This window comes from Rhipicephalus microplus, chromosome 5 (genome assembly GCF_043290135.1).
Source record: "Rhipicephalus microplus isolate Deutch F79 chromosome 5, USDA_Rmic, whole genome shotgun sequence".
Classification (NCBI taxonomy): Eukaryota; Metazoa; Arthropoda; class Arachnida; order Ixodida; family Ixodidae; genus Rhipicephalus; species Rhipicephalus microplus.
The window spans coordinates 52,254,398-52,501,754 of NC_134704.1; the positions used below are offsets into that span (position 1 = coordinate 52,254,398).

Consider the following 247,357-nt stretch of genomic DNA (forward strand, 5'->3'; position numbering starts at 1 on the left):
GTATACCCCTGATAGGTTGGCATCACCGCAATACACGTCGAAAACCACCCGAAGAAGTTGACGGCTTTATCACCCATGATAAGGCTTAACTTTTGTCTGACGTCACATCCGGCACTGAAGGATCATCTGAGCTGTTTTTATAGGGCTCTCACACTTTCCACCTTTCACAGCATCGGTGTTCAGATTAGCAGGTAAGGTATTAGCCTGCAGCGCGAGAGGTGCTTGGTTCGAACCTGATGAGCAAGTTAAGTCATTATTCATTTATTTTTTGCAGCAATTCTCCCTACATCACAGAAAGATGGACGGACCGACAGTTATCTCGCGAACGCCGGCGTAGAAATGCTCAAGTGCTTTGAAAAGTGCTCCTCGATTCCGAATATATATATATATATATATATATATATATATATATATATATATATATATATATATATATATATATATATATATATATATATATATATATATATATCCTGCTCACGGCTGGTTATTCTTTCACCCACTTTTCTTTCTTCTTATTTACATTCCATTGGTTTTAATAATTTCCCCTATACATTCCTTGGCATTACTGTCTGTTAGATCTCATTAATATTGTGTCAAAACACGGAAAATTGAGCCCTTAGGTATACACTTCTTTCTCTTATATATATATATATATATATAGTATCGAAACTACCCTTTAATATGTGCTGGTTGCTCGTCGCGCTATAATAATCTGCGCAGAAAAAACGCTAGTCTAGCGTTAATGTACTGAGCCTAATGAATGTATGTGCCAAGTCTCACAAGGTATGTTGTCTATCTAGGAAAAAAAAGAACATACGCGACTTCAATTACACCAAAATTCTCATTGTCTAACTTTATTCATTAATTTTGTAAGGAACACAGTTTCTTTAATGAAGTGAGTTTTTACTACATTGCCGTGACGGACAATACGTGCGTTCTTACGAGCTCAAGATCCCCCTCATGCTTTGGCAACACCACAACAATCGGCGAAAAGCAGCCGAAAAATTTGAGGCCGTTATCACCCACGATAAGGCTCAACATATGTCTGACGTCACACCCTGCACTGAAGGATCATCTGTGCTGGTTTCTGAGCTATATACTTTCCTGGGGCGTTGGCTTCACAGCAAGAAACGTTGAAAACCACTCAAAAAGGTTGAAGCCTTTATCACGCATGATAAGGCTCAACTTTTTTCTGACATCACACCCTGCAGTTAAGGACCATCTGTGCTGTTTTCCGAGCAAAATATTCCCCTGACGCGTTGGCTTCACCGCAACAAGTGTCAGAAACTAGCTGAAAAAGTTGACGCTCTTATCATTTATGATAATGCTCAATTTTTTCTGACGTCACACCCTGCACTTAAAGATGATCTGTGCTGTTTTCCGAGCTAAAGATTCCCCTGACGCGTTGGCTTCACAACAACAATCGTCGAAAACTGGCCAAAAAAGTTGACGCCCTTATCATCCATGATAAGGCTCAACTTTTGTCTAACGTCAAATTCTGCACTGAAGGATCATCTGTGCTATTTTCATAGGGTTCTGATACAATCCACCCTCTTCCAGCGGTGTTGTTTAGCCTAGTAGGTAGCGTATTAGCCTGTAGAGAGAGAGGTGCTTGGTTCGAATCCCAACTCCAAGAAGTTTAGTTCATTATTTTTCAATTTTTTACAGGAATTTGCCCTACGTGACAGAAAAATGGATGGACAGACAGTTTTCTCGTCGCAAAGGCTGGCGTAGAAATGCTCAAGTCATTTAAAAAGTGATCCTCGATTCCGCATATATATATATATATATATATATATATATATATATATATATATATATATATATATATATATATATATATATATATATATATATATATATATATATATATATATATATATATATAAATCGGAACTACCCTTTATGGTGAGCTGGTTGCTCATGCTATAAAGCTAATCTGCACAAAAAATCACTAGTCTAACGTGAATGTGCTCAGCGTAATGAATGTATGTGTCAAGTCTCACAAGGTGTATTGTCTATCTAGGAAAAAGCAACATGCGCGACTTTATTCACACCTAAATTCCTTAATGGCTAAATTAATTTGCTAATGCTATAAGGAAGACAGCTCCTTTAATCAAGTAAGTTCCTATTTCATTGCAGTGACGGACCATACGCGCGTTCTTACGAGCTCAAGATCCCCCTGATGCTTTGGCTTCACCACAATGATCGGCAAAAAAGCGGCCAAAAAAGCTGAGGCCTTTATCACCCATGATAAGGCTCAACATTTGTCTGAAGTCACACCATGCACGGGAGGATCATCTGTGCCCTATTCTGAGCAATATATACCCCTGATAGGCTGACTTCACCACAGTACACGTCGAAAACCGCTAGAAAAAGTTCAACGCTTTATCACCCTTGATAAGGCTCAACTTTTTTCTGACGTTACACCCTGCAGCTAAGGATGATCTCTTCTGTTTTTCAAGCTAAAGATTGCCCTGACGCGTTGGCTTCACTACAACAAATGTCAAGAACTAGCCGAAAAAGTTTAGCCTTATCATGAGTGATAAAGGCCTCAACTTTTCCGGCTAGTTTTTGACGTTAGTTGTGGTGAAGTCAACGCATCAGAGGAATCTTTAGGTCTGAAAACAGCACAGATGATCCTTCCGTGTATGGTGTGACGTCACACAAAAGTTGAGCCTTATCAGGGGTGATAAGGGCGTTAACTTTTTCGGCTAGTTTTTGACGTTTGTTGAGGTGAAGCCAACGCATAAGGGCAATCTTAAGCTCGAAAAACTGCACAGATCATCCTTAACTGCAGGGTGTGACGTCAGACAAAAGTTGCACCTTATCATGTGTGATAAGGGCGTCAACTTTTTCGGCTACTTTTTGACGTTTCTTGTAGTGAAGCCAACGCATCAGGGGAATATTCAGCTCTGTAAGCTGCACGACGATCTTTCAGTGCAGGGTGTGACGCCAGACAAAAGTTGAGCCTTATCATGGGTGATAAAGCCTTCAAGTCTTTTGAGCGGTTTTTTGACCTGTATTGCGGTGAAGCCAACCTATCAGGGGTATATTTAGCTTAGAATAGGGCACAGGGTGACCATCGCTGCTGAAGTAACTGTATATGGTACCTTTAGGTAGCAGAGTAGCGCATTTGTTTTCCAACGCCGCTAGCAACCATGCATTGCGGGGAAGCTTGTGCACAGGCCGCACCTACGAAAGCGGTCGCCGTCCACTTGAAATCTATCAAGTTGCCGTCGTGCGCTCTGTAATTCGTTTATTACGGACAGGTGCATTTGTTTACTTCAGATTCGTGTCCTTAAGCTTCGACAGCAAGGTATTAGCGTGGATTCGGCACCATTTTCGAAAAACATACTGAAATAATCAATGTTGTAGGCTTAGCGGGGCGCTCCTAGAATCTCGGAGGACCAACGTGTTGGGCTTTCGAGTTGTAGCTTATCTTCCACAGCTGGCGCTCCTTGACCGTGCGGCAGCGTCAATTCGTGTTTATCGGCACTACGCTACGCGTTTGCGCGTTGCGTTACCCGACAGGAAAAAAAAATGCTTTTTAAGCAAGTCACCTGCAATAGCAGAGCGCAGCCTTATCACGTAACTATGGTTGCTAACCAGCCGAGATGGCGGACCTATGCGCTAATCTGATCCCGTAGGGATCGTATACAGTTACTCTAGCAGCGTCGGTCACTCTTTGTCCTCTTCCGAACTAAATATTCCCCTGACAGGTTGGCTTCACCGCAATACAGGTCGAAAACCACTCGAAAAAGTTCAAGGCTTTATCACCCGTGATAAGGCTCAACTTTTGTGTGACGACACACATTGCAGCGACGGTCACTCTGTGCCTTCTTGTCAGCTAGGTATTCGTCTGACGCCTTGGCTTCCCCGTGATAGGGGTCGAAAACACCTCAGAGGGTTGAGGAACTTTTCACTAGGCCTGTAGCCAGAAATATTTTTCAGGGTGGGTGGGGAGGAATGCACTAATTAAGGCCTTGAAAAACGCCTATTTTCATTTATTCCTCGGTAAAATGCCCCCCCCCCCCCCCTCCATCTGAATCTTTTTGGGGGTGTGGGGTGGGAGTCTTTAGGCCCCTTTTCCTTTGCTGGGCCTGCTTATCACCTGCGATGAGGCTCAACGAAGGAATAAAGAATTATTTGATTGCAGCACTGGGAACCGAACCTAGTACGTGACAGGTTAGGGCTTCCCGAAAGGTCGTTCTGAGAATTGCGCTGAGAACCAACGCTTACTTGAACCGTATACATGTGAACCAAATGAATGCGATGTATCCACGAAGAAAAAAAAAACTTAGTGTAGCATCGAGATTTGAACCTAGCCCGTCACGGCCCCAAGCCGATCGCCTTAACCATTAACCGTTAACGAACGCTCCGTTAACGCGAATAAATCTGAACCATATGAATACGTCGTACTTTTGATGAAAACTTTCTGGTTTGAAGCCGCCACCCATTAGACAAAGCACACCTGTTGCTGTGCGCACTCCCTTAAGATGACATAGTTGGTGCATCACAAGTTCGAAAAAGATTTCACAGGCATGATTGCCAGTTGTTTAAACAATGCTACCAATTACACAGAATGCAGCCATATGCGAATGCTTCACTGACACAACCCACCTTCAACTTTATCGATCACATATCCACAATTCCACAATTTAAGTTTATCAAGTAACTTCTTATAATAAAAGGCATGGACTTAGGGTTGAAGTACTCACTAGGGCAAGATATCGCAATCACGTTCAACTCTTAAAGGCGAAGCGTAACGGTCCCCCAATTTTTATTGTATGATGTTATCCGAGAAGTACGTCCTCCAGTTTATGTCAAGAGAAAATGCGCAAACATCGCATAGTTTTAACTGTTGCACCTGTTGGAGACCTTGCGGGTATTGGACTTGCTGCATCCCATCAGTAGCGAGAAGAAGAACGATGGAGGCTTGAAGTGAGGATTCAAACAGCAGCAATTTATTTAACGCTACGATGCACACGGCAGCGTCGGCCCATGGAGACACCTGACAGAGGAGCGGTGACCATTATTACCGGCAGCAGCAATCAGCCAGCGCTGGAGACGACGTCCTTCCTCCCTAGGCAGTCATTGCACCTGTCCCGATAGAATGAAGAATCCGTTTAGAGAAGGGAAACTGTGCCTTTGACAAGGGCACAAAAGACAAGTAGCGTGGAAGTACCGAAGGCACACAAGAGACGCCGCTAAGCAAACCGGAAGTGAAAAACGGAAATTGTGGTCTTTTTTTTTTGTAGAAAAAAGAAAATCGCCGACCTTTTTATTCTGTAGCGGGCGCACACGCTGATATGCGGTTGCCTCGCCTGTTTTTTTTTATTATTATTCTATGGCTACCTTTTCAAACAGAAGTGGACGAAAGAGAACGAGACTTGCGCAGGGTTACGGGTGTCTCGTTATCTTTCGCCCACTTGTTTTAAGCGCGTCGATACGCCCAGCAGCTCGCCAAAGCACCCTTCGGAACGCACTAGGTGTGCGTACGGTGGTACCACCTCCGATGGTTACATTGGCAACTGGCACCAGTAAAAACAATTTACGAGTTAAGGAGAACAATATTCTTTACTGACAGCAAACCAGCAATGATGTTTCAATGCAAAAAATAATAATAAATCTATAGTGTCAGAACCATTATCGAGAGTTCATAAACACCACGCCTTCCTCTTCAGAGGCGAAACGAACAAAGAGCGTGTCTCGCTTGCTGGCTCCATCACAGTCGTAAATATCGGCGTAAGCTGCTTCAGTGAAAGGTTCAGATTTGAGCCCATGATTTCGCCGAGCACGGTTAACCCTCCCCCCCCCCCCCCCCATTTTTAATGCAGTACTACATAGTCCAGTAAAGTTTAGGACACAGAAGGTGGGGTTTTTGCGCTAGGAAATCACTTTGGAGTGAAAGTCGAGAGAAGCACAAGCATTCGAACACGTGGAGTGCCTTCGAAAATCTACAGCCGCCTTTTTTTTTTTTTAAACCTGAACGCGCTAGCTTCGACCGCCGAGTCTCAACGCGGGTCTTCGGACGTCCTGGCACCCGGTTGTCGCAAGTGCCTAGCAGAAGACAGTTGCGCAGGTCTGTTCATCCCATGCATGCACGTATTATTGTTCCTTTCATCGCTGTTCTCCATTAAACGCCGCTTATCGACAGCGGCGGTGCACGCTCGCGCGTTCAGGTTAGAAAAAAATGGGTGGCTGTACGTCGTACAAGAACACACTACACTAACAGTGGCAACAAGTCCTCAGAGTGAAATCACCGACAAAAAATTGGAAATATGCGCGCATTGACAAAAGGAATCTACCTGTCACCGCCGTAGAACTTGCAGAAATCGATGACTTCGCCAGTATGACAGCTCCTGGGGCATAAGCCTACAGCGACTACCTACAATATGTGAGCGAATAAAACAAAATGCTAGGGAAAAAAAAAACGGAACGCCGACGACCACGCCAACCATAGGACAACCATTACCCAACCATATGGGTAACTGCCCATATGCGCGTTACCTTCCCGCCGCCGAACCAACGTTTACAGAACAGGTTTTATATAAACGTTGCGCCGAATATCGGCGGCACAAGTGTTCCCCTTCGTCACCGATAAGAGAATTGCCTTTTTTTTTTCTCGCCCCCATCGGCAATGGCCGATGGGGGGGGGGGGGGCGAAAAAAATAGAAAAAAAAAAACTTGAGACTTTCCGAGGCTATAGCTGTACCCTCGGCCGCGCGCTGGTAGGCCACGCGCAGCGCCACCGCGCAACATATGCCACCGTGCAACATATGGTGCTATCTCTGGATAGCCGGTAATAATCAATCCAGCACAAAATTGCCAAGCAAAGGATCTATGATAATACTCGGGGTAGTTCTCTACTGTTTGAGGACGGGAGTATTGCGAACCAAGACATGTCGGGCTAAATACAAAGGGGTAGACACCGTATGCAGTGCGCGTGGAGAGGAAGAAGAAACTGCCGAACACTTGATAATGTTCTGTAAAGGGCTTCACCTTATAGTTTTGGATGATGGCGCAGAGTTTCTCAATGCACTAAGGTTTAGAACCAGGGAGGGCAAAATAGACTTTAAGCGGGTAGAATTAACTAGGAGGAGGTTAGCTGATTGGTGGCTAAAGTCAAGGCACGAGGGAAAATTAAATCATTCACTGCAAAGTATGAATCCTCAACCTCACTATTTAAACTAAAAAAAATAAATTTAGTTTTTGGTTCATTAAGTATTACGGCTTGGTGGGGATAGCCACCGCCCGACCTAAAGGCTACAGCCATATCCATCCATACATCCATCCACGGTGTGAAAGCGAGCATTTGTATTGTGAAACTGTCCAATGGCTTAGTTTCAATCAAAAAGGAAAAAAAAACAAGCTCGAGCCTGCCAGGATTCGAACCTGGAATCTTCTGATCCGTAGTCAGACGCGTTATCCGTTGCGCCACAGGCCCACGGCGTCCTTGGTCTCATAATGCAAATGTGACCGATGGCTTTGCGCCGATAATAAAAACTCGTTGGACAAGAGTAGTATATGACGAACTCGGGCATAGACACACAATGCCCACACTGCTCAGAATTGTGCTGTTCACTCGAACACATGTTGTGTCAATGTCCCACGTTACCTCGAGGACCTCTCACCAGTGAGTCCGACGGGGAGGAGGCACTCAGGAGCCTGCAGTCTCAGAAACCAACAAAAGGCAGTCAAGAAGGGCCAAGAACTGGCGGAACGCCATCACGTTTACGCCCCGACTCGGGCGTCGCCTGCAGTAGCGGCTGCTAGAGTGTCCCTCGTGGACACCCTGGTGGCTTAAACTCCTCAGGACCATTTAAAGTTATTGATTGATTGATTGATTGATTGATTGATTGATTGATTGATTGATTGATTGATTGATTGATTGATTGATTGATTGATTGATGCATAAGAGGTTTCAGAAAATTTCCGGGAGTGAACGTCGCGAATTACGAAAAATACATTCTAAAATGTTTGTCGTCACGCGCGGAGACATACGCGAAATTGGAAAACGAAATTTCCACCTTATTTTTTTTTCGCTGTTAATGACCTTATGACAGTGAAACTTCTCGTGTCAGAGTACTCAGCGCGCAGTTTATCAATCTGTCCAAGTCATTTTTTTTTATTGGTGTCCCTTAAATAAGTACTTAAAATTATTATGCAAATAAATATTCATTTACTGCTGTTAGCCATGGTCAATTTTACAGAACACCTAACACTTCGTAAGCAGAAAATGCAACCGCAATTTGTTTTTTGATGTGTTTAATTCGAGCACACAAAATTAATACTCTCGACGGCCCGGTCCTGGAATACGGCACGCTGAACTACGGCTCATGCACCTTCACCAAAGTTATCGGCTACAGTTATGGACAGCGCAGTAAATTTAGGTCGAGACACAATGACTATGCCGAAGGTTCAGTTTATCTAAGTTCATCCGATGAGCAGATGAGCATTGTCTCTTCCTTTTTAGGAGCGAAGCTCCTTATAGCGTTACCCGTTCATCACTCGTAGCTGTTGTAGTGTGTAACAAGTATAACATTTTGACCTCCAAGGTGGTGCCGGTGAGAGATTTCTTCTGTTCGTTGTTAAAAAACAAAAAAATAGTACTCAATGTACATGCCAATGGCTGCTAATGGGGAATGAGAGACAGGAGCATTTGGCTTTTAGTTAACGCGCACGCTGCAATCCCCATCTGCAGCCATTGGCATGTACATTGAGCACTATCTGACAAGAAAGGGTTGCTAGGTTATACTCGCTGGGTGTAACCTCCATAGTTTTAGGAAGGTTCAGCGAGCGTTGAGCCACAGTGCATTGAATACAATGACCTAGTATATACCATGAACTCGAGGCGGTTAAAGGTGGGAAGTAGATACGAAGAGCAAGCCGTAAGAAAGTAAAAGCGGAATTCTCCTGTCTCTCATTTCCCATTAGCAGCCATTGGCTTGTACATTGAGCACTATATGACAGGAAAAGGTTGCTACGTTACACTCGCTGGGCGTAACCTCCTTGGTTTTAGAAAGGTTTAGCGAGCGTTGGGCCGCAGTGCCATGAATACAGTGAATTAGTATATACCGTGAACTCGAGGTGGTTAAAGGTGGGAAGTAGACCCAAAGCGCAAGCCGTAAGAAAGTGTGCATGTGCCACTTCTCGTTTAGTCCTTGGAATGTTCGCTGGATGGCGATGCTTCTATACGGGGAATATATGATGAAACGATGCGAGATGGTGGTACTTGGAGTGTTGAATAGATGGACGAACGGACACACAGACAGATGCATGGATGGATGCAGGGACGGACGCATGAACAGACGCACACACGGACGGGCGGATGGACGCATGGTCGGGTCACACAGACGGACGCTTGGACGGATGGAAGCAAGAACGAATGGACGGACGAATGCTTCGCCCCACTCTCCATCATTCACTCCGTGGATATGCTGCCAATTTTTTGTTGACCACTGGTCCAAGGCACAGGCAAAATGAAGTTGCGCTTACATATGTGGACATTGCGCTTGAAGGAGATAATGTCCTTGCCGAGATGATGCCAAGGTGGTCCAGGCTGCAGACGCTGTTATGTGAAAACACAAATCATGCTCATCAAGATTTGGATCTGAAGGGTGATCGCTGTAAATATATATCGGTCCGCAGCGACAAATCATTCGAATAACCAGGCCTCTCGTGACAACCATCGCATTCAATTGTACAAAGATGCACCATACGCCTACGAGTTATCATCATCATCTCATCATCATCATCATCATCATCATCATCAGCAGCAGCAGCAGCAGCAGCAGCAGCCTGACTACGCGACCTTTATCTTTTATCTATATATTTACCTCTCCTTATTATCACCTCAATATGCATGGTGCATACAAAACAGGGTACAAACAAGGTGAATATTGAACCATGTGTTGTACGTGCCCTACCACTTTTTTTATGCAGCGAATTCAGTTGGCCTACATATTGCCCCCATAGCAAAGCAATCCAATGGTGGGACTCAACTTCAAAAATGTTTTTCTCCGCTAACACAAAAATGACTTGGATTAAACTTTCTGTGAACTAAGCCGCTGTGACTTTCAATCGTACGCGCTTTTTTTCCTGTTTTTTTTTTCTCGGATCACCTTAGGGCGCTACAAACGTACGTCTCAAATTATACAAAAAGAGCGTTTTCGCCGAATCCAGGATTTTATATTATAGTGATATAGTCTATTCACCACGCATCGGTAAAACAAAACTATTCGTAAATAGGACATTGTATGGAGCGTTTGTCAGACGTAATTTATGCATTCTATTGATACTCGTAAATTGTAGAAAAATTCTCGAAAATGCTATAATTTGCTCAGTTTTGTGAATGCTCTAAAGAGTGAAAAATTTGAAGCTATCATGAGGAACTGTCATAATAAAGCACGTTGCTCCAAAAACGCAAAAGAAACAAATATTGAAAAAACGTGCGAAACGGTCAATTTATAGGGATTTTTTTTTCATACCTGGTTTTCTACATTTCGTGAACTTCGAATAGCGGTCAAGGACGCAAAATTTTTTTGCCACTCAGAATACCCTGGGAAAATGGTTAAAAATTAATGGCTATAAATGTGTAACTTTCTCAAGCTATTTGGCAGAAATTCGTTTTTCGGCGAGCGCCTTGGTTAACACACTTAGCGTGGAATGGCCCCATATTAATTACGGTGTACCCTGATTCGTAGTGCATAATGTCAGTCCCCCAAAATTTTTAATTTAGTCGTAACGCTCGGTATGTAGTGCGCTAGGCGGCCAGACAGCAGTAGACTATCAGAATAATGAAAGGAAGAGTAAAATACATAAGGTTTATTAATAATAAATGAGGGTGTTACGGCCTGCTTGATCCCAATACAGGCCCCCGTCCAGCCTGATTACGTCACCTAAGTTCGTATACTACCATTTGACTCCATCAGAAGAGCAAAAACCTACAACAAGCCTACAGCACCAAGAGTGGTGGCGCCATCTAGCATATGCAAGCGCAGACAGTGATGACAAGCTGCCATTTTTTAAGGGTTGCCTTGAAGATTCCTGTAGCCTTCATACTTTGCACTATGCCTGTAAGACGCAACAGAATCACCAAGTCACTTTCAATATAGTGGTTTATTTATAGCGTATGTGTCTGAAGGTTTTTTACTGTTTGTAGGTTGAACAGAATCACGATTAAATGCAGCGGCAATCACAGAGCTGCGAGTGCCAATGAAAGTTTTTTAACTTCAGCAATAGATGGCGTCACCAATCAATGAGCCAGCTGTAGAGTGTAAAAATTTCACATTGTTTCGAGGTTCGCCGAATTGAAGATTTAGTTCAGTTGTTCATTCACAGGTCATCACCATCTCGTCATCAAAAGGTTAACATCGTCGATTTGTACATGCAAGGATATGCCCGGTATGTATTATTCAGTACCAGAAGCCCGTGTTCACTCTCTAATGAACGCACATTATGTAGTTTACTTAACGTTGATTTCTTGTCCTTATTTCCCTTATTGTACCACTTGATAATGCGTTAGTTTAAACTTGCATATTTTCCAGTTTCGCCTTAGGATTTTGTCTTGCTGTAATGTAATCGCCTATAGCTATACAATAGGAGACACGCCTAACAGTGTTTACTTTTGAACTTCCCGGGTGCTCTATAATGTATCTATGCTCGATTGTTTTGCGTGCGTGTGATGAACGCAAAGCTATGAACTAGAAGTTTTGCTAAAGATGGACATGTCACACAAGTTGCATACGTCGAATCTAAACTGCATTTAGCATGTGTTCTGGCCATGGAACATGTGTGTAGCCTCCTTGTTAAACAAATGTAATCATAACAAGTATCGCTTTATCATCAGGGTTTACGTCACTGTTGACTGTAGCACTAGGCTTCAGGCTTCACGAAAAGTAGCAGTCGTTTTCCGAGCTCCAGAATTATGGACTCTTCCTCACAAAGTGTTTTTCAAAGCGGGACTTCAAATGTGCGACTGGTGCGTGCCCCTGAAGGAATTGCCGGAAAAAAAAAATCGACAGATCTCACGTACCTGGGAATCGACGTTATGCGAAGCATGCGGAGGGAAGGTGACCGTGTTGCAATTTTTTGACTGAGCAACCCGTCATGAAATAACTCTAAATGTATGTACAAATGTTGCACGCACAGACATATGTTGAAAAGTTGCGCGTGTTTATGTAACCAGATATTTGCACTTGCGCGGCGATGCCACCTGGAACATGCGTACTAGCAACATTCGCAGCTGATATGAAGCGCTGATGCTTGAGCGGATGCTGGCCCTGGACACTGCTACATAAATCAACTTCAGCGCATGGCAACTAACCACAATGGACGTTAACGCGACGTGACGGCTGTATCAAAGGGGTACATATGTAATATGTTTATAAAATTGGGTAGGCAGTACTGCAACCACTATTGATGGTGACGAAGATTAGCGTCTATTCGAAAAGTAGGTCCGAGGCCTGGCATAGCTCAGCGGTAAAATGCTACATTACCACGTAGAATGCTTGGGTTCTATTCCAGCCGGGGCCCTTACATTTATTCTTGGCATTCGTCTGGTCGACGCTACCGATGTCGGTTATTTCTTAACGCTTGCGCATTAAAATTGCCCATGAGTGATCTCGTCGTGCCTGGGTAGATACTGTCAATCACCTGTGGCACATACCCGCATACCAGTGGCACATACCCACCCGTGGGTATGTGCCACTGTCTGGCGGGAAGTGTTTGACGACATAAGCGACGGGATTGTGATATTATTCATGTCCTGACCAGCGCGTCACTTTCGTTAAAACATCTTACCCTCCCATGCTAACTATGGTTCACGCCAAGGAGGTGACCACGAGAGCACCCAAACGTAGGCGGCCAGAAGGATATATACACTCAAAGTCGCCGAAGTTAGCGAAGAAATGTTTCGCACTTGAAAATTACATAATCTGCACCGAGTTGCTTATGGTGCGCAAAAAAAAAAAATCTCCGTCGAGCCGGATTCGAACCAGCGACCTATGGATGTCCATAGTGATACACCTCTACAGTCCACCGCTCTACCAACTGAGCTATCGACGGAACGAGAGTGGGCAGCAAAGAATGCACTTATAAACAAATTTTCTGTTTTCGTGCCCATTTTATAACATTTTAAGATTGGAAAGTTACTGTTAGGGCTAGGCTACCATCCTTTAGCTAGTCTTACTCGCTCACATTAAGGACAGAACAAACTTTAGTAATTCGAACAGCCATGCGCTAAGCCTCGCCCGCTTGCTAGAAAGTCATCTACCCGCAAGTGCACTACAAAGCGAACACATACGCAGGTTAAAACCCCGGTACAAATCAATTCTGCGTGAAAAGCTTTGTAAGGAACAGCGCAATCACAAACTTCGTCGAAGCATAGCAGTCTCAAGCCGAGAATCGCGCCTTGCCAGCTACTACCGGCACCCCACTTTGCCGCCCAAATAATCACTATTCCGCTCATTATCTTTGTCATCGCTATCCTTAACCAACACAAGCCACACAGTAAGAACACTTAATATATTGGCGCTACTACGTTTAACAAGCTACCGAATGAACACAGCAAGGATATGATCGCGCACGCTCGTTAGCGACCCTCCAAACACGCTTCACACGATCTTGCAGAATAAACATACATAACATTTTCGATAGTTCCAAAGTGCATACACTGGATGTACGAGATCTACGCAGTCAGTGGCAATGCTCACAATCGTCTCACATTAGCTCACACACGGTGACACACCCATTAAACAAACTACCAGAGGCTTGTCAAGCTGGGGAAGCTGATTGGCGATGTTCTAGTTTCTCTGCATCCCAACAGTAGTCACTACAAAAATTTGTGCAGGGCCTCTGAGACACTAGTAAAGCAATGCTAAAGCTCAAAGGCTACGCAATAGAAATTTTAGTTTTTTCTTCAGCCGCTAGGTGACACTACCATACAGAGCGTACGCATATTTGACTTCATACGTGGGCATGTTACCGAGGACTTTTCTTCCTAGGTTGAGGGTAGGCCGTTCAAAGTTAAGCATTCCGCACCTTGAAGAGGTAAAGGCTGATTGTGCGAGGCGTGTATTTATTAAACGTCAACAAACAACCAAACACCAAAAAGCAGAACATTTTTTGCAAAGGTTACTCTAGAGTTATGAATTGGATGGTACAACAGCTGACTCGGTGGCGCAACGGTAGCGCGTCTGACTCCAGATCAGAAGGTTGCGTGTTCGAATCACGTCCGGGTCAAATTTTTTTGTTACAAATTATTATTATTTTTTAAGCAATTATTTGGACAAAAGTTCTATTGCAAGGTCAGAGTTTACATAACATTGTAAACTTTAATGTGAGTTATGGGTCTGGTTATACCAATTTTTACGTGGTTTGTTAGAGCTTTTACATGCGTACACCGAATAAGAATCGGATTCGACGAATTGAACACACTACGTCAATACAAGAACACAACCGAGTTATTAACTAGGGATTCGATTGATTGGCACCACGAGTCGATTGTTTGACAGAAACGCGTAAATGTACTCTAAAGTGATGCAACTAATGAGTTTAGATCGATACTATGTACTCGCAGAACTGAAATATCGTGCACTTAATCACCATAAGTCAAGATCAATGTCTCATTTTTTAATTTCGCACCTAAATCTCCCCATGTGTTGGGACGAATTTTAAACGGCATTTTTTTTTTATTTTGACACTGGCTCTACGAAATTTTTTGAAACTTGATGTGGTAAGGCTACGGTCCCCTCAGAGGACAATGTACTACTTCATTTTTTAGCCATTGGGAGCTGCGTATGACCTAGTGGACGCCGCAAAAGAAATCTACCGTATGTCATGCCGTTTGGTGTGAGAAATTCATGGCGGCGTCGCATTCCACATTTTCTTTTCAAGCATTTTCTTTCGAGCTCGCTTACCCTATAGCGTCTCCTCACTGCAATGGTAGTGTTTTCGATATTGTGAAATTGTAATTTACTGTTACTCCAAAAATCGATTTTCTCTCTCGATGTCCCCTTTAGAGTACGCTCAGACGAACAGAACTTTATTTTCGGAAAAGACTTCGTTGCCGCTAAAACAGGGCAACGCCTCCTGGTCGGGCCCCTATATTCCAAGGCACCGCTGGCTCTCGCTATCTTTTCAGCCCTCCTGCATGACTAGCCTCAGCTGATCCTCAAGGGCTGTCCGGCCAGCATGGCCACCCACCTCTCTCTTCTGTTATCCCCTTCCTGTTCCTTGGTGTGTGCTGGTATACATTACCGCGTGACGTGGCATAGAGCGTCGGTGTGCTTCCACACCGTGGGCATACGTCTCTGTATGCCGAGGGGTAATTGATTTGATTGATATGTGGGGTTTAACGTCCCAAAACCACCATATGATTATGAGAGACGCCGTAGTGGAGGGCTCCGGAAATTTCGACCACCTGGGGTTCTTTAACGTGCACCCAAATCTGAGCACACGGGCCTACAACATTTCCGCCTCCATCGGAAATGCAGCCGCCGCAGCCGGGATTTGAACCCGCGACCTGCGGGTCAGCAGCCGAGTACCTTAGCCACTAGACCACCGTGGCGGGTCATATGCTGAGGGGTAGTCAACGCATGCAATCTGTGGATGTTTGTGTATGTGTTAGTTTGAAGTCGACGTAACGCCGCAGAATCCATGGCTGAAAAGTTGTTGTGTGGTGCTGGGTAATGTCTCCGCAAATCGCTGTAATATTGCCGGGATCGCTCTGTAACTGGGATCGATTAATATCGGGTCCTCCACGGTGTTGCCATCGGCAGCTCTGTAATTAGTGAAACCTCGAACTGCCTCATCTGCGCTTGGGCCCCGGGACAGGAGGCTGCTCGTGTCCAGGGGCCCAACTGATTGTCTGGGTATAGCTTATGTCCAGCTCTATGCTAAGTATCCGGTGCGCCTTGGAGCCGAATTTTCCTTTCTGATAATATCGTGTCCAGGGGCCCAACTGATTGTCTGGGTATAGCCTATGTCCAGCTCTATGCTAAGTATCCAGTGTGTCTTGGAGCCGAATTTTCCTTTCTGATAATATCTAAATGCGGCCTGAGAGTCTGCCATAATAGTAAGCGGAGCGTTGCGCTCCAACCCTTCTCTTATAGCTAATGCAATAGCAATCTCTTCTGCTTCTATGATGGTTGCTTGAGAAACCGAATCACAGACCGTGATCTTACGTCTTCTGTTTACGACAACCGCTACCATATTTTTTTTGCGTTGGCCCATTGTGGCGAAGCATCCGGAAATCTCGCAGTATTCAATAACCTTCATGTTTTGCGGATGTATGCCGCTTGAGCTTTCGTCCGCCCTGTGTTAATATCGGATCCATGTTTTTTTTTTTTGGTATTGGTGATACCCCATACAAATCTCTGATCTGGCTGGGTAGTTCCATAGTCTCTTGGTGTGTGCGTATACACCCTTCAAGGCCGACTCTAAGAAGAAGAGCTCTGCCTGTTGGGGTGTGCGCCAATGGAGTCCTCTGCGCTATGAGTTGGGCCTCAGCTATAGCTCATCAAATGTGTTGTGGAGGCCAAGGGATAGAAACTTCTCGTTGGAAGTGTTGCTATATGCCATCCTTATAATTTGATCAGCCTTGTCAATTCATCCCTATTCAGGACACGGTAATTAAGGGAACGAGTACATCACTCGGCTGATTACCAGGCTTTTCACGAGTTCAAGGGTGTCTTGCTCCTCCATCCCTTTCAGATTATGAGCCACACGGGCTATCATCCTACTAATCTGCTGCGTTGTTCTTAAAACCCGTAAAAAAGTGTGAAGAGTGCGCACAATCTTTCCGTAAGTTGCCTAACAAAAAAAAAAAAAGCACAGTCATGCGAATATTCAAAACTTATGTAGCTATATGCGCGTGTGGCGCAAAGTTTGAATCATATATTGTCACACACCCTATTTTCCATGTTTTATGTTCCTGGCACGTTGCAAGAGTAGACAGCGACTTGCGCAATCCGTGCCGAAATGTCTGAGAGCATTACAGGCTAGATACTTTTCAGATGATCTGTTCGGCTTGACTGCGCAAACGGAAACAGCTGAATTTATTCTAGAACAAACTCGGCCATCCGCGATAACGCTCGAATGTTTGATGTTCGACGCCGTGAGTATAAATTCAGACGCTCGTTCAGTTTATCTGCGGCCGATGCTCTGCTCGCCGATATCAGTGTACAACGTGCATTGCTTGCTGTATTGATTTATTGATATGTGGAGTTGAACGTCCCAAAACAACCATATGATTATGAGAGACGCCGTAGTGGAGGGCTTCGGAAATTTCGACCACCTGGGGTTCTTTAACATGCATCCAAATCTGAGCACACGGGCCCTCAGCATTTCTGCCTCCATCGGAAATGCAGCCGCTGCAGCCGGGATTCGAGCCCGCGACCTGCGGGTTGGCAGCCGAGTACTTTAGACACTAGACCACCGCGGCGGGGCTTGCTTGATGTATAGTTCACTTCATCCACTGTCATTCAGTTTTCGCCGGCCTTTTTCAGCAAATCGGCACGGACTTACTTGGGGCGTTCCCGAAATGGATCGTTGTAGCTTCTGACTGCCTCGCCTTGTACGCTGAGACAAGGGCCCTGCCAACAGGCAGTACGGCCGAGGTAGCTAAGTTCTTCGTCGAGAACATCGTCACGCGTCATGGTGCCCCAGAGGTTCTCATTAGTCATTACCGACAAAAGTACGACCTTTACTGCGGACATAACTCAGGCGATTCTGAGGCACACCACCTAGACAAGTCACCACCTGACCAACGGCCTCACCCAGCGTCCACATAAGACTATCGTTGTTATGCTGGCCGTGTACAGCCTCCAGCATTTTTTAATAATCCGCACGCAGTATCAACGCATTACAACGGCTCTAATCTGCGAAACCGGCAACAGTGCGCGCAGACGCACAAAGCAGCGCTAGCGCAAGCGTCATCTGCCGCGCTGTTCCTTTCAGGACGTTGCGCGCCCTACCACAATGACTGTATTAGTTTCCTTAGATTAAAAACAAAACAAAACAAAAGTGGTGTAAAAAACAATGCGCACAACAAGAGCGTCGGTTTCTTTAAAAAACAGCAAAAAAACAATGAGAAAACATACTTTGACAAAGAACTGGCGGAATGCGTGCTTTCAATATGATGTTACAAAAACAAATACTCGAAGGCGTCGGTAGCAACAGGCGCACAACGTCTACAGGCGCGCATCTTCGCGCAATTGCAGCTTGTGTACAAAAAGAGATTAAGGAGCACGCATTTTGTGCTATCCAAAATGAACGAGTTAAATACGCACGAACACAGCATGCAAATGAACGTGCATGCATTGAAACCGGTGCATTGGTGATCGCGATTAAGCCCGATCTGAATCAAATTTCTAAACAGGGCATTGGCGTCTTTCTGCAGCTGGCGTATCAATTGCGTCAGGCTCGATCGCTTTCAAAAGTGCCCGCGTGACAGCGATTTGAATTTTAACTATAGAAAGGTTGAAATGGCATAACTTACGGTGCACAAACACGAGCGATCCGTGGGATGCCACGTCTTGCACTTGATCTTTACCAGCCACAAGAGTCGCCTTTTCGGATCTTTCGGAAATCTGAACATCCTATAGGAATTCCGCGAGTGGTTTGTGCCCTGTGGTACGCTACACCTAGAAAAAAAGTCGCGAACGTGTCTCACTCAACCGGCCACGACGAGGCGTGGGGAACCGAATGGCGGCCGCCGATTGGGAGGCGGCACTCACCCCTTCAAAGAGTGTTTACACTCTGTAAGGGGGCGCGCGCATCGAGGAACTCTAATGTTCATGGGAATAATGGCTGTGTTCCAATTCTTAAACAGCACGTAGACAGTCTACGCGGACTGCTTAGAAGACAGCACCGAGCCCATGCTGTCTGAAAATTGGAATACGTCTGGACGGCTGGATGAATGGATGGATGGATATGGCTTTACCCTTTTGATCAGGCGGTGGCTAGCGCCACCAAGCCGTAATACTTAATGAACCCAAAACTATATCTATCCTTCCCCTCCCTAAAAAGTGAGTTTGAGGATTCGTACTCCGCAGCGAAGAGCCCAACCCTCACTCGTGCCTTGACTTTAGCCACCAATCAGATAACCTCCTCCTAGTTAATTCTACCCGCTTAAAGTTTATTTTGCCCTCCCGGTCCCTAAACCCCATGCAGTGCTTTCAAAAACGCTGCGCCATCATTCTGAACAATAGGGTGAAGCCCTTTACAGAACATTATCAAGTGTTCGGCAGTTTCTTCTTCCTCTCCACACGCACTGCATACTGTGTCTACCCCTTCGTATTTGTCCCGATATGTCTTTGTTCGCAGTACTCCCGTCCTGGCCTCAAACAGTAGATAACTACCCCGAGTATTATCATAGATCCTTTCCTTGGCGATTTCCTGCTTAAAAGTTCGATAGATCTCTACTGCGGACTTTTTAATTATGCCCATTTTCCACATGTCGGTCTCCGTTTCCTTCACTTTCTTCTTAACCGATAGTTCTTCTGGGTTTGGCCACCTGCTGTTTTCTAAGTATTTACCAGTCAACTTCCTGGTTCGCTTCCTCCATTTTGCATCGACATTCTTCATGTAGAAGTAGCTGAAAACCTTCCTAGCCCAACGCTCCTCCTTCATTTTTCTCAATCGCTTCTCAAATTTTATCTTGCTGCTAGCTTCCCTGCCCTCAAATGATGTCCATCCCATATCACCTTGTACTCCCTGATTTGGTGTATTCCCGTGAGCTCCTAAAGCAAGCCTACATATTCCACGTTGCTTAATTTCTAATCTTGCTTGAACTTCTGATCTCATGCACAAGACCGCATTGCCGAACGTCAGCTCAGGAACCATGACCCCTTTCCATATTCCTCTCACAACATCATACCTATTGTAATTCCACAGTGCCCTATTTTTCATCACTGCTGCATTCCTGTTACCTTTAGTCGTCACGTATATTTCGTGTTCCCTCAGGTACTCGGTCCCATTGCTTATCCATACGCCCAGATATTTGTATTTATCTGTTATCTCAAGCGTGACCTCCTGTATCCTAAGCTCACTACCTTCGTTGTCATTGAAAATCATGATTGCTGATTTTTCCTTACTGAATCTAAAATCTAACCTATCTCTCTCATTACCGCAGATGTCCATCAATCTCTGCAAACCTTCCTTGTTGTTGGCCATTAGCACTATATCATCTGCGTACATTAATGCTGGTAGTGTCTGATCAATAAGTTTTCCTTGTTTGACTAAAGAGAGGTTGAAGCCCAGCCTCCTTTCTTCTAATTTTGCCTCTTATCCTTGTAGGTACATCATGAATAATAAGGGTGACAGGGGGCACCCCTGCCTAAGCCCCCGTTTTACATCTGCAGGCTTGGATACCTGTTTTTCCCACATTATAACTACCTCGTTACCTTTGTAGATACCCTTTAAAAGATTAGTGACTACATTTTCCACGCCTAGTGTGTCCAGTATTCCCCACAATACCTCTTGAACCACGCTATCGTACGCTCCCTTGATATTCAAGAATGCTAGCCACACGGGCCGGTGTTCCTTTTCTGCTATTTAGATGCACTGCCTCAGTGAGAACAGATTGTCTTCCAACCTCCTGTGTTTCCGAAACCCATTCTGCAGTTCCCCCAGCACCCCCTCATCCTCTATCCACGCCTGCAGTCTTTCCTTTATAATCTGCATCGCCAGCCTGTAGACCACTGATGTCGCTGTTATAGGACGGTAGTTGTTTATGTCAGCGTTGTCCCCCTTTCCTTTATAGATCATGCTCATCCTGCTAAGTTTCCATCCATCGAGAACTTCACCATCGATTATTATTGTGCTAACTGCCTCTCTCAAAGCCTGCTTAGACTTCGGACCTAATGTCTTTATCAATATGATTGGAATGCCATCTGGGCCTGTTGATTTACCACAAGGAACCCTTTTCTCGGCCCTTTCCCACTCTCGTTGTGAAAATGGAGCCATTGCACCACTTGATTCGTCCTTGTCTATTGTGGTGCATAAAGTACTTCTTTGTTGAAATTTTTCTGTCACCCTTGTTCTTATATATTCAATAGCTTCGTCCCCTTCTAGCCTGACACCTTGGGCTGTAGTTATAAAACTCTGCTCTAGACTCGTCTCATTTCTTAGGGAGTTTAGATGGTTTCAAAATTTCGCAGCTGCCTTTCTATCTTTTTTATGTACTTCTGCCAGCCACTGAGCTCCCTTTCTTCTAATCTTTTCCTTGATCAGAAGGGATGCAGCCCTTCTACAGCTTAGAAAGGTTTCCCATTTTCTTTCAACATCATCTGTCGGTTCACCCCGCTGCTTAGCATGTCTGTGTTCCCTAGAGGCTTCCTGACGTTTTGCTATGGCTCTCTTAACTTCCTCATCCCACCAACTTTAGGGTTTGTGTCTTCTTTTCCGGGGTGACTTGTTACGCGTCTTAGCAAGCTCTAGCTCAAAGAGTCTAATTAGATTCGTGTATGTCCACACTGTCTTATTATCCTCCGTATTACTTTCTCAATTTGTTGAGTGGCTATTTCAATTTGCCTTTCTGAATAAAAATTTTCCTGTAGTTGCTCATCTTGTCTCCTTCCCACTTTCACTGCTCTTCCAAAACTTAGCTTGATACGTTTGTGATCACTACCCAGACTTCTGGAGCCACCTTCATCTATGTGCATTCCCCTGAGCTTATCATACATCCTATGTGACATCAGTGCATAATCTATCGTGTACTGCAGCCTTCCTACCTCCCATGTTATTTGCCCTTCACACTTCTCGGTACTGTTGCAAATCATCAAATCAAGCCTTTCACACATATCCATGATCATTTTGCCTGTCGGATCGGTATACCCGTCTATATCTTCTATGTGCGCATTCATGTCTCCTAGTATAATTGTCTCGCACTCTCTTCCTAACTCCTGAATGTCCTTTGATATACACTCTACCATTGCCTGGTTTTCCTCTCTAGCCTTTGGTCCCGTCCACAAGTACACGAAACCAAGGAGTGTCATTTGACCTGCCACTTTCCCTTTTAGCCATAAATGTTCCTTACACTCCTGCTTGACCCTTTGCCAGTCTGTACTTTTATGAATGAATGCCCAAATATCACCCCCCTTTCTGCTGCCTTCTGTTCTATTACAATATTCCCACGCGTAGTCCGGATTCTTCGGAGGTTGTTCCATGTCTTTGAGATGTGTTTCTAAAAAACCGTATACCATCGGCCTCTCTTCCCTTAGCTGTTCTTCTATCTCTTCCCACTTCAGCCTGTTCCTACCACCCTGCATGTTAATATACCGTATGTCTGAATGTGCTCGGCGCTCGTGGCTACGTCTATTTATGCCCCAGACTCTACCTCTCTTAGACATTGGTGCCACTTTGGAATCGGAATCGGCTTTTACACGGCGATGCGCCACCTCGCGTCGAGAAGAAAAAGCTAAATTAAACAAACGTAACAGTTCTATTTTCTGGCTTATTTCGCTTTGAAACTGAAAACAAATAAACGTTACTCACATTGAGCGTCTGGAGAAGCGTCTGCATGTGTGCAGACGACCATTTCGGCGAGATCATATCTATCTGAATATTCTAGGAACCCTACTATCTCAGCGATTTGATAAGCCGCCATCTTGTTTAGACAGCAAAGTAGCTTGCGGTCTTCTCGAAGCAGTCTACATGGTCGGCTAAGTGGGAATTGGAATGGCACTTAAGATGGCTGCCGTCCACTTAGCTGTCTATTCAGCCGTCTAAGGTGAGTATTGGAACACGCCCAATACAACTAGGTGGCGTTAGTGCCCTTTCACAGCATGCCCACGGAGTGAATGATGATAGGGGGCGCTTACGTCAGTTTGTCTGTCTGTGCGTCCGTCTTTCTGTCCGTCCATGCTTCCGTCCGTCCGTGCTTCTGTCCGTCCATGTTTCTGTCGATTCGTCCGTCCGCGCTTCCATTTGTCTGTCCGTCCGTCCGTGCATCCGTCTGTCTATCTGTCCGTTTGTGGTTTCCTTCATTCGTGCGTCCATCCGGCCGGCCGGACGGACGCTTTGCCCCACTCATGATTATTCACTCCGTGAATACACTGTAATATTCTTTATCATTTATTTGAACCGTTCTCTATTTTTCGTCACGCATAATATGATTTTTCGCTCACAACCAACGACGCCGACACCAATGCGATGCCGAAATATCTGAGAAACGAGCTTTTTAACGCTGTCGCGTTAAAAATGAAGAGCACTGCTATCTGTGGGTGCCATGGATCTATAGCATTTAAAGCTTCGCAAAATTTCATCGATCCAATCTCGTGAAAATACGATAGACTTGTTACGTCACGCGAGGAGATCTCGGCGCGAAACTTAAAAATGAAACTTCAACCTTGATTTTTTCCGCTAATAATGAACTTGTGACGGTGAAACTTATGACAGTAGAGTTCCCAGAGTGCAATTTATGAATATAAACCAAGTCGTTTTTCTCTTTGGTGTCCATTTAAAGCAACTTTTCATAACGTAATTTCATATAAAAACGTTAACTGTGCCCGGGTTGAGCGGCATCACGCCGCATGATGTAGTCAGATTTTGAGCGGCATCCTCCAGAATTACGCCGACGAGGCGCTACTGTGCTGTGCAGATTATGGTTGGGCGTCGCATTTACCAATGCGTACGCGTTCCGCATTGGAATGGCTGACACTGCTGCACAACCATTGCGACAGTGACGAAACAACTGGGCACATTCTGTGTGAATGCCCACAATACTGCTCGCAGAGACAGTCACTCTGCAATGCACTAGATGAACTGGACAACCAGCCTCTTTCGGAAGAAAGAATCCTGCGCTACCGACAAGACTTTATGTCGCCGAAGAAGGCTGTGAAGGCGCTCCTGCGCTTCTTGCGTTCAACCGGCCTGTCCGAACGACTGTGATCAGAACTCCCTGAGTGTGTGCGCATGCGATTTTTTTTTCCTACTTTATTTTAGATCTCTCTATCTCTATCTTCTTTCCGACCCTTTTTCCCACCCCCGTACAAGGTAGTAGACCAGTTCTAGGTTAACCTCCCTGTCTCTTCCTTTCATTTATTTCTCTCTCTTGAGCGGCATATGAAATCTACAGATGGACCACTAGCCGGGCCCCTAGAGCGCTAAGCACCTAAAAGCAAACGCGGGAGGTAAACACTGAAAAACAGTAAAGAAGGCTCGGCATTCGGCCGCCGTCTCTAAACAGGGGTCGCACTTGTCTCCATTTAGGAAGCAATTGCTGCTAGGCACGAAGATTGAAGCTAAAACCTCCAGCAGACCAACCGAAGCGGGTGCCCTACCACCGAGCTACGGCTCGCGCTGAAAGCTTCTCTCCGAGTCTCGCTGTGAGACTTGTACTTCCTTTGACCACCGGAAGAATACTCGCACATGCCACCGCTTGGTGAGTGTGTGAATGCGTGTTGAGAAGCGAAACAGTCCACCTAATCTGGACAACTCTTACGAAGCTGCCTTAATTTTCAAAGTTATGGATTTGTTTACTCATTTTTCCAATCAATCGTTTATTTAACGAGTACCAATCGTCTTTTTCTATATATTTCTCGGTGTGTTCCACTGTATTTCAGCCATTCAATGAATTTCGCTCTGCAGCGAATCTCTTTGACGTCATGGTGATGTTGGTTACTTGATTATCGCGTCAATAAGTTAGTAGTCGGTCTGCTTATTTTGGCAGTACTGTTGGAGCCTATTGACTGGCCATTTCAATATGTTTGTACTTACTAGTTTCAGATTTTTTTTCTGCTTCTCACAGTGCAAGCACGCCCGTGCTTACGTGTATAATATCCATTCTGGCTCATATCCTTTGCCCCACAAGATCCCTCTTGCAGGAAGTTGACTCATGAGACTTTCGTATATGATTTGTGTGACACATAACATTTATTTTTCTTATGATTCCACATTCGACACGTGTGGCGAGTACGACAAGAAACAGAGCACGTCGCCAATACTGGCGTGAAGGAGGGGGGGGGAGAGGGGGCAAATGTCGCGATGCGATGAAAATCAAGAAAGAAAAAGGTTGATCAATGAAAATAAAAAAAAAACAATAATTGAGAAGTTGGAACAAGAATTCGAATTTCCCCAGTGAAGTAAGTACAGGCTAGTGTATGTAAGAGAAACTTCTGACAACACACTTATTCCTTTTTTTTTGTCTCGAAGATAAACGAAGTCCCTGCACAATGTACAGAATAAAGCAACGAACTTTTTTAACGGGAAACGGGTTACAAGTTCAGCCATGCAGGCCGCCGACGACAGTTAACAGCGAGAGACAGCGAAACGACATTCGGAGCCAATGTGGCGGCAAAGTTGACCTCAACATTTGGTGGGGACATTGCAACGTCGCGGGTGTGGAACGGTGGAGCGGATATGTCGCCACCTGTCCAGCAATGAACTCTGTCTCAACGTTCGGTCTGAGAAACTCTACTATCGAGGCAACGACCTTTCGTTCCCGGACTCTCCAGTAGGCTCTATATGCCTCCACAAATTTACGAAATTCGTTTTTTTTTCTTTTTTGGGTGGTGTCGCACAACGGACAAAAAATTAAGACACCGATTTGCAACGTTTGCTCTGTCAAGTATTCACTACGTAACATTCAGCTTACTATGCTTCTCGGGTAATGCCAATGCACTGGCTCTAATTCTGCTTCCATCCGGGAACGTTAGACTTTGTCATCAGCTTCACCGCTCCACACACGCTTAAGTGAACATCAAGAACACTCAATCTACTTGGTAGGACACTTATTGTGAGTCGTCTATACGCAACAGTACAATCGAAGGGCGTATCTCCAGTGGCGTTAAGTGTGACATGGGACAGGGCTAAGCACCTCGTGTTGGCAGCCGAACATAGCCGAGGCTTGCGGATTGGCTTGGCTTTTCGTTGAACGACAAAGCTGGATAAAGCGTTTCGATAAAGTTGTCATTCTCGCGTAGTTTTTTGTTTTGTTTTACAATTTGATTTATCGCCATGGTGTCACTTTCCACTTTGGTTTTCCTGTTCAAGGAAACGTCGCGGGACAATGGAAAAACACACATGTCGGCAAATATGCTCCCCTGTTGAACAAGCACGTAGATGTTGTGTGCCCTTTGCAGTATAGTCGTCTCTTTTTTTTTTTTTTGTTCCTTTGATTTGAGACGAACAGATGACGACGTGTGAAGAAATGTAAAGAGAAATACACACGAACTTTCAATTGCAAATTTACAAAAAAAAGCCCCTTAGGCAAGGAATGTACATACGAGATCTGTAAGCGTTACCTTAGCAACTGTATCATTCTTTTTTTTTTCCTATTCCCCAGTTACCGTAGTGTAATCGCAAATTGCAAATTGCTTGCGTCGAACACATCTGTAGACAATGTTGGCAAGAACAAGGCATATAACGAGTCAGTAACACGACAAAAAATAAGCCAATCAGATCCTCTGATAAAGACAGGCGAACAACACGTCATTTATTATGGCATAACCGCAATCCGGGCCTGAAAGCGTATGGCGCTCATCTAGAAGTATTTTCATTGCTATTCTGTATTTTCTTAGTGCTTTTAATTGTGAGTTTCCCATGTGATGCGAATTCAAGGACGTTTTTACCGGAAAATGCGCCGGTGGGATGTATCTCCCATTGGCACGAACTTTGCGCAATTGTGCAACTTTCTCTACCACTTTTTTTTTTCTATAGTTTCGAATTGAGGAAACGCGGATAAATGTTCCGCCCGCTTTTGCCTCTAGCTGGCGCACCGAGGATAGCTCGGTTTGCCGTGTGGCACATGAGGAATCATTTCTCCGAACAGTGTTGTCGAATGTGGACGCCATGAAAGCCCGGTGGGGACCAATTCAAGTGACAACGTAGTGGTTCAATTTTATCGGCGTATATATTGTGTGAAATCAATACACATCAATGCGCCAAGCACGGAAAGGCAGAGAGGGGAGCATGATACCAATCTAGAAATGCCCATAAGAAATTGAAAGCCTTCAGCATAGATCTTGCTGAAATTGCAGCGTATATAGAACTCGAATGAATGTTGTGGTAACCAATGTTCTGACCAAAGACGACGTTGTGTAAAAGATAGATAGTCGATACGGGGAGGTTTTAGTTTTCCGCTTTTGACGAGCTATGCGCATAAACTCGCTGTTCTGTTGCGGGAGTACGTGTTGTTTGCCTGTCGAGAAGTTTTTATTGTCTTTCGACTTCGCAATTCTGGCGTGTTCCACGAAGAAAGTAAAAAGATAGAGAGATTGAAAGACAGAAAATTTTGAGCAACAGCGGTGGCGTGAACGGAGCTCATGTCGAACACGGCAACGCGTAGCGTAAGAGGAGAAAAAAAATTATATTATATATATATATCTGACGACTTCAAAAAAAAAGGGGGGGGGAGGAGGAGAGGCCGGGGGAAACGGGTGGGGTAGGGACGATATGAACAGCTTAATATACTTGATCCACCAGTTCTCTTTGTAGGGGACGATAAATAACCCATAATATCTCCGAAGGTATACGACAATTACTACAACTATATAATATCGGCCAGAGTTGACCCACGAGAGACAACGGACTAAAAATCACACGTAGTACGGCGGAGCGAAACGCTGGGATCTGTGTCTGTTGTTGCAGATGAAGTGGAATGAATGGTGGAGTGCGATTGTTTTGTGTTGTGTTTGACGTCCTGTTTCTTTTTCCTGTCGTCGTCGGGGGCACCCTAAGTATTTGCGTCTCTTGTGTCTGTCCGCAGGATTATTTTGTTTAACGAGAGAGATTTACACATGCCCGATAAACATACAGACTCGCGCGCGCACGCTTACGACGCGTGCATTTTGTCGAACCACAAGTTATGTACAAGGCTTCGTTCTTCCGCGACAATAAATACCTCAGGTTGGGAGGGCACGTTCCCTTTTCCCCGATTTACTCCCCACCCAAGCTGTGTGAAGTGCAATGCTGCGCAGTCTAAATCACAGAGAAGAGAGAGAGAAAAAAAGAGCTAATAAATGCCCGAGGCGTAAACGTAATTGAAAACAAGTTTTAAAAGAAGGCCCACGCATTAGATACAAATACCGCTACTCGTGTTAATTTTCTTTCAGTTTCCGTTATTACCAAACAAAAAAGGTCTTTAATACCCTGCCAGCTATAGGTTCAGAAGAAATAGCAATTGTGGCTTCTAGCCATAGAGATAATGTGAACAGGTTCATTGGAGAGAAAGTTTCGCTCTTTAGGAAGTGTCCGTCTTTGCAAGGGGATCGAACCTCATGCTACTTCCTTTCCAGGGCAGCTGCTTTGCCACGGCAAATATGACACGGCCGCGCGGCCATGTTTTATTCGACATCACGAAGCGACTGGACGAACTTTATTTTTGAACGAGGCGTGTAACATGCGCGAGGTGTGTAGAAAGACTCGTGCAAGAAAATGATGTCATCAACCACGCCGCTGCAGGAAGCTATAGAGGATACCCAAGTACATGGCTGGAACAGAAAGGCTTCTTCGTGTTCTTACAGCATAGATCATGGCAAAAGACAAATTTCCTTTGCTAGGTAATTTCTTCGCTTTTTACGAGGAAATGTCTGAGGTTGGTAGTAGAGGATTGTTAATAAAGAAGATCGCAACTGAATATGGCCTCTGACAACGGTCGAAAGAAACAGATTCACGTAACCGCGTATGTCCTCCGCGTGTGATCGACAAGTCACTACGCAGGCGGTAAAAGCAATGGAACTTGGCACGGCATTCCTGATCCTGAATTGTTCACGTGCCCTCAGAAGCAAACCGCGAAATGAAATGCGTCTCTCTGATAACTTCATCAGCGCGTGACCAATCAGGCTTGTCATAGTCCAACTAAATATTGTTATTTTTCGTAGTGCTGATGTTTCACTCCAATGTGAAATGAAAGCTTAGACGTATTGTCCTTTTTGGAAACTTGATTTGATCGATTAAATCTGCTTGCGGTCTCATTGAAACAATTGGGTTTTGGGAGGCGTCGTAGTGGAAGGCTTGTAAAAGCTTTGAATATATCGGAAGTGGTTTTTCGATGTGTACGAGTATTTAATTACATGAACTTCTTTTTTCTTGCGCGTTCACCACCACAGAAACGCGGTAGCAAAACGCGGTAATCGAACCGGCAACCTCGACCGCAGCAGCGCAACACCCATTAATCAACGCTCGTCATATTTCCAAATAGTCCGTGCCTTTAGTGTAAATATCACAAACTGCAAGACCTCTAATGCTTTAGCGTTAACTTCCTTGCCTTTATTTCGTCATTAGTGACATATCGAGACTGTCATAATTTATCGGCTAATCTTCGAAAATTTGAGGCCACGCTCTCTTTATTTAAAAGAAGCGTGAATGTACGGTCAAACTAGGCGGAATAACCAGCGCGGCCACCACGCTCGCCACCTTTCGCGCCTGCCAGAAATCACCACAGTCGCAACGCGGCCTCCGCGATTGGCTCCGGCAGCGCCCCGTTGGAGCGAATCCGGACCCTATCGCGGAGACCACGGTTAGAAGCAACGTGTTGATCGAGCTTCTCTCGTTGACGAGATCATGTGACAGAGACACGTGACATCACACACCCGAACACTTGACGTGACATGCTCGGGTGTTACCATGGCAACGTTGAGGTATTTCTGAATTGTGAAAGGGTTCACCACGCGAGGTTCTCGCCACTAGGGGTGCGACCATGACTTTAACAATGAGTGACAGACGGTTTTGCGGACAGACAAAGGACTGCAGTGTACCTCGTGTATATACCGCAGATTTCAACAGTATCGCATCTTTCGGTGGGAACACTTTAATAATACAAATAATGGGGCGGAAACGAAGTGGGAGTGCGCAAGCGCCAACTGACCGGCAGTGGACGATTTTACGGACTGCGTGTGCGTGGGGAAACATTGTCATAAAACAGGCAGATAGGAGAGAGGGGGCAGATAAAAATAAAAGAGACGACAGGTGTGGAGAATCCCTAGAACAAATGTATGTTGCGACCACCACCCACAAGCTCTTATCCAATTGTCTGTTCTTCGCTGATCTGCTGCTACTTCTATTATTAGCTCTTCTAGAACCGCCTCGAGAGGGCGCTTTTTGATTGGAACCGGGTAGTCGCACTGTGCGATGACGTTTTCGCACTACACGTGTCGCGATAAGCAGCGCCACCGTTGCAAGCCCGTGTGTGTGGCGATCAGTGGATGATGTCGATGTTGCACGAAGCTTTTGTGTGAGCACTGGGTACGTCAAGAACGGGGACAAGCGTGGAGGAAGCTCAAGCGATTTCATTACAATTTAGAACTAGGAGAGAGCATCATGTGACAATTTTAAAGCATATTGATAAAACTGCAGCGAAGGGTGGGTCAATGACATCCCTTTTGCGTGCCTGGGTAAGGGGTAGGTTTTAGTCACCTCACCCACGTTGTAGAGAGCGCTGATAGTGGGCCACTAAAGGCTACCCAGAACCCAGCAATGCCTTGAACCACAGTTTCGTACTAATACCAGAGGGAAATCTGACGTCACTGTCTACGTGTGGATTCAGTGCTGCATTTTTGGCCACCTGGAGGATCTTGGGCTATATAAAGCATTGCATAAAGTTTGCATTTTTGGCCTATAAATAATTTTGGATTCTCATGTGGACATTCTCGGCGGTTGTATGGCAATGATAAGTCTCCTCTGTGGTTTCCTGTAGCATGACAGCCATGCGCATATGTCGGTGATTCTGATGATGGTATGTGGCAATATGCTAATCCGTCGATATTTATCTAGCTGGTGCTGATGAACAGAAAAAGACTGGATGTTTACTGATTCTGCGATAATGTACTCCAATGTATAAACAGGCAGGACATACTTCCCAACTAAGAGATGCGGCGTGCTGAGGTAGGAGAATAAATTTAGTCACACACACACGCACAAAAAAAAACGGCCATGATTCCAATGAGTTCTGATCTATAACGTCAGACTTCCCTCTAATAATATACGAAAATGGTCCTGCAATCGCGCGAGACGTTCCGATTTTCATGTTTCAACTGGCCAATAAGGCTGAAAGCTGCGCGAATTACTACTGCATGTGGTTCACCTCGCGCACTTGTCGCCCGAGGACGGTAGGCAAAGAGTAGGGAATGGCGTGACATGAGCGTGCAGAGGAACTTGGCTTGGCCCAATGTATAGATGCCCTGACGTCATGCTCCCTCCTAGGTCGCTTCGCTTCCTTCACGAAATACAAGACGCACCGCCGCTCCTGGAATGTGTATGGAAAGATGGGCCGACCGGCCCGCAGGCCCCCGCGTCTCCAGCCGCGCGAAACAATAAATACAGTCTCGGTAAGAGACCGGTGAGAGGGCGAGAGAGGGATACCGCGCGCGCCCGACGTCGCGTTGCGCGATTGTGTGAGAACGGCCACCCGGGCCCATGACTTGAGTTTTGCTTTGTACATAGTTCGCGCACAAAACGATCTGCGCGATGAGGCGCACACATCACGCGCGCAAACAGTCACTCTTTGTCTCTGTCGGGCGTCGGGTGGCACTTCTTGGAGAGGTCGTCGTCGGGTGACGCCGGACCACTGCTGATCACCGACGTCTTTGCGCCATCGGAGCGGTGGAATGATGACGGGTAGTCGCTCTCCTTGCTCGAAGGTCGCGGTGGTGGGTGGTGTAACGCAGGGGGGTACTCGTCACCGGGGCTGGCTGGGCCAAGCCCGTGGTGGGAGAGGCCTGCGGGGTGCCTCTCCATCGCCAGTGGAGGGGACAACTCCATGGGGCCGTAGTCGTAGTCATTCGGACCCTTGTCGAGCTCCATGTCCAAGACCATGTTGGGTTGACATGACGTGGTCTTCCAGTGAGTCCTCAGGCCCGACGCGCTGATGTACTTCTTCTTGCACGTCTGGCAGGTGTACGGCCTCTCGTTGGTGTGCAACCTCTTGTGCAACTTGAGGTGCACGAACTGGGTGAACTTGGCTGGGCAGAGGTCGCAGGCGTACGGTTTCTGGCCCGAGTGGAGCCGCAGGTGCGTCTTGAGGTTGCTGGTGCTGCTGAAGCGCTTCTTGCAGACGTCGCACTGGTGCGGTTTCTCGCCCGTGTGCACAAGGTGGTGTTTCTGCAGGTGGGCCAATTGCGTGAACGTCTTGCCGCACACGGAGCACGTGAACGGACGCTCTCCGGAGTGTGTGCGCAGGTGCACCTTGAGGTTGGACAGCTGGCCGAACGTCTTGTAGCAGATGTTGCACTCGTAGTGCATCTTGCCGTCCTTCTTCTTGAGCGGGTACGGCAACGACCGGTAACCCCGAGGGTTGGAGCCCGGCGAGTAGGGCCTGTTGCTGCCGGGTGAGCTGCCGCCGGACGGTGGGAGTTTTCCCGTTTCCGCGGACATTGGCAGCATCGCGTGGTGAGGGCCGTGGTGCCCGCCGAACTCGGGCAACTTCGGGTAGGGAGGCATGGCCGCCGACGGCGAAGCGAGTGACGAGTGCACAGTCTCGGGAACGGAGTACGCGTACATGTTGAAGTGCGCCGGCGAGAACATGGGAGCGATGCCGTTCATGTAGAGGTAGTTCGCCGGCGCCGAACCCGGCACGCCGTAGCCAGGGCTCATGGCAGACGACACGGCGGGCTGCTGGTGCGCTTTGTCCGTGGAGTCGGGACTGTGCATCTCGGGGCTGCCTCCATTACTGTTGCTATTGCCCGGGTGGTAGCGTATGCTCTTCTTGTGCGGGAACATGAGGGCTGGCGGTGGGCCCGGCGGGTGGCCTCCCTCGCCCGAGGTGTCGGGAGCGGCCGGCGGTGACACTTCGCTGGACACGATAACCCGCACGGGCTCCTTGAGCGACTCGCGGCGCAACGCGGGCGCTTCTGGGCCCACGGCGGCGGCTCGCTCCTGGTACCGCTGCAGAAGCAAGTTCTCGAGAATGCCAGGAGCCGGAGGACCCTTGGGACTCTGCGGCGAAATCCTCTGGCCCATGCCCTCGTAAGTAGAGAAGGCCGAGCTGGCACTACGCTCCAGCACGTCCTCAGTGAACCGGGGCGCGCTGGCGTACTTGGGACTGGCTGGCTCATGAAGCGCGCCCAGCCGCTTCTCGTCGTCATGCCGTCGCTCCGGCGAGCTCGAGCTGTTGGGCCTCGGGTTCTCGTCGCTGGTGGTGACCACCGCGGCCGCTGGCGGGCTGCTGGGCCCGCCGCTGCGGTAGTGGTACGCCTTGGGCATCTTGATCTTGACCTTCCGGAACTCGTTCTGCGGCGACTTGTCGGGCTGCTGCTGCTCGGCAGCGACGACGGCGACCGACTCGCACTTGTCGTCTCGCTTCTCCGCCTTGTCGCTGCCGCCGGCGGGCGGCTGCTTGCGCTTGGCTTTGACGCTGAAGTCGAGCACATAGTTGTCGCTGTCGCTGTCACTGCTGTCCTCAGGAGGCGTGAGGCCGTCCTCGGGACCGCCATTGCTGTGATAGCCCTCGTCGCTGCGAGTGCTGCCCTCGGGCGGCGTCAGCTGGTGCGGCCGGGAGAAGTAGGCGTCATCCTTGACCGCTGGCTGCAGTTGCTCCCCTGCGAAACCAAGAAGGGAGATCGTGCTTATTCGTGGCATCGCGTGTCGAGTCGATTCTTCAAACGGATGAATTTAGGTAGTTGCTCTTAATTCATAAACCGGCTGTCTTTGTCAGACTTTCTACATGAGTGCTAAACTTATGCATTGCGGCGGTTGATTAATTGCCAGTGTCACAGAAATAAGTACCCTTCCACGTGCGCAGCTGCTTAAATGTGCGTACGAATCACATAATAATTCGTATTTCAACCACATTGCTAGAGATAAACCCCTGTGATATAAATAGAAGGATTACACCCAGTCAGTCGTTACACATGAGCGTATTAATAAACGCCTAACGCTCCTCCAGGAAAGGAGCAGTTCATGGCGCAGTTCAAAGAGCCAGGCACGGTTAGAATGTGGTTCGTCCTTTTGGCAAAGCGCTTTCATAATATCATTTTTTACACAGCCAGCTGAAACGTTAGTAACATTAGGAAAAATGCCCCTGCAGGCTTTCGCACTGCATAGATGATGCCAATGATGATGCCATGTATCCTCGCCCAACCACGTATTCAGCTTGGTTGAGTAAGTTCCTTACACGATAAACAGTAAAGCCTGCAAACGCTGCACTGAAGGAGACGGCTCAAATATGATGCACTTAGTGAATTATTTACACAGTGCGTCCTTGAGGGTAGGCCCGCAGCCGAACCTCCTCCTTGAGGGGGATGGGCTCATCGTGACTTCAATAAGGTTCTCTGACTGACTGACTGACTTGGTTTCGTAACCCCGCGAGAAATTATTTCGTTGCTATTTCTGAACGATACTCGTTAAAACTGATCCACATAAACGCGTTCCCACGGGTGGACTACAGGAACAACACCACAAGGCAAGGGCAGTGGATACTCACGTATCCTCTGGAGCATAAGCTCTCCGGTGACGGGGTAGCTGAGTCGTTCCGCAAACTCCCGGCAGTACCAGACCAGGAGTTCCTGGTTAGGGTAGATGGGCTTGATGGTGTAGAAGTAGATGTCCTGCTTGACTTGACAGGCGACCAGATTCTGGTTCTCGCTCGAGTAGGCCGGGTTCACGTAACGCATCCAGTTGGCCTTGCTGACGTCGAAGCCGTCCACGTAGTGGAACGAGTCGGGCCCGTCGTACACTCGCCAGAAGTACTTGCGGTTCGCGTTGGCCGGAACCTCATCCTTGCGGTACACATCGCCCATCAAGGGGCCGAACCGTGTGCCCCGCGGGATGTAGTCCGTGCTCCAGACGCCCAGAACCTGCGCGCACAAAATAAGCGCTCATTACAAGCGTGCAGCTATTTTTCAAAGCACTCCACATTTCGCTGCGAGACGCCTTGCACGCGAGTTGAACATGCGCGCTTGCAGCTGTAAGAACTGCGGGCTGGGCATATGCCACACATTAGAAGAATAACACGCACACTGTAACGTGAGCTCAATATTGCCCATTCTTCTCCTTTCTCCGCGATTGTAAAGTATACTAGGCGAGATGCTTATATAGGTTTCCGTGCATTATCTCCTATTTCCCAATAAACACTACTTTATTTTGCAGCCTGTATTCACCACGAGGCGGGAAATGCTACAAGTAATATTCCGCACTGAGACGCGCACTTGTCGCCTACTGAACGATTGCTGATGCTCAACATGTACCATTCCTGTACTCCTTAAACTTGAAAGCACCAAACAGTTACTCTGCTTCCTAAAAATATTCAACATATATACTATGCTTGCTTGTCCTTCATTTCTAACCTCTTCCGAGCCAAACGTCACTTAGCTTTCGTAACAGATGAGGCGCTTGATTTGCGTGAGACTGGTGCCGCGGTTGTTCGTGGTCTTCTGGATTATCCTTGTCCGTTGTACGCGATCACAACAATCCTGCTGTTCACCGTGAAGTGTTAATCATAAAACGAGATGTACTTCTGTGGCGTGGGGTAATGGGTAAAGCTCACTAGACTTTAAATGTTTGAACCAACTGGCACAACATGTTGAGAAGGAGGAGTGTCGAAGCATGGGTAGCGGACGAAGAGCGACAACGAGTCAGCTCAGAATATCGTAATGTCGTACTTATGAAGTTTACTGGGTGGCCGCCACTGGGCTTCAAGATAACATGCTTGATTAGAGCCACTTTCGCGCATGCAAGCAACGCTGCAGAGTTTGCGGCGACAAAAAAAAAAAAAATCAGCCAGCTGATAGAGTCCGCAAGAATAACAATAGGGGCCACGCATATTCTGACGAGGCTTCAACCGTTACTGTTTCTTTTTGAGGCCGATGTGGGCGTTGATTGTAATCACTTTTTCTTTTCCACGTAAAACACGGGCACGTCTAAGCAGACATAGAGCACGAAGCGGCACATACTTCGTGTGCTTCTGTATAAGAGCACGAGAAGCATCGCTAAAGAAAAAAAAAACAATGGCGTGTTTTTCTGAAAGAACGCCGACGATATAACTGTTCTGTTGCTCGGCGCTGGTGGAAGTGAACTACAACGGAAAGCATACTATGGGCTTTAGTGAGCGCTATTGTAGGCCAGAGTGAAAACAGACTTTTTTTTCCTTAGTTTCACTTGCAGCCCTTTTCCACACAAAGAGAGAGGCTAGTGGTAACTAGGGGTGATTTATGACCGACGATGAAAGCGTCTAACCAAATTTAACTACCGCAGTTTTCCGCGTACTATACCATCAGTAGCCAGCGGTATTTATACACTCTTATAACACACGAAAAGTTTTCATTCTGTCTCTCTTCTATGACTGAGCTGCCTTTCAAGATCTTCTGCGGACATTACAACAGAACGGAAGAAGACAGGAATAACGCAGTCTAACGAAGACTGTTCGTCCCGTCGTCTTTCATACTCGCTTACAACATAAAAACAGTTCCCGGCTCCACCGAATGAACCATGGCCGTTCGTCCTTTCACCTCCGAAAGACAGTCGTACTAACTTTCTTCCGTTCGAAACCCAAGTATCCTTTCTCGGTCTACATAAAACAAATTGCAGCATATCGGCGGAGTGAATGATAATGAGTGGGCGCAACTTTGGAGGAACATCGGTAAACTGTGAAGCCTCCGTGAATCTTGCCCCAGTCGATCGTCATGTAAAGACGTCACAAACACACTGTGCGCGTTTCACCACCGCTGCAGGATCTTCTTGCCGGCGCTTCGGCGCAGCTTCGACTTCGTCGCTCATACCGAAGCACACGTACTGTCGGCAGAAGAGGAAGCGCGCCAAGAACGAACGCATTTTATAGCAGCGCCTCTAGCGGTCTCCTATCACACTAGAGCACGCATCGGAGTGGATGGATGGATGGATGGATGCTATGAGCGTCCCCTTTATAACGGGGTGGTGACAAGTATGCCACCAGGCTCGACAAAAAAAAAAAAAATCTTTTTTCCTTTTTTTTTATGTTGGCCTAATGCCTCTACTTCGATAAATTCTATCTTAATGGAAAAAAGGTAAATTTTCAGCTTAAGTTCTCTGCCATTTACGGCACACTGTCCATATTTTATTTTTCCAATATTTATTTTTGTCCTTTCTCTCTAATTTTCTGCCACCAATACTCTAACCGTCTCTTACTTATTTCAATCGCGGGTGTGTTCAGCTTTCCATTGTTGTCCCTAAAACCCAAGGCTTCCTGTAGGTTCGTGCCCAAACGTACACCTGGGTGGATATCTCCACATTCAATCAGAACATGTTCCGCCGTTTCCTTATCTTTCCCGCAGCATGTGCATTGTTCTTCTTCTTTACTGAATCTTGCTTTATAACTACGCGTTCTAAGGCAACCCGATCTCGCTTCAAACAGTAAAGCGCTTCCCCTTGAATTATCGTAAAATGCCTCCCTCCTTATTTCATTTTTGCCCTTTCGGTAGTTACTCAAAGCCGGTTTTTTCTCCATAGCTGCCATCCAGTAAATCCTCTCCGCCTCCCTGACTTTTCCCTTAACGCTCTTTGTTGACATATGGCTCACAATACCAGCCGTATATTTACTAGTGAGTCTTCTAGTTCTTTTTCTCCACTGTGTGTCCACGCTCTTCCTATACAAATAACGGAACACCTTCTCTGCCCATCTACTCTCCTTCATATTTCTTAGCCTTTGTTCGAACCTTATTTTGCTCTGCGCTTCCCTCGCCTCAAAACCTGCCCACCCCATATCGCCCTTTACAGCCTCGTTTGTCGTCTTCCCGTGAGCACCCAACGCGAGGCGTCCCACAGTCCTTTGATTTACATCCATTCCCGATTGCACCTCTGCCCTCATGCACACCACTGAGTTCCCAAAAGTAAGCCCTGGAACCATTACACCCTTCCACAGACCTCGAAGCACCTCATACCTATTGTATCCCCACAACGCTCTGTGCTTCATTATTGCCGCATTCCTCTTTCCTTTTGCTGCCGAGGCTTTTTCCTGTACCTCCATGTATCTATCACTCTCATTTACCCATACTCCAAGGTACTTGTATTCACTTACCCTCGGTATTTCTTGGCCTTGTATGGACACCGTCTGATCACAGGGATCATTGAATACCATCAAACCACACTTCGTTACACTGAATCCTAGTCCAAGAGCTTCACCTTCCCTTCCGCATATATTCGCCAGCTGCTGTATATCATCTCGACTGTCCGCAAATAAGACGATATCGTCCGCATAAAATAAACCTGGAAGCTTCTGCTCAATCATCATGCCGCCCTGTTTGTGTGACAGATTAAAACCAATGTTGCTACCTTCTAGCGCTTTTTCCATACTCACCATGTACAGCATGAATAACAGTGGGGACAAAGGACATCCCTGTCTCAGACCCCTGCTAACCTCAACGTTCTCTTTGCTACGCATTCCTTCCCACTCTATGCAAACTGTATTTTCTCGGTATGTCTCCCTCAAAAGCTGTATACAGTCGTCGCCCATGCCCATTCCTTTCAATATATCCCACAAAATTTCCTGATTAACGTTGTCGTATGCCCCAGTGATGTCTAGAAAAGCCACGTACAAGGGCCTATTCTCTATTTTAGATATTTCTATACACTGAGTGAGCACAAACAGGTTATCGTCTAACCGCCTGTCGACTCGAAATCCGTTCTGAAGTTCTCCCAAAATATCGTTATGTTCGGCCCATGTTTCTATTTTCATTTTTACTGCTTGCATCGCCAACCTGTATAGTACCGATGTAATGGTTAGTGGTCTATACGAGCGAATCTTGTCCTTTTCTCCCTTGCCTTTATAGATTAAGTTCATTCTACTTTGTCGCCAACTGTCCGGTATTTGTCCGTCCTTTAAGCTTTTTTCTACTGCTTTTAACAATGCTTCTTTAGTGTTATGTCCTAGTTCGTTAATGAGGCTAACGGGAATCCCATCTAAACCCGCGGCAGTGCGCTTTGGAATTTTTCCTTCGGCCTTTTTCCAGTTGAAATTATCTAGTACTAGCTCTTCCTCTGTTGCTTTCTCCGCCACACTTTTACTCACTGGGGAGATCCCCTGGACGCTCTTTTGAAACGAATCGGCTGTTACCTTTTGGATGTAACCTAGTGGAACGAGCACCGCAGCACCATCTAGCGAGCAAGTCGAACACTAGCGGTGCGAGTGTTACAGCGCCATCGCCATAGCGGTGGCTACTACAACTACTACGACGCCGGACAAGCCTACGCCTTAACAAGCTACGCTCTTAAAGATTATCAATAAGAAGAGTCAAAAGTTCGTCGTTACTACCTAAAATATTGCCTTTAGCTAAGCAGCGATGTCATAATCCCCGGGTAAATTTACCTGGACCTAAAACGAGCGACAAGAACGTGCATCAGTGAGAGGATAAGGCGACTATCGGACATGTTTAAGAAGCGCTTGACGTCACAAAAACGATTAAGCGCTATTGGATGGATCACTCGTTCAAGTTTTCTTCGTGAGTGGCATCGATGGCAGAGGGCGAAGCTGACATTTTCACTCCGGTTGTAGCCGAGTGCAGCCAGTTCTCTCGTCCCCAGCGTAGTTTTGTAAGTTTCAACAACAATGTCTTACCAACTACTCCGCAAACACAGGCCCCTCGAGTTCGGGCCTCACCCACAGGCTTGCACGTGCGCGCTTCTCCGTAGAAACCTTCTGAGTCTATCACTCGCCCGACTTCATTCGATGTGACTTGACCGACATTTGGCGCCCGTTTAGCGCGATGTGTCCAATTTGCACCGTTAAGACGACAAGCTCTAACTCTATGCTGGCGTAGGATGTCGTAACCGGATGGAAAAGCCGCGAGACAGCGGCTGTGGCGATGGCCGAAATCGGATGGGGGTTCACGGTCGCAGTCGCGCTTTGTTGATGTAACGCTGCGTCGTTCGCGTCGGTGCCCTTGAACGGCGATAAGGAGTGTCACTGACTTTTTAGCGCTTGCCCCCAGCGCGCGGCGGTTATCGCAGAACTGTGTCACTCCAAACACTATCTGCGGAGCGGCCCGCGCCGCCGCCCCGACACACGGCGTGCCTCACACTCGCGACTCGCCCGCTGGCATGTGCTTGCTTAGTTTCTTTTCGTTAGTTCGTTTGTTTGTTTGTTACATTTACCGCGTGCCGCTTCTTTCTCGCGCACCGTATTAAACCGCGCAGTTGATTGATTGATTGATTGATATCTGGAGTTTAACGTCCCAAAACCACCATATGAATATGAGAGACGCCGTAGTGGAGGGCTCCGGGAATTTCGACCACCTGGGGTTCTTTAACGTGCACCCAAATCTGAGCACACGGGCCTACAACATTTCCGCCTCCATCGGAAATGCAGCCACCGCTGAACCAGTGACCTGCGGAAACCGCGCAGTTGACCACAACCTAAGGAGGTGCCTTCCATCGAGCCTCTATTTATATTCTATTTTCGTAAACTGGGCATCATTTACGCCAATATTAAGGCAGATTAGGTGTAGGAGAAATTTATTCATCTTTCTCTCTACCCATCCTTATCTACGGCCCATAAAGGCATTAGGCGTCAGCAATGGGGTGCAAAACGGGTACTTGCTCATCTCCTGAAAATATGGTGACAAAAATAGAGTGCCAGATGGACCTTTTGCAATGCTGGAAGCTGCAATCAAGCCTACTATCAAAGCTCACACGATTTTTCATTGATAAAGTGCTCTCAGAAATTTTATCTCGGCACCCACGTTAAATTATTGATCGGGCTTTGCTGTGGGACTCAATAAACATCCGGTAACCAAAAGGTGTGCGTTTCTTCTGCTTAGGCGTCTTTCCTTTAATGACTACCTACAAGTGAATTCAGTATTTACTAGCCCCGCAAGTTTCACGCAGTTGCACGAGTGGTAATATGCACTACAAGTATAGTCAAATCGAGATTCGGTTGCGGTTGTTGTTCAATGTGTGGTACACTTTTGTCATCTGACATCAGCCACAAGGAGCTAATTGCTTGCTCTTGTTAAATTCTGCAAGAAATGACACAGTCAAGCTAGACGATGCACTGTACAAGCGTATTTACAAGTGCGTGAGCAAGCACTATAGGCCCACGATGGGTTGAAACCGTTCTTGTTGTATTCTCCACATCTAGCAGCGCCCTAGTTGGTAGCGTTACAGGTCTGTACGAATGTGCACACCTATAGTACGTGTGTCCATATGCACATACATTGTGTCTCAAAGCCGTGTATGCGGGAAAAATGAGTTATCTACTCACGTCACTGAGCGTCTGCGATGGCTTGAGCAGCAGGTTGCGAGGCAAGGAGGCCTCCGCCCTGTTGGACAGGCCTTCTTCGCATACCTGGTCCCGCACCTGGTACACGGCCAGCTGCTCGAAGTCCGACTCGCGCAGGCTGCTGAGGTCCAGCGATCCATCTTCCATCATACGAAACACCTGCGAACGAGAGAAAAGAACATGGACCGTTGAGAACCTTTTAACGGAAAGGATGTACAGGAGGGGGGGGGGGGGTGAAAATCCACGCTTCCATTGGAATAAATGAGATAATGGCCTGGGAACGTGTGTCCCCCTGTACGTTCTATTTACGCGTGGTCGAAGAGGGGCAAAGTTCGTAAGTGTACGCAAGCTTCGCTAAGTGTCCATTTCTATCTTTTCCTTTCTTTAGTGTGTGTATGTGTGTTGAACAAGCTTGTTCTGAAACATGTACCAAGATCCATTGCCAGGTCTCGGTCAAATCTCCTGCCACCGAGCCAGAAGAAGCAATGGCTCAAAGCAACAAGCGTAGTCCAGCTTCAAGTAAGATCCGGGTGCTTACGACAGTGAAGAGAACTTACTAATCAGAGAGGGATGTCTTCGGCACTAATAAATTGCATTATAAAAAATGTAATAATGATGTAAAAGTTCAAAGAAGAAAAACATACGCGTCCATTAGCCGCGTTCAAGTTCTACTTAAACGGCTAAATCAAATCAAGCGCTAACCAAACAACAGAATCGATATATTGTCTTCGAAGGCAAAGTGCAAATCGAAGCTTTGAAGAAACGAAATCGAGGAGTCCAAGTCAAATAGTTAGCGATCCATGCGGCGGTAAATTCAACTAAAGTACCATAAAACTGACCTTCGCCGAGAAACTCCAGCGGTCTACAATCCCATCACAGCAGTCTGCCTGGACCATAACCGCGGCTGGTTTTCCGCGAATCGTTTCTTTTACGGTTGCGGCTTGTGCTGTCGGGGCTGATCACTATCCTTTTCTGCGCCTACGTGCTGCTAGGGCGGTCATCTTAACAAAGCCTCTTTATCGGCTACGCACCTCACGCACAGTAGCACACACACGCACAGCCAGTACTAAACGCCCCAAGTAAGAGCGCCGTCACACCCGCACTCTTAAAAATAGGATTAAAAAGATTGAGGCCGGTAGGGCTACGTCCTCTAGCCCTTTGATAAGCAAAGGCAGTTGAGGCGCACCATGTAGTAACGAACGATAACAAGCAATAAAGTAAAAAAAAAAGAAGCAAAGAGGATTGGACGACTATGTGACACACCTACACACAACACTCTTCTACAAACGCATCTCTCTCCGCAACACGGTGGCGATCGGTGTCAGTTCAAAGACATAGAGTTTTTTTGGTGTAAATGTCGCTCTCCCAGAAGATAACCTAGGGCCGCTATCACCGAGTTCAAGGCCACGCTGACGTCGCAACGTTGGCCGACGACACCGCTTCGTCATCATCACCATCATCGCATCGCCCCTCGCCGGCCCTCCTTCTTCCCCGCGCTCCTTTTCCTCACCAATCTGGAAAAAGTCTCGCCATATCGATGGAAACCGGTGACCTACCTTCCTGGAGGGGCAGAGCACAACTGCCGAAGCTCCGCAATATAAGCGTCGGGAAAATTCGAACGATTCACATGAGCGTGACATTACATTGATGACTGCGGAACCTAGACGTTCCTCTATCTTTATTTTCTGCAAGGAACCACGAAAAAAAAACGGGTAAGTTAATAAATAAATAAAACAGTTGTGCGTCATCGTCCGAAGGCCACTGTCTTCATTATGATCCAAGTACCTCTGTTGAGCACCAATTAAGACAGAGATAGGTTAAAATGGAAAGAAAGCACGATTCATACGGTGTGGTCACGTATCCTCCTTGTATGTCGATGGCACAAATGATTCAATTAGTTACAATGTTAGTAACCATATGACGGTACAAAGTTTATTTCACGAAAACAATCAGGACGTGAAAGCTCGTACTAAATCATGTAATCTATTCAAAAAAGCTGACAAGAAAAAACGAGTCAAACCGTGCGACTTAGTCATATCGCGAGTCGGTAAAACTTAGCTGGAATTCAGTCAGTACTAGTTGTATGGATACCACGATCACCCTCGATGCATAAAGTACCACTGAAGTGCACTTCAGTGCTACTTTAATAGGCGACGCAGTATGCACGTTAAAAGGGTGATCTCGCCGCACCTGCTTTCGAGCGGGAACCCTTCGGAGTTGGCAAAGTTCGTACCATACCATATATACAAGAGAACGTTACACTAAAATGCTAGATTCATCCGCACCGAGTGAATGTTGGTGGCCATAAACTGTTGGAAATTACTGACTCTGTTTACTTAATGTGAACGTTTTCCCCCCTGCTGTGCCTATTTTAAAAACATGCTAAAACATCAACTGCGACAAAAGCGCGTGGGTACTGAGCGCACTTGATGGATCAGTGCTGCAGCCCTATAGCTATATTTACAACATGCGCGGACTTCGAACGATGGACTCAAGACAAACACCTCTGAATGCTCTTATCATCATACTGGAAGTCGTTATTCTAAATATTCGTGGATGAGTATAAAACAAGGGTAGACATAAAGCGGCGGTCTCGGCTCACTCACTGGAGGTGCAGGCTCGTCACCGACAGGCACAACGGGAACAGTCATTTCAAGGTATCCGCAGGTATTCTGCCAGGGAAGCTAAGGATACGGCGTAAGGATCATCCTGTGTCCTGGCATGCGCTTCTTCTTCGGTTTGTAAATGACAACTTAAGTCTTCTTTTTTTCTTTTTTTCCTCTCCGTCGTCCAACAAACTACTCTCTCTTTCGCGGCTCTCGAAGTAGTCCTGAGCGCTACGGCAAACCGTTACATTTTTTTTGTGGCTCTTTTTTTTTTTTTTTACACGCGATTACTGTCTGTCTGTCTACGTGCTCCGCTACGCTACGTGCGTCCCATCGAGAACGGGGCAGGCGAGGAGAAAACGTGTCGCAAGAGGATATCGCAGTGCGGATGAGAGAGAGAGAGAGAGAGAGAGAGAGAGAGAGAGAGAGAGAGAGAGAGAGAGAGAGAGAGAGAGAGTACGCCGCGGTACAAGCGTCGGCTTCTCGCACAACTTTCACTGTCAACGCCGCACCATTATTGGTCGCTTGACGCCCGCCTTATCTCGGCCGCTCTGTCTCAGGACCTCTTATTTATTTCGTTTCGTTTTTTTTTTCCTTCATTTTTTTCCCCTGTTCGCTATCCACACTGTTCGTACATGAATTTTCTCTTACCGTGTAGTTGAAGAGAGGGAAGCGTAAAGGCTCGGATGAGCGCATTCCCGAGGTGTTAGCCGGTGCGGCTTATCGCGGGCAACGGTGAAAGAAGAGGGAGAAATAATGCTTTGTAACGTGATCGCGCAGTTTTGATACCGTTCCTACACATGTTTTACATCTATTTCTACACTTACGCATGACTGATGGATACACCCACTTCGGTGTATCTCGCTGTAGTATTTCACCCATCTGGTTGAAATACACAGCACGATACACTGTCGATCGGAACGCGAAAGCAGTCGCTTACCTTTCTCTGTTTACAATTCCTTAAGTTTCGATTGCGTTCAATCGGTTGTGTACATTAATAACGTTTTCCCTCTCTCAGGTTGATGAAGAAAAGTGACAGGTATCGTAGCAGAGCGTTCTGACTCTCGTCCTGTCATCGCCTTCATTTCGCCCTGTGTATATCCTTCAACTCATCGCTTGACAATGAACCATACACAGATGGTTTACGGGATGCCTTGGCGGATGCGAACGTTGCGGGATTCATGGCTCGTCGAGGGAGTAAGGCTTGCGAGGCCTTCATCCGGAAAAGCAGAGGCCGAAGGGTAGTAAACAACAACAACGCCCAGCTACAAGTCTTACAGTACCGTGACACCCCGCAAGCTTCATAAAAAGCGTCCGGGGTTTCCAGCCTGACGCTGTAAAAGTGCGGGCCCGAGAAACACCTCGAAGTGGGGGAAGAGCATCATAGAAAAGCGACGTTTCTGATCCACGGTTCTCCGCGTGATCGCGCTAAGCTCCCACTTGATTTCTGTTTCACTTTGCCGTCCCAGATAGCACGCTTTGCGCACCCCCGTGTCGAACAATCCGCCCCCCCCCCCCCCTCGCTGCGTGCCGCTTGCGGGTGCAGTCTAGAGTGGTCCGGGGTGGAGATGCTTACTTGACTACGGCTTATTGGAATTTAAGTGAGTACACACACACAAACCGCCTTCGAAGCGGAGCTCCCTGTCTCCGTGTTGCTTTGTGTTCGTGCCTCGATCCCACCGCCTCTTTCTTTGTTGCACAGTTTTTGATTCCTTCTTTCTCTCTACATACAGAGAGAGAGAGAGAGAGAGAGAGAGAGAGAGAGAGAGACGAGAAGGTGTCGCGTGCTAGCACTCATGTACTTTGCTTTCACGGTCTGTCACTTCAATCTCGGTGCACCGAGCCAAGCTCCAATCCGTCCCACAGATGACGTCACCCGCCGTCCCCGGTTGACAATGGCCGTCGCTGGAGGAACGACGGCCATCTGTTTGCGCTGCGGGAAACTGGGACCCGGCGTCGTGTCGTCGTCCCGCTGGCTCTGCAGTCCTGACACCCCCTCCCCTGCTCGGCTGCTGCATTGTGGTGTGTGTTTCCAACTTCCGAGACGCGCCTTCCTAATCGACTGATTGAGTGAAGGCACCGTAGAGAATGGCTGCATTATGTGTACCTGAGGAAGGACGTTCGGCAAGCCACTTCTCTTCTGCAAGCGCACCTCTGCGTTGTCGCTGTGCGACGAGACGGGACGGAAGGTGTACCCGTGCGAGCTGTATGTATGGGAGGCTCTTCCGGTCTGTCTTCTCCATGGGCTTTGTGTTTGAACCGGTAATTAAGGTACGGACGCGTGCGACGCTCCCATTAAGCCCGGCGTCTTTGTAAACGTCTGTGGGCGTTCAATTGGCGATAACCTGATATATAGATCTACGGCTTGCGTTAACACCTAAAACCGTGCTTCGGATCTGTGCACGGTACGAGTAGAATGCTGGAATACGAGTTCAATGATGTGCAAATGTCTGACGCGCCACGCATACTCTGGAACCGTGGACCATCGCTAACAGCACCCTGTACTGCTCACTTCGCACACCACTTCACCTGAAGACGACGACTGACTGACTGAAGCTGCCAGACTGAGATAAGGTCATCTAACGCTGAAGTTAGCTTTGAAGAAATCCGTCAAAAAACTTCTGGACCTCGAGTCCTTGAAAACCTAACCATTTTATTGTATAGCTTGTTTCCCTATCTCCCCTTTTCTCGTCGAGGGCCACTGCAGTCGCCCAGAAGAACATAACCTCAACGTTGGGCTTAACGACACCACTTAGACCGTACCTGTGATCAGTAGGACCTTCAAGCAAGATACCGTAATAGACATTGATGGAACATGGTAGAATTGACTACGAACCACATCTGATGGGGCGGCAGTTGCTTAATACTGGGTGTCCCGTAATTCTGTCGTAGTATTGTCTCTTTCTTTTTCTCTATCTCTCCCAGAAACACCCTCGTACTTGACATTCGACTACTGCGTCACACTGTCAGCCTTCACTTAAATAGTATGTTTACTTAACAGTATTTTGACTCGGGCGAGTTTGTTCGTTGTGAGATAATTTAAGAAGTAAGAGTGCAAGGACAAATAACTACAGTGGGCTATGCAGGCATGCCTATTATGGTTCTTTCGTCTTGTGTCCTTGTGCTGTTACTTCCTAAAATATTGGACTTCGCCGAAAAACTACCCGTGGAAAACAACAACAACAAAAAAATCACAATCATGATACGCCTGTCGAATGGCTTTAGAGCTTTAGAGCGCTCTCTCGAGATAGAGAGGCTGCGTCTTTTCCTTTCCTTGGCCTTTATCACTCTCTCTCTATCGTTTAGGAGAGCGCTCTAAAGCGCTCCGAAACGACCAGTCAGAGATGACAATAGAAAGACGTGCAGGCGTGCCGTCAGTGTTTATAAGCACGCTCTGCAGTCAGTGCGAAGCGAGCTTTCTCCCGTTCTTGGAAAAAAAAAGTCACACGCTGCTTGATTGCAGGAGCGGTACTTGGCATTGACGACGGACATGTAACAAAGACAACGAAGCGAAACTACACTTCACCGAGCAAAGCAGCGAGTTTCGAGCATGGGAGATGTGTGCGAGAGAGAGGCATTGCCGCTATTTTGCTATCGTCTAATGACCACCGTGTCTATCATATCACGCGAGGTGAATCCTGGGAAGGAAGAGAGAGAGAGAGAGAGGATACGAGCAAGAACGATTCGCAACTGCAGCATCGGTGGCGGCGACAGCGCTGCTGAGAGGGATGTCGACGTCGCGCTTGCGTCTGGAATTGTTCGCTTTAATGTCCTTTTATCGTTGATGGTGAGAACGCAACCGGCGACCGAGCCGCCGACCGCGGTTCCTTGTCGTACGTCGAGGTTCAAGGCTGCGGGAAGAAGAGGCGGGGGGGGGGGGGGGGAGTGCTGACCGCTCGGCACCTCCTCAACCTCCTCCGCGATCGTGTTTCCGTAGCGGGAGTTGACGCGTCGCTTGCGCAACGTGCCACCCGCCGCGCGCTAAACGTTTAGGGTTTAGAAGAAACCCCTGTCGAACGGCCGTGACACCGCCGGTGACGGCGTGAACTTTAACGCGAAGTTGGACCGCTTGCCGTGCGATTCTCATTGATGCGAAAACAGAGAAGGGAGAGCAAGGTTAAGAGCGAAGATTGAAGGAAGAAAGGAAAGGTTTTGAGACTGAGCTGAAACACTGTGATGGATAGTGAGGGTGAGCGCGAATGAAAAGGGAAGTTAGCCATTCAGAGCAAAACCAGTCAACGGTCATGCATGCAGGTTGCGACATTTTCCTCGAAAATTACGAGAGTATGTCGAGTGAAATTGGCGATTAAGCCCCCTTTACACCCTCCGAGTAAACGTTCGCCTAGTTTCTCTTTAGTTTCGAAATCCGAAGACATCAAGATAAACAAGCAGGCTCATCATCTCTCACACCAGAATTACACTATTCAGTGGCGAAGGTACAGCACGGTTTCCTTTTCCTTCACCCGAATTGATGCAGTGCTGCACGCAACTATGTATACGATTGCCTCCACATTTTTAATACCCTCTTCTCATCCCTACGGCCGCTGAGCCGTGCTCCCAACTATGGCCGTAGAAGTGGCGCATTTACATTTCCTCAACCTCTCCTCCTCGCGACGTAACCGATTTGCTGAGCTCGTAACACCCTCGCTAAAGTGGTTGGTTTACGCCTGGTATACCCTTGAAATCCGCTTTTACATCTGTATTTCGTTTAAGGGAAAACTGCGGTTCACGGAGCACTCGTTCCCGACTTGTGCTCTGATATTTGTTTCGAACAGCCTATACAAAGCTGGATCGTGTTGGTACTTCAGATGAACCGGTAATTCTTTTGAATTTCACGCTTGCCATGTTGATAAATGTGCAGGTATGACTATGACAAGGTATCCGTTTCATTGTAGCTGACAATTCGGCAGAGGCGAAGGAAATTGAAGCAGCACAGTTATTTCGAAAGGTGCGGTTTGCCCGCTACCAGCTAGTTTTCTTTCATACATGCAATGAGCAATGAAAATTTAGCCAGACCGACACCTCATGTCTTTAATTATTTTGCTTTTCTATTTGTGAATGCCCCGCTACACTTTGCAAAGTATGCATCATCGTTTAGGCTGGTGGTTTCGTGACAATTTAATATGAAATGCGTCTATGAGTTCACCCGGATTCTGTTTGCCGTGTGTCAAAAATAATAATAAATCCGAATATGCGCATTGTCAGTCGCTTTTTTAGTTCAATCAGATATATGAATCGCTGCGCATTGATAGATTCCCATAGATCAAGTAGAAAACGCAAGGACAAAAATATATGCATATATTCATATATGACAATATATGCGTATATGCAAAACAACGCGACAACGCTCAGCGGTCATTGCTTGGAGCTATCAGATGAAACGCCCGAGCTCAGTGCGTGCGCTCTGAGCACTGATCAGCGGCGCGAGCCACTCAGTTGCGCAGATCAGCGCATTCTTCGATCCGCTCGTCGTTTTGTTAACTCGGCACAATACTTCTTTTCAGTCTTCTTTGTTTTTTCCGTTCCACATCAGATTACCGCGAACGTATACTCTAACGTGCCCGAGACACTTGACGAGCTCTACACAACTGACTACATTATTACAGTTCGCAGAACACGTACTGTTGCGACACAAGCAATCCGCTTCTTGCTGTGAACTGAACATGCATCTTCGCAACGCAACAATAGATACCTCTAGAAACAATTACTGAAGGGAACGAAGTAAGCTTCCGTGGTTAGCTCAATGAAAAGCTATTCATCACTTGCAAGCAAAATAAATAGTGATCAAGTCCGGTTAGATATGTCTCAGTGGAGAAAGGGAAGACGAAAATAACACGAGCAGGAGAGAAGGACAATTCGCAGCTTGCATACGTACGCCCCGCCGTGGTGGTCTAGTGGCTACGGTACTCGGCTGCTGACCCGCATGTCGCGGGTTCGAATCCCGGCTGCGGCGGCTGCATTTCCGATGGAGGCGGAAATGTTGTAGGCCCGTGTGTTCAGATTTGGGTGCACGTTAAAGAACCCCAGGTGGTCGAAATTTCCGGAGCCCTCCACTACGGCGTCTCTCAAAATCATATGGTGGTTTTGGGACGTTAAACTCCACATATCATCAGCTTGCATACGTACGAAACACCCATAAGCATTGATCTGTCGCCACGCTAGTAGATAAATTCAAATAAAGCGCAAAAAAAAAAGACGCGTTGTCCCTAATGCATCAGCCCAAAACGGTTGTAAGTCGAGAGGCAGTCTCTTTTTCTTCTGATTCGATTTTACCGACCCCAACCCACGAAAGCACCCAACTAACATGGTTCTGTTCTGTTCCATCTTTCTTTCTGCAGAGAGGTTGAGGTCCATATTACTTCGGAAACTCCATAATAACAAGTTTTCGAGCAAAAAATAATAATAATGAATGGTACCCAGAATGAAGAATCAGCAAAAAAATATATAATAGCACACAGAGACCAGTTGGAATAACATGGCAATGTACAGTTTGCTTGCAGCAGTTCACAATCTCATGAAACGTTCACACGCACACCTTCCTATTTCTATTGGCAGTATATGTGTTAACACATCATTGCTTATATCGCAACCCCTAGCTGCAGAGCACATCACAACCGTTTTTTTTTTCTGGCTTGCAACCACTCGTAACTCGCATTCGAATGTACTGTATCGAAATGCACCAAGAAGAGCATTGATTACGTCACATATTGGTGTTGAAAATCATTACACCGTGGTCGAAAAATCTAGTTATACGCTAGCGGACTCGTGAGTCAGTTTTCTCCGCCTCATAGAGACTCAGAGGGAGCCGTAAGTCTGGATGGGTAATGTTTTGATGAGTTTGAGCCCGAGTGAGTGCGGTTGAAAAACATTTTCGAGAGTGCGAGTCCGGCTCAGGACAATTTTCGGTGAGTCTGGGTGCGCTCTAAACGCGAAATGTATTTCACGAGTGAGTGAGCTTTACAAAATTTGCTGACCTATGCTTGTGCGACAAAGTTCAGTAGAGAATTCAATATCGCAGCAGCCAAGGGTGACGTTGGTCTGTTATATCGTTCAGCGCCGCGCCATAAAGGCGTTGCCCCCCTCCACGTGTTTCACTCTCCGTTGCGGGGGCATTGGTCTCCCCCAAGGCCCCCGTCGCAGTCTTATCGCCACCCGGGGCATCATCCAACAGCCGATGACCAACAATGCGGTCAAGCCTTTTGTGTCACCCCGTGGCAGTTCGGTAATTGTTGCTAGGTGCCAATGCGCTCTTTGTGCAAACATTGTTCTTTTTTTTTCTACCGTTTCACCCTTTCTACATCGTTCGGTCTCTCCACCTCTCTCTCTGGACTCTCTCTCTTTCTTTCCCAAGCCCCTCTCTGCTCTAAAAATGTCAGCGGCCAGCAGCGCTTATCTACCTAATCTATCAGCCGTAGAAGTGTGAACATAAAACACGTCTTACATTATCACAGTTGAGCACAATAGCGGTACTCGCCTCTTCGCAAACAAGACAGTCGACGTAGAGAAACGCACCTATTCGTGCGCCGAACAGCTGTCGAACTCATACTGAGACGTTCCGTAAGCGAGTCCAATAAATCCATATATTTTCGTATGGATTCCATATATTCCCGTATAATTTCCATATATTTTCCACACATTTCCGTAAGATTCTTACGGAAACATACGAAATTATTGGGCATCGCATACGCGTTTCAGTATGGATGCAAAAAAAAAAAAAACGTGCCTGTGGTGAAAGGCACACTAATCATTCTTTAACGGCATCTCCTCAGACATTTCATTTTTTCTAAAAAAAGTTATTAAATTATTCAGTAGTGTAACATGTTAACTCAAGCAGGCATAACCGGTTGTGCATTACAGCGACTAAATAAAGCCCCATTGAACGAGTCCGTATTGCAGTGTGCACGCACAAGTAACAGCGCACGCGAACTACAGCTTCAGCGAAAACCTAATATGCCTTATTTGCGGTCATTACACACAAATGTAAATACCGATTCAGATCTTTTTATTCTTAAACACGCTCTCACCCTGTCACTTCTCCCCTTGTACTGTCCCGCCATATGTGTTATGGACCACCACAACACCAAACCCAAAGCTTATACCGTGTCAGGTGACGGCGAAATCACCTATTAGAGTTGTCGTTACAGTGCGCCCAGCAGTGGCTTTCATTTCCTTCGTTGTTCCCTGCTGTACTGAATTAAACAATAACTCACTGCTATCGCTGCGATTATACGGCATCCATAACCTGCAAGAGAGAGAGAGAGAGAGAGAAAGATGAAAGGGAAAGGGCAGGCAGGAAGGCTATCCCGGTAGAAGAAGCCGTTCGCTACCCGCCAACTGCTGCATGTGCTAGCTGAGCCCAAGAAACTGCACTTACGTCACGAAACTTACATCCAAAGCTTGCTCATGCCTCTCAAGTCAATGAAGAGTGGTGATAATATGAAGCGTTGAGAAAAGCTAGCTTTTCTTCCGCACATGCATTGCTTGCGAGGTGCTGGTGCGTTACAAGCATGCTGAGAGGGAGAGAAAGAGAGAAAGCGAACAAGTTATGAAAATAGACGTGTACTAAATCAAGTTAAGTAGTCTGCGTTTTGTCCACGCCTTCTTGCGTCTAATATCGTTTCGGGTGCACTGTTCCAACGATTTAGCCGTAAAGCGTCGGAACGATACCGCTGGCGTTATTACACCCCTTACGGGCATCGCTTTCCGACAATGGGACACGTGCAGCGCACTGCGATGACACTTTGCCACCGCGTATATAATCCGAACCACGCACGTAGCGAAAGTCTACGCTGATACGCACTGTAGCAGGGTCGACAAGGACCACGGCGTTTGCTTTCGCCCTCTTTCTCTCTCTCTCTCTCTCTGGCTACAATCGCTGCTGGAGGCGTGTGAACGCACGATAATAGAGGGCTGTGGGACACAAGGGCAACACCGCGTGCAAGCGTGCGACGAAAGCGGCAGATTGCGTGTGCGACCTGTAATATACACAGTGCATCGCAGTTAACGGTACAAGGCGCGTAACCTGCTGTGCTGTGCCTCAGAGATGCAGACTTGTATCCGCGCAACGTGTCCCGCGGAAAAACCGATAAACCAGATAACGACGAACAATTAACCAGTTGAAAACGCTCGTCGCCAAAATCTGTGACGTCATGGCGAGCTGTTGCAGCGTCCGTAGCGGTTCGTACCAGTATACAATCGTGGGAAATCTGGCGCTGAAGTGTCTGTGGGAGCTGCACCGCGTTGGCGCTTCATGCAGCCAGGAAAGGATTAGTAGCGCGTGGATTAGAATTTTCGGCTCTGTGTGGCCCTGTGTAACAGCCTGTAGCCGCTTTGTCGCAATATGAAATTCGGGAATTGCTCGGCAGCCCCAATTCATGTCGGTTCACGAGGTTCACAACGAGCGTCGTCTCTCTTGTCCGAAACAGAGCCAACACACAGCAATCAACAAAGCCGCACGTTTGCTCAAAGCCTAAAGTGCGAAGACTAGGCGAATCCATATAGCACCGATCACCTTAATGGTGGCTGAACGATGACACAGTACTACAGTTGTCTCTCGTAGATATTGCATGAAACCCTGTGCCAGAACCTTCTCCACCAGTGTATCTATCGCTTGCAGGCATTATCTGGCACTATTAAACCTGTTAGTGACGAAAACTGGCCCTATAACGAGACATCTTGCGCAGACATGTTCCGCAACGCGGTAACAGGCAAACTACCTGTTACCGTGTTGGTTCAATACTCATCCGCACGTTCGTGTGTGTGTCGAGCGTGAGTGTGTCACTTCACGCCTCAAATAGGCCACCCGGAGTAGCAAGTTCGCTGTCCTAATCGTCATCGAGAACATCATCATCACCATCAAGAACAACAGCAACATAGTTGTGCCCGTCAAGGCCTCTTTCAACAATATCCAAATACTGTTATGGAGCGAGCCGTTTCGATCTTGATGCTGCACCAACACCTCCTTGGCTGGACAAAGAAATGATCGCCCGCCACCCAGTCAGACTGTCTTTCGTTCCCGCCTGGCACGGTGAAAGTGAGTTTCCCGCGCAATGCAATAACACACTGTAGCCTTTTCTTTCTTCTTCTTTTTTAGAATCTATAAGGAAACTGCAGCAGAACACCGACGAGCTTCGTCGTTGTTTCTACCCTATGTTTGTATGTTAGTGGTGCCCAAAGACGCACCTCGCTAAGCGTTTCACGAAGCAGGCGTTTAGGGGCGTCTTTACCGCACTCCTACAGCGCAAACACACGCGAAGAGCCTGTTTTTTTTTTTTGTTTGCGACAGCTATGCAGCGACGCTTTGCGAACAAAGCGAGAAAAATAAGTCGCTAATGCAAGCGGGTTTCAGGGTCTAGAGCAGTGTCGCCAGAGTTATCTGTTCCGAGAAAAGAACGATATATCTAAACAAACAAGAAGGGAAAAAACAGATAACTCAACACGCAAACCGTAGAAAGGCTTGATAGCCCCTCCGACAAATGCCACAAGCGGTTTGGGCAGCCCAAACAGTTAGACTCGGTGGCGCAACGGTAGCGCGTCTGACTCCAGATCAGAAGGTTGCGTGTTCGAATCACGTCCGGGTCATTAACCTTTTTTATTGTCGTACTTGCTTTTTTTTTCACATTTTCATCGACACATTCCCAAAATAATCAACTCATTTTTTTTTCTTATTGACTGCACTTTTACGGCAATATTGTATTGGCTCTTCTGCGCGTTCTCTCGAAGACAATTCCCTTTTCTGTTTCTGGCTGGGTCCTACCACCGTATTCGTCCAATAACTAGTTGCACTGGATACTCTCTTATTTGTGTCCTGGTTAAATGCTGGCTATATCCAGGAAACCAGACGACAAATGTCTGATTTCCTGTTTATATACAGCGGTTTAAGTGGGACCTGGTTAAGAGCACCGTTGGCATCAAAACTAGCGGAATGATGAATAATGACGCGTATCTTTGGCATTTTCTCTGTCGAAAGTGCAACAATATCTTCATTCAGTTTTTGTTCAATGACTGATTAGCCCACCAAATTTCTTTTTTTGAACAACTTTAACTTAGATAGACAAATGTGTCACAAAAGGAATAAAAAAGAAGGTTAAAAAAATTGCCCGCAGCTTCCCTCGGGGGAACACTGAGGAGGATGCGGAGCATATAATTGGTTAACGGGGTGTTAAAGTGCGACTTACCTGGGTCGATGGCTAAATTGGTTAACGTGGTTGTGAAATGGGGTGTTAAATTGCGACTTACTTGGGTCGATGGCTAAATTGGTTAACGTGGTTGTAGGAGGGGGTGTTAAATGAGTGAACACGTACACACGTATGCGAAAGGGCGGCGCTGGTCGAAGGGACGTCGATCATTGTGTTTGTGGATTCGTTGGAATTCATTTCACCGCGACCTTGGACGTCGACGCGCCGTACAAACCAACCGACGAGCGGCAACTGAGCGAGCGAGCGCCGACCTTGAGTATATATACAGCACGACGGCGCATGCACTGTCAGCTGTTGAATGTTCTCGAAGCGCGACGCCACATGCGCGTCCACTGGAGAATCAGGAGAATTGTAGATGTCGAACGCGGTGTGTAGAGGAGGAAGGGTGCACAGATGGTGGAGGAGTGAAGCACGCGCGGTGTGTAGAGGAGGAAGGGATGCACAGATGGTGGAAGAGTGGGCGACGGCGCGACGGCGCATGTGCGCGCGTCAGCTGTCGAATGTTCGAGAAGCGGTGCGGACGGCGCGGACGGCGCACTACAAGGCGCGAGTATAAGATGCTTCCGCATCTAAAAAGGAACAAATATATGCAACCAGTGCAAGCTTCAGCGTTGAGATTTGAACCCAACGCTAACGTTTCTATTAGAAGACGCGTCTCTGTCAAACAGACAGCGAGGAATTTAAAAAAAAAAAGAAAGAAGCCAGTGCATTGGCAAGGTTCTCGATTTCATGTGCTCTTAACGAGCATTTTGACTGGGGTGCAAGTGACAGCCCGCTACTGGTCCGGGATAAGGCTCCACACTAACACTTTCAAGGTGCAATACAACAGTCTTTTTTTCTTTTCTTTTTTTTTGTCGCGTCATGAGTTCGAACAAGCGACCTATTTCGTACAGATAGCACCGGAGAGAAATCGTCAACGTATTTTCCCCGCACGAACAATTCCCCGAAGCAACACGAACAGTGAAAATCGTCACAAGAAAAACATTAAATAATAGAAACTGTGTAATAGTTGCAGCCGCTCCCATATCCGTGCGAGAGAACCGCGATTAGCGTCAATTACTCTTTAGTATGTATAACATCCATCACCGTTCCTAGCTGCGATCCCTTACTATACTTTGTTATAGTTAGTATCCAAGGTTTCCCTGTCGTGTATAATTACTGCGTAATGTATGCGGGAGCGATCGTTTATGCGTTCCTATCATCGTTAACTCGGCGAGAACACGGCGTAGCACGGGAGTATACCGGCGGTGTCATTCCATCGTTCATAATCGTGCGTCGCGCCCACTCGATGCGAGCGCCAGGTCGTTGCCCGAGGGTGAGCGAGTATTCAGGACGTCTCCCCCCCCTCCCTTTTTTTTAATGTCTGCCAAGGTTTGAAACGAGGCCAGAGGTATCTACCGCTTGAGTATCAACGTCGGTATTGATTGATATGATTGATATATGGGGTTTAACGTTCCAAAACCACCATATGATTATGAGAGACGCCGTATATGTGGAGGGCTCCGGAAATTTCGACCACCTGGCGTTCTTTAACGTGCACCCAAATCTGAGCACACGGGCCTACGACATTTCCGCCTCCATCGGAAATGCAGCCGCCGCAGCCGGGATTCGAGCCCGCAACCTGTGGGTCAGCAGCCGAGTACCTTAGCCACTAGACCACCGCGGCGGGGCAGCATCGTCGGTAACTGCGCACGGCTTGGAAAGTGCTTCTATCCAAGTTTTGCCAGTGTACTCGAAAAAAGCGGTTACACCGATATTCGACTGCATCGATGCGGGCGCTGAAGTCTAGTCGTCGCGATCATCGCGGTAACCGGAAGACGAATCGTGTCACGTGATAATCGTATCACCCGGAGCAAGTTCCGGGAGTTGTGAGAATAGGCGCTATAAACGTCGCAACGGCTGTAGTAGTGCGGTGGACTTCAAAAGTGGTCGCATTCGTACAAGCAACTACATGCGAAATCCTCGACGATTCAGCTTCACTGAGCGCAGCCCGCCCGCATCTGCATTAAAGACAATGTCGCGACTTGTGGATTTGTTGAAGTTAACGGTCATGTTATTCTATTGGACACAAAACGAAAACAGCAATAAAGAACACAGGCAGAAGTGTATTCGAAGCCCGCAAGCACGAAGACTATAGCTAAATGTGTGTACTACCAATCATTCCTCTGGCGGCTAAACGATCGCAGCGCCAGAGTGCCATTTAGTTAATTTTAGGAAACTCGTTGATTTTAACGTATTTGAAGAGGAACAGCGTACGACAGGAATATGAAATCTTTCGAGAGAGAGAGAGAGAGAGAGCAAACAAGGGGGGGGGGGGGAGGATAACTATATGCCAGTGGCTGGATGAATGGCTCACGAGGTAAGCAGCCCGCATGCGAGAAAGGCCAGCGATCCCATGAATGATAGGCGCAAATAAACGGCCCCCGGAGATTGGCACACCCAGGTGCATAGTGGTAAGCGCGCGTGTGAAGTGATTGCGGCACACTGGCCGGTGAAGGATGTGACCTCCACTGATACGACGCCGGGCAACCGCCGCGCGAAATACTGATGACGAGGTTCACGTGCGTGTGGAAGCGATGAGACAGTTCGCCTATAGAATTGACACGAGAATATACTTTTTAATGATGTGTTATGGTTTAATGCCGGTAAAAAAGAAACGCAGGCTATGGTGAGTCAGTCACACGATTTTAATGGTATTACAATGCGGTTATAAGGCACGGTGCGGTGTGACATGCAAATTCAAAACAAAAAAAGCAGGGCGAATTGCCAAAGTCATACGGATGTCATGAAAAAGTCGCGCGGTCCTAGCGCATTTGCCGAAAATGACTCGAAGACGTTATCATTTTCTCTTCCTTCTGAAGTTCCGAGTCGATTCTATAACGCACGCCCTCTTCGTCTAAGGATTTCTGCACCAAATGTGGTTAAGCGGAGCCTCCATGATCGGAGACACTGGAACCTTTAAATGGTTCACGCGGCCATGCAGTGTCTCCGGGATTGCCCTAACAACGTTCAAGCAGAGGCGACGTGTGATTACGTCATCGTGCAAAGCCAAGCAATGTGACGTGTTGATGACGTCACTCATTCCGGAGACATGCGACGTCATTAGGTGACGTCATCAAATTGCGATGATTTTTCGCATCAATCGTGTCGGCTCTTTCGCGTCCCTATGTCACTTTTCACGGTTGCTGTGGCATGTAAGGCTTTCGAACTAATATTAGAATAATTAAACGGTGACAGTAATGGGACCGCCGCGAGTTACGGCATTAACTGTCGACGAAATGTGGCCCAATATCTGCATTTACACCAGTATGACCCCTAACTATAACAAACTAAAACCAATCGGCCAACAAACTAACTGAGGCATTAAACAAGATAGCCACCATTACGAGCCACCGATTTCTCCACGTACAGTTTCCAATGTACTACAACCACATAAATAAAAATAACCAACTTAATTAGGCGCACAAGGCACAAGCAAGATTTTTTTCACGCTTAACAAGCTTTTGGACCGTGTATTTTCAGGTACAAGTTGAATGCCAGCCAATAATTTTTTTCTAGTTCATCTATTTTAGATGCTTGAAAGTGCACGTGAGTGACGTACCTAATGTCACTGACAGCACGTGAATAGCGTCGTAAAGGAGCATCGCTTTCGAGTCATTATTTTTTTTTCGCCGCGAATAACAATCACGCCGAACGATCGAAGCGGTTCAACGATCTCACCCGACAGTGGGATCACTAACACCTAAATGTCACGCGTCGCGTTCTGGTGTACTTGATCTCCCTCGCTATTGTTTTTATCGCTGACTGCGCTGAATTGCGCGGTCCATGACCGACGCTGGCTCGAACTGTCGGTTGATCAGCGTTGACACCATTCGGTGAAATCATGTTGAATCAAGGAAGCGAGGAACTGAAACTTGCGCGCGTGTCGGTTACTTGAGACTAGTGGGGAGATTGGACAGGACAGAAATAAGAGTGATCGTGTCACTGTGTGCTGGAAATCACAGTACGCATAGTATGATGACCCAGAAGGTGGTGTTTCTGATAAGTAAACTGGATTGATCAATACACTGTGACTGTTCATCGAAATTTCTTTGTGTATTAGCTGGCGACTGTCATAGTCGCGGTGACCATGTTTTATCCTGACGTTTCCTTATTAATCCATGACGTTTTAGTCTTCATTTCACTGTTAATGCAAGCGACTTCACATGCGCTCTGTAAAGTTGCTTACTACCACAAACAGTTCGCTTCGGCTGCACACCATGATTCTATTAATTTATTATACTAACTTGGTCGATAAGCTTCTTAGGAAAGAGCGGGAACCATTTTTAATGGATGGAATTTTCTGAGATGTCAACCTGTTTTATAGCATGGCTTGCTACTCCAAGTGACCCTTGATGACCACGATATGTACAATCATATGAAGTCCCCCAATACGTTAACGAAGCAATCACAAGCAGCCGATATATAGACTACACGGTACGAAGAATATCGTATCAAATAATATTTGCGACTTCTTCAAGTCTCTTTTTTTTCTCCTTTTTTTTTCTTTTCAGGAAACAAGCCTCGTGTTTAGCTACCTGACTTCGGCCGAGTCCCAGAATCCGAACGCTTTTGCCGGGATCGTTCACTAATTCTCGGTTGAATTTTTGTTCCCTTCAGTGGGGAGCGGTACGATCAACGTGTTGTTTTACAAATGACAAGGTAGCAATTTCAATTCAAGGTAGCAAGGGCGCTCGCTGAATGCGGTACCTACGTCCCGCAAAACTGCACGCCGAGTAACACCTTCTCGAGTACACCTCAATCAAGCGACACGACCGCCACCTGCAACCACTGCAGAGCGAGCGCGTTGAAGCCCAACAAGTTACTATGTATATGCATGTCAATGTGGAAGAAAAATGAAAAAAAAAAAGCTCGAAGGCTTTTTGTGTCACCCCGTCTTTCTTTCTTTTCTTTCTCCGTTAAGACAGTGTTGCGGCACCGTCAGCTAGCTCAGAAAAATACTGACACGCGGTTGTGACGATAAAGGCCACACGCGTTTTGTGGAGCGGAAGCTGGCGCAAGCGCGGTGGCTGGGGAACGAAGTGTCGTGCAGTTTTATTATGCACATAGCCTCGGTGTCACTACGCTTGATCGATGACGCCGTTGATCTTCAATGGTCGAGGAGACAGAAGAAGAAAAAAAAGCGACGGAAAGGACTTTCGGTTAGCCGGTGAGAGCTGTATGAGCGAAAGCCAATGTAAGTATCCAGTCCTGCAGAGAACGCAGTGCAGAGCCAGTATGAACGGAAAGCTGTAAAGCAAGAAAAAGAGAAGGAAGAGAGAGACAGAGTGAGTGAGAAAGAGAAATGCTGTCCTCTGTGAAAGCTGCAGAGGGTGAGGGCGAAAAAAAAATCCGGAAGGGATAAGAGTATAGTCAACTAGACTTCATACAGTTTGGCACCCTACGCGTGGGGAAGGAATGTGGGGGAGTATGGGAAAGGGAGGAACGCAAGTGCAAATTAATCATGAACATTGTAGGGTGTATCTGCAGTCGGCAACAAGTCAGTCGCCTTCGGGCATTGAGCAGGGACTCGTATGGCCTTCCGAGCGGACGAACTATGAGGTAGGCTCCCAAAACCTTGCCGTAAAACGACGATAATCAAGTCTGTACTAGACGGAGAGAGAAGGCAGGTATCCTAACCGTTCTTGCATAGCCCACACGCTATCCTGCACAAGGGGAACGGGTGGGGAAAATTTAAAGATGAGTAAAGAAGTAGAGGAAGACTTGGATATGCAGGTCTCTCTTCCCATCCGTGCTCAACTTGAAATATCGCATTGAAATGGCTCTGACCGACCCGAGTGACTGCGCTTTGCAATCGGCTCGAAATTATGTTCTGGGTCCTCGGGAAAGGCTGCGTCAATCGTTTACGCAGTGTTTATGAAAATTCAGACAAACACACGTGCAAGTGTTTCACAGGCATGCACACAACTTGCAAGGTGTCGTAAAGACCCATCGTAGCAGTTCGTCTATTTCCTGCTTCTGATCATCCTCCTCTCAGCCCCGCCTGAAATAAATTATGCAGAGAAAGAGAATAAGGTTGAGTGAAAGACAGGGAGGTTAACCATAAGGAAATATTTAGCTTGCTAGAGTCATGTAAATATCTGTGCCACACTACGGACAAAAGGAATCCACTTTCCTAGTGAGAACCCGCCGCCTTAATCTCGTTACGCCAGACGAGGCATGTTGCCTTCACTGCAGCGCACGCCGTTGCTGAGGCGAAGTAGACGTGTAAGTTGTAACTATACAGAACACGCGAGTATAACGTTATATATACACGCCTGTCCAATCACTGCCGCGTCTATACAGACAGACAAACGTACGCCTGTACATAGAGGCGCCTATAAGCAGAGTAGATCGATGGGTGCACGATACATACAAAGAGACGCTCACACGAAGAGATGCAAGACCGGGCATCGTGCCAGGAACAGTGGGGCGCGCTATCACCTTCGGTAATTGATGGCCCCCCGTGATTCATAAATGTACGAAAGGGGCAGGAGGGGGGGGGGGGGAGACTTTTCTCTTTCTTCTGTTTTGCTTGCGCCTCCCGCCTCGTTCGCTTTCTCTGCGTTTTTCTTTTCAATCTTCAGCGCGGGCTTTCTTTCACCGTCCTTACAGGCGCGACTGCATGCGTGAAGCCGCCCTTTAAATTCTTGCTCTTTTTTTGTGTTGCTTGCTCGCGCCATTTCATTATCATTGAAAAACTCGGACTACGTCCCCCTCCTCATCCCCGCAAGGTCGCAGACTGGCGCCACAGCGTCAACCTCGGCACCAGTCGGCAGCGGTGGCGGCGTCCGTTTTTTGGCAACGGTCACCGTATGCAGATTGCCTAGAGAAACTTTTCCCTTCCAAGCAGCCAGCCACCCTAGATAGGCTCCGAGCCTAACGGGCCGATGCATCGCTTCAAAGAAGGGCGCTGAGTACATCCTTGGATGTTTTGGAGGACGCACTGGTCGGCCGGGCAATCGAAGAAAAAAAAAAGATCCTCGCCTACGAAACCTGCCGATCGAGTAGTGACGAGATTCGCTCGATACGATGTGACACTTTGCGAGAGAGGATATGGGATTGTGGCCCATGCATGGTCGCTTCGTATTTATCGTACGTTCTGATTGTCGAATTGGAAACGATTCCATCATGAAGAGGAAGGGCTGGAGGAAATGGTGTCAGGGTCGAACCCATGGAGCGTGTTTCGTGAAATGTGGGCGAACGAACGAAACGTGACAGAAACGGCGCACTACAAGGAGTACGTCGCGTCAAAAACTTTGATCTCTCCTTTAGGAGAAACCGTGAGACGGTCGACGACGATGAGATAAGACACCACGAGAAGACATGGGAACGTGCTATTGCGAACCTATATTTACTAATATAGTCGCGCTTTGTCGCAACAGAGGCCTAGCCTTTCTTTTGTTTTGTTTTTCGGAGGAAATAAGTTGGTATGATTTCACCAACTCGACCCTCTAGTGGCGCCACTGCCTTGCTGTATATTATCAACACGCTACGCAACACAGTTTAATAATGAAATAAAATAGTTTGAGCAGAGGAACGTTTAGAAAAAAATTAGGAACGCGTAAAGGCCCGGAACGAAGTTAAACCACGAGAAACCAGTTGCCATTTTCTTCGTCATCTAAATAACCTTACTAGCGACAGGTTACAAGATATTTTAAGAAAACCTTTTGCTGTAGATTAGAATCTGCCGTTCGCAACCAGTACCATATCGTGATTAGACCGAGGACTTCTCAATATAAGACGTTGCCGTAAAAATGATAAGAAAACGCAAGCAAAACAGGGATTCATTGTGACCACCGTAACCGGAAATTCGGAGTGGCCACTAAAGTGTCAGCTAACAGGTTCAGTTATCATAACGGCTAAGTTCGCCTTAAAATATCTTTTCGCTCATTTAACGATCCACGAAAAAGTAAGATACAAAGAGACCAGTAACGCGTAAATCCATACGCACATCAATGCCACCCCATCCTCTTTTCAGCGCAATGAATAAAACTTTTCGGGTGTGTTATTACTGTACCCTCTCGACGACTGCGTGAAATGAACGGACCCGTTTGCCCCAGTTATCTCCCAAGGCTTTCTGGTTTTGCATGATATCTGGTTTTGGCACGAGATCAGGTCCACCTCTCCAAGTAGGGCAGACACATTTCACTTCAACGTACCGTTCCCGAATAACGTCCATACACCTGGCGTAGTAATCGAAAAAGAAAAGTGAAACCGTCTAGCAACCGGAGGCATTTGACAGACGTACCAGTCCACCGTTGTGAATGTTTTCACTATCCTTCTCACTGAAATCTTTCTGCCTGTGTATCGAGCACAGTGGAACCTCGGCGTGGCTAACACGAACATTACGAACTATTCGGTGCGATTAACGCAACCGTTACAAATTATTCGTTATAACTAATAATTATAATTGCTCGGACTTTATGTCCCAGAACCACGATATGATTACGAGAGACACCGCAGTAGAGGGCTGCAGAAATTTCGATCATGCGGAGGTATTTAACGTGCTCCTAAACATACCTACACCAAACTCCTAAATGTCTGTGCCTAACAGTTTTAAAGCGCCACCAAAGTCGGCCCATCTATGATGGGACGTGGATGTCACGTGACGGAGACATCGCGTGACTCCACGTTACGCGTCGTCATAGTGACGTCAGAAATTTCGCCGATTAGTGGCGTCATCACCTGATGACGACTTTTCGCATCGCTTCTCGATGACACCGCCGACGTCCATTTCTTGCGTATAATGAGGAATCTGAGTAATTCCACCTAAGTATGCACTGAATACACTTTCACGACAGTTTCATGCGCATTTGTTTTCCCATCCACGAGGTGTAGCTAACGTAAGCACTTCTCTGCTCACCCCGAGTGAGACTAAAGAAAATGCTGGGAAGCAATCCTGCTAGAGGAGTCAGTATAGGGGGAGGTAACAGTATAAGGCGCAACGGGTGTTAGGTGTACGGATTACGGGGTTACGCAACAGCTCTCGCATCGCTCGAGCTACCGGTGTTGAACAGCCCGAAACTCCGTCACTGCAGGCGCTGCCTCCTTTCACCCATTCGGGTCCGGTCTCGACTTTCCCCTCGACAAGCCTTGGGAGGTGCGAAAATTTCCGGATCAAGGTGAGTGGGACCCCCGCTCCAACTGCTTCCCTTTATAGCTCTCCAGCACCGCGACGCGCCTATTTCTTGTTGCTGACTTTATCACGCGGGGCACCCCCCGGACGCGGCTGCCAAGAGAGAACGAATTAGCTAAGATAACACTTGTAGTGAAAGGGTACGGTTAAATCGGGAGACTAGTTTCGAAACGGCCTTTTGTGTTTCGTCCCCTCTTGGCATACGAGGGTGTGTTTTTTGAGATACGAGGAGCACCGGGAATAATGTATGCAAACTAAAACTCGCGCGTACTTAAAGACGTTCACGGGTAGGAAAAGAAAACAAAAAGATAGGCAGCTGCCATGGTTGTGCGCCACATTGACTTCTTTAGTGAATGATGCGACGCAGAGACTGTCTGTTCGCCGTTGCTGCGACAATTTCGTCACAGTTCACAAATGGTAACGCCAAAGTCAATCGGCGCTTTAACGCACGTTTTACAGCTCGTTAAACCTACCGTTACCTCGCTTTTTTCACGTAGGTGACTACTCCACGCTGAACGTTGAAAGTGTAATACAGTTTTGTAATCAACGTTTGTATTATCAATGCTTGCGTGAACGTCGTGATGAATTGCACAAACGCTATAAGCTTCCCGCGTTCCCATAGAAGAGTACTTCATATTGTTAATAGTCCTCTCAGTGAACTGAGACTTGATAAGGTGCCAATGGAGTACTCTTAAGACGCTTTGTACGGTTTATTTATTCGACGCCCAATTCGTCATCATACAGGCAAGCACTGCGTTGTACGTATTTGGCTGCTGCAAACCGTTTGGAAAGCTGCACGCAGAATATCCTTCTCCAGTACTGTTCGCGAAAGCTGACTTCTCTGTAACAAGGCGCTTTGCGGGGAGAAGCCCGCTTCTGTGATTGCATTCCTTGGTTGGACTTGCTGTCCATTTAGTGGGTTTGCGTAAATGAGAATTTTTCTATGGCGACGTGGTTGATCTGAATGAATGAATGAATGAATGAATGAATGACGCCTGTGAAAATCTGAATCTGCATGGCAACTCGAGGATCCAATAAAAAATGCGAAGGATCTCCAAATACTGTCAAGTTAAACTCAAGCCACGGTGAATCTGCGTCAAGAAATACGAAACAGCTGCAAGACAAGCTTGAAACTTGTCTAGTGCGCCACTTGTAGAAAGGTAACAAATGTTGAAAGTTAAACAAGTGTAGAAAGGCAACAAGTGTGGCCCACGACCTCCCTCAACGGCGGTTATGTATCCACGTCACTCGCTTGCTCGAGAATGTTAAGGGGGAAAATGCGGAGGAAGAGAGGGGGTAGCTACAGTGAGTGATCCTTTTGTCGCGCGGCGCCGGACAAGGTCGGCGGTGACAGGCCGGCTCCGCGCCAATGGTCAGCAGATGGATGGCCCGCTCGAATCGATGGGTCAGCGAGCGAGCTATAGCTACCTTTTACAGATGGCCGCGCACATTGCGGGGGAGGGGGGGAATTGCGGCGCCCTTGAACAGACTGTACACTGACGGTCGATCGAGTAGTCCTTTGCTTAGCACCCTTCCGGGAATTCCTCATCGGAACCGATACGCATGCTTCGTTCCCAACATAGAGATCGTGCTGCCGTTCAACCAATTGCATCAGCGCGTGAGTGTCAATGCTAATTGAGCGACTGCCGAAACTAATCTGCGTCATTGTGCAAGTCAATCGACGGCTGGCTCACGCTTGTGCTATCACTCCTATCGTTATCTTTCTAGGTGAGCGTTCTGTCGTTGTGTAAGACGACTTGCCTTGGCAAGGACAGTTCGAGCCTGCATGTTAACCCGAACATGCGTCTTATTTGGAGGCTCACGTGCTCGCGTTTCCATAGTTTGTCGAAGCACATGCAGCGCCTCCGTCCACGGCATCGTGGGAATGTCCTCAGCGGCGATGACGTATATCAACGACCTTTTTATACGCGTACTTTCTTTTCGCTCGGTGCAACTGCCGCTCTTCGTAACGTGTGCGCGCGTCTCTAGAAAAGCTAGAAGGGAGAAAGAAGGTTAAACCTCGCCGAAGCTCGGTCGCAGCCGTGAAGCCGTTATGCTGCCCCCCAACGCGGAAGCGGCGGCCGTCGCGCCGTGGCAAGGTCGGCGACGGCGGCTTGCAACCCGCACGCTCGCCGAAGAAGACCGGCAGTGAGAGGCAGAGAGAGCCCTTGCTGGGGCCGACCTGACCGCTTCCTGCGAGCACCGTCTGCCGCGAGAGTGTTTTCTTCTTTATTTTTTTTTGTTCACGGCGGTGAACGAGACACCTCGTGTCATTAGTCCGCTGGTAGTAATTGGTCGTTCATTAATATAAACAAGAAAAGAAAGGGCTGAAAACTGCGGCTGAAGGCTCGGCGTTAATCATCCCTGCCGAAGCGGGAGAGGGTAGTAGTGCTAAGGGCAGTGAGAGAGGAAGGACGAGAGCGTAGAGCGAAAAGGAGAAGTTCGTGAAAGAAAGCAGCGCGAAGAAGAAGAAGAAAAAGAAAAACGTTGGACGAAGGAACGGGTATATATATATTTTTTTATCCATCGCGCTGCTAGAGAGTTCCTGGATTGCAGTTCATGGGTAGCAGAATGTGTGAAGCACGTTCGTAGAGCTACTTTACCGAGAAAACCTATCGTGCCCTCCTTCCCTGCCTTACATCACTGCGGTTGGGTTGACTGTATTAACCACATACACGCAGCTGTTCTAACGAAAAAAAAAAATCCTGCACCAAGACAGCTCGATCAACACTGCGTCCCGGTTTCACGATAGCCTGAGAGCAACAGGATATACGCTAGCGTGGAATGACAAAGCAAACGTTACACACACAAAAAAAATATTTTCTTTATTCAGGAAGGCTGATTAAAGGACTGCATATTTACCACGGTGTGGCCCAAGTTGAATCAACATTGCATTACCCAGGCGGTTGGTGAGACCAAACTGCTGAAATGAGTGACAGTGTCGCTTAAACCGCAACGGGTTAGGAAAGCTTATTCAGTTTTTTTTTTTTTTTTTGAGGGGGGAAGGGGAGGGAGATAATTCTGCGTCATTTTTTTTTCTCAAGTAGGGAGGAGTGGTGAAACTAATTGGCCACGCACTTATGATTGTCGCTTCACACAATTTCGCAATGACCAACAAGGTTGGATAACAAGCGTGACAATTTTGATATGAAAGGGGGGGGGGGAGGGGGAGGTATCCCCACTTTATTACGCCAGTGAGAGATTATAGTTCTATAAGTAGACGTTGAACTCTGTGACATAAAACGGTACAACTAGCGCCACTGGACAAGCCCTACAGTCAGTGTTTCCGCAATCCGTTACATTCGTTTAACGGAAAGAAAGCTCGCAAACTGTTTAGCTGGATCTCCAGAGAGTTAAAAAGTGTACGCAACACTACACGCGCCACACAACAGCTCCTTCTCCGCCGCACGGCGTCTCCTTGGCGGCTGGCCGGAAGAAGCGGGGGAGCTGCTCTCCTTGGCTGGCGGCGAAGAAAGTGGCCGATGCCACGTTCCTCGCAAGGTTATCGGGCCGATTTAAGCCGTCCCGTCCTTGGCTTTCTGTTCTGCCTTTATTTTAACACGCCACCTCGTTGTTCACGCGATCCGTACAACCCCGGAAGGGAAAGGAAACTGGTTAAGCAATGGGCCTCCACTTCAATGTCAAAGGCGCAAACACTGCCGTTGCTCTAATGGGCCGCCCCCCCCTTCCCCGGGGACTCCGTCACCGGCGTGCAATGTCAACGAAAAAAAAAAGAAAAAAAAAACTCACGTCTCCCTCATGCATTATTCACCCAAGATGACGCGAACACGAAAACAATCTTCTCGTCTTCTTCATCCGAGAGGATTGTATTCATACTCACGCGCCCCTCTCCGAACTGCCTCTGCACCCAACGTGAGTTTGCATTGCCTCCAAGATCGGACGCGTCGCGCGCTTTCTGCCGTTCGCATGATCTCGCATCGCCTCAGTGATCGCATCACATTTGACCAAGCGATGTTGTTTTGTAATGACGTCATTATGTGATGTCACGTCACGTGCGAGACATTGGCGTCATGATGACGCCACCACTTTTTTTTTTGCGTAGCTCGTGTTGAGGCCGACGCCGCGGGACGCTGGCGGCCACTTTTCACGTTCGATGAGGAATGCAAGACTTTTGCCCTCATATTTTCGCAAATGGAAACGAAGATAGGTCGGCGTGGCAGGCGTGTCTAACTTACTACTCCTCACTGGAGTAAGCTGAAATCGGCGAGGGACGGGTGAACGCGATCATGGTGTAGTACAGCGAGAGAGTAGCATGAAAGCATGCCTTGAATAGAATTGTTGTTAGGATAGTGTATACGGTGGCGCAGCTTCGGTAGCTCCTAGCGTAGATATATTGCCTTGTCAGTGATGGTGCTTATAAGAATAGCTGGGCTTCAACGTCTCAAAACCACAATATGCCTATGAGAGAAGCCGACGTGGAGGGCGCCGGAAGTTTCGGCTTCCTGGGGTTCTTTAACCGGCACCTAAACCTAAGCACACGGACGTCAAACATTTTGGCCTCCATCTAAAATGCGGGAGTGATGGTTATCGTCACGCGCTTACGTTTTATTCAAGTTTTGAATCGCTAACAGTCCAGCTGGGCCCCGCCATGGTGGTCTAGTGGCTAAGGTACACGGCTGCTGACCCGCAGGTCGCGCGATCGAATCCCGGATGTGGCGGCTGCATTTTCGATGGAGGCGCAAATGTTGTAGGCCCGTGTGCTCAGATTTGGGTGCACGTTAAAGAACCCCAGAAGGTCGAAATCTCCGGAGCCCTCCCACAACAGCGTCTCTCATAATCATATGGTCGTTTTGTTGGACGTTAAACCCAACATATCAGTCAATCAACAGTCCAGCTGGCGCCTGTTCTGGTTAATCTCGGCTGCTCAGGTTCAGGAGCACACACGCACGAAGTGACGCTGGGATGCAACCTATCAGCAAAAGAGAAAGAAACTTAAACTTTGAGTATCGCTTAAAAAGAAATTCACTGAGGTAAAAACATAGCTCTTTGGGATCGCCTTCAAGAGAGATTGGCCGAACGGAGCCACTTGGAAAAAAGCCAAAAATTGAGATGTGCGATTATCGCACTGTCCTTAGACGCTATTACTCAAGGAAACAACGCGTATCTCTATTTAAATCTATATTTTAACATCCATCTTGCCGTTGTTGTTCTTTTTCTGTCGTTACACATCCCCATGCCACAACATAACACACGTTACACGTCGACTTGAAGACAACGACACGCTTGGTCACCGAAGACAATCATGCATCTTAAGTTTCACGCGAGGGCGTCATACATATAGGAACCGCAATACTTGCAAAATATGATAGCATATATATATATATATATATATATATATATATATATATATATATATATATATATATATATATATATATATATATATATATATATATATATATAGAGAGAGAGAGAGAGAGAGAGAGAGAGAGAGAGAGGGGAGAGAGAGAGGTAATCGAGAAAACTCTGATAGTTTCCAACGCCTTCTCTTCTTTTACGTTCGTTCTTACTCATTGCATAACGCCTCCATGCGCAACGCTCTTTCATTATTTTCTTGTTTGTTTCGTTAAACACCGTTCACCTCCTCTCATCAGGTGTTCCCCGCCGTCACAATCGATACCATCGACACCGCGGTGGCATAAAATGTACGGCGAAGGGCACGGCAGCCTCGGTCTTGTCGCAATCGCGTGATCGGATCTCGCGATAACGGGGCGACGCAGCCGAGAGCGCGGATCGCACGTGTCATTATCGCACAGATCGCGCAAGAAAGGGACCTTGATTCCATTTCTGACCTCTTTTCCTCTCTCCCCGTTTCTATGCTTCCGTTATTTCTGTTCGATAGAGGCTCTTATAACTCCTATAGGTCAGTGTACTCGTGGCTGCCAAGTCTGTGACCCCGACGGTGTTGCCAAGAGATGCAGATATCCACTACAAGCTGACGGCCGCGGCTCCAGCTGCATCGAAATGAGCAAGATTGCACGCGTTCTGCAACAGCCTGGTTCTCGCTCTTAAACATACACTGCCCCTCCTGACTGCGCTCAACTCCGCAATGCTTCTACCGCAGTGTGGCAGCTTGGGCTACTTGGTATGGCATGACGATAGTTATAGCGCGAAAACAAAACGACGACACAGAGACAAGTGCCTTTCGTGTCCTTCTTGTCTCTGTGTTGTCGTTTTGTTTTCGCACTATAACTATCGTCATGCTTCAACCGCACTTCGCTGCTGGGCACGTTCAGTGAGGTCATGGGTGTGAGTTGTCTTGGCAGGACTTCTACGAATCGAGAGTGCTGTCGCTTCCTGGTCGAACACACACGACTGCCGCACCTCGTACCAGTGGCCACGAAGCCGTGTCATGTCGAAAGTGTAGCGTTTAGATGAGGACCGAGATCTGCGACCGGGAACAAGTTTGAGCTGAAACCGGTTATACTCATGACACTGAGAGCATTGTAAAAGAGAGAGAGAAAGAGAGAGAGAGAGAAATGAGAATGCAAAACATTAACCCCCTTGCGCGTCTCCATTTTATCGGTGGTTTCTTATCACGACATCGAAACCTGTCGTGCCTGCCACTGCATAATTAGTAACGACTTCGCAATGTCGGACGTATAATATCGAAGGTGCCAGTGCTGTCAACCGCGTACTCAAAAAATGGCATTGCGGAGGACGTTTGCGTACTTTTTTCCAGGGGTGGTGCCAGGATTTTTTTCCACAGGGGAGGGTGCGGATGGAAGAGAAAGAAATTTCTTGAAAGAAAAGAGAAAGAAAAGAGAAAGAAAAGAAAGAAAACTGTTGATCAGAAAGAAACGAAGCCAATATAGCAAGGAAAAAAGGAACCGTTACAGAGAGAGGGGGGGGGGGCGAGGATAAGTAAACAAGGGCACGACAGCGTATGATGCGGAGAATTTCGCGATCTCAGGCGAAAACGTCGAGAAAGCACCCTTCTTTCGTCGCCTTCCTTCTTTTTTTTTTCTTTTCGTTTTTCGTGTCTAATTCACCTCACGGTTTTCTTAACGGCGATACTTCGACCGAGTGCTTTGAGCCGTGTTCGATAGGCGGCGCGGATGAACAAAGAGAAAAAAAACCAACGAAAGAAAGAGATTGAAATCGTGAATCCGGTGCCGACCATGTACAAACACATGACCCGAAAATTGAAGCGCCCTCGACGACCGCTCTTATAAAAGTCGGCGTGTACCATGCTCTCTCATCTCTCTATACACGTTAACCTCTTGCCTTCGTCTACATCTCACAAAAGCAGCGCCACTGTAAAGAAAAAAAAGAAAGAAAGAGAGACCGTCGTTTTAAGGCGGCAGCGTCAGATCTCCTCATCTTAGAAGCCCCTCCCATTCTTCTCGATCTCTCTATATATGCTTAGTTCTGCAAAGGACACGTGCTAGCAGACGACGCTCTCCCTCCCCACCAAACGGCAGCCCGCGTATGTCTGCCTCTGTTCGCGCACAAGGTTCAAAAGGCAAACAGCCTTAGACAGCCAGCGAAGCGACGATGTGGAGTATAAGAGTATACGTGCGACCATTGACACGTGTTGACTCTCCCGAGTCATTCGAAGAAGACGCCGACATAGTTTTTCTTTCGTGATCCCTGCCTTTTTAGCCCTTCGACGGTGTATCCGATCCTTATACACCATCTCCCGCCACCTTCGCAACCTCGCGCCCTACCTCTTCCCTCTTGTTCCCCCTCTCAGAGATTGCCCTCTATACGTCACGTACAGCGAGTGTCGTCCGATCCATCCATCCGTCCATCGCTCGAATCTTGGGACGGAGCCGCCGTTAGTTCGGCTTCTCCGCTGAGCACCGTGTTTACCTTGGGTCGTGCGAGCGGCCCTTGTAGAACGTGGGTTCACGTACGCATCGGCGAGCCTTTTCAGCGATCGGGCCGAGAAGCGAATGTGTACTCGGAGCGCGCGCACGGATTTCTGCAACCGCGGCGAGGGTGGCGTTCTAGCCGATGCTATAGCCCCAGCCGGAGCCGCCGGCGCAATGGAAACCTGCATTGCGGTGAAACGAAACGAAACGAAAAAAAAAAAAAGAGGGGGGTGGTGGACCGAGGAGCCTCTCCAATGCGCTGGAGTTATACACTCGAGCGTACACTATGAAAAAGATTCGTGCTACGTTATTCGTGTGACTTGTTCTTTTCTCTTCGTTTTTTTTTTGTTCTTTGTAAACACGGTCTCTCCCTTTTCAACGCGTTTGTGTGATCGAAGTGATCGCGAAATTGAGTTGTCTCGCCGCTTTTACTTCGCGTTCTCGTCGCTATCACTATGCAGACCTTGTCGCCGCATCTTCTAGCTGCCTCGCTGCTCTGTTTTGACGACGTCTGCTTTCTTTTCCTCGTAGGAAAAAAAAAATCGAATGCTTGGACGGTATCACTCAAAAGCTACTTCTCTTTCTTTCGCTCTTTCTTGGCAAAGCCTAGCTTACCTCACTAGGCATGCCGGGTACCAGTGATTCAAAACTAATTCGAATCCACTGGCTGAGCGGGGATCGAGGGACAGTTTAGAATGCGCGAAAAGTTTTTCGCGCCTCAATTTTTCTTTATGCGTGTAGTTCCTGTCTGCAAGATGAGATAAAACTCGCCACTTTTTTTTTTGTCGGTGAGCTAGCGTGCGTGCGGATTGAATCGAAATTGAAATTCTTGTTTTTTTTTTTAAGCTCTACCTTCTCTACTCATTCGACGAGTTCAAGTATGCGTGTTCAATAGAATTCCTAAAAGAGCGCTAGAAGCCAAAATAGCTATCGAAAGAAGAAAACCAAAAAAAGAAAAGGGAAAAAAGGAAGTCGTTGAGATTTCGACAGTCGCTAACTTTAACGCTTTATAGAATGTTCGCTTTCCTAGGAATCCATTCGATTCGGAGTTATACGGATGCGAAACTGTCCATACCAGGAAATTTGAGTTTCTGGTGTCAATATGGATGCACGAAAAAAATTAACATAGTAGAAAACGGTTAAGTACTTGGTCAAGAGATTAAAAAGGTATACACTGGGGCTATAAATCTATCCGTTTTTTTTTCCAGCGGCTCTCTCATAACAAAATGATTGTTATGAAAGACCCGCAGAACTAGACGAAAAGACGCTGACGTGGTTGCATTTTTATGTGTATAAGTTGACGCTATCTCATTGCTTAGCCTCAGATACGAAGAAAGTATGGTTTAGGCTTTAGAATTATTTTTTATGTATTTAAGAAGGGGAGGGGGGGGGGGCAAAGCATGTGATGAGAATATCGTAGTTCGCATACATAAACACCAAGCCGACATACTCACGTTTCGACCGTCAATGATATCGCCCAATCGAGTGTACGTTATAAGTTAACATATCTACTTGATTCAAGCTTAAAGATATCATCCGGCAAATTAAAAAAATGGGTTTACAGCCACACGAATTTGCTCCGAGGGCAGAAAGGTGCTCTCAGAATTAAAGTGTAACAACCTATCAGTGACGTCATAATTAATGCATACTCTAATACAGCTTTGGTAGGTTGTAAGCAGCGTAAAGAGCCGCCTCGGGCAGCATAAGTTACACAGGTCAAAGTAAACTTGGGCATGGATTTTCATGACCAATCTGCGCAGTCCACGGTAGTGCGATTTTGTTGAACCGACCCGACGTGAAGAGAGGCATCGATTTCAGAAACATTCGACGCGTGTCGGTACCGAATTGTAGCTACCAATAACGATTTCCTTCCTGTCGAGTGGTTTCGAAGGTTTACTGATGAATCCACTCACCGAATTTCTCGAGTGAACTGCGATGCATGGCTACCTGTTCTGCGTTTGTTCAAAGCGATTAATTTCAATAAGACGCAAAAGCAAGCCAATCGACCACCGTAGGTCACTTCACTCCTATACCATAACACATGCAGCAGCAGAAAATCAAGGAGAGACTGAGTTTGTCGCATTTTACTTCTTTAGCGAGGCCTTGCTGCGTATGGGAGACTTAAATGGTGCATGCTGAAAGTCCATGCCTTCTTGTCTTATTCTCTCTCTCACACTTTTTTTGCCCTTGTTTCACACACTTATCCCCAAATGGAGAACCATTAAACGGTCAATGTATGTGCACTTTATTTCACCCATTTCAGAATACACCACTCTCAACCCCCCCCCCCAAAAAAAAAAAAAGAAAAGCTGTGAAAAGTGTAGCCTTCTTTGGTGTTTTAAGAGCATAAAAAAAATCACTGGCGCGCTCACCAACTCAACGAATTCTCGCCTGTTGTTATACCTTTAAGTAGAAAACACAGACAGTAAGAGTCATTTTATCGTCCATACTGAAATTGCCGCCTTCTTTCACCTCTTCCGCCTCTGTAAAAAGCAACAGCAAGAAGCAGAAGCCTGTAGCCCTCGTAATAGTCTGTGACCAACCACAGTGTGGTGCGTCAAGAAATCTGTTCCGAGGAGCGCGCCAAGAAATGGGCAGTCGTAAACACAACAGCTAGCGAACAAGCGCGCCTCAGTGAATCAGTGAACCCAATGCGTCGTTATAGACGAGACCTTGCCGAAACTTAAAACGAAAAGAAAGAAAGAAAGCGTGCAGCGCCACACTCACCGAAGAACTGAACCGTCGCCGCACTCCGGTCCTCAAACACTCGGCTAAGTTGAGGGCGATATCCAACGTCTCCGGCAAGTGGCCCATTAGAAACAGAACGCCGAGTCGACAGGGGAATCAGTGGAGCGCGCACCGCAAATGTACCTAGAGAATATATATTTGTCTCTATATACGAGCCTCACTGACAACACGTCCTGGCCAGTGTGGCCCGTCCGCGACCCGTCGGTGGGGACATCATCACGACTTCCGCTCCGTTTGATCTCAGAGGAACTTCACTTCTCCGAGGTCAAATGCTGCGCTCGCATCATCCGTCATTTTCTCGGGGAGGCCAAAATAAGCTCGCGGGTCGACAGAGTCCATCTCGCTCAGTTCGTCCGAGTGCGCGCTCAGATGATCTCGTCGACGCTTCCAGAGTGTCGGGCGATTTCAATGATGTCGATCTCCGCGCTTGTTGCGGAGAGAGCGAGGAACAACTGTCACAGACGAGAAGGACGTCGATGACTTGGAAGACAGTGTTCGCTGCGTCTAGAACACCACTTAGTTCCTTTCAAACAAGTCTGCGCATCCCGCAGAAGCGGCTGGAATCAAGAGATTCCATATAATACGAGAGGCGTCAGGTTGACACCACGAAATATCACGTGGCAGGAATAAAACTCAAGGTTTTGCACTGAGCCTAATAACTTCGCAATCATCGAAGTCCAGGTCCGGGCTCATTCGATTATTCGGGGCGTATCCGAAGTGCTTGCTGTGGTGGTGCAACCATCGAATGCTTCGGAGACCTTGGAGAAGAGGAGGGTCGTAAGCCTTCACGATCACACAGCGACGCTGGGACTGGTGATTTTGACAATCGGTGATAGCTTTCTTTCTCATGCAGCACCGGTATCTTGCCTGAACGCCAATCTTCGCAAGCCTTTCGTACAATTCTCCAGAGACGTTGAAGTTCTTACGAAGAGGGAGGGTCCCGTGCATTCGCAGACGCACAGCGTTGATGAGACTCGATCACTACGTCAATCTGACACCACCACTCTTCCCATGCATCGCTGGTTCCTATGCAGCCTTAATAATTGTGCGTACGCCAATCCTCGCAAACGTTGTGACGGCACACTCACTAGCGTTCACGCATCATCCGAATTCGCGGTAGGCAAAAGGCAGGTCATCGACCACAGGGCGGGATCCCGACGCGCTCCTCCGAAGCGCGCGCACCTCCAAGATCAAGGTGCGCACGAAGTCTAGCCTCAGGCGACACTGAACCCCGACCCACCGCTTTTCTTCGCTCCCCCGAGGCGCCGTAACCCCACGCCCCTTCATCGCAGAGGTAGGGGGTCGGAAGAACCCTCCGGCAGGCGACCTGGTTTCGGTCCAACCAATGGCCGGACACTTGCGGGAACGGCTGGTGGTTCCTTTCTCTCCCCTCCACACCCTCGTCACGTCTGCACCCTCTCTCCCTCATCGTTCCCGTCCTCCCCAGAGGTCCGTACGTAAAGAACCTCGGCGGTGAAAACAGCCTTGCAGTGTGTTCTGTACGCCCAAAGTGCCACCTGCGTCGTTGCAGGGCCGGCTGGTTTCGCCGACCGCAAGGAAAGAGCCGTCCGGTCGCACGGCAGACACTTCCGCATAGGGAAGGAGGTAGCACCCAGGAGCACGTCAACTTGTTTGTTGTGACCAGCTCGCAAGATGGGTCCAGACGAACAGCAATGCGGAACAAGCTGGACGGGCGTACCGATTGTCCCCACCGAACTGCCGACTTGAAAGAACCGACAGAGGAAACGGGATCTTTCGCGCTAGCTTTAACACAGCAGCGGTCCTTCTTTTCTCATCTTGCTCAGCCTCTTTATTCCTCTCATTTCTCTTTCTATCCCTTTTATTTGCTCCCCATTTCACTTCCTCCTTGAGAGAGAAAGAAAGCATGATAGCTATTTCCTCCTTATGCCCGAATTTTCGTTTTACGTAGCGCGGTTTTCTGTGATGTGTAATTTTATTTTCTCTAGCACGCGGTGCAAAGGTTTCTTTAATCATCCGGAACTAGGCGCGTCTTGCGGAACACCACCGTCAGCCCGGAGGAAACGGTTAGAGGCGTGGGACAATCCGTTCACTCCCGCATATCGTTCCCTTCCTGTGCCGGATGGTTTCTATACAGCTCGCAAGATTCTGTAGATGAGGGGGTTCGTCTCCCGTGTGCGAAGCTGTCCCGGAAGCGGTACTTCCGCGTCCACTGACCTCCTTGGCTCGGGCTACCGACACCCTGACCGCTTGTAGGATCTCAGTTCCGGGATTTTTTAATATACCTTCCCCTCACCCTTACTCGCCGAAAGAAAGAAATCAGCTGCTCGACCTTCTTCCAAAAGTAAAGGCCCGTGTTTTGCACCGCTTATGCTTTGGTAGTGTAGGATTACACCATATAAAATTTCCGTTCTGCGGTAGCTACTGTGAAAGAGATGCATAGTGTTGTTTTGCTGTAAGCCTGCGAATCGCCAATACATTCTGATTTATGTCGGGTGGCGTCGCTCATGCTGTAAACGTAAACAAGCCGGCGATGAAGATTTGTCACATGCGGTCTAGATAAATACGTACAAGTAACAACGTTTCCGTTTTCGACAGTGAAATCGATATGCATTAGCTTCCGCTTAGCCGAACCGAAACGACTGTGGAACGAAGTTCCAATACCGACATGAAATTCGCTCGAAAGTGTTTAGTTCTTGCCAGGTGTTTCTTTTCGGTTTCAGTTCCACTTTGACCTCATGAGAAAGCGCACAGACTGCGCCGTGGGGATCTAAACAAGAAAAGCGAAAGCAAACGACTCCTCAACGGTACGTCCAGCTTCCTACTTTCTCAGGAAGCACGTAGCGGAAAGGGTCTGAACCTTTACACTTGACAGACAGAAAAGAAATTAGGGGGGGTTGGGGGGGGTAGAAAAGGTTAGAAACGAACCATCTAAGCCTTCCGCGCGGAAATGTTGCAGCAGGAAGTGCCGCTGTTGCTGAACGAGGCGAAGTCACATGACCGATGGCGAACGCAGGGGTCGAACCGTGGGAAAAAGGACAAACCTTTCGCTGACCCGCACCCACCCTTTCCTCTACTTCCACGTCCCCCTGGTAAAAAAAAAAAAAAACTGGGGGAGGGAGTTAGGGAAAGCCCATGGCAGTAGTGGAGAAAGGGTCCATCAACCCCCTTTCCCCTATCCTATCGTGTGGACCTGAAAGGGGGGGGGGGGGTGCGAATTCCTTGCCTCCTCAACCGACGCGGCTCACCCGAGAACCCCTCCGAATCACTCCCCAAGTCCCCCCTCTCGACCCCAACTCTAGCGAAGTGTTTGCACCCCCACTTACACCGATCGCTCCGTCGTCGACCGCTTTCTCCTGTATCTCCAAGGGGAGCAGCGATAGTAAAAGTACACACTCAGCCTGCACTGGGGCGGTTAAGGTCCTTTCTATTTCATCTTTTTTTTTTTTTTTGCTCTTCCACTCGCGAAGCTGCTGCTCTTCCGACTTGATTGCTTTTCTTTTTCTTTTTCGAGAGAGAGGACCGGTATAGTAAAATTTTGTTTGCGCGACCATACCTTCTTTAGGTGTCTGGCACTAGCGCATACTTTGCCTGTCGTCCAGAAACGCCCCTTCGCGCCCGGAGCCGTCTCTTCGCCAAGGACGTCTGGCGAAGACGTCGTCGTCTGCTACGGTTCGGTTCCAGACGGCACCACGCTGCGCGGACAGTAATAATGTGTCCGGGACTGACCGATTGACCGGCACATACATCACCCGCGGCTTATGTGCCGGGCTATTACCACCCGTGGCTTTCGATATATTCATTACGGCACGGACTCCCTTTTCACATGTACGGGCCTTCTTCTAAGGCTCCGCGGACCTTGCATAAGAAAGGCAAGACACGAAGAGCAGCGAAAAAAAAAAAAAAAAGAGGCGTTTACGCGAACACGTTTCTTTCATATGCTATGTTGAAGACTACCCCGCCTGGAGTTAGGTAATGTGCGGCGGCATATGAAAAAAAACAATTATTAGAAGTGGCTAAAGACTAATAGTGAAGACTGGTGGGAAGTGCTGCGCCTACGGAGTGCTTCAGTAGAGCACGGTCATATTTCACACTTTGCGCGGCCATTTGTAACCGACTCGGCGGCCCGCCCTCGACACTGTGTCATTCTGCGCGGTGCGCTAGGGCTTTCCGTGTGCGCAACTTGAATACCAACGAAAGTTCTTATGCGCTTTGGCGCCAAGCATTCGAGGGAAGGCGTTGAGCGGCCATGATGGAGGTATGGTTTCTCGCCGCCGTATAGTTTTGGCGGTGTGACTTCTATGTTTTTTTTTTTTTCCTAGAGCGATGTCTCTGCTGAGCACATAGGGACAAGGCAGGGTGCGTTGTTGCTACACATTGTTCTAAAACCGCGGAAACTTGATACGCATCGTGTGATGAGCGTCGGAAAGACAGTTGAGAAGTGCGTATGCTTACGTGCCCGATTGCATGTGTGCAGGAAGCAATTAGCTTGTTTTATTTATTTATTCATTTTTATGTAAAGCTATCTGAACGCAGGCACAGCCTTTAAGCTCAAGAAAGGTGGGCGCACTACGACGCTTATGAAATTTCGAAGATCAGTCAGACCAATGCCTGCTCTATGTTGATTTGACCATGCTTTGTTGTTGCATGGTCAAGTAACGATGTCATGCGATGTTGTCACCAGACGACGTAATGCCGTAAGGACGTTACAAATTTCGGCGATCTGTGATGTCATCGTGACGTAACATAACGTTGTTACAACAACTCGTTACCTCTATAAATGCATCCCGCTGGAAAGCCGTCACAGAGGTCTCACGCTTAATTAATTGTTTTTGTGCCTGCTGTATTTTGCTGATTGCCACCGCTCAACAAGATATTTGGGCATTCTCCTTAAAGTAAGTGGAATAGTAGTGAACGAGGTGCAGCCACGCCTTCTTGACAATCTAAACCCAGCTTACTGTGACGTCAGGAGTTTCGGCAATTTCCAGACGAGCATAATCAAACAGTTACATCAATGAGAGACTCGAACAACGAATATGCAAACCCGAATCACGCTTCTCCTACAACTTCAAGAATGGTTACACTTCACTTATTGATTACGTCATTAATAATGCACTGCCGGTACTTATTAGGTACTCCGCCATGTTTAGCACTGAACTGTGTTTGGCGAAATTTACGTGTCATTTTACCACGTCAGCCGATCTGTGCACGCCATATATCCACACCTGTACGATCGTTCTCAAACAAACGCATGCAGACGAAGCTACCGTATACCCTTCTCACGCACGCGATTGTGGCGGAATACATTTGTACGTTGTTCGCGCGCAATAACAACACTAAAAAGTAAAAAAAAAACCTACAAAAACAAAGATCGTACGTGTACATAGCGCGAACGAGACTTTACGAGAAGACGTGTCTACTTTTCTCGTGTTTCAAGGCCAAGGGCACGAGCAAGTGAGCTCGCGCCATACTATATACTCAACAACCTCCGCCGTTGCTTTAAATGCAAAATATTTGGTCTCCAAAACGAGCGGGAGATGCACGTAACTTTCGCGCCGCGCGTAGGCGCGCAGTTTCGCATGCACAGGCAGTGCATGCGCGCGTTCGACACGTATTCACCGATCGGTGTACACGCTTACGCACGCCACCTTGCACGACTCCGTTCTACTTGCGATGCGCGTCGTCGGTTCAAAAACGCGTGGGCGAGCTTCAGGGTTAAACTTTCTATTCTCGGCCTTGAAGAAAAAATGGGCGGGCAGCTGTTGAGAGCCGATCGAGTCAAGCCCGATGTATAGTACTGTTACGTTACATAGATTGCCAGAGCGAATTTAAGGAGTCACACCCATTTCCCACCGCAATGTTATTGCGCGAGCGAAGTTTGGTGATCGGTTTGGCGTCTTCTAATCGAGTCGATTGTTCGTACTGCGGTTGCTAAGGGCGACATTTTTCAAGGTCAAATCCGTGTGCTTATTAGAGAATAGCGAAACAGTGCATCGCGTACGTTCAAATTTCGACTTATCGCTCCTCGGTCATGCGAGAGAACCGCCTGTGAGGTGAAGCAAACGCCAAACTCACATTTCGTGAGCCTACCGAACGCGAACAAGAGGCGTCTGCAGAAACGGGGCGTTCCGTTTGCGCGAAACAGGTTTATCTCGTCGCGGACCTGCCGCGCAGATGAGAACGTTAGGTAGAGTTGCAGTGCCTCTTGGAGCCATAGTTAACGGGGAGATGCCGTAACAGTGCGCGCGATATCGTTCTCTTGCCGTATCAGGGTACACGCATTGAGTAACGCGCATCGAGAGTTTAGTACACCCCGCCGTGGTGGTCTAGTGGCTAAAGTACTCGGCTGCTGACCCGCAGGTCGCGGGTTCGAATCCCGGCTGGAGGCGGAAATGTTGTAGGCCCGTGTGCTCAGATTTGGGTGCACGTTAAAGAACCCCAGGTGGTCGAAATTCCAGGAGCCCTCCACTACGGCGTCTCTCATAATCATATGGTGGTTTTGGGACGTTAAACCCCACAAATCAATCAATCATCAACGTACACGTTTCCAGATTCACCAGCAGTGTACAGGGGACGGCTGTCGGGATTCGAACTTGCGACGTCTCGCCATGAAGCAGAAGGTCGTGGATAATTAACTATTTCGGCTGCATAATCCCGCGGGTATACTGATCTGGTCGCTGACTATTTCAGATCGCAAAGTGTTTCCCTTCAGACAAACGTATACACCACGCCTTCTTTGCATTGCTCGTCCCGCGCCTACTGAAAATTGGGAGTTTTAGCGTTCCGCTATTGTTCGTGTATTAAAGCACCGTCTTCCTGCGAATGATGGGAGTGTATATACTGGCGTCCGTATTATCAATAAGCCTATAGCACGTAGCACCTCCGAAGTTAAAGGTGACAATTCTTGGCAACTCGGGTACACAACGAGTTAAACAAGTCGCACACTCCTCACACACGGTCTCTAATAGTGTAGCAAACCACCATTCGCGCCTTTTAAAGCTGAAAAAAAGAAACAAAAAAAAAAACAAACAGCGAAAGGAAAATTTTCCACAACGTTCCCGGTGACCTCAGCACGACGCTGTGCAGCCCATAGGAGCGTCGGCTGTTTAGCATTCCACTTAAGATCGCCACGCTACAATTCCCGTTCTTTTAGGTCTCAAAAAAAAAAAAACGGCCGAGAGAAAGCGAGGCGCATTTACGTGACTAGATTTCGAATATCGCATGATGTCGCGGCGTCGGACCACCTCCCCTCCTTATGTATATAAAAGCCAACTCTATATGTGCCACATGCTGCCCCTTTGCAAGCTGCTCTCTTGTGCGCCCCATCCAATGTTCCTCTTGCAGGCAGGTATTACGTAACGGACCACAATTGCACGCCACCCCACTTAAGCGCTGGTGCGATTCCGAGAGGCTTGAAGAAGTAAAAAGAAAAGACGAGAGAAAGTAGTTTTTTTGAAGTCGCTCTTTTATTTCCTTCTCTGACCTTTGTTTTCAAGGACACAGCGATGATGCCGAATACTTGCCTGCCCCTGCTGCGGCTGCTGTCCGTGCTTAATGAATTGCCTCTTCAAATTCTCGGGGTTTTATAGTTCGCAACTTCGTTGCGTGAAAGGAAACGTGGATTTTCTGCATCACAATTCAGCCGACGGAGCAGCCGCCGCATTTGACGTACCTGTCTCCCTTGTCTTTGTGTTTGTAATTTTCATTGTGCTGACGTACGAAACGGACGCCTGTGCTTGCCTTGGGCGCGTGACTGCGTTACGATCTGATACATGTATGCTTCGTGCAAGCGCTAAGACAGACCTGTTGGCAAATTCAGCGACCTTGGAAACTTGAAAAGAAACAGATAGAGAGAACACGACAGGTAGTTTAAATTTTCTCACATCCGACTACCTAGCGAATCACTTAACCCCACAGGGAAAAAATCATAAAACAAACTGGTCGTAAATAGCTTAAAGCCACACTTTCACTGCCAGCGCAAGCTGGCTGTGCAAACACTTGGGAAAGACCAACAGTTCAGTTCTCGCGTATATTTCTACATAATACGGCACCACTGTTTGAAGGAAAGTATAAAGAAAAGCTAATTAACATTCCTAATATGCGACTGCGAGATATATATATATATAGGCCGACTACGTTTCGTCGGCTTGTTTCCACGCTTGAAACCCGAACACGTGTCGTTTAGCGTGAAAACGTGCGTGGAGAAGATCAAGTAAGCCAGAAGGCATATTGCCTCAAAGCCGTAGGTAAAAAGCTTGTTTGTGGTTTGTGTGATACATGACGCAGGCAACGTTAAACTGAACGACTAAAGCAGAGTTTTTGCGTGCCAAATTCACGGTGTAAACATGAGGCACACCCACATAAGAGACTCCGGAATAATTTTTAACCACGTGGGTACTTTAACGTGAACTTACACTATGACCTATACCCAAGTAAAGGAATGTTCCTGCATATCGCGACTATCGAATTACGGCCTCCGTGGCCGAAAATCGAAAGCAACGCCCCTGGTCTTATCAGCGCAACGCCTAAAACATTAATAAACATTCGCGGACACGCAGCGCACTCTATAGAATGATTCCATTTCATTTCACTCCATACTGAAGCTTGTTGCCTATATGGCAGAGTTCCTTTATAGTTCGAATCATTATCACCGTACAAGATCCCCCAAATCAAACGTGGAGGAATTGTCGAGGAAGGGCCGACAAAAGTTTCAAAATTTTCGGACATGGTCAAACTACATGGACGCCAAATCGGCAAGAATTGATCGTCAAAGAAGAAAGCAAATATCAGCTCAAAATGGTCGCCGATGATCAATTACGTATCATCGACACCTTCGGTAGTTCAGCATAATGTAATCACGTTCCATAATGTTCGGATTGGAACTTATGTTTTTTTATATATACAACGGCTGCTAGAAGCAATTGCTCGAAATAACAGCGTCATGTCGTAGTCTGGACGCCAAAAGTAATCTCGGCTATAATGCAAGCTTTCGGATAAACATTACCTCTATATGATCCTAGCTGTAGATGTTGAAAGGGGGAGGAAAAATTAAGTGGAAGGACTGGGAGGTTAGCCAGTTCTTAGACCAGCTGAAGACTAAAGTATACATGCATTAGCCTTAAATTTCCGCCTTTCTGTGCAATGCGTGTCTGAGCTTTAATCGGAGTATCTTCGATTTTCGCGTGAATATATGTGATCAAATATTCAACGTGGCATTGGACGTTGATGAGAACATTAGAGCGTGTACCACAAATGCAAAGTCAGAACTCACTGCTTTCTATCGCAACCGTGCAATCCCGCCGACTTCCACGATGACGGGTAGATCCAGCGTTATCCCATTGGCAAAAAGGAACCACAAAACACATCCTTAGTGCTTCGTGATGTCAGGACCGTATGCGGAGTGCAAACGAATTGATGCGTCTTGCCAAAAGCACGCGTTACTGTCGTCGAATCTCCAATCCGAAGTACATTGATCTATTCAGAATACGACAGTAGGCTTACTACGCCATGTCTGCCCCTATACACCATTTCATTGATTGATTGATTGATTGATTGATTGATTGATAAGTTTTTTCTTTAATGGTGCAAGGTCCACCTCTCAGCAGGCTATAAACGCCCCAGACAGCATAAGACTCGCGTCTGGGACAAAAACCTCAACGAACTATTTGCCAAACACTGACCAGCGAGTCTCACATGAAAGAGAGAGAGAAGGGGGTAATGGAAGAGGAACAAATGCATAAAAGTAAGGAATAAAAAGCGACGACGAGAGGGGAGAGCGAAGCGGGTGCATTCAAGTGACGTTATACTGAAGAGGACAAAGGTTGCACATGCTGTAACTTTGGTGGTTTTGCATTCTCTCTCGCGCTTTCTTTCATTCTCCGCAGGCAAATCGCAGGGGCTGTGCACAAACTGCACGCGACGCGGCCCGTTTTTCACCTGCTCTGTCCTCTGCAGTTTGTGCGTGGTCGAATCCCCAACGTTTACTTCTACTCGTAGCAATTTTTTTTTTTTTAGTACGAGTTGCATCTGACACCTGCCTCACCCGGTCTGGTTCCGGGCCCGGTATCCGCTCCCCACTGATGACTTTCTCGCATTCGCTCTCTTTCCCTGGCTTTTCGGCTTCCAAATTCAACTGCGTCTAATTTGATTACGGCCTTACGCAGGCAATACATGCGGGGGTCCCGATAAAGGTTGTGGGTCTGGTTCCAACCCGCGGCAAGTTGTTTTCCATCCACGTTAATTGATAAGCTTTGAACTACTGCACATCAATCATGAGTGCTAATAATAACTCATAATTTCTTCGGCCTTATTATCCGTCGGGTGTATACACCCGACGGATAATTATTTATCCACTATAGTGGATAAATAAATAAATAAATAAATAAATAAATAAATAAATAAATAAATAAATAAATAAATAAATAAATAAATAAGGGGCTCCATCGATTCGCTACCATCGCGCCATTCAAAATCGTGTGTAACATGTCGCCTATACTGGCCCAAGAGTTCCTGGCTGACGCCTATAGGCGTTGCATCCGCGCCACCGAGGTCGCCGGATTATTATTACCATTTCATCCTCCTTCTTCTTGTGTGTTCGGTCAAGTTTCGTGATATTTGATGATCCTACGACTCTCAGGTGCCCTCCGATGCAGATATATGCTGCATCTTTTAGTTGATTGATTGATATGTAGGGGTTAACGTCCCAAAACCATCATGATGATTACGAGAGACGCCGTAGTGGATCGTGGGCTCCGGAAACTCCGAACACCTGGGGTTCTTTAACTTGCGCCCAAATCTGAGATATACTGCAGCTTTGAATGAATCCTCCACTTGAACACTAGCTCTGACGCTGGCTACATGCATATCGTATATAGTAGAGTTAGCAGGCGGATTTGCCGCGAAACTTCTAGATTCAGACTTCAGTTAGCCCATTTTTACGTCATTATTTGCACGAACTTCGTTATGTGCATATTCTCTCTTTCCGGCATTTCGGACGCACGCCGCCACGTTTCCAACCTAGTGTCTTATACAGCTAACGGATGTGTTCTGGCTCGGAGGTGTGTTTCTCGCACAACGCGCAACGGATGGCCGTAACCGTTTCTGAGCCAACTATATACGAGACGCGTGCGCGGCTAAGCGTACACCTCAGCAGCAGGCCCCTCTCGCTTTCGGCAGCTGGACGAGTGAAACCCGCTGCCACGGAGTGTTCAACGGCGCGACAAGAACAACCTGCCTTCCAACCGAAGCTCGGGCGTCTTGTCACCTGGCGTTCGCGAGCGAAAGTGAGTGCAGTCACGGCTCGCGGGCGACACATCCCACACGCCCGAAGCACAGGCTCCGCACAGACCACTGATGCGCTATACCAAGACAGCCGCCTCAAAAATTATACACAGCAATATGCCTTTCAAATTTGAGTATCTAGCGGAGCTGGCTACAGCTGGCAAGCAAGATACACACCTAGTGAGCGCGAATTGAGCTCTTGTCCTTGTTCACCTATTAACGGTGGCGTATACACACTGTGGAGTTCTTGCAGCCACTGCCGTCTCTTTCTTCTTCTTCTTTTCCTGCTTAATATCATTGTACCTGTTCTTTTTCCTTTTATCCTTATTTATTTTTATATTTGCCATTTTTTCGCCTACCTCTCTTCCTTCTCCTCACTTTCCTTCTATACACTCCATTGTTATAGTATACCATGCATGGATATATGCTGTGACAGGAGCTTCTTGGCACATACCCGCTTTCTGTGGCGCATACCCGCCGAGCTGGCCGAGTTTTCTGTCTAGGATACGACACTGGCCCCTCTTGAAACTCTAGAAGCTGCGCTGTTCGGGCTTCGCGTTCAAGTGCAACAACGTTCCGCGCTGCCGAATAGGAACGAGTGAAGAGGCAAGGCAGGCACGTCCAACCGCGTAGATTCGCGTGTTGGACGTGGGTTGGACTGGCCGTACTCGAGAATACACATAAAGCCCGGCAATGTCTCTACCGGTAATACCCTTCCTCCGCCGAACGCCTGTGTAGGCTTGTCTTGCGTGTTCGTTTCCCAGAAGCATGCAGCCATCTGCTCTTCGCTGCGGGACCCGTTTTCTCGAGGCAGCTGGATTCGGCGTCGGAGCTTTCGCTTTCTGCTCCGTGTCGCGAGTATATGGGGCTCGTTATCGCGTCCTGCATGACAAATGTGCTCTGTCACGTGACAGACGCTCGCCGACACGAAGAAAGAAAAAGATAGCCATGTAGGCAATAAGGAAGAAGAGCGATGGCGTTGGGAAAACTTGGCCTTGGATAAATAAAAAAAAAATTCTGCCTGTACCTCGTATCTAGTTTTCCCGTATTGCCGCAACGCTTCCACGTTCACTTTTCTAGACAGCGATGAATTATGAGGAATCGACTTAGTCTTGAAATCGATCGGGGGACAAAGTGAAACAGAGAGATGAAGGAAGCGGAATAAAGCTCAACTGAAGCGGAGTCTGCTCCGATTGTGTACAAATAGCTTTAGCCAAACAAAACAGATTATGGGAGAAGTGAATTAAGCGCGGTTTGTATAGCCCGACCGCCTGATATACTGCAGCTGCTATACAAAATAATTCGAAACTGTCGAAAGCTACGGTGATGTCCAGGGAGATTTTTTTTTTTTCACCATGATTGGTTTATAAGATATGGCGTGAATGCTGCGTTTTCGAGTGAGGAAAAACAAATGTAAGCGAGACACCTGGCAATGAATATGTCAATGTACTGAGAAGTTTGGAACTTTCTGATTGAATATTAAAAAAATAAAATAAACCTTGGAACAATAGCAGCTGGGGAACACGTTCACGGAGCCCGAAAGTTGAAAAAAAAAAAACCACGAGGCCTGCACGGAACACGCCGCACACTCACAGCGAAAGCTGAGTGACGTTTCTACAGCTAAAAAAAATTCTTTTGGTAACTGCTACTCGGACACTTGTAGGGTACCTGCTACGCCATCAATCATCATTATTTTTGTGTAGTAGGAAAGCATTCATTGTGCCATTCTTCGTCACTCTTTGGAAAAGCGTGGTGCCCGCTACACAAGTGCAATGAATTTTGTGCTTTTTTTTTTATTCTGTGGCTGAGGACGATCAAGAATTGTGGTGCAGGCTTTTGTAATAAGTTGTAGCATTCGACAGCCCACTCGTCACCAAATTTTCATTGTATGAAGCCTCGTTGTTCATTTGCTGTTCTGAAACGCTTTATTACTCATATTAACGAGATTCCTTTCTTGACAAGAAACTTTGCCTAATGTCAGTTTGCAACGAAGTTTCGAGCAGCGGCGTCAGGCTCGGTGGTAGAATACAGGGCTTCCTCGCGGGGTACTCCGGAGGACCCCGGTGTTCGAATTTCATTGTGTCATAGGTGTTCTTTAGTAACTAAGGGTTTTTCCCCTTACTTCGTGCGATAGTGACACTGGCGGCGGCGGCGAACTACAGCGCACGCTATACCTTCATTGTGATACTGATACTGATTTTGCTGTAAAAGTACCAGCTAGCAAGTGTACTGGTGACACAAGGAGTTCTTTAAGTTATCGTTATAGCTTCAATTACAAAATTTACAAGATCGAGGGTAAGGAAGAAATAGAAACACCACAACTTTTTTATCGTTGGAGAGAAAAAGAAAAAAAGAATCGAGGGTATGGGAAGTGCTGATAAGTTTGTCAATAAAGTGAAAAAAAAAGGGGGGGGGCGGGGCTTTCCGGCCTCCTATACTGTGGTACAGTCGGGAAGGAAATGGAGAAGTAAGTGGTCGAGAAAACAATAACTACACACTTCATAAATAGCAATGCATAATTATTAGTATCATTTATTAGTTCCGTACTTAAGGCACCATATACCTGCCTTTTCGAGCACTCGCTCTTTTTCATCTCTATCCCACCTCTTTCTCTCGTCTTTATACCCTCATTCCCATTACCCCAGCGTAGGGTAGCAAACCGGGCATGTGCATGGTTAACCTCCCTGCCTTCTCTCTTGTTGTTCTTGTCCTCCGCTCTTTGAACCCAAGTTCGGACTACGCAGGTAGTGCCTAGCAGACCATTGAGAGCTTTCTGTCAACGAGTTTACGATCTCGTAAGCGGCTGGCCGTAGAACATTTCGACTTCGAAAACACATCGTTTTACTTGTACTTTTTACGTGATTCTCAAGGTTTCCTATACAGACCCTTATCGTACACGTGGCTTTCGAAATGCCGTCCTCCAAGTAGCTGAACGAGATCATTCTCGTTAGCACGCCGCTATTACGGACACTCGGCTCCCCGGGTAATGTAACGCGCCAATCGGATGCGCACCCCTTTAAACAGCTACGCAGCCTGAGCTGCCGTTCCGTGCAACGCTTATGCAAGCCGACTCTCGCGGGGCACATTGCCCAAGGCTGCGTCTGCGCGTCTATTACTATAGTCGGCGCGCGTTATTGTTTCTGATCAGCTTCCGTCCGTGAGGGTCATCGGCCCGGAAAGCTCGTTATCCTTCACAGTGCTAGCGGTCGAGCACTTGAAGCATGTAAAAAAAGAAAAAAAAAAGAAATAGGGCGGAGAGAGAAACGTGTAAGCTTCAAGACACTCAGGGTGTACTATACGCGTGCCCCCTATAGTTTTGCCAAGGATTTTTGCCTATACGCAGCCAACAGGTAACGCGAGATCGCCAGTGGGGCGCCACTGCATATTATTATATGCAGTGGAGCCCGTTTATAACAGACACCAGTGTGCCTATATTAAAAGAGGGGTTGATAAGGAAATGCATACATGTATGCCTTGCCTTTATAAGAAACCTCGCAGTATGAAAGACAACTGCTCCACAGTTCATGTCTCTTATAAAGGGGTCCAACTATATATATATATATATATATATATATATATATATATATATATATATATATATATATATATATATATATATATATATATATATATATATATATATATATAAGAACAAGCAAATATACGTACGAGAGAGCAATAAACCTAATGTTTCAGCCGTGCACGATCTTCTCTGAGGAAGGCCGTGCCGTGGCTGAAACATCGGACATACAAGTATTACTCTTTGGTACGTGTAGCTGGTTTGGTTGTCTGTTTTTTTTTTACACGCACTGCACTTTTCTGCTGAATTCATATATAGAGAGAGAAACTTCGGGGAAGGTAACGTTGCTTCGTGGCTAGTGTTCGATCACCGACTGCTACATCCTCTTTCCAGGATGATAGTTTTCCGGCCGGCTGGCTGCGCAGTCTAGCGGTGACCACACGCCAAACGTAGCACATTGTAAGCGCGAGTTGTTCGACTGGGAACTCTCTTAGAGCTACGTATGGGCACGCACGAACTGGTTGCGTGCAGTATGCGGCTCACATACCAGGAAGTGATCGTGTCTTCGAGCTATTGGGAGAAAAATAAAAGACAAACAAACAAACAAGCTTTCTTTTCGTTTCGTGTGAGTGCGTAGGTCTTAGCAACAGAAACGTGGATCGCAACGGAGAACAGTGCGTGTTTGCGCGTGTATTTATTTTTCTCTTTCGTTCGTGGTTATTTCTCCGTGCGAGAAACGCACCAAGGCAAAAAGAAATGCGCTTTTTCGGGATGCCACGTTCTCCTGCCTATACATGTTGCAACACACACGGAAAAAGTTTTGCTTATTCGTACAGCCCTTGTCGACGCGTTCGTGATGTTCACAGTCGGAATCAAAATTTAGAGCTCGGTATCAGCACGCGGGAATAGTGCATGGCTGACATAGCACGTCTGACACCAAGAATATCTGAGTTAACTCGTAAAGGGAACATAACTGAGCGACCGCTTGCGATGCGATGCCAAGCCATGCCAAGCCATGCGATGCCATGCCATGCCATGCTGCGTGCGTGCGTGTGCGTGCGTGCGTGTGTGTGTGTGTGTGTGTGTGTGTGTGTGTGTGTGTGTGTGTGTGTGTGTTTAAAACCTGTATGTCTTTCTCTTACTTCCTTATTCCCCTCTCCATGTGTAGGGTAGCAAGCTGGACTTAGTCAAGCTAACCTTCCTGCCTTTACTATAGTCTTTCTCTCTCTGAACTTAACAGCAATGTGAGAGACTATTCAGTCAAACTGCACAGTACATGTTGCAAGTGCTGTTTAGAACAAGCGGAAAATCAAGATCCAAGGGTGATTCAAGGGAATGTTCAGTAGTTCCTCCAGTGTCGTGGCCTCTGAACTTTTGAACCCGACTGCGCATGTATGCATGATGCATCTATGTATGCATGTGTACATGCATGTATGTACACATGCATATATGGGACCTTTAAACCACGTTTTACAAGCAAAGAAAATATGCATTGCGACGAACAAATTACCATGACCGATGTTTACAATTGACTGTCGAAGTGAATGCAAAATGTTATCATTGGAGCAAGCGAAGAGTCTTGATAATGCCACTTAATAACGTCACTTTATATTGTCACTCGCTGATGTCACTCCCTTGGTAGTGTCACTTGACAGTGCCGCTTGGTAGTGCCGCCTGCAGCAGCCACCTCGTAGTGTCACTTGTTAATGCGTACTCCAATAATTGCACCAAGCGCTTTATCATACCGGAAAACTCGCATTGCGTCAGCTCCCCGTGAAGCCAAGGTTCCTGAAAATTTGCGTGTTGATACGCGTAATTAATTAATCTCGCCATCATAAATGAAAAAAAAGTTAGTCCTTGCTAGACGAACTATCCACGACTCGCAGCTCTTTAAGCTTCATTTTTCGTTTCCATTCCGTTGCTTGGAGAGCTTGTAATTATGCGCAATTATTTTTTTTTCACGCCTAATTTAATTTCCTCGTTTGCCGCTGAAGCTCTACAAGGTACGTCACTTTCATATTCTTCCCGCATATATCCTCCTTGGTCTGGCACGAGCGAGCTGCCAACCGATTAGGTCTTTTACACCCAGCGGAGCAGCATGCCAGAAACAAGGTACTATTCGGCAGCATCGAAGTCGTTTCGTAGATTACGTAATCACCCGTCGACCCACCGACATCACAAATACGTCACCGGCGCGGGCGCCTCGCTATGTACACCATACGCACTGTACCCAACTCCGGCACGTAACAGCCCTCCCAAAACCGAAATATACGCGCGCGCTGCTGCTGCTATTTCGAGCGCCTGACATCTCCAATCGCAAAGTCACGCCGCCGCCCGTTTTGACACAGACGCACGTACGGTTCAGTAAAACACAAATAACGAATTAACCACACATCGAAGTAGCTGCGAAGCAGGAAAGCGACACTTGTAAGGCGGAAACGCAGCAGCAGAGGAGCGGTGCCTTCTTCGAATTGTTACAGGTCATAGTACGCTTACACACGGCTATTCTCAAGGAGATGGAAAGCTCCTTTTTTTTTCTTTTAAACGACGTCGGATCGTTGTGGCCACGTGCGCATCGCATGTAGCGGCGGCGACGTTAATTGCGCGTGTACCGTATACTTCGCCGAGCAAGATGCGCAGTCGTCTTTGCCAGAAATGTATACGGTCGAAATCGTTCAAGTTTTTGCTTCTTTTTTGTAAGAAGCAGTGTTCGCTCTGTTTAATAACTGTCTGAATCCTACTAAAGGTTCGAAGTTAGAAACTAAAAAAAAAGAAAAAACAAGGCCACAAAAAAAGGCTATAAGATCCATTTGCCTGACAATCTTATAACACCGGACCTAATGAACATGACCAACCTACGAAAAAAAAGAACACTTTTGGGAAGAAATACACAGTGAATCAGACTTATGTTTTTTAATACAAGAGCTTTCGTCAGCTTTCCTCAGTGATTATTGTTATTTTCTGATAATTTCCGTACTGCTTTCGTAGATGTATGACACAGGCAGTATGTGAGCTTCGATTAGCCGAGCTGCGCACGTATCTACAAACAAACAAACAAACAAACAAACAAACAAACAATCAAACAAACAAACAAGCGAACGAACAAACAAAGATTGGCTGAGATCGTTAAAGCAGATCCGAGCCAATGAAAGAAAAATTATATAACAAGCACTCAAGATTCGGTCGTAAGTTTATCGATGATCGTGCACACTCATGCACTGCACATAATCAATTCTATATACATGTGCAGAACATGCCACTGCCCGATTCAGTGCCTTTATAGTCCAGGAGGTGTCATTATATACACGCGCATAAGAAGCCCGCAGTCGACCACTCAGGTTTATTCAAAACCCACCACACTACGGCGTTGCGTTACTTGCTATTCAAATTCATAATCATTCAAAAGGGCATCCTTCATGACCACGTTGCTGAACAATTTAATACACGAGCCCTCACGTTTTCCTAACAAGTCGCTTATAAAACACATCTTGTCGCTTTCGCGAGCACCCCAGGTGTCGATCCGATAAAGCCATGGCCATATACTGTAGCTGTCGGGGGACATTTCTTTTCTAATCAAAATTCTCGACCTCTCAAAGTGCTAAAAGTCTAAGGTCTCGTACGATGGCGACCTCTAAGTGAGAAAATACGCGCGCAGCCGTCAAAGACGCGCGTTCAATGTTTGTAACGGTGAAACTTCCGTGCAAGGTCGTTTACACCTAATGAGCCAAGCGCGCGATCGTATACATATAGTGCCGCTTTAAGAGGTGACTCTTCGGCGGCTCAGCGTTCATCCTTTCCCTTTCAAACTTTCGGTTTTTCTTTTTTTACCACCTTTAATTAGCATCACCTACGCGTTAGTTTCACCCTTCGGGCCAAGAAGTACGCTGCATCCTCTCTTGCTCTCACCCTTCTAGACTTGACTGTCTTCATACGGGTCTTAATGACCGCAACGACTACGCTGTGATAAGACGAAGAAGGTCCGTAGGAGTTATATATCATTCCTGACAGTGCTCAGCGTATACGCGGTCTTCCCGTTGCTTTCGCTCTTCCATTTCCCTAATGGCATGTGTGGTACACACGCAATTCCGTGTGTGTCTAACAACAATCACGATCCAATGATAACGGAACAATGAAACGGATGTCTGCTGGGAAGCTTCAGAGAACATGCATGGATGATGCTGCTTTCGCAATACCACATGAGAACAAATGAGCATTAGGAGTGCAGGTTTAGTGCAATTCATATGGCTGTCGCTCCGGCTCGTATCCTATACACGATGCGACAAGGTTAGCGGCAATTAGCGCTAAGACCTTGCTGAAACATGAGCGTTGTATAGCAATACGTGTGCAGATGAAGCTATGCGGGAAAGCGGTGCTTCGTTTCGGGAATGTGCCATATACACATCGTGACGAGCAGATAGGCCTGCTTTCTTCTTTTCTTGTCTCGGTGTGAACAATTGCACGTCGTTCACGACAGGCTCTTCGTAAACGCGCCTCTTATCTTCGGCGAATGTTTGCACGGCGTTTCGAAGCTTATAAGAGGTCGCAACGAGGCACTCCCATTGTATATGCGTTTGTAAACACACTCCCGCTTATCTCGTGGTTGTCTGCGCTGCATGCGGAGTCGGGCAGCTTTGTGTAAAGCTCTCACAGAGAGCTTACGATGAAGAGCCGTCTAGTATGGCGTTGTGACTGTGTTTGTAGTTGCCACATGTTGTTACAGGTTGAATGAGCTACTTCCGAGTCCCTATATACACAAGAAAGCTGTCGCGTAAGAATTGTTCGCTAGAAAAAGTTATCTGCTAATTCGTACTATCGATATTTTGTGACTTACACACAATTAAGACGGATGCTTATAGGCTAGTTAGTGATTTGGAATCAGCATAGTTGCACAGCGGAAGAAAACGAGAAGTTACGGCGTAACTACTCGTTTAAAGGAAGAGACATGGACAGGAAAGAGCGCTGACTCACAATCTATAGCGTCACAGGCAGATGCTAGATTTTTTTTTTTTTTTTTTTTGAGCGCTACCAAAGGCATGCTAACTTATAGCTTCCGAGCAGCTGGATTTGATTAGCCTCGATAATCTCACGCGTTAGCTGCTGACGATGTTTTGCGACAACGGTGCTCTCTTCAAATTCCGGTTTGTAGCCACAATCTCTACAGTGAATACCCAGAAGGTGGCCTTGAACAGCTGTGTTTACAATATATTCATTCAAGCACCTACCCGTTTGTCCACCATACTTCTTCCACATGCTTCTTATATTACTAGCGGAAGCCATCACAGAAATCATTGTTAACATTCAGCATCGTGTAGTATATATGTTCGTGCAACGTCGTTGCGGAACCCCTCATTTTTAAATGCCGGCTTCAAACACACACGCATGCAAAACAAGCACGAGGAGCCGGTTTGTTTATAAATGCGTGGCGCCGCGCCGAGCAAGTAAAGATCTGACACGAAGCCTTATGTTATTATTCACTGATACTTTCCTGGCATGCATACTTAAGCCGAAAAAAAAGAAAAATACATGAAGGAACGAAAAAAATGTTCGCGCGTTCCGGTCAGCCCCGGGAGGGAGGTTTGCATACGCGGACGTGACATACTGGCGCAAGGACGAGCACACACGAGGACACCACTAAATCGGTGCAGTACCGAGAAAAGTTTGAGATCCTGGGCCAGGAATGCGACGAAAGGGGCATAGCTAGGTGATTCACAGTGGCTTGGCGACGCGCTCGCGGTAAAGAAGCACTGCTAAGAACACAAGACACAGCTTGACAGGACAAGCGCGAGGATTTTATTTGCGTTTGCGTCATTCGTTGTGTTACCCTACCATAAGCGCATCGCCACGGTCCTGGGAAAAACAGCCAAATCAAAACCGACGTCGTTCCTGTTTAAACGTCGTTTGTTACGGGTTATAAAGCGGGCGCTGACCAATCATGATTGCCGAATACACACGATGGCCATGTATGAAGCGCTTAACACGTTAGGGTGCCGTGCAAACGCCTTCCGATTGGCTGACGCAAAAGCTCCGGCACAGCACTGCACAGAGTTATTTCGACAAAGTTTGCTCCGTGCGCAACGGAGCGTGGCGCATACTGAAGACGCGTTCGTAACACGAAGACGAATGAGACAAAAAAAAATAAGCGTCCGGCGACCCCAGTTCGCCTCGTGTAGTGCGACGCCCGAAGTCTTCATTTGTTATGCAGCGGTTTCGGGATGAGCGATGATATGCAAGCGCTCAGCGATCCGTGGCAAGGCGCGAACGCACCGCTAACCTGCACGTGATATGTGTTAAGCAGCACGCGCAGCAGTGGTTACCTGCATGTACACACGGCCGCACAACTCTGGTGCCCCACATTTCGTGCGCGAATGCGTCCACGTGACTTCACTAAATCAGAAAGAGAGAGAGGGGGTAAACGAGAGAGAAGGGAGACGAGTTTACGGAACGGATCCAACATGTTGTTTGTTTAGTTTGCATGCAGCTTAGCTGTGAGACAACTTGTTTCGAGATTGTCAACGGCTTACAGTTGCAAATTATTGCGATGTGCATTTATAGCACCAACAATTTGGGGGACTACAAGTATTTCAACTGATTCTGCGGACCGCCTTGAAGTCCCATTTGCGGCCTGTTTTAAAACTCGCTAGCAACATACTATGGACACTTCTATCGAACAGTGCAACGCCTCATAGAAAAAGTATTTTAAACGCTGTTCTAAACTGCTGGCGAATGTAAAGTTCTGACAGTGCTACTCGATTACACTTTTGATCGTCCTGTGGGTTATGGGGATTCGGGCTCAGCAGACTCGCGTCGGGACGTCCAGGTATTGCCTGGTTTCCTATATTGCAGTGATCTTTCTCACTCTCAACGTGACTTGCACCCGGTGTCTCTGCGACACTGAAGTTTTCAAACATGTTGACCATTCACTCATTTCATTCTCACACGCATTCTTTTCGTCTATACGCAACCGGGCAAAACAGCACTACCTTGATTCAGTAATCAGAGTTTAAGCGACCCGCGCCATTGCATCCTTGGGGTCTCCCACTAATACGTACGCATACCTCGGACGACCATTCTAGCATTCGAGAGGCGTCTCGTTTAACAACGTGAAAAGGTAGAAAGAAAGACGACAGAGGCTTTGTAAAGCACGTTATTTACACTTGCCGTTTGTCGTCTTTGTTGACACTGTTTATTCAGCGCTGAAACGCGAGCTACAACGAACTAAGTAGTCCAGCAAGCGACCATTCGAGACACGAGTGTTCACGGCATAGTCGCGTAATATCCTAATTGTCGGGGTTTCAAGTCCCAAAACTGCGATACACTTATCAGCGAACGCCGTACTGGAGGGCCCCCGAAATTTCGACGATGCGGTGTTCTCTAGCTTGCGCCTCAACCTATAGGTACAACGCCCTCTATCATTCCAGTTCCAACGAAAATGCAACAGCCGCGGCTGGGATTCGATCCCGCGACCTTGGGGTCGGCAGTCGAGCGCCATAGCCACTGCAGGCCACCGTGGAGGGTGGCACAGTCTAGCATAAGTGGTCGAAGCTTGTGTTCCGCGTTCCGTCTATAAGCTATTGCGCACCTGCGTGTGCATTAATGCGCCGATGCCGAGGTTGCATAGCCAATGAGCCTCGTCTTGAACTAGCCATGCTTCGCGCAAGTTTCAACACTGCCCTTGACTTCAAGTATACATCGATGACTCGAATGTTGTATTAAAAGCAACGGCTATGTTTTTCTTTTGAAGAGTAGCCGTGCAACACTACGAATACACGGCAAATTACTTTCCAGCTTATCCCCTTTCTCTCACACTCACGTCCTCTATTTCTATAAAGGCGGTGCAAGACAGTCGCGGTTCCAGGAACGCGAAAAGAAAAACGGCATCTCTGGTCACAAAATGCAAATCCGACGGGGAATTCACCAACAGGAAATGGAAGGAGAGTCATTCTCGGCCCCTGTTCCCGGGAGAGAAGGGCATGGTCCGCGCCATGTGCAAGGTCTTGTGGCGCGGTGCGCGCGTGCATATGAAGCAATTAGTTGACGCCAGGTTCCCTGCTTGGAGGTCTTCGTAAGTGGATGCGCGAATGAGAGAGAAAGAAAGCGCGTTAGACCTTGTCGCTCAGTGCGCGCGTATTAGCAAACGAAACATATTCATCACGCCTGCCGGAACAGCTGCGCCAAATTAGATCCACGCGTCTTGTACAGGGAAACATACACTGGGGCGCTGACGTTGCTCGAGTGCGATGCTCGTGTAAGCAACTGGTTCAACCCCTTGCACTGTGACATGCATGTCGATCACAAACCAATCACTTAACTTTTTATTTATTGTTTACCCACCACCAATTTGACATACGCGGTGAGCATAGCGGCTGAGGCGTTGGGCCGCTGAGCTCTGGGGCACGTTTAGCACGAAGCTTATCAGTTCGGGCACGCATCCAAACATGGACACTCCCCCCCCCCCCCCCCCCCTACTCGATCGCCAATTCCACAGCAGATCCGCGAGCGAAAGGGATGTAGTCGCGCGACTTTGAAATCCCGGATGCTAAGAAGCAGCAAGCACTACTCGAACAAAAAGACACGGTGGAACACGTCAGCCTCAGACGACAATGTCGCGCTTTTAATTCTGTTTCGTTCGTACGTCGTTATCTGCGGCTCACCACTCAGCGCTCTTCTTTGCGCGCACACACACGCTCACGCACGCACACACGCGCACACACACGCACGCACACACGCACGCACACACGCGCACACGCACGCACACCCTCTCACTCAGGCGCCAGGCCTTACGAGGCGTGGATATAGCGAGACATCTTGCAAGATGTGTGTGTGTGTGTGTGTGTGTGTGTGTGTGTGTGTGTGTGTGTGTGTGTGTGTGTGTGTGTGTGTGTGTGTGTGTGAAAGAGAGAGAGAGAGAGAGAGAGAGAGAGGGTAGCTAATTGGAGAACCTTATCTTAGAGCCACGACTTCAAGAGAAGAAAGCGGCAATAAAATTTTCAATTCGCAGCCTTCGTGTCTCTTTCCTTCTTTTGAAGAACATGGCGTCACCATGCCAATACTAAGCAAGTGGGCGTGCTACACTCACGAGGCCAACGGAGGAGGACGGGTGGGAGAGAGGGAGGCATGTCTCTCCGATACATACGTAAAACTCCTGTCTCGGCTAAGCCCGGCTGTGTGGCCGCCGACATGCGGACCAGCTCATCGAAGCGCATGCGAGTCACACACGCACACACGTAGGCACTTCGCGCTCATTGCGAACCATTAGCGACGTGCAACACTGCAAGACACGGTGCGCGCTGCTCCGCATAGCATGTGCGATGTGGATCCTGCAAGCAGACGCGATTCCAGGAAGCTTGTCGCGTTTAAGGCGAAACGCTAAACCGGCAGGCGCGGTTATACTAGTTTTCAATGCAAAGCGAAGTAACGCCCAATTAGTTCGTTTTTCCAGGTTCTATATATAAACTTCGGGATCTAGAGCTGGAGGATAGCGAAGGAAGAATAAGAACAGACCAAGATCCTATATCGTAAGGAAAGAGAAACAAGACGGTACGGGAACAATGTACCGTGCCAGTTTCGGCCTGCAATGACGTGGACGTCTGTAGGGTGAACAAGGTGACTAGGGCAGAAGTTAATCTAATGAAGAATCCAAGTTAGATAGATAGATAGATAGATAGATAGATAGATAGATAGATAGATAGATAGATAGATAGATAGATAGATAGATAGATAGATAGATAGATAGATAGATAGATAGACAGACAGACAGACAGACAGACAGACAGACAGACAGACAGACAGACAGACAGACAGACAGACAGACAGACAGACAGACAGACAGACAGACAGATAGATAGATAGATAGATAGATAGATAGATAGATAGATAGATAGATAGATAGATAGATAGATAGATAGATAGATAGATAGATCATTTAGTGCACTGAATCCCTGCACCCATTCTAGGTCTGGAATATTGTATGCACTGCTTGCGTCCATCAATAGGTTACATAACGGTCTTCGTCCCGATCTGTTCGCCGCTTTTGATGCCGGAACTTCGCCCACCCGTACACCAGATTATCGCAGCAGGGACCCACGGAGGAAAAGATAGAGTAGCGGCAGTGCGAGGCGTCACTGGCGCCGAGCTGCACGAGGCGCGTCAGCCCATGCGGCTCGGCCAGCCTGGGCGCCTCGCTCGCCCGTTTATCGCGCGGCGCCGAGACTTCGACGTCAAGGCCGATGAGAGCGAATTTGTCGGACAAGAAACCGAAACAGAAAGCGAACAATGCAAGGGCGGCCCCGTCGCTATAATGTCTGTAAATGAGGAGAGGAGGAAAAAGAGGCGAGAAGAGGAGTAGAGATACGGACGCTTCTTCCAGTTTGCTCGGCGGTCTGGAAAACGAGAGGGGAGGAGAGCAGAACCAGACGTAGCCGAAACGTCGCCTGCAAGCAAGCGAGCGCCCTCGCACACGCTGGGCACATAGCATGTGAGCGAGCGAGTTGCTTTTCAAGGTCGCGCGTTCGAATCTTTATGCGATTGTGTATTTGTATGAGCTGCCGTTCCTATAAGAAAATCTACTACATACATCGTAAGGCGGCAGCTGCCGACTGGGGAACGTGCCCAGGGTACGGTTTTGAAGTCGCGTCGGTTGCCCAATTGACGCGAGACTTTTTCGACCAACGCCTGGTCTCAGGCGGGTCTCCTTGTCACTGCTCTCTCTCTCTCTTTCTTTCTCACTCTCTTTAATGACTGTACCTGGGGGGCCGTATTTCTTTGTTAAAATGTTTTACAACTTATCCGCACCGACGACACGCAACCAGTTCGAAGGCGCCTTCCTACTCTTTCCCGCAGACTCACTTTCCGATTCTCAATGCAACGCCTCCGCTAAGGTGACTTCAGCTTGAGTGTCTTTCCATTCTAGCCTGCCTTTTCTCTTGTTTCGGATGTTTCTTTCGTACTTTCTTTTCTCGCTATCACCCGTTGAAGCAGGGCGCCGAAGATTTATGCTGCGCCAAACGTTAACTTCCTACGCCCTCCAACTACGGCAGATACGTGTAACAAAAAGAAAGAATGAAGAGATACAGAAAAACGTCAGACCTATAGTCGAGAGAGCAAAAAGAACCGACCGTCTCCGCTACAATAGTTCCTTTCTCTTTGGAAATCCGCGATATGACCTGCCACACGCGGCACAGCTTGGCGAATCCTTTACGACTTCCGCGAATCCATATTCATAAATTCATGTCTGCGCATGTCGGGCACGCGTGACTACGCAAGAAAAGTAAAATGACAGAGTGAGAAGAAGAAGAAGAAGAATAACTGAAGCGGCTGAAGGTGCAAAACGTGCGGAGGCTGTAAAGATCGGACGCCACCAGCGCTGTTTTGTGCAGAACGGCTCGTGCTGTAACCCCTGTTCGAGAAAGCATGCAAATTTCGCACGCTCTGGCAGGGCGCCATACCTCGATTCATCCGCTCTGTAACTCGGTGCAAAATGCAGACGCGCGTATGCGTCTTTAACCGCGTTGAAGTGCGCAACTACTGAATAGAAATAAATTTTAAAGTATCTCTTTTAAACCCCACGCGAGTCGTACATGCACGCCGATTACGGTTGACCGCGGAAAAAAAGGGACCGTTGTGCAATCGAAAGTACATACTGGTGGCGCCCTTCGGAGAAGTATGAAAACGCGGAACTGATTTTTCTCGCGTCTAGATTTGCCTTAGTAGCCTTCGAGTGTCTGAGATTTTAGTGGGAAATAGAAAAAGAAATGATTTTTTTTTTCACGTATTAGTGAATTACTCTTTCTCGATGCCTGACAAAACGCTATGCCTGACTCGTAAAGACGCTTGGTAAACACGAGAACAAGGGAGGGGGGGGGGGGAGTAATGCGGATGGTGGCGCGATTTTGAGGTTGTCACGCCAGTCGCCATGATGCCACAGATTTCGAGGGCGTCTACCAGAGTTTACGCAGTCCCTAATGAGTAAAACTGAAGTGCAGTGCCCACAGAAGGAGCCCTAGACTTGAAATAGCAAATTTTGGAAAATTTAGATGTACCAAATGTGACCAAAATATGCAAAATATACTTTGAAATCCTTGACGTCATTGCTGTTGACTTCGGTGGAAAATTAGAAAAGTGAAACTGTGAAACTTTCGACATAAGTTTTCTAAAGCATTAACGAGCGTATAGTTGTGAAATTATCGATACGCCAGCTTGGTGAGCATAATAGTATCAGCCTGGACTCATTTATTGTCGAACTTTTGTGACCCTTCTAAAGAACACACAAATTAAGCTACGAGTAAAGGTTAGACTGCATAGAAAAAAAAACATCTTGTTACACTGCGCACAGAGTTCTTTTAGACATAGTTGTGATTCAGCTATAGAACGTTCGTTGTACATGGTGCAAATATACTTCGCACCTCAAGTACATTCAAATCGAATTTGAAGTCACGCTCCACGCCTTATCAGTGTCATGCAAATCACAGTTTGATGACAACATTGACGAAGTTCGGCTTAAGTACCTATCGAGGCTGGCCATCACGTCACTGCACAAAAAACACATTTCCTATCGGGCCTACACATGACTTATATGGATGGTTATAATCTCTAACGACACATCTCTACTCATCTCACGCCCGTATCCAGGAACATTTTTTTAAAGGGAGGGGGGCAAGTTCAAGGCCTTGAACAACGCCTATTTTTATAATTTGTCATTGGTAAAACACCCATCTCCATTTGGATTTCGGGGCAGAAGGGCCGGGACCCTTCCCCACCTCTGACTACGGGCCTGATTCATCTGTAATATAATGTATTCGTACCGACGTGCCGCTCAGATAGCGACTCTCTTCCTAACACCTAATCACCTAACACCTAACAGATGTAATTCTTCTTAACACTTGCAAGCGATGGCTCCTTTGTGCCGAGCAATCATTCATTATTACCAAGAGATCTCGGCGTCTCAGCCTGCACCTAACTTCCAAGCAGCACTCTAATAACTCAAAGCACACAGAAAGGTTGGTAAGGAGGGAGTTAACATTCTCTCTGTACTGGCGACAAGGAAGTCTAAAGTCTGCGCAACTTGGGTCAAGTCCGCCATATGACCGTGAAAATAAATATATCTCAACCTTCCGCCGGCGGCGCGCGCATCTCTCTTGACCCGGAATGGCCCAGATACCGCCCTGAACCCTCCACCAGTCACATGCCTTCCCAACCGGGACACACTCACCGGTGCAACAATAAAGGGAGTTCAAAAAATACAGACGGGGAAAGGGGAATAGCGGTGGCACAAGGAGACAGTGAAAACAGAAACAGAAGAAGTAGTTGTATAGCCACGTAACGATGTCGCCCCGTCGTTAGCACCATCGTCTATTGCACGCAGTGCGGTTAGATAGAACTGGTTATACCCGCGGCGGGCCGGTCAAAAAGTCGTCAGCTTAACGTGAGCCCGTCGATTCCGTGGCGCCACCGCAAGCCCACACCAATTTTACGCCCCTCCTGCACCCCTCCCCATCCCCCCCCCCCTCCGCTATCTCTTCTTTTGTGGCCTAGTTTAAATGTATGCGCACGCATCGGACGCTGCGTTGCGTTTCTCGTCCGTCTCTCATCATTGTAACGATGATGATAATGATCAGCATCGCCTTCTTTTCTTCGTGGTTTTAGGCTGACCACAAAAAAAAACGAAAAAAAAAAGTATACAGACGTCGAAACGATTGCCTGGCCTGAAGAAGAAGAAAAAAAAAAGCGTGATGGTGTCGGGACACGCGATTCACGTGTTCTTGACGCTCGCGCTTCTTTCCGCGTAAAATCCGTTATGTATACCTGCACTCTATGTATATTCACGCGCTGAATTTGAAGGGAATAGATGTCTATATGCTATGGCCCACATATGCGAGGGTGTGTATATAAGTATATAAATGTAGTCATTGCACGAAACTCACATTTCGCGCTCTGCTTGTTTAATTTTGTTGTTGGTGCTGTTGTCTGTTCTATTTTTTTTCCTTCTGTATGTGTCGATCGTCATGCCGATTCGTTAGGTATACATCAACACGTAACACCCGCAGTAACGGAAACTTTGTCCAAACTTTCTTTCTATGCTTCGGTAGTTTTTTTTTTTTTCTTACAGCGCTCCTTGAACAGTTGCGATCACAGGTCGAATATGATTTTGTAACACGGGAACAGCCACACAAGCACGCAAAGGTTCGAGCTTTTGAGCACCTCGGAAACAACAACATCCCGGCTATAACGAATAACTACTTTTGTCCTTTATACACAGCGAGTTTTAAAGCACGTAGTATTTACAACGAAGTCGAGCATGCAACGAGGAACTTCCAAGGCCCCGACCACTTTATCATATAGACGCTCGCGTTGTGGCATCGGTGAATATAGAATACGTCGTCGAGAAGCAGCGGTGCTTTTGGTTGCCGGGGACGTGGAAGCACGCGGCCTTTCATAGTGACGCGTGAAATAGTTTTTTTTTTCTTCATCATTTTACGATCTCGAAGTATGTGCGGAAAACGTTGCAAATGTTGAGTATACTCACTGGCTGCAGTCAGTAAAAGACCTCTTCTTCACGGGCTCGGCGTTCTGTAGAAAAAGAAGACAAAAGAAGACACAAATAAGGGATCAGAAACGTTACCACTTTGCGCAATAGTTGCGAGTGTGTTTATGCGTTTTCATTTCGCTGCCAGTACTTCTTGATAGTAATAATTCTTTGCGCCTAACGCCCCGAAACTGCGATGCGATTATGAGAGACACCGCAGTGGAGGGCTCCGAAATTTTCGACAACCTTGGGTGCTTTAGCGTGCCCTTAAATGTGAGCACACACGCCTCAAGTATCTCTGCCTGCATCGAAAATGCGACCACCACGGCCGGAAGTCATGAATTCCGAAATACTGTTTGTATATGGTATAGAGCTCCCGATTCTGATAGCGTCGCATCTGGACGGGACAGCCGAACCAGAGTCCCGGATCATGGTCTGATGCAGTACTGATAATAAAAGCTTTCCGCACACGTCCCTATACCCGTCGCGAATAATCGGAATGATAAAGAAAGAAAAATTGACAGCAACATATTTGTAGCAGAAAGTTAAACGAAGCAATACGTTCCAACTTCATGAGAGAACGATATGCTACCTGTCACGCAGAGAGTGTTCACAATACTCTATAAAATGCTAGACGATTTAATTCACCATTCTAGTTTTATGAGTGAAATTACAAATTACTAGGAGAGTAGCGTGACACACCATAGTCAAAAGGACATCTTGTATTAATTTTTCTTGCCTACTAAGTTTATTATTTTTACCTTCCTAATGTTTACATATTGTTCTACACAAGCATCGATAGACGCTGCTGCCGACGTTAGAACTAGGAGTCGAACCAGTGACCTCCGACCACGAAAAAATAGAATTGTATGTATAGCCACTGAGAAACGCCACACATCTCTTGTTCGATACGGTATAACAATAATTGTCGGGTTTCATTAGCCAAAAAGCAACTTATTTGATGAGCTTTTAACAAAGGCGGGCTTCATATTGTAAGTACACCGTCGTGGAAACATCGGCATCCAGTAATATCTACCACCTGCGGTGCTTTAACATGCACCAACAGAAACAATTACACGGGTCTCTATCATTTCGTTTATATCTAAATGCGGCTGCGACGCCGGGATCGAACTCGCGACCTTGAGATCAGCACACGAGTTTCGTAACGCATTGTACAACTGCGGCGGTTCAATATATTGCTTCAGACATATAGTTCGGATTAACAATTTCTTATCTTATTTGCATCTGCACGCCTTAACGCTCTCAATGCGAGTGGGATGCGAGAAATCCTTCGTTATAAGTGCTACTTCGTTGTAGTGGCGTTCAGGTGTATACCAATACGGCACACATTGTGACAGCGCAAACAGCAGCCCGCGCGCAATGCCGACAGTAATGTGCGGAGTCGCATTTTCATTGCGGTCTGCCTCCTGTCCGTGTGCAGCTCAGCGAAGAATGAGGCCTTATTGATGCGTGCCCGCCCCAGTTCTCATAGCCCTTCTTCATTATCTTCTCTCCTTCTTCCTCCTTCACGTCGCCACCGTTTGACGAATGCCCACCTCCTCCGTCAAGGCCCGCTCATATAGCGCCGGGATCAACGGTGTATGAAACGACGGAGGAGGGTGCACGCCCACTATTTCAGCCGAGGGCTCAATGCTCTCTCAGATGCTCCGAGCTGGTGCCGTATTCACTCGTGGAAAACCCACACTCGTTTGCGATCAGACGCAGTGTTGAAGCAGTGTATGTTGTCACGCCAGACTGACCCAATGCAACCTTTGCAGATGCGGAGCAGTGTGCCGCCAGAGATTGCGTAAACGAAATTCGGAGCCTCTGATGACAATTTGGGAATACTGTATGGATTATTTGATTGATTGATTGATTAATTTGCCCTGAGGGCTTCGCGAGTGTTGGTAAGGCTTGTTCTGAAGAAAGAGTTCAGCGAGGTGCAAAAAAAAAAAAGGAAACACGACGAAGCACTGCAACAGCAAAAAATCTTTCCGCAAGACTTCATGTAACGCTGTATTCGACAGCAACTAATCAAGTGCTCGGAATTAGGTGCCATTGAGGTGCGCTTCTGAACACATTGAGGACATGGTGCACCTTCATATTGTGTCACCACTGTACCCTGATACTGCGCTCAGTGAGACTTTGGATTCATGCAGTGAAATCTTAGCGCAGAACAATTTCCGAGTATGACGCCCGACATTCGCGGTGAAGTTATTGCAGAGTTCATGCTGGAAGACACTGCTCGTTTCTAAACAACTACATGACCGGCGTAAAACCACTCTGAATCTGTTATACACAACGCAGGGTGAAATTAATTACCATTTATCTTCCTAAGACAGTTACGGGAATACCGTTTGATCTTTCTATTCCTTCTCCCTACGACTGCACGTTAAAAAGGGGAAGGAATCGGGTATCAGAAATTCGGATTGTCTTACAATAGTAAACACGGTATATGACCGCACCTGTATAACTTGCAAACAGAGCAACGGTAACGTATAGGAGTACTTTCTCCGGCGTAGCCTCCTTTATTTTTTTCCGCGGTGATTCCACGCCTGTTTTCTTTTCCCGTTGCACGTACGCCCAGCTGGCCGGTGTCGTTCCGGCATTTGTTCCGCTGGCCTTGTCTTTCTCTTGTTTCCTTTTCGCAATAAAAACACTGCTTCGGCGGACCCCCAAAACAACCGCTGTCACACAGGACAGCACCGAACCGTGCCCGAGCTCAACAGCGACAAGCGAGCGACCTTCGCAGGAATGCCGTTCTATAAGCGGTATAGAGAGAGGGAGAGAGAGCGGGGGGGGGGGGTTATTGGCGCGCAAATTGACCGCTATACGCCGTTATGCAATTATGGCGGGGCAACGGACGTCAAAACAGCCCCCCTCCCATCTTCTCCCACTTCACTTTCGTGCCTATATAGCCACAAGTGATTGCACGGCTCTGTCAATATCCGAAGGTGCGCGTTGTTTGCGGCTCGCAGTTTGTCGGGGCGCGAGACCGGAGGTGCCACTCATGTCGACACCGACAATAGGACTTTTGCGTGCGTTTCGAGTCGATTGCGCAACACCGAACGCGACAAGTTCGCGAACGAGACGAGAGGCCGATCGAGATGGTATGCTTACAGGTGCATGGCTTGCACTGGCGTCACTGAAACCGCCGTGTCGGAGCACCAGCATGACACACTTGACGTTTGCGATGTCACATACGTGTTATCAAAACATGATATGCAAGTTCTTTCGTTATTCACGCACAGAGGCGTTCCTGCAACGTCTTTATCACATTGAAGCAGGTTAACCATCTTGGAGAGACATTATAGGTTCAGAACATGTGTCCATGACGTCACGCAAAGGCGGGCATAAAATGAGAGATAAGATTTGGACTGTGAACGTACTGCTGGTTATAGGTAAAAACATCAGACAGGGTAATGTGCCATCCTGCAGTGCTCATCCGGCAGCAGCGTGCCTTATACTAAACACTGCACATTAGAGACGCTTGCCTCGCCCTACGCCTATGGCACGCTACATTCTATGATAAGGAAGGTCTGGCTTAAAAACAACGTGTCCGCACCATGAGATTCAAAGCATGGCGGAAACCAATTTCCCAGGACAAGACGTGGTTATTGATCCCAGAGGCGCACAAGACGCTTCTCTCACAGTCATAATGACCTTGCGGTGCACTCTGCACTTTGATTTCATTATTTCATACCCTTTTCCCTTTCCCAAGTACGGGGTAGCAAACCGAATACTTCCTCTCATTAGCTATCTCTTATTTGTCCCCTTCTCTTTTCCGACATCTCCGACAAGCGGTGAAGATTAGACAGGATTCATAATCCGTCTCATCCATCTTCATGCAGTGCTCTGAACGTTGCTTCTCGGGATTGTCAATAAATAACGACAATCCGTGACTTGTCCTAAGTCAGGAGTATGCAGAATCCGCGCTGTAAGTCCTTTCGAGAACATTCGCTGTGGCGTAGGCGATCAAGTGCATTTGACAATGAACGAGCATTCCATATGGGTTACCTATGTCAGTTGTTTGATTAACGAAATGCGCAGCCTTCACTGTACTGCACGCTATTTGTGTGGTTAAGAACGTATACGTAAGGGGAAGGGAGTTTCGTTCGATCACACCTAGCGCTGGCTCCGCGAATCCCGGCCTTGACACTGGTTTCGTTATTTGACAGCGCTAAAACGTCTCGATGCACTCGCCACGGTTACATAAAATGCACACCACCTCCGAAAAGCATTTTAGTAGTTGACAATGGATCCAACGATATAACTCCATGTAATAATAATTGTTATTATCAGGGTTTCATTTATAGAAACCACGATATGTTGATGAGAGAAGCCATAGGGGCTAGCTTCGGAAATTTAGACCACCTCGTGTTCTTTAACGTGCACCTCAATCTAAGTACACGGGCTTCTATAGCACTTAGCCTCCCTCCGTCTTAATGCGGCCACCGCAGCCTCCCGCGATCTTCAGGTAAGCAGTCAAGCCTCATAATGGCTCCACCATCATGTCGAGTTAAAGCTCCAGACAGATATAAGTCCATGCGATAGTTTACAAAAAAAAAATCGCTATATACCATAAAGCGCCTCTTCCGTCTAAGACGGCTAAGGTGTACGACATTTTAAACTGTGCCCCTGGACACACCTATTTACAAAAGTTTGAACAGCGTATCTAAGCTAGGGAATACGATCTATCGAGATAAATGCGGTGTGCAATAGTTGATTAGGCGCAAGCATTTCGTAATCAATAACCGAAGCAATTCGCTTGGCATGCACGCATGAATGTGTTTTTCTTTCCCGATAGACCAAACTGGACGGCCTTGCGATGCGTGGCATAGACTGACATGTGCCAACAGAAATCGAAAGCCCTTAGTCATTAGCGGCTATGCCCTCCCATAGGAATGAAAATGATTATAATGTAACCCCGTCCGGTCAGGAGCGACACTGCCGTGTGGAAGTGCAACAATGGATGGCATATATACCGCACGAAGCGAGTCCTGTTAGCGTCCTGTCCAACGGAACTTACGGTGTGAATACATGCGGGTTTATTACGAAGGGGTGCCTTAAAAAGGTGAGCCTTGCCTGCACACAGAGCCACAGGCAGAGTCTCTGTGCTACGGTACGAGTAACGTCCGTACTAAAGCTTTGTCGTAATATTCTGAAGTTTACGAGTTAACGTTTGTGTAAGAATAATAAATGCATAGCACTAAACTTCCCTGACACTTTCATTGAAGCGAATTCGAAAAAAGTTAACCAAGACCGGCATTATACGCGAAGATCGAGGTGGCTTCCTAAAACGTCACAACTCTGTTGCTTCTTCGTTACATTTGCGACTTCTTGGATTTCTAAGGCCAAAGCCCTAAATCCTCATCAAGCGCACGAAGAGAGTGTGTTTCAATCCGAGTGAAGGAAAAAGTCATCGTGCGACGACGTCACACCAATGATGTCACTGTGAAGTTCACGATCAACAAACTTTATGACGTCATAATGACATCATATGACGTGGTTTCACGTGATAACGTCATCGCACGACACCGTCACTTCGTCATAGGTGGGCTAATCACGGAGGCGTGTGAGGTGCAGACAGCTTGCAAGGCCTCCATTCTCGGACGCAATGCAAAGCCACGCTAGGTGCAGGAAGCTTACTGTGGTGCAGGATAATGAATACTGTCGCTGATCAATACAATCGAATGAGAAGGAAAAATAGTTTTCACCTTCGGGTGATCTTAGGCGATTGCAAAAGGGACCCTGCGAGTTTTTCGTCTCGTCAAACGACGGATAATGTCAGTGAGGCTGCCAATGCAGCGGCTGCATTGCCTGAGTAAGAGACCATGTCGTCAGTAAGTAAACTTCGGTGTCGGCCATGCTTCTGGAGTTTACAAAACACCCTATAGACTAAGTGACGCAACAAGCGTCCGTCCATTGCGCGAGTTCCATGGTATAATACTGGAAGGGTGCCAGGGGAAGACGTCTCACTAGATTCAAACGTAAGGTTTTCTTATACTATGTAACAAACTACGGGTTATCTCCGAGTTAATCGGCAATGGCGGGTTACGAAACCACGGCGCGCCATGTCGACTTGCGGCGCGTATAGAGCACGCTTTGCCAGGCTGTGACGTGTACACCGTAAGACGAGTTGCGCGGGTCAATGTCGCTCGGGCAAACACAATAACACGGTCAACCTCTTCGGTCGTGTATTGTAATGCACCCTCTAAATCTGACCTCTTCTTTTTTTTATTTGTTTTTGTCTTATGAGACTGCGTCCCGCGAAGCGAAGCCTTAGTAATTGCCAGTCACTGTAATCACTCGCTGTGACGGATGCTCAATCCGCGCGTTAATTGAATTCCATCCATGAATTCCATTCTTACATGTCACTATATTACAGTCCTTCGTTACATATATTCATCCCATTAAGTTCCATTAATTTAATACACAACTTCATCCCATTCGTTTCGATCCATTCATTTCAATCATTCTTCCCATTCGACTCCATTCGTTCACTGCATTCCCTCATATCCTTCGATTCCATCCATCTATTTTATTTATTCATCGCATTTATTGGTTTCATTCCTGCAACCTATTCAATTCCACTCATTCTATTGAATTTATCTATCTATCTATCTATCTATCTATCTATCTATCTATCTATCTATCTATCTATCTATCTATCTATCTATCTATCTATCTATCTATCTATCTATCTATCTATCTATCTATCTATCTATCTATCTGTTTTCGTTTTCAACCTAGAATGTCTCCTGTAACTTATCTTTGATAATCACCGCAATTTGTTTCTTCTTTTCTCCTATTCAGAAATGGGAAAGTTATAATATTTCGTTCTGCGTGAATTTTCGATGCCATATCATCCCTACGACACAACGCCGCTTCTTTCGTTTACCTCTGATGAATTACTCGCCTCCCTTGGTGAAGACAGCGGCGAACTTGTTGCGACCGCTTACTATCGATCAAATGATAAAGCATACGTCCTAAAAGGCTAGTAATTATGGCGTGTCGCTTTCCTGTGCGGAGATTATTACGGCGATAATGCGAAGAAAGCAAAGTGAGATGTAGACAGATACTGTGGAGTTGTATAACGCCTTGTAATCGCGATCGTATCTAGACTCAAGGCCTATTATATATGCACAGAATGGCCTCGGTAAGGGTCGGCCGCAGAGGAAAGGACGCCGCTTGTTGCAAGATCACGTGCGATACTGCACAGCGCAGCTGCTCTTAAGATATATAAGCCAAGGTCATTGCCCGCCCGTATCGCTTTCTGATATCCTCTGCTGTCTTTCCCAGTATTTCTAGACAGGCTGACGTGATAACTGACTGACTGGCTTACTGATTCATTGATTGATGGTTTAATTGATTGAGAGTGAGTGAGAGAGAGTCGGAGATTGATTTAATGATTGATTGGTTAATTGACTGAGTGATTGATTTATTGGTTGGTTGACAGAGTGATTGATTTATAGAGAGTTGAGAGTGAGTGAGTCAGTGAGAGAGAGAGGGAGGGAGTTCGACATGCCGAAGCAAACCACCGGCTTTAAATGGAGATCATGTTATCAAGTTAAGGCTTTTAAAATAAGTATGTCCATCTACTGTCTGTCTATTTACTAGAGCCTCATAAGCTACCTCTAAAATCACTGGTCAGCAATGAGCAGTTTGTGAACACTGTTTCATATAGTATAACGTTTTGTAAGTTACATGGGTGCATTGTGAAGTTGCGGGTGCAGAGTGGTTCCGGTCACCACGCATCACTCGGCTATCGCACTCTCATTTAGCTCTCTCTCTCTCTCTCTCTCTCTCTCTCTCTCTCTAAAAACGATAAAAAAGAACCGAGAACCTCTTTTAACCCTTTCTATTTTGCCTCTATGAGAAAGCCTTTGTTTTTCGGGCAGAGCATTCAAGCGATAAATCTTCAAATGTATGGATATAATTTCCACTTCGCATTCAATCTTCTTTCCGCACTGATTCATCGAAATATTGTCATTAAGCGGTGAGTCGTATTGTAGGCAAACGGTATACACCAGAGCCGAAGAAGTTTATGACGACCACTCGACTACAAGTGGTCATGATCAATGATTGCGCAGGTCGCAATGCCTTGATACCGCACCATATGCAACTATAGGCCGTACGCACCTATATACGAGGACCAGCAGTGACATGCCGTGCAAGCCACACTCGCTCAAGTTCTCTCCCGTACGTGCGCGTACTCCTATAGCGTGAGATTAGCGTGTCCCCTCTAAATACATTCTCCATTTGCATTCTCCACTCCACTCTAAATACATTCTCCACTCCATTTTGTCAAACCGGTGCCTAAAAAAAAGATAAGTTGCAACTCGTGTCCAGTTGTTCGAGAAATGCCCGCCAGCCCAGCGGGTCTTCGAGTACCATCCCATAGTATAATGCCATCGCCCAGCGAGTGAACGCGAGAACGAGAGAGAGAGAGAGAGAGAGAGAGAGAGAAAGAGAGAGAGAGTCTTTCCCGTTCGTCTCGGAGTCTTGGGAAGGTCGCACGTAATGTACATTCCTTGGCCGAGGTGCAAGTCTGCCCTTGCGGTTTCTTTCACTTCGGCTAATGCTGTCCTTCGTTCTTTGCTTTCGTTTTTTTTTTCGTTCGTTTATTCTTAAGCGCTCGATCGTTCCAACAGGCTGCTGCAATGCCCCGACGGCTTCGGGGCGTCGCGTTGCTCCCCGTTGTCGCATTTATATGTCGCAACGTATCGTGCCTATTCAGCCGTGACGGAACGGAGAAGTGTCGCCCAAGCTTCCCGAGGATGGCTAGTTTTAAGTGTCCTGTTCTCTGCTACGGATGGGGTTACATGACGGTTACGATGAGAACAAACGCGCCCCAACGTTATTTAGTAAAGCCTGCTACGCTTTGTACTCTTTTTGTTAATTGAACTTCACATGTGCGCACATGCTAAAAGACGCTGTAAGCATTATTTCGTCCTTTAAGTATAGCTGGTTCGAGTTTAGCCCCGTATATTCTGTGTCTTCCTCGTTTATTTCGCTACGGCAGCCTTTTGTATAATGATATTATGTCCTGACGTCATCGACTCACTATTTCGCATAGCAAAGTGCCCTTTTACAGGGAAGAACATTGATCGATAGATTGATTTTTTTTTTCCTTTTCAACGCCAACTGTCGACTATGACGGACCGCACGGATGTTTTGTCGTTCAAACATGTCAGAACAGAAAACTCCGCGATTCAACATAATAAAACGGGAAGCGAACCCGCGACCTTGCGCCCAGCAAAACTATGACCGAAATCATTGTGCGCTTCGATGAACGTATACATTCGGCAGGACGGCAAGCAAAAACAAAACAATCAAAATAGAAGCACCGATTACGAAGGTTATGGGCGCCTCATTCGTAATCGGCGTTTCAATCAGTTCGCAGAGGCGCTAAATCAGTTCGCAGTTGCATGGTATTCCGAAGCTTCCGAATGCGAAGCTTCCGTAACACGTCCTCAAGCAACTCTAGAAAACGAACGAAGGAGCAAACTTTTTTGTACACTTCTTTCACTAACTGCCCCCAGCAAAACACTCAGGTAATCACGTCATTAAATATACTTTCTCACCCTTTTATCCGTTTTATCTGACCTTAAGACGCAGGTGCGTCAAGCGAACTTTCCGCATTTCTATTCGTCTCTCTCTATCTCCCGCTCTCTATAGCTCACTCACTTTTTTTAAGCACATGAGTCGATATTGAGAAGCGGCAAACACCTTTGTTTACGCTCACCATCGGCTTGCATTTATGAGAAACTTATTTGCTAGTTTGTCAGCAACTCTCATACATTGCCACACACTACGTGCAGCGGAGAAACAATGAAAGAACAGTGGGACAGCATATACGTGAAAACACGTATGTGTATCCTCCTCGCCTGCGTATTCTTCACCCTTTTCGGCTGGCCACGGCTTGCCGGCTCAGAACAGCAGGTGGCAATATTGCAGAGGAGGTTTGGACAGAGCCAAGCTTCCTGGGTCTTCTCCGAAGTGCAGCAGTGACACAACTCTCTCGTTTGCATGTGAACATTCCGTTTTCACCAATGAAGGCTCATTTTTCGATAAGGATCACCGATAGTGCCGGTTGGCGAAGAAACTATAATGCATGCACGTTCCCTGCTTTGCTGCGGCCTTCGAAAATCAAGGGCTCGACCTCGATTCCTCGCCGCCTCCTTTCCCCGACGATTTTAAAGGACGAGACCTTTCACATTTCAGACAAGGTCCTGGTATACACACGGCCTTCAACTTCGTAGCTGCTGAAAGCCATAAAAAGGACCCTTCTGCTACTTCTGAAGGTTATCGTACGGATCTTCTGACACAACGTTGATAATTTCCATTACATCGGCCATACCCATGAACCTGAGCTATTTACTTCATTACCTTTCTTTTTGTTACCTTTCTTTTTGTTGATATGATATGCAAGGAGACGTTGGCGCGCAAGTAAGACGCCAGCTACTCCTTAGCCCTTGAGCGAATATTGAACATACATCTCAAGGAAGAAAGAACAAGGAGCAGTACATGGACAATAAAACACGAGCACACATATGTAAACACACGCACATATCAGACAACAACGTTCCAACGTACAAGGAAATGCCTGAAAGCCAATCAATAATGTATCTGATAATGTCTCTAGCCATCATTGAATCCAACTGGCAAAAAGTAGCAGTCAACACGTTTGGTCCCTACAGAGATGAATTCGCTCGCGTGTACATAATAGTCGACATGTCATGCACTTCCGCACAAACATATGACGGGTCTCATATAATACTGCTTTTGACAAGCAGGACACGTGTTATACGAATGAAAAGCTCGCCACAGTGCTCTAGTGGCTGAGGCACTCGGTTGCCGACCCGCAAGTCGCGGGATCGAATCCCGGCCGCGACGGTCGCATTTTCGGTGGAGACGAAAAACGCTCGAAGCACGTGTACTTAAGATTTAGGTGCACGGCAAAGAGCCCGAGGTGGTCGAAATCTCCGGAGCCCTCCACTTCGGCGTCTCTCGTAATCGTGTGGCAGTTTTGAGACGTTAAATCCCATCAATTATCAATCGGGAAAACTGTGAGCCCAGTACTATTAAGCGTGACTGAACGGGCGAGTGTGGCGTGTTGGTACAGTCAGCCTCAAACGTTCAGGGACTGCGAGAGACCGCGACAAAAGCTAAATATTGCCGCTACTTCAACAGACAGCTTTAAATGTTTTAGATGTCCAGCACGTGACGTGCTAACGACATGTACTGCGAAGTTCCACTGAATACAGTCCCGAATGGCGGGCAAATTCGAAGCTTCCTCGGACTTAGTGGTCTCTGAACTTTTGATGTCAACTGTATTTCGTTTCAAAATACTGCAGCGCTAAAAACATACGAAGATGACACGCTATGGCATGAGCGAGCACTAGTAAACACCCCTGCCTGTATCGCTAATCGTGTCTTTCCTTTGATCTGAGAAAGTTCTGTAAGTGACCCGCTTTTTGTGTTATGGCATCATTGCGACACGTCGTTTTACATTAGCAAAATGAGGCTATGCAAGGAGACGAAACTGCCCATCCGTTTCGGAAAGCACCTTCAGTTACGTAATATAAGAGATGCATATCAAACGAATCATTAGAAACGATAACGCACACCACCAAGTGGTTCCGCAAGCCTCCTTCCTGAAGCATTATCTGTCAATAATCTCAAGTGCGCGCTCTTGACTATCTCTGAGTAAGCGGCGCTTCGGGCTCCTTGGCCTCCGAAGGCGTCATTGGAGTCGACGAAGGTGAGCCGCCTCAGCGTCTGCCAGGGCATGCACGCCGAGCTAGGTCAATCCAGCCGTATACCCTCGCTCTATTCCTTCAAGCACTGCACGTTGTGGCAACGGCGATACCCGACGAGGCCACCCGCGTATCGACATCTCCCATCTCCCTTTCTGTCCCAGCTTTGCGCTGATTTCTCGCTTCGATTTTTATCGATAAAACTCCTTATACGTAACTCATGCCTTTCCTTCCGTCGAGCTCGTACTTATACCTATTTCAAGCAAGATATGTCGTTATCACACCACTCATTTTTTCTTTACATAATCGTCGGTGGAGCCCGATCCAATCAGTACACTCTCCGATGCGAGTGAAAGAACCAAGGGCTCAAGCTCGGGAGACTTCTCGGTCGCCGGCGTTCACAAAGAAGTTGTCACGACATATATAAGTGTTTCTAAGAGTAATGCCTCCACGATCACAACGTTTCGCATATGATTTGCAGAAGCAACTGGCCAAGGGCAAAAGCACGCCTACGTGTAGGAACACTGAAATGCAATCGTAATAATGATGGCGCCAACTTGTTCGCGCGCATTACTGCCCACGCACAATATGCGCGTACGAAGCATCATACTTATGCTGCACTATGCGACACGACGAGATCGCAACATGGACGACTTTGGTCGTTAAAAGTGCAACTTCATTACGCCAAGAGAGAGAGATAAAGAGGAAAGAAAAAGCAACAAATCGGAGCGAAATTTCGCCTCTCCATTACTCGAGACTGGAGGGGGGGGGGACGTAGCCGTAGTTCACATATGTGTGGGCGAACGCTTATGAGAGTAGAAGAATGGCAATTTGGGCTAGTTGGTTTGAATTCATGGTAACAAGGGCTGCAGCGCGAGCACGAATGTGCTAGAAGAAACAGACGAAAGTCGAGGCACGGAAAGCAAAGAGGACAACACGAGCGCTGTGAGAGTACCGCAGAAAGATGCTAAATGAAGCAACAAATGAATGAACAGAAAAACAAAAACAAATGGTTAAAGGGAATGAAAAAAAAAACAAAGACTAAGTGACGGTTTAACTTCCTCGTCGCCTGAAACCGTTACACAATTATTGTAGTAACCATCTATCTTCCATGTTTCTTTTACCCTCTATCATTGCTCTTTTCGTCCTCGCCATCATAAAAGACACCCACGCTGGTTGTAGAAAAAAAGAACCACCTAACAGAAATGATCCTCGCCTCTGAAGAACGTTAAGGAAACGAACGAAACGGGAAGCGAGAGCAAAAAGAAAAGAAAAAAATTTCGGCCTACGCGGTCGTTTCGGATAGTCATCGCGTTGACGCCTTCACAGGGACGCCGAGTGAATGCAAATTTGTTGCGCGTTCGAAGCGGAACACGCCTTGCTTGTTTTGTTTTTCGGGACAGGCCAGAAGCCTCCTGCCGGGGGCCACTTTTTCAGCACTGAGAGTCATCGTCGGATGACTCAAGGGACGAGCTGATTAAAGCCGACCAGTTGGCATCGCTAGCCTTCTCGCCTGCAACCTCTTCTCTTGCTTTCCTGAAGATCCCAGGCCGACCATCAGCTTCTTTTACTGGGTTGTTGCTCTCCGACGCTTCTGCTGTTACAGCTTGTGCAGTGGTCCTCGGAAAGCGTAATTGCTGCCTACGGATACTATACACGTACGTAGCGCTCATTGCAGACATTTCGAGTGGCCATTGCTAACTCTTCCGGGCTCATTTAGCCATTCATCCTATAAGCAGTGAACCCATTCGCCGCCATTCCTTTTCCCTCTCTCTCCCTATTTCTTTTTTTCTTTAGCGTCAACCACTTAGTCGCCGAATAGCGCCTTTAGTTAAAACTGAGACCGGCATGAGTTAAATAGCATGGTCATTCGCATCCCGGAATCGAAGGGAGACGTCATGTAGGCTTTTAGTTGCTGCTGCTCGCCGGGCGAATGCAAATGCAGATCGCGTACGTTCATCTGTTACCCTCGTTTATGTCTATCGAAGCACACGCGCAGTTGCGTAGCAATGAGACGATTACAAGAAAAAAGAAAAGAAAACAGTGATAAAAGGAAAAAAAAAAGAAACAGTGCTCAAAAGGCTTCCGACAAGTTCCCATGTTAATTTTGTAATCAGGCACTCTCGGCTCTCACGACGACTCTGTTCTCAAAGGTTTGTATTGGTTTTATTTTTCGTCTTAACTGGAGTTATTGCATTGCTGCGGTGCATTATTTTCGAAAGTTCTATTTTGCTGGTCCTCTTTCAGCCGCATTCCGTCACGGAACACGATGCATATTCCCGATGGAATACGATTACTTCACGATTAGTTAAAGTAGGGCAATCGCTAATAAATATCGGCTGCATTTGCCATGTATCGGCTAAGTTGTGGTCAATATTGGCTATAGTGCTAGTCGCTGTCGGCTGATGCTTGCTGTCTGTCATTGTAGAAACGACACTTTTTTATCTTTTTTTATCTTTTTTAAACTAAAGAAGTCATCGTTATTTCAGACAAGAAGTAACGAAAAATCTGGAGGCGAATATAATCTTTGACATATTTGTCTGGTAATGACACGCGCAGTTGAAGCGGATTTCAGGGACAAAGCAGAGAAATAGGTGCACGGTTGAGATTTGCCAGGCGCTTCAACGCCCTCAGCTACTCACAACAAGAGCGTGCGCTATCTCCTTCAGTTCCTTAAAATAATTTTCAATAATTATCCTGGACTTGCTAGAGAAAGAAGATTGTCACAAGTCACTCCTGTCGCTCAAAACTATAAAGACGAAAGGTTAAAGAAATATGAGACGAGAAATCGTCAGCGAAGTACTGTGTCGCTCGGGGCAACATTTCGACGGGTGGATGGAGGGGGGGGGGGGCACGTCTTGATTAGCTCATTTTACGAACACGTCGCCACCATCGACATAACGCCTTGTGCGACGATTTCTCGGGAAAGTAAGCATGCACAGTGAGCGAACGTAATAGAGAGAGTAATCTCACAAACTGATAAAAACAGCAAGAAAGTGTGGCTTTAGTCAAACGAGGCTAATAGGACCGGTGCGCGCCGAAGGACATCGATCGAGCCGGGGCGAGATCCAATCGCGAAGCCGCAGAGTTAGAAGAGGAGAGGGTCTGTGGAGGCGGAGATCCGTTCTGCCCAGCTCCTTTGGGATCGGGGCGTCGTTGCATAACCCGGCCGCCATGGCGAGGTCGTGACATTGAACGCCGCAAACCGGGAATGCGTCAGGGTTAACGCAGACGCCTTATCAGACGTTGAAAGTATAGAGCAACATACGGTATACCGTCTTGGTATCTCTGTATCAGGACGTGTGCGTCAATCTCGATCAACCACGTGTTCTTTTTTTTTGTTTTTTTTTTTGCCTTTATATCGCGACTCGCAGGCGGTTAGCCGTAACGCCAGTCGCTTTCAGTGAGTGGGGAAGTGAAGCGAGAGAGCGAAAAAGTGAGTGAGTGAGGTGACGTTGAGTTTGTCTGAGATGAGTTGATTGAGTTTGTGCTTGAGCTGAACTGAGTTGATCGAGTTTGTGTTTGAGCTGAGTCCATTGAGTGAGTGAGTGAGATGAGTCGATTGTGTGAGTGAGTGAGTGAGTGAGAGCGCGTGTGCAGTATGGTTTATTGCTTATAAAACAAGCAACAAAGTTCATTTAGCCGTCAATCTCATGTATGAGGACGCCGGATCAGTGCTTAGAAGGGCATATATCAGGCATATGCGAAAAGCATGCGTGACGTGACGCGTTGTATGGATGTATATGGTGAAAAAAATCATTAAGGACCTTTTAAGTGCCACAATAAAGCTGTGGTCGGTCCTGAAATAACATTTTGTTTTGCTTCAACATTGCACAAAGCTTATAAATTTAGAAAAAGATTAAACGCTAGAGTTTTACGAGCTATAATCTAGATATGATTATAAGGAGTGAGGAAATTCGGAGTGATTCTGACTATTTGGTGCTGTTTACCGTGTACCTAAATTTAAGTATATTCATGCTGTACTGCTTATTTGTTAGTGTTCCTTTTATATGTGGGGTTTAACGTGATTATGAGAGACGCCGTAGTCGAGGGCTCCGGAAATTTCTACCACCTGGGGTTCTTTAACGTGCACCCAAATCTGAGCACACGGGCCTACAACATTTCCGCCTCCATCGGAAATGCAGCCGCCACAGCCGGGATTCGATCCCGCGGCCTGCGGGTCAGCAGCTGAGTACCTTAGCCACTAGACCACAGCGGCGGGGCTTTTGTTGGTGTTCCTCTGTACGCACCCATCGAAGTGTGGCCACCGCGGCAGAGGTTTTATGACGGCGGGTCCTGCGGTAAACATCAGTCCACGTATACTCACTGTCTGCCTGGGTGGTACACTGGCTACGGTTCTCCGCTGCTGATTCAGATGTCGCGGGTTCGATTACGGGGCTGTGGCGGCCACGTTTGGACCGACGCGAAATGCTGGCAGCCTTTGTACTGGACGATGTTAGCGTGTATACGTTAAGGAACCCAATATGTACTAAATTTCAAAGCCGTCCACTATATATGACGGGCCTCGTATAAAGTCATATTCTGGTTTTGGCTCGTAAAATCCACGTGTTAGATACGTGCATACGTACGGGCTATTGGACTGTCAACACAGGCCTTGGACGTCCTCGCCTTGCTTCCGCGGTTTCAAGACAAAAAACGATCGGTGAAGAAAATAACCAAAGCGATCCAAGAAGCAAATATGAAAAAAAGGGCCTTCGCAGTGCAAGGACTGACGCAACACAGCGATGTCCTTTGCGTCGAATGCACTGCCCTGCACCACACGTGCTTGAGGTGTCGCCGATACAATCGGCCTCTGTGCTTTTTTTTCCGTTTTCCTCGTTGACACCGCAAAGGCCGTAATCTGTTGGCACCGTCCACCCGCCTTTCCTAAATTGGTGGTAACCAATGCTTCTTACGCCAGCGTAAACTAACGATAAACCCATGTCACCCGCACGCGTACGAAGATGACATGGATCGATAGCCGTTTCCTCTAATGTTTTTCCTCTTTCTATATACTTTTTAATATAGTGAGAAATTCCTTGAGCCGCCTAGGTGTGCGCGCAGGTTCGGCTTCTTGATTGACACTCAATAGTGCAAGGCGTTTGTTTCTTTTCTTATTCGACAGCCTGCCCTTCGGTATGTACCACACGCGGTATCATAGGTACACATAAATTTTCTCCGCGCGCAATTACAAGTGCCAGGTGTGAGACGCTTTATTGTTGCACGCGGAAACGCAGCAGACATGCTTGCATGCCCCGTATATAATACGGCAGGTCTTCTCGTACAGTGTAGTGCACGCAGCTGATGATGAGTGCTAAGATTGTCTTCTTTTGTAAAAAAAAGGGGGGGAGGGTGGGCGTTTCTATGCGAAATGAAGAAGGGGTTCATAGTTTTCATTACACCATGGCCTCGGAGATTGGCTGGAGTCATGGAGCGTCGTCGGACATAATCGCGGAGGGGCCGATGACATTGTGAACTGGGTTTTTAAAAAGTATTATACCACAACGATACGGCGGGCGATTCACAATAATCTATACTCACGCAGTAATATTGAAATAGCGAGTCCTGCACGATGCCTTCCAGAGCATGCTGTAGAATATTTGAAGCGTTCTGTATTAGGACGTAGTTGTGCACCTCATAATGAAAGTATGGCCGTGCGGGATAGTAGTGTAACAACTATAACTGCAGCACGGCATCAGTATACGTGCATGTATAGCAAATTCCACTTCGGAAAGCGACATGAAAAATCACTTGTCAAGACGTCTTATAGACGTCTTTCTGTTAAGTATATTGTCACGTATTAACGGGGCAGTAACCTGTAACTGGGGGGTCAGCAGAGCGCCAGGCTGGTCCGATCACTGGCAAAGCGAACTTAACGTCTTCTTTCGCGTGCTGGTCTACATCATTTGAAGAAGACGTCTACTCTAGTACACGTTCTCGATTTACGTTTTTTTTTTTTCATTGCAAGCTGTAATCTTTCTATTTCTCGTGCTTTTTTCTTTTTTAAATCTTCAGTTTGTCCCAATACGCCGCTAACGGGAAACAAAGAACACATGACAGTAGCAAGCAGCTTTGTGTAAATATTTCGCCGAACGTCTCTAAACCAGTTAATTTTTTCGAAGCCTGTTATTGTAGTTTAGTCATAATAACTAACACAGGCTTGATGGGTCAATGAGACTAAAATATGCCCACCCTGCATAGCAGTGCTCTATGCATTTTAATCTTTGCTTCTCCAACCGAGTCACCTTTGAGACTAAGTAAGTAAGTAAGTAAGTAAGAAAGAAAGAAAGAAAGAAAGAAAGAAAGAAAGAAAGAAAGAAAGAAAGAAAGAAAGAAAGAAAGAAAGAAAGAAAGAAAGAAAGAAAGAAAGAAAGAAAGAAAGAAAGAAAGAAAGAAAGAAAGAAAGAAAGAAAGAAAGAAAGAAAGAAAGAAAGAAAGAAAGAAAGAAAGAAAGAAAGAAAGAAAGAAAGAAAGAAAGAAAGACTTTTGAGGCTCGGAGGCTCGCAGGATATAGGCCGAATCGAGTCAAGTGGATTTCGTCGCAAGCTCAGTTTGTAAATATATGACGGCAGAGTCACCATCCCTCGCGTACGAGGGGCCACTGTCATACAACACCGACGTGGGTGCTCTCTTTCACTTCGAAATGAAAATAGCCTTTTTGCTGCTTTACTCACCTCTTTGTTACACTTATTGCTATTTCTCACCCGACGATAGCGCGCTTCTATACCGAGATATTTAGTCAGCCCCTCTAAAGCTCCGCGGGGAGTCGCCAGCAGAAGGGTGAAAGTCGCGAGCGAATTAGAAAGCAGCTAGCACCCTTGCCCACCACCATCCTCCCCTACTCCGTCGCGGGTTTCCAGTTTCAAACCCTTTGTTGAGCGGCGACGAAATGAACAACGCCGTGTAGTACATGCTACATACAAAAGCCTATATGCGCCTACAGAACGCATTTATGCCGCAGTTTCCGCACTGCTTTCCGCACCTGTATAATACCCTTTGTACTGCGCGTCCAATTGCGACACTCAGAAAACTACGCATAGGTGAGAAAGGTTACTGCAACTTCAGTTTTCAATATTGCCTATTATACTCCGGTATGATCCCCTAACATCTCGAGATTACAGCGACACAAGAAAGGTCAACAACGCCACATGTGTCGCGTCACCCGACACACTTACTCGGTTGATACTGTAAAATAAAACGTCATTTTATGCAGACCCTGTGATCAATGAAGGCGTTTACAAGTTCGACGTTTTTGTCCCTCTTTGTGAGCATTAAATATTGTTACATGGAGGTGAACACAGGTTTTCTGAGCTTTTCGGCATCGTCGACTGAACCAGTCGCATTCTTATACGGTGCCGTGAACAGCAGCTACGGGTTTACTGATCGCCCAGTTGTGACCTCCTTTAATTGAACCGTGCATTCTTTGCTTCCAGTTAATTAGAATTATTCTTATCGCAGGATAAATACAAGAAAAATGAAGAATTCGAACCATCACTTACATGAGACGTCTCGCAGCAATCCGCATGTAACAGAAATTAACCAATCAATCACAAATCTTCAGGCACGTGTACTGTACGACGTCAGTGCATGCGTTAAAAAACACAGGTGCTTGAAATTTGCGGAACTGTCCACTTACAGCGCGGTTAATAATAATATGATGGTTTTGGCAGGTAATTAAACCACATCATTTGTTAATGATCATCCAACGGAATATTTTTGTTTACTATCAGCTGTTCTTTAACGTGCACTTACATCTCACAATATACGGGTCTTTACCAATTCGCCTCCACCGAAGTGCGACCGCCACGGCCGTGATCGAATCCGTGATCGAACCGGGTCAGCAGCCGGACACCCTAGCCACTGATCCAACGAGGCGGACAATGTTTTTCTAGCCAGTCGTAGCTATATATGAACGATAACATAAAGTCCGCGGGCTTATATCCATGAAGTATCGGCATGCACCTGTCCCTACGTATGTTTTCAAAACAGAACTCATTCCGACAGCCTTGTTTTCCGTTAGCGAATATCCACCCCGTCTAGGGAATCGGAAGGTGCGCTCGGACCCACGTTTTCGTCGCGACCGTACTTTTGCCGCCTCTCCTATCAGCACCTTACGCATAGAGCTCGTGTAAAAGCGAACAGCATTGTTCCCGTCACTGCGTCGCTCTCTACGTGTTCCCACACTCCACTTTCGAAGTAAACTATGCGCGCGTCGAAAGACCTCGACTTCATCCAAGCCGCTATTGCCGTTTCACACTACATACCGTACAAAGTCGACATGCAGATTAGTCGTGCCGCGCGGAGTTTTTGTATCGGATCCGCGTCTCTAAATCCCCCCAGGGATAACGTCGAAAGGGTTGTGTCCTCTTCTCCCCTTCCTAAACATCTCTTTTGAAGCTATATAAGTTCCCGATTTTTTTTTTTTACCTTTTCAAATTGTGGATAACGAGAACGAACCCCGCCGTACGTTTTTTAAATTAAAAGAAAGAGAGAAACCGAAGTGCATTGTTTGCTCCGTTTGGAGTCACTCGCTGAAATTGAATAGCTCGAATGAAATTGATACAGGAAAAGTGCACCCGCTCTAAGAGGGGCAAAGGGTCACAGGGAGGGGTGCAACTGCGGTCGACTACGCGAAGTTTGTAAAAGAAGCGCTGCCGGGCGCTTCAAATGAAATTGCAGCCCCTGTACACCGCGGGCTTGATTGAATCTTGCTTTTCGCTCAAAAGAAGGAGTCGGTTTTGGTGTGTTATGTTTGTGTGTTTTATGTTCGCAACAAGCGGGAGGAAAATGGAAAATCAATGTAATTTTATTCACCTTTCTTTTCTCGGCCTCTCTCAGTCTCGCACGGCCTTGTTTGTTTGTTTGTTTGTTCTTAACGAAAATTACTTTCTTGTTAATGAGTCGTGGCATCGCTTAAACTCCAGTTTTTTTTCCCCTTTCACGAATACTAGATAGAATACGCTGATCGTAGAACAACTCGACGTGAAACCTCTCTCGTTTGTCGCGAGGTGCACGAAAGAACAAGCATGAAAACGCGAAAATATAGCTCACTGCATCATGTGATCATCAAGAGTTTTCAGCCAACGTAATACAATTTTTTTTATTTCAAGTTGGATATTACGGTTGTCCGTTTATAGACCTCAGGCGCGTTTTCTTAATTCTGACGTACTTTTGTTGCATAAGCCACAAATAGAAAAGAAGCAGCAACTACAATGGCGTTGATTAGTTAAACGTCAACATAGCTATACACATACATTCTTCACTGCCGCAGTCTTTACACATCACCCTAAGCCAACCTGTCTCTCGCAGAACATTTCCTGTGGCGAAGGTTCTTCGACCTTGGCCCCATCCGTTATTAGTGGGAAAAATTTTCATGCCATAAACATAAACTTCAGTATTTGAGAAACAGCAGCCGCGGTGACCAAATATGCCTGCTGTGAGTCCTTTTGTAGGCACATGGTGTTTTCACATCGTCTATCTAGCAACAATTCCAGCACACCAGTGGAGAGTAGCAAAAGAATAGTAAGGTGAGCCAAATGGCATAGATTTATTCGGGATATAAATCTATGATGCAAATACATCACTTGTTCTCGCCTGCCTGTGTGTTGGCGTTTTCGTATTTTGCTCTATTCACGGAGTAGCCAATCGAGCGGTATACAGTCCAGTCGACATCCCTTTCCTTCTCCTCTTTAAACCTGAACCACACACGCGCGTTGAAGCGAACCATCGCGAGATGCCAAGCGTCAGCATCAGTTGGGTAGGCAAGACCAAACCGCACGTACGCGTAGGAAGGCGCCAGCACGCGATTCTAAGCGTCAGCGTCGGTCGAAAAGGCAGGATCGGAACGCTGAGCGACGCCGCGTCTACATACCACGCGATGACGCGTTATAACGCGTACTTGTGGTTAGGGGGCATGTACGCGTCTTAGCAACGGAAATCTGCCAACAAGCTCGCCGTCATGAGCGCCTGCAAGAAGGTACCAAAAAGACACTTGCCACCCACCCCCCTACTCGCCTTCTGAAGCCACACTAGCCGCGCCCCCTTTACCCAAGTCATAAGCACCCTTCCCCTCCACCACCGCGATGCAACGTGAATTTGCAACGCCCAAGACAATATTATGCCGGCGCGCATTGTTTACGGCCTCTGCAAAATGTAGTTTGTTTCGACAACACATTTTCGCGTTGCATTACGCTTGCACTATACTCCGCCACTCAACCCTTTTCTTGACCTTTTCCCCATGAGGTTTCCCAGAATAATTTATACGGGACTTGGCGCTTTGATCGTTCAGTCACCGTGAGTATGATGGGTAGTACACAGATTGGCCTAGTCTTCGTGCTTACGGGCTTCTGAACGTGCTTGAGGGATTGGAACGTACTTGTGGATTTGTTTAGTGTTGTGTTTTGGTTTAGTTTCGAATAAAAGACCAGACCATTGTGACCGCTTTGATCGTTCAGTCACCGTGAGAATGATGGGTAGTACACAGATTGGCCTAGTCTTCGTGCTTACGGGCTTTTGAACGTGCTTGAGGGCTTGGAACGTGCTTGTGGATTTGTTTATTGTTGTGTTTTGGTTTAGTTTCGAATAAAAGACCAGACCGTTGTGACCTTCGTGACCTAATTCGAATAAGTGAGCCTGATGAAACAAGACAGTGAAGTGGAACCACTGGACATTTGCTGATTGTCGTTTGGCGGCAAAGCCACTCCAAGCACGAAAGCAAAGGAAACCGCAAGTACCAATTTCAGACAAATCCATGTACATCAATCTCATGCTCGCTGACGCGCCTTGCATTGAAGCTCCCATAGACACTAGCGCCAGTATTCCTCTTAGTGTACCTATAGGAAACTGCGTACGCTTTCCCACCCCTCGCCATCACTCGAGCACATCACGTGACCATCGCGAGAGGTGCCGGTCACGGTCGACCGTGTGTGGTATACCTCGTCAGAACGACGTTGCTGCCGCCTCCATTGCCGTGCGTCGTCTCTGGTCCGGGACTCTGCGGGGCCACTGACAGGCGTGGTTCTGCGAGGATCAAAAGAAGGGAAAAGAGAGAACCGGGTTAGACATCCGTCATGGAACTCATCGACACACGAGAAACGTGAAATATACCACGCGGGCGGTGCAACGACCGTTCCTCTTGGTGAAGGAGAGACCACATACGACGCAGACTGTACTATATACAGTTCTAAGCACGTTACAGTTCCGATGCTTGTAAAAGAGAACGCCCGCTTTGAATTCATTAGCATGAATTTCGGTCGTCGTTATAACTGTGAAGAGAAGAACGTTACAAATGCGACAGGCTGTGCGATAAGAGTGCTGGGTAACAAGTTTTAGAGTCGACGCCACTAAGTGAAACTGAAACACCGTGTCAGCGCATAACACTCATTACTTCCTCCGTTTGATAAAACTGAGTCCGGTTTTCGTGTGTAGTATAAAAACAACTTCGCGGTTATCTTTATGTCCCGAAGATAGTTGCACGTTAGGCATGTACAGCAGGGATCAGTCTTAAAGACAACTAAATAAACTCTTTGTACTTCGCGCTGATTACATACGATAGTATATTAAACGTTTTCGTTGCTTGCCGCACAGTCGCGGCTCTGGTTCGCCGGAACTGGCTTCGTTTCAATGCAGTGGAATTGCAGGGAACTGAGAGTTGGACATCCACCGTAAATCAGTCGGGCACCACGTCAACATCGTCAGGTCTCACGGAAAGCAAACTGGTCGCTCGTATACCAACAGCTCTAAGACGAAAATACTTCTATGTATGACGTGTGCGTGTATGTAAGTTCGTGTTAAATGAGAAGCTTTCTCCTGTGCGTAAAGGAATTAAGTAGCTGTGCTGTTTCTGTTGACGCGAGGTGGGCGTGAGGTTGATACTGTCCTCTATTCCTCAACGTTACTCAACTTACATTTTCTTGCATGCACGTGTGAACAATATATATGATATGTGCAGTGTTCAAATGAATATAGCGTGCTATTTCTGTCGAAAATTTTTTTCAACGTTTTTTTTTTCACCCTACGCGCCTCGATTTTCGTCTTAGATGCGTCCCAACTCGGCAAAAAAAAAATTGCTTCTAAAATACTAACACCACGTATAATGAAGGTCATCAACAAAGAGCAGTGCTGATACAGAAGACGATTCAGCATAGACAACGCACTCGGGCGTTCCTGCTTATTAATTCATTTACATTTATTTGAGCCAGCGAGGTGTAGTTACCAGCGTTGTTCGTTTCGGTGCAAAAAAGCTGGCCATATTGCGCAACGCGACCGTCACCGTACCCTTGCCCGGCGTCCTTCCTTACTTAACAACGCCACAAGTGAGAAAAGAGGAGATCAAGCAGTGAGAGCGGACAAATCGAATCGCATAAACCAGTTCTCCCCTCTTAGCAATCGTTTAATTTTTTCATTTTGTTACTCCAGCATTGCATGTGCTCCCTTACCCTTTCACTACCGCTTAGGTTGCGCAGAACGTTGGGTTGCTCTGCTGTACTCCCCGCACTCAGCGCGCACCTGTTGACCTTAGCGGGAACGAACGTGGCCTCCGGCTAATCTCGATAAGGAGGCGCATTTATATCTTTGTTTTCGTATACGCTTCTTTCACTTTATTGTTTATTGGTCGCGGATATTGGCAGCGCCCGTGCTCATTTCGTACTCGCCTCGCGTCCTGGCCATGTCTACTGTTCTTATGGTGGATAAGAAGGTAGACTGTGCAACCGGTGTTGTACTTTTACTTCGTCGGACAAAGGGTACTCAGAAGCACAGAAGAAGTAGAAGAAAGAACCTGCTTTGGCGGGAAGAAAGCATCCCATAGATGTGCCCACAGAGAGGCGTTGTTAGGGGGACATTTACTCAGACCTTTCCCGTCTTTAACAGCGTTACGCGAAGTTATACTGAATTGAAAGTACCAACATTCTTTATTGTGAGCTAAGGAAAACAAATCCTCGGCCTGCACCATAAACATAAAGCAGGCGAGTACCAACAGCAATACCTTGTGACGTCTCGTCAACAACTAACCGTTTTGAGGACTGACACGCTCAGGACGACATTGCGCCTTCAACAAAGTTTCGCCCACCTATCGAAACGTCGGCCAGCCTATCTGAAGCACTCAGCTTTTCATACAGCTACTATAAAGCGAATGAGGTGTGATACGGTCAGCTTCTACCTTTACTTTGGAAGGCATGATCGTTGCGTACGCCTTTTGGTGGAAAGTATGACGGCAAAGAAACTACAGCAAGACACTTTGGATCGTGCCCTTTCAGTGAGTCCCATGGTCCAACAGACGGAATTCTGTTCGCCGGGCACGAGGCCCTGTCGAATCTCACGCGGACCGACAATGCAAAGTCAACACAACTCAATCGAAAGACGGGGAGTGGCAGGAGTGAAGTGGTCATACTGGTTTTTACGTTAACGTTGCGACCGAAACAGTAAGACCACTTGGGTTTGCCACTCTCTTGTTCCTTTGCAGCTGATCAAGAAGTTGCCGTAGTCCCGATCACAAAGAAATTGCGAGACTATAAATGACTTCTCCACACACATACACAAAAGAAAGAAAGAAAGAAAGAAAGAAAGAAAGAAAGAAAGAAAGAAAGAAAGAAAGAAAGAAAGAAAGAAAGAAAGAAAGAAAGAAAGAAAGAAAGAAAGAAAGAAAGAAAGAAAGAAAGAAAGAAAGAAAGAAAGAAAGAAAGAAAAAGAAACACGATGAAAACTATTTCGTGTTCACATATTCCAAATTTTTTTCTCATGCGTTAGAACTTGAACGTTACCTATTTCGCGGTTTAACTTTCTCTGTCTCTTCAAAGCTGTACGCCCTGAGGCTCACAATCAACGTGCGTTTGGTTAACGAAGAGGCATGTCTGTTCGAGCACGCGCAATTCGACTCTTCACTTGCCCTCAGGGTTGCCCGACCTGAGCTACCTACCTACAAATAGTTCAGTGCAGTGTTGTGAGTAATGCGGTGCACTTCTTCTCCTTTGTACTCCAATACAGCGAATTTTACCCCGAGGAACAGCTCGCTGATAAGCACTTGAAGATAGTCAAATATGCCCTCCTCCTACTCCTGGCCACCTAAATAATGAGGAACTGTTACTTTTTCACCTTATTCAGTTTTATGATTGTTACCACGTTGCATTCATATAAACGCGCTATATCGGACATCAACATGTCCATGTTGCACATGTATGTTCCTATAAATTGCCGCTGCATTTTTTGTAGCGCAAGCTACACTGACCGAGGTTAAGCAGTTTCGTGTGGCTTATTGAGAGCCATGCTGCGCATGCCCGAGGAGCTGTGACGTCACGCCGCGCACAGCTGGCATGGAGGCGAGGAGAAGATTTTATACAAGCGCTTCGGTATTTCCGTCTCAGTTGGAACACGACCAACGCTTTAGTGAATCGAACAATCTACCCTTTGCTCAGTAGACACCGCAGCTACCAAGACGCAGCGGCTGGTTCACCATACGTTGCACAAGTTTGATTCCGGGGTGGTTCGATTTCTTTTCATTAACCCCACTGTATACCTGTCTAAGTTTGACTGCAGTATGCAACAACTGGTGCTCATCGATATTTGCCTGGCAAAAACCACGGCTACCGCTGCGAGCGCATCGACTGTATGCACGCAACTAAACCGAGACGAGAGTGCGCATAGGAGTCGGAGGACGTCGCTGTCGACTTCAACGAGTCGCGATGGCGGCATGCACTTCCCATTCATGCGGCGAGCGTGTCGTGTCGAGTGGACGATACGGGAACGTGATCAAACCTCAAATTCGAGACCGTCGCGATACCTTACAAGCGTATTCCTTCCGCCCCGGGCCACTCGTCGAATCTCTTCTCTTTCTAAGGCCACGCGCGCGACTTTTGTGGGGCGCTTGTTCGCGGGCCTTTCTGTTACGGGACGTTAGAGCACGTGGCTTTCATCCGGGTGAAAGAGACAATCCAGCTCCGACAAGTCCTTTCCTTAAGTATCACTCGCTATACCGCGGTCCAACCCCCCGGCGACCGCAAAGAGGCAGCGTGGAGAAGGACGCCATTCCAAAGGAGTCATGGAAAAAGTATAATCAGCGGCGAAAAAGATATTTCGTTGAAGACCCCCTCGTGGTAATCATCTGCTTCGGCGGAACGTTAGAGTGCGCGACGGCACGTTCCTTTTCTTTCGCGAGACGGCGAAACGTCCCCAACTTTGTGTGCTAATAATTTTACCACACTCCCCATTTTTTTGGCCGGGTCTTCTGACTTACACCATGCATATAGCGCTTCGATGCTGCCTTGTTAAAATGAAGCGAAAGTTGAATAATGTTTTAATCGTGACGGCGTATTCAGCTGCGGAATGTCACGTTTCATTTTCTTATTTAAACACTTCCCCATTGACTCGAAATTGTGTAAGTGCTGTGCGCTTGTATTATAGCTACTTAACACGTGCTTAGAGCAAATGTGCTGGCTCATGGTTCGTTATATGCACTTCCCATTATCGGGGTACAAAACAGCCTACGAGAGACGGCACTTTATATTACTCTATATCGAGTATATACCGAGTGTATACTGAGTATTTACCTTGTCTATGCTGAGTCTACACTATTTTAGACTCATTTAGTTTGGTTAATAAGAACATTATGGGTGAAAATATGTTTTTCTCTCTCTTTCATTTGTCTGCCGACAGTATTCATGGGAATGCAAGAGTAAAGGAGGGGAATTCGAACCTGCAACGGAGTGTCTATCAGTGGTCACACGAGCTATATAGCACAGAAGTTAAAGTCTCTATAGCAGCCGCTAAAACATTAGAATAGGCAAACTCTATGTTTAGGCTTTATGGTCAGGTTAAGCAATTTTCTAAAAGATAAATAAAACATCTCCCGTGGTACCATTAATAGCAGAATTTAAGGGCAGCAACGCTGGTGACGTAACGAACACCGAATCACCGACTAATCAGAACCACCGACTGAAGCGTCGGCACATGCTTTGCCACCTTAAACTCAACGATCTTGTCGTCACAAAATCTCGAAATATCGAATTCGAAATGATAAATCCTATAGCGACGCTAAGAAGGGAGAAACCTGTACTTGTACTTCCCGTTTCGCCTGATCTGCCAGCGTGTGGCCAATGCGGACATAAGAAAAAAAAAAACAAAGTACGTTGCATGTGGTCAGTTTCCAAGAAGAGTGAAGGCTACCAAAATCAAGAGGGAAAAAAAAAGCACTCCCACTCCTCCTGCTTGATTGATTTCAGATACATACATTGCTCAATAACTATCTCTTGAATATTGAAAATTTCCCAGACTGCCATTAATCATGCATGTGTTCACATACCAAATGTGAGTTTACATATATCCCCTTGGAGTGTGAAATAGTATAAGAACAAGTTAGGTTATTGTTAACTCTCATACAAACACTGTTCAAATTCTTATGTTGTTTGAGAAAAAAAAACTTAGGTTGTAAGAGTTAATCGAACAGGCCATGCAGCAGTTATACGCTGCTATATATATATCATTGTCGAGGAGAATATCTCCCACCCCACCCCCTGGCTTACATCGCGCCATTCTTACGCCGCATTCCAGAGATTCTTGGTTTTGCAACCATCTCTTATCGTTCACCGTGTGCGAGTCTCGATAATTCTACATCATATCGCAAGTGCAGTGGCAGTGAGAGTGTCCGAGAATTTTCGCTCCGACGCCCTGTGACAATCTCGCGAGAGGTTATCACGTAGGCGTCGTATCAACGCCACAAAATAGCTCAGAGTAAATGTAGAACGAAGACATGGAGCACATATCTAGATATTAAAAAAATATCTTGACCCAGGCCCGGTAATTTGGGCTATTTAAAACGATGTCTGCACACAATTTTTATGAAATTACCTGTGAAAAAAAGCACAATTCTAATCTTTCAAATCACTATGTGAGAGTGACCCTACGGCTCAAAGAGATGTAGATTTCTTGCGCGATAAAACATTGTTTGGTGGTGTGATTAAACTTCTTGCATTCCTCTTTTCCTGTCATGTTTCCGTCAAAGCCCGAATGACACTAATGAGCAAACAACACAGACTTAATGTGTCATGTCTCTGTCTCTATTTTGATCAATGCATCTTCTTTGGTCATGCCTTTTCAGAGAGAATAGCACAGAAACTGTATGAAAGAAGGAAATAAAGCACATCACGCCCATTGATTCAGCAGCTCAAACTGTCATCTATGTCGCCTCACTGTTGTCTATGCATGTGTTGTAAATATTCTGTCTGCACGCAATCCGTCTGTGAGTATGCTAATTATTTGTTGCCTGTACGTCATCTGCATACGTTTTTCGCATTTTGTCCGTACGTCATGTTCGTCGTCTCTTACGTCATCTGTATATCGTCTGTATGTTGTCTACGTGTCATCCCCACGTCGTCCGTTTCTTGCTTCCAATTAAACAGCCTCCGTGTGTTCTACCGCGTTAATTACGAACAGCCAGCTATCTGTGACCTCAGAGCTTAACGGCTCCTCAATCCTACTCCATAGCTTCGCGCTTCCGTACAACCCGGATGAGATCAGCCGCGGTCCTTGCCATAAGAAGGAGCCGGTGGCAAGATGTTAGTACGTACTCAATGCACATCACGCAGCGACCGTGACCCTCTGCAGTGGTAGTAAAATAAACAGTGCCGAAGAGTTGGAAGCAAGACGGCTTCGTAGCCGCTCACGATCGGCTAATGCACAACCCGCTGTGAAGAACGAGTTTCCATCACCCCCCCCCCCCCCTCCCCTCCAACGTAAGCGCCCCTCGAACGGCCGCGACGGCGCATCGCCATGTATGCGCAGCAGGCACTTGACTTGCGGCGCCGGAGCTAACATTCACTTGATGGCGATATAGCAGGTCTCCAGCTAGCAATCCTCACCTAAGCCTAAATCTCTAATTTGCCCTGTACTCTTGTAGTGACAGCAACTATCACCGAGTGCGCAACCGATAGGGTGGGAGTATCGGTTAAGAGTATAACGGTTTAGAACGCCAACGCCGCCATGAAACCCCGACATCTAACTATTACGGCTGACATCGACACCAGAATCGAGCACCGGGCGATAAATAGTGGGTTTAGTGTTTACCTAGTCAGCGCCCCCCTCTATAGTGAGGGGAAGCGCTCACCAAGCTGTACCGTAATTTTCGTGCGTATAATTCTGGCTTTGGCTACCGCGTCATACCGTTATAGCGTCGCAAATCTACGTAATATATATTTAGCAGCGCTAGAGCACGCTACATATTAAGAAAATAAAAATGGATCTAAGTTGCCTTGATATTTCACCTCTAAGGCTTTCGGGGATGACACTTATTCAAGGCAAAACGGAGCGAACAACGAGCCTTGAGTAACGTGCACGAAGCAATACAAAGAAGACACGTACATTACACCAGACAGCTCCACACCTCATTGAATATCCCTTACCAGATAGCGTAAACAGAATCAAGAGTCATCAATCAACGGCAGAGAAAATGTGCCAACTCAATCAAACACGCCGCAAAAAAAAAAAAAAACAAAAGTCGCCTTATGTAACACGTAGAACGGTATACATGGCGTTAATGTACGACGCCGCACGAGTTGCACGACGTTAATGATTGTTCGAACGTGGTTCCCCTCGCGAGTGGAAGGGCACGTCAGGTCAGTTGTGAAAGTAACCAGAACCGTAATTCAGCGGGGAAAGAAAAGTGGTAAGCCGAATGAATGCGAGGAGGAGATATGGAGGAGCCGTGCTGCCGAGCACGTCAGCCCGAGTCACGCCGGCGAAGGTGGGCTTCACCGTCGGGCTGCGAGGAGGATACGTGACCCAGTGCGCGGCCGCGGTGGGCGAGCCTGTCTCTCTATCGTAGCGACGTGCTCTCCTCCTCACCCTCTCCTGCCCGGAAGAGACCGACAGCGCGCGGAAGACCCGACCGCTTCCTTCTTCCGTCAAGTTCACGGTCACTCACGGCCGTTCACCCCTGGAACGCACGTTTTAACGCCGCCGCCGCCGCTGCTGCCTCTGGGTAGAAACGCTCCCCCTCCCGACCACTCGGGAGCAGAGTAACCCTCACTGCGTTGATGCCTTCCTTCATGGCGCTACCGCGCTCGCTTCTCGTCGATTTTGGCTGATTTCATGACTCTTATTTCTGAACCCCCCCCCCCTCCCTTTTTATGAGTTTCTCCCCAACCTACCTCCCCGTGTAGCATTTTTTATTTCTTTTTCGCTCCCACTTTCTGAAGGGTTTGCACAGACAGCGGTACAGACCATACTCGGCGCCGTGCACAAGACCTTCGATCCCCCCTCATCACTACTCCACAGAACTCTCCCTCCTTCCACCTACGGGGTTCGGTGGCGCAAACTGCCTCTTCGTCCGCGTTGGTGGTGGGTCTGACCACCGCCGCGCATATTCGGTGTCCGCGCGACTGCTTTGCTTAATGCATCGTTTGGTACAAGGGCGCGGCCATCTCCGTAAGCGGTGCCCAACTGCGATTGTCCCCGGCACTCGGTAGGAACCACGGCTTCGCGGTTTTTCCACGCTTCTCTGGCTCTTGGTCTCGTTCGCACGCAAAGAGAGGACGCGATTACACGTTCCTAAATTTTTATTTATTTATTTTTAAACATATTCAGAGCAGTTGCTTCCTTTTTCGCTTTCTTTTTTCATTGAATTTTGCCTTTAATAAAGAGACACTATAGTAATGAATCAATCTGAATCTCGCTGATATAGACCTATCCCGTGTTTGTAAAGAGAAGTAGGCGCCGTCGACATACTGAGGCGCTCGTAGCGACGTCGTGGAGTGTAGGCTCCACCCAGCCCAAAGCTCGCCAGCGCCCTCTATGTACACATGACAACTGGCCGAGCATGGCGCGTCGGGCTCCCTGACGCGACGTGCTTTCTTTTCGTTCCACATCGATCGCCGGACAATTCGGGGGCGTTCATTTGTGCAAGTGTCATTTATTTCACTTTCGTTTTTTTAGTTCCCATCATCGGCCGCACCGCTGACTAGCCAATATCGGTGAAAAATTGATGATATAAGATAATACTCACGTTATACTACTACTACTAATACTACCATTTATTATTATTATTATTATTATTATTATTATTATTATTATTATTATTATTATTATTATTATTATTATTATAAAGAAAAAAATGAAGAGTTACTGCTGGGTCTTACGTGCCAAAGTTAACGATTAATTACGAGGCGTGTCGTAGCGAGGAACATCAAGCGTTCATTTCGAAGGCCAGGAGTTTTATTACTGTTCTCCTAGATCTCAGTACGCCGGTGTTATTCTTGCATTCCGCCCTCATTGAACTGCGGCCGCCATGGCGCGGAAATCAAACACCTTTATCGGCGAATTACCTTGGCAGTTCGACACAGGAGGCGCCATGGATACCAAGGACGGTTCACTTCCGCATAACGGGGAAAAGACAAGCACCGCTTCCGGCGACTGATTTGGTTTCCTGTGTTTGCACGTGACCCGACGATTCCAGGCGTTGAACGATGCGTTACGTAACTCCGTAGCCTTAGTACCCCCAACTACCCTCCATGGCAAAGTTCGATGCCTTTGCGACCCGAACACAAATATGGAGACGGGCTCGCATAGGCAAAGTGTACGTATGTTCGACTCCTATGTCAAGCATCGAGTGTAACTAACTCTGCCGTTTATCTCAGGTTTCCCGTGCGTTTCTCCGTTTGTTTTCTGTTCTGGGTGGGTATAAACCGCTTCCGTACATACGTACCCAACGATTCCCTAAAGATTTATTTAAACAATCTAAAACAATGACAAGCTCTCTGCAAAAACTTCTCGAATTTCGAAAAAAAATGCAGTAATTAACAGCTACAAAAGGTGCGTGTATTCTTTTATGAGAAAAATATGGGTATTACTTTCTAATGTAAACGATGTCTTTAGGAAGTCAAAACTTTTTGTTAGGAAGAAATGTCATAAGAACCATGCTTTTTTATTTGTTTGTCATCTCTTCGACAAAATTGGCAAGATTACTCCTGAAAAGTAATTAAACCACATCAATGATGTATAAAAATTAAATAATTAGTTAAAGTAAATCACAAGTTACATTTGTCATTATTAGTGCAGCAACATCTCCAAGCATCGTATGATTAGAAAGTTTTTTTTTTCCTTTTTCACGTTAGAAACGCAGACGCACTCGCCATACTAGCATACACTCATCAGCAGTATAGCAGCCACGTAATACAACTTAGCCCCGCTGCGGTGGTCTAGTGGCTAAGGTACTCGGCTGCTGACCCGCTGGTCGTGGGTTCGAATCCCGGCTGCAGCGGCTGCATTTCCGATGGAGGCGGAAATGTAGGCCCGTGTGCTCAGATTTGGGTGCACGTTAAAGAACCCCAGGTGGTCTAAATTTCCGGAGCCCTCCACTGCGGCGTCTCTCATAATCATGTCGTGGTTTTGGGACGTTAAACCCCACAAATCAACGTAATACAACTTAGTAGCACTTACTCAATGCCAAGAGAAGCTAATTGATGGCGAGCATGGTTGCGTCACTTGAGTGCAAACGAGAGCGACACGCATTCATACGAGAAACATTGCAGAAAGGAACGCGTCTTTGATGGCGACCCCTTCCGTGCCTTTTTTTTTTTTTCTTATCGAGGTGCGGCCGCTACGTGACGTCATCCTCTGTATTGCCCACGCTTTTCGGGGAATCGAGCTATCACATCGTGTTTGCTCCAAAGCGACAGCTTACCCGGTGCGTTGTTTTTCGCTTCTTTGAAAGTCTTTTTTTGCACAGTTAAAATCGTCTTTGCCAATAACACTGTACTACCTATGTAGCATTGTTGTAAGGAGCTGCTTTTACCGAACTGACGCTGTTTCGAAATCTCTGAGTAAGAAAGCAAAAAAAAAATATTTGCGACGAATTTTACTAAGAAGGCATCATAAAGCGCGACGCATTCCTTGAAGTAATGCAGAGGCATAGTATAATAACGTGTGCACATTATGTTGTTACATTGTTAAAAGAGCGAATCGCAAACGTTATTTAACACTGACTTGTATCAACGGTCAAAATGGCCAGTGTTGGCGTATGTACGAGTGAATGCGTTAGCCTTGCACAGGAATTGCTTGCTATGTTTTAATTATTCAGCAAAGAAAGAAAGAAAGAAAGAAAGAAAGAAAGAAAGAAAGAAAAAAGACTCAAGAGGTCTAAAGAAGCTCGCAATGCAATGCATACACCTTTCCTAGAATTAACTGCCCCAACCTTCATTCTAACGAACGTTTACGTAATCAACATGCAATGCTGGTGTTCCCTGTTCTACTATACAGTGGGGCGCTCAGTACACAGCAAATATATAGCAAATGCATGACCGCAGTTCTCCCAGTAAATCCTCCAAGTGCCAGTTCGGGTTATCTTATCGGCGGCGAGGTGAAATTCGCCGCCGGTAGCAAACACTCAAATCTCGCTTAACCTGATAAACCCGGTTATAACTCGGTTGGGCTTCCAGCATCGGTCCGATGGATGCACGCGCCGTACAAGCGTGCTCGGCTTGCACTTCAACGCCACAGGGCGTCGCCTCTGCAGTGACTCCGTGTTCCGCTCACCGCGGGAAGCCAGTTTGACAAATTAGCCACGTGACCCCAGGAGTCGCCGACTGTCGTCCTTCCTAAGCCGCGAGCGAAGTTGGGAAAATGTGTGAATGTTTGTACATCTCGTATAACTGCGGGCACCGAACGGGTAGACGGGGAGCTCACGTGGAAGTAATGTAGTTGCATTGAGCGAAATGCGCACACGAATAACAGGGCGGGACAGGTGGTGCGAAGACTTTCAACTATTTATCTTCGCAATAGCACGTCAAAGGTATACACAAAGAGATTGAAGATAACAAGGGCAATGTTACAACGAGCCCCGCCGCGGTGGTCTGGTGGCTAAGGTACTCGGCTGCTGACCCGAAGGTCGCGGGATCGAATCCCGGCTGCGGCGGCTGCATTTTCGATGGAGGTGAAAATGCTGTAGGCCCGTGTGCTCAGATTTGGGTGCACGTTAAAGAATACTAGGTGGTCGAAATTTCCTGAGCCCTCCACTATACTCTCATATTCTTATGGTGGTTTTGGGACGTTAAACCCTACATTGATTGATTCATTGATATGTGGGGTTTAACGTCCCAAAACCACTATATGATTATGAGAGACGCCGTAGTGGAGGGCTCCGGAAATTTAGACCACCTGGGGTTCTTTAACGTGCACCCAAATCTGAGCACACGGGCCTACAACATTTCCGCCTCCATCGGAAATGCAGCCGCCGCAGCCGGGATTCGAACCCGCGCCCTGCGGGTCAGCAGCCGAGTACCTTAGCCACTAGACCACCGCGGCGGGGCATGTTAAACCCTACATATCGATCAATCAATGTTACAACGAGATGTTCGAGGAAGCAAGTGGTATCTGGACGATCATGTTCTGAAGGAGTTCTCTTAACTAATCTATCAGTTGTAATTAATGTTAAAAGCTGCCTCACTGAGGGCGATATATGCAGAGCTCACGCGATTGTGGGACTTCAAACGTGCAATATGCCATCATGATTTTGAGTTCTTTTTTTTATTTTAATACCTGCAATGCACGAAATTGAGCATTTGGTTAAACACGGCATCGCATTCACCTCGGCGCTTATATCTGAGAAAATAAACAGCTGAAAGTTTGTGCACCACCCTGCCCTGTCTTCTCGTTACTCACCTATTTCGCTCAGCGCAACTAAATTAAAATACCCTATCCACTACAGCCCAAATTGAAGCTTTCCTCATGCGGAAGCCCGGATATATACATGTGGGTGGCATAGAGCGTGCGAGCCTCAAGACAAAGCTGCGGTGTTGAAAACAGAGATAAGTAATAAGCAGATCTGCTGTTTCACGCACCAGATAAACGTTATGATTTACAAGGGTGTGTCGGAATTTTTTTTCAGGGTGGGTGGGGAGGAGTGAGGTAAATTATACTTTATATAAACATTCATTCGTGCGCGCCATATACACATAAAATTTCAACGGTGTGAAGAAAACCCCGCCCCTCCCCCCCTTTCCTCGTGATATTCCAAGAGAAATGCATACTTCTGCCTCAAGAATTCGCATACTCGAATGTTATAGATCTAAAAATACTTAGATAACCGTCGCGCATATGTTTTCCCCAATTCATGGAGTGGAATTTCTCAGGCCGCTGCGCTTTCTTTTTTTTTTCTTTCGAATGTTTACGTAGAGAGTACTTCGTCACGGCTGTATACCCAGCGAAAGAAGCAATCGACTCAACCACAGCACACGCCCGTATAGTATACAGCGCCGAACTTCGACGCAAGCTCATATCACGCGGAAAAGGCGCGCATCTGCAAAGTCGTCCACAACAACACGCGCCTGCATTTTGCGGCGAAACGTGTTCGAAATTATGCGCCCAGCACCTTCTATCTTCCTTTCTATCTTTCCCTTCAGAATATTTCATCGGACGACGCATTTCGCTTCACACATGAGGGCGTCGTTTGAAGAGCCGCTGACATGTGCATGCTATAAGTTAATATCGCAATTTCTCCGAACCACCGTCGCCACCAACAAGTTTAAGCTTCGCCGCTGCTGCTGCAAGCCCTTTGCTTCTTCCACTCTCTGTTCCTGCTATATATATATATATATATATATATATATATATATATATATATATATATATATATATATATATATATATATATATATATATATATATATATATATAAGATGGGGGCGAAGAGAGAGATAAAGATATAAAGGGGATGAAAAGACGCTTCCAAGCTCACCATTAAGCACATCTTTCGCGTTCATCTATCTATCTATCTATATATCTATCTATCTATCTATCTATTTATCCATCTATCTATCCATCCATCTATCCATCTATCTATCTATCTATCTATCTATCTATCTATCTATCTATCTATCTATCTATCTATCTATCCATCTATCTATCCATCTATTTATCCATCTATTTATCCATCTATCTATCCATCTATCTATCTATCTATTTATCCATCTATCTATCCATCTATCTATCCTTCTATCTATCTATCTATCTATCTATCTATCTATCTATCTATCTATCTATCTATCTATCTATCTATCTATCTATCTATCTATCTATCTATCTATCTATCTATCTATTCCATTTTCGCCTGACACCAAGCGACAGTTTCCACCACTCTTGCCAGAGAACCGATCTCGAGTGTCAACAAACAAGTTTCAGGGAGAGGAGAGGGGAAGAAGAGGTTGCAGGCAAAACGCGACAGGGCGAACGCGACGAGGCGGCAACATAAGCAGCAGTAAAAGCGTCGCCGAAGCAATCTTCCCCGCACCTCTCCTGCACGGTGGACGGTTCCTGCTTACGCATATATTTGGCTGCGCACGAGCGCGGATTGTGATGCGAGATTTCACGCTGAGAACTCACGGTGGAAAAATAAAAGAAAGAAGAAAAGAGAAGCGTGCATGCGCGTGCGCTAGGTATGAGAGCATTGCAAGAAGCTGCCTCTGAAAATAAGGTATAGGCGCTATACGATACGAGACTGCCACGCCTCCCCAAAACATTTGTTTGTGCGCCGAGCGCTTTTACGGTAAAACGAGTGCCTTTGCACAACTATACGCCTCTCCGATGACGCCCGCCTTTCGTCGAGCGCTGCCCAGAGTAAGAAGTCCCGCCGTGGATCTTGTTTGGTGACGCGATATGTTTGCTGGCTTTCGATAAAACTGTCACCCACGTTTTTTTTTTTTCGATGCCATCCGGTACTGACTATAGCCAAGATTCTCACGAATCGTGAAGTGCCTGCATGGTGAGCAGTATCGACGTATGCCGTGTCATTCCAATAATACCATGCAGCATACCGAGGTCAAAGCGTTTCCGTTTGAAGGAGAGTACACCTTATGTCTTTCCTTATAGACTGTCGATAAAATCATTACGCAAGAATGCATCGGTGTTTTTTTTTTCGTCACTGCACAGTTTTCTTTCACTTATGTCCCGACACGAAATAAGGATACTGGTCAATATTGGTCGCGTAAGCTGGCAGTTTCACAGGAGGTTGTGCTCTTTCTTTGTCAATACTAAGTTTCAACCTACAGAAAGTCACCGCGTGTATCAAAAACCTTACATGCGAGCCGGTACAGACCTACCTGCGCACTGACCGTTGCAACAAAATATTTTATGTGCTTCACTTGACTGGCCTCATAAATGTTTTAGGTGTTGTCGGCTACGGGCTATTTCGATGGATACCATACCCCGGGTCTATTCGCTGGACCGAAGAGTGATTGGCCAGCGAATACCCTTCCAAGTGGTAAAGCCCTGCGGCCATCTGTCTATATAAACAAGCCTATAGAGACAGTGTGCTTATACACCACGCTGCGGCAACAATCAGGGATATTGCTTTAACTCTTCGTAAGCTGAGAATTTCCGCGAGATATACAATAGGCGAAAATACAGTAAGGGTGAAAGATGACAGGCTACTTGCAGCAAGCTGATTAGGGGGTGTAACTAATGCTAATCATGATAATTTTAGCAAACGTAAAGTAAGTTACATTCTAATCTACGTTAGTGCTGTTGCGACCCTCCCCCACGTAATACGCTTGTAATGAGGGCCTTTGAGGGTGTAATAATAATATTATTAACGTCCATACATGATGGACTTTCTTGTAAAATTCATCAATTCCCTTTAGACAAGATTTTGAAGGTGACAGACAAAGATACGTTGATTACACGTTAGCGAGTTTTGCAGAGGTTCCAAGTGGTAGAATGTAACGTACGATCGTTATCGAAGAACCTCCATAATAGACTCCATTGCATGCTGCATGTTAAAAACTTGCATATGCGTATACTTCGAACGCTATTCGCAAGGCTGCACGCATTTTGTGAGAAATATACCAGCACACCTCAACGACGCAAGGGTTACTTTGCCGAGGCGTAAAGGTGGCTATCGACTCGGAAGCGTTATTAAATCGTCTTTCCCGGTACTCTGTTTCTCACATTTCCTTGCAATCCGGCTGCATATTATTTATTTTTCTTTTATATACGAGGTATTTGCTATACACAACATTTCGCGGTTTCATATGCGCGGCATTGATTTGCACGCGGTTGCAGTTTTGGAGGTGTATCGAAATATGGAGCGCCCTATACCGAAGGCACTACACTGAGCTTTCGTTACGTATGCTGTTGCTCGCAGCTACCCCCCCCCCCCCCTTACATTTCTTGTTATAACGCGTTCTGTCACCACCATTCTTGATGCGGGAGGTTCACGAGCGACCCCACGGGGGAGGGGGAAATCATGCTTGGCGTCTACGTCAACAAATGCTGCGTGCCTGCATGCAATGTTGAGAGAGAGAGAAAGAGGCTTCATGACGAAGATATCAAGTAATATTACGCGTGCGCGTGCGCAAAGTTGGTGTAAAGGAGGAGAAGAGGTGTTGGGAGAGTGGTTGCCATAGCGGTGCACCGCGCGTCACACTCCCTATATATAGCCTTTTTTTTTTTTTTTTCATCGCCGCGTCGTATACAATATTAGAGGGGGCAGTGCGCCGGCTCGGTGAGGTGGCTTCTTGACAGCTGCGGCGTCGTCTGCAGCGCCCATCGAAGCCTGAAGACCGCCACCGCGTTCACTATATATTGCCGACCACAACAGTTCATACGTCGCTTGTCGCGTGCCCCTACAGTGTGAAGCGCCGTTGTATTATACCTTTATTTCTTTATTCTGTCTGTCAGTTTTGTTTTTTTCTTGCCTGCTTTCTCACAAACTCGCCGTGTTCCTTTCATTTTGCTTCCCCGTAGCGTTCCCTCGCAACCACGTCTGTTCGAGCAATGCTTTGTGTTATTTGTGTTGCGCGTATACGGTGTTGTGTCTCGCGGTTTCGGTTATTAATGCAGCACAACCAACGGCTGCGCTGTGGTCTTTTATACGTTAGTTTTGCTCGGTACTTCGAAGCCTTTGTCGCTTGAGAAAACGCGGTCCGCTTCGCTTCATTTTTTTTTTCTCTTTCTCTCTCATCCGAAGAAAGGCGCGAATTGAAACTGTCCCCGTCGTCAGCTGTCGACGTCGCCTATTGCTTTTATGAGAACGCGGGCGCGCGGATACTGTAAGCGTAAACACGTGAGAGTGGGGTGCCGCGGCATCGTCAGTTTTCGCTTGCCTGAGTTAATGTGTATGTGCGTTCACTTCATCCTACTAGTGGTCCACAGCGCAGACTAGGAGAGAGAACGGGAGACCGAGGAGAGAGGGGCGGAGAGACGATTGTCATTGCTTTTCGCGGGCTATCTTTTATCCTCTGATACACCTTAACAGAGCACCGTTATAGCCACCTGACGGGCGACACACTTCTTCGACCTGTGCACCGGATGGTCGCTCTCCGCTCGAGGCGCCGCCTGAACGAGTCCAGTCGAAAGTACCATATACGTGGGCACCACCAAAGAAAGTTCCCCTCTCTTTTCTCTGCGTTCTAGGAAAGCAACTTTTCACGCCTCGTGGAAGCAGCTGTCGCAGTAGGCCGCCAGGCTATCTTGATTGCCACTATACTCTTCAACTTTTCGCTGCTTGCCGTTAATCGCGTTTTTTTTTCTTAGTTTATTGTGCGAGACGCTGGCTCTCCGTAAAGGGAAAGGAGAGTTATCCTATCCGAGTGCGAAAAGGACGGACGTGGTCCATCCGATTATTCTGCAATCCTGTCTCTAGCGCTTTTTATTTCGAAATCGTTGAGCTGCGTTGGATGCGTGGCACTGTACGAGGAATGGGAATTCGCGAACACTGTTGCATGTGCGCCATCCGACAGCATCACCTCGGCAGACTCACAGCCTTTAAATCTTCCACTTCATGCTTATTTCGCATGCGACGCCTCTAACGACAGAGAGAGATAGATAGATAGTGAACACACTAAGTGCATGGTGTACTTCGAAGTGGTATGGATCGACCCATGTGCCGATAAATACTGACATGCTTAAAGGAAAACGCACATTGTCTTTCCAAAGCATCGGGAGCAAGGACAAAAAGTAGGAGATCCTTAAGCCTCACCCTCATGAGTCGAACGCGATAGCGATATTATGTCTCTAGTTCGCACTTCAATCACTTAGTGCACGAAATCTTTTCGAACTTGCTGTGCAACTACTACGTGGCATTCAGAGAATAGGCGCAGTAGCGTGTGTGCCTCTTGTAGTTGGTGACCGGCTTTAAACTATGAGGTGATACTGATAATCCCATGTTCTGACGTCCGATGGCAATGTACGCATGTGCCACGCATTATTCCTGCAATATTTCATCTTTTATTGTGAAGTGTGTATACAAGACGCATTCGTTTGTAAAGCATGAAAGTTACTTTCACTGAATTTCCATGCAAGCAGAGAAAGTTATTCTCACTATAGTTACTATAGCAGACGCGTGGCTGTGTGGTAGAACATCCGCTTGTCACGCAAACGACTCGGACTCGATCCTCCGCTCGCACCCAGAATTCTGTATAATTCATTTTACTTGCATCTTTCTCGATTTTTCGGTCACGCACAAGGTGACGATTTTCGCTTACAGCCACCGACGCCTGAATTTCAGCGAAACGAGCTAAATATTTAACACCATCGCGTCGATACACAAAAGAATAGGGATAAAACGCGTGCTGGCGACAACAGGGTGAACCAGAAGCTTAGCGTACACACGCTAGAGGTTCAAATATAACGACCAAATCTATCTATCTATCTATCTATCTATCTATCTATCTATCTATCTATCTATCTATCTATCTATCTATCTATCTATCTATCTATCTATCTATCTATCTATCTATCTATCTATCTATCTATCTATCTATCTATCTATCTATCAGTGGTCACACCCACCGCTTCGCGTTCTCTCCACTCAACAGCTCACTCAAGGTCGCTGTTGATGCGGAAGAAGAGGCTCGGTCATCACCGCCTTTGAGAATCAGTGCGCGCCCACCACTCGCCAGGGTACGCTCGCTGACACGTCTCGCTCACGCCCCGTCGTCCCCCCAATCCGTCAACGGGCTGAAAACCTGCGCGTCTCGTTTGCGCCCGTGACGCAACCTTTCGGAGTATAACGGAGAGCTGCCTTTGCGTGCAGTCACGGGCGGGAGCTGCAAGCGATCCTTCCGTCCAGCGGATGTGATGAGAGATGAGAGCGCGCAGCAAGGTTGGCTAAGAAAGAAAGAAAGAAAGAAAGAAAGAAAGAAAGAAAGAAAAAAAGAAAGAAAGAAAGAAAGAAAGAAAGAAAGAAAGAAAGAAAGAAAGAACAGGTCGCTCCGCTGCACCACCATGTATGCTCTGTGTGAAAGCGCCCGCTCTGTGGCTTCACAAACGAACGACCGACGCCTTCCCGCCGTGGATGGATGATGTAAATGACGTGCCGACGCACTATTCATCACTCCAGGAGGCACGCGCTGCGTTGCGCTCGGCGTGTCGCTTTTCGGGGCGATAGGAGGGAACAAGGCGTCGTTATAAGGAATCGCTGCCGTGAGCTAGGCACTCCGCTACGTATGCAAGCTCTAGCGCAACGAGAGAGACGATATGGAGATGCCTGCCTCCTTCTAATGAGCTTAATGAATAATTAGACCTCGCCGAAGCCCCTCGTTTTGCGTGGCGCCGCCGCCAACGACGCTGCACGCTCGGGAGCGCCACAATATGTCTATAACGAAGGTATAGGAAGCGTGAAGAAGGCTCGGTGGCTCACTTGTAGCGTCTAACAGACGTTTCCTGAAAGACGCAGTCGTGAAGTTACGAAAAACTGGTGGTAGTGATGAGAAGATGAGAAAAGGCACCTAATTTCTGCAACCCGGTCGGGAGCACGTCGCAGTGTCTAAAAAAAAAACTGCAGCAATATAAAATGTACAGCTGAAGTCAACACTTCAAGGGGCGAGGGAGTAGGGGGGGGGGGGGGCTCCCAATGATTGTCCCTCCCCACCCTTGCCCCTTGTACGCGCCGCCCCCGAGTTCAACCAGGGGACTTGACAGAGGACTTGACAGGGGACTTGACATTCTTCTATCTCTAACGGCAAGAAATTAATGAGCAGTAATTCATGTTCATTCATGTTCAGGCTCATGTTCAAGAATTCATTAAGAAATACATGAACGTGAGCCGCCACATACGCGTCAGCTCATGTTCTGCCAATGTTCTTTCCCTCATCTTTCCTCTCTCTCTCTTTCATCTTTACATTCCCATTTTCCAATCCCCAGAGGTAGGGTAGCGAACCGGGAATCTGCCTGGCTAACCTTCCTGCCTTCTCATTTCTTCTACCTTCTTTCTTTTCTTCCTTCCATCGTAGCGAAGGAAAATGTTCAGCCTCTTTCGCATTGGGTTATTGCCTGACCTTCGACGGGAGCTAAAGTGTCTGGCCCGTCGCCACATTTTCTTTAAACGCACTGCGCTTACATGTATACGCTATGTTATAGATTAGTTAAAAATTCGAGCTAGTTGTGCCGTGCAACTACGTCTCTGTTCGCAGCATCTAGCTCTTCATGGTACACGAACATAGAATTCAGCGATTTAGGAGTCGAGGAAATTGAGCAGCGACTGTATACATCTAGAAAAGAAAGGAAAGACGGCAACCTTACACGAAGCAGCATATTCCGACACATGGGTCTTTCTCCTCGTGCTTGTGATCGGTCGTTACGCAATAATGTGAACAGGAAGTTAATCTTAATTGAAGAAGGTGTATCCAAAATGGCTTGAATTAAGATTATATTCAAGGTTGAATCAATCATTAGTGACGTTATGAGAAGCGACAGCCGCGGATGGCGCTGCCAACATCTAAAGGAGAAAATGAAGTTATGATTGATTAGCCCGGAAACAAAATGATCAGGCGTGGCCATTTCACACATTCCGTTCCTCGGTATATACATATATTAATATGCGCACGCCAGAGCGACGTATATCCGCTAACCTGTACGCTGGCAATTGCACGGAACGAAACGGTTGATGTATACAATTTTTTTCTTCTCTCGAACACCTGTTTAGCATGCTAAGCGGGTCTATACAGCCAACCTGCGCACCACAACTCGTTCAATATCTCGAGGTGATCTCAGGACATCAATTAAACTGTCCACTCCTCGGACACCGGAGAAACGGGGGAAGAGCTCCCGTTCTTCCACTCGCGCTTTTATCTATCTACAGTGTATTTATTCATCTATATAAAATGATGTGTTCGATGAGAAAAAGGTCTCAGAAAAAGCGCGTGTTATCTTTTTTTTTTTCTTTTTTTACCTCCCGTAAGCGACCGCTGCAGATAAGGTGCTTTAACTATTTTGCGGTCTTGTCCGCCTCGCTGGAGTAGTGGTTATGGAGCTCGAAGGTAGTGGGTTCGAAACCAGCCGTGGCAATAACTTCTTCAATTGAAGGCCAAGCGCTAGAGGTATGTGTATACTCTGCTAAGTCGGCGCACGTTAAAGAACGCCAGATGGTTCAAATTTCCGGACGCCTCCACTTCGGCGTGTTTCAATCGTATCGTTGTGGTTTCAGCCCGTAAAACCTCGGGTGTTATTACATTTCGCGGCCTTGTAAAGGAACTCTACAAACGATCTCGTTTACTACTTCAACAGGAGTTCTACTGGGGTATTCGAAACGCTCTAGGAGCCGTTTTAACGTTATTACGATAAGTGTTCGCCACAAGCTATATACGTTTGACGCAGATGGTCCACAATGACAAGTTCCAATAAAGAATGGGAAACTCCGTGGTTTTCCAAAGATGGAACGAAGCTTTGATATCTTTCTGTTCACATGTTCCATTTGGCCATTGGCCATTCACATCGGCTGATGCGTCAGACATCACAATCGGCTGTCGTGTCGCCTGTTCCCATAAGGATGTTCTATAGCGTAAGTTTTCGTGGCTGCGGGCCAGAACACCCCCTCCCCCATTTTTTTATCACCTCTTACTTCCTTGTAAGTGTAGCGCTAGGATAAACGTCAACCAGAAATTATTCTTGTTTTCGGCTATCCACGCGGACTGGCGCAATTAATGACAAAACCTTCCATGAAGGTTATCTTGCATAAAAAAAAAAGTGTGGGTGCCTTAATAAAGTTTCGCCGGTTTAGACCTCGCGGCCAATAGACCAGTCAGTTCTGGTACTTGACACGGCATTGAACCCGTGGCTACCGCACAAAAGGTCATGTTCTCTTTCAGGTAAAGCGATTTTCCCTCATTTATAATCGTTAAAAATTCACTTCCGAGTCCATAGTTTCGTTCGCGAACCACCCGTCGATGTTCGCCTTTTTTATTTTTTTATTTTTCTTTCTCGTAAAAGGACCGCGCTCCCCGCGAAGCGTTGACTCTGTAAGGCATAATTAACTCAGCATTACACCAGTTCTTGCATAATCCCTGGGCAATCGATCTTTTGACCAACGAAATAAACGCCACTTCGGCGTCCGTTGATGGAGTGTCCTTCGTTAATGAAAGGGTGGGTCGTCACACTTCTCGTCGTGCACACGCTCGTAAGTTCGTGACGAATGAACCCGTTCTGTCAGGAGAAAAAAAAAAAAATTAAATGCCTAAGCTTGTTGACTTCTGTTTAAAGCGACGTAGTCCTTCATTTACCCGTGACGTACCATTCGCCCTATGTAGTTTCGCTAGTGTGTGGTGGTCTAGTGTCTAAGGTACTCAGCTGCTGACCCGCAGGGCACGGGTTCGAATCCCGGCTGCGGCGGCTGCATTTCCGATGGAGGCGGAAATGTTGTAGGCCCGTGTGCTCAGATTTGGGTGCACGTTAAAGAACCCCAGGTGGTCTAAATTTCCGGAGCCGTCCACTACGGCGTCTCTCATAATCATATAGTGGTTTTGGGACGTTAAACCCCACATATCAATCAATCAATCAGTTTCGTTAATGTCACGTGGTAGGGTAGCGAACCGGACCTCCATGTCCTTTGACCTCGATAACATTTGTTGTTGTTGTTTTTTTGCTATACAGTGCGACGCAAGAGTGACCGACGCGACATTATTACTCACTCCGGGGCGTGCAACATTATTGATATCCGAAGCCAATAGCCAAGTTAAACGCTGTGTGCAAGCAGGATAAAAGAAAGGGGGAAATAAGGAGAGGAAAAAACCACATTGTGCCAATAAAAGTACTGTGCGAGGCTGAAATACATATCTATCGAGGTAATTTCATCTCATTTCTCAAATTGGACCTTCAAATGGAGAGCATTATGGGCCTAGTTATCCCGAGGAAAGTGACGAAGTTTTTGGTCTATTCGGCAGTAACTTGCAAAAAAGAATCCCCCCCCCCCCCCCAAAAAAAAAAAGAAAATATATTTCAAGCTAGAGATGACACGCCTGACGTTCGCGCCGCTACGAACGTGAGGGCATTCACGGCAAACAGCGCCCTGTTATTACGTCGGGGTGCATTATGTGGGGCATTCCAAAGACGAATGTAAACGAAAAAGAGAAGGGGGACTCAATGAAAGCAAAGGGTGGGAGAAAAGGCAAGTGGACACAATGAAACAAAACAAGAGAGACTAGATGCAAAGGCGACCCCGAGACCCCTTCAGGAGAAGCCAAAACAAAAGTATCCCCCCCCCCCCCCCAACCCCGCCCGATCTACCAACAAGCAATCACCACACACCTCCTTCCCCCCTTGGCGTTGGGCTTTGCCGCGATGCTCGGCTGACCCGGACGGGCCGACGGCGAGTACGAGAGCAACTGGGCGGAATAAAATGGCGAAGGAAAGGAGGTCGCTCCGGCGCTTGTGGAGAGGAGGCTTTTCCATCCGAGGTCGAGGTCGGGGAGAATCCCCTAAACGTCGTCCGTCTGTCCGTCGAACGGCGAAGAGCTCACGTTGTTGCGTCGGTGGTGTGCGCGGCTCTCTGGGGCCGGCTTGCAGGAGATTCAGTGACCACGTGTTTCGAGGCGTCGAATATTTCGCCCTCGCGCTACCGTTTGCCAGCACCCTCGTTAGCTCAGACGGTAGATTGGTCCCTGTTTCGATCTCAGGACCTGGGCTAACTTTTCCGCAATGAAGGAAGCTTTCCTTTCTTAGAGATCCGTACGGATATCTTGGTGGCATCGTGCTACGAACGGGTCGTTGTGAATTTTCCTTTCTGAACACTTTCGTCCCCTTGGGGAATTGCGCAGAACCGATCTGCAATGTTCTACACAGTGGTGTACATTTAACGCCTGCTTCTTCCCTCTGCCAAATTGCCGAACGTGAGGTTTCGGGCCCAATCATGAAGGTTCACACGCATCCCCTCTCTTCATGATCTTTCATCACTATTTTCTCGCTTCCTCTCGTCCTTCCCTAGCAAGGTATATCTGCATAATCACGATCCTCAACCTATATTATGTGCACTGCGCACTGTACTTCTCCAAATGATCTTCAGTTTACCCAGCATGCATTATCGATTCCAATTTATGCAGGTGAACTTCCTAATTTCGTTGCGTTAGGCCCAGGCCCGTTTATTTCTCTTAATGTCGGTTGGAATTTGATCACAGCAGTCCAGATCCAACATAACTAACTAACTAACATGGCATTATGTTGCGTTATCCGCAACAAGCTGGTTGGGGCAGAAACCCGGCAAGCACTAGTCACACGAACGTCAACGTCTCCTTCCACGCTGGCACAGAGCTGCAGCCGCTATGCTCCGGTACATATACCATAGATCCGAACTGGGTTAGATCAAATCTTCGCTGTCTCTCGACTACGTAGCGATCTAATTGTCCCGTACACTTGTTTGTTCGTTCCACGCTTACATCAAATATCCTATGTAACATGATTCGGGTTTTTTTCTCAAAACACCGACCATCACAATTTTTTTTCGGGATGACCACTCACAAAAGCGTGGATTCCCCGAATTGGAATGGGCGAAAGGACGATTTGTCATACACCTGCGGCACAGATCAAGCTATCGAACATTTCCCACCCTTTCGTTTCACTCACGACACTCTGCACCACCGTTTATGCATCAGCATTAGGCTTCACGTACTCGAGTCCCGTTGTAGGAGCGAAGATTCTTGAAGGATGGTTGTACACTCTTGATCAGGTCCTGGTTAAAAGATGACTGTATCCAGAGAAGTCAACAAAAATGAACGGTTTCCAGGCTATATCTAGCACTTTAAGAGGGACCTGCTTATCACTGCATGTTTCGATGGCGAAAGATAACTAAGGCGTCCGTAATTGAAGTCGGCAGGTCTCTGCGACCATTTGGAAACTTTTTTTTTTCTGGGCATATTTGTGCTTGTGCACAACAAGCGCTTCCTCTATTCGCAACTTCCGCCAATGAACGGTTGCAAACTGGCCGTGCGCCTCTGGCTGTGCTTACTAACCTATCCCTTGTACCTAACGAGTCATGCGAGGAAGGCAATGGCAAACTCGAGTACAAAAGGAAGCCAAGTATGTTACACCAAGTTAGGTTCTCTCCGAACAGTATTCTTACAAAATAAATAGCAGGAAAACGTTCAGCTCCAGTTGGGTCGTAATCAGTTTTCACTGACATCCTTCAATGTAGCCATACGTCGCAGGTCTGGATCTCTTCTTCATGTCTCGTTACAGACTCTCTTCATAGAAAGTTAGATGATTCCAGCTTACGAATACACCCTATTCCATTATGTCCCGCTTTTCAATGCTGCTAGGACGCACTGGGAACTACGTTCTTGATAAAGTCCCGGTTAAATGCTGGCTATATTCAGGAAAGAGACGAAAAAGGTCCGCTTTCCTGGCTATATAACTAGAGTTTTAAGCGTAACCCCCTTAAGGGTGATATTAGAAGAAAAAAAGTTAACTTAGGCGAATTACAATCGATCACAAATGCAATTGCTTATACGAAACAGCTGCATGTGAACGCGTGCGATGTATGCGGGTTTCTGCACTTCCCACGTATTGTATTTACGCGTATGCTGAAGACTATACTTACAATAATACATGTGGTTTTACGTGTCATAACCACGATATGATGATGCGGCGCATCGTATAGGGGAGAGCTGTGGGAATTTCGAACATTGGTGTTCACTCAAGTGCCCTGGCCCCGCAATGTACGCTCGTCTGTCGCATTTCGCCTCCAAATCGAAACCACGACCTTCGCTTCGGGTCAGCAGCCGTAACTGCTGTAAAGAGCGTGTTTAAAACTTACTAGAAGAAAAAAAAAGGTTTCCTACTTGTTTTAACTCGCGCGTTGCGAGATTACACTGGCCTGAAGCTGTAAGCCATAAAAGGTGATGAAAAGGCGATGTTTTTCGTTCTCTTTTTTATTGAGAGTGACATAAATCAGATACCGACTTTCAAGAACGAGAAAAAGTTGTTAGTTCGTCTTGCAGGACAATTTAAGAGCCATGCGGTGAGTGACAGAACAGCTTTCAGTCCAGGACACTGTCCTTTGAGATAAATTTACGCGGTCGTTGTTGGGAACCAATACGTTTCGACGTTCAAACATCATTATGGGGTTCGTTGGAGAGACTGCTTTTCGAAAGAGTAACAACACGGTTCACAACGTGACACGAGCCACGCAGACGGAATTCGTCTCACTCCACATACAACATCGAAAACGCACAACATCGCACTTTTCTACAAGCCGATAACTCACACCTGGGCCGAACCTTTGAAAAAAAAAAACAGAAAAATCATAAACGACCAAATATGGAGAGTCCGTGTGACGTCTATTCAACAGCGTTTCATACAAAAACAAAATTGAAAACTGGGCCTGTGCAGAATGACACTTCGCGTGCGTCGGCACGAGCGCTCGTTGGCAGACGACAAAAAGAGAGGCAGACGACAAACAATGTCTACCCGTCTGCGGTACGTCTTTGCGGGTCACGAGACTTTTTTTCATTATTGTCGTGTCTCTCGTCGATGACAAAGCACAAGCGGTGCAGGAAGTGACGTGCGCTCGCGACCGAATCGCCCTCCGTTGTGAGCTTCTATTTATTTCCGGATTAGCGTATACACGCCAACCACGCACCGCGGGAGTCTACAGGCGCGCTTCGGGATACCTTTATGACCCCCTCTACGACAGGAGCCATGTAATATGCGGAAGGTGCCAAGGAAATACTCGCTACCGTCGCCGCTGTAGCCCCCTCGGCAATCTTTTGAGTTATGCGCGCCATGCAGCGGTAGCCGCTTAGAGACGTGCGTGCCTCGTCTCGGGTCGTAAATAAGGTGATTCGCTCGCGTGCCTACAGGGTGTGTTCGCAGTGTGGGTTTGGCGGATGTGTTTAGTTATAACGTATACGTGCGTGATTTGTGACGCTTCCGCACGTGGTGTCGTAGGGTGTGAGATGAAAGAAGGGCAGAAATATAACGACCATGTCTATAAACTATAGGTTTCTCTTTCCATTTCTTTTTTTTTCTTTGTTACGCAAGCTGCTTGTCCCTTTTCCCGTAGCTTTCGGTTGGACGTATTGTAATTTTCGCACCATTTGAGTGAGCTCTCTGGCAGCCGCTATTTCCGAGGCCGTGTCGACTTTCAAGTTCACGGTCACGTGCATCACAGAGTCGTGTCATGTGTGTTTATGGTGGTCAATGGATTTCCTGTCGGCGCTATTATTACCCCCCCCCCCCCACACACACACCCTGTTTTGGTGAGGTACACAGCAAAACGGAGATTATTTTATGGGATTGCCTTGTTTAGCATCTTAAGACTAAATAATCAGAATAAAATAGATGCTTTTGGTGAAATGTTTCAGTCTCATATCAAGCACAAAGTACACAGAATATTATTATTCGCATTTTTTTTTCTCGTTCCATCAGCTCACCTTGAAATAGAGTCAACGAGCAGTCTAAAAAGTGACGCGCATGCCCTGTTGCAGCATAACAACTCAACCTCAATGCACGTCTGAACTAACCAAATATAAACACGATACCGTAGTAGTAATGAGCGATAACCTGTAGTTTATCTGCATGCTTGTGAGACAAGTATCACAACGTACGGACATAAGTACACTGCCGCAGGGCATCTATCGTCATTCGATACACTAAAGGGACCAACATGAATCCACAGGGTGGAAACTGAACATACTACAAGCAAATGGTACTGCTACGTGTGGGTTACGGAAAGCAGCTGTACGGCACACAAGTAACGCTGTATCTAAGTATCTGGCCAGTCAATAAAGCTGTGCCAATAACTTAATGCATCAATTATTAAGCGTCCAGCGCAGGCCATGTCTGCATGTTCCTTGTACTTTCGTGTTTGTGCGCATTTGCTTCTGTAAAAAACATCTGTTGCACCTACAGTGCGGCACTTGAAATCTATTTCTTTGAGTGCGTAATGATCTGCCGTGACATCTTGGAAAACTTTCACGTTACGCGTGGGCATTTCTTCCGTGCGAATATCGGTCTTGTAACTTTATCTGTTCAGTTGATAATTGTTTGTATTGAAAAACTGCGACTTTCCGTGTGCCCATGTGAATTTTCCCGTGTGCCTATATTCGCATAGTTTTGTGTGTGTTCTTTACTTTGCGATGACTATTGCCCAAGAGAAGAGGAGTAGTCGACGCCACACACTGGCACCAACTTCTCCTGATATGCGTTTCGTTTAAAGAAGAAAAACAACAATAGAACGCGACGACTCAATACTGCGTGTATCTGTGCATGGACTCTCTCCCCGCGTGTGCGCGATTTAACACGTCATGCCCAGACAAGACCAATGGCGTGGCAGGCACTCGTTTACATCCTTATATTGGTATAGTCACCCCCTATCTGCGCATTAAACATTCCTATGCGCGTGCAGATTCAACGCGCAATACTCAGATAGGCCCAATGGAGCGGTAGCTTCCCGTCATATACACGTAATCACCTCCGGAGGCCCGCCCGAAGCGACAGTTCGGCCGGCGCGGCCAGCAGGTCCCGTGGGTGGAAGAGAGAAATAAAGGAGGCGCGCGTTTTCGAAAGACGCGGAAGTAGTAGCCCTTCGTTCAACCACCGTTGCTTCTTCGGCGCCGCCGCAGGCAACGCGGAGGAGAAGCACGGCACAGGAGGGCAGGTCGGTCCAGCTGTCTCGCGCCGTTTGCTTCCAGCAGCCCTGCCAGTACCCTGCCAGGATCCCAAGTGCGCCCGCTGTGCTTGAGAAGCGCAAGTCAAACGCGGCCTACACAAACACGCGCGCCATGGTCGGCGGGATAAGAAGCCCCTCTTCCTTTAACTCCGCTGATGGACGACGACCGCGAAACGCTTCGACGATGCGTGGCAGCATGGACGGCCCGAACTGATCGCGGAAAATAGATCTCGCGCACCGACCGTTTTGAGACGTTTTATACGCGCTTAGGTAAACGTCTTGTTCTGTCCTGACTGTGTTCGCGAGCTTTGGAGCTACAAAAGTATGGCGTGTGAGAAACGCGACGTGGCTGCATTTCAAATGGCGAATGATTGAAGAGTGAGAGACAACCAGGACGATATAAGGAAGGCACACGGGGAAAGAAGTCACTAAGTTTCAATTAGTCACCACGCAACTTCACCAACCTGCGGCACTCGTCAACACATTTCGCATATCGAATTCGTAGCGGAGTGTGTCCTCTATTTACGTTTTATATGCGTCTTCTAAACGTTTCGTTCCAAACATTTGCCCGCCGCAAGCTTCAGAAGCACGATGCACAAGAAAGGCTGTCATAAACATCATGCAGCAATATTTTTCGACGCGGGAGAGAGAAAAGGACGAAATAAATATCTTGAATAATGGCTGGTCGTTACTTCCATATTTTTTTCTCTATCTTGAAGCTGCCAAACAAAGTAACGTAGCTGTATTAAGTATCAACCTGTTTAGCATACTTCAGAAAATTACTAGTAAGAAAATGGGGAAGGGAAAAACAGGACACATTTGGAAACACAGTCTATACCTGTTCTGCGCCGCGCATGACTCGCAGTTTTCTATAAGCTTTCGATACAACCCCCCTGTGAGTATTTCTAAGCACGCGTCGCACTTCACGCTAGAACGCTGATGTATTTGTGGGGGTTTAACGGCTCAATACACGTTAGATTGCTCCACTCTACAACTGTTGATACCGAGTTGCTATTCATAATGAGCAAGAAATGGAGGAGGAAAACATGCCGGCTTCCTTTTATGCGTCATTGTTATACACCAAAAGAAATTTAGTGATAACAAAATTATAAACATGCTCCGCTGATAAAGCACGCACTAATAAATATTTTGTAGTGACTGGGCAGCTCCTCCTTCATCGCGCGCTAATTACTTCGACCGCGTGATCAACCAGTCTGCGACTGCCTTGGCATTGCCATAAAAACCGTCCCTGTAAAACTTGCGACTCCATTGTTTTTCTTATTCAAGCGCTTCACTAAAGGCCACAGGGAACGTTCATTAATTCAACGTCCAGGAGAAAGCACAGGAAAGTTAACGAGACCAAGGTAGTTAGTCGCTCGTTATGGAAATGGTGTTGTTGGGAGCTCTCATTTCGCAATTATGCCGCAGACGGTCGCGAAGCGATCGAGCATATATAGCTTCGCAAAGACTGAGCTTGACTCCACTACCTTCCACTTGCTCTCTCTATCTCTTTCTCTCTCCCCACATCTCTTTCTTTCTATTGCTCGGTTCTGCTAGAGCACCGCAAGCAGTCCCGCACGTGGATAGACCTGCAGGAAACCACTGATGTTGCTTGCTGGGCCTCTTATTATTGTGCGGCCGCGGTGAAGCGAAGGGGGGAAAGGGTTACGTTTCCTTGCCGGAACGTGGAGCTCCTGCCTGGCCAACTCGCATGGTGACGTTGAACGATGAAAAGAAAACGAAAACGACTCATTAGCATAGCGCGCTTTTGCACGATCGACCTCTGGCTTTGAAAACGTTCGTTCAACTCTCTGGGAACACGCAGCGCCAGCATCGCGCGCCCTCGTGCGTCACTTTTTCTTCCTTTCTTTTTTAGCCTTGCATTCCTCTCTGTTCGCTGACTATACTTTCACTAAAAGAAACTGCGCTGTAAAAAACGTGAGGCGACGTCTTTGCCGAGAGGGGCTTCCAGAAACAGGGAAACCCATCATGGTTTAAGAAACGCCGAAGTATGCAGTATCCGGTTTTGGATGACTTCGCATTTGTTTCCGCGTCGACAAGCTCGCGTGCACGCCTCATCTTCCAGGAGCGGATCGTCTCTCTATCAGTTTCTGCGATCATCTGTAAGCGTATAGTTTAGCTAATACCGCTATCCGTCAAGTAGCGCCGCTTTCCGGCATTCCCTTTTACAGAGTGTAGGTAGACGAGTACTGCGCAAATATCTATACTGGCATTTTGTATTTTTTTCTTTAGTTGTAGGATATTCTTTACGATTCGTCAAGTTTATCGCTGGCATTCGCTGTTGGGACAATATACGCACGTAGTATAGGAACTCGAGGAACACGAATGAGACAGATTATTACAAAATGTGGTCTCATGGGAATAAGCCTAACCCACGTCTAGAACAATAGAAATATTGCGGAGTGGGTATACAATGAACACAGCGAGAGCCGAAGTGCTCGTGAACTGGCTTTAACGATGACTGTTAGAACAATTCAACATCCTGCATGCATGTGGATAGCCTGCATTACTGATGAAAGAGATCGCAGGATCCATTCCACAGATTCAGCAAAGTACGTGAACTGCCCGAAACTCGCCTCATTGAAACGCGCAGTGGTGATGGGGAGGTTACGTTGAACTCACCTCTTTTCACGAGAGCATACCGTGTCAAAGATCCAGATGCCGTTATCCTCCTGAGATCCCGAAGAAAGGCGAGCTCCGTAGGTTACCGCTGTATCAGAATTGGTGGGTCGTCGTGGTATAACCCAAGTTCACGTATCCGCTCGTGTCCATCAATCGGCGGGATACCCACTGTCTCTCCACGAAGAGCTTCTCCTATGGTCTCCGCATTTAGCGGTAGTACGAAACTGGCAGACCAATTTTCTTTCACCTTTACAACTGCTAACTCATTCAGCCCCTTGGCGGCATATACCACGTGGCCAGCATCGCACGAGATGTAAAAGGGACGTGACCAAAGTTCCGCGCCGCAGTATCAACACAGTGTAGACGCAAGTGTCTGGTTCGCACACACACACCCGCGCACACCAGCGCCGAGCCCACACGTGATCTGGACTCTTGCACGGTCTGCACTCCGTGTTTACAACCCGTGTCGTTGACTCGCTGAACTTTCGTCCGCACTCGCCGTCCCACTCTCCCCTCCTCTTCTAGTTAGGTAAGAAACCCACTGCGCCTTCCCATTGGAAGACCTCCTTTTCGAATCTCGAAATTCTCTCCTCTATATTCATCACACGCCCTTAGCTCAGTACTCTCTCCCTCTATTCCTTCGTATCCTCGTGTCCAGCATCTTACAAGTGCAAAGTGCCCGTTATACGCGATTCCTCTTTCCCAGCGATGCACTCTCTCTCGAACGCTTTCTCTATACCGTTGCTCCACGTTAGCGAGGCATTCTTGAGAGAGAAGGTTGGCGGTGACGTTTAACCTTCAGCAACTCCCTCCAAATCCAAGAGACGTCGGCAACACTGTTGCCCTTACAACGGATCATCCCCCGTCAAGTATAAAACGACTCAAACGCGCACGCAAGCGCAAAAAGAAACTGAAGCCATCGAAACAAATGCCACCTCCTCGAACCTTTTTCCGACTGTTCTCGGAGGTGCCCCCTCCCCCTTTTCTTTCTTTTCTCCTCCTTTCCACACCTGACCTCTGCAGCTCCACCCATTGCATTGTGTCTCATGAAGTACTGCACCGCACCTACCGTTACGCAGTGCGCTCCCTTCGCCTTCAACACCCACTCCCTCTCTATCTCACGCTCAGTTCTAAGTCTATTCCCCTCCCATGCGAACCATGTCCTTCCGCTGAGCACTGTATAACGTTGTTTATTACCTGTTACGGTATACGCCGGCGTTGCCTCCTCCCAAAAACCTCGGATGGGGGAGGCAGCTCCGAGGTGAAGGTCTCGGGTTCGGCGCCGGGTTCATTGATCGCTCCGCGCGCCGTATACCGTGACCCCATTCCCGTAAATTTGGGGATTTGCTCAATTCGGCGCTTTTCCGCGATCACGTAACATAACCGAGCCACCGCTCCTCTCAAAAAAATATCTCTTGATTTTCTTTAACTTGTCTTTCACTTCTTTCCATCCCGTGCGTACTATCGCCAACCGCCTGTCACCGAGCGGATGATGACAGCTAGCTGCCGCAGCGTAACATGCACCTTCCGTCTTCTCACTGTGGTTGAAAAGCTTGTTCGACGAAAGCAGCCACCGATAAAACTTGCAGCAAAGAGAAATAAATAAAAGAGGGAAAGAAAATCTACAGGACACCATCAATCGGGGAGACTTTTTATACGAGCTTCTCTTTTTTTTTTTAGTTCCTTCTACTTGTACGAGCAGATCAGAGCGACCACCTTTGAGCTCTCTAAACGATGTAAGAACTACGCCACAAACGGCTACGCTATAAAAAGTGAAAACAGCCAAGTTCAAGGGTACGCGCAGGCTGCGTAAAGTGGCGGCGGGACCTTTCTTAGAAGCAGTGTACACAGTCAGTGAGCGCAACGGACAATGAATACACAACGAACGATCAAAAAGCAAAAAAAAATACAGTCATCATGCGGTGTAAGGGAGCAAAAGCGAAGCGCTCGTCTTTTGTCAACTACCCTTGAAAGTGCCGCCCAGCGAAGATAAAGTAAGAAATATGTATCCGCAATAAAAAAAAATGCGCCGTAACGTAGGAAAAAGAAGAGAACGCGAAATGCTATACTTTTCAAGTTCAAGCATTTTTTTCCCCTTCAGAATGAAACCCCTCGAATTCACGTTTTTTAACGTACTTTATCCTTTAACTATTTTTATCCGCGGCTTACGGTTGGAGAAAACGCTACGGGCTCCCAGTGCCAGAACTTAAAAATAATTTAGAAATAAAAATACAATGGAGCACCCAGAAAACCAACACGCAGAATCGCAAATGTAAAGGAAAAAAAAAAGATAGAGAAGGCATTTGGGGATCGGTCGCCTCGTTGTCGGGGTCGAGGTTCACCCCAACCTTCACCTCTCCCCTAGACAAAACTCTTAGGGGACGCTGGACAAAAGAGGGGTATTGAGGGGGAAGGGGAGTTTAAACTTAGGTGCCGTTGTGACGAAGCTCCCTTCCCCGCTCTCCCTTCTCTCCCTCGCACCCATAGTGTCTATAAAGAGGCGACAGTGTCGGTGACGGCAGCGGTCTCTTCAACCAGAGTGAGGAACGTATATATCTAGACTTACAATATTCGAACGCTCCCCTTGCGTTTGGGTGTGTGGCCCGACTAGTATTCAGCGTTACCTGCCACGCCAGACGAGCAAACAGTGGCTCGCTAATAGGTTCACGCTTGGAGAGGTGAGTGAGCTGGCACACACAAACGAAGATTCGATTGCGAGGAACGGGAAGGCATGCATGGCTATAGAGGCAGGTCCGCTCTCGACGATGACATGCAGTACACCCGCTATTCGCTTCTCTCTCTTTCTCTCTCTCACTGAAGAAGGACCCCACAGAGTCCCAATTCACCTTTGAACGAGTTCTTCAACCTTTCGACCGCGACGCATAGCAGCGCGCTCAATGGGACTGCTGTAACCTGCGCGGCGGAGGGAGAGTTTTCCGTCGCCGCTCGAACTTGTGCCTTCTGCAGTGTTGGTGGGCGGCTACAGGACGAAGGGATTTGATCCCAGAGCGTTGCGATTACAGCGACGACGAAAGGTGTACCAAGAAAGAAAAAGCCACGACGAACTGAATATTGAAGTCCAATAAGGATCACCGCGGCACTGGTTTGGTGAAGCTCGCTTTCCTGCGTAGGTCACGAGAAATCTGCAATTATATAACCATGCCGATGCAGCGTTTTGGGATGAAACACGGCAGTATGAAAAAAAAAAGAAAATTGGATGCAAAATCAATGCAGTAACATAAAGGGCAGGGGTTTGCTACTTCAAGTCAGAGCAGTCTATGTGAAGACAAAACCGCACAGAAAAAAAATCAACAGGATAAAGCAGGCGTCTACTGGAACTAAAGGTCGGGAAACAGTGCTCAACACATTGTAATGGAATGCCAAGATATTAACCATACAAGACCTCTCAAAGGCCGTGGCATCTTCCTGAGGCTCCGGTTTCAAGGCGAATGGAAGTGTTCACTTGTCAGTGGTTGACGTACACACGAGACGTTTACGGTACTGCCGAAAAAAATAAAATAAAAAAACAGGGGAGAGATTGATTCATAAAATCGGAGTCATACAGACGTGTCGAGAGCAGTACAATGTAGAAAGAGGGTTTAATTAAAACAACCAGAAATATGTGGGAGAGTGAGAGAGTCCAATAAAAAAAACAAAACACCCACCGAACCAGTGCATCTGCTGATAACTTGAAGCGCCGCTATGCGTAACTGCATGCTTTGCGAGGATGAATTCCCAACCATATCAAAAAACGCGCAGCCAACTTAATGATGATTGATTGATTGATATGTGGGGTTTAACGTCCCAAAACCACTATATGATTATGAGAGACGCCGTAGTGGAGGGCTCCGGAAATTTAGACCACCTGGGGTTCTTTAACGTGCACCCAAATCTGAGCACACGGGCCTACAACATTTCCGCCTCCATCGGAAATGCAGCCGCCGATCCAACTTAATGATTAGAGAATGTGGTAGACTAGATGGAGATATAGATTTATTTGTACAAAGGCAAAGCGGTCGTCTTGAGCCTGTGGTAGAATGAGGCAATGTCGATGAGGTCACCATTATGACACTGTGATTGTCGTAATGTCTCCGGCAGATCACTTAGACACCTTCACTGGCAAAACGTTGCCTCCAGCAACATTTTTTTTTTTTAGTCTCACGGACTGTTCATCTTTTAACACCTCCACCCTTTCGTGTCTCGTTTCAACGAGAATTTGCGTATAATATTGCACGCACGCAGAACGCGAATTGTGTGCTTCTCACGGTCGAACCACGCTTGACAGAACTACACATGACGTGTAACAATGGAACAAACATCGAAAGGAACAACGCAGACATTATTCATCCCCAAATTTCTTCCCAGCAGCCCTTCCTTAAGCACGCATTCCTTCCCTCCTCATATATTCCTCACGTCGACCTTCAAGTACTCTCCCACCTGTCGGGCATTCTTCTACACAGCCATGAGTTCCTTTTTCTGCCCCCCCCCCCCCCACCTTCCATCTCTCGTACACTCCCCTTTGATTTTCCCGTTCCGTTCCCTACGCGCCTCCGGTTGCGAATGCTGCAATCTCATCGGCTTTCACTTCCGCGTCGTTTACGCAGAGATTCCCCCAAAAGAAACCACCGGGGTTGGAGCCCCATTCTCCCGCCCCTTCCCTATCAAAAAAGGGCACAGCTCTCCCACGATCGCGGTATACGGCGAAGGTCAAGGTTCGTGAGGGGACGAACGCCTATCTACCTCGGCTTCGGAGCAACAGAAACGGGGGAACGGAGAAAAAAAAAAGACCCCGCATTCGTCGGTTGTGTACAGCTCAAAGGGTGTGCACCCAGGGTCGACGAACTTGAACTTGGGGTGAAAGGGCAAGGAGAAAACGGACACCTCTGGCTCTCTTTCGTGTGTATTGTGTACCGCAGTAGCGCTCTCTCCTCTCTCTCTCTCTCTCTCTCTTTTTCTTTTGTCAGGGTGTGTATATGTATCCTTCCGGAAATTACATCCCGGCTGTGTGTTCACAATCGCACTAGTGCAACAAAATGTCGTTCCGCGTTTCACCTCTCCCCTTTTCCTGCACGTATGTTTTTTTTTGTTGTTGTTGTCTTCCTCGCTTTAAACGCTATACTGCCGGAAATAGTCTTACGGAAATGACAATGTCAGGAACGGAGACTGTTTTTCCCAGAGAATGATGCTTCTGAGAATGCGCTATAAGAACTGATACCCAGCACCCAGCGGTATATTATTAGCCCTCTCGATAGCGCGCGAAGATAAGTTTTCTTACCGTTCTTGATCTTAACCTCCTCATTTATCGCTGATGGTTGTTCACATTAGTGCGGGAAAACACTAACCCTAAATAAATATCAGTAACGGAGGGCTGTCAATGGCGTTTTAATAACTCTTCTCCCTAACACCTTTACTGCATTAAACAGCGACGAGTTGCAACAATAACGTAGTTATCTTGTCCGCACTTTTGTTTGGTTGATCGAAAAATTGAGTGCCTGATTGTGTTTAATGTCACCGATTGTAAGGGTCAATAAATGGATTAAAAGGACACCAGGGTGACTTAGGGTTAATTGTGTCATATATAGATTCATAAAGACAAACTGTAATTTAAGGGTGCTGGCTGTATTTTTCACTAATATATGGTGACTGACAAAGCTGAAAAACGAACCCGTACCCCTGTGCACAGTGCTTGTGACGTAAGTAGCAGAGCCTCCTCTCTCTCTATTAGCGGCTATCGTGTATAAGCAAGAGCTTATCAGTCTAGCAAGCTTGCGCCCCACCAAGACGTCGTTAGAGCTGAGACCCTTGTTCTGAAACCTATCTGTCTACCAGCTGTCTTTCTGTGAGACCTATAAATTGAGCATTTCGCCAGCGGACGTTAAATACACGGCCGGCTATTACGAAACCGATTTGATATATCTGTTGAGTCAGCGGAAGAGTGATTGCTATCGATGTGGATCTCTTCCTGTATGCATTCACTCTACGGACGCAAGGGTGAGCCAAAGCTTTAGCCGCGGCAGAGCCGTTTTCTCGAGAACCGCAGATGGCTGGCTCCTTTCACCACCTCGCCTGAGCTATCGCACACACATTGCATAAACGAGAAGATTAAATCTCTGACCGTAAAAAGATGCGTCTCCTTCGGAAAGCTATCGCAGAGAGCATGAAGGACAGAACATTATACTTCGTTATTGCAAAATGTACGAGCAGAAAAGGTCAGTTAGAACGTGAAAGAATCGCGCAACCATTGTCGGGAAATCGGAAAAAAAGAAAGAAAGAAGGAAGGAAAGAAAGAAAGAGAAATAAATAAACAAAGATATAAATAAGTACATGCAAGTGTGTTCAGGCCACTACCTTCGCAGGTCGTAGATTTCGGAAGAAACGGGAGGAGTGGAGGGGCACTTTCGCGGTTTGCCCTTCAATTTCCGGGTTCCCAGAAACATCACGCGCGGGAGATAATTTGTGACGTGCTGAGGTGGGGAGGGCGCGGCCGATTGTTAACGTGACGGGAAGGTGGAAAGCCGAGCAGGCAATATTTAGAACAAATCGGTGTCAAATAATAATAAACAGAAAAAGAGGGAAAGATGGAAAAACGTGAAAGGAGAGAAGAAAAAAGAACTCTAACAGGAACAGGGCTACGGTGAACAGGGAGACGGGAAGCAAGTGGAAACACCTTCTCCCCGACCAGACACGGCGGATGCCATTCCCATCGGTTCAACCCCTCCTCCCCTTCAGCCTCTCCCAATATCCTTCTCCCCCATTCCCGCGACCATGACCCTCGTTGGTTTACGGTTACGCTTGCCCGTGTGCGCTTGACTTTCAGGATTATCTTCGCCAGTTACGAGGGCATCTCTTTATGTTTGCAGTATACGTGAACGTTAAGCGTAGTTTTCTCGCGGTCTTCTTCGCAGCCCTGACTTCAGAAGCAGTTGGCCCGAAGTTCCGGAAGTGATTACTGGGAAAGATGCCGCTTCCGGTTGGCTGCACCGCACCCCCTGTAAGTGGAGGCCGTGTTCTCGAAGTGGTTGAAACAGTTTTGGTTTTGACTGTTTAGACCACACGCACCGGCTGTTTCGCGAATCTCGTCTTGTCGTAGAACGAAGGCGATTTGGAGTCCACAATTTATGGTTTCCCGTCGGGTCTTTATTTAGAAAAGCGGCGTCGGTCATGACGTCTTCGTTGCTTCGATGCCTGTAAGTGTCTACAGTTCTTAAGTAGTGCGAAGTCATTACACTTATACCAAAGATAAACTGGCCGATTCAAGTTCAAGTTCAAGCTATACCTAGCCCGCCCGACGATTTGTAGGAGGCGCTGTGCACTTCTATTTTTGTTTTGAAATACGGCGTGTTGTTCTGGTCCGATATCTATAGTTTATTTGTTTCCTTACTTGTTTCTACGGGCAGATGGTTTAGGTAGCATTACCTTCGTGTTTAGTTTAGGAACGCTGCCGTAGTTTACTTGCGCACGAAAGACATGAGAAGGAAGGGCGGGTCATGACTTCGTGAGGTAAACTGAATGATATTGCGTAAAACCACAGAGGTGACGTTTCTCGTGTTCCTCCCCGATGCCATTACGGAGAATGATGAACGTTATGTTTACCCTCGTATATCTCCTTTCTCTCTCTCTCTCTCTTCAGATGAATCTGCACAGTGAGTGTGGCGACTCGTGTAACCCTTAGTGCAGGGGGCAAGAGTGGTCCTTTGAGCCAGCGCTGTATTCACGTATCACGCAACCTTTTAACGCTGCGCGATGTCATCGATTTTTCCGACAAACTTCGGCTGTATATAGCTCCTGTCTGCCTCGACTGCTACGAGTGGCGCTCTGTAAATTTTGCGAAGGTCAGGCGACTTTCAACTGTCTGTATACGACTGAAATGCATCCGCGACAGTCCACTTCCGGATACGGAATTCACAGCGCGTTACACACGGCAGGAGTGCGAATGAGTGTTGAAGTTACTATGGAAACAACCTTACATAAACCGTTCTGTAGATCAAACAACACAGCGTGACAATGAGAGTTAATAGACTTCTCGTTTCACATCCAGCCCCTTCTCTCGAAAACCTTCACATGCGTACACACAGAAACAGCTTGTCCTAACCATGGAATGGGTTAGCGTTCTTAACCAGCTGCTCTGCTCTCCCAAAATGGTTGCGCACTCATCTCTTATGTCCTCTTCACGGCCACCCGAAGCTTCCTGGTACGCCTACGCTCGCAACCATATATGTCTCGAGTAGCCTCAGCGACAGCTGTCTGATCGAGTTAAAAAAAAAAATACTAGTAAAACGGGACTCATTGCCTTCTCAGAACCGCCAACCATGCCGCTCTGATCTGGTGATCCTTGCGACGTCACCATCGTCAGGGTCGCTCGAGCTTTAGCACGTCGTGCGGGAGGTCGCGCCGCGTAATATGCATACGTGTAAGGTCGCGCTTCGAACAACGGAGCGGCGGCCTTCGAAGCGACCGTCAAGGAACGCGGCTTCGCTGAAAGAGAAAGCGTGAGCTGCCGTGATCGTTCTCTTTGGCTTTTTTTTTTTTCCCGCGTATACCACGACCTCCCCCTTCCAACTCGGAATCCGCTCCGCGTTCAGCCAGGACGACCGCTTATGACTTCTCGTCGCGCGTGCGCAGCAGGATGCGTACCGTCCTTCCGGAAGACAGTCGACCCACGCCGCTCTCACTCCGCAACTTGTCAAGTCACGGCGAAGCCCCCCCTTTTCCTGGCGCTACACGTCTTGTAGCTGTTGTTGTTGTTGTTGTTGTTGTTGTTGTTGTTGTTGTTGTTGTTGTTGTTGTTGTTGTTGTTGTTGTTGTTGTTGTGGCTATGCGTTGATTTGGATTCGTCTGCAACCCGCGTTCGCATACTGGCTTGTATAGAGGAGGACCTCACTCTTCGGTGAATATGGTTAAGTTCGACGTTGAAAGAGACGACGAAGCACGACGCGACGGTCAGTCTTGACCGTCGTGATAGAGAGGACGCGACGTCTGCGCGAGACAGTAATAATAAGAATAATAAAAACGCTATTAAGTGACGGACACCTGCGACCCGACGCACGTGAACACGCGTCACCAAGTCACCTTCATGGCCAGCCAACCACGTTCCTTCGAGAGAGAGAGAGAGAAAGAGAGAGAGAGAGAGCGTTTGCGCTGAAGGCTGAGGTCGCAAACGCGCCAAGTAATCGATTTTATATCTATTAATTTCATCAGTTCTCTTGGGGTGAGTGTATGGGAGGTCTGCAACGGCGTTGAGGTCTGACAATTAAAGGGTGTACGCGCGTGCTTTTATAACTACAACTACAAATCAGAATACATTCGCATACGCTACGAAAAAAAAAAAAGTTCTCAGCCCAAAACAGTAACTTCTGGCGTTTAACGTGTCAGAACCACGGCACAGTTCTGAGGCATGTCGTAGTTTATGAATACGGAAATTGCGTCTAACTGGTGTTCTTTAACGTGACCCCGACGCGGCGCATCATCGTTTCACCTCGGTTAAAGTGCGAACGCCATGGCTGGAAACAAAACCAGAACTTTCGGTTTGCGGTCACAACACGGACGTTGAAGTCGAAAGTTTTCATTAGTGGGGGGGAGGGGGGGGTTTCTACAAACCAATCAGGACCACACTGTGCCTGTTAAACCATTGTTAAACCGACGTGTTCGCTATTGCCACAAATTCACCATTTCGTGTAGTCACGTGCGAGCTGTGCGGAAACTGCACATACAACTCTCATTTACTTAAAGCTGTTCGTCTCCCCTGCACGTCATCGAGCTGATGTAATCATGCGAACTAATTATCAGTGCCACACAAACGTGCATATCTCCTCTTCATTCTTATGTTGCAACCAAAAGTAAATAGAGCTTTTTTTTTCTTATTTATAAATCGTTAACTAATCGCCACATGCACCGCCGTAAAGCACGTATCTGCTATCTCGCAAGTGTGTTTTTCATGTACAACGTAATGTGCAAAGCTCAAATTACAAAAACAAAAACAAAAAACACAGCCTGATATACTTACAGAAATTTCGAAATGTTCGAGAGGCGGAGAGAAGGAGAGTACACTACAGACTACGAACGTTGTCGTGTACGACTCAGCGAGCTCAGGCCTATGTTAATTGTAATTATCCCGTTCGTTAAGTTCACCCCTTTCGCGCATGCGCAGTTTCGCCTACACAAACACACTCTCTCTCTCCCTCTTTGACTGAGCCCAAAAGCAAATGAATAAATAAGAGGAACCGGAAGAGTTAACAGCGTTCCAGTGAGGAGGCCGCGCCGTATAATTGGCGGACGCTGCGCTAATCACTGGTGGCGGCACCTACGAGCTGAAACGAGAAATACTTGTCGGGCAGGCTTTTCTGCCGGGCTTATATTATAGCCCATCGAATGTTACGCTCATAGACACAAAACGAAAAGAAGACAAAAAAGTAGATGAACTTCTATAAATAGCTCGCCGGAGAAAAAAAAAAAAACGCGAGCACTGTTGGAAAACGGAAATCGTCGCAGTATATGCGCAGTGGCTTCACTACAGATCGCTCGAAGACCTCGTTCATATGTGTGCGCAGAGTTCGAATGCGAATGGTTCCCTATAGAATTATCTCCGCAAACGATTCAGATAGGGTCTCAGAGGAAACAACCTGTCGAGTTAGAGTGTCGACTTTGCGATGGCAGTTGCAGTTTCCGATGGCGATGACACACGCACACACAAACATACATACATACATACATACATACATACATACATACATACATACATACATACATACATACATACATACATACATACATACATACATACATACATACATACATACATACATTACGTTAAGTCCCCACATGTAAGCGAACACCGAAGGACAATGCTCTTCCCGTTTCTCCTCCGGTCTGTTAGTTTTCTCGCACGGCTGCGTTTTGTTTGTTTTGTCTTCGCACTCCTATCAGTACTTCCCTGCCTCTTTCTCCGAAATAGGTTAGCAAACCAGCAGTTTCTCTTCCGGCAAATCTGTCAGCATTTCCATCATGTGCCGATTTCTCTCTAACACACCAAACTGTCATGGACAAACGCTTGTGAACAAGACCGGGATTCCACGGCGTTGCTTTCGAACCAGCAGTCACGAGCATCACTACCACTATGTCACCATAGCTGATCCACTGATTAAACCTTTCTTCGGTCTGTCTTTTATCTCCCTCCGTCTTGATGGCCACGGCAATGCTCCGACGGTAGCGCAGAAAGTTCGATCGAGTCGAACGAAGTTCGAGTTAAACGAAGCTCCCGTTCGACTTCGATCGCGTTGCGATATACGCTCCCTCCTACGCTATTTTCCATGACCTCCAGGGCCCCACAGCGGCCGTGGTTGGTGACTCGGAAGAACACACACAACCTTTCGGAGTGCGGAAAACAGGAGCGGTGCGCTATGCGGCCCGCGAAGAGGCGCATTGGTCGGTCTCTTCACTACATAATACAGCGCGCGCGCCGCGAACGGCGGGGGGTGCATAGCGGAGCGCGGAAGAGGGGGTGGGCGAGGCGAGGCCGTGTAACGGGGCGCCGGCAAAAAGGTTTTCCCGGCCGTCGACCTTGCACGCAACCTGTTGCGGCGGCGGCGCCGTCATAGTCGTGAAGCTTCCGCCAAGTGACGTCGCCGTGCGCTTTCATTCTGTCACGATACGCGTGTTTTTGCTTACTTCTTTCGAAGCCACACGTCGCCGCGGGGGTGAGCGCGGAAGAGGTATCCGAGGAGTACACGTCGCAATAAGTGCCGGTCTATCACGCGTCGTGCACTCGCGTCATCCTTTCGCGGAGGTAGAAGATGCGAGCGGGGATGCCTAACAAGCTGCGAATCTTTCGGCGTTGTAACGGTCGCCTTCAAGTATACGGAGTAGGTGGTCTGCTACTGAACATATTAGCATGAACAAAGTAACGATCGCAAAAGAGAGAGAGAGAGAGAGAGAGAGAGAGACGTAAACGGGTGTCCTTCGTCTTTTCCTTGTAAGATTGTTGGTTTGCGCAGTTGAGATGTGTAAGTTCAGGCGCCACCGAGTTAGCCCGAAATTCTACGTTAAACATACTGGCACTGATCGCTTGTGGTCGTGGGTTCGATTACAGGCAGCAACGTTGAATCCACATTTTTACGAGATATCCTATGATTACGTTTTCACAACTGAGTTCGATTCTTACGTGATCACTCCCTGCGCTCACTGTCGACATTTAGTCAATTTTTTTTCTTTTTTTTCCCTCATCAGCTGAAGTATTCTCTAGCTCTAAACACCTACGTGACATGCCAGTATATTAACTTTAGGCACGCTACTTGAAAGCGAGTTTCCAGCAAACGCTTCGAAGTTTTGGATGAGCAAAATACACATACTCCATGTTTGATTCATTGTAAATCGCATGTAAAACGACGAACAAAAATAAGGCACATTATGGTCAAAACACGTACGACGTCATAGACGTGCGAGTGTCAGTGGATAGTTTGCTACGTGAAACATTGTGCGCAACCGTTATTTCTTAGCCACTTTCTAACATAGCTATATTAATCCGATTTGCCGCTATGTAAGGAAGTAGCAAGGGTAAAGCGCCAGTGTGCTTTAAAGTATTTTGCATCAATACCATAACGTATTACTATGATTAGGACAGCTAAGTGATTTTACTGACTTACAATTAACACAAACAAAGCTTTTTTTTCTACCGGAGACGAGTAAGGCACCTTATCTGAGCTCCTGCGCAATAGGAATCGCTTGACTGCCCCTTCCTCTACATGCATTCGAGATGCAAACGCGGTTATATGGCATACCTTAACGTATTCCTGGCTGCACACAGGCGTAAGAAGATATTCAACATTTGACTGATCAGTGCAAACGAGGATGCAGGCAGAGCTTGGTGTATAGACGCATTCAACGCACTCTCTGCATCTTCACCTCCCCCCCCCCCACACACACACACACGCGCGCAAAACTGCACAATAACACATACACATTAGGCACGGATGCCACCGGGCAACCGGCATGTGCTTGCACAATATCCACTCAAGGAAAACCAAAACTACAGCTCCTCGCGACGAAAGTGGAGGTTATATGTATGAACGCGATGCGTCGTGAAGACGGGATGTTCCGCAGCGCCGCACCGCGGCGGGCCGGCGCAGCGTGTGAAGTCGTGCACGGCGCGATAGCATCGCGTGCGTAACGATGCCATAAAACGCCATACGCTTTCTAATCAATCACCTTGATTACACGCGCCCACATATGGCTGGCGGCAGCCTATCCTTGCCTCAGAGAGCCTTTCCCCTTCTCCGATATAAACCTGTTCTGCACGTACTTCTCTCGCCTCAAGGAGCAGAGACTGTAGGTATTGCTGCGTATATATATATATATATATATATATATATATATATATATATATATATATATATATATATATATCAGCGTGTGTACTGTCGGATAGTATGATATTGATTTTTTACGCAGTGTCTCTCTCCGTCTCTCCTTCGCTCTCTTTTAAGATGTATACACGTGAGCAGGCATCACAAGGAGCACCAGGCGCTAAGACGCTGGCATTGAACACGTAATCTTTTGTTCTTTCTTTTTCTTTCTTTATCTACGCGAGTCCTGGATCACGAAGAGATTAGCAACATTGACAACGAGCTGCACGGAATAGAGAGAAAGAATGAACGAAAGGAGAGCGAGGGCTGAAGGGGTGTTCATCGAGACGGGAGCCGACGTTGTGATTGCTTAGGATGAAACGGATATTTGTCAGGATTAACTGAAGGGTGGGGGGGGGGGGGGCACTTGATCATTGGTGCCAGAGGTCATCCCTACCGGAATACGCGCTCGTTTCGCTTTGTTGTTGTCGCTGCAGTTTGGGGGGCTATAATACTATCACCGCTGCGGCCCGTTATAGATACTTATGGCGGCAAGATTTTAATCTGTCTATCTTTCGGGTTGACCAGACATTTGTAGAAAGTCATGCATATTTTTTTTTTTTTTTTGCGCTGTGGTTCCACTGGCTTTTTGTGTACAGGGAAGCAAACCGGCTGCCAATAAGCTGGTCAACCTCCCATGCCGTTATTTTCCTCCTATTCTCCTTCCTTGAAAGCGTTATGTGGCGAGAGCGCGGAGTGACAGCGTTCTTTTCATTTTGACGAAAGAGCGAGATTGTGGAGATCCTAAAGCACGTCAAAAAAACATGGCCCACTACGCTTTTCACAGCATACGTGTAAAATTTTACGTACGTAGATAATCACTTTCACGTAGAATTACGAAAATCAATGCAAATTGTGCGCAGCAACGCGAGACCACAATCGCAGACTTATTAAGTTGAAATATACAATCAGTGCAGATAACGTTATAAGCATCACATTACCTTTTAAACTAGTAAAGAAATGGGGCTTTGATTTTAAACTTATCATGATTATTCTGTATCCCATAAACATGGTGCGAAACGTTCAAGTGCGGCATGATTGCAAGCAAATATCGCAAGAGTCAGCATATTTCCGTTTTAATGTACAAGGCTTAAGGTTGTCTTGCAAGCAACAAAGCTAAATGAAAAACCTGTCACTATGTAAGTTTTCAAGGTCACGTATTGGCAAGGTCACGTGATGACTCTGATACGCAGTTCTAAGCCTGCGTTCACCACCTATCAAAATAAAAGAATATAAATGGCGGTGGCTAGGCAGAAAAAACAAAGCGGGATATCTGCACTTCCACTGGCGTAGAACGGGGGTTCGAACCCCCTCCCCACCTTGCAATTTTTTATGGTGCATGTGTATACATACGCGCATAATAAGTAATGCATGCACGAACGTGTATACCTGAATAATAAATAATTGAACCCCCCCCCCCCCCCCCCACACACACACACCGCCCACACCTCATAAAAAGAAACACTCTGGGTATACGCTACAGTAGTGCGTGCATCTTTTAGATAGGATTAAGTTGCTCAAGATTATAGCTTCAGTAACCGCGAAACAAACTCAATAACAGCAAGGGCTCGCTCTATAGCATTATGAATGACCAACGCAGAAGCTGGAGACTAGAATCCACAGATTCCAAGTCATAATCCCCAAAGCCATGCCAACTCGATGTTGGTGGACTATTTCGGCTCGACTCCGACCATTTCGAGCACTCCAACGCAAGTGCAATGCTAAGTTAACGGACGTTCTTGTGTCTATTCCGTAGGAGCACGTTGTGGAAAGAATGATAGAACACAGAACATTTCGTACCAGGCATTACAGAACAAAACAGCTATACCGAGTATACGCGATTGGTCAGCAGGTTGGAATGGGGAAATTCTGAAGCGCGATTAAGCCACTCTTAATCTCACTTCAACGACAAAAGCTTCATGTAAATTGTGCTCAGCATTTTAGCACTAAAGAGATACACGTAGAAACGTTTTAACAAAAAGCATATGTTTTCACCAAGCCTTCTCCTGTCACGCGCTTTGAGATACCCCTTGACTACATATATACCAAGTGGTGTAATGCGAAGCACGCGATTCAATTGTACAACCTCGTAGTTCTTGACTACACATTCATCATGGACTCGTCCTCCTTGTTGTACTGCATTACATTCTTTAGGCGTGCGAGAGCAAATGGCTATTGTCATTGGCTTCACGTGTAAGAAGTTACTTGTACAGTAATACTTCCCACTATGGCATATAATGTTTCACTACGAGGCAGCCTCTGGCGGAATCGACGAACAGTTGGCCCCTACAGAACTTTTATATCAAGCACTTTCAGAAGGAAATGGAATTGTTTTTACATGACTGCCAGGAGATGTCAGCATAGTTGCTAACGATTTCACGGATGATACGTCCCTGTAAGCCCGAGGGAAACCATGAACTAGGTAACCTTGTCAAGAACACATGCTGCAAGAGGTCTTGGCTCGCCTGCTCGCCCACCACGACGCCTATAGTTCACGAGAACTAACCGAGTGCCCCATATTGCAGTCGCCAAAGACTTGACAATTATTGGTTGAAGCCACAAACTGCACGCAAAGATCTCGCATTGTGACGCAACATTGCTGTGTGGCCTCCGCATAGGGGTGGCTTTTCCGAAGGCCTACACTATGCTATCAATCTCGGACGTCAAGACACCACCACCTATGATTCCTGCAACTCCGAGGTGTCTACAGAACATGAGTTACGTTTTCGTAATCCTTTTAACATCGAAGCTCACACTTTTTAGACTTTAAGAAAACCTATTATAGACCGTGATTTTCAAATTACCACACCATTAAGAGCAAGTCAACACTTTGTGTGGCCTGATTTCAAAATTACGCGAGGATTGCCGCAGTTTTTGAAAGCGGCTGGTCTCAGTGTGCGATATTGTATACGTAAAGGACCGGTCCACGTGATCGCACAAATAGTAACTAACTCTCCGAAGCTTCATTTTCATCGCTCGATCGCCTTGCCCCTGAGCGGGGTAGCAAACCAGACGCGCATCTTATCGACTGCCCTGTGGCTTCTCTCGGCCGTTCGCGAAAGAACAGTTGTGCTTTCATTTAGCCACCATACGAGTTCCGACCAAAGCATTCACAAGTAAATTGTTCATGAACACCATCGAGGCGGTCAGCTTCCCTCACAGAACCACTCTGGCATTCTTTCTGTAAATAATAGGCAATTGGTTCGATTCCCAGCTGCACGTCGGTCAATGCTCCGTTCGAAAAAACTAGTGCACACAGGAGCCCGTCAAGAAAACCAGCTTATGGCATTCTTAGACCCTACATTGTTTTGCTGCTTAGTGACACAAAAGCATTTCTTCTGAGAGTAATAAAAAATCAGGAGACACTCCAACGCGCAGGCTTTTAAGTATGTGCGCAAGAACAAGTAGTGATCAAAACTGATCGGAAGCGATAGGGTTACACAGTTGCACATGCACAATTAGGAAACCTTCTTAATTATTATTAGGTATACATGTATAACCGATTAGAAAAGTAGCCATAAGTATCATTCAGGGGAGGAAGTCTGATCCCATTTTAAGTACGTTCGTGCAATGATGTTTGTATGTGTACTCGTATCATGAAGAAGATGCGTATAACAAACACGCACAATGTATACAGAAAAATGAAAAAAAATTTAGTACGGGTATGGCTTGAAACTCCAAGCCCCTCCCATTGGCTAAGCAACAACAGCCGAACCTAGAAATTAATGAAGTGTACCTAATGACTAGAATCTATCCCCATGCACAACACGGGTGCCTGAGAAGTCGGCCGCGCCGCCCACTCACCTCGGCTTTCCTGTATGTCCCGGGTCACACACTGCTCGCTGAACACGGCGTGCGTCGTTCCTGTTTCCGCTCCGTTACGGCAGCGGTCGTTCAACTGTTCCGACAGTATATCCAAAATATGCGAACCACCACAATTCACCGGGATGATCAAGGTCAAAAATACACTTTCACTGTTTTCCCACAACGCCCTTATAGCGCGCGCACTTTCAACAACGAATCGTCTCCGGAGCATCCATTTCCATTTGATGAACTTTGTTTTTTTCTTCTTCCGTGCGGTTATCTTCAGAGAGGGGGACCGAAAGGTACGCCCTTCTTTTTCACCTTCTTGAAGGTTGTGGCCGTGTCTAGCCGACGGCGGTTCATGCTGACGCCGAGGGCTTAGGGACCACGGGCATCGTCACTGCACGGGTCCACAACTCGGGCTCGGAGCCCTTCACTCGGTACCCAACGACGGACGGGTGGTACCAGAGGCTGTACCAGTACGGGAAGTGTGAATTACGCACGAAAGGCGTGATGTTTATAAATAAGTGAGATCTCGCGCAAGCCCAGTCCTCCTTGGCGCTTTTCAAAAGCCTCCACGAACGAAGATCACTGTTTCACCATACAGTACGGCAAAACCACTCCTGGGCCGGGGAGTGCACTCCTTCTGGAACCTGTACAGTTCCTTCTCAACAACCAATCAGCAACCACTCCTTTTCGTGCTCTTGTTCAAGCCAATAGAACTACTCACTAAGGCGAACTTAATGCTCCAAGACGGTTTCGTTTTTTTCTTGAAGCCTTCAAACGCACCTTGACTGGAGCTTCGGGCGTTCAGTGACGCGTACGAATTGAACTCCGACAAGGGAGCACTCGGTATTGTCGCAGTTCACATCCTTAAAAAAATCGACGGCGAAGCGTCAAGCCGGCGTCGTACGGAGAAAGCTAGCTTTTGTTTTCTGATGAAGGTGAAAACTGCCCGCACCACAACAAACACGGGAGAGCGAGCGAACGAAGAAACTTCGTCAAGCGCGCCAGCCACGGTAGATGACGACCGACGGGTCACGTTCCGTGAGGACACCGGCGAACACGGGCACCCGTCGGGATCCTCCGACCTCAACGCGTTGACCGCAGTCACGCGGCGTCGTCCAACACCACAGCACACCCGAGAACGCACAGCCACGATCTTGTTCCGAGAAAGCTCTAGCAGCGCGAAGGGGAGTCCTCGCCAGAAGAGGGATGCCGGGTGCGGAAGAGTTACGTCGGGACGCAACGCAACAACGTGCTCCGAAAAGAAGCGTTTCGCCGGGCACACACGCGGGGACGGGTTGCAGCGACCCCCCTCGTTCGGAAAAGTTGCGTTTGTTACGCCTCCAGCGGGCGCTGAGGCCGACTAAGCGGACAGGTTGCGGCGGCGAAAAAAGCGCGGCAGGTTGCAGGAGAGGGTAGTCCGGAGGTCCCGCTCTACCGCCGTTGCTTCTTCCCCCCTCTTCCGCCACTCTCTCTCTCCCTCGTGAGTGGCGGAAGTGACCGCCGCCGAACTTGACCCCATTCCAGCGAGGGGTAGCAAGCGAGCGCACCCCCCTCACCGCCCCCTCTCTTCCTCTCTCGTTTCTAACGGAACTGGCTTTGCTCCGGCGGTACTAACCTCCTCTCCCAAGCAGGCCTGGCCTTCACGCTTCCCTCGCAGACTCTCCCCTCCCTCTCAGACAGCTCACACTCCCTTGACTGGCTTCGCGGTCAACGTCTGTTTCGCCCGCGGCCAAGTGCACGCACGCTGCGCGATTCTATGTAGCTAGAGCCTCCTCTCTTCTTTAACTGTCCTTTCAAAGTACTCGGGATGCAGCTTCCGATTTTTGCTTTCTGCGTTCGTTTCACGCATCGTTTCGTTACCCCTTTTTTTTGTTTCGCCCACATTGTCTTGTTGCAGTTCACCACTCTGCGGTGCAGTGAAGGCTGTCGCCGCTAGCGTAGCTCCCGACCCTGTACAGCGGCCACTGCATCATCCCCTCTCGGGTCATCGCGTTTCATCCGCCGCGCTCCATCATTTTCACTTCCTCCTGCGCGGGCACACCGCTACGCGTCGCCTGTGGTCGTACGAAAGAGCGCCTCCACGCATTAATGTGGAAGACCGCGATCCGTGCGGTGTTACTTTCCTTCATGAAAGGCCTACTCTTCGCTCACTTAGCTATCTTCTCGGCCCGCTGTTCTGGTATTCGGACACAGGAGAATCAAGCGTCTCAGTAATCAGTTCAGAACTGTGCTAGACATCACGTTTATCGTGTTGCACATGACAGCATTGTTGCACTTCGCGCTAATAACTGGTGGAGCTCAACGTCCCGAAACCGCGATATGATCATGAGGGACGTCGTAGTGGAGGACACCGGAAATTTAGACCACTCGAGGTTGTTTAACGTGCACCTAAATCTGAGTACACGGGCCTCAAGAATTTTCGCTACTATCGAAAATGCGGACGCAGCGGCCGGAGTTCGATGCCGCGACCTGCGGGTCAGCCAGTCGAGCAGCGAAACCACTAGACCAGCGTGGCAAGTCCGTCAACCACAGAGACTGAATTTAAGGATTACACGCAAACTTGTTACGTTTCAGGTCGAAACGCCACCGTATTTGGCGCTATTCATTCGCACCACAGATCTCTTTCTGGCAACCAGGCGTGCCATGAGCACGTCACCGACGCCGTATTGCGTCACAGGCTGCAGATCCTCAAAAATAAGTAGATCAACATGCTTTTGTTCTCTCGAAACAGACTGCATCATACAAAGTTGGCTCACCGGGTTGTGGGGTCTGAGGCACTGAAGTCATCGTTGTGTTAACCTCGCACATGTACATAGTATGTACTAATAACATAAACTCTCCCGACAACTTACAGTCTAAAGTTTCTAATTAGATAAAGCCCCAAAACTGTAAACTCTGCAGTACCTAAGTTCACCCAGCCAGACATATCTGCTGAAGATGTTCATTTTAAAAAATATACATACAATGGTGCACTGGCAAAGACGTCTTCACTGCTATACACATGTAATGTGCGTGGTGCTTACCTTCAAGATCGTTAGTGAGAGAGGTACGTTCAAAGCACAGATGCGCTCAAGAGTTACGTAGAATAATGCGACGTGGTCGAACAGTGTCTACGGTAACCCAAAGGTCGTAGGTGCGATCCCGTTCACGGCGGTCGCATTTCTATGGCTCGTACTGTGTGATGTCGGTGCACGGTGAACAACACGACTACGGCGTCTCTTATAATCATATAGATCTTTTTGAGAGGTATAATTCTATCTTTCATTATTATTATTATTATTATTATTATTATTATTATTATTATTATTATTATTATTATTATTATTATTAAAGAGACCTAAATAGCACTGCAGTCTGCCTAACTCTGAAGAGTCACTACGGATTGCAGTTACTGCCCAGCGAAACTCTTACGTTATCGTGAGATATAGAACACGTTTCGACATTATGAATAAAAACTTTTTGCGACACATAAAGAAGCATGACGCAGCCACGCGTACCCAATTATGGCAACCATTCTCAAGCAGTCGATATGAATGACACTTGGGACAATCACGAAAACACCGTAATAACAATAATGGTTTAAGTCTTACGCCCTAGGACGACGATATGATTACGTGGGATGGTGCAGTGGAGAGTCCCAAAACCACTCACCACCTGAGGTCCTTTAGCGTGCACCTAAACTAAGTATACGCAGGCTTCCAGCATTTCGCCATCATCAAAAGGCGGCCGGAATTCAATCCCGTTACCTTCTAAGAATCAAGGATAACACTGCCACCGTCAACCGTCTTGCTCCGTGCGCTTCATTCCCTACAATCTCTATCACAGAAGCTACACTTTCAGCTGCTAAGTGACGCAACCCGGGGAACACTGTTAACCCTTGCAGAAACTGAATTCAGTGGGTTCATCGACCCCTATGTAACGAAGAGTGTTCAACAACGGTGCCACGACGCTGTTCTGTTCACACACGCCTTCTAAAATTTACGTAAATTGAGCGAACACGGGTTTTCGATACGTGCGCCATGAGGGCAAAACATAGAAAGCTTGCTCCAATTCCTACCTATACGTGCACTTTCCAAGCGGCGGGCAGCGCAGTGCGAATTCGGAAGTTCATATTGAACCCCTGCTGGAACTTTCAGCTGGGTTCGTCGCTGCTGCATCGTTCAATATGTCTGAGTGCTCGTGAATGGGCGTCCCGACGTTGTAGAAAACTATTTTACGTGACTACCACCACGCTATAAAATGTGCCACCGTTTCCGGGATCTATCTTTAAAACACTAAGCCACATCCGATAATCGATATCGGGGACTTTAAACACGGACACCAGATAACGGTAGAGCTACTAGAAGTTTTTTTTTTCTTCTTCGGTGATTCGTGATAACATCAGCGAACCGCGTCACGATGATATTTTTGTACATGAAGGCTTACCAAACCTTCTTGCTTGAGGCACTTTCAAAACATTCTCGTGACTTCACATCTTGCGTCCTTTACCGTCTTTAAACACACGAAAGCATGAAAGCAACATGTTGCTTGGGCATACACGAAACTTTTGAGCGCGTAAAGCTAAATCTTTGGTTAAGAATGACAAGTTTCCAGATTAACGATAGTTCGAAGCCTTACACACTTATTTGTCGTATAATAAGTGTGTAAGTGTACATCACTCACGTGACGGCTGAAAACTACAGCATGGTAAAATTTTCATACCAATTACTTCTTTTTGTGAATTTTACTGTGTAAATTTCTTACGTAAGATTCCCGTGGTTTTACTGTATGCAAACTTCCTGCACGAAACCGTGCGTTGACAGCAACTGCCCAGAGTTAAGGTATAGCTGTTACACCCGGTTACTTACGGAAAGCGTTCAGCGGAATATTCCGCTTGTTGTTCAGCGACAGGGCCATCAGGTGCCACGTCACAAACACACAAAACGTTTCCGTGCGCGTTCCACCTAATTTCCATAAAGTGTTTCGCTACTGAACAACGATTAGTTTCTCTAAAGCGTGCTATCATAAATAGCTGTGATTCTCGCGACACGAAAGCCTAAGCAGCTCGCGCTTGCAGCGACAGTGGCAAGCTCACTTTAAAAAGCAATATCGCCTACCTTTATTTTTTTTTACTCCTTTTTCTTCTTTTTTTTTCAAGAGAGAGGTCGCTACGATCCACCGAGGACTCGTATAAAGAAAGCCTCCGTGATCACTCACGCTTAAGGCCGCTCGGGTAACGCATGCACTGTAGCACTCATGTTTACTGCCGTACAAGATGCGACAAGCGTCAATTAAGGTGCCGCTGGCGTATCTTATATAGGGTACACTAGCGTCGCACAAATTGACGCTTGTCCAAAACGTGTTTTAGGAAGCTATGGTGTATTATATAGCTCTGATGTTGTTGTTGCGGCCAGTGTATTTCCAAGCTGCGCTTCAAGATCATGCGTTTATATTTCCATGTATACAGTACATATATTTCACGCGAAGGTTCTTGCAAGATATATAAAATTGGAGAAGTTCGAATGATAGTCTCGTATACGTCGAGGTCAACGCTCTCGAAGAACTCATCAACGCCTCACGTATAACAACCCCCCCCCCCTCCTCCACCCCTCCACCCCTCCAGAACGCACGGACAAGTCATCGTGAGTAATTCATCGCTTAGATCGTTATCTACAATTGAAAGAAGCGATAATTCATCGACAGGCATAAAATCACGCGAGGAACGTTCCCTTCATTACCGTGCACCTTTGCGAAAGGTCGTGATGCAAAACCTGCCCCTTTTTGTGTGTATCTGTGTATGTGCTTTTACCGAGTTCAATGAATATTTTGTCGAAACGCAATTTGATGGCTGGCGTATACAGTTTGCTTGCAAAAGTTATCGCTTCCTGTAATTTTCCTATGAAACAGCATATATATATATATATATATATATATATATATATATATATATATATATATATATATATATATATATATATATATATATATATATATATATATATATATATATATATATATATATATTAAACCATGTAAGGCCAACCAAGCAATATGTCTCTTCGTTCTTCGTTTAAAATGTACTTCTTTAAACCAGATTGCCTTTCCTAGATACTTTTCCGAACAATCATATGTGGCACGATGATGTCGTTGTTCTTAACGGCGCAACGCCGAATGCCAACCAATGAGCGCTACAGATTGTGATTATTCTTTGATTATCATCCATATCTTTCGTTTGCCTTTGTCTCTCTCTCTTTCTCCCTATGCTATCCCCAATTATGAATGCATCGCGTTAGGTGTATGTCCTATCCTACATTTCCAAACAGTTTTTTTTCTCATTTAAACTAAATTTTGACACCTCACCTGATTCGCAGTATTATCGGGCTTCCCAAAGTAAAAAATCAGATATCTGTAAACGAGCATCTGATCCGATTTAACCATCATCCGCAATGTGCCGTTAGCAAAATCGGCTCAATCACGTCCTCGTAGCAAACATTACACCCTTCTAACTTGTTAAAGAATGATGATGCAATCCCACCTTTCGTTTTTTTTTTTTTTCGTCACGTACTACATGACCTTGTCGACCGAACCGAACGACCCCTTCAGTTCACTTCCACGTTCCCGACCCGTTCCAACTCCCGGTCCCGGACTCGAGAGTGTTCCGTACACATCTTGGGTCGGTGTCAAGTACTCTTAAAGGTGAGCGAGCTGCTTATGGAAGAAGACCTCAAGCGATGTGAGAAACAGAGGCCAATAAGAGAAAGAAGTGAGCGAAATGAAATGAAAAAAAAAAACAAAAAAAGAGAGAAGAAACAACGGAACGAAAGACCTCCAAGTCTTCGTGTCTCGGACGGCCATTGACCTGGTCGTCGCATACGCAGCTTTCTGCAGTCCCTCCCTTCCCACTTCCCTTTACCTTATCCGTCGTTTGATGACGACAGCGACAGTCTAGTGTGACGTTTCGGCAAGCTGTAGCTTAACGTCGCAGCACAGGCAAATCGTCACCGCCACGACGTTCTACGCGTCCTTTCCGCCACCTCCTTACCCTCTTTACTCTTCTTTCTCTCGCGTACTCTTTGCCTAACTTGCATATCCCGGTCTATTTTTTTTTCTGCCTGCTTTATTGTTTTTTGGTGGCCGCGCGAGGATTTCGCCGAGCTTTGTTTTGCGTCACCGCCCGCGCACTCTTCTCTAACACGCAATAATGACGTACCATCCTCCTCGCTACTTTGACTTCTTAAACGATGCCTATTTCTTCCCGAGCGCGGACCCTTTTTTTCTTTCCGCCGTTCCGCTCGCTTAGTGCCCAGGCCATGAAAATGGGAGAGAGAGATAGACGTATAGGTGAGACAGAAACCAAGGAGGGATGAACGAAGTAACGATGAAGAAGCGGTAGTAGAGAAACAGAGGAAGAATGGGTGAGGGCGGCTGACTGTGGAGGAGGAGGAGTGGTGCTTTTGTTAAAATCGTTTCCTGAAAACCCTTCCTTCTTTGAGTAACGCGCGCCGTATTCTTTGTTTTTTTTTTGTCTTTTTACGCCCTCTTCGGCATCTTCTTTGCGACCTCTTCCTCCGCCTCCGTTCGCTCATCTGGCGCTAAGTGAAGCCGCCCGACGCTATGCGGAAGAACGTCAAGAGGTGGCCGCCGCTCCATCGTCTCCGTCACCTTTTTTTCCGTACATTACCCACAGGAGGCCTTCTCGTCTTCATCTTCTTCTTCTTTTTCTACATTGACGCGGCATCCGGAAAAGGGTACGCTTAGACTAAGGCCTGTTCTAGCCTTAGGTTTTATTTATTTATTTATTTATTTGCAAAATACTGCTAGCCTAAAAAAGGCTGTAAGCAGGAGTGGGAATACAAAGATGATATATATACATACTGCGCAAAAGAAAGCGATAACGGCATGCTTCACACTAGGTACTCTTCTACAGCAATAATATCATCAGTTATATCGATCATCACAGCAGTAGGTAACTACACTGTAACCATTATATTCTAAATGCCAGTAATACATACATGGAATAAAAGAATATATGTATTTCCTTACATATAAGGTGACGATACATAAAAGTAGAAACACACAAGTGAACATATACAAAGAAGATTAGTAAACTCGTACATTTACACAGTCGTCAAATGAGCCTGAAGTGTTGAAATGAAATCTGCTGTGGTCATGCGTTCCACGACATCGGCTGGGAGCTCGTTCCATTCCCTTACTGTTCGTGGGAAAAATGTGTTGTGAAATACATCTGTTCGGCAGTTATAGTCTCGTAGTTTTTTTGAGTGATGAGAACGTGTGATTCGCTTACTTACAGGTTGAATGAAATGATCCCTTTCTATTCCTATTTTATTATGATAAATTTTGTATAGGTACCCTAGTCTTTCCGTGTGGCGTCGTAATTCCAGGGGTTCCAATTCAGCCCTTTCCACTAACGTACTTGCCGATGTCCGCCAGCTGTACATATTAAAAATAAAGCGTACCGATTTTCTTTGAACACTTTCCAAGTGGACAATGTTCCTTTTCGTGTGAGGGTCCCATACTATCGATGCGTATTCGATTATTGGTCGGATAAACGTTTTATAGGCTAATAGCTTCATATCTTGAGGAGCTTGGCGCAAAGTTCGTCTTAAGTATCCTAGTTTAGTTACTGCTTTTTTCTTTATGTAAGAAATGTGCTCATTCCACCGAAGATCCGATGTGAGTATGACACCTAGGTATTTAAAAGATTTTACTTTGGATAATACGCTTCCATTTAAGCTGTAGCTAAGCTGTAGCGGTGAATTCTTTCTAGTTATCCTCATGAGAACGGTCTTTTGGGGGTTAATTTTCATTTGCCAGGTTTCACACCATTTCTCAACGTGCTGAAGAGCTTCTTTTAGTTGGACGTGGTCATGAAGGTTGTCAATTCTGTGATAAATTACGCAGTCATCTGCGAATAGTTTAATTTTGACCGGTATCTGGTCAACTATGTCATTTATAAATATTAGGAAGAATAACGGCCCCAACACCGACCCTTGTGGAACGCCCGACCCGACAGCTGCAGGAGTTGAGCAAACATTATCAATTGAAACACATTGCTGTCTGTGGCGCAAGTAGGCCTCTATCCACGATACTAATGCAGTATTCTTTAGAATTGCCCTAACCTTTATTATTAGTTTTGAATGCGAAACACAATCAAAAGCTTTTTGGAAATCCAAAAAAATCACGTCTATTTGAGATTGAGCATCAATAGCAGCAGCAAAATCATGCACGGTTTCAAGGAGTGCCGTCACTGTAGATTTACCTTTGCGAAAACCATGTTGCCTATTATCAATAAGGTTGTTCTTTTCCAGAAACGACGATATGTGCGCGAAAATTATGTGCTCTAGCGTCTTTGAGCAGGAGCACAGTAGGGAGATTGGCCTGTAACAAGTTACTTGGCGCGAGTCCCCACCTTTCGGTATCGGAATAATTTTACTGTACTTCCATTCTGTTGGTAGTTGAGCTTCTGAGAGCGATTTTTTAAATATTAAACATAAGTACTTGGAGCACCATTCAGCGTACCTGACTAAAAAGGTGTTGGGTATGCCGTCAATTCCAGGAGTTTTCTTTGTGTCCAATTTTAACAACAGTGACAGCACACCTTCTTCGGACACAAAAATATCACTTATAGACGGAGCATCTTTTGCAGGAATGAAAGATGGGTCACTAGCATCATCCTGTACAAATACGGAGCAGAAAAAGCGGTTAAAAGTCGATGCTAATTGTAGTTTATCCGACACGTTGCCACCGTTCACAGTAAGGTTTAACTGCGATTTTTGCTTTGAGGAAAAATGTCTCCAGAATTTAGCCGGAGCCGTGTAGAGAAAGTTTTTTAATGTCACGTTGAAGTAGTAATTTTTAGCTTCAGCGATACTGTCCCTAAGAGCCAAGCGTATGGCACACAGTTTCGATACATTCGCAGGAGAGGGGCGTTGCCGGCACGTTTTTCTTATCCTTTTCGCTTTGCGCTCAAGGCGAACAACTTCCTTAGTAAGCCATGGTTTTGAAAATTTTTTTATGCTTTTACTTTTCATAGGGACAAAATCTTTGATACACTTAAGAACGAGATTTTTGAAAAATAGCCATAACTCATCGATACTGCAATCACTTGATTGATAGAAAGAAAGAAAATTTGAGAACGATTCATCCATTGCATCCAAAATGCCCACGTCATTTGCACGTGCGAAAACCGGGACAACACGCACTTCGTTTTTCTTTTTAGGCACAAGGCCAAGATTCAGTGTCAATGTAATCAACTTATGATCCGATATTTCATCGAGAACGGCAACTACGGGTTCTTTACTAAGCAGGTTTCTGCTAACGAGAAAAAGGTCTAGGATAGAATTCGCTGAGTTGCTGATGCGAGTTGGCTCTTTGACTAACTGAGAAAGGTTATGAAAGAAAACTAGATCAGTTAACTGTTCTGCAACAGTGCTAAGAGGCTCCGGAATTTCGTTACTCCAATCAATGGATGGCAGATTGAAGTCACCAGCTATCAAAAAATTATTGATGTGGACGACGTTGTCACATAAGAATTGGTTTAGTTTCTCGAAGAATGTACTGTTGTCATTTGGGGGGCGGTAAAATCCACCTACTACTAAGCTGCATTCATTCAGGCATATTTTAGCGATGACACATTCAACACCAGCTATAGGGGAAAGTCTGTTTATATGTAACGTATCTTGGTAAAGAATGGCAACTCCTCCCCCTCGGGAGCTTCTATCATTACGAAGGATAGCGTAGCCTGGCGGGACGATTTCAGAATCGGATATGTCATTGTGCAACCAAGTTTCCGTAATTACGACTACCTGAGGTTTATACGAGAGAATAACACTTTCCAGCACGTCAACTTTATTCACAATACTGCGAGCATTAAACTGGAGGCAAAGGAATGGTTTATTAACGACCGCTGGTCACTGTTCGTTTCTAGTATTCTTGCGCTGAACAAGAACTCTCATTTTTTGGCTGTCATCCCATTCAAAAAGATTGTTTTCAATTTTAATTTTATCGTGAATCAGCTTAACTTTTTTACCAGACTTTCTGATGTCAGTTGTGCTCTCCCACAGGTTTCTTCTTTTCTGTCTAGTGCACGCGGAAAAATCCTCTGCTATAGAAGTTCGCTGTCCTTTTAACTTATAGCCGTTTTTCAAAACATTAATCTTTTCGCGGTAGTCAAATAACTTTAGGATTACAGGCCGAGGTTTGCGACTATGACTACGGCCTATCCTATGAATCCTTTCGATAGACGTTATTTTTGTGCCTAGTACCTCTTCGAAAATACCTTTCACAACACTTTGCTCAAGGTCTGCTTGTGTTTCATTCTGTTTTTCTGGAACGCCGAACACCAAAAGGTTGTTTCTTCTCCCGCGGTCCTCAAGGTCGACTAACTTTTTTTCCATGTCCTTCACTTTCTTGTCCAGAAGGTGGGTGACTGAGGAGACCTCTTTAATAAGAGAGGCTGTCGAGTCGACAACCTTAAATTTCTGTTCAATTTCATCGAGCCTTTTCTGTATCACCTTTTGCCCCGCTAGAATCTCAGTGAGCAATTCTTCGGTGGTAGGACCTGGGTTTGATTCTATATCACCGCAAAGAATCAACAAAGCACATGCGAAATCCTGCACAAACATAGCTATAGCACTGAAACACTCTGGGCATGTCAGCTGGATAAAACAGCGGTTACTGGATTTACAGGAAGACGCAGTGTTACAGACCTGCATGTAGAACAGGAACGGATTAGTTGCCATGTTGACCGTTGGCCAGCTGACACACCCACTGAAGGAAGCCGTGCGACGAGGTACATTTAAAGCCGGGTCCGGTGACGTAGACCGCGCTGCACGTGACTTGATCCCATCTTCAGTGTAGTTTAGCGAAAACCATACGCTGTCACAGCATGCCGCCGTGGTTTCATCGGTAATGTTCGTTGTTGCTTGAGATGCGCTGGCTTTGGTCACTCCAGCAAAAAGTAGAATCTGCATGTAGAACAGGAACGGATTAGTTGCCATGTTGACCGTTGGCCAGCTGACACACCCACTGAAGGAAGCCGTGCGACGAGGTACATTTAAAGCCGGGTCCGGTGACGTAGACCGCGCTGCACGTGACTTGATCCCATCTTCAGTGTAGTTTAGCGAAAACCATACGCTGTCACAGCATGCCGCCGTGGTTTCATCGGTAATGTTCGTTGTTGCTTGAGATGCGCTGGCTTTGGTCACTCCAGCAAAAAGTAGAATCTGCATGTAGAACAGGAACGGATTAGTTGCCATGTTGACCGTTGGCCAGCTGACACACCCACTTTTTACTTCCATCATAGGCTAGCTTCGTTGATCCACGAAAATTAAAAAAAAAAGAACGCTCTAAATAACGGGGTATTCAATTTGGTTCTTCTTAAAGCTGAAATCTTCGACGTCTAATCAAGCCCGAAAATTGGCCGGCACCGTCATCCGGTGGCGTCCCACGTTAGTGACGTCAACAAGAGTGATTAAAAATGGCAGCATATCCACGGAGTGAATGATGGAGAGTGGGGCGAAGCATCCGTCCGTCCATTCGTTCTTGCTTCCGTTCGTTCATGCGTCCGTCTGTGTGACCGTCCAGGCGTCCATCCGCCCATCCGTGCGTGCATCTGTTCGTGCGTCCGCACGTCCATCTGTGCGTCCGTCCCTGTGTTCGTCCATGCATCCGCCCCTGCGTACGTCCATGCGTCCACCCGTCTGTGCAGCCATCCGTGCGTCCATCTGTGCATCTGTCTGTGTGTGCGTTCGTACATCTATTCAACACTCCAAGTACCACCATGTCGCATCTTTTCATCATATATTTCCCATATAGAAGCACTGCCATCTGGCGGACATTCCAAGGACTAAAGGAGAGGTGGCACACGCACACTTTCTTACGGCTTGCGCTTCCTGTCTACTTCCCACCTTTAACCACCTCGAGTTCATGGTATATACTAGTTCACTGTATTCATGACACTGCGGCCCAACACTCGCTAAACCTTTCTAAAACCAAGGAGGTTACGTCCAGCGAGTATAACGTCGCAACCCTTTCTTGTCAGACGGCGCTCAATGTACATGCCAATGGTTGCTAATGGGGAATGAGAGATAGGAAAATTTGGCTTTTAGTTAACGCGCACGCTGCGAATTTTTTTATTGTTCAACAACACACAGGAGAAATCTCTTACCGGCACCACCTTTCAGGTCCGAACGTAAGACTGGTTACACACTACTACGACAACGACTACTACGAGGGACGAACGGGTGCCGCTTTAAGGAGCTCGCGCCTAAAAATAATCACGTGATGACGTCTCTACATGAAGCCGCTATGACATCACGTAAAACAAATTTTGTGACGTCGTTGCCTGGTTAAATGTGGCCGATCTCGGAGGCAGTGGAAACTACGTTAGGCGCAGATAGTTTTCTGAGGGGGGGGGGGGATTGAAATATCGTTTGAGAAGAAAAATAAGATGGCTTTAACCTTGTAGTCGTGTTATGGGAATGCATAAAAAGTCCTGTGAGTCTCTTTGTTTTGTTTTTTTCTCATTCTTGCAATTAGAAGTCACAGTTTAACATCGCACGCCATGAGTTGCGTTTTGAACTGTCTCGCCATCTCCCGTGCTGATACGAGAGGCAGCGTTCGACGAAATCGCTGTAGTGAGAAGGTGTCGATCGCATGAGCAGGTGGTACAGCATGGCTTCCGCGACTGGCAGTGGCAGGCCGTTATTGAACTGTAAGAGGTAATCGCGGAGGCCACATTTTCCGCAACTTCTAGAACATATGTGAGTATTGGTGAGACCAAAAATTAGCATTTGTGCTGTTTTAAAAGTTGCTGCTGCAAATGGCTGCGTTCACGGAACATCCAATTCTGTAACAGGTGCATACGTAGACGGTCTTGATGACATTCTTATCTTTTAGCTTAGAGAGGAAATATTAAAGTAAATAATTTAAGTATATCACATACGCGCATTAGATGAGTGCGTTTTTTTGGTTCTTTTGATGGCTCCTAATTTACGCTCTAAGTTTTAGAACTTAGATTGTCCGGCCATAGCTGTAGGCATCTGATTGATTGATTTGTGGGGTTGAACGTCCCAAAACCAACATATGATTATGAGAGACGCCGTAGTGGAGGGCTCCGGAAATTTTGACCACCTGGGGTTCTTTAACGTGCACCCAAATCTGAGCACACGGGCCTACGACATTTCCGCCTCCATCGGAAATGCAGCCGCCGCAGCCGGGATTTGAACCCGCGACCTGCGGGTCAGCAGCCGAGTACCTTAGCCACTAGACCACCGCGGCGGGGCCTGTAAGCATCTGTGCGTCAAGAAATAACGAAAACACGAATACACCATGTTAACGTTCTCAACCTATTTCATTCCTCGTAGCGGTATTGATTTTACTTCACTTTGCAGTCGCACGCACACAGGCTCGTTCACCCTGAGGATGAAGTAACGAGATAACTAGTCCCAGTAAGCAGAACTGAGAATTGGGCGAGCAACGGCCGCCGCGGTAACGCCGTAACACCCACGAGAGAGCGCCGGCGAGAGCAACGGGACCTTTTCTCGCCGGTCTGCGCCGTAGCGCCATCTCTCGACGTACGCGGACACTAAAACGCGCCGTACGCTTTCGAAGGTTAAGGTCGCTACGGGCGCATAAGTGGAACTGGTTCTCTCCTTCCCCGTTCGCGCAGCCCTGCCGCCGGCATTGCTCGCATACTTCCGCACTGCGCCACTTGGGTCGCACGAAGCCTTGTAGGCTTAAAGCCCCTATGTAGACTGTGCAGAGCCTGTACGGAGACGAATGACGACAGCGCCATCGAACTGCGCTTGCGGAGCTGCGCTCTTTATAGTTCACTTAAGGGCAGCTGCGTCAGATAGGGTATAGCTACAGTGACCTCGTACGCCACGCACTAAACTCCAAGGCATGTGAAATAAACACGTCAGAAGGGAGGGAAGTGTGGACGTGTTGATAGCTTATCTTACTTTAAAACCACAGCACTCTAAACAAGCTAGAGACAAGGTAAGGACAGGACTACCACCGGTTATAGACTAATGGTGATATTGTGACTGTAAGGAGTGTGACCTTGCTCGTGTGTGCTGCCCCTCATCTCTGTCTTTCTCTCTACCTCTAGATATAAAACTCCCCTATTTGTTCCCCCAGTGTAGTGTAGCTTACCAGCTTTCTTAGACTGATTGGCATCCCTGCCTTTGCCTGTCTCTCCTCGTATTGCCACCTCGTATTGCCACCTCGTATTGGTTTAGTTCGCAGTGGTATCAAGACTGCAAACTATCTAAGATGTCCTTACGAATGTGCCTGCCACTCCGTGCCCTACGGCGCCCTGCAAAGCTTCGTTTGCGCTCGAGGGGCAGACGCAGTCAGCGCAAGGCAGTGAAGGTGAATGCATCAATGCTTGGGAGTTGCCGCATAGTGTTATGCGAATAGCAAAGCACTCACTCGCAGCAGAAGCAATGTAGCGAGTTATAATGAAAAAAATTATAAAATGTAGAGAAAGAATGAAAGCGAGAGACAGGTGCATGAGACAGCCTTCCAGTTCTCTGGGAGATGCCGAGGTTTTGTATGCACAGCATACGTGATTAGATGCTTCGTCGGGATAGATAAGGTTTTGTTAGTGCCCCCGTTTCCCTTTATGTATGTCACGTTTATTCTATTAAACTTTCAGTCGCTAGACAGCGCTTACGTCGTGTACTTTCTTGTATATCGTGTCCTATTTGCGCTGATCTTCGTGAGTATTCAGAGCTAAGTGCAAGCATCGTGACCACCCAAAAAATCGAGGTGTTCACCTTGTACTTCATCAAAGACGTCAGCTCCGTGTCACATAACTTAGCAGGTCCAATCACCAGTTGCATTTTGTTTGGATAGACCCAATTATTGCTGGAATGAGCCATGAGTAAATACACTTAGTATTCACTACAGCAACGAAGGATTCGTTGTGTATACCTTCAATTTGTGCAGGCAGTATAAATCCTTTTTTTATCTGTCTATTTTGTCTGTCCCCCCGTATTTCGGGGCCAAATGCCACCATTGACACCGTATATCACGATATAATTCTCAATAATTTCTCATGCGTCACTTCTGCGCAACTTATGCCAAAGTTTTCACAGACTAAGTTTCGATAATACTGAACCACTTGCGGGTCACTGCTGGCACTCGGGCATCTGTAGTTGTAATTCTCGTTTTACAGAGCACAATCAGACTCCTATCCCGTCGGCTGTATCAAAGTTTTCGTCCTTCTTTTCTACAAGTACGTTTCTTCGCACGACATTGCTACTTTGCAGTGTAGGCACACCTAGGCGACACTTCCCATAACTAGGTGCTCTGTCATAATCCTCTAATTATGCTTTATGTCTTAAAAATTCTTGCCTAATTGCATGCTGGAAAATATTGTATAACACTGCATGTATAACTCCGCCTCCTCCAGGATCAGCTCACCACAAATTGTGGGGGACTAGTGACGTCACGATCTACAGTGACGTCACGCAATGTTGATTTTTCGCAGCACTCGTGTTGACTTCGACGATATACCTTTGGTGTTGCCACGACGCATTCATTGATAAACAAAGTTTTTTTCACACTGTGAATGTCATCTGCGGCGTGCGAACGGGTACAAGTCGTTTTTAGCAAAACGTGGTGATCCCACATCGCTATCTTCACCGATTGCGTGCTTACGAAAAGAACGGCGCACAATTCGGACTTGATATGTTCGCAGGGTATCTGCTGTGTACAATAATCACCAACAATCTTTCTTGACAATGAAGTGAACGCTACACAGCCTAATCGCGTGTATCTATACCGCTAATTACTGTAGTCTCACAAATGCTTTCATATTTTCTCCAAGTATACCTCCAATTTGTACATCTAGCCATTTTACAGACAGCGGAACGCACGCTGCAGTGGTATATCAGTGATTTTCTTCTTACGTAAATCTTGTCACTTTGCGTATTTTAACGCGTGAAGAAGTCGCGCCTTTTGTCAGTGCTTCAATGGCTGAGCATTTCTGCCTGTAGCACAGATTACGCGCTGGCGTCCTTTCTCACAGCGGTACGAGACGCGCGTCAGACCACACTATGACGCAGAAGCCACCGTGAGAGCGCAACTAAGCACGACACACAAGAAGAAACGGACGAGGACAGGCGCGCTGCTCGTCTGTCCAGGCGCTGACCTATCAGGTGTCTCTCCTCGTCTATTTCTTCGTTTGTGTTGTGTTTAGTTGCACTATCACGATGGTTTCTATGACAAGGCACGGATTCGCCCAACAGCCGACTCATTTGAAGACCGTACTACTTCGCGTAGGGGCATATATGTGCAGATGCTTCGTCCCAGTAGCTTTCCCTTCGTTGCTTTAAGAAAAGGTGTCCGGGAGCATAGTAACACCGGTTAAGGCGAGTACTATGTGGCACTGGGTAACAAGGCCAATTCACACATAAATCCGATCTTGTATGGTTTACTACACGAACGCAGATAAAAAAATACGATGACCTTTACTATAAGCAGGCATCACCTTTGGGATGCAAGTTTTATCCCGCACTTAATAACATCTACTTAACTGCGTTCCGCTGCAACGCTTCTAGCTTTCTCTGCGTAATTTTGGTGTCACTTTAGCAGAACGATGTTTAACTGCTTTACGTACTACGTTACTGATTTAGCATTATTGATGCCTTTTTTATTCTTAATTTTCATTCAAATATAAACCAGACCACTCGCTTTTGTTACAACCAGGGCTTCTTTTTGTATATTTATATGCAAAAACAAACAAACGAAACAAACAGGTGCCTCATGCGTTCGGCCCAGACGATCCGAAGGCGAGAGCCATCTTTGCTACATTTTTCCGTCCATGCAATGATTCTCTGAAAGCTTCCTGCAATCAACGTAGTTTTGCACGACCTCTAAGATCAAAGGCATTGAGAGCTTTCTGCCCCTCACCGGGTCTTGCATTTGCCTCCGTGATCGGCCCACCTTTGCGACGTCATAACGTGACCCCGCGGTGAAGTCACGATGACGTCAAGGAAATTAGTTATCGGTGACATCGTGGTGACATGACGTCACAGATATCGTCACAATATAATCTCGCACCACGGATTCCGGCGGCTGGTTTAACTCGTCTTACGCAGATATTTGCGCGCGCGTCATCTCAAGGTGTTCCGTCACAAACGTTACCCCGTGGCGGTACACTTCTTCAACGCTGGGCCGTGTTTTGATTGATTGATATGTGGGGTTTAACGTCCCAAAACCACTTCATGATTATGAGAGACGCCGTAGTGGAGGGCTCCGGAAATTTCGACCACCTGGGGTTCTTTAACGTGCACCCAAATCTGAGCACACGGGCCTACAACATTTCCGCCTCCATCGGAAATGCAGCCGCCGCAGCCGGGATTCGAACCCGCGCCATGCGGGCCAGCAGCCGAGTACCTTAGCCACTAGACCACCGCGGCGGGGCGCTGGGCCGTGTTTGCCTATCGCACACTGAATACGCAACCTCATTTGACGCGACCGTCTGGCCCGACGAGTCGACGCGTCCCGTTTAGGCGCGTCCAGTGCCGGGTCTTTGTGGCGAGTTCGGCCGAAGTGTCGGGGACGCGCCCACGAGAACCGTGCCCTGTTGCTGGCGGCGGCGCCCCTGAAAAGACGCATACGCGCTGCCATTGTGAGGTGGCTGCTCGGCTGCCCCAGACGGTCGCTCCGATGCTCCAATGCACGTGCCGACCCGTCCGTATACACAAATGCGCTGTTATGCCAGCGAGTCCTCGTCAAACGACCGTGCCTCTGAAAAAGGCAATCTGGGTCAAGGCCAGCCCGCAGTCGGCCTGGCGCGATCACCTCGACGGCGTGAACACGCGCGGCGCCCCTCTCGCCCACGTGCATTGAGTCAGCGGCGCACGTGACAGCGAGCCGGCGTTCTCGTGTCTGGTGGTCTGACGCATGGCGCGGCAACCCCATTGGAAGAAACTGCGCTGACGACCAGCGGCGCTTCTGATTGGACATTTTGGGTGGACCCGGTGTAAATAAAAGAAGCCCTGCGGCGCGTCGCGATCGGCAGTCCTAGAGAGAGGAGTCCCCATGTCGGAGGGCCGACATGTGTGTGAGTCAGCGGTTTTAGGCGAAAGGCTGACCTATGTGTTAGAGAGAGGAGCTCGGCTCTTCGAGTGCCGAAATTGTAACGCCTCTGTATATATGCTGTACATAAACCTTGTTCAACTCACCGTCGTCTCGTCCGCTCGTCTCCTCAGCTCTGCGCAGAAGCAGTCGCGAGCTGAGAAACATACGCTACCAAACGGCTGGTGACCTTCCCGGCGGGGTCGAAAGCAGTGGCGCCTCCGGGACCGCGTCGGCGTCGCCGTCCTTCGCAACAGTGGTGGCTTCGGCGGGATCGGTCCGCCGTTTCTCAACAGTTGGTGGCAGCGGTGGGATCGGCCGGCGTCAGCGACATCGATGCGGTGAGTGCCTGATGTTTTCCCCTCAGTTCACCAGACTACTCTAGCTCAGGTTGTAGTAGTTTAGAGAAGGGCTGTGTGAAGCATTGAAGTGAGCTTTGATCGTTTCAAGCCAAGTCGAAGCGCTTTGAAACCAAAGTTAATGCGGAGGGGGTAAACACGGGAGTGTGAAAAATTGCTTGCGCGTCTTGCTAGTAGGCTTATAGTGGGTACGGCAAGAAGATTCTTAACAGGGGAAACAGCAAGAGGCTAGTGTGAACGATGGAGAACCTTAAAGTGAAGGAACTCATCGAAATTTGTGAGGAACTCGGCATTACTTTGGGCCGTGCGAAACGAAAGCAAGCGATCCTTGAGATCATGAAGGATGAGGGAGTGTCGGCTGAGGAAGTCGATGAGGCCTGGGTGGATATCAAAGCACGCCGTGAGGAGGCTGAAAGGCGAGAAGTAGAAGCTCGCGAACGTGAGGAGGCTGAAAGGCGCGAAGCTCGCGAACGTGAAGAAAGGCGCGAAGCTCGCGAACGTGAAGAAAGGCGCGAAGCTCGCGAACGTGAAGAAAGGCGAGAAGCTCGCGAGGAGGCCGAGAGACAAGAGCGCCTAGAGTTGAAACGACTAGAATTGGCAATCCTACAGTGTTCGCAGGCGCCTAGCGTAGCTTCTCCGACGAGTCAGGTCAGCGGTATTAGAATTCGGGATCAACTGCCACCGTTCGTAGTAGGCGAGGACATGGCGAAGTATCTCGTCAAGTTTGAACACGTCTATGAGCGAAACGCTTTGGAGCGGTCTCTTTGGGCGCAGAACCTGTTAGCTCTTCTTCCCGGCGAAGTGTCCGACGCATTAACTTGCTTGTCTAGGGAAGCGTTTGAGAGCTATGACGAGGTTAAGGAAGTGCTCTTGAGACGTTACAAGTTGTCACCCGAGGCTTTCAGGCAAAGGTTCCGGTATGCTGAAAAGGGGAATGAGTCACACGTTGACTTCGCGTTTCGTCTTAAAGCCGATTTAATTGAATGGCTCAAGGGCGAAGGTGTTTATGATGATCGCGATAAAGTGGTGGAATGCGTTGCACTGGAGCAGTTCTACCGCTGCATCGAGGATAATGTCAGACTTTGGCTGCAGGACAGACTTAGTGAAGTACAGCTAAACAAGGCAGCAGAGTTAGCTGAGGAGTATTATACTCGCCGAAAGTTGCACAGCAGGGCAGTGCGCGTTGAAAAAGATGAGAGAAAAGAGGGCTTTTCAAGGAAACCTGATCAACGGAAACCCGTTCCGCACCGTAATTTCAAAAAGGACCCATCTCTTACTAAGGACAGTGTAGGGGAAGGGCAAGCAGAAGCGGAGAAATCGAGTGAGGTTTCTACCACACAGGCATTTGAATCGGAAAACAAACGGAAGCCGCTAATCTGCTACAACTGTAAAAAGGAAGGGCACATCGCGAGAAACTGTCAGGAAAAGTTTGCCTTCGCAACGATCCGAGAATCAGAAAAAAACATGCGGTTGTTGGAGCCGTATCTCCAAGAAATTAGGGTCAATGAGAAAACGTGCCGAGCACTTAGAGACTCAGCGGCAACCATGGACGTTGTCCATCCTTCATTGGTGTCTCCGGATGACTTCACAGGAGAATGCGCGTGGATCAGGCAAGTCGCCGAGGAGCAGAGTGTTCGCTTACCAATCGCCACCGTTGTCATTGAAGGCCCGTTCGGTAAGCTTTGCACCGAAGCGGCTGTGTCTGCCGCGCTGAATGGTCGTTTTTCTTATCTTTTCTCCAACAACTCGGAGCAGCTTCTCAAAGAGCAGGGCAAATCGTTCTTCCCCAACTTAGCGTGCATGGCTCTCACGCGATCGCAAGCGCGGAAGTTATCGCGGCAGCCTGATCTGGTTCAATGCAGTGAACTCTCAAGTGACCTTGCCGGCGGGTCGACGGAACCCCAGAAAGGAAATTTTCCGCATGAGTCATGTGAGCAGTCACGCGAGCGGCCCGTCGCGGGAGCGGCCGGCGCGGTATGCGCTGGGGGAGACGACGTGGCGCCATTGAGTCAGAGCGAGAGGGTTGCAACGCTCTCGCCGGTAGCGGAAAGTTGGAGCGAGCTGCCGAGAGTTGATCGAGAGACGCTCATTCGAGGGCAGCGTGAGGATCTCTCGATTGAAGCGCTAGTGGAAAGCCAAATTGAAGCGCGAGTGGAAAGCCAGAAAAACGCGGCAAAAGTGCTGTCGAAGGAGCACTACGAGAAATCGGGGAAGAAGCGCGCTTTTGAAGTTGATAATCAGGTAATGCGGCTGCAGCCACCCAAAAGGAACAAGCTTGAGGTTGATTGGGAGGGGCCCGCCAAAGTATTATCGAAGCCTTGCGATACAAATTATGAGGTGCGAGTAGGAAGGCGGCAGCACAAAATTTACAACTTGATGAAACCCAATGTTCAACATCAAGCGATCGTAAATCAGCTGTTGAAGGCTTCAGAGGAAGAGGGAGCAGAAAATTTGAGTTCTAGTGAGGTGATCGAAGGGGGATCGAAAGTAATTTGGGAGCAGATAAACCTAGAGCCTAGCTTAAGTGAAGGAGGACCTGAGAAAGAGGACCTGAGAAAGATTGGTTCCGAGTTTGAAGACGTGTTTTCGGACCGCCCCGGAAACATGAGGGTGATCGAACACGATATCGAGCTAAGCGGTGAGGAGTCAATCAGTAGCAAGCCGTATCGTTGTTCCCCTGTGCAACGTCGCAAGTGTGAGCCGCTCTTGGTGCCGCATAGGTATCGTCGCCTAAAAGTGGCCGGTTACTGAAGTGGAGCATGTTGCTCCACAGCGCAACTTTGACGTTCGCTAAAGAAAAAAAAAAAAAGAAAGGTAAACGTTAATGCAGGTGCATTGAGCAGTGCGTTTAGTTAGTACCTTCTCAACCTTTCGGTTTCTGGCTGGCGATTCGGGGCAAAATTTTGGCCTCATCACGACCTGGACTGAGCGCTCTCGTTCAGAGTGATCTCAAGGGGCCAGCTTTATGTGGTATTCTAATTCGTTGCGTTCTTGTAAGTGTGAAAAATTTAAGTTCTTACTTTAAGAGTCTTGTGTCCCACATGTGCCTCTTGATGTAGAGGGAACAAAATTCCGATAGACACGTAGATAGGTATATGTTGTACTATACTTTGTCTGGTGTTCTGTCGGGTGGCCGAAGGCACTTGCGTGTGTCGTGTGTTGTCTGTTGTCGATCCGTTCTTGGCAAGTTGCAGAACCATCGACAAGTGCTGAAACCGAAGATGGTCAGAAGAGACGAGTGAAGCTGGTCGACAAGTTGTGGCGACAAGCCAGTGGAGCTGGGATCCGTCGTCAAAATTGGGATGTGTTCCCGGAACAGTCTGGAGCTGTATTCTCCCCATGGCCCTGGAGGCGAACCTGGAGGGACCTGGCGAACGAGTGCACCTGACATCCGAGCCCCGTGGAAGCAGCTCGTCTTTCCGGTGCATTGTCTGGCGGCGGGGGTGCTGTTATGCCAGCGAGTCCTCGTCAAACGACCGTGCCTCTGAAAAAGGCAATCTGGGTCAAGGCCAGCCCGCAGTCGGCCTGGCGCGATCACCTCGACGGCGTGAACACGCGCGGCGCCCCTCTCGCCCACGTGCATTGAGTCAGCGGCGCACGTGACAGCGAGCCGGCGTTCTCGTGTCTGGTGGTCTGACGCATGGCGCGGCAACCCCATTGGAAGAAACTGCGCTGACGACCAGCGGCGCTTCTGATTGGACATTTTGGGTGGACCCGGTGTAAATAAAAGAAGCCCTGCGGCGCGTCGCGATCGGCAGTCCTAGAGAGAGGAGTCCCCATGTCGGAGGGCCGACATGTGTGTGAGTCAGCGGTTTTAGGCGAAAGGCTGACCTATGTGTTAGAGAGAGGAGCTCGGCTCTTCGAGTGCCGAAATTGTAACGCCTCTGTATATATGCTGTACATAAACCTTGTTCAACTCACCGTCGTCTCGTCCGCTCGTCTCCTCAGCTCTGCGCAGAAGCAGTCGCGAGCTGAGAAACATACGCTACCAAACGGCTGGTGACCTTCCCGGCGGGGTCGAAAGCAGTGGCGCCTCCGGGACCGCGTCGGCGTCGCCGTCCTTCGCAACAGTGGTGGCTTCGGCGGGATCGGTCCGCCGTTTCTCAACAGCGCGCACCACAATGCGTTACCTCATTATTACTATACCTGGATGCATGCGGCCAGGGTCGCGTCACTTCACGCCGCAACCACTCCCCCCTCTCTCATCCTCTCCGCATCTTTCGTGTTCTTATCGCTCGATCGTTCTTGATGGGGTGTGTGTGAAGGCGATGTGTGAACCTTGCGAGCTATATTTGATATTGAAAAAGGTAGTTGTCAAGGGTAGTTGGTTTTCCGTACAGTAAGTGGTGCAAGGATAGGTAAATTTTAGTAAGACCGCGTCATCCCATGGCATCCACCCTCTCCTTCACGCGAAACGGGCGTACAAAACAAAGCGCACGAAACCTAGGAAACAAATGCACGAAGTCAGGAATCGACTTCCTCTCCTAATTTAAATGTAAGCAGAAGATTACTATTCTTTACATGAAGTAGAAGTCCTATAGTCGCAACACTGCTGTAAACCCGTTTGAGAGGTCTGTAGTTCGGCGGCAAAGTATGCGTTATGGTTTGCAGCAGACTACGGTAAAACAAAACCCTTACTTTATTCACAAATATGAAATTACATTTAATGTACATCGAAGACCCATAGGGTGCGGTAAGTTTTTACTTACCCCCACCTGATTAAAAATCTGAAAATGTATATAGATATCGAATGAAATTCACAAAGGTCGACTTTTGTAAGAACGTTCTGTCTTACTATTTCGCCCCTTCTGCGAGTGATACTATTCGCAATAAGCGACGACAAAAAGGTGTCTCTTCTTACGAACTATATATTATCGCACAAAGTAAGCAGTGAATGCGGGTTGAAAACATGGGGCCACCGGCAAGCGAACAAGTGAAGGTCGCTTGCATTTGTGCCAGGCGTTGCACTCTGTCTTGCGAAACAAGGAGAGCGAGTAAAGAAAACAAAGTTGCCCCGCCGCGGTGGTCTAGTGGCTAAAGAACTCGGCTGCTGACCCGAAGGTCGCGGGCTCAAATCCCGGCTTCGGCGGCTGCATTTCTGATGGAGGCGGAAATGTTGTAGGCCCGTGTGCTCAGATTTGGGTGCACGTTAAAGAACCCCAGGTGGCCGAAATTTTCGGAGTCCTCCACTCAGGCGTCTCTCATAATCATATGGTGGTTTTTGGACGTTAAACCCGACATATTCATTAAAAGAAAAGAAAGTTCAGAATCCCAGTGAGATTGATTACAAAAGTGCCCGAGCAAATAAAAAAAATTTATTGCGAGACGTCAAGGCCATGGGTATTGCTCAACTTCTTGAAGGTAACATCATTTCACCGGAAATTACAGACTTGTAGTGCTATGATGACGTCGAAGTGTGACTCTGTATGTGCTCTCGCTCCCTATCTCTCTCTTTAAAACTCATCCACCTCTTTCCCCTGTGTACGGTAGCATGCCAGCCCTCTTAGACTGGCTAACATCCCAGCTTTTCCTGTCCCTCTTGTTTCTCGATACTGCAAGTTAAAACATGCAGGCTTTCGTTAAACTGTCGAACGCCCATGGTATGCATCACTGGAAGCCAGCACGAAGTGGTATCTATGTAGGTAAGGTCACCTTTTTTGTACATATTTTCTTGAGATTGTGCTAGCATCGACCTATATTGCGCGAGATACGGTCGGCTTTTTAATCTCTTGTGTGTCAATAACATTCGCTGTTGCAAGCGTGGAATTGAGCCAGCCAGTTAGTATGCGCGCGGTAAAAACGAAGGCCCCTTCGAAGGTGTCGACCGAGGCCCAATCAACCATTGAGCTTCTGTTATACGGCCACCTTATACGTGACCCGAAGGTCACCACAAGGTCGACATGTGGTCACGAAGTAACGTGACGAAATACTCACTTCGAATCGTTCGCAAGTTCAACCTGAGTGACGGACAAACGCGAATTTGGAGGGTGACCTTTTTGTGTAACGATACGAAACGTGGAATATTATATCGATTCGGCTTCTGTAAGAAGATATGCCGTCGACAAGGCCGGCTGATAGCGTTGCATTGCACGGTGATAAAAAATGCGCGCGATAGAGCCGCGCTCAGAAGTTGCGTTGTTTGACCCCGACGAAGGTCGGAAATTGATATGCGGAGGCTACTCCATTCACGAGTACAACAGATTCTCTGCTGAGAGAATTAGCCTCACGGACGCATCGAAAGAGAGGGGCGACCGTGGTGATCGCCAGCGGTCGATAACGAAGTTACCTTCACCGTTCCTTATCTCACACTGTATATGCGACAGCTTACATAGTCTACGGATCTGTAACCTTCTATTTCGGACTCGTAAGCCTTCGAGCACAAGGTCAGACTTTCGAAGGTGAACTCGGGATGTCCTTTTTTTTTCGTCGTTTCAAGGAGCCCGCATGTGGTATACAGTGCCAAAAGAATATACCTTTGATCTATAACTTGCTTCGTTCTCTAAAGCCTATATCAGCTTCGTTTTCTAAGTGTACCGAGGAGTGGGTTATGTAACTTCGGAGGGGTAAACGCTTCGAAAGTCACGTCCGGGCGATGCGTGGCCGATATTTGGTTGCCGTGTAAATTCGCGAACGCTCCTCACCTAATCGCTTATGCGAGATGGCTTTGGTTGATGTCATTGTGTGCAAACGTTTCTACCTTTAGCATCTGCGCTGGTGAGGCAGAGTCGAACCTTAGAACTTGCGCACTCCATGGTTTCGTTTATCTGTAACCGCATGTGTTGTATATGAAGGAGCGAGTACAGTGGTTATGCAATCGTGTAAGCAAGGCCGGTGGTGAATTGGTTGCGTCCGTTTACAATACACGACCGCCGATTCGTGTAATAATTAAAACTTGTCGACCGTGCGCTAGCTGACGCGGATAAATGGCGTTACTATATACGTGACCATCAGTAGTACTGGTTCGTTTACTCGTTCACACGTGGATGATTCAGCACTAACTTCTGTAGGGTCGATTTTTTTAAAGCGCAGTGACGCTCTAGTTAAGTAATCACGAAAATGGGCATAGTGGCTCACTGTCATATTTACCGAAACGTTTCGATTGCCACTTTAAAACAACTCCACATGTTACAGTACGATCCTTACTGGAATATATGGTCAATATTTAATAAATAAATAGACTTAATAATATCAATTACGTCATGAAATATCTGGAAATATTGCAATGACATGCATAAATTTTTCAGCTGCGCGGTTCAAAATGAGTTTTGTTTCATGTTTTGTTGCAATCCGTGTATACGTAGCGAAATCAGCACCAATCCTCAGTGGTACCGTGTAAGACATACTATCAGTGATATGGAAAATTGAAAGCGCGTTTGCCGTTTATAGATAACTATAATAAGAAGACCACGACGTAAGTTCAATTCGAGAAACTGTACATCGATAAATGAGTGTCAATGAGATCAGTGAATGTTGCGATAGAGCTTTTTTGCTCATCATTTCCTACCCACACATACTTTGCTCTTCCGCAAAATAAAGACCCCTTTGAAGACAGCACTCTTTATATTCTGCCTTAGTTTTCCCTATGTATACGCAACACACTGAGTTATGTATACGCCGTCAAAAACGCTTTAAATAGCCTACACATTCCACTAATTGCGAATTTGTTAAAATTTAAGAAGAAGGAAAATAGAAAAGATTATTCCGTTCATTCGTTCTCATGACCGATTAATATGTCTGTCTTTATTTCGTTGCGCAGATACTGTTCTACCAGTGAGCGTTCCTGCTACCCTAGGATGTTGCTTGATACGATAGCCTGAAAATGTGAGATGGTACTCTTCAAACAATAGAAACTCTGTTTGAAACCCTGACGCGACCACCTTTCGAGCTATTCGCAGGTTCCAGTGCACGGGCAAACATGAGAACTGGTGCTGGCGGGTAGCCGGATGGTCTATAGTTCAGCAATAATAAAAATGGCGATGGTGTTACGTCCCAAAGTGACCATATCTTTACAAGAGACACCGTAGTGGGAGGCTCCTGAAATTTCGACCAGCTGGGGTTCCTTTACGTGCACCTAAATCTAACCACACGAGCTTCTGGCATTTCCCCTTCATCGCAGCGCAGCCGTCCAAAATAAGGATTCGATCCCGCAACATTCAGGTCAGCCGTTGAGCGCCACAACCACTAGGCCATTGTGACGAGTATAGGTCGGTCTATAGCTTTGCGCCGGCGAATGCGTCTTTGGTCTGTTTGGTGAGGCAGCTGGACGACGCATGGCCAGTTTCGTTCATGAAGGCGCATTTTTGTGTCTCTTGTTGAACTGCCCATCTGGTTGCAGGTGGGCAGGCATTTACCAGTGTCTAGGCATTTGCCTCTACACAGATGTTAGAGAAGACAAGGACATGAAAGATTCGGGTTAAATATTAACGCTAATTACGCAACGAGACACTGCGAAAATTCACAGTGCAGGTTGGCACAGCTCTTATTTTTCTTTGAGTTCATTCCTTGCAACCTCTTGCATAAACAGAAGAAGGCCCGAAAAAAAGCATCTGGCTCAATGAAAAAAAAACAGTAAAGAAAACGTTGACCTGATTTTGTTAGCCATATAGTTAATTTCTAAGATAGATAGAAAAAAATTTTAGCGCTCACTGTTTTAAACTGCCAGCGTGTGATGCGACGACCTTATTCACTCTAAAAACGCGTATTATTAAGACTAAAGCAAGATTGCCACGTCTAGCCAAAATACAGCGAATACATCTCACACGCCCCAATCTAAGATTTCTGATTTAAAGAGGAGGCTATGCAAAGGAAGGACCTGATATAAACAGAATGGCAGTGCTAATTACAATCAAAAGCTGTTAGTGGAAACAGGACGATGAAGCTGACAACCGTGTTATAGCCGCACGTGAAGATCGTCTCAGACCGTATTGCACACATCAGCAACCTGTTGGCTTCCACTAAGAAAACTAGATCGCCAGCAATAGAACAGTGCCCGACTTTGCTGACTTCATTTGAATTCAGCTGACGCCACTGATAAGCAAAAGATGCTTAAGCAAACGATTTGTAGTTTGATAACAGCTACTGCCTTGAAGTCATCCAATCGTAAGAAAAATTGTTGTGGCAATGGAATAACAACAGCACTTCTGTGATGACAACGAAAAGAGACCCGCTTCCTGACGCGACTTCATAACAGCATGAAACCGCCGAATGCAGGTCACCGGCTCGCCCAGATACACAAGAGCACTCGTACCTAATTTCAATTTGCAGCAAGAAGGTATCTTCGCCTACAAACATATGTGTCACGCAGTGAAGGCAAAGCTCGAGCATCCATTCGAAAGGTTGTGTTGGCCTGCGCATCGCAATGCAGTTGTGATTATGTGACGTCCATCGTTGCAACTTATAAATGGTGTTTCACGTTGATATCTCTGAACAATAAGGTATAAGAAATAGGAAAGGCGCTAACTTACCGAAAAACTCAGGCTTCCAGCGTGGCATCCACAGGAGCAAGGTCCACAAGATCACTCGCTGTCACAGTTATCAATCCGATAGGTTCACACCTCGGTCAAATCTCTTCACTCACGCACTCACACACACAACACCAAATCAAACCAAATTAAGGTGTCAAGGGTACGAAAGGTGTGGAGAAAAAATAAACAAGAACACAAGATGGGGGCTAAATCCAAGCACGCACCCAGACACACACACACACAGCCCGAGAACCGCTGTCACTTCATCCTGGTTGGGCCGGTGGCCTGGTGTTCCAGGGTCCAGTACAAGTCACCGCTTCCTTCGCTTCAACCCGTTCCAGGCACACGGGTACCACACAAGTTCACCGGCGTTCCTTTCGCAGTTCCTCTTGGAAGTTCGTCGCTCGGAGTTGTTTGTTCACTTCACCGCACCAAGATTGGAGAACACAATGTCACGTCAATTCGTTTGCTTCGTTCCGTTGATTCAGTCCTATAGTTCTCGATCCGCGAACCTCGAGAACGCACGTGCACCGCCACGCACCGCACACCTCTCTACTGGCTGGGACCCAGATTCGTTCAAAACGCTGCCACCATCACGAATTTGTTTAAGTACTCCGCAAGGGCGCGCGCGCGTGGCTCGCTTCCTTCCGTGCGAGGAGGGAAGCAGTAGTCGGGGGGGGGGGGGGGGGGGGGGTCGCGGCGGTACCAGCCTTTTACCGGCGCCCAGACTGGGCCAATGGGGAGCGTTGCAACTCCTCCCACGTCATCGAGCGACTCGCCTCCTCACCCAATCGGTGTCGCCCGTGGCCCCCTGACCGCACCTGCTCATCTTCCGGAGCATCTCGGCTAGCTGCGCGGCGCACGCGCACCGAGAGGACTGATCCGGGAGGAAGTACGCGCCGTTCTCTTCCTTTCTTCGTCCGCTTCCTTCCTCCATTCCTCTTCGGAAGAGCAGCGTTCCTCCGCGCTTCGCTACATCCTCTCCTCACTTCTGTCTCGTTCAGCGCTGCGCGTCTCGCACTGCGTACCCTTCTGTCTATCCTGGCTGTCTCGTCCCTCTTTCTTTCTACGCGCCTTTCTCTCTTTCTCTCTTTCTAACAGTGTTGCGCGCTCCGCTCCGTGACTTCCTCGTTTCGAGGCGTCTCCTTCCGTTGCGTTCAGATATTTTCTTCCTCTCCTCGTGATTAGGCTCGCCCGTCTCTCGCCGGCGCTCTCACCTTTATTTCTTTCTCTGGAGTAGTGTGTCACAAGTGGCAAGAGCTGGCCTTCACTCGCTCGCCTCCCTGAGCCAAGAAGAGGCCGGAACGAGAAAGAGCTTGGCCGCCAAATGGGAAAACATGCACGAGTCGCTGCGTGTTTTTGTTGGTCTTTCCGGTGAAGGGGATGCGATAGTCATATCGTGCTTTAGGAGGACGGTGAAGTGGGGTCTGGATGAAAACGCGCCTCCCTTTTTTTTAATAAGTAGAAGTGGGAGAATGTGAGCCATTCTGTAGTTTGAAGCTCACTGTCGAGCAAGTAGTTCTCTCCCGTGACCAGCCCGCGTGATACACAGAAACACCTCACCTTTCTCGCGTTTTATTTTCGCTGGAAGATATGTTAGCATGAATGGTTAGATTCTTGCTGCATGAAAGAAACCCGAACGCAACATGTTGATACTACTTTTCACTTTTTTAGCGAAGTCACTTGAATAGTCGTAACTTTTACATCATTAACACAATGAAAGGTTCATCATTGTATGATGAGTTCTGTAAAAACGGTCATAGCATTACAAACTCAAATTAACGTCTTGATTAACAGCAGTAAAAGAAGCGATCGTTTTTTATTCGGAGTAACTGGCCGTCATCAGTGAGAATGTGTTGACATCGGAGTGAAATGGCTAAGTATGCATAGAGCAGCGTCATAGACTAGCCTAAAAGCAAAGAGACGTATTGATGTGATAGCTTTGTTTCGATTATCATTTTAAAAATTGACGCAACGCCATGCTGTTGCTTGTTATTTGATGTTATTTTTTATCATTTCGAAAGCCAGCACTTAGGCATAGTAATTGGTGTTGTCATAAATACACACGCAAATTTGCTTCGTGTATTCAGTTTAATAATGATCGGTGTATAGGTGCGCAGATACAACAGCCATGATCTAAAGTAGGCAGGCGTCCTTGAGATGAAAATTGCTTTACAGGCTGCATATTATGGCTGGGTAAACTTTCCCACAATAAATTCCTGCAGCGCAGTGAAGCCTTTTTTTTTTTTTGGAGAGAAGTGTAACAGTATTTACTCTTAATTACACCGTGACAAAACTCTCTATGAAAACAACAAGATAAACATATGTTAAACTGACACGCCTCATTGTAAGTCTACCTTCAATAGAGGGCAAAACGGCTTGCGCTATTGCTAAGCAGATGTGTTAACGCTCTTCAAGCAACATAAGCAGGAATGTTTACGTTATTAAGTGTCTTGCAGTCAGGAACAAACCCAGGCTGACTGCTGAATAAACAAGAAACATTCTACGTACAGGCGTGAAGCCGCTTACAGAGCCTAACAGCGACCAATAGACAGTATTCACTTTATTTACAGTGCATAACATTATTTTCAGGCTTCCCTCTTATCCATCATTCTCAGACCATTGCTCTCGTTTTTGAATTTGCGCACTTCGGAATATCACAATTATTCGCTGCATTTATGCAAAATTTTGGAGGTTATTCAATAATTTGCTTTGTTCTTCACATTTGATGCGCATCGAGGGAAGTGGTATTGAGAGACAGGGGCGGAGGGAGGGGGGAGCGGGCAGTTTGCGCACTCTTTGTCTAGATTGCGGCTCCTTACAGGCTTGGTGGAGTGAAAAAGGGAGAAATAAAAAGCGTGACAGTCATAATTTCGAACGCGTTCTTGCACTAGACACAATAGCCACACTGTCAAGCTGGCAAGTCAGTTGTTTTGAGAAGTATACTCTATCCAATTTAACCATATCATCCCCGTTTCACCTTGTTTTCTTTCGTATATTTATTGTCAATTGAAGATTGCTTTATTTTCAACTACAACGGTGAAAACAAAAAAAGAAACAACATTCGTATTATACCCGCACGTCTATCCAGAACATTCTGGTGTTCTGTACCATAGAATTTTTCTTTCCTTTGTTGCGCTGACAGTAGTCACCGCAGGCGGCCATCAGAAGTTACATAACCCCGTCATAGCGATATTATTTTCACTTCCTGTCTACGGAAGAAAATTATGTGCCCTCCAAAAATAAACACAAATAAGATCACGAATCAGCTGTGTAGCATGTAAAAAAAGACCGCGAAAAAGAGGGACAGCAGGGACGTTTCAGAGATTTAAAAAATAAGCGCGAGCAGAGGGGTGGGCGATACAGGAGACCGGCGTGCCCAGTGACCCAGTGACTGCTGCGTCCGTGAACAAAAAGCAAACGAAACAGACAAGGAAAAAAAGGAATAGAGAATCAGCAAATGCCGGTGGCCCCGTCGAGGCCAGGCGGGCGCGGGGACACACCGTCCCCGCTATGCTGTAACGTTACAGCAGCGCCATACTCTTTCCAGTTGCCGCCGCTCTCTCTTCACTAGCGGCAGAAAAAGCCCGTGCACCCGCTATGGGGAAGAGGACGCTCGCGCCGCGTAGCGGAGGGATACTGCGCGCGTCACGTCGCCATCACCCCGTTCAGCGGCGATACTCTCTACTCTTTCCTTCCGCGCATCCTTGCCATCTTTTGGCCTCGCGCATCGCATCTCTCGCTGTTCCCGCAGTGACCGTGCGGGCCGGAGACGTCGCCGGCGTCGACTACCGCTACAGCTTTTTCTCCTTTCCTTTTTCTTTTTTTTTATTTCTCCGGAGATTCAGAGATGGCGCGGGTTGGACCAGGAACCAACAACGCCGTTGCTCGGAGTCATTGCTATTGTATATAGTAGTCCGCCTGCGGCGTCTCTCCTCTCAGAGAAGTCTGAGCGCTGTATCTTCACTTCAATGTGCGCTTGTTTGCGTGCGTTTTCGGCAACGTCCCTCCCTTACCCCATCTATTTACCTTGCTTCTGGTACTTGTGTTTTGTAGCAGACGGCGCGCCCACTTAGCCCGGTTACGAAACTCTCGTTTCGGGCCCGCTCTGCAGCTCACCTGTCGCTGCTGTGGCTGCGGTGATGCGATGTGAACGCAGGTGCTCTGGCGAAGTGAGCGTACTTAGGGGGGGGGGGGGGGCGGCTTTAGAGGCTAGCGGGCAGGCAATGGGATGGAGGTATGTTGTTATCGCAGGTAGCAACACGAATGGTAGGAAATTCGCGGGAACGACGATGGGAAGGAGGAGGAGGAAATGAGTAACAACAAAACTGGGTGCTACCTTGGATTCGGCTGATTGGACGAGTTCTCATCGCCCCGCGTCGAGGAAGAAGGCTCGGACACGGAAAATGAAGATGGCGAAGTCGTAAACTGGTAAATATAGGGATGGCTGACTCGAGGCTCTAATAGAAAAGTATCCAAACTGCAGTGGAAAAAGATATTTAAAAAATAGTTTACAATTCTCCACATCAGAAAAATAACGATTGCTGCTGGCTAAAAGCGGCATCGTAGGGCTAAAAAAATGTAACGAAAGCTAATGGCGCGGATATGCTAGAAGCGCGACCGTTTCGGCGAAAGAGTGCGCAGAGATCTCCCAGACGCTGGAATAACGACCGAAGGCAATATCTGCAGTCGTACATATGATGCCCCCTAATGACATCGCTTGAATCTTCTTTTTCACCATTCATCGCTTCATATACCTCAGCCCACAGGTTTGCAGGCATTTATCGCTGCACTCTGATAAACACACGCACACTAGAAAGGAGGCTTATGTCTCTTTCCACATGTTCTAATGTTGGCGGTAGATATATGGTGTAACAAGGCACTGAGTGTGCTTCTAAATGACATATCTCATCGATCGCATGTGATCAATGAAATATGTCATTTATAAACGCATTCAGTGCCCTGTTACACCATCAAACGACGCATTGTGAATACTATGGGTTCATCTTTGCTATTGTTTACGTTTCTTGGTCGTCGGAAAGATATAGGATCTTCCTCGGACGATGTTTAAAGCTAGCGTGCATCTGGTGCTCGTCTTTTCTTCCGTTCCCTTTCTCTTTTCACACGTTTATATCTCGCCCCACCGCGGTGGTCTAGCGGCTAAGGTACTCGGCTGCTGACCCGCAGGTCGCGGGATCGAATCCCAGCTGCGGCGGCTGCATTTTCGATGAAGGCGAAAACGCTGTAGGCCCGTGTGCTTAGATTTGGGTGCACGTTAAAGAACCCCAGTAGGTCTAAATTTCTGAATCCCTCCACTAAGGCGTCTATCATAATCATATGGTGGTTTCAGAACGTTAAACCCCACATATCAATATCATATGAATCACGTTTGCCACTCCTCCCAGTGCAGGGTAGCAAACAGAATGTGAATATGGCTAATCCCCTTGCCCTCTTCTTCCCTACACTGCCGTAGCAATAATAGACAGCTTGATACACGGAAGGTTATGCGTGGTCATGTTTCTCGACAACAATCCTGCCTACATATTTCGCCATGAAAAAAAAAGTGAGCTGATTTTGTCAAAAATACGGAGTCAAAAAACCAAGTCAGCCTATACGCTCCATTTACGCGAATGATAAAAAAATGGACTCGTCCTTGAAGGGAACCCTGATGGGACGCGAAACAGCAGAGGTGTGCACGGCGTTGACCCGGTTAAACGGGCGTTGACACGGGTGCTGGAAAGAACGGTTTGAAGCGAAACTCGATGTAGCGTTTACTCGAGTGAACGTTTGTTTGAAACGCATCTTTAAGACACGGGAGGCAGGTTGTGTTTCATTTAAACGCTTCCTTAACCCAACGTGTTTCATACGCGACACTAATCCCATTGATCCGATCGACACATGGGGATGACCTGCCCTGCAGAAGAGGGGAAAAGAATAATCGCTCCGGTAGAGCGATGGCCAACCACACGCAGGTGTCCCAAACTACCAGTTGGCCCAGCTTGCAGAAGTTTATACATATAGCCGCAACCAAGCAACCACCAAATGTTCGAAAAGTAAGATAATAAATGATTCATTGAAGTGCATAAATCGGTATAAGGTATACCAATCTTTCGCAATTCAGAGAGTACACTTTAAAATCCGACTTCGCGTTTTTATTTACTCGTCACTGAAACACCTTTGCTTATTGACGAGCCTTACACAGCCGTCTTCTTTGTGGGCGCGTCGTTATACAGGCTGTACCTTCACTTAATAAAAAGTCAACTTAAAAGAGCGACGTATCAAAAAAAAAAAAGGAAGCGTCTGAATATCAATTTTTAAATGTTTCACTACATTCGCGTAACTAAACGCCCAAGAACTTGCACTACATAAGAGGAATAACAACAGCACATTCTTTCAGCCAACAAAGGAAGTTACTGAGGTAAGAAACAATCGATATGGAAAAGGTCTCCCATGGTAAAGTATACCTGGTACTCTAAATCGTTACTCAGTTTACACGTTTCTCGTGTTCAAACTAGCTGGGTTGTACCATCGTTAATGCGCAGTTAACTTATCACTAGTAGATTTGCACGGCTTTCCACTCCCTCACAGTGGAGTACCTAGTACTCGAAATTGTTGAACACTTTATCTAAACACAGCTTTCGGTTACAAAACATTTGTACAGCCCGCGGGACGGCTTGAAGCTCTCTCATATAGTAAAGTACCAAGTAAACAAAATCGTTAACCACTTTTTCTAAGAAAATAAGTATAGTATGGTGCACTCTTGGTGGTTTAAAGCGTTCACCATTTGTTCTAAACGAAGTAGTCTCACAATGCAATAATAGAAGGGCGGGCACAGCACGATAGGTGTGATAATTGAATGCATGGCAAAGTACGAAGTTAACAAAACATACATAACTATATAAAATAATTGAAATCTATTTATGATCGGAGAGAATTCAGCTAATATATGGCAAGATTGCCCATTAAATTGTATAGTAAAGCTGATTACAAAAAATAAACGCCAGGCCTGCGTAGAAAGCGCAGCACAGTCACTACGAAAGCTAGAAGAAATGCCTTTTAGAGCCTTTTCAAAACAATCATAGGGTAACTATTGCAAGCACACTTGCTTGATAGCCACTAGGGCATTAATAATAAACTTTTGGGTAGTAGGCCGGCATTCGCTACGCTATCTTTTGTCATTCTGCTGAGAAACGTGCTATCCGCTAAACACATGCAAGGAATTTCGTGCCAATTGTTCATGCAGTGGCTGGCGACGATGAGGAATTATGGCTGAAGTAGGTATGAGCCACAGTTAATAGGGGAACAACAACAAGCTTTTGTAATGGGTTAGAGCATTAGACAGCCCACTCGTTACGCTAATCGCATTGTGCGACGACTGGCTGTTTTTCCGCTGTTTTAAAACGCGCTTTATGAGCCGTGTTGACGCGATTGCTTTCCTGACACTACGCCTGCCTAAGGCAAGTTTGCCAACAAGTCACAAGCACCAGCGTAGCACAGGGGTATAATACTGGGCTGTCACCCAGCACACTCGGGTTTCTAGCCCCACTGTGTCTTTAGTGCTAAGTTTTTTTTTCTATTTTCGATGTGGTTACGGACACCGGCGGCGGCGGCGGTCAACTGCGCGTGACCCTAGTTGCGATCTCATAACAGCTTTCGCTGTAAAACTTAACCCCTTCATGCTTGTAATACTATACGCGGACGGGCATTCCACTCGTTTATCAATAACACCGAAGGTGAGCGTATATATATATATATATATATATATATATATATATATATATATATATATATATTTGTGCGAGCAAAATTTGCGGCAAAGTTGTCCGAGAAGCGAAGACGGTATGAAAGAAAGCCGAAGCGCCGCCCGACCGAGCAACGGACATGACCACCGCACCGCTCCGAAAACAAACTCGGGCATGCCGCACGAAAGCGCACCGGAAGCGCAAAACTCTTCCTCACGCCATCACCGACATTCGATCGGCCAACTGGTCATTTTTGTTTCTCTTTCGACGGCCGTTCAGGGGCCCGGCCTAGCCGCTGTACACAGTTGCGAGCGAGACTCAAGACGGCCTTCATCTTCTTCCTCGCGCATCCACTCAAGAAAAGAAAGGAGTGAAGAGGAAGAAGCTGACCGGTGGAATCGCCTCACGGAGTTATACCACTGCGCCACTATCCACAAACCCGCTCCTCCTCACTCCTCCTCTCACAGGCCGCACACTTCTTCGCAACGGCACGCGCCGAAAGTTCACGCGGCGCCGAGGGGAAGCTTGTTTGGGGCGCGCTCTCAAAACTCTTCCGAGAAGCCGCGCACAACAGCAGGGTCCCGGTGCAAGTCAGCGACGGCGCGGCGTTCCTCTGAGAGGCAGGGCCGCCATCATCTCTTTAACCTCTTCCTCTCCCCGCCGGTTAACTCATCCGCATCTTCTTCTTCGTCCCTAGTTCGCTTCCACCCTTCGTTCACCTTCCTTGTACACATTCTCCCCGCCATACTTCCTCAACGTGTGCGTACACACAAACATGTATAGCTGACGAGCTCTTCTTTGTTTTGTGTAACTCGCAGCAGCGGCTTGCGTGCTGCGCGGGCACGCCGTTCACCTTATACCTCGAATATCAACGAGCTCAACTTGCCCGCTGCAACGTGATATGCGCCGTTCTCCCGCTCTCTCCTTTTAGCTCTCTTTCTTGCTCACTTACTCGCCCCATGGCGAGCTGTACCTTCGCCTCCCACTTTGCGGGCCGCAGCGCGTCAAGTCGATATAATTCGGCGCTTGATTAATGAATCCCTAATCTCCTCCTTCCTCTTGAAACATAATTCCCAAACAGTGTACTTCCACTTAAGATTCTGCGCGTTTACATTTTTATATATGTACTCGGGAACTGGAATGGCGAATTCCCGAACGCTCTTTGGTGGAGGCCGCCGATAATGACGACACTTCGACGTCGCTCTTATCATGCGGGGACACTGTCCCGCGAGTGAGAGCATTTCGAAGAGGTAGCAGAAGGCAAAAGAGCAAGAGTTCGGGAGGGCTGGTACTCGCTTCGACGAAGATGGCTCGAAATTGCGACTAATTACTCCGGAACACCCTTCTAAGACCGCAATGATTGCTCCCTGCGTGGAAAAAAAATAAGACCCGTCGGCGGCTATCGGAATAACGTTTCACGGGAAACCCGTTGACCGCACACAGGGGGGGGGGGGGGGGGAGGCGAAAAATTGAAAGCCTATAGAGCAGGTCAAATGAAGATTTCGTACGACTGCAAAGGCACAGCTGCTCTATGTTTATTGAGCACACTTAGCGGTTTTCTAATGGGAAATATAAAGTACCGACAGACCGAAAGGAAGCTCTTACGTTACAGACTGCACCTGTATCATCGTCTTGTGAGGCGTTTTATCCCACGTGGTGAATGAATGAGTGAGTGAGTGAATACACTCCAACACCATCACTGTTTCTGCTTTAAACAAACGCAATACGCACCAAACGCGAAAGATTATCATTTTTTTCTTGTTAATATCAACGGAGATCTTTTTTACAACCAGTTCAGCTAATCTCCGAGGGGAAAAAAAAGGCAAAATAACGTACAACTAATACGCTTGCTGCACGATAAAATACGATGACCTAAAGTCCCGGTCATTAGCCGCGATTTTAAGTACTTCCTCCTTTTCTGGCTTCATCATCCTCTTATATCCACAATCCAAGCACGACCCAACGGGATTACGCTGTACCCATCCCTTCCTGATCCAGCGGCGCGGCTGGCTCTTCTCTCACAGTGACCCCCACGAGCGGCTCACACGGGAGCACCTAGGCGCACGCCTTTGAAACCCCCCCCCCCCCCCCCTTCCCGGGGCGTACTCGCTTGTTACTGGGTCGCGTGTGTGTGTGCGCGCGTGGCACGTCCTTCGCTTTTCTTTCGCCGCCAGCTTTCTTTTCCCATCATTCCATAGCGTTCGTGCGCTGCGATGTGCAGCACGCGTTTGTTACGCCGCGGCGATGGCGCGAACGGCGCGGCCAAGGGGAGAGGAGGATTCGACTGGGACGAGAGAGAGACAGAGCCAGCAGCGTGCGCGCCGGTATGCCGACACTTTACGGCGGCTATGCATGCGTTGCCGGCTTCACGGTCTATGTGCCAAGTTCACTGGGTCCCAGCCCGGAGTGGGAAGGGCCGACGCGGAAGCGATTGCATGCCGGCGTCGCGCCGCAGCGCACTGTTGTTGGGTGTGTGTAGGGTGAGGGGGAGAGTTGTGTGGAAGGGGGAGGGGGTCACGACACATTGTATCGCTCGCTCTCGCTCGCGCAACAGCGCGCGTAAGCGCCGTTGCACCAACTCCTCTTTCTTTCTTTTCGTCGTTCCACTAGCGGCGCGTCGGAGTCGCGCATCACAGCAGGTGTGCGCAGAAAGACGTAAACAATTGGCGGGATACGCAATTGTACAGTGCTCGGCTCGGCTGTCTATTAACGTCGGAGCGTCGTGCGCGAAACAGCAGGGGCGACATCTGCAGTCGCAAAATACGCCGCATCTGAGCATGCGCGGCGCCAGTGATGGGCCTGCGCTGCAATACTGATTCCTGTTTATCGGCGCGGATGCAACAACCGCTTTGACCGTCGAAAGCCCTCTGAGCGATTTCGCGAAAGAAAAAAGAAAGAAAGGCGAAGTAAAACCGTTGTCGTTGTGATATAATGTCACGAAGCGAGAATATTTCTTTTTTGTTGTTGTTTTATTTCAAGTTTTTAATGTTGACAGCGCATCGACGGCCAAAACAGCCATCGCAGCCGCAGAGATAAACAAGGGTGGAAACTGCAGGGCAGGCACATCATTGGCGCCGCGCATGCTCAGATGTGGCGTACTTGCGACTGCAGATGTCGCTCGTGCTGTTCCGCGCGCGACGCTCCGTCGTTATAGACAGCCGAGTTGAGCACTTTACTGACTGTACGTCGCAAAAGTGCGATGTGATTATGAGGGATGCCTTAGCGGAAGGGCCTCTGAAAAAGTCGACCACCTGTGGTTCCGTAGCGTGTACTTGATTTTAAGTACACAAGCCTCAAGGCATTATCGCCTCCAGTGTAAACACGGTAACCAGAGCCGAAATTCAAAACCGCAGCCTTCGGATCAGCAGTTGAGCACCATGACCAGCTAGCTGACCACGACGGCGGGTGATTCGTGCCGCTGATTGGCCTAGTTTAATATGATTGACTACAGCAAATAAAACTACTTGCTAACTCGAAAGACGAATAAGGCCACGTCGTGAATATGTTCATTTAGGCTATTCATTCGCCTGCGTAAACGCCGAATTGATAAGGTCTCAGCACAAAGGGGAGTGAAAGGGCGATAATAAAGTGAACTGTTAATAACGCTCGAGCTACTAGAGTCACGAGCTGCGCATGTGCTGTTTAGCCGCTCGATTATCAAGCGCGTGAGCGATCGTGCAGCTCCTAATTATTAGATCTTATCTATGGTGGTAACCACGCCAAATGAGGGAAAGCGCATTTAACGCAAAGTTCATTTTAGTGCAGCAACGTCCCAAAAAACTTGAAAGTCTGTTCTTACCGTACAAATGCTTGCGCAATCTTCCCGACATGCACATCGTCGTCTTGCCATGAACCTCTTGGTCCTGTACGACGACGAAAAACAAGGAAACAAAATTGTTATTGGGACACAATGATCGTATTGAGATTGAACCGAGGCAATGTTGCATTCCTTGATATTTTTGAAGTTACAGTGTTTTATTTCGAGCAAAACAAATTGCAAGTCCAAAGCGGAAGTTCATTAAGAGATCGAAAGTTGAAAACGAAGGTGATTATTCATAATTAAACGTAGCGCAAAAGACACAAACGGGAGAGCACGAACTCAGCGCTAACTATATCAAGTGCCCTTCGCGCTACGTTTACCTATAGAACATTACAAACTCGCCCAGCAAGACACCCTTCTAATGATTATTGATCTCCCGTTTCACATCTGTGCATCCTTGAGTTTTGTGTGTGTGTGTGTGTGTGTGTGTGTGTGTGTGTGTGTGTGTGTGTGTGTGTGTGTGTGTGTGTGTGTGTGTGTGTGTGTGTGTGTGTGTGTGTGTGTGTGTGTGTGTGTGTGTGTGTGTGTGTGTGTGTGTGTGTGTGTGTGTGTGTGTGTGTGTGTGTGTGTGTGTGTGTGTGTGTGTGTGTGTGTGTGTGTGTGTGTGTGTGTGTGTGTGTGTGTGTGTGTGTGTGTGTGTGTGTGTGTGTGTGTGTGTGTGTGTGTGTGTGTGTGTGTGTGTGTGTGTGTGTGTGTGTGTGTGTGTGTGTGTGTGTGTGTGTGTGTGTGTGTGTGTGTGTGTGTGTGTAACTTTACGTTCGACGTGAGGAAAAGAGTAGATAGAGCTTTCAAACGCTTTAACAGAGACAATAAATCACAAGAATACCCAAAAGAAAACTAGCATTTCAGTGATGGTGCAACTCCATCATACATACGCGCCGTCTTTGTTGCTCCAGAATTGGGTTCGTGCGGTAGGGGCATCGTGCTTGCAGTGACAGGGGTATAGATTTCTCCGCACCTCCGCAACTCGCCGAAACCAACGTGGGTTCGGGTAAGGTAGTACAGGCGACATACATAGAGCGACTCGTTCTTTTTACACCGAACGGACAGTCGAATGCACGAAACCACACTCTCAAGTAAAAAAATAACAATAACGAATCGGCGCCACACCACCATTTGGAACGTCCAACCACCAACGACTCGGTCACGAAATCAGTGTGTCTTCAGAGCCCCCAAGTGGCTTTCTGTGCATTATAATTCCTACCACCGGCGGCGATTAGTTCAACCAGACGTGAACACAGTTACGGCAGCTTATTCTAACCAACCAGCGATAACAACAAAGACGTGAGAGAGGAAAAGAAAGAAGTGGCGTATAGAAAGGAAGAATCAAAACAACGTTTTGTGCAGGGCTCGCCCACCAACTGTGAGTGCACGGACCACCGCGTACGTTAACAAAAAAAAAAAAAACTAGCTACGCGCGCGCTCCTGGTGGCCGGGAAGGCGCGACTGCAGCACGCACTGCCACAGCCACACTGGGTCATCCGGAAGTAGCGCCGGTGACCAGGACGCAGCCAACAATGACGACGGCCGCGCCAACGCGAGGGATGGGCCAAGTGCACGCGGCCAACACACGTCGAAAGAGAACACAGCGATACGTAGAAAAGAAACACTCGCACAACGAGGAAAAAAAACAACAACACACACACACAAAAGCAACAAAACATCAGATGGGAAGGATGCTGAACAGAATGCTTTCAGTCATCTGTTTTCACACAGTAAGTGGCGTTTCAGTAGAGGTGAGGGCGAAATTATAGAGCTGTTATAGCGAAACCGGATAAAGCGGATTCTTTGCACTGAACACGCAATATGCTTACTGGCCAATATTGGTGTATAAGGTGCATGATGGCCGGTCATGCGAGAAATAGACACATCGAGCCCTAGACGACAAGTTTGTTCAGCTGGGTGAGACGCATATGAGAGAAGGTATAATTTGCTAACGCAGGCACAAGAGAACAGAAACAGACAACACTTATGCTGTCTCCATCTCATCGCTTTGTGTCCGTGTTGGCAGACTTACCTCCTTTGGCGGTGCCTCCAGAAAGTACTCGTCTACTTTAGTTTGCAAATTTCGGTGACGGGTATACGAAGGAAAAGTTCAGCGCCGTCGAGCGCACAGAAATGCTGCCCTCGAGGGAGCACCAGTGGCATGCGTAATCGTATCCGTCGTTTTAAAACAGTCGAAGCTCTCTCAAACGTGTACTTGTCGGTTTCCGATATGGAAATCGCATCTTTTGTCGAGGTGAATCGACATCTCAAGTTTCCCCATTCCCATTTTCGATTGGGTATTAACGAGTGACCATAGTTGTTGCCTGCGAGTGAGTGAGTGAGTGAGTGAGTGAGTGAGTGAGTGAAACAGTTTACTTTTGTCCACAACAGGCGCGACTTAACTCAACGTCACCTGACTGGTCCCACTCGCAACTGAATTATTATTGCACTGCTAAGCACATGGTTCAAGGTCCCATTTACGGCATGGGGGAAGGAAACAGAAAAAAAAATTTTGCGAGGCAAATTAAACAAATAAATAAATAAATAAATAAATAAATAAACTAGCACTCCCTGATAAGTTCCTTGACTTGTAAGGGAGCGTGCTATATAGTTGGCGACATTCTGCAAATCGAGCAGCTTCGGAAACGGCGCGTGCCCTCTGACGGACGAGTCGGGTCGGTAGGGAAGAACGGTGTCGATCGGCGACCATGATTCTCGACCATATAGTAAATACAAAGGAGAAAAGCCTCTCCTCGCCGGGGGGGGGGGGGGGGGAGGGGTCGTATTGTATGCATACGTAACGTAGGGAAGAATGAGGTCTCAGTTGTTGTGGTTAGAGGGGCGACAAAAGGTATTTCTTTACACAGGCTCACGGCAAGCTCCGCTTGCCCACGTATCCCCATTTTCCGATAGAGGAAGAGTTCCTGAATCTTTTACAGCAAAGCTGCTAAAGCTTTCCGTCAGGCCGTACGGCAACAACAGAAAACTATGATCGCCATAAAATGGCAAGCGCTTTCTTCAACCACTTCTTCGTCTCGTACTTTGCTCGCAGAACACGTGCGCTTATATGCATGGCGTGGCATGCTACAACTCTGATCAGCTAAAGAGCGAGTACAGAGAGAGGGGGAATAAAGAGAGAGAGAGAGACATAGAAAGAAAGAAATGGAAGGTGAGAGAACGAGTACAAATGTGAAGATGAAAAAAAAATGAAATAAAACAAAGGAAATAAATATAGAAAGACAGGGAAAGAGAAAGAAACACAAATAAACAACAGACACATGACAGAAATAGAAAAAAGGGGGGGACAAATATAGTCACGTGTATGGTATAGTAGAGCTAGGCGAGGGAAAGGAAAGGGGGGTTAGGAAAACAAGGGGCGAGAGGGTGACGCATAGCATAGCCCTAATTGTATGGTGCAGTATAGCAAGGGGTGGCACAAGGAAGCGAGAGTAAGAAAGAGGGCAACGCCACGAGCTCCGCGGCTTCCTCAATCATCACACCACCTCCCTCATAGCTGCTCGGTTTTGTTTTCCCAATTTTTTTTCCTGGCACCTTCACCAATTGCGCGCGCACGCAATCATCTGTAGCTTGGTTAGCCATGTACGCAATCTTCTAAAGGAGCATATGGTATGGTCCCTCAGAGCAAAAACAGAAAAAAAATCAGAGGTGAACGCTCAATGAGCACGCTTGTTTTTTCCCAGTTCTTTATTCTCCCTTCACCCCCACCCCCCTCGCCCCGCCGTGGTGGTCTAGTGGCTAAGGTACTCGGCTGCTGACCCGCAAGTCGCGGGTTCGATTCCCGGCTGCGGCGGCTGCATTTCCGATGGAGGCGGAAATGTTGTAGGCCCGTGTGCTCAGATTTGGGCGCACGTTAAAGAACCCCAGGTGGTCAAAATTTCCGGAGCCCTCCACTACGGCGTCTCTCATAATCATATAGTGGTTTTGGGACGTTAAACCCCACAAATCAATCAATCAATCACCCCCACCCCCCTCCTAAAATACTTTAACAAACGATCAGGTGCGATGACATGCTTCCACAAGCAGAACGAATGGCGTTTTGGGGTCGAAGTACCTCTGGGTCTCGGCTTGTCGGCGGGTCATATTGTCATCCGACGGTCTATCATAAGCGGGTATGGACGACAAAAATTGGGCGATTCTCATTACACACCGAAGCGAAGGTCCATATACGCATATCACTAAGGCTCGTCGTTACTACTCAAATCATTATGTTTGGCTTAGCAGCGGTGTCAAAATCACCGACGAAATGTTCCAAGACACCGAAGTTTCTCATATAACACCAGATACACATACATGGGTCTCTATGGCAGAGTCATCTGTTTGAGAGACCACCTCTTGAAACATATCTGCAAAGTGATGGTGCTATGAATGAAACGGGAAGCAATTATCCCAACAACGTAAACACCCTTCCCTACATTCCATAGGAAACTGAAACTGGGAATGTAGAAAAGGAGGAGAAGAAGGACCATCCTATGTTATCTTGAATTCTAACGCAGATTTTCGATGACATTAGTGGAGCTTAAACGCCCTTCTCTACACGTGCTCGGTTTCAGGGTTGGCCCAACCAGTGACTCATCAAAGAGCCCTTCACCAGAAAAATGTTGCGAATTACCTCAATCACGCACTTCTTCTGTCTCTCATTGGCCATAAGAAGCGATTTTGAGGAAACGCGGGCGCACACTACGTGCCTCGCCCTTGCGCGGTTTATTTTTTGAGAACCGTAACACAATGACCGGCGATTATAACTCACGGGGTACCTTATGCACTCGCCTAACACGACTATGAGGTAAAATCGGTCTTCTTTTATTTCTCAAGCGATGTACTGATGCTCCACCACCCAATAAGAGTTTCCTCTATTAACCAGAGGAGATTCTGGCGCAGCGATCATTCAGCGACCATGTTTCCATGATATGTGGTACACGGATTTGCCGTCTTCGTGCTTGCGGGCCTCGGACGCACTATAGTGGCTTTGTTTATTGCGGTGCTCTGGTTTTGTGTCAAATGAAAGAACGGAAAGTTATAAACTTGCAGACCTGATTTCCATTGATGAGCCTAAAATACTAAGGTAGTGAAGTGCAACTGCTGAACATTTGCTGATTTTTGTTTCGTCACAAAGCAGCTACAAGCCACGCAAAGCCAAACGAAGCCGAAACTACGAATATTGGACATATTCGTGCTCCACCCATAATTCCAGTGCTCGCTGAAGCGCCGTGCGTTTCAGCTCCCATAGACAAGAGCGCCACATTTCCCTCTAGTGTAGAGACAGGGAAGCTCTACGCGCCGCCCCCTTTCGAAAGCTTCTTGCTCGTCGTTTTGCACTGCGTTCACGATCGGCTCCTCTTTGTCGAAGCGACAATGTCATGTGATGACGGCATCACGTTTTGTGACATCATAGTGACGTCATAATGACATCACATATACGGTGATTGGTGACGTCATGCTGTGACGTCGTCTGACGATGACAATTTTTAGGGGCAAAGCTCGTTAGAGCCGAACTCTGTCCACCGTTCCTCGATGAAGTTGATGAAACTGAACAAGTGCGTTCCAGATCACACGTTATCTTTCTGCCATCAGGGCACAGCACATGCAAGCTCACTATACATCATGAAGATGACGCTGATGACGATGAAGACGATGATCACGAACAACGACTGGCTTGTGAAGCAGAGGACGTCTCGATATGAACTACCTAGGGAACGTGCACAGACCTTGTATTTGTCAACTTAGGACCAGATCCGATAGCACAAAGCAGTAATAATGAAGGCAAAACGAAAGTCGCAACTCAACACAAAATACCATTATGAATTAATAAACGTTGTTTGGAACTGTGCAGCGCTTTGTCATCGCTCTTATGCATGCATGAGGGGTCAATTTCGCAGGTTATTTACGATAACACGGAACGATCCCACTGCTTCATTCACTCATCGTCATTCACTTCGTTATTATGCCTTGATTTCTGCATCACTCGTGTTGACACTTACGCCATGGTCAATTTTCGCATCTTATGAGCCATCCGAAGCTATCGCTTTGAATATTCATTTATTTATTTATTTTCCAAATACTGTTAGCCTTTTGGCTGTTACAGGGGTGGGACATACTAAGAATGACAAACATCAATACATTCAAATCATACAGCAATTTAAACAGCAACACTTGAACTTGGAAATGTTACATGACATACATTGGAAACGCCGGCATTGAGGCTGAAGGAAAAACAGTGCAGTCGTAGTAAGCATACAAATAAATTGCAATAAATTAACATAGTAGACCACGCTTACAGAAAAATATCTTTGAGCCCTTCCTCAAATTTTTCCAGTCAATCACGATGAACCAGTGGTAATGGCAAAGCATTCCACTGACGAATTGTTTTTGGAAAAAATGAATTGGCATATACATTGACACGCTGTTGTGGCACTTCGTATGTGTAATCGTTTACACTTCTTAGGTTTCTTCCGCGGCGTGGCGTTAAGTATTTTGTTGTGTTTATGTTTAATTTATTTTTTGACAATACAAACAAGAACTTCATCCTTGTCAATTGCCGTCGTTCAGCTAAAGTGGGCAGTTGAAGAGAGCGTAGCATTTCTGTTACTGACTCAGTCGTAACAGAAATAATGCGTAACAGAAATAATATAATGCGTCGCTCTCCATCTTTCATCTCTCCCATCCCCGTCTCATGCGAAGGGTAGCAAACCGGCTGCCTATAGACCGGTTAACCTCACTGCCGTTGTTTTCCTCCCATTTTGATGTTCGGTGATCCTTGCTACTGAGGGAGCCTGTACAATGAGACGGCGCGCTTAAGGGCGTCGACAAACACGGCACGTCAACACGGGCGACGTCCCAGGAAGCCCACGCGAGAAGAGCCGTTGCTTGACGCGCCACACACCGAGCGAGAGGAAGGCCGGGCTGTTGACACGGTTCGGCGTCGTCCGGATGCTGTCTGACGCGCCGGGCCGTTCGTCACGCAGTGCGTGTCTGTGGGTCCTCGCCCCTGGCCCTGTCGTCGCCAGCGTAACTGCTAACTGTGCCAAGGGCGCGTTGCTGACCCACCTTCGCCCGCCGCAGCTTGTTGGAAGAGAGCAACGCCTTGCAAGTTAGATCGCACCGTTCCGTCGGCTATGCTTCGTGCTTTTTTTTTTTTGTTCCGTGACATTTCTCTTTCGCCGATACGATACTAAAAAAAATGAGATTTTCAGTGGCCAACTTTTTTTCGTCACATTTTCTTTTCTTTACTCTCTTCGTCTGCCGAGTCGTCGTCGTACGGTTGGGTTCTCTCAGACAATGAATGATATGTGTGAACACAAGGCATGCATGCCTTCCCGCCTGACTACAATACATACATACATACATACATACATACATACATACATACATACATACATACATACATACATACATACATACATACATACATACATACATACATACATACATACATACATACATACATACATACATACATACATACATACATACATGATCTTATGATGACGCTGAAAATTGCAGTGACATATGACTTCACCATGACCTCACCGTGACGTCATCTGTGATCACATAACTTCTTGGACAGTCTTCCCAAGCGACCGCCTGACCCCGTGCCAAGATACGGACGGATCGACGGATGGCGAATGCTATATTAAGTGATGCCAAGGGATTCTAAGGCATACTGTGAAAGGTCACGTGTATAATGCATCAAAATGTAAATATTTAGCGTTCTTTATATAATGTGTATATATAGCAACGTCTTCACGTCCTTAAATGGCGGTACTCCGCCGTGGTGGTCTAGTGGCTAGGGTACTCGGCTGCTGACCTGCAGGTCGCGGGATCGAATACCGGCTGCGGCAGCTGCATTTTCGATGAAAGCGGAAATGTTATAGGCCCGTGTGCTCAGATTTGGGTGCACGTTAAAGAACCCCAGGTGGTCGAAATTTCCGGAGCCCACCACTACGGCGTCTCTCATAATCATATGGTAATTCTGGGACGTTAAACACCACATATCATCATCACCATAATCATCATCATGATCATTATCTTTATATAGCGGTAGAGTTAAATGGGGGTAGAGGAATTCGTAGGGAGGATCCGTGGTCGCATCGGTATCGTAATTTATACGGAGGATTCACAGGTTGCCCGATATATCATCTTCGAGATGCTCCTCTAACATTAGAGACTATATTATATAAACATTTTTACTTGCCTAAATAACAATTACACTGATTTTAACTCGTGAATCGTAGTGCCAGCATAGTTGGGCTTCACCTGGCTAACTAGTTGTGCGCGGTGAAGCAAAATAAGTGAATGAGCTCGAAGAACGGACGCAAACTACAGGTGATATGTTTCTTGGTTAAGAGGATCTGCCAAGAAAAATAACAATAAAATAGTTAATAGTAACCTGTCTATTAGAAAACTAATACCTGCAATCAGAGAACGCGTAGACTTGCGAACGTGTAAACAGAATATACAAAACCAAATGTATCTGGAAGAAACGAACATTTACGCTATTCGATTGTATAGAACTAAATTATCGAAATACGAAAAGACTTAAAGCAGCTTCAAACTGTTGGTGCCAAACCTGAAAGAAGTACAAAGCTGGGCAGTCTTTTTGTTTATTTTTATTTCTCTGTCTTCCCTTGTCTCTCTTTCTTTCGTTTTATCTTTCCTGTTTGTTTATTTATTTTCATTTATCTATCTGTGTAATTATTTCTCCTTCTCGCTCCTTCTATCCTTCTCTTTCTTCCTGTATCTCTCTGGCTATTTCTAACTTCTTCTTTTTTCCTATCTATTTCTGTATATTTATCTCTTTCGCTTTCTCACTATGTGGTGCTTCTTTCTTTTATTGTCTCTCCTTCTATCTTTCTTTTTTCTGTTTCTATCTCTAACAATTTTTTCATTTATATCCTTCTGTTTCATTTTATGCAACACTCTTTTACACCTCCTGCTTTCACTCCTACTCACCCTCGCATTTCTTTTTTGGCCTTTCACTGTTTACAAACACGGGCCCTTGATGGCATCAGGTTTAGTTCAGCAATGTTCCTTAATAGCTTCAATGGGCAACAAGAGCTTTAGAAATTAGCCCACTGATTTTCTACACCGTTGTTCGCTTATTAGGCAAAAGATGTTCAAGTAAATGTTATTTTGAGCTACATGAAAATTATAAGACATCCCCTTGAACTTTACACCCGTTCCTTTTATCCAAAAACCACAGAGAGGCTTTCCTTACCCTTGAAAAAAACTTGAAAACGTGCGTTTAGTTTCGACATTAATGGAGCTGATAATTGAGGTGACCGGAAGTTTTTCTAGGGTACAACGCTTGTTGATACAATCGAAATCTTGAAACCGCCTATACAAGGCTTGCTCCGCTATGCTTTGCTAGCATGCCTGAACTCCGAGTGGTTACAACGCTTGCATTCGGATAGCGAGTTCTCACCACCTTCGTCATCACCAGCTCAACTGCGTCCACTGCAGTGCAAAAGCCTCGACCATGTTTTGCCAATTAACCCGGCCCCAGTTCCTGCACCTGCCGCGGCCAGGTTGTACGTCTTCCCCTCACGCGCACGCCTTCTCTTAGAATCCGGTCAGTTATCTCTTATTGAGCTGCGGTTATCCTGCTTACACGCTACATACCCGGCCCATGTTCAAGTCTTCTTAATTTCAACTGTAATATACTTAACCCCAATAAGTTACAGTGTCATTTCTGTTTCTATTACCCGCTGTACGTGTCGTCCTCAACCTAAGTTGAACATTCTTCGCAAGTATTCAGGTTTCTACTGCGTACCGGTAGGATGCCATTGTTATATACTTTCCTCACGAAGGTTAGTGGTAGATTAATTACCATTCATACGGCTGATTGTAGGTATGTAAGCGGGCTCACACCCACCTCACCACAAAGTTTTCTCTCTCTGTGTTTGTGTGTGTGTGTGTGTGTGTGTGTGTGTGTGTGTGTGCGTGCGTGTGTGTGTGTGTGTGTGTGTGTGTGTGTGTGTGTGTGTGTGTGTGTGTGTGTGTGTGTGTGTGTGTGTGTGTGTGTGTGTGTGTGTGTGTGTGTGTGTGTGTGTGTGTGTGTGTGTGTGTGTGTGTGTTCCCTCGCTCATCAGAGTTAACGCATTGCACGTGGAACAAATCGACGCGCGTGTTTGGGGAGCGAGCAGAAGATAAAGGCTGAGCATGATGATGACAGTTTTCTGGTGAGTGCACACGTTCCAAACAAAAGCTAAACAGCTCTACTATTAACACAAAAGAAATGTGAAAGCAAGATAATACTGAAAGCTTCATTTGGTTCTTCCCAGCACTAGTCTGAGTTGTGTTCCTCTGATAAGAAGTATTCGTCATTCAGCTATTAGGACAGCTACTATACTCGGCGACAGCTTTTCTTGACATTGGAGCGAAGGCTACGGAGGCGGGGCCTCCGCACATTTGTGTTACTACGCAAGTAGTCCGGCAGCTTGCAGCCGATTTCGGTTCCACTTTCGGTTTTCGCTTGCTCGCTGCGCTACTGTGTTTAGCAAAATGTATGCATGCAAAATGGGAACGTCAGAGTTAAACTTTGATGAGAGTGCATACATGCAGCTAGTTACTGTGCTGTTTATATACTGGTACATATAAAATTTTCCGTTGTTCAGAACGTTTTCCCAGCATTATTCAGCCGTTATAACAGTGAAGTTTAGGTTCCGTGTTCAGCCCAGTATATACGGGTACGCGCCACACGTGATCGAATGTTAACGTTTACGGTATTGAGCCCTGGTACAGGCGAAATGGAAGGCCGGTTGCGGCACGATCCGGCCACGGGCCTGTCTTGTTTCAGTTTTGCTGTATTCGGTTTACGCCCTCAAAGGCTGTCAGCAATGATCGGCGCAGACTGCGCCTCAGTGTTCGAGAAGCCTCACAATTGTTGTAGATCGTTGTTAAGATTGCGCGCAAGACGCGAACAGTGAAGCTTATTTCAGAGCTTGCGCGGCCACCAGTGATAAGGCTGGAAAGTTCGATGCGTGATGTATAAAAGACGGCGCGTCCCAACGATGAGCAGCTTTTCCACGGCCGATGCTGTGCTCGCCGCTGCAAGATCAAGCAGCAGACGCAGCCGGCGTGCGGAAAACGTGGTGCCGTCCAAGAAATAAAAAAGAAAAAAAAAACTGGGGCGCACGATAACTTCTTTTCCATGAACAGCGTCCCATACTTGTTCTATTCTTATAATGAAGAAAGTTTTATTTATTCGGGCCAAGTAGCTATTAGAATCAGAAAATAAAATAGGTACTATTTCCTGGCGCGCGCGCGCATGCAGGCGGTTCGGCTCTATAGCTTCCACAGTGCTGTCAAGAAAAGCTGTCGCCGAGTATAGGAGGTCCCAATACAGTCTCTTGACTACGGGACCTTCTTCTGTACACTAAATGCCTGTAATTTTACCCTGATTTCAATAATGAAAAAAAAGTCTGATTCTGAAAACACCCATACCGTAAAGCGAGAGTACTTTTCAACGCAAGTATCCTTTATTGAACTCAATAACAAACAAAATCTATCACGTGTTTGTTTGATCTCCTGGCTTCTTTTTTAACGGGCTTCCTGCGACAATGGCGTGGCCATTGCCCCGACATCCATGTCAAGTTCATCCAAAAAGAAGCCGCGATTCGCCGAACGCGAACAATGGAACGGTTATCAGCTGGCCGAATCACCATTGATACGCCACATGCGTCGGCTGTTAATCATAACCTTCAGCTTTAGCGCTTTCACGTGTTCCAGTAAAGAAAAAAGTACCGCTCCAACCCTAACATTTCGAAATATAGGCACCTTTTTCGAAAGCAGAACCGATAAACATCCAAACACTGCGACGTGATCCTCAGGGCCGTGATGGAGAAACCCTATATCCAGCAGAACGTGATCTACTTCCTTTAAATCTACGCATGTTCAGCTTCCAGCCACAAATCAAGCACGGTTGCGAACCTTGAATCGGCGAGAAACTTAGTATAGACTTCCGCACTGGTCTATAATGGGGAGTCCATTGACCGATTCACTTACTCGCTGGCGCATTCGTCTCCTCTACTCGTTCCCCATGGCGGGGCCCCACAAAAAGAACGGCGCCTTCTCATAGTTCACGCCATTGCTCGCACCTCCACGCAACAAATCACGCCCACTGTGACTGTCGTTAACTGCCGGTGGCAGAAAAGGGGTTGAACGGGAGTGGGGCCACGGGAGTAAAGGTCGGCTTGATGAGACGCATAGTAGGAGGGGGAAGGGGGGGGGGGGGGAGTTTGAACGGCCCCGGCAAGCATAGGAAACTGGACACTGCGTTGAAACAGCGACGAAGGCGTGGGTGATTGAGTGACTCGACGCCGCTCTATACCGTGTAAGAGCAAGCAGTACGCGAACAACGGGCCAAACTTCGCGACGCTTTGTTGTGGACCCGAGTCGCACCTCTCCTTTCGCGTTCAAAGGGCGAGAGTGTCTGTGCGTACGCGCGTGCGCGTATAGATAGAAGAAACGCTGAACAATGAACCACGCAGTGTCACGACTGATAATAAAGACTCGTTTTAACGTATAGGCCCGCAGTTCCGCACCGGTGAAGTGTGAAGCAGAGAGGAGATGGAAGAGCAGTCGTTCTTCAGATCCGAAACGTCCCAAAGCGGCAGTTTTTAAGGTTTCTCTGGCGCGATTCCAGGCGCGTGCCTTATATTCTCCGCCTTCTTCTCAACTTACCCCCCTTCCCCCCCGCCACCTTCCATCTCCGGACTTGTCTTCACACCCAACTGTCCTTCCAAGTTCGCGTTCACTTTTTTTGTGTGTGTGGGCTTTTCTTTCGTACGTTACCTTCCCCCCACTTCTCTTCGCCGGGTCCGATTCGGCCAAACTAAACCTGCAGCAAAACTGTACAGTAGCATAGGACCAGAGGTGTCCCGCGTGGGGCGACGAAAAACCCGCCCGCTGGGCGTCTTTCTCGCAAAGCATGAGAGACAGATTTTTCCCTTCTCGGCGGGAGAAACTCTCGCGGCGCCGTATTTCGTTTGCGACCTCCGCATTGTGTGTCGCCGCCCAGAGCTTTTAGCGCGTAGTTTGTATACCCGTCAGCGCGTGTGCGAAGGCGAAGGAAGAAGCGGACGCTAACAGCAGCCCGAGTCGGTTCGGTGCACTCGCAAAGGCAGGCACGTCTTCCCACCCACCTCCTAACAGTGAATTTGTACCTGCGGCTGACACAGTGGGCCCAGTGTTGCTTTCGCACAATCGGGGGTGTCGTTTTGATGCGCGCTGCGCACCGGGAGGGATGCGGGTAATGGAGGAATTGTGGGGCGTTTTCGATGGGGGGGGGGGGGGGGGGACAGAAATGCAAACGTCTTTGAGGCTGCCGTTTACGCTAAACGGTGCGAGTATGTTGCCAGCGACGACCTTGAAGCCGGAGCATCGGACGTTGAACTCGCGATGTCCACGTCAAACAGACGCGAACGTCTCGAAGAATGGCATCTCACTATGCTTATCCTGCGATTCTCTGTCTCGCCGTTTCTCTCTATTCGCGTTCCTTCGAGCGCAAGGACACCCCACGGCCATCAGCTGCGACTTAACACCGTACGACAGATCTCGTTCGGCTTACCGGAGCAGGAGCACCTGGGAACTTCTCGCTACACGTAAACGTGAAAAGGCGCGACCTATAACCCAATGGGCAGGGACTAATGTGCTCCAACAGTTCTGCAAACTTAACAACGATTGTATTCGTAAGTCTAGACAGATTATATACTCATTTCCTTATATTAACTCTACGCATGATTTAAATGGGTCTAACTTGTTTTACAGATGTTTGTAGAGACCCGCTTTGTTATAGCCTTATTGCTAAGGCGTTACGCTGCTGAGCTCAAAGTAGCAGGTTCGATCCCTTCGCATGGCGACCGTGTTACAACGGGGGCGAAATGCAAGAACACATCTTTACCTATAATTTCGTGGAAGAACAACAAGCGGTAAAAATTAACCCGGCGTCCACAGACTGCCCCATTAGCACGTCGTGGTTCCGGTACGCAAAACACAATGACAACTTAACATCCTTCATCTTTTTTTTTTGTTTACGCTCGATAGAAGCAAGCATATGAGAAACACAAATTGAATTTACGCACCCTTTTCATGCTAGATATACGAAAACAATGCATCGAAAATTCGAGTTTGATTTCAATAAACTCCAGATGCTTATCCCCCAGTTATCATTAAATTCATGTCTCTCTCTCCGTTAATGACGATAAAAAATGTGAGGACAAGAAAGTCTGCACGTTTTATTGGTTTAACGCTGAAAGCTCTAAATAATGTCCAAGCCATATAAATCTGTAGCAGGCTGAAATACATTGCAGTGGTGCATCAAGACATGTTAAGGGGACTTTTTCTTGCGTCTCAATGGCCGCATGTTACACCACTGGAAAATCGCTTGCAGATATCCCGATGGTTGGGGCTGGATAAGCGCAGCTAAGTGGTAGACATAACTGTGAGATAAATTAAGCCTTACTTAATAAAATACAGCGGGAATATTCGACTAATAGACGATCGATATCGCGATATGGTAATTTTTTAACCGTACGAGTATTATCAGATTCTCAACTGACTGGAGGTCAGTTGAGTGCCAGCAGAAACGTATTAGAAGGAAGCTACTAGAGTACTTTTTTATCTGATTCTGCGATTTGGAGTCGGTTCTATCAGCGATGGCCTCAAGTATTTCCCTAACGTGTTCACCAACACCCGTTTAGATTAGGAGGGGCACTAAGTATCCAGTGCACGAGACGTATGACAAATGTGTGCATCCCCGCTGCCCTCTATACCACCATCATTAACAAGAACGCCGTGTCTGGAAGGAAAGGCGCCCCTCACCGTTAACTTCTAATTACCACGCCTATACACGGAACATCCAATTCTCTCACACAAGGTCGCCATCCAGTTGCACATAGCCTGATGTTCTCACAGTACAGGTGTTATGGTCAAGGTTTGCCGAGTGCCTTAGAAATAAAATTATCGTCATCATGCACTCACCAATGTACTGAACTTAATAAGAGAAGCTGGAACGTGCGGGCCCTAATCAGTGGTTGTCGCCCACTTGTTCCCCTGTTAATATTTAGTGGACCTGTGAGGTGAGTATGGTGGGATTTGCCTAGTTTATGTGGCAATTTACTGCGAACTCGTAATAAAGTGAGAGTAAATAATGAATTATGTGGCCATAACTAATAGAAATTCCAACTTCAGGTATCCTTATCAGGCGTATTTTACGCTTGACAGACTGTTGTGTTTGGAAGCTGGCTCGGATTTATCTATTTTATTCTGTTGTGATTGCAAGATGTGGTGTTGCCGATGAGTGAAAAATCTCGATGAAAGCTAATAATAATAATAATAATAATAATAATAATAATAATAATAATAATAATAATAATAATAATAATAATAACCACGCCTAACGCCGCAGTCGAGCAGAATTCTACGCGGGAGTCAAGTATAGTACCACAGAGTCAAATCATTGTTTGAAGAGTGCTTATGAAAAAGACCATCCAATCGTCATGTTGGAGCGATGTCAACTGCGTTTGCGGTATTGGCTATCAGTTCAATAACAACATGATAAATATTGACTGCGCCACCTATATATACAGCATTGTTTCTATACGCACATGATCACTACTTATCACATAATGGAACAGTAGAATGCACTTACAGTAGGGTTGACAAGCGGGCTAGTTTATTACAAATTCATAGTGGAATAATTGGACGCGCAAACCAACGGTACACAAGAGAAGAGACAAACTTCGCTTGTTTGTCTCTTCTCTTGTGTCCCGTTGGTTTGCGCGTCCAATTATTCCACTATGAGTAGAATGCACTTAATTGCGACGTAACTGGCATCGCTATAAAGCGACGCTGACGTCACGTCGGAACACGAAGTATACCCTTTACACGCCGATGAAGTCGAGGTGCCTGGCAACCCCACAACGTGCGCAGAACTCAATGAACACAAAGAAGTCGATGCGCCTCGTAACGATCGACTCGGGAACAAATGCGGCATAAGTTGCCTGATGGCTCTCGCCTGATGGTTCTCATGAAGTCCGTTCCCACAATATTTAGCACCAGCCTTTTTTTTTATTTAAACGTATGCGCACACGTGAAATATGCAACCCACATGCCCGTATGAAACATATGCACTTGAACCTTTCCGCAAACCTCAGTGCACTGAAGCCCTCTAAAACACATCCAGGAGTGGAACGCCGTATAGTGGCTGGTCCCATGGCATGCAGCGGCGAGTGATCGCAGCCACTACATCTAGCGACAATGTGCCGTTATTCGCCACATGCACTCTCGCGATACCCTTCGATACGAACGCCAAACGCATCTCCGTCTAGGGTGCGGGGGTAGTAAAAGTCAAGAGGGGACGAAACTGCCTGTACTGTAAGCACCGCGCATTGTGCACCCTTCGCGCATGCATGCGACGCGTATGTATACGAGCCCTTCGTTTCGTGGATGGTCAAGCGTGGTCAATGTTTGCGCTCCTGAAAAGGAAATCAGTGACCCGGGCTCCGACTGCACGCGCCCCGAACCTTTCGTATACCTTTGTGACGAGGGTGCCGACGACAATGCGGCGCGAGGACGCACAAGGACCGCACCCAAAGAGCGCCGGGAGCTGTTCGAAGGAGGAGAAGCAAGAATTAACGGACGCTGACCGCTGCGGCGGTCCGGCATAGTAAAGTTGTGTGCGTGCGTGTGTCTCTGGCACTATACGGTAGACATTGCTCGGTGACCCCTAAACGAGGGCACCCGCTTCTGACTGGATTTTCTTGCAGGTGGAGGTCGGGCGCTAGTCAGGGGCTGTCCCGTACAGGGTTATACCGTAAATGTACAGTGTACAATATGCAGGGCTGGTCAATACAAATGCTCATTCTAAAAAATAATAATAAAGCGTGTGGCTACACGAGAGAAAAAAGACCACAGGACGGAGCGCTAACCTGTGGTCTTTCCTGTCGTACCCGCGCCGTTTTAATATTTTTTTACGGTGAATCCATGCCAACAACCTTAAGATTTTACCCCCTTAAATACATATGTTAGTTTGTTATTCCACTAATGGTGCAGCCTGTCTAAAAACCTAGTGCAAAGCGGTGCATAATACGGCGCATTCGGCATGTGGCTACAGGGTAAAACACATTTATAGTTTTGCCATTCTAGAAAAGATTTACCGAACGTATTGCAAGCGATAACGGAAATTCGGTTCTCGTCTGATTACTCTCGCAAGAGAGAATTTGATTTCTAGGGCGCACCTCATGATAGCGAACACAGAATTTTATATAGCCCGAATACATGGTAATGATGACGCCCGTTTGTAAAACTATGCACGAAACTATCTACAAAAACATTGCGCCGGAATGCTAACTGCTCTGTTTCATGGCGGCGAAGCTGGTGTCTTTTCAAGTCGTTTTCATTACACAGAAAGGGCAATAATTTTGTGCGCATCAAGATGACTTGGTGCAAGATTACACTATATATGTGTGGCGGGGATCTTCGCACAGTTCCTGTCAACGCAGATATCGCATCGAGGTATAGTACTTCTACAGGCAACTTCACTGTCGCTCGCGGTACGTCCCTCGTGTAACACGGCGAAAATCTCGGCACCTCGCGTTCGGTGGATTTAGACGCCGTTTATTCGAGAGCGGGGGAGGAGTTCGGACGACGGCAAGGTCAGCAGGGGGTCAGGAGTGCGTCCCGCTATGATGGGGGGGGGGGGGGGGGGGGAATGTGGGGTTGCACGGGCACTGAGCCACCGGGTGAAGGGTGGCTCAGGAGGAAGAGGGGGGGGGGGGGGGGGGGATGGGCGCTGACACCGGGGTCCCGCGTTGAAACGGACGGCGTTCGAACCCCTGAAAGTTCACTCACCTTCTCACTTCAATTCCTCGCGGGCATCCGACGATATACAGAAAAGGAGGGAAGCAAGCAGGGAATCGGGAAATAAATAAAGGGAGTGACTCAAGGTTGGCGACCTCTGACCCTGACTGCGTGATAGGAACGTCGGCCACTCCCCTATTGCGCTTCGCCTTGTATACGTTCCTTTATATTTTCTTGTGCGTTCGATTATCTTTCACGTTCCTTGAATGCGAGCTCGCGCCCTCGCTTATCCTCGGCGGCTCTCAGCGGGGGTTCATAACAAATCGCCGCGCTTCGAGCGGCAACTTCGCGCGGGGGGACCGGTGGAAACTGCCGTACACACAATACGCGCATTCGTGTTTTTCGCGGGAGGACTTGAGGTCTAAATTGTGTTTGTACATTTCCTCCCGGCCACCGAGATTTCTCGGCGTGCGTTTCCTCGCACCGAAGGGGGAAACGCAAGAAACGTCGGAAATTTATTATGTTCACGCACTGGGCACCCCCCCCCTCCCCCAGGAAGATATGTATTTCCAGGCTGGCTCAGGAAGGGTACGAACGGGTTAACACTATTTTCGGGCGGGATCACGGCTAAAAAGCAGCGTGTCCGGTTTCAGCTCCGGTTTGTACAGTTTGTACAGAAGAAAGGAAGACCCGCTCGCGGTTGCAAGGGGATTAGCGAAAGGGGTATGATTTCGTTTTCTTGTGCGTGATTTAATGCGTCCTCTAGCATAGGGCGCACCTATGGATGCCGCATGGCTCTATGTGGTGCGCAGCGCCGCCATGTAGTTTTCGGATTACAGCTTGTATGGAAGAACAGCGTGGCGTTATTCTGTTTGCCGTGCTCCAACGGGGGTGCAGCGTCTGGCAGGCAGCAAAGGGTTGAAGCTATTTCGAACAATCCCTCGAGGGCGTCGAACTTTTCCGACTGCACCCGCGTAATGGGGACGAAATGCGCGTAAAAGTGTGGGATTACTTGCGCTTTCTGTCCGAGTGAAACGTAGATGCTGAACACCGTGCACCTGCTGCAAATGCGATTTGTATTTTAAAACGCAGCGTAAATCTTCACAACCCCCCGAACACATCTGTTGCCCCGCCGCGGTGGTCTAGTGGCTAAAGTACTCGGCTGCTGACCCGCAGGTCGCGGGTTCAAATCTCGGCTGCGGCGGCTGCATTTCCGATGGAGGCGGAAATGTTGTAGGCCCGTGTGCTCAGATTTGGGTGCACGTTAAAGAACCCCAGGTGGTCAAAATTTTCGGAGCCCTCCACTACGGCGTCTCTCATAATCCTATGGTGGTTTTGAAACGTTAAACCCCACAAATCAATCAATAAATCGAACACATCTGTTGTAATTTCGCGAGTAAACTCCTTTATTCCTCTATACCGCTCCTTTATTGAAGCAAACCAATCTATCACTTATCTTATCTAGAGAATGTTTTCAAGCTGGTTGATTTCTTGCACTGATGCTCCTGCAATCGCCGCTCGGCGAACTGATGCTTTTCAGAATCGCACGCTTATCTCCTCGTAGTGATACAGAGTCTTACGTTCACTTGAGAAGGAAGCTATGCTTTTTTTTCTTTTTTTCATTGTAACTGCTTCACAACCTAGGTTAAATCAGCGATAACAATATCTGTCGTTTTACGTCCCAAAACCGCGATATGATTATGAAAGACGCCGTAGTGGAGAGCTCCGAAATTTGCGGTCATCCGGTGCTCTTAAACGTGCGCTGACCTCGCACATTATAGACGGGCTGCCTCCACCCAAAATGTGACCGCCAAGGCCGGAATCGAACCCGCGACCTGTGGGCCAGCTGCCGAGAACCACAAATAATGCTCCACCGCGGCGGACATTGGTTAGGTCAGTGATGCATGAATATACACGTCACGGGCATCCTGCCAAATTGTAACACAGGTTCGGTGGCATATCGAGATGCCCCACGTCGAGCAAAAAGCGGGAGGTCGCCGGTTCGATTAACAGTAGCGGTGGCTGCATTCCTTGGCTATTGAGTGCGATAACGCTTGCCTACTGTGCTTTTAGTGTATTAGAAGAAAAACCAGCTGGTACAAATTAGCGTGGAGACACCTAACCTATACCAGTTACACCAGAACGTTAACGAACTGAAATTTTCGCTCCATCCGCCTCTTTTCACCCAGTTCACTATACGCATAGGTCGTCAAAACTTGTAGAGCTGGCTCATATACTCACTCGTGAAATATATTTTTAGCTTTGGCCTCACTCGGACTCTGGCTATCGAAAAGTTTCTTCAGCTGGACTCACTCGATCGGACTCACACACGCGAACATTTTCTTGATCCAGACTCACACTCAGACTCACAGCTCGATCTGAGTCTGAGTCCTATTGAGTCGACTCACGAGTCGGCTAGCCTAAAATTAGCTTCTTTTAATATGGTGTAACTGCTCTTTAACAACATTATTTCATGGAATTGGTGCTTTTCTTGGCGGCGTTTAACACATCTTCGAAAACGAGTTCTGAATGCTTGCAAAACCAGTAATGTCATTTCTTTTAGAAGAGATGACAGCTAAGGTATATTCATCAAGAACTTCCCTGGAAGAGTTGATGAGGGGGGAAGGGAGGTCAAGGAACATAATTCACGCGTCTAGTCAATAAATATTGAAAGGGTGTAGAACGACCTTGAATTGTAATACCTGTGAGTAGCGTGAGTATAAATGTGAATCCAGGTAAAACGATTAGTAATGTTGAAGATAACTAGATACACAAGTATAGGTCAGAAAAAGAAAGTAGAACTCAACCAAACTCACTCAAGAAATATATATTGCACTTTGGACTCACATGGACTCCGACTCACCAAAGTATTCTTGAGGCAAATTCACTATAGGACTCGCACCCACAATTTTTTTATTGAGGCTACTTCAATCAATCTGAACGAGGAGTCGCATTCAGCTGCACGAGGTTAGGCTGAGCGTGTGCCGACTAACGCGTCATTTGCTGGGCGATCCGAGCCTCTCTGCACGTACAACGAGATATGCAAACACCAGTATCTCTCACGAAGAGTGCTGCCCCAACCACACTCATCGTTGTGCAGGTCCCGAGTTGTTACTCTCAGGCTGCTCCAAACAAAAACCTACCCGAGCACTGGGGCACTGCACACAATATACCCCGAACGATTCTCAAGCCCCGATTGCCCCTTGTGTGGCGGTTAAGCGGACTTCGAACATGTCCTGTGGGGATGTGCCTTTGCCGGTCGCCCTTTCCAAGAAAAGGAAATGAACATGTTAAGGCCCAGGACCTCACCTCTCAAATCCGTACAGAGAGCCCGCGTGAGGGCGGTCAGGTTTAAACGCTAATGTAAATCACATTAGCGTTTCAATATATTCTATAAACTGTTTTTCATTAGTTGTTCTCATCGATGCTTTGTGGATGTCATTACCTGAGCGAATTTCTCTCATATATTTTGTTTATCCTCGCGGAGATGTGATTTGCATGTAGCAATATATCTATGTTTATTTTACACTGGGCGTTGTGTTATTTTGGTGGGTTTTGGGTTTACAGGGGACAGGTGCTTTGTCAGGCTTATATGCCTTTTCGCCAGCCCCCTAGGCAAAAAGGCAATTTGTACATCTCCTTCTTTAATTGTACCACTTTTCCTTTTGCCTAAAATAAACTTCAACTTCAACCTGAGCGTCCCCGAGTGGCCCTAGCCAGGTGACGCTGAGTTAACTCGCGTCTATTGTGGACCCAATAAAGCTATTTCACTCACTCGGACTCACACTCATGAGAATAATATTCACCCAGACTCACTCAGACTCAGACTCACAGCTCGACCTGAGTCTAAGTGAGTCCAAGTAAGTCGACTCATGAGTAAGTTCGCTGACCTATGAATTCGCGTAAATAAAAGTGGAAAGGAAAAGCTTCAGAAACTCTCGAACGGGACCTTTGATGACTGGTGTGACTGATGACTTCTCGCAGTTCAATGCACAATGATTACGGCCGCTGAATCAGCATCAACGACATCCATATGCCTGTGATTAAGGCTTGCTTGCTTTTTTCACATTGATTAATTCACTGATACGAGAAACTAAAGGCTGTCGAGATTCGCGTGTCTCGTTCGCTCTTCCATGCGATATCCCTAAAGGGAGACAATAGAACAAGCGCATTTCAAGGGTCTCTGATTTCAATGGTATTTTGAAGTTCGGTTCTTCAGAACTGCAACATACAACTCTGGACAGGAAAGAAAGAGAAGAGGAAATTTATTTTAAAAAGTTACACGGTATTTTATGGATCCACCTAAGACGACTAGAAGGGTGTTCTACTTTTTTCTTTCATTCTTCTTCTCAGTCGATCGAAATACACCCCCCCCCCCCCCTTCGTTCTCATCTGCCTTCGCCACCCCACCCAGAAACCTTTCTGCACTTCACATGGTTTTGCAGTGATAAAGTCATGATGACGTCATCGCATAAGGGCACGTTATGTGGCACCGCAATCAAGTCATATTGGCGTCACGAATTTTGGTAATACGTAACGTAATACTGACTACATCAAGCCATGATCTCTAATCTCGTAACTTTTTGCATCATTCGTGTCGAAGACGACGAGCGTGGCACTTCGCGCTTGCTGAGGGCTTTCTGCCTAATAGCGAGAAATTTCATTCATCCGGAGAGCACCCATTCTTGCAGAGTGATAGTTGAAAACACCGCCGCATTGCTCTAGCGAGTATACTTTCCTAGAAAATACCCAACATAGCGCGGAACAGTTGCTGAGACCGAGTGGATGAACTCGGCTGATATGCGAAAACGCGGGGCAACACAGGCACACGCGGATGTTGCCATGGCAAGGTTATCCGGAGGCCAGTGGCTGGGGACCGGAGAAGAAGAGGAAAAATCGAGAGTGGGCGGAGGCGCGACGTGCGTTATTCAGGCTCGTCCGACTTCCCCGCGACGTTTCTGAGAATCCGTGCCGTGAAAGTTGCGCCGGACGTCTAAACCACACGCACTCTTCGAGGTCTCGCCTCTCGCGCAATGGGCTAGACAGGCGCAGAGAAGGCGTTCCTGTTTTACGTATAGAAACAAAGTTGAAGAATAAAAAAAAAACAGATAAACATGAAAAGATCAAGCATCTGTGTGTTTTCACCCATGGGACTGTGGAAAATGTTTGCATCTGTGTCGCTCTGTTTTTTTTTTTTATTTTGTTGGGCTCTGTTGTAAACTTTTCCTGTATACACCACGTACATACTGGAGCATTTGATTTTTTTTTTTTGCTTGCCCGTACATTGTGAGATAGCCAGGGCGGCTGCAATATTTAAAAAGAAACCATCACTTAAAAAAATATCGAGAGGAAGAAAACATGAGCTAAATGACGCATGGTTTCATTACTTGTGGCAGCCAAACCCACCTCAATTGGAAGCTCTGTAGCGGTGAGCAGGGAGCAGGAGTACAACTGCTTTTTAAAGCGTGGCACTAGCGTTATCTCTCGAGCAGCTGTTGTACATGCTTGTTATGTCCATTGCCATCTTTCGTTTGGGTTCCCTCCTTGTGTTGCGCTGCGGAGGCGAAGCTACCCAAAGGTTGAGCTTAACTGAAGTCTGCGGAGTTGTTCGTATATGTGCAAGCGTACAAGATAATGCTTTCGCGGAAGGCTCGTATATAATGTGATGTGTGTTCCAAGAACATTTGTGCCTTCTTTAAAGGAGGAGCTTGCTTCGACTGTTCACCGAACCCCCTCCCCTTTTGCGAGCAGTGAACTTTTTGTTCACACGACTGGCGTTCCATGGACATGGTGCTAACTAGCGCTGTAGGTTACGGTAAAGTTCGAGCACATGGCAAGCCGCGGTTGTCATATTCAGGGCATACCGTTTACTACCCATCCCGCCGCTCTCTTCACCCGGATGTCGTCATAGCGCCTCGTTATGTAGTTACCAACCTCTTAACCTTTTTTTCAGCAGAGAGACAGAGAGAGGGGGCAAGGGGATAAATGAGATGAAGGCGAGGAGTTTAACGAGAATAGAATCTTCTGGTTTGCTACACTACACTATATATAGGGTGAAGCAAAAGGAGGAAAAACAGAAAGTAGGGCATGTAAAAAAAAACTGACGAAGAACGTGTGAATTATGATATTTATATAATAGACCACTGTCTTGCAATAACTCGAATAATGCCTTAACCAACTCTTTCGCTCACCCTCTCTCCCTTTTAGACTAAATGGGTCTTTTTTAGGTAGGTAGTCTGCGCATACGCGCCGGCCTCGAGGAAGCATACGTCATGATTTTTGGTGGCAAGAACGTGACGACACTTGTGGACCATGCATCTCAACGCAGAACTAGTCAAGCTGGGAGAGGAGGCTTTCCTCCGACGCTGGTCTACGCAATTCATTATTGTAAAAAAACAACAGAGTGTCCATGCCTTTCCTCCCCATATTGAGGAGGTGGGCTAAAGCTTGTACCACTGTGAAATTACAGTGTGTAGTTTCCTTTTATTCTTTAGAAACATGCCATTTTTGTGCAATATTGTTCTTGGGCACGAGAGCAAACTGTCCTCACAGGTGAATGCAAAACATCACCCTACACTGTGAAAGACCCTCCCCCCCCCCCCCCCCTTGTTTGTTCATATAGCCTTACTGTTTATTTAAGTTTAATCATCTCGGTGTCATGAATGTCCTGTTTTTGTTGTACAATTTTTGGATTGTACGTCACTGCATACGCAATAAGTTCTTTTCGCTGTATATAACACCTTGTACTGTACATACGCATTGATCACCATTGTCCATTTTTCTGTGTGCACATAAGCTGCGTAAGATTTATTCGGAAATAAAATTCTCTTAAACCAAAACCCTTGAACACCATCAAGTCTTTCTAGAACGGCTTCCTGTTCTCCCATAGTAGAGTACCAAGTACTCTGAATCTTCAAACAGTTTTTTCCTAAACACAGTTACTATTCTGTGTTGTAACTTCAAGCTCGTACTTTATCGGGACGGCTCACTGCTCTCCCAAAGTCGAGTACGAAGTACTCAAAATTGTTAAACACTTTTTTTTCCAAACACACAAACATTCAAATGTATGTGCCAAAGAGAGGCGCGAACGCAGGCCTCCGAGATTACCTACCGGCTGGCGGCGGACAACTTCCGAGTGCAAGGGCCACCAGTTTTTATCTCGGCGATTTCCACTTGACGTACTTCGGACTAGGAAAACGGCCCATGGTCGAGAAGCGATTCCCAGAGCCCGGGCGATGAGACAATGCAGGCAGTGTGTTCAATATAGCACTTTGCACATCCACCTCTTTCAGTATTTACGGTGCTGTTGCGCAAGAAGAGGTGGTATTTGATAACCGCAAAAACACTATAACCTCAACAATGAGTGAATAATTTCATGATTGATATGTGGGGTTTAACGTCCCAAAACCACCATATGTTTATGAGAGACGCCATAGTGGGGAGGGCTTCGGAAATTGCGACCACCTTGGGTTCTTTAACGTGCACCCAAACCTGAGCACACGGGCCTACAGCATTTTCGCCCCCATCGAAAATGCAGCCGCCGCAACCGGGATTCGATCCTGCTATCTGCGAGTCAGCAGCCGAGTACCTTAGCCACTAGACCACCGCGGTGTGGCCAATGAGCGAATAGAACAACAAAATATAATGACGGGTGATGCAGGTACATGCAAATACAAAGATCAGTGCTGTACGAAGTTGGGTGGAGCATCGGCAGATTACAAGATAGTCATAGGTAACTGATTCCCATATAAGCGCGACGAAGGTTACGTTAATGTTGCCTGGTAATCGCGGAATAACTGAATGGTACAAGGTTATGGCAATAACACGTAATTGTGTCTTCATTTCTATGCGCAGAGCAACAAAGGCAATCCTCTGTTGCCTATTCCCACAGTGAATGTCAATCTCTCACACTATCTGCTCAGTTGTGTCATCACGAGGAACATATGGAGGTCGTAATGGAAAACGGGGAAGCAAAGGGCGACGTTCTTGCGGAACATCCGCTCCACGAGAGAGAGAGAGAGAAAAAATACGTCTACCCACTTCACACACAAAAAAGTCGATGCCTACCGCTATGGCGGTCCTACAGTGCGACGGCAGACGGTGGTTCTTGCGAGCATGAGCAAAGGAACACTTCGCTGACGCCCCCGTTCTCGTATCCCATAGAAAATAAACAACAAACCAAAAAATGTAACGTCATCCGCAATAGCGGCAGTCGTTTTCGCTTCTCAGCTCCCCCCTGTTTACGTCTCGTGAGCAGCTCACACGAGCAAACAAACACGAAACCCTATAAACGGGCCAGCCGATAAACCTAATATTGCCGCAACAACAAGAGATCGCCCATGCGCGCGACACAAAAGTGACGTTCGCTTGTTTGTCCCGCCTACGCACTGTTTGTTTGCGACGCGCCGAGCGGAAACGCGCTGACAAACCCCTTTTAACAAATAAGGGGTCCGCCGCGCGTGAATTGCGGAACACTTCCTCCCACTCCATTCAACTTCCTCTACTTCCTTATTCTTCTATTGCGTCCGCACTTCTACTAACATTCGCGCAGCTAGAGCAATGAAAGAGAAGGAAGACCCCACTCAGCGCGAGTTCAACACGGGTGGCGCTGGGAACAACGCGGCACAGCGGAAGGTCGGAGACAAGCGAGAACGGTGCGTCCAGCAGCGTCGATTGCATCCGCTTCCGATAAGTTACCTCACAGAGTTTGTGCGTGTACACAGACGTTACAGTGCAACACTAGCCCCCTTCAGCAACAGCCTGCCCCCACTGGCCCCTTACGCCTTTCCCTCGCATCTTTCGGCCAGGAACCTCCCTTGACTTCCCTTTCACAAATCCCTCCCTTCGGCTCGAGCTTTCTTTCCAGGCATCCTTGGGTGGACAACGTCAACCTCTGAGGAAGAAGAGAAAAGAGAGGGGGGGGGGGGGGGGAGTGTGAGAGAGTCTGTAAGCTCGCGCTTGACCCCGCGGCTGATGACCCTTGGCGGATGTTTGTCGGAACCCTTTCTTCTCTCTTTTGTGGCCGCATTGGGCGAAAGGACCTCAAGAGTTGCCGACGGTCCTTTTAAGGAGAGCTTCACTCCACCCTCCCTGTATGTAGCATAGAGTGAAGAAGAAGAAAGAAACCTTGGGAGCGTAAACTCCCGTTCCCTCGGAGAAGTCTGTAGTCTCGGAAGCAAGGCGAACTGTAGATGTCTCACACACGAATGCAGCGCACCGATTCCGCACCCTCTTTAGCGTGTATGTCTCGGACGAGTCCGCTACAGAAGCTTTCGACCGTTTCCGCCCGCTCTCTAGGTAACCGCTGATGCCTCGGCTTTTGTGGCCGCCCTACGGGTAGCGCCTTGTCTTTTGCCCCGAATGCTAGGCGCAGGATTTGGCCGCTCGAGCGAAAAGAAAAACGCGTGACGTGAAAGGCCTCTCGTACGTACGTTTCTTGCGCGAATTTGTTCCGGTTGTCATCCTTTACTTGCGACGCGTCGACTTGGCGGATCCCATCAAGGTGACGAGGAAAACGTCGCGTTCTTTTTCTATAGGTCTATTTTTCGTTTTGTGTCTCACTCTTGATTCCTGGTCACTTTCTAGATCAACAGATTTCTGTAGGTCGCGCTGAAGCGTCTATTCAAGCGCAACCACGAAGTGTGATGAATTTCAGGAGGGGTCTTTCGTATTTGACAAGTTTCGTCAGGCTTCGTGAACCAAACGTGGTAAAGAGATGTTAGCTGGGGCCCACCCTTTCGAGATTTGTACGGCCATGTCAGAAAAACGTGAGCGCGTCAAGGTGAAGTTTTACTGGTCGATCGCATAGCTTGTTGACGACATGTTCTGGCGACCTTAATTGGAAATTATACCAAAATATCGGTGCACAACTAACGGGTAAATGTCGACCGATCGCCTTCCACTCGGGCGCGCTTGGGTAAGCACTGGCGCGTGGTGCAGCGTATGACAAATGATGTACACCCATGTATTCAAGAACCATTTCGGCAAGGCTGCTTGGTGGGTATTCGGCATGACGAAGGCAAATGTAAGCATATTAAAGTACACTGTTCGTTGAATGCATTCCCAAGAGGACATCGCAGCTGAAGGCGACCAAGGAACTCCTAAAATTTCTAAAAAAACCTAATTTGCATAAGCGACTGTGTGACAGCAATGTCTCATACCACGCGAGCGTGATGGACATGTAAATGACTGCATATTTGTGTGTGTGTGTGTGTGTGTGCGTGCGTGTTGTGTGCGTGCGCGTGTGTGTGTGTCTGTGTGTGTGTGTGTGCGCGCGCGTGTGTGTGTGTGTGCGAGCGCGTGTGTGTGTGTGCGTGCGTGTGTGTGCGTCTGTGTGTGTGCGTGTGTGTGTGTGCGCGCGCACGTGTGTGTGTGTGTGCGTGCGCGCGCGTGTGTGTGTGTGTGCGTGTGTGCGTGCGCGCGCGTGTGTGTGTGTGTGCGTGTGTGTGTGCATGCGTGCGTGCGTGTGTGTGTCTGTGTGTGTGTGCGTGTGTGTGTGCGTTTGTGTGTGTGTTTGTGCGTGCGTGTGTGTGCGTGCGTGTGTGTGCGCGCGTGCGTGTGTGTGCGTGCGTGTGTGTGCGCGCGTGCGTGTGTGTGCGTGCGTGTGTGTGTGTGTGTGTGTGTGTGTGTGTGTGTGTGTGTGTGTGTGTGTGTGTGTGTGTGTGCGTGCGTGCGTGCATGCGTGCGCGTGTGTTATGCGTCATCTGTCTCTCTTTCCATTCTCTTCTCTACCTCTCCCCTTTCCGTTCCCACATGTAGGGTAGCAAACCCGCTTACCTAGGGTGGTTAACCTCCCTGTCTTTCCTCCTCTACCGTTTTCTTCTCTCTTCATAAAATATACTCATGGATTAATGTTGTTGCTCTTGACTATCATCGAGCTATTGATGATTCCTGGTCACAGCACGAGTATATGAACTCCCGCGAGATCAATTTAGCGCAATCTCTCTGACTTCACAAATAAGTTTTTCCCTGGTCAACCATCTCGTTTTGTAAGAGTATAGCAAGAGATTAGAAGTGGCGCTTAAACGCATAATTTAAATCAAACGGGATTTAAAGTGAATTAAAGCGAATCGAAAGAAACGCCGTAGTGGAGGGATCCATAAATTTCGACAACCTGGAGTTTTTCTACTTGCACTTAACTTGTTCAACACGGGCCTCGATTACTATCGCCTCCGTGGAAAATGCGGCCGCCACGGCCGGGTTTTCTATAGCGAAGTAATTGTGTGTATTCTCGAACAGCATAGGAGACTGGAAAACATTGAAGCGTTTGCTAATAAAACATATACGCGAGAGCACAAGCGATCACGCCGAAAATCACGACGATGTATGTGTGAATTGTACGACACTTTCAACCAGAGTATACAGCTCAAATTTTTAACGATCGACGATAGTGCTCGCCACTATGCGCCTGTCTTTTTTAATTGTTTAAGGATTGTTTGAAAGAAGCGCATACTTATTGAGAGCCAGTGAACAAACAAGGAGATACAAGTGTAAATAAATCAACGTGAAATCTGGCTAACAATACGACTCATTTGAAAAGTTCCCGGAGTGTGATTTTTTCTTGCTAGGCAAAACTCATGCCGAATGAAAGTCCTTGACCTTTACTGCCCTTTACGGGCAGCTCCAATGTTCCCATGGCCAGCGATCAATGTGACATGCCCGCAGGCGAGAGACGGCAGCGATAGATCCAGGGGTCGCTAACCAGCACCTCCACCACAAATATATTACGTAAAACACGAGGCGTGACTTTATTTTAAGTGAATTATCACACTGGTGTACACGACATCGCCAAAAAAGGTGGACAGCCCGCACACCAGGCAGGCTGGTCCTTTTGTCTGCTGTAGGCAGAGTGTATTAATCTTGGATTGTGTTGGCTACGAGCTGAAAATCGTACTGACTCTTATGCGCTTGCCTAAAAAGACTTAAAGGCGTGAGTCACTGTTTCTTTTTCTCAGTCAATAATATCGATAGCCCCCCCCCCTCCCCATGCACAAAAGCTTACCCGAAGTAATTTTGCGCTGCCTTCGGGAGTCTGTCCACATTTGTTCAAGCGACGACGCCATGTAAAAGACGTCATCATCTGACATTACGTATAGCGACGTCGTATACAGACGCCAAAAATCTTGTCAAACTGTGGCGTCATGATGTCTTAGTATGGTGACTTCATGAGATTATGGTGACATTACTTTGCAAGACTCGCGCTGACGCCGACAGCCATGCACTTCTCACTTCTGACGATGATCTGAGGCCTTCGCTTTGATATAAATAGTTGCCTCGTTGGGTAATAGATGCCCGTACATAAAACTCAACATAATCGCTTCCTTATTCCGCAATAACAACTTTATTTTCTTAAGTGGCGCACCTCCTCGCAATACCCTGTGTCCTCGCAATGCCTCATAATCACAGCATGAAGCCGTTTCTTCGCAGACGGAAGAAATTAGGAAGCTAATAATAAATGAATAAACAGTGCCCATCCGGAAATCTCTGTTTTATACGGCCGGGTGTTTCTCTGTTCTTTACTCTTTCGTTGATCCTCTGTTTCCTTCGTCCGCTGGCAGCGGTATCTCACTTACGCCGCCAAAAGTTCACGGTTCCCGCCAGGCCTCTCATCCTCTTCCGGCTGCTTCCTACACACAAGCAGACGCTCGGTCAAGCCAGGTCGCACAACACTTTGACGGGGCAGCCCTCGAGTCAGGAAGGGGACTCCCCCTGAGCTTCCTTCAAAACCTAGATGCGATGTCGACTTCTGATAAGATCATTGCTTTTAAAAAAAAAAGTGCCACAGGCCTACGCATCGTGCCGAGGTTAACTGTCTTCTGTGTCTTCAACGCCCCGTTGTGCTTCATCTTCTCGTTCAGCCGGCGCCAATACAGTTAGCCAGGCCATCGACGAAATAAAAGAGGTGGCCCTCTGTCAATACAATGTTGTGTATTCACACCACGTACTTTAAGAAGCCAGACGTGCTTGGCTACAAATTCTGGCAGCCCGCGCATGTTTATCGGGTGTTCGTTTATCCTTCAAGTCCACCCTGGTCGCTGTTTATTTATCTTCGCATTCTTTTTCGTTTTATACCGGCGCTTGGGCTGCCAGTAGTAGTTTGGTATATTTTTTTTTTTCTCCGTGGTCCAACGCCAACGGTGTACCGAGCACCGACATGGGCAAACGAGCTTTTCTCTTCGTTTTATTTTTGGAGTTTCCTTCTCTTCTTCAAACTCCCGCGTCTTTCTTGCCTCGTCTTCAAAACCGGTAAACAGTTGGGCACTGTCCTCATATAAGAGTCGATCTTTTCTTGTTGTTTTTATCTCGTAAAGATACAAGCCGGTATACGACATTTTTGTGGCCGCATAAGTAGCTACAATGTAAGTAAACTACACAGCGTTGGTGCCGCTTAACTGTGCACGGAACGACCTCTAGTTACCGTATCGTCCAATAAAGTTACATCTCCCTGCAATAAAGTTATATATCTCTCAGACACCATGCTCCGTAACGAGTGCGCATCTGTTGATCTTTTGCATTTCCGCCTGTCCTGAAACAGTTTCGCTTTTGTGCACGCCTATTGCTTTTGAATACAACTAATTTGATCGCAGTTTGTTTCTTACGTCA

The 247,357-nt window shown here is 47.1% G+C and overlaps 1 protein-coding gene, 1 long non-coding RNA gene and 4 other non-coding genes across 9 annotated transcripts; 2 read left to right on the plus strand and 4 right to left on the minus strand.

Moving 5' to 3' along the window:
* Positions 1-7,380: 7,380 nt before the first annotated feature.
* TRNAR-ACG (transfer RNA arginine (anticodon ACG)) lies at positions 7,381-7,453 on the minus strand. Its single transcript has one exon. It is a non-coding gene; the product is annotated as a tRNA-Arg (tRNA).
* Positions 7,454-12,983: 5,530 nt separating this feature from the next.
* Positions 12,984-13,074, minus strand: TRNAY-GUA (transfer RNA tyrosine (anticodon GUA)). The gene is given in 2 exon segments: positions 12,984-13,019; positions 13,038-13,074. It is a non-coding gene; the product is annotated as a tRNA-Tyr (tRNA).
* Positions 13,075-14,178: 1,104 nt separating this feature from the next.
* Positions 14,179-14,250, plus strand: TRNAW-CCA (transfer RNA tryptophan (anticodon CCA)). The gene has a single exon. It is a non-coding gene; the product is annotated as a tRNA-Trp (tRNA).
* Positions 14,251-29,745: 15,495 nt separating this feature from the next.
* Positions 29,746-204,950, minus strand: Blimp-1 (PR domain zinc finger protein 1). Of its 4 annotated transcripts, none has more exons than XM_075895453.1 (6): positions 204,389-204,950; positions 126,699-126,783; positions 104,003-104,046; positions 41,117-41,293; positions 34,370-34,742; positions 29,746-33,485 (listed from the first exon to the last, which is right to left on the minus strand). In XM_075895453.1, exons 4-6 carry the CDS (start codon positions 41,282-41,284, stop codon positions 31,447-31,449), a joined length of 2,580 nt encoding a protein of 859 aa, XP_075751568.1. In that variant the 5' UTR covers positions 41,285-41,293; positions 104,003-104,046; positions 126,699-126,783; positions 204,389-204,950; the 3' UTR covers positions 29,746-31,446. The 4 variants fall into 4 exon arrangements, with proteins under 4 accessions (XP_075751568.1, XP_075751567.1, XP_037281401.2 ...); XM_075895452.1 differs by lacking the exon at positions 204,389-204,950 and adding an exon at positions 175,465-176,820; XM_037425504.2 differs by lacking the exons at positions 104,003-104,046; positions 126,699-126,783; positions 204,389-204,950 and adding an exon at positions 43,741-44,370.
* On the plus strand, positions 54,250-54,321 carry TRNAW-CCA (transfer RNA tryptophan (anticodon CCA)). Its single transcript has one exon. It is a non-coding gene; the product is annotated as a tRNA-Trp (tRNA).
* Positions 187,136-187,752, minus strand: LOC142817785 (uncharacterized). Its single transcript, XR_012895355.1, has 2 exons — positions 187,502-187,752; positions 187,136-187,439 (listed from the first exon to the last, which is right to left on the minus strand). It is a non-coding gene; the product is annotated as an uncharacterized LOC142817785 (long non-coding RNA).
* Positions 204,951-247,357: the final 42,407 nt, after the last annotated feature.

Bases quoted from the DNA above. Each gene is read 5' to 3' on its own strand.
- Blimp-1 (XM_037425503.2), bottom strand. From the start codon at position 42,030: ATGGTCCAGGCAGACTGCTGTGATGGGATTGTAGACCGCTGGAGTTTC. The intron at 41,294-41,973 runs GTCAGTTTTATG...TCTCGTTCGCAG, and splicing joins GCTGGAGTTTCTCGGCGAAG to GTGTTTCGTATGATGGAAGA. The intron at 34,743-41,116 runs GTGAGTAGATAA...TTGTGCGCGCAG, and splicing joins CATCGCAGACGCTCAGTGAC to GTTCTGGGCGTCTGGAGCAC.